Here is a 244942-nt window from a genome sequence, read left to right on the forward strand (position 1 = left end):
ATAACATCATCATGACATTATTGTTGTTGGTTTTTTTTTTTTTTTGCTTTGTTTTAAGTATAAGTTTGATGTGAGCCACTTGGAACTTGGAGGTTGCTTTTCATTTCCAGATAAGTTTCTAATCCTTTGCCCTGGATGTTGGTTCCTTACAATCTGCTAGTCTTCACTCAAGGTGCTCTGTATTTGGTGGAGACCAAATTATATATACATCTATACATAATGCTTTCTCCTTTTGTACTGTTTAGATATACATACAAACACCACAAATGCAATCTTCCCGGGATTACTTCAGTGGCAACTACACCTCCAAGAAAACTGGGAACAATCACACACACTGCATAGACATGGTCATCATAGGCTAAAATTCCTCGTACTCATTTAATAGCAGTGTCTCTTTATTTCCGACAGTTCCCCGAGTTGGTGAGTTATTCGTTTTGGGTGTGCAGTTGCCCCCCACTCCATGGAAAACTCAAAACCAAATCATCAACTGGCTGTGCTTATTCATTTTTTTTTTCAAAATATATGTTCTATGTTAACAAAAGATTCTCAGAGAATGACTTAAGTTATACAGAATGGGAATATACAGAGAATACTTTGCAAATATTTGAACACAACAAAGGAGCAGTGACTGAATAAAGAATACAGCATACTCATCCATATTCATTTTGTGGTATTACGCACCCAGCCAACTATACTTCCAATCTTCCAGATCATCTCAAAACATGAACATAACTCTTGATGTGGTCATGGCTTAGTTTGAATCTACTCCCATGTCGATCAGCAAAAAGAGTATCCAGTCCATTACATAGGTGCGGTGTGCAGCATGTACGTTTCCGTATGTGCTTGTGCATTTGTGTGTGTGTGTGTGTGTGTGCAATTGTGTTTTTTTTTCTCTCTCTCTGTTTTTCCCCCATGTGCCAGGCTGCTCTATGCATGTATTTCAGAAATTCAAGGAAATGAACAATTTTGTTTTTTCTTTGGTCATTGTGCAGCATTGTCACAAAAAGAAAATGAAATACTTGTGGCTATCTGTGACAAAGTTTAGGGTTGTATGTTCAAAACCAAACCAGTCTGCATGGAATAACATTTTCAAAAACATTTGTAACACTTCCTGTCAAAGAAAGAAGTAAACCAAATTGTGACACTTGCACGCTGTGGTATAAACACAAATTTCATTGCATGTCATCACTCAGATTTGTACAATTTTTGATTTACTCAGTAATTCTTTTTTTTTTTTTTAAATTGCCAATGTGAGTTTTTCATAGATCGTATGGGGTCAAATGAGTCCATGTGATTGCTGGTGATTGGGATATTTTGATGGCCCTGCTAAATCTTTAGTCACTCCATGGTAACATTGACAGTAATCTCTTATCCCTGTGTGTAATAGGAAGAGACATGTGTCTGTGTTTATGTATGTGTGTGGGTGTGTATGTGTGCATGTAAGTGTAAGTGTAGAATACTACACAAGTTGGGTGTATGGTGCATGTCTTTGTTTGTGAGTCTGCGCCTTTGCCATGTAGGCGAGGCGTAACTGCGCATGCGTCATGATTTTAACACCGTGTACCGCTTGTCGTTTGCGTCTGCCCAATGTAGGAGGAGCCAGCGAAGGAAGTGGAGGAGTTTGAGGAGGAGGAGAAGCAAGTTCCGACCAACTGGAAGGACCTCGATCCCAAGAACATGAAAGTATGAGGGAAAACAAAAGCCATACTCTCTTTTGCAAACCTTACTTCTTCTTTTTTTTAACAAAGATTTTTTGGGTTTTTTTTTTTATTGCTTTTGTTTTTGTTTTGAAGGTGGGTATTTGGTATCAGATATCTCAGTGGGAAAAAATCTCATCAGTGTGCTCATAGTTTTAATTCACATCTTCATTTCTAGCACTGCTAAAGAACCTCTCTCCGATAAGTTTTGTTGAAAATGTGTTTTACAATATATCTCATATTTATTAGAGAATATGGCGAGAACATTGTATGTTTACCTTGCCCTTTTACTATGAATATATTTCTGTGGACTGCTCCAAGGTGCTTCAATCTTTCAAAAGGTTGTCACAAGTACTATGATTTACTAGTGGAATCTTGTGGAAAAGAGCCCCATAGTTCCAAATCTTGATGTCTTTCATTCGTGCATTGGTGGCAAACTTACCTGATTTTGTGTGGATTTTTCAGATGCGATGTGTCAAAACACAAGTTTCCATGTTGCCCTTATAATATCCACTCCTTATTCATTAATGGTGTACTTTGTAATTCTTATACTGACCTATTTGACTTTGTGACTAAAGGCTTCTCACAAAGATGATGAATGTAAGCTTTTCATTCATTCCGGCAAGAGTTGAATACTAAGTAGATGACTGAGAAATTACATCATCCAGAAGGTGATCTTTGCAAGATACTCAGAGAACATTCTTAAAACTATCTTTGTCAACAAATCGTCGTCTCGTGCTGCACAGGTCAACGAACTGCGGCAAGAGCTGGAGATTCGGGGCCTCAACTCCAAGGGGCTCAAGTCGCAGCTCATCGCCCGCCTGACCAAGACGCTCAAGACGGAGCAGGAGAACGAAGACGCCGAGGCGGAAGCCATGGAGATGGAGGCAGGCGGGGACGAGGGCGGGGACGAGTCCGGTGCCAATGCCCAGGCCAGGGAGGAGGAGAAGAGAGAGGACGAGGAGGACAAAGAGAGGAAGGAGAAAGACGATAAGGACAAGATGGATCGGGAGAAGGATGGCGAGAAGAAGAAGGAAGTGGTGAGGTTACAGTCTTCAAGTGCAGTTCATTTAGATATGTTACTGTAAAACCAGAAGCATTCATGAATTGGCGCTTTCACTAATTGCCTTTTTCACGGCATTAACCTTTTGTGAATCACCATTGACATTCAGTGCATTGTGTAGGCTGGCGCTTTTGTGTGCATTATACCTTCACAAATCTAGACTGCCTTTATCTTTGTCTAATGAGAACATTTTGACTGTGATACTTCAGCAGAAGCATGGAAGAAATCATGGTAAAAATGGAAATGGAAATGGAATGAATTGGAATAGAATGAAATGAAATGAAATGAAAATAGTGACATTTGATATGCAGAGTGAGTGAGGATTGTTAAGATTATTTCAGTTTGAATTAACCACTCAAGAAAAGTATGGAACAGTTTAGGGCCCTGTTACACTAACATGGAAACTATGCCAAGCCACATTGTATGAACCCAAGTTGGGACAAATTCAAGTTGGAAAGGATACGTATAGACATTCAAGATGTATTCTATGATGTGGTAAGCTTGGCACTAGCTATTGTTCCCAAATCGCTTACTGAAACAGTTCCTTACTTCTGAGACCTGACGTTGATAAAAAAAATGTCCCTAAATTCAGTTGAATTTAACTCAAGATTGATTTTAGCACTCAGTGAAACAGCCCACTGAACACACTCAGTTAAATGCATTGTGTGTCCTGTGCATGATAGGTTCCGTCCGACGCCATTGATTGATGTGTGGTGTATCCCGACATCATAGGACCTAACTGGTATTTGTGTCTGTGTGTGTGTGAGGGACATGTTGCCTCCTTGATCATGCTAACCACACTCTCCGTCTTTGGGTTCCCCAGGAGGAGGAAAAGAGACGGCTGAGAGAGAGGGAGAAGCGCGACCTGGAGGTGCGCTACACCCTCCCGGACACGCCCACCATCCTGGTCCACCCATCAGCCATTGCCAAGAGTGGAAAGTTTGACTGCACCCTCCAGTCGCTGAGCGTGCTCCTTGACTACCGTGTGGAAGATAACAAGGAGCATTCCTTTGAGGTAAGCTATAGCTGGTGTGTCCCCCTCTATATCCTTTTTTTTTTTTTTTTTAATTCACCTCCATGAACTGACTGCTCTGATAATGCTTCTACTATTGGATGAGCTCACTTGATTGAACACATTTGACAGCATACTTGTATTTGTGTTCACAGGTTGTACTGTGCTTTGCTATGTTTCCCATTTGCATTTTAGTCTGGATATGTAGGTAGTGGTGAAATTTCACATCGCCCCACTTCAAAAAACAACAACAAACAAACAAACATAAACAAAATATGCTCATGCCAATTCGTTTGTTCAAAGATTGTGTATATGTGTGTGCTAGTTTGCATATAATTGTGTTTGTGTGTCCATGTGTGTGGGTGTTTGTATCAAAGCCTTCACATTTCCTTCTTCCAACCTTCCTCATGTTGGTAGGTATCCCTGTTTGCTGAGCTCTTCAACGAGATGCTCCAGAGAGACTTTGCCTTCAACATCTTCAAGGCCATCTATAAGGCCCCGGAGAAGAAGGAGGAGAAGAAGGATGAAAAGAAGGTAGGAGATTTACCAACAAGTGGCCTGAAGACGTATTCTTTGTGGAAGTTAAGCTTCCCACAGTTAGAATACTGTATGATATTTCACCTGTAATTACCATTTATACAGGTACAATGCAATGGTAATGCATGTCAAGTTTAGTTGGTGTTGTACCTAGATTTGTTCGTTATTGCTCTTGATCTATGTTCTATGTATTTCTCAACATTTCCCTGTCCTTTCTGTTTACTGTATTGATCCCGATCTCCGGTCTTTGTTGTTAAGTCAAATTTAACAAAGCCAAAAAAAAAAAAAAAAAAAGCACAAGTCCATCATAACTCTGTTGCATATGAAGAAACTAAATGCCATGGCAGTTTTTATATTGGACTGCTTCTGTCCGTGGCAGTCACTGTCAAGGCAACTACTCTTGCCCATTGTCCTCTGTGTGCAATGGGTCCTTTTATCCTTTGACACTATCAGCTGACTTTGATATGCCAAGAAAAATACAGTATTGCAAACCCTCCCATTGTCAAGATCATCTGCTCACAATTTTGCTGCATGTTTTTGGCCGTGGTAAAACCGCCAGACTGCAACGTCATCAAAACACAACCTAATTGTGAAGTCCTGAGTAATTGTGTACAGAGCAGTGTCATTGTGGACAAGTGCACCAGTCATGACGAGAATTGTTATATCGACGTAGCTGGTGATGTCCTCTTCTGTGCAGCAAAAAATAAGGAATAAAAAAGAAAAAAGAAAAAAGAAAAAAAGATAATAATAATAATAATAATAATAATTCCAGGAATATGTTAATGATTGCTTGTCCCTTGTGCAAGTGAACATGTGCAAATGACCTTCAACTGTACGTTCCCTGCCACACAATGCACGATGGCACACACACACGCACACACACACACATGCAATCTACAGAAAGACAAAGACAAGAAGGATGAAAAGGACCGCAAGGATGACAAGAAAGAAGACAAGAAGGAGGACCGGGAGGAGTCGAAGTCGAAGAGGCGCAAGACGGACGACCGGGACGGAGACAGAGATGATGACAGAGACAGGGTTGGTTAAAAAAAAATGTTCGCGAGATGGTTTAGATCGCAAAAGTGGGCACCATTTGTCAAAGACACTGTCCTAAACGATGTTTCCAGGTAGAAACAATATGAGATGCCTTTTCCTCCATGCTACAAATATCTCCAATATTTTGTATGTATACGACGAAAAACAACCTTTGGCATTTGACATGATTGTCGAATGTTTTATATATCTGTGAGTGATCGTATTTACCATACTTACATGTTATCCTTGAAAGTTGTGTTGCATAAACTGTTCTATAAGAAAAATAATAGTGAAATTTATTAGTGTGGTAATTTTGGTCATGGGCATCATATGTTCATAGCAGTGGCACCATTTCCAAAACTGTTGTGTGATTGATCATTGTTTTTTTTATTTTCATCCAATTGAACATCGTTACACATAGTCTGTTATCAGTGCATATGCTGCCCAGTGTAGCACCTTTGTGTAGCTGTGGAAAGTGAATGAATTTTTCTTTTCCAACGAAGGTTGAAGCAATGTATGGGTAGGTGTCACGGATATAATTTTATATTTTATCACCAATTGCCAATACCAGTGGCAGAATGAAGAAATTGTGATTGACTGTAGAGTGATTATCTTGATGTGCTTGCTACATGCCACCCTTCTAAACGTTAGTGTAAGAAATCATACAGTGAGCTTTGCTTTAGACACCGTCATTGCATGATGTGCAAGATTGATGAGTACTGTGATATTACTAACGTAATGTATCATTCTCATGTCGCTGTGCACTTGAAGGATGATGACCGAAATGACAAGCGAGACGATGACCGGGACGATGACAAAGATGGGGATGGGGACGAGAATGAAGGGAAAAGCAACGGTGATGAAGATGATGATGGTGAGTTTTGTTTGACTACACATTTGCCTCGTTGATGTCACTTATCAGAGAACACCATCTATTGTAGGTTATCATTGGAAATATGATGGCGATATAAGGCCTCTTAGCATTACCACCTACTTCTGAGCCTGCCGTGCAAGGGGGGAGGGGAGTGTACTGTTTTGCTTTGCCAACAAAGACATAGCAAAGCAATACATCTAGCCTGTTTTTTTTTATTTTTTTTTTTATGCACAACTAAAGTACATATGCAGATTTTAGTTAATAAATGTCATCAGTATTGTCCATGAATGGTATTTGTTTATTTTATTGAGGAAAGAGAGAGTGAGAAAGAGGGAGGGGAAGAAACCTTCTTGAAGTATACCTTGGTATGTGTTAAAGAGCAGGATGTTGAAAACTGCAAAAATATCACATACCTGCCATTTTCATTGCAATTATGTACTTCCCCAAGTGATGAAACTAAATGTTCTTCAAGATCATATCACGTGTGGAGATACTGTATCACGCTGAGGTCAACATCACCATTCCTGTGGGTCCTGCTAGTCAGTTTGATATGCCTAACCAGTAATTCTTACCTGGTACCTGACTTGCTTTAATCATGCATACCCCCTCCCCCCCCCCCCCCCCCCACCACGCCTTTGCCCTTCCCCAATCCATTCTATCGACACAGACGACAGGAAGAGAGGGGACCGGAAGGGCGATGACGACAAACACAAGACGCGCCGGAGCAAGATGGAGACACTGGACCCGCAGCTCTTGCTCTCCTGCATCTACTTCGACCAGAACCACTGTGGCTACATCCTGGAGCGGGACCTAGAGGAGATTGTCTACACCATTGGGCTCCATCTCTCCCGGGCCCAGGTAGGTCATACCGAGCTGTACCATATTTTTCATCCTCTGACTTCTATCCCAAGTGTCTGTGTGCAAACAACTCTATGCTTGCCTTCTTCAATCATTGTCTTTATTTCATGTCACTGACTTACTGGTACTGTCCTATGATTTTGTAGCCTTATTTGTTCCTTTAATCCTAATAAATTGTATTTTTGTTGGTCTTCAGCATGTGTCACTAATTTCACTCACTATTTCTTAATGAATGTGACTTTGTACTTGTACGACTTTCATCCGAGCAAGTGAGAGATTGTTAGCCTATCCCACAATATTCTGTGTCACTAATCAGTTACTCTTCTATTGTTACTGTAAAATGTGACCTCTTTCCAAGTTCCTGGAAATGCGGTATCAATGGAATTGAGTGGGTACCGTGTGAGTTACAGTTTGTTTCTACCTAAAATTTGCTTTCATCTGTGTCACAAATGTTGCTTTAGACTGTTTCTCACCTCATAATATCCCATTCTTCTTATGAACATTACACTGAATGTCTTGTTTTATGCTCCTATTCTCCTACAGAACCTCTTCTATATCAAAAACGCTTTTGTTTTTGCTGATGTTATACAAAGTTACAGCTAAAAGCGGTGATGTGTGTACATAAAAAGACAAGAGATTAGTAGAGTTACCCAGCCCACCAAGTTTTGTGGGAATTATTCACTGTGTTCAACAAGGTAGGTTGTTTGCCCATTCAGAGAATCATAAGCAGGCACAAGATATTAATCAGTGACTTGATTGCTCATATACTCATCTGGCCTTGTCTGTTGCCACTGACAGGTACGCAAGTTGCTGCAGAAGGTGGTGGCGAGGGACTGCTGGAACTACCGCAAGTTGACGGACGGACTGAAGAAAGAGAAGGATGAGCTCTCCAAGGCGGACGTCAACGGGATGCCATCCGATGAAGATCTGAGTAAAGGTGCGCCCGGGGATCAGATGGGCAACAATCATGCCCATGCCTGAATGGTCACTGGCCTGTGGGAATTGGGGTTGGGGAGGGGGGGGGGGGGGATTGTAGGGTGTAAAAGTGCTTGTTGGTTTTAAAACGCATGTATGTGGAGTAGAACGACACATAAAATGTTACAATGGTACTATCTGTCTTTAGGATTTGTAAGGCGATTCAGGGTTGGTGTTTTGGATATCTCAGCCATTTCAAAAGCAATTTTCATCAAATAAACTGTGCATTCCTCCTAGAATTTTATGCTCTTTCATATTCATTAGAGGTTTCTCATTATCTAAAAAAAAAAAAATCATTGTCGAAAAATGTTTGAAACCTCAAGCCCCATCTCAACCGAAACTGTACCATCCCTTTAACACAATGTGTTTGTAACCTCAAGTTGTCGTTAATTGCTGCTCCCCGCCCAACAGGCAACCAGATCATTCAGGAGAAGACAGCCATGACCAAGAAGGTGTCAAAGGTCGCGGTCACTGACGGCGCCAACATGGTCAAGTACGGCGGCACGGTGATCGATATCGGCAACCTGCTCAACCAGGTGCAGCGGGCCGACCAGGAGCGCTCGGCCGCCCAGAAGAAGATTGACCTCCTGGAGAAGGAGATAGGTGAGTGGGCGTGCTTCTCCAGGGATACAGATGATTTGTTGGTTAACCCCTTTGAAATGTTGAGTGTTTAGTGGCGCCTGTTGATGGTAGCTTCCTGGTGGTGTTTGACAGCCGTGTTAAAGGTAGGGAATCCCATTTGCATGCCTTAAATGAAGAGTTGTATAAACACAGTGGTATGTTGAAGAGAGTATCATTTTAGAAACTCCCATAAAGTATTGAAAGTGGAAGGTAACATTTGGTACATTTTAATTGACCGTTAGATTTTGAATTGAATTTTTTTCGGGGCTCACCGTAAATTCCAGTACATTACTAGGCTACCTTTGCAGACCCATGCACTGCATGTGTGCCCATCATGTATATTTTGTGAATAAAGTTCATCAAAACTTACAAACATTTCTATATACATTCTTGCCACACACTCTATATGTTATTACATCAGCTCTTATACTTTTAGATTTGTGTTTATAGATAAAAATACAGAAGACTGCAACAAAAAGGCTTAAGTGTGGCTGACACACAGAACTACTGAGTAGTTGAGTTTTGTGCATTATTCAAATTGTAGATAACTGTTGACTTCCAAATTTCTAAGCAGTGGCCTAAACAAGTCCCCTGAGGTTCATATTTAATGTTTTGCTGCATTTTGGGAGTTCTGTAAAAGGTATCCCCTACCTTTAAATTAACCCGAGGCCCACTTTGGCCTGTACAATCTTATTTATGAAGGCCCACTTAGATTGAATACTGATCTTTTTTATTCTATTTTAGGGAGACATCCCACCCCACCTGCAAGAGTTTTTGGGCTTACTGGTTTGGAAGCATGATTGTACAGCAATCTTGAATGTATTTCAGTAGACCATGGCAGACAAAAATGTTACACATCATAACCCTAATAAAGATGGGGGGGGGGGATCTCGAGAGTCACAGAGTTCATATTGTGTAGTTTATTTCTTTTACAATACCTGGTAGTGTCATATAAGAGGAAGAAAGAAAGCAAGAAGGGGAAACAGAAGAAAATGTCACATGTGCTTGTACAAGCTATGGCTCTCTTAAATGATTTACAATGAGGAATGGATTATTGTTCTTAGAATAAGGCAAACTAATGCAGATCTTAGAATGAGGCAAACTAATGCAAATCTTAGAATGAGGCAAACTAATGCAAGTCTTAGAATTAGGCAAACTAATGTTGGCATGAGCTGACTGTGATGGCTTGTATGCTCATTTTCCCACACAACAGAGGAACTCAAGAGCAAGGCCTCGACGACTGAGGCCACGGTCACCAACGTCAGCGGCGAGCTCCAGGACGTGCAGAAGCGCCTCTCGACGTCGGAGCGCGCCCTCGTCAGTTCGACGTCCCGCAACAAGCGCCTGATCGACGTGGTCGGCACGGCCCAGAAGAACCTGGACGAGATCATGCTCAAGTTCAACGAGGTCCTCGAGGAGGCAATGCTTCCGCTCAAACCGTCGACGCCAACGCCGACACCCACGGCGTCCTCGGAAGAGAAGGTGAAGGTGAAAGAGGAGAAGACCAAGGTGGAGCCCAAGGTCGAGCCCAAGGTCGAGAAAGTCAAAGTGGAACCCAAGTCATAGAAGTAGATGGTTGCAGCTTATTAGGGGGGATTTTTTTGTTTTTGTTTTTTCATGTGTGTGTTTGTGTGGTTTATGTGCTGAAAAACAGCATTGCGCTTTAAAAAAATGGATAAGCAAATCTATTGACGGTTGAGCTGTATATCCTTTGTCATGCGCATGAGGATGCGTATGTCAAGTTTTATCAAATGTTCATCCCTACCACATGTCTCTCTCTTGTGTGTCATGTTGTAGCGGACAAAATGCTATATCAGAAGATGTTAGAGGGTCTGTCAAGTGAAGAGTGAAAGTCATCCTACAGTGGACTCCCTCGGACTGGCAGTTTTCTTTCATTATATTGAAATTTGGTTATAACCAAACAAAGAAACAATAAAAATACATAAAGTGGATAATGTTGCGGCCTGAATTTTCACTTCGTTGTAACCGGAATTTTGTTATAACTGCGTTAGTGATAACAGGAGTGCACTGTAATTGACTATAGGCTGTGGCATCTTGCAACTGTACAGTGACTTGAAGACATTGAGCATATTCTCTGTATATTATCGATTATTTTTTTTTTCAAAGTTCTTAACTGCTCTGCTTCAGATCTTGTGAATGTACAAATTAGGCTCCAGATTTTTATTTTTTTTTTTGGAAGTTTAGCAGACCATAACTCAATGTGAAAAGCTATTAGCCGCCAAATAAATTGATAGTTTTACTCTCATATGATTTCAGGAAAGTTGCATTTTTATTTGGCTTCTGTGCCATAGCTGATATGTTTTGTTAAGAACTCAAACAATGCAAGTGATGTGAAAGGCTATTTGCTGCCAAATGAATTAATAGTTTTACACTCTTGTAGGTTCAGGAAAGTTGCATTTTTTATTTGGCTTCAGTGCCATAGCTGATCTGTTTTGTTAAGAGTCAAATGATGTGTATTATTCATACAGTGATCTTTGTAAAGAGGTAGCTTTTATTCTGTGTAAACCGTTGCCGTCTGCTTGCAGCCTGAAGCAGTTTCTTCCCAATCATTGCAGTCTGTGTTGTCCATGTAAATACATCAGACTAGAAGTGACATGTTCAGTCTTTCCTGTATCTTTCTTTCTTCTCTTTCGCATCAAGATATGTTAGTGAGTTGATTGATAAGCGCATGTCACAATGGCCCTCTATCAACGTATTTACCACTTGAAGTACATACACGCCCACCTAATGGCCACTTACGGGAGCATGGATAACTTTGCCTTATAATCTTTCAGGAGTGGAGGACTTGCATAATTTTGTGATCTATGATTGTCTCAGGACTCATTGTAAATACAGCTCGACTGCAAGAGTGACTTTACAAACTGAAAAGAAAAAAAAAATGGTAACAATTCGCAAGCTTTCTTGACTTTACAACTTGTTGCAATTGGCATTTCTGAGTATTTCAAATTCCTATTATAGTAAATTCAATATGCAATATTTCTTTTTTTTTTTTTTTCTTGAGGAAGACCACTGACTCAAATTATGAATAATGCAGAGGTAGAATTTTTCACTCATTTATTAACTTGAGCTCCTGTGGATTTGACCCATTGGAGTTTGTCTGTACTATCTCTTATGCTGAGAACGTTGTGCCATAGCAGTTATATTTCAGAAACAGACACTTCATTCACCTTGTAACGTTTTTATTGATGAGAAGCACTCGTAAGCTGGCCCATCTAATCACGTTAGGGCTGGATGGAATCTCACTTGGTGCAACACAAGCTCGTCACATGACTACAGTTCACTTTAAAATGTTTCTGTCGACTATTCAAGTAGTGCACATGTTTTCTTCTCCCCTGGGGAAAAATACTAGATGCAGAAGAATTCCATTTTCTCAATATTAACAAAGAAAAAAAAACACCAACAAATGTAATAAGATCTTGCCATTAAGACTCAGGCCTTCAGTGGCAAAACATAGTAAGATTATTCAAGTTATCTAATTAGACTAGGAGAGGATTGTCACATTCTATGAGACAAGACACTGTAAATAATGATGAATGTGGTGATGCAGAGAGGTTTGGGAAGAGTGATAACCTAACGGGTAGCAATCCTGGACGTTATATGCGAGAACGACAGAGGGTTATTTCATACCAATCATGCAATGTAAAATGGCATGTAAATGAAGTGGGTGTGGTGTATGCGCACTTATGATAAAATCCCTCGATGTCAGTAGCGTTCTATTGGTGCGTCGAAAACTCGTGATTTGAGCTCTGCATAAGGAAGCTTTTTCTAGTGTTTATGTAATTTGGGTTCTTTTGTTTGTCTCTGATTACAATGAAGATGGTCTTGATCTTTATTTGGTCCATTTGTTGACAATTCACTTATGTAATGCAATGTGTTTACTACAGTCTGCTGCGTACAAACCACCAAAGGACTTTTGGAAGTATTTGATGTCCAGTGTTTGCTTCTAAATTTAAACCTGCTTTTTTCCTTATTTGACACCATGATTACACTTGAAGGCCATTGTCCATGATAGGAATTTGTCATCTCACTGGTGCATACTTCTTGTCTGTGATACAGTGATTGGTTTTTTTTTTTCATATATAAGTTTTGGTGTTCGGTTTCTCTGTACGCACAAATTAAGGTGATTGGAAGGGTATTAAGTGTTAATTGCTGTCCTTTGTACTGACCTGTGCATTTTTGTCAAAGAAAGGAAAGATATTTGTTTCACTTTACGAGAACTGCAGTATGTTGTAAGGTCAGACGTAACCTTCCAACTATTATGCAGAATCCCTACGAGAGTTACTCGCTTTGGGAACAGATGAAATTCCCTCTCACAGGATGTTAGCAGGCTATTTCCCTGTGTTTTTCTATCTCTCCTGGCCTGACCAACGCAAAAAATGCTTATACAGGGAATTTTTTTTTTTCTATTACTATATGAATCTTGATCAGATTTCTCCAACTAGCACCCGTCTGTGAAAATGTGTGAATTATGTACCTGTGATCCCCAGGGCATTTTGATCTTGTCTTGAAGTCACGTTGGAACTTTGTTATGAGCAGGTTTTGTGATATGTTTGAATTGTCTGAGCAGATTTTCTTGAAACATATCTGAGAAAACAAAAACAAATGTTCGGTATATCCATGTTTTGTGATTTTGACCACTCCAGGGCAGTCATTTTTTCTCAGGTTTTATATGCCTGTAACATATGTACATTCTTTCTCCCTGCTGACCCCACCCCACCCCCCCCCCCCCCCATCCTCAATTTGAAACTTAACTTATAAGGAACTGACAATATGGAAGTAACAAGAGACCTACAACTCTGAGATTGCATCAGAGCTTTTTAAAATGAGTCAGAATGTTGGAATACATTGACGTGTGTAAATATTGTACATAAGTCGACCACTTTTTTTTTCCAGACATATGATACAAGGGGGATGTTTGTTAAGGTGAAGGACAGTCCAGCCAAAGCACTTGAAAATGACTTGCGAGTTCAGATTAAATTCACTTCTCACGGAAGTATTGGAGAACCAACACCAATCATGATTGTGTCACCATTATTCTGACCCTGCCTCTGTGCTTTTCATCGTTACCATTTTCTGTTTGCAAGTGTGTGATTGCCTGTGATGAATGTTGTTTGGTAGTCAACTATAATTTGTATTGAAATTTGTCATAAAGTCCATACTTAGAGTATAAATGATTTTTTTTTTTTCCACTACGGTGGGATATTTTAATTTAATAATCCCATTGGCACCTGTTGGGCGTTACTGTAGAGCAGGAAATTTTCTCAGCAGGAAATTTTCGCAAATTGCCACTGCTAATCAGTGCATGTAGTATAGACAAGAAATTCTGTATGCATTTTAATGTTGCAAATCTTGGCTCTCCCGAAATTTGCCAAATTAAAATGCATGCAAAAATTTCTGGTTTCACAGTACAGTATTCCTATCCTAGTTTATTGGAATTGGGCATTTTTTCTGTAAAATGTTTTGAAATGTTCAAAGTAAACATCATACTGTACTCTGAAAAAAAATGCACATGCTAATGCAGGGCTCCACACTAACTTTTATTTTAGGTGGCCCAAAGGCAAACATCCGATCTTTTTTGGTGGCCCGCGTGCGTTTTTGGTGGCCCCGGGCCACCGTTAGTGTCGAGCCCTGGCTAATGGATGGTTGTCATTCAGTGTAATTGGTAGTAGCATAGTACTACAGTAGTAACAAAATGAGGAGAAAGTATATGAATTTGAGCACAGCATTACACATGCCTTCGTGCCTCCGCAATGAACATGTATCGAGCGTTATTTGTGGCGAGTGATGGATGGTTAACCATTAGAACAGACCTTACAATATTGTCTTTATTTTCTTTTCCTTCTTTTTTTTTTTTTTTTGGGGGGGGGGTCGGATTCTTGTGTGTATGTTCTGTTGCAGAGGTATTGGACAGAGATGAAGCATCTCAGCTAGCGTATTATTGATGTATGTCTGGGTTTATCAATGCTCAGGAGAAACGTGGATGTGTGGAATGCATGCATGTAGAACAAGCTTTCTAGGCAACATTAAAAAAAAAAAAGTTTGTTTAGGTAAAGATAAGTCTCAAGTTGCCACTGCTTTAGAGGAAGGCCTTTGATTTGATTTGTTTTGATTTGATTTGATTTATTCTTTGTATGCCATTTTTTCCAAGTACAAATTGTACATCAATTTCTTCAATTTCACTTTTAACATATCCATACAAAATAACTGTAATATGACTATTTTCATAATTATCATAATTTTCATCAATTATACATTACATCTTTAACATAATTACTAATTACATGATTTTGTCCCTTATGAAAAAACAAAACAACCCTCCCCCCCCCCAAAAAAAAAAAAAGAAAAAAAGAAAAAAATGTGAAATTTCCTTGTGAAATGGAGGCAAATAGAACTATCATCTCATGTATAGTAAAGTCACTATCAAATTATTATCTTGAACACGGATTGTTTGCAGTGTGAAAGTGAGAGATGGTTTGGAGAGTAACGTGAGATGACGTATGTGGTTTGAAGAGATTGGTTGTGTGAATGACATGTGTATGAGAAGTCCCGTTATAGACTGCATTGTCCTGATGGCTAGGCAACCACCAGGAAAATGAATAGACTTGAACGGTAGAAATGCAAACCAATAGCACTAATTTGCACGCCATAAGTGTGGATAAGGTCTGGTCAAAATAACTGCAAGTTCGTCTCTGAAAAGAAAAAGTTGAAGTGCATGCATTAGTCCTCTCTCAAAAGCCAGAGAAATGGGGAAGGTCAAAGACACAATTTATTTTGGGGGCTTAAAAGACAACTGACAGCGTCACTTGCAGCTTTCTAAACATCTCCTACAACACTGATGGTATTACAGTACTGCGTAAGCACTAAAAAGGTAAATGAGAACGATTATCACAGACTAGTGCATTGTAGGTATCCTGTGATGTCTATGCAATATACCAAGCAGTTACGTTATAGGCAAGTTTGCCTAATATATCTCCTTGCTTGCACAGTACGAGTACCACATTTCCAGGTATTTATAGCATTATTTTGGAGCTATACTATAGATATAATATACAAGTATACTTTGCCTTGAGAGTTCTGGTTAAAACTATGTGCAGAGGTGACTCCAAAATAGTACTATTCAGGGGCGGATCCAGGAATTCCGTAAAGAGGGGGCGTGTTTACAAAATTAAAGGGGGGGGGGGGGCGCACGCACCCCTCCCCCATTTTTTTTCTTTTTATTTCTTTTGTTTCAACAAAAAATAAAGGGGGGGGGGCGTGCGCCGGTTGCGGTCCTCCCTGGATCCGCCCCTGCTATTCACTGAGTGGCACAGCCCTGAAGTGTATAGTTCCAGTACTTTTAGGGGCACCAAGGCCTATATAACCAGAATTTCAACATTTTGCAGAGTAGGCACCTACATGTACATATGTGTTATATTTTGGATGAAAAATTTAAACAAAAGAAGGCAAAAATGTGAGGGGGGGGGGGAATTCATTTGGTGGATATGGTGTTATGGAGGGATCCTACACTGGCCTTATGAACTATACTGCCCTACTTTGGCAAAAGGAAGCAAGTGACAAAAGTGACACTTCTCGTAAAAGAGCAAAATGTGTCTGTCATTTACACTGACGTCAATGGACTATCATGATGTCTTATCTAACATATCTCTTAGTAGGATGCATGTTTCTGCATGAAATTTGGCCCGGAAGAAGAGCTCATTATGTGAATTATGAAAACATCAATAACTCAAATTTGGATGGTATGTCACTTGCTTCCTTTTGCCAAAGTAGGGCAGTATAGTTATAGTGTGATGTCAAAACTTAATCACTTTGTGATGTCACAATTGCTTTCTGACTTCATTTTTCAAATACCATATAGTATTTTGCAAACTGTTGTTGTAAAAGTGATGTCATTTTGCAAATAGTATGCCATGGAGTTGAACAGGCCAACATTCTGAAATAGTTGAAAATACCTGTGATCATGTGAAGCTTTTTCAACCATTCATTATGAGATAAATTCTTTATCCAAAGAATACATGTATAGTAAGGGTACTAGGTCTCGCGCAGGGACCTAATGATCGCGCATAGCGTAACTGCGTATAGCAAGCGATATTACGCGTAGGACTAAGCGCAAAATTTGCCGATACGCCCATGGAATAAACATACCTGACTTACCGCTCAACATGAGAAGGAAGCAGGTAAGAAATTTTGATTTCCAACAAATTTTCCACTAAATTTCCAATTTTTTACCTTGTACAAACCTACCTTCCCTTAAAATCTGTTCTAAGGATGTTGTAGCCTAGACGTGTCGTCTCGCTTGTCTCGTTCGGAGTCGATAGAATTCGTAATTTGTTCGATCGATCGTTTACCACGTGACGTCATCATACACAAGAACAATGTATGCTGCCAGCTACGCTGAAATACTGTTAATAAATGGTGTTTTAAGTCAAATTTTAACACAACGATTATAATATTACAAAGGAATAAATATTTCAGTCTATCGAAGTTGAAGTGTGATTTCAATTTGAATTTGCTTGTGATTTCTTGCGCTAACTTGTGATATATTTGTGACAGGGGAGGGCCATAATGATACTGAAGAAAACAAATTAGATGAGAGTGTATGGGTGACGAAAATGAGAGGGTGACGAATGGGTAAGCACACACACAAACACACACACACACACAAAGTATATGTTCATATTTTACTTTTTTCCATTTTATATTACGTGTATATTATTGGTTAAAGTGATTAGAAATATTGTAAGAAAACTTTATAAATGAAAATCATTAACGATTATGAAAATATCAATGATAAAAATAATGATAATAAGAATGATAAAATGATGGTGGTGGAAGTGATAATAATAATAATGAAAATGATAATGATTATGATGATTATGATGATCGATGATGGTGGTGGTGATAATAGTAATAATGATGATAATAATAATAATAACAATAATAATAATAATAATAATGATAATAATAATAACACATAAAATAATAATAATAACAATAATATACACAAGTTAGGTAAAACTGCTGTTGCTTATAACAGGGACAAATTTAATATCAAGTGAAAAAATATTCTACGAAAGCCGGAGCACGTTACAGCCGCAGAGGGGCAGACACTTTCACGCATGAAACTACAGAGGGCAGCTGCGCGATCTTTACATACCCCGAGAAATTGAACGCATAAAAAAAAGTCCGACATACAAACGGCGACAGCGCACTACTCCGTCATCGTATCATCAGGAGATTCTGGGAGGTGATTTTTCTGCTTTTTCGTGATATTCATTGAGAAATTCAGGTACGATTATAGAATAACTTCTATTATAAGAGCATTTCAAATTTACGTGCGCGATATCTAGACCCCTCAACCATACGTACTAAGTATTCGATGCATTTTTCTTCCTGCTTCCAGCAGATCCCCCGTTTTAGTTCTCCCAGGGATCATTTTTAAATCCCCCTGGAGCGCGCGCGTACCCAGTATCGAGGCGCAATATTGCAATAGCGTTCATTGTGCGTGTGCGCTCGTCGGTGCGCGATTGACAACTCATGGATGCATGCATGCTAGCTGTGAAGTACCTCGCATCGGGGAGATTCAACGCCGACGAGCGCCGCCGCGACGGTCCGTAGCCGCTTGTACTAAACCTGAGACCCACGACCACGTGCTACCAGCATAGGGCCTAGGACTAACATTGTTACAGGCTTTTAGTTGGTTTTGCCACTAATTACATAGCTGATTTGACAGTCTGACAGGTGACTTGATAACGCCTAGCTAGGGCCTGATGTAGCCACATACTAACCAACGTGACTCAGTCCAACGTGCAACGAATCTCGTCTTCAGAGAGGTTGTGACTGCTGTTTGATCCACGACTCCACAAGAAAGAGTTAGCTTCCGCGAAGTGAACCAGGCCAGCTCACAAAAGGATCCTACACAAACAAGCTTCTCGTGCTGAAACACTCCTGTACGACTGTACCTTGTCCCTATTTGTTTAGGATTGATAATCACACATATCGAGGCCTGGTGTTGATCTTAAAATCATCGAGCATCAAGTACAAAGTAATTTTATGACCATGGCAGATACAGATAACGGCGAACCTGAAACCAAGAAAACCCGTCTCGAAGTCAGGTAAAAAAAAGCTTAAACAAAAACAAGAAATAACCCGGTTTCTATCGGATGTCACTAACCAAAAAGTCAGATGTAGGCCTAGGCCCAGCTAGGGACATTTTCCAAGCAGTAGGTCTAATCTTTCTTTACACTACTAACAAACTCTAGGCTACTTCCTAATTATCTTGCCATTTTGGTTAATAAATCCTTGATCCTTGTTATAGATCTAACGGTTACTGGGAGAACGCTTTGCGTTCGGCGTTCGGGCTGTGTTTTGCGATCGCAGTTTCTAATTGGTCTAACGGTTAGACAAGTAATGTTTATATAATATTGGATGGCCTTGAGGTTAATACAAGGAAATATTGGACGAGCTATGCACAAATATTGGACGAGTCGAAGACGAGTCCAATATTTTGTTTAGCGAGTCCAATATTTCCTTGTATTGACCAAAAATAGGGCATCCAATATTATCATTATTATCCTACAGAGGATTTTAGCAAAGAATATTTCACTTACCCTTTCTGTCTCTGAGTGCTGTATGGTCTCCATAGACCTGTTTTTACAGCTCTATGATGGTCTCCTACTGTACTTGATCCTGACATGATGGGGTATGGTACACTCTTCAGTGCAAGTTAATTCACTTCATTCCCAGATCTATGTGATCTATGTATTTTGATATACATTCCAAAGGAAACTTAGATCAACGTCGACTTAACTAATTAATATGTGAAATTTGTTTGTATAAACACAGAATTTTAGAAAAAACCTCCGATATTTTAGTTAATTCATGATTGACCAATCACAGACGTTTTTACTTCATATTTCGGGTCATCTCGTATATATCTCAACCAATCGTGGTGCAGTTTATAAAAACTTTGGGGAATCCCCCTCGTGCCGTCCAATATTTTAAATATTGGTCGCCTCGGCAAAAAATATTGGTCGAGTTCAACAAACTTTCTGAGTGGGTCGGAGGTTATGAGGTGCGTCGACAAAATAACACTTGTATTTGGGCTCTAAAAATCCTCTGTATGGATAATAATAGACAATACTGGTTGTCAGTAGATTAAGAAAGATTATGCCAACCATGTTTATGGTATATAATTATAGCAACTGTTGATCTGTAATGTAACAATGATGTAAAGTTAATATTGTTAACAAATTTTACAGGAAATGAAGTGACATGTATGGTTGAGGGGTCTAACGTTAGATATCGCGCACGAAAATTTGTGATGCTCTTATAATAGAAATTATTCCACAATCATACCTGAATTTCTCAATAAATATCACGAAAATGCAGAAAAATCACCTCCCAGAATCTCCTGATGATACGATGACGGAGTAGTGCGCTGTCGCCGTTTGTATGTCGGACTTAATTTTATGCGTTCAATTTCTCGGGGTATGTAAAGGTCACGCAGCTGCCCTACAGTATGTAGTTTCATGCGTGAAAATGTCGGCCCCTCTGCGGCTGTAACATGCTTCGACTTTCGTAGAATATTATAATCGATCGATCGAACAAATTACGATTTCTATCGGCTACGAACGAGGCAAGCGAGACGACACGTCTAGGCTACAACATCCTTAAAGGTAGGGAATCCCATTTGCATGCCTTAAATGAAGAGTTGTATAAATACAGTGGTATGTTGAAGAGAGTATCATTTTAGAAACTCCCATAAAGTATTGAAAGTGGAAGGTAACATTTAGTACATTTTTATTGACCGTTAGATTTTGAATTGAATTTTTTTCGGGGCTCACCGTAAATTCCAGTACATTACTAGGCTACCTTTGCAGACCCATGCACTGCATGTGTGTCCATCCTGTATATTTTGTGAAGAAAGTTCATCAAAACTTACAAACATTTCTATATACATTCTTGCCACATACTCTATATGTTATTACATCAGCTCTTATACTTTTAGACTTGTGTTTATAGATAAAAGATACAGAAGACTGCAACAAAAAGGCTTAAGTGTGGCTGACACACAGAACTACTGAGTAGTTGAGTTTTGTGCATTATTCAAATTGTAGATAACTTTTGACTTCCAAATTTCTCAGCAGTGGCCTAAACAAGTCCCCTGAGGTTCATATTTAATGTTTTGCTGCATTTTGGGAGGTCTGTAAAAGGTATCCCCTACCTTTAAAACAGATTTTAAGCTAAGGTAGGTAAATTACAAGGTAAAAAATTGGAAATTTAGTGAAAAATTTGAACGAAAAAATTGGAAATTTAGTGAAAAATTTGTTAGAAATCAAAAATTCTTACCTGCTTCCTTCTCATGTTTAGCGGTTGTCAGGTATGTTTATTCCATGGGTGTATCGACAAATTTTGCGCTTAGTTCCACATGCTGACATGATGTGGCAGTCTTGCAACTTGTCATCAAGAAGTTTCTAAAATCAATACCATGATCTGGATTATTTCACTTTGAGCTCACTACACTACAGATTGTGAGTACATGTACAGGTGTAGATCTAGACTAGGTCATTTCTTCTATAGATGTGATGGTGCGTGGCAGGGTTTCATATGGTATGACTTATGAGTAATTTGTGTATTTATTTATTTATTTATTTATTTGTTTATTTTTTTTTTTGCTTTTCAAACAAAATGAAAGAAATCCTCTGAATTCCATGAGATTATCATTAACTTTGACTTTGACTTTTTTTAATACCCCATGTAGAGTCCTCTCTCCCCCCCCCCCCCCCCCAAAAAAAAAAAAATAGCATAGCCTTATGAGGTTGTGTGGATACATTCTTACCTCGGACGTCTGAGTTTCCAAGTTAAAGTCAATCAGGTTATGTAACTCATTTCCTGTTACTCAGTAATCATTAGTACCGGTAATGGCATTATTTAGAGACTGCAGACTGCAAGACTAATTTGATAGATTCTGAATACAAGCAGTGCGCTTTTAATAGCACAATTCCTTGGTCTGCAATAATAGTGAATTGTTCATCGTCCTTCCCCTTATAAGATTTTCTTCTCTTTTTTTTTTTTTTTGATGAGGAAGGTTATGTCAAATAAACTTCATTGTAATTTGATATAGTGAATTGAATTTTATCAACCAGTAGATATTGATTTAGTGTCAAACTTTCCTTATGTGAGCCAGAAAAATTGTAATAAATTTGCTGTGGTAGGAAATTGGTCAAAAATGTCTTTCCTCTTCTTCCAAAATTGTACTGAAATCTAGTTATAATTCTGACATCACTCCCATATTAATACTGGTTTTCAAAATGTGAGCTGTCTCAGCCTATAGATGTGGAAGGTATTTGTAACCATTGATGATTGAGATCCACAAGTACAGTCCAAACACATGGGTGAAAGCATGGACCTTGTACCGTATACAAGGACATTCATTGTATCGTTAATTAATTCATGCGCCTATACATCTCAAAAGTGTCACAAAGACATTTTTATTATGCTTCAGCGTTTTGATCCCATCATCATCGCCGCCAGCAAGTCGGGAGAGGAATAAGACAGAGATTCAAGAAATCTAAAACTGTATGCGCAGAAGAAAATAACTCACAAAAATCAAGTACGGTAAAGTGAATGTGCAGTTGTGGTGTATGTTAGGAAATCGTGCCTTAAACAATTTCTCTTGGGAGAAACAGGCAGTTTTTTAAAGAAAGCTAACATTTTGATTGTCATTTGTGATCTCAATATTTTACTTTTCCGCAGCTTATTCCAGAGCAAAAAGGGATGGTAATGGTAGAGAATAGGTATATCTTGCCATTAGGCAAGGTCTTCTGCGTGTGCGAAAATGTGCGAATCAGCAGTTACCCATCTTTTGACACAAAATTTGTCATGTTTTCAGGTTTTGCTGCTCCTCATCATCTGTATTATTTTATTCAAAGACATTTCCGTCTGAAAAAGGCACATCAGCGAAACAAGACTGAAATGAGGGAAAAGATTCTTTTGTTAGTGATGATACATGATCACACAATCGTTATTGTCCAGACACCTGAATGTACTCATTAAGATATACATAATCAGGTGGTGGTGGTGATGATGGGATCAAAGAAAGACCTCCGTTCATAGTCCATGTGTAGTACATGTAGGTCCATGGTGAAAGTAACAGTTAGACCCCGTTTACAGCGCGGGGCTCGGCTGCGGCCGAGCCCGCCTTCATTTCAGTGTAAACGAACAAAAGGCCAAATGTGGGGCCAAAATTGGCCGCGCATTTGGCCACGCTCTTGAGGTGGTCTCGGCCGCGGCTGAGCCCAGTCTTTTCTCAGGGTAAAGGCAAACTGGGCCAAATGCGCGGCCAATTTTAGTCTGGCTTCCAAACCCTCTGCCCGTACTATTTCGCTATTCAGGATATTAACCCTCTCAACGTTGAAAACTAGTATAGTTTAAGGTGGTTTTGTCCTGCAAAGGATTTTTCCTTCGGCAAAGGCCTTTGCACGACCACCGACTTCGTCGCCATGGAATCCAGTTGGCAAAGGGTATGAAAACCAGACTATACCAAATTGCGTTTGTTTACAAGCAGAGCGCCACTACGACAAAATATTGAAAGGTTTGAATTAAAAGTGCGGCCGAGCCGGGCATTGTAAACGGACAAAATTGCGGGGCTCGACCGCAGCTCGGCCCAGCCCTGCACTGTAAATGGGGTCTATGTGACAAAACCATGTTTGTGAAAGTAATTATCGCAGTGATACAGCACCTAACTGCAGAGCCAGACAAGGCAGTAAATCTGCTTTAATCCTCTTTCCTGTTATAAGTGAATGACTAGACAGATAGGCAGTACTTGTGTGTCTACTTTATCATCATGTGCATTCAGTAGCTACAATGTAGCTGTGTAGAAGAAACCTCTCTGTTATGTTTTATTTTATGCTTGCATGCCAAAAGTTGCACTTAGCCTGCAAATGAGTAGTTGTGCCAATGCAAAAGTGGCTCTTGGTGAGATAAGGTGGTGGCCCTACAAATGTATACTACACACCTCGGGCTCATCTGCCATACTTACCTTTTACCTTACCATTGATGATGAGTCGTACAGCCTAGTAGCTACCCTGTGGAAATGCTCCCAAACGTCATTATATGAACTCATTCACATGATGCATACCCAGTATTTATTAATTTAACCTTGTGCTTTGAATGCTGTTTGGCACAGAAAGCCCCATACATGTATAGCATTAACTTATACACACTGTCCAATGTCCCAGGCACAGAAAGGGTTTAGTCTCATGTAAACATAAAGTATGCGTAGCTTTTATGAATGAGTACCACTCGACACATACGGAAATGTAGTGCTTTGCATGGAGTGACCCTTGTTTCATGTTCAGTATAGTGGGCTTTTTACATTTGAGCAGTTCATCATCCAGCTATTCTTGACTAATGATCCCCAACTTGGGGCCCAAGAAACCTTGTCAGTCAGTCCGCAGCACCCGATAATTCGCTCGTATTTATTCAACTCGTATGCAAGCCCGCTCTAGGCTTGCATACGTAATGAGCTGCGTAAGGGGATTTTGTCCTTGGGCTTTCGGCAACAAAAATACACCTTATGTTCACAAATTTGGTATCAAATTCAAGGAAAATATATGATATGTAAACTATCTTCACATGTTACTCAAATTATTGTAAATGAAAAATATCATAGCGTAATTTGAGCTTGAAAAATGATGAAAAAAGTAATTCGTGCAGTACACGTTCAAGACGTTCAAAAAATACCAAATTCACCTTGCGTCTCAATGAAAATGCTTTATTTGGTAGTCCATCTCCAAATCTTTGTATCCATGTAAATATCTTGACAATTTGTTGCTTAATCCGGTCAGGAACCAGTAAAATATACATCGATGTCAGTGCTGATCAGCTTGAAACCGTGCAATCTCAAGAGTAAGCTCTCTCATTGGACAGCGCTTGCATTCAGCGCTTGCATTACGTTATTACGCTGCTACATAACGGTTTCATGCCACTTGCGGTTTCTTGGCACGGGTGTAGTTCAAGCCAAGTTCAAGTGCTGGATGCAAGCACTGTCCAATGAGAGAGCTCTCTCGCGCCACTGTACACTTTGTGTGGAGCATACTTCCGGCTTAGGAGTGAATTTTACAGACATTTCAAAACGGAAAAACTAGTATAAATCATGCTTGCGTCTCCTTGACTCCAATATATGATGAGCATCTAAGTTTCCTCTCTACGAAAAAGCCAAAATCAGAAACAACAGTTTCTTAATCCGGTCAGGAACCAAAAAAGAACTTTAGACGACAAAATCTTCCGTGAAAAGCAGGTAAAATTTTCGCAAATTCAACTGATTATATAGTCATGATAAGATCCGATGTTATACGCAAATTTAGTATCAAAATAAAGATCAAAGTCTGGAGAACAATTTACCGTGACTTGTAGCCATGACGAATGTATGGTACAAGTCGCTACACTGTGAAAACCATAGCCCTATCAAAGTCTCGCAAAATCTCGCACGACGAGACACCTTTCGAACGCTAAGATCGTCAACGAGAGTGCTGAATAAATCTTGCCGGATCGGCTCATTAGCATACGTGCTGCGGACTGACTGTTGTGGTTTGGAGCATCTATGGTAAATACCCATGAGTTCAAAAGCATATTTACACAATCCCTAAAGCTGGTATCTCACTGAGCGGCGAACGTTTGCGAACGTAGCGAATTTGAGATTCGCCAACTTTTCTGACGAATGTTTGCGAAAAATCAAAGTTCGCTTCTGCCATTAGCGACAGTTAGCGACTTTTAGCGATGTTTAGCGACAATTAGCAACACTTCAGCGAATGTTTGCGAAAGTGTTTGGGAAACACAGGTGGCGACTATTAGCGAATGTTAGCAAATATAATGTTAGCGACAATTTTGCAAATGTTAGCGACAGTTTTGCAAATATTAGCAACTGTTTGCAAATCCTTTTCACAATTTTGTGAATGTTCTTGGACCTAGAAAAGTACCAGGCGATTATGTGTAGTCAGACCCATAAAATGAACGTAAAACCTTCCACTGAATTCAGATCTCTTGTGACAGCCGTTCAAGATGGATTTCCAGTATATGGAAATAAATTTCTGCCAAGAAGAGGCTCAATGTGTTGCTATCCTTGAAGAGCTGCTTTGTCAGGCTGCTGCTACAGCTATTGTGCAGCATAAGAGAAATAAAATAAAGAAAAACAAGAAAGGAAGAAGAAAAGAAAGACTGTTTGGGTCAGAGAGTGGTTGTTGCAGAGGACAGACTTGCAGCAATTACATGATGGAGATGTCAAGAGCTTCAAGAACTTTCTTATCTAGAGAGTGGAACCTTGCCTGTTTCAGAAGCTTTTATATAGGAACCATATGGTTACTTGTTCGCTAGCAGTGGTGAATCAAATAAAAATGTTTGCGACACCGTATTACAACCGTTTGCGAATTTTTACAAGTGTTTTGCGAATGTTTGCAACTGTTAGCGAAAATACAAATTCGCAAAGGTTCGCAAAGAAATTTTGAACATGTTCAAAATTTCTTTGCGACAAGAAAAACTGTTTGCAACAATAAAAACAGTTTGCAAACTTTCTTGCGACTGTTAACGAACCTTTTGCAACCCTTTACGAACCCTGGCGAAATCCCAAATTCGCTACATTCGCAAACGTTCGCCGCTCAGTGAGATACCCCTTAATGTGAAGTGTAACTCCTATGTTGCCCCACTATCATCAAAGTTTGTTAACTTAGAGATGACTTTGTTAGCCAGCTGAGTGTGAACCTAATCAAATGTCTTTGGTTCTTAGTGCCAAAACCGCTATGCTGAGTTCATGAGATAATGGAAAGAAGTGTACTTGTATGCAGAATTTCTCAAGAAATTTATTTTTGCATTTTAAATCTGAACTGTAAGAACTAGTTCAAATTCTAACCAGACTATTATTATGTTTCACTTGTGGTAAACAGACCTGTTTAGACAATCAGGAAAACACAATTACATTAAGAATAAAAATCATACCAGACCTTCTGTTTTTCAAAAATTGATTTTCAGAATTCTGCCCTGTGTAGAGAAGAAGAATGTATTAGATTTTAATAATAAAATTAGACCAGCATAACAGTTCAATATGTGAAGGTGCATGCAGTGTGGTTTAGATTTTTCTGTTCCTGTAGCAAACATGTGGAGCAGTTTTGCTAGTCTGGAGCAGTTTTGCTAGTCTGGGACAGTTCTACACAAACTTTATTTTCACAGTCCTAGCAAGCACTTGCATGCATATTGCTGTCAAGTCTCTCCTGACTGGTCCAGACTTACTTGTACAAATTCACTCATAAAAAAAGAAGTTCAAAGATTTCAGTCTGATTTTTTTTTTCTCAATAAGAGTGTAATTTCAGTATCTAGAAGTAAAATAGTGTCTCTGACATGTACTGTAGTATCCATGGTACAGTAGTCTCTGCATAAGTGGGTAGTGTCTTGCAGAGCACTTCTTACACGAGGGATGGTGGTTAAGGTGAAGATTCAGCCTTTAACTTTTTGTGAGGTACTTAGAATCGCTTTATGAAATGTTAGAGAGCATACAATTCTAAGGGGAACTCAAAGTTTATTTGATGAAAATCAGTTTTGAAATTCCTGAGATATCCAAAAACAAAATAAAACAAAGCAATGCTAATAAAAGGTAGGTACCACCTTTCATTATGATCACTTTGTTTTGGATATCTCAGCCATTTCAAAACCAATTTTCATTAATACACTTTGAATTCCTCATAGAATTATATGCTTTCTCATTTTTCATTAAAGAGAATTCTCATTATCTAAACAAATCATCCAAAAAGTTGGAAACCTGAAGCCCCATCTCGATCAAAACTGTGCCATCCCTTTAACCAGAGAGCATGCTTCATTCATGTCATCATACCACACAGTGATTATGCACAGTTATCTGCCGCAAACACAGCACATTATGTCACTAAAGCCACAGCTTTTCTGTTTGGCACTTGTAAAAGACTATTAAAGTCAAGCATTTATAGCCTTTGCAGAAGTTCCGTTTCCGGCATGCAAGAGCAGTCCTCTGCATCATATCGTTTATTAGCAATCTACATGTAGTCCTAACATCTTCTATAAAACAAAGACACTCATAAAAGCTAAATGCACATGCTGCTAAACATGTGTGATATGCAGCTGCACTCCTATGCCGGGCATGCAGCCACATACTGCAGCAAAATCTGCTGTCCTCATAGTTTTAATGATGACCGGAAGTTTTGTTTTTTTTCCACAAACAGCCTGAAAAAAGGTCAGAGTCTCAGTGGAAATAGCTTAGAAATAGAAGTTATACCTGGATGTAATCATAGATGGCAAGTTCAAAAAAATTTTATGAGTGAGATTTTCATGACTCCGCATTTCGGCGCGCAAGCATGACTTGTGCGTGAGCGAGGGAGCGAAGCAACTGAGCGAGGGGATGGTGTGGGAGGGGGTGTCCGCCCTCCCACGGTAGGGAGCTTTTTCAATTTTTTGTTAATGGTGCAAGCTGGTGCATACTTAAGTGGCTATTTTTTACTCATTTTGAAAGACAAAAGGGAATATGCCTTCAATTGCAATTCTTACTTTAATCCTTTTAGCAATGCTCCCAATGCGTGAGAAAAATGGGTGTCATGCGCGAGATCGTGAGAAAGACCCTAAATGCTTGATTCTCACTCACTATGCGTGAGACTTGGTAGCTCTGTGTAATGGTAAAGTGTGTTAGTGTGTGTGTAGTTAGAGTAGTGTGTGTAGTATTGGGGCAAGGTTGTGTACATGGCATGCATAAATGAGTGTATACATTGTAATGTTATTGTGAATTGATCATATACCACACATCGAAAATAAACTTAAACCTAGGTGATCTATAGCATCTCAGCATCTCGGTTTCCTCAAAATTCTGTGTATACCCAGTCTAAAGATTTTCTGTGGGGAAACTACTGAAATAGACCTGGTTTGTGTGAAAAACATTTCCCATTTAACAGAAATGCCTACCCAATTATCGATTAAAACCTGCATTGGAACCATTTTACCCAATAATTTGCAGAGATTACTGTACTACTGACAAAAACTTATCTGCAAGCACTAATGTCTAAGTATCAACCTCAATTCCTTGTCCCCAACCTGTTCACAATATTCTTTTGTTGCCAGGTTGCATTTTGTGTACACACTGACCTGTGTGAGATAGATGCCTATTAAGTTCTTATTGCTTTGAATAGGCCTTGGAATGTACAAATGGCCCCATAGGTTTCTCTGTTTGAGTTGGACTGAGTTGCAACGAGTTGCAACTGAATAAAAGACTACACCTGCCCGTGCCTGGAAATAAAGTACCGGTAGTGGGGCGTACTATGCCATAGACGCACAACACATGCACACACACACACACACACCCTCACACACACGTGATACACATACACTGAATGTAAAGGGACGTCGCACGAACAGTCCTGGCAGTGTGCATGCAGGTGGGTATATAGTGGGTCGGCGAAGATCCAAATTCCCTCTTTCCCTGACACGCCGGCAAACGGAGAGGTTGTTGTGGAATCTGAGCAGGCGGGTGCTGCTTAAGTTGTGGTAGTGTAGGGCTGTGCAGCTGAGCTCTCAACTGGTATACTCCTGAAATATTTTTCTTCCAATTTGTGGACTTTATTTCTTGGGACTCACACAATGGCCTCTGCAAGGTACAGTAACTTATTAATGACACTTTCCAATAGTGGAAATGCTTGTCTGTCTCTATCAAAGTTGACAAATAAACATATTTCATACCCGCCATAGTTTTATCTCTTTATCTTTTCATCCAGTCAAGCTGACGTCAAATAATGTGATTGAATAGTCATGGTGCCACACAACATAGGTGATAGGAAATGAACTAGATTCAAAGTTCAATTTGCTGTAGCTTTACTCAAATTAGATTTGGTTTACCTTGTCTTTACTGACAATTGGCAGGGAAGGAATAACATTTAAAATTCAAATGTGTAGTATGTATGATGCCAAGATGAGAGATGGACAGAAAATGGGAGTGTGAATGGCAGGTATTGCATAAATCATTACAGATTTTGAACAATTTCATCTGTTACAACAGCATAAAACTTTTTCTTTGTCTGAAAATATACGGATAATGAGGGGTAACATGAAATGATGCATGCCAGTGAAAGCTGTATACAATATCTCACGAAATATGACTCGAAAGGCAATTGTGCGAATGCTTAAAGTAGTGATTGAGAATCACACTGACAGAATAAGAAGTAATTTGTAAGAGTATCAGTCAACTTGCAAATTTGGCAAGAATGCCAAATTTAATGCAATCTTAAATCTCTGTGATGGCTAGTTTTATGTCAGAGGCATGGTGGTTTTGTATGTTGTAAGATTGTAGCCCTGCTCAGGTATGTTCAGTTCAGTGTCTCCAGGCATGATGGAGACCTGTGGATCCGTGCTGTATCAATATCATTGGTGACAGATTGACCACTGGCTGTGCTCGTGGCGCCGTGCACTCTTGCCCTTGTAAGAGACTAGGAGTGCACCCAAAGGTCAAATGTGATTAGAGCTGCTTCTCGGTAATTGATTGATTTCTCCAATCTCCAGGCACCGATAATCAAACAGCCCCCCTGATCATGCCGAGCTCTAGCTTGCCTCTATCTTCTTCCAATCCCTTTATCAAAGGGTCAGAATGTGCTGCGGAAGAGCCCGAGAGCTTAGATATTGTGCATTGTCATGAGGGATATCCCGAAAACAGCTGATAATCATGCATTGTAATGTAACACGTCTTAGACTTTGTCCAGTCTGGAATTGATTTATTTTATTTTTTTAAAGAATGGTATTGCACTTTTGGTTAACCGTCTATCATTTGCATCAGATGGTAAGAGCTTGTTGCATGTTCGTGAGTAAAATTGTATCTCATGCAAATACCAATATGCAGGATGTCCTTTTTTCCCTTCTTTTCACAAAAACTAAGTAGTTTGTATCCAGGAGGGCAAAACAGAACAACAACAACAACAAAACAGCAACAACATATGGCTGTTTTGGGCTGCTTGAATTTCTGATTGTTAGTGCTGTATACACAGAGAATTTTATTTGAATTTAAACATAATGATCCAACCTAACTTCACTTTGAACTAATCAGAATCCTCTGGGTAGGAAGAGTTCTGTTTGACTTTTGTGTTTGATTTCCCGTGAGACCCACGTTGTGTTTGATTATCATGTTTGATATTTGGTCTTTGATGTAAGAATTCCTTGAAGAGTCTGACGTGATTGAAAGAGTTTTTCAAGCTGTGTCATTCCTTCTTGTTTCTGTCTCCCTTACAGCGAAGGAGCACTTTTTGGCATCGGCAATCCTCTTCTGGATATTTCAGCAAATGCTAACGAGGAATTCCTCAAAAAGTAAGTCAGGGACGTTAATGTTGCAACACGATCTACAAGTGCATATTCAGTTTTATGCTGTGCTCACATTACACAGCTTGATGATATTGCAGGTGAATATGGTTTAGTAGTATTGTTTTTATGGTTATGCTCATTAAAGAAGATAGCAGTTGAGAATGGTTCATAGTATCATATGATGTGTGTGTGTGTGTGTGTGTGTGTGTGTGCTTGAAAACAAAAACTTACCAGGAGTGATAGGAAAATGTGCAGGTACTGTTGCACGTAAAATTAGTCAGCAATTCTGATGATAATAGTTGATACTGCAGTGATATCAGTCCGAAACTCACACTACAACAAAAAGTTAGGTGTATTTTTAAGAAATTGAATCACAGAGTCATGCATTCGTGAAATTTTTGAGACAGTTGTCTTGGAAGATCAACTTATTATTAGCAGTCATCCCCCCCCCCCCCTTTTGAAGTACTGACGTAATAGTCCATTAAATCAATTCTGTGTTGTGACATAAATGAAAGGTTACCAAATTCTTATGAAAGAAACATTGGATTGCAGTTCCACTTTTGTCCTGTGTGTGCCAGAGATATTTTCATATTCATGTGAATAGATATGGCCAAGTGTAGCATGTACATGAAGTTATTTAATAGCAGATATAGCAAATTATTATATCCGGCCCTGCCTGCATAACCCATTTGATTCGTATGCTTCCACCAGGTATGACCTGAAAGCCAACAATGCAATTCTGGCCGAGGAGAAGCATTTACCCATGTACAAGGACATGGAGACAACTTTTGATGTTGAATACATTCCAGGTGGTGCTACACAGAACAGCTTCAGGGTTGCCCAGGTAAGAGTTCGTGGACCAACGTAATTATGAATATGGTGGGACCGAGGAGGGATTTTGCGTACAAATAGTGTGTGTAAACAGCAGGTGTGCAAGGTCAAGCAAAAATTCTAAAAATTTCACTTTGATTTTTCTATATTTTGGAAATGGCTCAAAGTATTCTCAGATGGGGCATGTACTGTAGACCTACATGTACAGTGTACATTGGGAGAATAATGTGTGCATCCGCTAGGATGCACACCAGTCGCCACAGACTAGTTTTTCCTAATAGTGCTATGTGTGTATTATGTGTTTGTGTGTGCGGGTGTCCGTTTGTACTGTTGATCTCTCACTTTTTTGTGGCCATTGATCATGGCAATGCACAGTGGTAGATCATGACTGACACATACACTTCATGTGAGATCAGCACCACCAACTATCAAGTCAGTCTGTTGCAGATGATGTAAAGCAGGAGGGGAAAAAAATGGAATGGAATGGAATGGAATGGTAATGGTTTATTTAAAAATTCATTTGCAGCCATGGAGATGGCTGAATTGCAGAATTTTGTACAGTATCATATTTCATATTATAATAACATACATAATCATACAATCATTCTTCGATTAAAATGTAAAACTACACAATTAAAAGACACCTGATGACCAAAATGTCAAAATTAATCAAATACACTTGTACATACACATTGTAACGCTGCAATAAAAATTAAACATAATCTTCATGTCACAATCATATATGCATACATAAAATTATAGACTAAAGTATATCAAATATACACAAATCATTATACTTCTCCAACAACTTCAAATTTTGTTTATACATGAACTGAAAAAAAAAATAGGGCGGGCAATGATGACGTAAGAGATATTAAACACTTGTGTATGGAGACGGAGAGAGAGGAACAAAGAAGGGGTAGGAAGGAGATAGCAAGAGAAATAGAAAGAGACAGAAGAGAATACTTGGAATGCAAAGACATATAAAGTAATGAATCTATTTTTCATTTTGTATTTCTGTTGGAATCATTTCAATCCATATATAATCATTCAACATTATTATCTTTTTAACAATATTATATATCATTAATAGTCAAAATTATGGAAACACTGAAATGCATTGTAATTATAAAGGGGGGGGGGAGGGGGCTACCCGCGCATAATGTAAAATTTAAAAATAAGCAAAAACTCCATATTGATTTTTTATTTTGTACCTATTCATCCTGATGTCATTGTACATAAATACAGGTAAATTGTATTAGGTCAGTTATCCCCCGAAGACAATTACCCCCCCCCCCCCCCCCGGCTAAATACTGGTAAATGATAAGGTTAAGAGTAAAAATTGGGGTCAAGGTTTAAGTTTAGGGTTAGAGCTTGGGTTAGGGTTAGAGCTTGGGTTAGGGTTAGGGTTAGAGCTTGGGATAGTGTTAGGGAAGGGTCTTGGGTAATGTTCCTGAAGGTAATTGCTCTAGATCTCGGACAATACATGGTTACAAGAATTACATTAATCAGAATAGAAATATAGGCAAATCAGTGAACAAACAAGCTTACTTATTGCTACCTGCTGGAAACTTCAGACAGTGGTAATGGCATTTTTTTTAATTTTTTTTATTGTGACTCTTGAGTCTGGTTTGAACTGGTGTGGTTTGTCATCACATTCATTAAAAAAAAAAATCAGCAACTACTTATTGCATTCAGATCTCATGATATTAATCAATAGCAGGAATGCTTTTTTTTTTCTTGCCTAAAGAGTGTTGCTGGCAAAATGGGTAATGCACCGCCATGCATCCTTTCCTGTGTCATTATTCAAATGGGGAAAAAAAAATCTTTGTAGCATTTTCCAGTGGCCTACTTTTGTCATGCACTCCCTGAGTGGAACAAGGGAAGGTGTGTTGTCCGACTGCGAGTGTCATTAAAGGCAGTCTGTGCATCCTGATGATAAGGCCGGCTGTCCGCCACAGTATCTGTCCTGTTCCATGGGCAGATTGCACCCAAAGCGGTCCAGGCTTGCCCAAGAGGCAAGTAGCTATGAGCTGTCCCCGACAGTCGTTCTCTTGCCTTGTGCTGACTGGCTAGTCACATTCCATGTGTGCACTGCATCATTCCTGATCGATCGTCTGGATGACACGTCTAGTGTTTATTGCACTAAGAAAGAAAGCTGTCATTGTATCACAAATTATGTTTTGATCAGGCTTAATATAGTCAATATATACCAGTATAAGCTCACGGGAGGGATTGAAAAGTGCCACATTGTGCTGTAAATGATACTATGAAAGTGCTTTCTCCTTGGGGGGGGGGGGGGGGGGGAGGTGTTGAACTACAAAAGTTAGAAGATGTAATGTTGATGGCATGTGGTGATCTGCTACTAGAGGTAGATTTGAGTAAAGATTTTGAGGAAAATTCATTTTTGGGTGGATTTCTGAGTCCTTTAAGGGGAAGTCTGTGTGCTGAAATTTTAAGACTAAAATGATGGCTTTGTTTTATGCTTTTATTACATGGTTAAGGAATATTTGAGCAGCTGCATGTATCGTTCACCAGTATAGTATCAGCACAACAGCTGCTGCACAGGAATCATTGTGAAGAATGTTTTTACTCTGGGCATTGCACAGATAGCTTGTTTAGAGCCTGAAGGAGTATATGCACCATAACCATTGTCTTAACACCTGCAAATAATTGAGCCTTAAAATTCCTTTATTCACATGCAGAACATGCTATTGTTGTTACATAAAAAAAAAAAAACAACAAGCATCACTCTATGCTCTTCTGCTCTACTGAGATTTCTAGAAATGCAGATGGGGGGGGGGGGGGGTGTAATTTGTAACTAATTGAACAAAATTTGTAAGGTGTCCACATACTGTAGTCCATAACTGCAGGTGTGAATCACAAAATCTGTCACAGTTTCAAATTTTGGCTTTTAATGAACTTTACCTTAAACCACAAGTTGCACTTTTATAAGGAAATTGCTTTGATTATTTCTGTTTTGTGTTTGATCAACCATCTGACTGTTTTTCATCAGGTACCAACCTATTTGCCCATGGATCATTCATTATTTGTTCATGAGAGATTCAAGATGACTTGATAAGGTGCCTTGTATGTTATCTCTGATCATATGCAGCTGGAAGTGTTATGATTGTTTTTTTTTTTTGGGGGGGGGGGGGGAGAGGAGATTTCCATGAGTTGAATGTTTTGAGAGTCTGGGTCATAGTCATAGTCTAGACTCTGCCATTTCACATAATGACTTCATATCTTTTCAGGGTGCTACAAACCCGTTTGGCCACTTTCCAAGAGCAGGTGCCATAATCCTGTTGTTGGGCAAGCAATTTGATGGATACAGTAATTGCATGCTATGAGAATGGGACCCATGCCTAAGGCCTCATTTGGGCGAGTAGGAGAAGGGAAGTCCAAAGGCTGATGTTGACTCTGAACATCACACAGTCTTTGGGGTGTCGCCAGAAAACATTCAAATGAAATGCAACGGAAATCCTTGTCAGTGATTTGTCAACAAAGACAAATTACTACTAATGGGATTTTGAGATATGATCTCATCAAAACATTAATATTCAAAGATCAAGCAAGCAGAAACGTGTGATAAGACTTGGTAGTTGTTAGCCGCTTGCCAGATGTTGAACATTTATACACAGGTCAGACATGTCTGAACAAGTTATTTTGAAAAAGCAGAGAGCACTGGGTGAAGCCAAGCCTATTGATGTGAGCTGTCCATGATTTATCTCCCAATCAAGAAATAAACATCATAACAAGCTATGTGCATAGTCTGTTAAGTGAAAATTCATCAATGAGGCCCATTGATATTGGTGAATCGGAATGTAAAAATAGGTTGAATTATTGCCCTGCCATTTACACCAGAATGAAAACGAACAAAATGTTTTCTGCTGGTGAAACTCATATGGATATCTTTATTATTATTATTTGCTAAGTTCTAGGTACTTGCCTACAGTAGCAACTTCTGCAAAAATTACCAATGTTGGAAAAATACATACCTGCTTTGTTTTTCCTTCCATTTTGGTACTTAATGTCCTTATAAGGAAAGCATGCAAACAGATGTATGGGGCTAGTTTGGTTGATCTTAGGGTAGTATTTGTGGAAGTGAGTGTCTTTCAGGTATTTGTAATGCTGAGGTATATGTACTATTAGTAGATAATGACATTTTAAGCTGTTGAGGACAAGTCCCAAGTGTATTGGGGCAAGTGTCTATGGGAAATGTGTATTGTAGCAAAATCAGCCCATCCTCAACAAGTTAAAAAGTGTTCACTTGAGCGTTCTTTTCAAGAAAGATATGTTTTATTCCCCCCCACCCCATTCTCAATCAGTGGATTCTTGACAAGCCAGGAGTCAGCACCTTCTTTGGCTGCATTGGGGACGACGAATTCGGCAAGCGTCTGAGCGAGGGGATGCAGAAAGCAGGCAGCACGGCGAGGTACCTCATCAACGAGGAGATTCCCACGGGGTCCTGTGCCTGTCTCATCACCGGTAGCAACAGGTAGGGAGGAGGAAAGGTTAAGGATATGTGTGGATGTGAAGTGTGAGCACAACTGTTAATTATACAGTGCACTTCCGTTAAAGCAAACAAGGTTATAACAAAATTCTGGTAACAATGAAGTATGTATGTCTTTTGCTGTTCATTTGTTCGGTTATAATGAAATTTCGATTTAACAAAAGAAAACTGCCAGTCGAGAGCACTTTGTTATAACGAAAGTCCACTGTGTCATCCACGTCATTGATATCATATGATGCAGTTTTTGGTACTCTGGGGTAGGAAGTAGAAATCTGCCGTTTTGTTGAATTTCTATAATTTTTTGGGTTTCAGGTTTGTACCTTGGGTTATCAAAACATGGGTGAACGTACATTTTAGTGCTGTCTGGAAGAAAGTTTTGCTACACAGCAGTGAGTTTCAGCAGTACAGAAGCATGATGACTTCACCGCTCATCATGCACACTGCGACAGACATCAGTGATCTCATTGTCACACACAGGCCACAGCATTGCACTATAGATGCATTACCAGTCCACTGAAGATGTGGAATAAGTGATCATAAGATTAATTCATTGATTAAAATGATCTCTTTCTGAATTACTGTGCAAAATTGTAATAACATGTTTCAAAAAGTTATTTAAAGTTGTGGTGGCCATTGTTGTTGTTATTATTATCATTGAAATTATTATAATTGAAATTAAATGGTAAAAGCTATCAGAACATGGCTTAATTGGCATTGAAAATGTTATTACCAACTGCTGAAATTTGGCCACCGCAATGGCAGTGTGTAACTGTGCATCTTACAAACATAAGATACCGCTACACAATGCCATAACTCAGGATGAGGCAGTACCCTGGGGTGCAACGTGGTGCATCATTTGTATAATCGCGCAGGGAATGCAGTCTTGTTTAAAGAAACATGGTCACCATTGCAGCCTTTTTGGCAGGGGGTACCAAGGACCAAAACCCTGTAAATTTCAATCACTATCTCTGTGTGCAGTTGAATGTGTAAATTCTCTTGTGTGCAGATATTATTAGAGGTAAGGAACAATACATTATATAACTGTTTGCGAGGCCCCTGCAGAGGTAGTCACAGCACATTTAATGCATACATACAGTAAAGGGGGTGCTAGGGAAAAGCTTAATCAAGGTTGGGTTTGTCTTGGAGCTCAAGCTCAGGTAGTTATCAAGCACCACCCCCCCCCCCCCACCCCCACCCATGATATTTGTGTATAAGATGTGGTCTTTTCTGCCCAAATGCTTTACCTGATATGCACATACCAAAGACCAGGTGATCTGTACAGTAAATTAGATAAAGGCCAGAATTTTAGGTAAAGGGACCAATGTATTTGGATTCCCGACAGCCAACACTTAAAGTTTTATACACTTGCCCTGGTCTTCCAGTTAGAATCTATGAGTGCGTTTGAGCGCTCTGAAAAAAAAAAGCGTACCTCATGAGCTATTGTAGAGGGGGTCACACATTTTGTAGCAACAGGGTCATTCACCTTGCATGCTTCAACCACTTAAAGATGTCCTAAGGAAAGAGAATGGATTCTTTTCTTAATGATGTATGTTCATGTTACGCACATTCTTTACTTGTGAACTTTTGGTATGCTTTTGGTACCCGTTTTGAATACATCGGGAAGTAGTCCACTATCGGCTCGGCTCAGTTCAATAGGGTACATTTTAGGAGTGTTCTGGTGCCCCTATGGTGGCGGGTTCGGTACAGTGTGGTTCGCTTTAGGAGAGCGCTCTAATGAGCGTGCAACTCATTTAAAAAGTAAGCAGTCCCAGATGTGCTGAGTTGGCAATAAATTCATGGTTGAAAGGAGCAAAGGTCGCAAAAACACTGTGCAAACCTCGAGACTGTGCTCATACACTCACTGGCCTCTGTTTGCATTAGCATTTGTGGTATATCTGTGTTAGTCAAAGAGCTTTGCTCAGTGAATCTGGGTTGCCTTGAGCTCAGGAAATAGTACAATCTCCGCTTTTAATTTCGTGGTATTGGTGACAGCAGATTTCACCCAGTTAGCCAGGGTATTTGATTAGAGAAAGAGAGAAAAGGGGGGGGGGGTGGTGCTCATATTTTTAGTGAGTGTTTCTTTAATTCTGTGATAATATTAACAGAAATTCCTAATTTTATCTCGTATCGTATTATGCAGACACTGTAATATTCTGACAGTTTTATTTGACTAAGAAGAATTATTTCCTGCAAGGCTTGATTTGACCCAGAGGGTTTGAAGAAGAAAATTTGTCATTATCAAGAGTGGTTGAGACAGTAGTCAGAAAACCTTCTAAGATACATATGAATCAGATCTACATACACATAACTGATTTCAATGTAGGTGCTGTAGACCAATGTGAACTTTTTCTTTGTAGTCCTCAATATTAAAAAATGAAGTGAATGTTTGTGAATCATATATATATATAAAAAAAAAAAACATTATGATGAAAAATATTCAGGTTACTGGTAAATGAAATTGATTGAACTGATTCAGAATGGTGCTTTAAGGACCAACACTCATATTTTGTAGTTTCGTAATTCACTTAATTAGTTGAGTACATTTTTGAGTACATTTTATTTTCAGCTAGGTATACTCCTAGTTCATATGGGTGCACTGCTCTGCTACAAAGAGAATTGTTGTAGAGTGAGATTGTTATATTAATCCTTCCTCTTTTCTCACTTTGGATGACTCGTTCCAGATCGCTGTGCGCGAATCTTGCCGCCGCCAACCACTACAAGAAGGATCATCTCACGCTCCCAGAGAACTGGGCTTACGTCGAAAAATGTGGAGTCATTTACTCTGCTGTGAGTCTGAGATCCTCTCTGCATTTCGTAGATAATGACGATGGTTAAAACTGTTGATGGTGATAACGGCGATGTGCTTATGATGATGGTCCAGAAGAGAAAATGTAAATAACATGACAGCAGTGGTTATGATAAGCAAATATGATGAAGAAGAGTAGAAGAAAAGTTAATTACCATTTAGTAATGTACAGTTGAACCTCTCGTATCCGGACAAGTCGGGACTGGGGCTCATCCGGATAAGGGATTTGGCCGGATACGGGAGACTCAATGCTTTAAACATGTACATATACATACACATGTACTGATGTAGCCCATTGTAGTACCACATGTAGTAATGTGTATACTGCAACCTTTTCATTGTTACACTCAGTAAGAGACCCCAAAATAGAGGTTCGTGTTTGCAAGAATGAAATCATTTTCTTTTATAAATTCTTGGAATGATTTACCTAAATAATTATTAAGAAATGTATCAAGTAGATCTTGAAAATAAACCGTACTCAGCAAAGTCGACTGTAGGTCGCCATTGTTAGACTGAGTTGGGAATCCCCCTTTCCTCCCGTAATTATTAAAAAAAAAAATCACGGCGAGATTGCGTCCGTATAATAGAGAGATCCGGATAAAGGGAGGTCGGATAAGAGAGGTTCAACTGTATTCATGTTTTCTGTAAAAAAAAACATACAGGGTAGGCACATTAAGTTTGCCAACTGCTATACAATGGTGCCCTGTATGCAAAAATAGAATGACAAATAGTAGTATGATTCACACAAATAAATGAAATACCATGTAAAAGAGAGAAAGGCTTATCATGATGGTGATGATCAAGTAAATGATAGTATTGTCATATATGAAATTGATGATGAATATGAGAAAAGATGATTGTGATATTGATGGTATTGGTGACAAGGGGTGTGTCAAGGAATGTGATGTGCAGAGTTAGGAGGTAAGTGGGAGTGATGGTGCTGGTAATTGAGATGATGCTTACGAGGAATACAAAAACTGTGATAGCATTCATCACAAATGTGTGTTGTTCCCTTCTGCCTTGTGGAGATATGATTGCATCGTTTTGTAGTACATATTAAGTCTTATGATATAAAGGCAATCATTGATCCCCCTGCTTCATTTGTTTGTAAGTGTTCAAAGAATGTGTACATATCTTGCATTTATATAACTCACTAGTCTGTTATGTGTTTGTTTTTATAGTGTTTGTTTTTTATCGCAATGTCCAATTTCTCTTGAAAGCCAGTTCAGTATGGAAGCCCAGCAATCAGTCATTGGACCAATAGTTATATATATTTTTAGAGATTATATGCTGTGATATCATTTACCCATTCTGCCTGTGTCCTCATCGTGTACTTTGCTACAACCTTTCATGTCCAGGGTTTCCATTTAACCGTCGCTCCAGATGCCATGATAGAGCTCGGCAAGCACGCTGCCGAGAAGAACAAGATCTTCTGCACCAATCTCTCGGCACCGTTTCTCAGCCAGTTCTTCAAGGAGCCCCAAATGCAGCTGATGCCCTACGTCGACTACCTCTTTGGCAATGAGACGGTGAGCTTGTTCATAAGTCTTTCTGCCAGGCAACTGTAGACCTTTACAGTTTGGGAGCTGTTCTGTCTCATCACCTATTTCTGCCATGACTGGGGGCTTCTATGACAATTAATGCACTGACATACACTGTAGCAATGCGCCAGATTATTGCATAACCCATTAAATCATACTTTCTTCTTATTTTGGAACCCCCCGTTATGGCGAACTTCAGTTACAGTATTTTAAAAGCGAATAGTCCTATAAGCCAGTTCGTTGTTTCACTTTCTTCATGACTAGAAAAAAGTCAGTTGTACAGTTGTACCAACAGCCATGTTGGTTTCTATAATCACCAAGATGAGCATCTGCAATATAATGATTATTTATGTAATCCTTATAAATGGTGCTTGCCAACACATCTGCCTAACAGAAAGCCAGGTATTTGTCAATATTGACACACAAAAAATATATATATATTTCATGCATACGGTGCAAAATAAGGAAACGAATGCTTTAAAAAAAAGTGTTCATTGATGGGCCATTCTGGTCACCTGGTTTAAGCACGTTCATTCTATGTTTGAACATAAAATCCATAAATTAATATGTCGGGCAAGCTTTTATGCTTTATGTTGCTTTGAAAATGAATGAAGTGCATAAGCAACTGAAAAAGAAAAAAAAGGAACGTTATTTGTACCAATGTGCACATGGGCTAATTACGAGCTGGCTTATGGTGATAAAATACACCAAACCAAAATGGAGAGTTGGCATCTTAAGTTTAGATTGAGTGTATGTGGCCATTTATTAAACCTGTTGAGGACGAGTCCCGAGTATACTCGGGCAAGTGTCTATGGGAAATCCGTTTTGTGGCAAAATCAGCCCGTCCTCAACAAGTTAAGTAAGCATATAAATGCCTTGAGGCAGATGACCAAAAGCAGTTCAGTTCCCCTTTCAGAGGACTAGGTGATAAAAACACACATGACACATTAGTGCTAGATCTTAGATAATAGCCATTGATGATAAATTGCCAATTACAACTTTTTTTTTTCCTCCAAAGTATTAGAAAAATAATTCAACACCACTTTAGGAAGATAATGTCTGTTAATTATATCGTGAACTGAAAGTGAAATGTTTGAGACACTTGTAAGGCAGTGCATGTCGTGTATCAGAAATCCATGCCATCAAGTCTTCCATCTTTCAAGACGGACTATTTTAAGCAGTACATTTCATGGGTTTCTTGGCTCAGTTTGTGGTGGTATGCTGTGAAGAAATTGAGGCTTCTCTATTCTGCGCATGCTGTCAATCCTCCAAGAGCAGGCAATCTTATAATGTGAAGATCAATGCGCATGGATATTTTGCATCGTTGAAACAAGCAGACAGCTGATATGATTACCATTTCTATCAACTACTGTGACCATTTGGTTATGCTCCCGTCAAAAAGGGGTAAAAAAAAGGGGGGGGGGGTTCAAGAATCTGTGGTCTGTCAGGCGGGTGCAGACCAAACTGCTTCTACTCCAGATTTGACATGATTCCAAAGAAATTTGGCACCTATGTTGAGCTCAATGTGAAGTTGTGCAAGACACAATTTTCCACAGTAACAGAAAGTGTGTTGCCATGGTAACAGTACATCATGTCCCCCAAATCAGGTAAAAGGCTTCCAGATTGAACTACTTCTCCAGTTTCTTAGCAATTCACAAGGAAATTGGCACACATGATAAACTTGACATAATGATAAACAACATATATCAGGGGGAAAAAATGCAGATTGAACTTCTTCATTGTTTGTGTGTGTGTGTGTGTTTCAGAAGAGATGTGGCACACAAATATATAAGAGTAGTGGAAAGTACATCGCCATTGTTACAGTGCAATTATGGCCCAAAAAATTTTATTTGCAGCTCATGTGAAGTTACTGGTTATCATTATTCTTGGTAGTAGTAATCCAGTATAGAATTGTTGCGCAGGGGACATTAATCACCTACAGTGATATTTTTAGCTGTGTTGGTAATGGGAAAACAACTTTGGGAAGGATTCGTTATTCTACAGTGGTAATTATAGTCATAAAAAAAAAGAAGTTGATAGGTGTCTTAACTTGCAAAAACCAAAACCAAAACTACAACACATGAAAAGACTGTAACTTTATCATCCAGCACAACATTGTATGTAATTCAATGTGAAAATTCTCTTCATGGCTTTGCTCGGAATATTGTTGCCAGACTAGTAAAATGTGTGTCCGTGGGTAATTTGCACTTAGTATATGGCAGATATGCTGTGGAGATGTGTTCGATTGCACGAGTTGGTTCCAGAAGAGATTGATAGGTGATGTCATATTATAGAAAGTTGGCATGAGAGAGACAGATGTTGACAAGACTGAAGGACATCGTTCATCCATATGATCGAGAGTTGGCCTGAAATGTTAAGTTAGTTTCAGAGGATATGTTAATGTGGAAGACACGTCTGCCACATTTTCATTAGAGTGTCTTTAAAAGCCTGGAATATTGAATTCCAGAATTCATGAGCAGGTAATAAGGCAAGATGTAGTAGGAAAAGGAACTGAAGTATTGATATGAAAGCAAGAATATCAGACAAAACAGAAACATGCAGAAAGAAACATGGAAAATGGAATGAAACAAGTTGACAAATTGTGCAGCTTCTAGGGTCATGGAATATCAATCTGTCTTCAGTTGGGGGAGGGGGGAACCCTTCTGTGGATATACCAAAAACACATCTCATTCTATTTTCTTTCTTGTGTCAGAATTCTTCAGTATATTCAATCAGGTAGAGGCTTGTAAAATACTTGGTTAACAAAGGAGAATTGTGAAAAAAAAAAAGTACAGAACAGCCGAGAGTATATATTACAGACCTTTAAATGCAAACTCTGATACAGTCATGTGTATGGATGTGTATAATTTATATGTTGTAAGATATGCATAAGACTGTACTGATTATTCAGCATGGTCTTGAAAGACCATGATAATGAATAATGATAATACATCATGTATTTGCAACACGCTTGATACAATGTTTGTAAGCGCATTTGAGAAGTGACAAAAGGAAAGGAAAAATGAAAAATGGGAGATGAAAAACATGTCAAAAATACAAATGAAATATACACCACAAGATGAGACAGAGAGGGGAAGATGTATGGTATACGCCATATATCTAGCAAATTTTTCGCACATCGGGACTCCCCGATAATTTCGCGAGTGGTTAAATTCGCGATCGTGGAGTACATTACTGAAAAGACGACTGTATGCATGCATGTCACATTTAGTTCACAGTGAGAGTTTCTATATTTGCGTATTTTTAGCTCACCTGAGCCAAAGGCTCAAGTGAGCTATTGCGATCGCCCTTCGTCCGGCGTCCGTCGTGCGTCGTGCGTCGTGCGTCGTCCGTCGTGCGTCGTCCGTCGTGCGTCGTCCGTCGTGCGTCGTCCGTCGTGCGTAAACTTTTACATTTTTATCTTCTTCTTGAAAACCCCAAGACCGATTTTCATCAAACTTGGCAGGTAGCATCCCTAGGGGGTTAGGAACTCAATTTGTTAAAATGGGCACCATGCCCCACCCAGGGGGCCCCCAGGGGGGCCCAAACCCCCCAAAATTAAGGAATCTGTAAAAATCTTCTTCTCTAGAACCAGAAGTGATAGAGCTAAGTTAATACTATGAGTTAGTACATTGATGACTGTAGTTTCAAGTTTGTTCATGGCAGAATCAGGGGTGCCCCCCTTGGGACCCAGGGGAGGGGGGTGGGGAGGGGTCCTAATGGGGCCTAAATTATACATTTTCATCTTCTTCTTGAGAACCCTGTGACCAATTTTCACCAAACTTGGCAGGTAGTATCCCTAGGGGGTTAGGATCTCAATTTGTTAAAATGGGCACCATGCCCCACCCAGGGGCCCCAGCGGGGCCAAACCCCCCAAAATGAAGGAATCTTTAAAAATCTTCTCTAGAATCAGAAGTTATAGAGCTAAGATAATACTATGAGTGAATACATTAATGACTGTAGTTTCAAGTTTGTTCATAGCAAATCCAGGGGTGCCCCTCTTGGGGGCAGGGGGGGGGGGGGGGGTTGGGAAGGTCCAAATGGGGGCCTGAATTGTACATTTTCATCTTCTTCCTGAAAACCTCATGATGGATTTTCGTCAAACTTGGCAGGTAGCATCCCTAGGGGGTCAGGATCTCAATTTATCAAAATGGGCACCATGCCCCACCCAGAGGGCCCCAGGGGGCCCCCAATCCCCCCAAATGAAGGAATCATTAAAAATTTCGGCCCTTATTGTACATTTTCATCTTCTACTTGAGAAGCCTGGTCAAATTTTAGTAGAGCTGTGAATAATTTAGATTAGTGACTGCGTGAAAGGTGAACTTGCGATACTCAGGTGAGCGCTAGACCCGCGGGTCTCTTGTTTACATTTGCGAACATTATCCCACTCAATGAAATTCGTGAAAATAGAAAACCTCTCGAAATATTCGTCGTATACAGTAGCTCATGAAAGATATCTGAAGTGAAGTGGAAACAACAAAGCAATCACTTGACACAGGTTTTGCTTCACATGATAATTGCTGGATATCAGTTCAGTGAGACTAAATGTTGTGACAAGGAAGTAGAGAGAGATAACTTAGCAGAGAGTTTGGGGAAAACAGAAATGTGAAGAGGTAGATAGTGACAGAAGATGGATGGGTGGAGAGGTAAAGGACAAGTTCACCCAAATATATGGTACGTGTGGATTGAGTGAATGTAGCAAGCTGTTGTACATGTAGTCTTCTCATCCAGTGATGTCTTCTCCAAAACTTTGAAATTCATAACTCTTGAATGGATTGCCCGAGTTTCCTTAAACTTTCACTGATGTGTTCCGTCTGATATTGCTGCATTCACTCAATCCACACGTATATTTGGATGAACTTGTCATTTAAGAGGGCGAGAAAGAGAAAGAAAATGGGAATTCTTTTGTCCAGAGATACCAGTTTTCAGGTAAAAGCCTGAATTCAGACCTTGGTTGTATCAGAGTTCAAACCCTTTCCTGTGCGTAGTAGCTTCATGTATGTATTTTAGGCCCTCTTTGTCTTTCTAACTGGCATCCCTGCTTGCTGTAAATTAGTTCTGAGCAGAGCTACAACTTGTAGTATAGGTAAGGAGGGAGACGGTGCAAAAGTTAATTCGAAAATCAAGCCACCTTTTACACACACCATGGAAATTTGTGACAAAAATAATGTCGAAGGATTCATCATTTTCAGCAAAATCAAGTATCCTATGCAGTATTTCTAATTTCCTCCTCCTCCACCTTTTCTCTGGCAGGAAGCAGCGGTCTTTGCAAAGGAGCAAGAGATGGGGGTAAGTATTGTGTCGCTGTTTCATTCTTGTGATTAGTGAGCTTTAAATTTCCGCGACGGAGATGTTCAGTGAGGAAAAAAAAAAAATTCTGAGCATGTGCAGAATCGCATATCAAAGTCGATCTATTCATAGCTTGTGTCGTCCGAGGTTTCACTTTGTGCTCTGTGCTATTTTTACGTTCGCTCATTTCACGACGTAGAGAGCTACTTCATGAACCGATCACGTGGGGGCGGCATTTAATTTCTGGTAGGTTGCATCTCCATGTAATCTATTTAAAGCTACTTTTCAACACGACGCAGGGAGGAAGGAGAACATCCAACTGGAGCGTCGTCTCAAACGTCCGCGCCGCAAATCTAAAGCTCCCTATTGTAGAGAAAGTAGAAAATTGTCTTCTGTACAAGCAGTTGCCAGCTTGTGCTCTTTGAAAGGTTTGAATGTTAACTAGCATTTAAATAGTTGTTGCACCTGACTTTTAAAATTTGTGAAAATAAAATCCCCTCAAAATATATGGCATACAAAGTATTCTTATTTTGGCTTTTACGGCTGAATGGATTAATGTCTGTGACAATGGAAAAAGCATGTGGATGTCAGAAAGTGGCAAGTACAGTATTCATCGCATAATCAGGCATCTGATAATCGGGAACCTCGCTTAAATGACATACGTTTCCCAGAAACATTTCCAATGCACGTTATTTTCACTGGATAATCGGGCGGGGACCTCTGATAAACGGGACAATTTTTCTTCAAGCGATCTTTGATTTTGTTGATATTTTACACAAAAAATCTACCAAAATACCACAACAATATTTCAAAGATTCCCTATCAGTTGCCGTTTACATCGAACTTACAAAGCAAGCTTTGGACTGGTGTGTTTTGACCTCCGTCCATCCAGTACACATACATTTCAGCTCGCTGCCCGCCTTCGCTTTTCTGTACATATAATGGCGAGCTAGATCGCTACATATTGACAACACAATACAGTGCAGTGATCGCGGCAAGTAAACAATCAAGCCGTGATGATTGAATGATTGAAGGACTTTTCATTGATGTTCCCACATCAGTTCTGGGTAATCATTTCCCATGGTTGTGGATATGTATTTATATGGAACGCCCTACATGTCCAAGAATTCTACGAATGTTTAAGAAAGTGCTAGCTTTTAATCCACATATTTTGTGTTTGGAGAGAGGTGACAGAAGAAGAACCCGGTTGCGATTACTCTACATCATTGCGAGAATGCAGGGACAGCTAGAGGGTCGCGCCGAGGGGTAGCGTGGTTGTGTATTCATGTACATGTACAGTACATCAGTATGCGTGTGTGTGTGTGTGTGTGTGTGTGTGCACTACATGTACATGTCGTATGCCGTTAGTGTATGGTGAGTGCTCATCGCGAAATCGGGCACCCCGCTTAAAGGGGCCGTGTTTGCTACTCCCAACCTGTCCCGATTATGCGATGAATACTGTATCAGAATAAGCAGAAAGATCCAGATATGAGATGAACATGATGAAGTGTCTCAAAGCCTTGCAAGTTTGTGAAGAGTAGTTAGGAAATCTACCCTGTAACGCTTTCCAAAGTCATAACTCATAGACTGCTTGTCTGCATTGTGTTCTGCTTAAAAGGTGTCACTCTGAATATAACATTCATTGCATTTCTGTGTGTACTACGTGGAAAATGTTAAAGGACAAGTCCCCCTTCATATACAACTGCACATGTGGATTGAGTGAATGCAGTAATATTAGTAGAACCAGATCTGTGAAAGTTTGGGGAAGATCTGACAATTTGTTCAAAGGTTATGAATTTTTAAAGTATCTGTGCAGTCACTGCTGGATAAGAAGACTACTACAGTGTATGATGTCACATGTGTAGAATGATGTACAGAGAATTTCAAGAAATTTTGTTTGAGGAAAAAGTGCACATTTTCTCGACAAGTCAGGTGTTTTTTATGCCTCCGCCACGAAGTGGTGCCGGAGGCATTAGGGAGCTTTAGATTTTAGACGCGCGGACGTTCAAAGGGAAAAAAACATGGTCTGAGCGTGCGCAGTAGCGCACGTCAAGTTAATGCGCACGCTCAGACCATGTTTTTTTCCCTTTGAACGTCCGCGCGTCTAAAATCTAAAGCTCCCTATTATATTTTCGGGTTGTCAGTCCGTCCGTCCGTCCGTCCGTCAGTCCGTCCTTCCGTCCGTCCGTCCGTAATGAATTTTGTGGACAAGGTAACTATCAAAACCTGTTGAGGTATCCTAATGAAACTTGGCATGTATGTGTATTAGGGGGTGAAGTTGTGCCTATCAACTTTTGGATGCACATGCTCAAGGTCATAGGTCAAGGTCAAATACATAAAATTTCACTATTTCCACCATATCTATTGAATGCCTGAAGATATTTTCTTGAAACTTAGTGTATACATGTATTACCCAATTAAGATTCTCTGGTGAAAGTTTGCGTCATGAGGTCAAATGTCAAAGGTCAAAAGGTCAGGGTCAAATACATGAAATTTCACTATTTTCGCCATATCTATTGAATGCCTGAAGATATTTTCTTGAAACTTAGTGTATACATGTATTACCCAATTAAGATTCTCTGGTGAAAGTTTGGGTCATGAGGTCAAAGGTCAAAGGTCAAAAGGTCAAGTAAAAATATCAAAACTTCTTTTTTTTCTCCGTGCCTTGGAAAATTCAAGGTATCTTCATGGAACACAGTATATACATGTACTGACTGGAAGTGATTATCTAGAGAATGTAGGGTTCATGGGGTCAAAGGTCAAGTGCAACACTTCAAAATTTTACTATTTCCTTCATATTTATGCAATGCTAGCAGGGTTATTATTTTTTTACACTTGGTGTATGCATGTGTAACCTAATAGAAATTCTCTGGAAAGTTTTTTTTTTTCTTCTTTTTTTTGCCTCAAAGGTCAAAAGGTCAAAGATCAAGTGAAAGTGCTGAACTAACTTTTTCCTCCATATCTCAAAGTGGCTCAAGTTATCTTGAAACTTAGTACATATTATGCATGTTCTACCTGAAAGTGATTATCTTATGAATTTTAGGGTCAAGGGCCAGATGAAAATGGTAACAATTTACTATTCAATTCAGAAATTGCACTTTTTCTCCACACCTGTACCTTGAAAATTACTCAATGCCTAAATGTATGAATGGGTCAAAGTCAAGTTAAAGTCCTTAAATCCCTAGATACATGCTCTCCTATTCATCCAATTAAACCTAGGTCAAGGAAGGTGAACATTCAACACATTTGTGACAAACTTGTCATTGCAATATTTTGCCAATTTTGTGAAAATGTAATCACACATTGTCCACATGTACTATCTAGACCTATTGGGAAAATCATGCTTTATGGCGGAGGCATACCAGTCGCCAAAGCGACATTTCTAGTTTTTATTATATGAGAAAAGTGAAAATATGTTGAATTTTCTTTGAACTTTGTTTATATTGTACACTGAGCAGAAACTTACAAAAAAAATCATACTAGCTTTTGAACAGTTTGATTTTCCTCAAACTCTCACTGCTGCATTCACTCAATCCACATCTTTAACTAGTCCGTTGTCTTTTATTTTCTTTCAGACTGAGGACCTTGGGGAGATAGCCCTGAAAGCAGCTGCACTGCCCAAGGAGAACAAGGAGAGGGAGAGAATTGTTGTCATAACTCAGGGAGACAAACCAACCATCGTAGCCAGTGGTAAGTCGTTTTTTTTTTTTTTTTTTCTCTCACGCTCTCTCTCTCTCTCACTCTGTCTCACATTAAAGCCACTATTTAACATCTGGGAGCAGTGATTAAAAAAATATTTGAATTATCACATTTGGTACATACATAATTCAGTTGTATCACAAAACACCCTACTGTACAAAAATTTCACAATTGAGCCGCAAACATACTGTAAAACACAATTTTTTCGCAGTATGAAATTTTTACGAATTGGAGCCGACGGCCTTTTTCGCGGCATGAAATTTTTTGCGAGTTGCCTCTAACATTCAATGCGCATAGTGTAGACAAGAACTTTCACGTGCATTTTAATTTTGCGAATCTTGGCTCTCTCGAAATTCGCGAAATTATAATACATGTGAACATTTCTCGTTTTACAATAAGGAGATATTAGTAATTTTCTCAACAAACCGTCACAGTGATGGTTTATTCTAGAACTGGTTTTTGATAAAACTATTATTCACATTTTTTTTTTAATATTTGACAGTACTAAATATTGATTATACTGATTAACATTTTCATGTTGGTTATTTTTCATCTCTAACTCACATTTTCAAACTATTTTGAAGCATTAAAGCTGCATCGTTTCTTTTATTTTTAAATCTGCAAATGTCAGAAGAGGCTTTAATGGTAGGGCTTCCAAAATGAGACATGGACCTACTACACACATGGACTAATAACAAAGGTCCTCTTTGATCCTGTGATCACTGCTGGCATCACAGTGACGGTTGCATAATTTTGCAGTGTCACTGACAAAAGAACTATATCCCTCATTTCGGTCTTATTGTCCCCGCCGAACGAGTTCGAGCAGGGGACTATGAAACGGGCTCCGTACGTGTGTGTGTCCGTCCGTCCGTCCGTGTGTCCGTCCGTGTGTTCGTCCGTGTGTGCGTCCGTGTGTGATCAAAATCTTCAATTTGCTACTTCTCTGTCATTTATGAGCCAATTTTGATTCTGTTTGCTTTATATGATAGCACTACATGGGAGCTTTGAAACTTGTACACAGAATTTCAGTCGTGACCTTTGACCTTGACCTTTGACCTATATTGTACATTTTGCTACAAAATGCTACTCCTTCGCCATTTCTAACCCGATTTTGATTCCGTTTGCTTTATATGATGGCACTAGGTGAGGGCTTCAAAACTTCTACACAGAATTTTGACCTTTGACTTCTTTGACCTTTGACCTTGATTTTTGACCTATATTGTACATTTTGCTACAAAATGCTACTCCTTCGCCATTTCTAACCCGATTTCGATTCCGTTTGCTTTATGTGATGGCACTAGGTGAGGGCTTCAAAACTTCTACACAGAATTTTGACCTTTGCCTTCTTTGACCTTTGACCTTGATTTTTGACCTATATTGTACATTTTGCTACAAAATGCTACTCCTTCGCCATTTCTAACCCGATTTCGATTCCGTTTGCTTTATGTGATGGCACTAGGTGAGGGCTTCAAAACTTCTACACAGAATTTTGACCTTTGCCTTCTTTGACCTTTGACCTTGATTTTTGACCTATATTGTACATTTTGCTACAAAATGCTACTCCTTCGCCATTTCTAACCCGATTTCGATTCCGTTTGCTTTATGTGATGGCACTAGGTGAGGGCTTTAAAACTTCTACACAGAATTTTGACCTTTGCCTTCTTTGACCTTTGACCTTGATTTTTGACCTGTAGGCCCTATTGTACATTGGCTACAAAATGCTACTCCGCCATTTTTAACCCGATTTCGATTCCGTGTGCTTTATGTGATGGCACTAGGTGAGGGCTTCAAAACTTTACACAGAATTTTGACCTTTGCCTTCTTTGACCTTTGACCTTGATTTTTGACCTGTATTGTACATGGGCTATAAAATGCTTCTCCTTCGCCATTTCTAACCCGATTTCGATTCCGTTTGCTTTATGTGATGACACTAGGTGAGGGCTTCAAAACTTTTACACAGAATTTTGACCTTTGACTTCTTTGACCTTTGACCTTGATTTTTTACCTATATTGCACATTTTGCTACAAAATGCTACTTCCGGCGGGGACATATATTACGCACCGCGTAATTTCTACTTTTCCTTGTTTGGCCGAGGTGCCTTTTCAGACTCGACTGCCTTTGAATAAACGCCAGTGATGGGGAGCAGCAGACCTGAAAACATCACAAATTTTCTGTCTCAAAATTAGTAATTACTGAACTGGACACTTGTGGACACAAATGTAACGTCGCATGATAGTAGGACATACATGTTATGTATGGTTACTGTCCATGTTTACTCTGAAACAATGTGCGAAAAATGGGGAAAATTATATTACAAATCGCGATCAGCCTGCTAAGAGTAATTGCTTTCTCTGTGAAGTATGTGCATTTTGCAAGTGAAATTGCTTGAGCGATGTTTTCCCTATGTACACTACAACTGTGCATGCATTTTTCTTGATTTTAGAGAATTACTATTCACAATTCACAATTCACAATTCACATTTATTTCGGATATTAAAACAAGGTAAATATTACAAGGATTCATTTGGGTAACACCTATAAGAAGCAAACGCTTGTCGAGTAAGGTGCACCCTATTGCAACTGTATAATAAACATAAATAATGATTTAATATACAACATAAAAGCGACTAAAAATAAAAATAGAAAACATACAGCGTACATACATACAAAATACATTCACAAAGACAACAAAATAAAAAAAAAATAATGGATATCGGGTAAGTGAGGCATCAAAAAAAAAATTAATGTTGGTTGAAACGTACGTTGACTCAAAAGATGTGAAATATCAGATTGGATAAGTTAAACTGCCAAGTAAACAGTAAAAAATCATGCAATTAGTCAATCAGCATTCGAAATATAAGCGTCAATGATGTAATTCGTTTGATTTTTATAGAAAAATAATAATACTAATGTTAATCAACACTAACATCTAGTGATAATTATTAAAATGAACTTTGAACAGTAACACAAAAAACAATATAGCATGCAAAACATTAAAAGCAGATACTTATTCGAACTTATACAAATGAAATATAATGTCAATTTTTAAAAGCATGCTTACTATCATATAAAAAAAAAACAATTAGTCAGTATTTCATATCATAATTTGCCAGATAAAAAGGAAGTGTAGATGGGAAACGTTGATTTTTGTTGCAGAGTCAAATCGGAAGAAATCATTATGATGGCACGTGAATTCAAAGAAATGTATTGCGCAAGGATCATAATAATGTGAACTAATAACATATGTAAAATACGTAAAATGCATGCGATGAAATACTATTGTGACACTGATAAATTATAATAAATAAGGAAATAATACATTAGGAATTATACTCAGAATGGCAAACAAAAGAAGAAGAAAAAACGAAGCACAGTATTGCACAAAGATCATAGCAATGTGAAACTATAGTATGATATGATAATGAAATGCATGCAATGTGATACTACTTTATGAGACTTATGAAAATTTACACCCACTTGTAATGGGACAAATTGATTACGGAAATATAAATTGAAGCAAATGAACATAAATAAACTCAATTAATGATGCAGCGCAATAAAATGATATAATAATAGTGAATGGAAATGATGAAAATCAAATTGCATTGCATGATAAATCATAGTAAACAGGGCACTTTACATTGAGAATTATACACAGTATTGCAACCAGGGGAAAAACGAAGCACAGTATTGCACAGAGATCATAGCTATGTGAAGCTATGCGTGCTATGATTATGAGACTATACGAATGTCTACACCCACTGGTAATGGGACATATTGATTACGAAAATATAAATTGAAGCAAATAATCATATAAACGCAATTAATCATACAGCACAATAAACTAATATACATGTAATAACAGTGACTGGAAATGATGAAGATCAGATTGCATTGCATGAGAAATTATAATAAAGTGGGCACTTCGCATGAAGAATTACTCAGCATTGCAACAACAAAAACAAAAAAGAGAGTAAAGTTATATACTGTGTTAATGGTAATGTACCTATTCATCGTTAATTGCAAAGGAGGGACATCTTTAATGTCTTCTTAAAAGTAATGAGCTTTAGGGACTTGAGCGAACTTTCTAGATTGTTCCATAACATGGCGCCGTGGTATTTTATCGATTGAGTTTGAGCAAAGGATGTACGAAATATCGGTAGTCTGTAATCATTATTGTGTCTGGTGTATTTTGAGTGAATTTTGTTTTGTTGGATGAAATAGTTTGAGAATATTGCGGGGAGGAGTTCATTTTTGAACTTATACATGAATATGCCTGTCTTAAAGAATATGAGTTTTGTAAGAGGGAGAGTCCCAAGTGTCTTAAAGAGCGGCTCGCAATGAGCTCTAAAATGTGCACCGGTGCATATACGTATAGCTCTTTTTTGAAGTATAATAAGTTTGTGCAATCGGCTCTGAGATGCTCTGCCCCACACAAGGCTGCAGTAATTTAAGTGGGGTATTATCAGGGCGTTGTATAGAGAATATAAGATGGTAGTTGGCAAAAAAGACCTTACACGACACAGTATACCTATTGCCATGCTAATTTTCTTTGAAATGTGAGTTATATGAGAGTCCCAATTTAGTCTGTTGTCAATGAGCAATCCAAGAAAGTTGGTGTATTCAACCTGAGGGATTGAAACGCCGTTCACATGTAATTCAATGTTGGCATAGAGTGGCTGTTTACTTCCTTTGGGATTGAATGTCATGAATTTGGTTTTTGTGGTATTCATGAGTAGTTTGTTTGTCTGAAACCAGGTTGCTATTTTCCCTAATTCTCTATTGGAGTTTGCAACAAGTATTTGAAGATTATCATCGGAAATGAATAGCGTTGTGTCGTCTGCATATAAAATGTACGAAAAAAGATCAGACGCATTCACAAGGTCATTCACGTATAAGATGAACAATAAAGGGCCCAGGATACTCCCTTGTGGCACACCTGTGGTTATCAGGGTTGTAGCAGAATCAGAATCTTTGAAGTGAACGTATTGTCTTCGATCTTTTAAATAGGATGTAAACCACTGAAGCTCCAAGCCTCTAATTCCGTATTGAGAGAGTTTCTGCAGAAGTATGTCGTGATTAAGGCAATCAAATGCTTTGCTTAAGTCAATGAAAATTCCTAACGCTTTCTTTTTGTTTTCAACAAAGGACAAAATGAGTTCTGTGGCGTGAAGAAGCGCCATCTCGGTTGAGTGCTTTCTACGGAAGCCGAATTGTTGGGGAGTGATGAAAGCATTGGCAGTGAGATACTTGTAGAGCCTATCGTAGACAATACGTTCTAAGACTTTTGACAAGGAAGGGAGAAGAGAAATAGGTCGGTAATTGTTCAGGGTATTTGCATCGCCTGATTTATACACGGGGATGACCTTGCTTAGTTTCATGGCGGTCGGGAATTCTCCATAAAAGATCGAAAGGTTACAAATATAGGTGAATGGAGTTTGTATATACGGGATGATCTGTTTCAAAAAGTTTGAACTGAGCCCATCAATTCCAGTAGAAAAACTAGATTTCATTTTGCCTACGATATTACATATTTCCTTTTCATTTGTGGGGTAAATGTAAAAAGACTTTACTGGGGTATCTCCAGAAAGAAAAGTCTTAAAATCGATATCAGATGGGCCAACTTCTGAAGCAACATTTTTCCCAACATTAGCAAAGAAATGGTTAAATGCTTCAGCCATGCTTTGGTTGTCGTACACTTTCTCTTGATTGACGGTAATGTAATTTGGAAGAGTTCGAGATTTCTTCTTACCGATCAAATCATTTATGATGGACCACGTCTTCTTTAAATCAAAGCGACAATTTTGAAATAATTTCTCAAAATACATCTTTCGAGAAGTTTGAATCAAACTATTTAATTTGTTTCGAAACTTTTTATAACGCAGTCTGTCTTTTTGCAACTTGGTAAATAAATATTTCTTATAAAGCCTCTGCTTTCGATTTATGGAGCGTACAATGCCAGAAGTTATCCACGGCTTCTTGGGGTCCCGTTTCGTATTTTTCAATCTTTTGGTTTGAGTAGATTTTTTGCGAAGACTTTGCAAGGTATCAACAAGATTGTCATAAGCTTCATTGACACTTGTACTGGATAAAGTGTTATTGAAATCTGCGTGTTTTATTTCTTCTAAAAAATACGGCATGTCAACTACTTCCCTCCCATAGGACTTACGCTTGACAGATCTAAAACGTTCTTTAGCTTGAGTAATTTGGAATATTGGCAGGTGATCAGAAACATCAGAGTACAAAATGCCAGATTGAGTGGGCCTATCTAGATCATTCGAAAAAATGTTTTCGATACAAGTACATGAATAGGGGGTTACACGCGTCGGCTTAGTTATTAGTGGTCTAAAACTATGTGACAACAAAGTGTTTAAGAATCTGCCTGTGTCCTCGTGGAGTGAATGCTTAAGCAAGTCAAAATTGAAATCCCCAGTCAAATAACATAGCTTGTGTTCAAGAGTTTATTTTCTGTAAACACTCGTGTAAATCGGTAATGAAAGCATCAGAGTTGGAATTTGGGGCCTTGTAAATTACTCCTATTATCACATTTTTAGAGGACCTTTGCTCTATTTCAGCAAAAATCGTATCAACACTATCGTTTGAGAATTGAAGGTCGGGTCGTTCTTTAAAGGTCCAGTTTACCTTTGGGAGCAGTGATTTCAAAAATGTTCAAGATATCACATTTGATGCATATGTGTAGGTCTGTTGTATCACAAAACATCCTACCACATAAAATTTTTGCAATTAAGCCTAAAATATGAGGAGATATCAGCATTTTTCTCAATAAACCATAACTGTATACGGTTTAGTCTGAAAGCATTCTTATTATAACTATTGTTCACATTTTGTGTATTTAACAATACTTAACATCGATTATACGGATTCAAATTTTTACAGTGGTTGTTTCTATCCCTAACTCTCATTTTAGAACTATTTTAAAGCACTAATGTTGGGTTTTTGTTTCATCTGCAAATGGTAAATTATGCCTTTAAACTGTAGGTCTGGGTTTAAATACATGCATACTCCCCCGCCTTTCTTTCCTTTCCGACTTTTATATATGAGTTGGTAGTCTGAGATCTGAAACACATTTGGTACACATTCATCAAACCACGTTTCAGAGAAAGCATAAATATCAAAGTTGTGATTAAGCGATTGCAACAATTCTTGAATACGCAAGTATTTAGAAGAAAAGCTCTGCGCATTCAGATGAAATAAGGACAAAAATTTTGAGGTAATTTTAGATTGAAGTTTTTGGTTAAATATATCACTGAAATAATATTGGCAAGGGGCACTGAACAAATCAAATTCACATTCATTTTCCTTTTCGTCAGGATTCAGAGCAAATATATCCAAAGCTAAATTATCCAAATGTGAAAAATTGACTGCTTTCTCACAATTGAAAAATTCAAATAAAGTGTTCTCGAAATCACTGTCATGTAGAATGTGATTGAATGGAAATTCGTTCGCTAGGCATGATGGACAAGTCCACTGAAACGAATGTGTTGGTTTTCTTGTTAAATCAGGATCTGCACACCGTTTATGGGCAGATCGGGAGCATTCACATCTTAAGTTTGATTTATGATTATGCAACATTTGTAAACATATTTCACATTTCATGGTCGTAAAAACAAAATGGCTAACAACGTAAACACATAACAATAAAACAGAAACAGGTTAACAGGTTAACGGAAACCAAAAGAGAATGGGTATAATACAACTGGGTACATGTACGTGAGGTATACAACAGGTAAGTCACGTGAAGTATACATAAATGAAGAAACTTACGACTTACTTACTTACTTACGACTATCTTCTGCACACATAGTTTTTAGATTTCCCACAGTGCCATCTTGTTGTTAGCAAGGCTTGCCGTCAGTGGTTATGATGAGATCAAAGCAGGGAAGTATGTGTAGATTTTTTTTTGTTTTTTGTTTTTTGTTTTGTTGATGACACTTTTGACAGAAATAGGTGCATGAATTAACTAACAAGCATGAAGTACCAAGTCATCAAATGGAACTTTGAAATTAAAAGACACAAGGTCTTGCGACTGAGGGCAACCCAAATCTGTGGTGTCTTTGTGTGAACTGATGAACCAAAAATGAAGACAATTTGTGAGATCCTTTACAGTTATTTAGATCGATGCTAAGCATTCCTTGCAGTATCTGATACACCACTGAACAACTTTTGGTCTTTCCTGTAAAGTCTGGTGAATGACTGTTTGTATTTCTGATGTCTTCTCTTCATGCAGGAGGAAAAATCACAGAATACCCGATTCTTCCCGTCAAAGCAGAAGACATCTTAGACACCAATGGAGCTGGAGATGCCTTTGTAGGAGGTAAGTGTCCCTCACCCCACCCCATTCCCTCTCATCTCCCTCCTCTCTCTTCATCGTCTTTATTCCTCTCGATTATTCCATTTCAGTTGACAAAGCACTTTGATTCATCCTGTTTATTTATGTGGCTCTTTCTGTTATGCTCTTTTGTAGGTTTATCTTACATATATCTTCATAAATGTGTTCAACTCCATGAAAGCCATCATAAATTTGTGGTATCTTTAGCTCGCCAGAGCGGAATGGCCTGAGTGAGCTATTGCAATCGCTCACCTTCTTTCATCCAGCATCAGTCTTGCATTGTGCATTAACGTTTTTACATTATTTTCTTCTTCTTTAAAAAACTGATGGCTGGATTTTGACCAAACTTGGCTAGGTAGAAATCATTGGGGGGGGGGGGGGGGAGATCATACAGTTGCAGTTATGTGCCCACAGGGGGTCCCTCAGGCAAAATACCACCCCAATTTAGCAAATTTTTTGAGTTTTTTTAAAACATATTTGTCTTCAGGAAAACCCGTAGTTAGATTTTGACCAAACTTGGCTGGAATCATCAAAGGAGAGAAAATATGAATATGAAAATCATTTCACGGATCAAGAGCTATCGTTTGTTACCATCACATGTCCGTGCACGAGCATGGATATGTCTCACTGTTTATAATTTTGCACAATTAGGCCAACCATCACAGCGCACTTGTTAAATCCAGTCAGTTGTATAGAACAAAAAAATTGACAATAATAACAATGAATATATGAATAAGAACAAAAACAAAAGCAAAGTGAGGTAAAGAAGGAAGCAAAATCTCAATAAGGATTAGTGTCAAATGTTTTGAGCTGTACGCTATGGTCCAAAAACTGTAAACTAGCGTAAAATACAGCAGATCAGTCCATGCGTGTTTGATATGATGTCCTATAAATTTCCCTTACTTCTGTGGGGCTTTCCCTTCTTTTTCTGTCCCCTCCCTCCAGGCTTCCTCTCCCAGCTGGCACAGGGTAAGGACATCGAGAAGTGTGTTCAGTGCGGTCACTACGCAGCAAACTACATTATACAGCAGTCGGGCACCACCATGGTGGACAAAGCCAACTTTGAATGAACTCGAGTGTACATTCCCCGTTTTAGTTTCATGTGACATATTTTCGTCGAATTTTCTTCTCCCCTGCCTTTCCCGCTTACTCAGAAACCAGAAGTTTTCACGTGCTTGAAACTTTCGCAAATTGTGCATGAAACTTTCGCAAGGAGCCGTGATTAGCGAAAGTAACATGGGCGCAACATTTTGTTTGTGTATACAATCCACTACATGTAGCATACTCATATTTTTTTAATGGTCAGCAATTTGCGAAAGTTCCAAGCCACGAATGTTTCTGGTTATACAGTTTTATTGTGTATTTCGTTTGGTAAGTAAATCGCTACACGTATCTCCCCTATAGCTTAATGGTTACCTGACAGATGAAGGGTATTGGAAGAAAGGCATATTAGATTAGTCACATTGTGGTGTGTGTTTCTGGCCAGATTACAGTTAGTGTGGTGTCCAGATGAGAGTGGGTCATTCTCATTTGTTACTCAATGTGTGTTTTTATACATAGGCTATCTTTTTTCTCCTTTTTTTTTTGTTGTTTGTATTGTTTTGAGGGGGGAAAGGGGTAGTGTTATGATTCTATACTAACTTTCTCTGTAGAATTGAATGTCCATGTTGGATGTGCAGAGAAACAGGAGATATGATCTGTGTATACATACTTAGACCGACTATAGAGAGAAATACTAGTACTTTTAATTTTTACTTTTTTTATTCAGTAAGCAGTGATCTCTGCCGTTGTTAAAAAAAAAATAAAATGAAGTGTGATAGAAATGGATACATCAGAGCAGAGAAGTCTCAAATCCACAGACTCTTTATTGCTCAAAGAATGCATTGTATTAAGCACTGGATGGCATTCTTATCAACTGGTACCGTATATGTGTTTTTGTCTTTCTTTGTTTGTTTTTGTTTTTTATTCATGAATTCCTCAGCTTTCTTCTGAAACTCTTTGTGGAAAGAAATTAAATTTGTGAGTAGACAATCCCAAACTTCATCACCTGTAGGCAATTGATAAATGATCTGAAACTGTATGTGAAGTTGTGGAATCCTACATTGTGTTACACACGCTTGGAGAGATACGTTACTGTGATCAGATGTTGACAATTTTTTGTGATGTACGAAAGATCTGTATGTTTTCTGTAATGTCCGAACAGCGCAAATTATTACATGCACTCAAAAGTGTTCCTACTGTGTGTACTGTTTGTTTGCTTTTTCTTTTTCTGTGCTTAAACACGGAATGGGACTGAGTGAAAACGGCAGAGCTGTACTTTATTTGTACAGTTTGAATTTCATTGTACTTTATTATGTGTTCATGATGATGATATCGTTTGTCAGGATGGATGAAATTTATTCAGGTTTTGTCATTCGTAATAGATTTATATCAGGGATACCCTTTGACTCAAACCTTTAATTCAAACCCAAGATGAATTGTGCTGTAGTAATGTGGCTGGAGGGAAGATGTGAGAAACTACATATGAAATCATCCATATCTTGTTATGTTTGCATAATTCTTTTTTTTTTTTTTTCATTTTCATTCTTTTCTTCTTCTTTTCTGTATTCAAGAATTATGATCCTTGTATTGTAATCTGTCTTATACATATACACTTTTGTTTGTTGTTGTTTTATTCTTGTTAATTTGTTTTTCTCAGGTGTCAATTTTTAAAGGTTGTCACTCTCTTCCCTGCTGCCAATTATGAGCAGTGTTATTTCACAAGGAAATAAAGTGCACTGAACAGTACCAGGTATGCTGTCTGCTCTGGAGTCTTTTTGTTTCTGTCATTGTAGATATTGAACTTTTAACCCTATGGCCCGAATTCACAAAGGTGGTACAAATGAAACCATGGTTTAAACCATGGAGCGTCAAGTGTCGCACAGAATATTTTGTTACAAAATTGGTCATTTTCGTTGACAAAATGACGGTTTCGTTAACGAAATGTTCATTTAGTTACAAAATGTCATTTCATTGCAAAATAATCATTTCATCGACGAAATGACTGATTTCTTAACGAAATATTCCATGCGACACTTGGCGCTCCATGGTTTTTGTCCATGGTTTAAACCATGGTTTCATTTGTACCACCTTCGTGAATTCGGGCCATTGAGGACGGGCTGAGTTTGCTATAACGCGCATTTCCCATAGACACCTGTTCAAGTATACTCTGGACTAGCGTATCAGAGCAATTACCCCTGGCTAAATACTGGTTAGTGGTAAGGTAGAGTAAAGATAAGGGTTAGATTTAGGGTTAGGAGTTTGGGTTAGGGTTAGGATTAGGTTCGGGATTAGGATAGGGCCAGGGGAAGGGTCCGGGGTAATTGCCCAGGGGGTAATTGCCCTAGACCCGGGACTAGTCTTCAACGGGTTAAACGAGCACTATTGATCTTTCTCTACCAAGTTACTACATTGAAGTGATTACATACGGTCAACCTTGCATTACAGAGATCTGAAATTGCAGTGAAAACATTCGACCCTGGACTGTAGAGATCCCCCAGTTGACTGTAAAGAGATGACGTATACACGTACTTGGTGGGTTTTTTTTCCATCAAAGTAGCAAAATTACCTGTAATGTGAAATACCAGGCCATGCTCACTTCATTGAGGCTAAATCACTTGAGTGGTAGCTGTTTTATGAATATCTTTTATGTATGAAATACATGTATGTTGAGAAATATATTCAGCATCTAAATGCAAAAACTGCTTTACCCCGGTTTATTGATTTGAGATACAAGTATATGTATTTCAGATTAAATCTGCAGAATAACAAAAGAGATAAAACTGTAAGTGGCGTAATTTAACATTTTTAAAACTATTTCTTGTTATGTAACAAGTGTATGATTTTTCTTTATTTGGTGATGAGCTTGCTTTATAATGTTTATTAAAAATGGCAAATACTGTACACGTGTATTGGTTTTTGCATTAAACTCGTCACATATACACACGCGAAAATATCTGACATATCGGTCACATTGGTCACCGCTACTGTGCACACTAGATGAAGTGCCAATGTTTCGCCCTCACAAGTCTCACAACTGATGATTAATTATTGGTCAGCAATTTAGCACCCCCTTTCTTTTAAAGGCCATCTTTAGTCATTCATGACAAACAAAATTCAAGTTATTCCTTTTTACTGCATGTTTAACAGTGAATTCAAGAGAAAAAGTATGTGAAGACTCGTTTACAGGTTCTATGGAGACATGAGGTGAGAACGTCGTCAACCCATCTAATCTGCATGATATGTGATTCAAGACAAGTACAGGGGTGTATCACAAAAGTCGACGCTTCCCATTTCTAGTTCTGATTTTCATGAAACATCTGCTGTTCTTTTCTAGTTTACTTCGTGTGTAAAAGTAAACTGCACCGTGGAGTGGGATTACTACGTTTTAACCTAGATTGTTGCTTAGCACCAGGATTTTTAAAGGGACATTCCAGATGATTTTCATAATTTCACATCATGTAGTACATAAATCGACAGCTCCATGTATAGATTTGTGAAATTTATTGTGGTCCTTGAGCAGAGAGACCAATACTCTGAAAAATCTTAAACAAATTACACTGAACAATGTTAATGACATAGGAGCCTCACATACATGTATTTCTGAAAATGTAGCAGTGTAATTCCATTACAATACCGTTTGCCGAACAAGTTCACCTGTGTAGAATCTATGCATGCCTTCTTCTTTTGTTCTGCTTCCTTGAGCCCCAACTCATGCATTCTTATGGTGAGGCTGCCATGTCACCATCCTTGTTCATTGCAATTTGTTACAAATATTGAAAACATTCTCATTCTTCATCTCAATCACTAATAAATTCTGAAGCTCTGTACCCAGTATGACTAATTTAACCCTATTTTAACTGGGCTATTTGAGACCAAGTTTTTACAGGGGGGTCAATTTGACCCCCCTTCAGATTTCGGCCTCCGATCGCGTGATCGCCGCAAAATTTTGCCTGAAGATAGAGCCGAATGTCAACTACAAGATTGCATGGTCATACAACTGAAAAATATTTGCTTTCTATTTTTAGTAAATTATTACGCAAATTTACTCATGAAATCATATTTTCACCTATAACTCCATTAAAAAGACTGAAGGATTGCTAAATTTTTCATGTCAGAGTTCCTCAACACACATTGAACAATTTTCTTGTAAGAAAATAGCACAATCAAAATCGAACTCGGGTTTTTTATTGTTTTGTTAATTTCTTTTGTATTTTATTGTTTTTTCGACCTTGTGTTTTCTATTGTTTTGTTGTTGTTGTTTTTTTTTTTGCCAAAATTTGTTGCAGGCACTTTTTCGAGCTTATCTACATTAGAATTGATTAATTTCAGTGGTTAAAAGTTGAAATAATCTAATTTATATTAATTTAACAAAAAAAAAAAAAACAAACAAAACAAAACCCACAATTTGCATACATCATGGATTTGCACACGATATCATGAATTTGAGCTGTTTTCAGGTCGACATGCATATGCAAAACATTACTTAACTTCAGAACGGTGTATCCGGACGTCGCGAATTCCCAAAATATGCGGGAGACTTCAATGAAAAAAAGTCATGAAACGACGCGGCGAAATCTTGGCGCGTTGCGGATTTGACCCCCCCCCCCCCCCCAGTCAGAATAGGGTTAAAGTTGTTCGAATGTTAAAGTCTGAAAATCATCAGGAGGTCTCCTTTAAGTCAAGTGTATAAAAAGAAATAAGTGTTATGACAGGAGGAGACGGGTACCGGTAGATAAAAACAAATAAAATAGAGCAATACATTTATCAATGAGATTCAGCAAAACCGGAAATTTATTTGTTTGTTGTTTGGTGCATTCACTATGAACGAAAGGAAGCAGAATCATCTAAGGTTCTACATTACAGAAAATGTTGAAGTGTAGGGATTTGATTATTTCTGATGCATCTGTAATGGATTACAATGTAGTCCGTAAAGTCTTGATCTTTCGGATGTGTATAAGTCTTTATGACCCATGTAGTAAGCCACCAAATCTGAGGTTATTATGCTGCTGATTTTTTTTTTCTTCTTTGTATTGACAATTCAGAATTTAAACGATTATCTTGACTTGAAAGATTCGACGGAATTGGTAGAACTTTATCAAATGTGCACAAAACAAGATTACACAATTTTTGTCAATATGAGACAACCACAATCTTCTAAATGTTTTGTCACATTAAAAATCAAGTCAAATTTAGTAGTCGGGAAGATTTGAAATGATGTCGCTACAGAAGTAGACAATTTTATACATGTACGACCAGAAGAGGGCGCAGAACGAAAGAGAATATTCACCTAAATTGAACTCTAATGACGAAGTGTAAAATTGTTTTCAAACAATCCAGCGCCACACCAACAGGTATGTGTTGCTTGTTTGTTTGTTTGTTTGTTTGTTTGTTTGGGGTTTTTTCTTGGTGTGGGACTTGATATCTGGCCGTACTGCGAATCGTGAACAGGCCCCCTGGGAGAACGGTGCAAAAACTGAAGAGGTTATCCTACTGAAATTGGACATACCATTACGTTAGGATACGGAGTGATGACGCCACAATATACCTGATGCGCATAACGATGACATAACAGTGCTTACTTGTGACGCAACAGTAACTGATGGAAACTTTCACGCGCGTTCTGCACATGTCATATTCCTTCCAACTGAGCAAGCTTATCGCGCAACACACATCCATGATAACAGAGAAAGATGGTAACAAAAAAACAAAAAGGGACGTCGTAAATATATTTTATAAATTTTGCAAAGGAAAACGGAGTGCATTTTGAGGACTTTTAATTAACACTACGTACTGCCAACAGTCAAGATGTTTACCTCCGCTTTGCTTTTGATGACACTTACGAAGTCGACGGGAAATGGGAACTCGTCACCAGCTTGTAACGTAGCGGACAGGTTTGTGTCACATTCTGTATTTTCCTTAGAGTACAATCATCGCGTGTACCATGAGCGCACCTGGTCTCGTTTTTTCATTTTTCATGTCAAATGCAGCCTGAGTGATTTTATACTGGTGTCATTTTGTTTTGTTTTGTTTTTTCTTTCTTTCTTGTCGGTCCAATGACCATAATTTCTTGTTTGTGTAGAAATCATAACATTTGTTTTGACGATATTGACAGCCAGTAATCTTTAGGTTTTACCTCGCTATTTATTTTCCGAACTTTCTATGGGTACGAGTTCAATGTACGTCAGACGGTATTATTAGTGCAGACAACCAGCAGGAACATCAACCGAAGAATGCGAAACTTGAAAATTGATGATGCCGCAGGAAGAAAAAAGTACCCGTACGTCCACATTTTAAGTTCTGTTTGTGTCATTAACATGTAACAGACGCATTGCTTTCCCTCGACAAGCCAGCCTCGGGGAAGGAGGGCGATCGAGGACTGACCAGGGAGGTTTTGTCTCACCTCCCTGGACTGACGGACCGCTACAGTTGAGCAGACAACGGGACGGTAGGTCACCATGCCTCGTGCAGGACCCCCTCTACGGCGAGCGATCCAGCAAGAGATCGAAGTCGACGAGGACAGCCTCGGAGCATTTCTGCGGCTCACTACACGCGATGCACGAGTGCGACCACGCCGGCTTACTTCTCGTCAAGGGGTCCTCTTCTCCGAACGCGACGACGCGAAACACCACGTGCGCGACGTCCGTTGTGACCCATAGCCCGACTTACGAACTCGGAACTCGGACTTACGATGTCGGAATGACAGAGAGTGCTGGTGAGGGTGTTCACGCGAAACTTGAAGACAATGGCGATGGCAGAAGTCATGGTCACCGTAAAAATCGTTCAGAGTACAGAGTAAAGCAAAGTACGAAAATACACCCCGACAAGGACCACTTGGCCGCGCTCCTCGACGAAATCGCAGGGAAGAGAGCGCGGCAGAAGCAAATCATGGATCAGGTGGCCACATTGGATAGGATTAGGTGGCGGTACGAGCGAGCGATCGGCCAGAATCGGCAGCGTATCGACGAGTCGAGACGACGTCGCTCGAAACTCGACACGCTCGCCAAGTCGCGCGTCGATCTCCGCTGGAAGGAGATCGTCGACCTCGAGGCGGAGAAATCGGACATGGACGCCAAGCTTGAGAGGATGGACGATGCCGGCACCGAACTGGCGATGCGAAAGGAGGAAAAACATCGCTGCCTGCTGGAGATTATCGACAATGCACCAGCGGTGTATCACAAGGAGAGCAGTCAACTTGAAGAGCGCCATCTACGGGAGCAAACACGCTTCAACGTTACTTTTGGCCTTGTCATTGCTCTCTCTGTCGCCATTATTGTATTGCACACCATGAAATTTGGGATGACGGAAAACTAGGGGCGGCATCCTGTACTTTCCATTAAAGTAACCACTCTCCAACAGGTGCGAATAATAGCGGCATTGTGCCATCTAAGGTTGCCGCTTCAGTCAATTATTTACAGTAAGGAACATCTCTTCAAGTTTTATAGAGGAAAGTTTTCGTGACACTCATTCCTGCAGTGTTCGAGAGTGTATCCTGATTTCTCTGATTCAGTACACTTGAATACGCTGAGATTTATATCATTCATGTTTTATTACAATAAAAAAGGAAGAAAAAAGAGAGAATTGCCCTTTGAACTCAATCGATCTCAATTCGTGAATCTGACTTGAAGATAGCATCAAGAAGAAGGTAATGTCTGTCACAACTTTATTGTGAATAAAGTTATGAATCTGTGCACATAACAGCTCTGGATTTTTCAGGTATCGTTTTGATATTATGTCTTGTAGATCACATGATTCAAAATTTAATCAATATGATTATGGCATAACAACTTTCGTTTTAAGGTAACACGATATAGGCTCCTACTTTAAATCACTGTGATAAACTGTTTCTCCACTATTAAAGTAATTGGCTCAATTATTACAGTGATTGATTTCACATATTTCAGACAGGTCAAACAAAAATATACACATTATTTAATTCATTATATATGCTTTTGTTGTTTTGGATCACCATACACTAATAACGAAGATTTAAACTCTAGTTGCTCTATTTTCATGTTGACCGCATGATTTATTCAAGTGCTTTTGAACTAAAGTAGGACCTATACCGTGCATGAAATATCAAACAAACAGGATACAGAGTAGAGTAGATAAGAATAAGAATATATAAGAATATATAAGAATAAAGAATATTGAACATGACGGAGAGGCTTATCTGATTTTTCTGACAAGTGCGTTGGAAAGAATGGAACATCGAATTTGAGAATTACCTGTGTACATGGAGTCTCAGGGCAAAACGGTAAACATGATGCATTAAGAGACTGGGGCCCTGATTTATGAAGAGTTAAAATTGATTATATAGTTGATTTCAACTGTAAGTCTATGGCAGCCTGTGTGGTAAGAAAATTTAAAATCGATTTTATCTTTTGATAAAATGGGACCCGGGTCACAAAGCCTCCTAAATACTGCGCAAGCCTTCACTACAAATGCTGTACAATTCTGGACAGTCGCATCCGTGGCATCCGTGGACTAATTATAAACGTAGCAGCAGCTAACGGCTTACTCGACATACCAACAAGAAACTAGATTCAAAAGTACTAACTTGTATTTGTTGATAATGAGGCTAAGCATCGTCTTGTACCAAAGCTTCAAGAAAACTAGCTTGAAAACAGTAATAGACCATCCTCAGGAGGGTCCCCTCTCCCCCCCCCCCCCCACGTACACACGCTGCTCTTCGCGTGGACTATTCGTGGAATTTGGGAGAGCTGGCTAAGTAATGAAGTTATGGTAACCCAGGTAGACGTTAACCGATTCGCTTGTGTGTTATACCTTCTTCTTTTTCTTGTCTTTTTCTCTCTTCATGAATGTCAATTCGTATCTTCAGGTGAGCTCTCAATCAGCGACTGTCCAGAATGCTCTAACAAAGTTTAGTCGAACGAGGAAAGAGCGCGTAGGTGTTTACTTAAAGGAATAATCACTTGAAAGAGATTGTCGATTTGCACGAGGGCAGGATAATGAACGGCGGCAAAGCAGACGTCACAGTTTGTTATAGAAATTATATGCACGCGTATATGGAATATTATTGCCTTTTGAATTCCCGTACAAGACGCTCTTTAAACATCTAAAGCATAGCCTCAGTCATGTGTCTGTGATGTTGCCTCTGTAGGTCTGTATTGTGTTATAAAAAATTAAAATGTTGTCATTGTTATTGTTTTAATAATGATAATGATGATGATAATAATAATAATAATAATAATAATGATAATAACAATAATAATGATAATAATAATAATAATAATAATAATAATAATAATAATAATAATTATTATTATTATTATTATTATTATTATTATTATTATTATTATTATTATTATTATTATTATTATTATTATTATTATCAACATTATTATTATACATGTAGTTGTTGGTGTTGGAGCCAAGTCTTCACGAAAAGTTCATTACAAGAGAATGTAAAATGAGTGACAAACAATCACGGACATGAAAGTATAAGTGAATACAGTAAAGTGTTGCTAAAAGGGATGGTACAGTTTAGGTTGAGAAGGGGATACAGGTTTCCAACGTTTTTCTTTTTTTTTATGATAATTTTTTTTTTAGATATTGAGAAACCTCTTATAAACTATGAAAGAGCATATAATATTGTAAGAGAAATTAAAGTTTATTTGATGAAAAGTGGTTTTGAAATGGAAGAGATATCCAAAACAACAAAGCAATCCTAACAAAAGATGGGACCCACCTTTTATTAGAATCGCTTTGTTTTACTTTGTTCTTGGATATCTCAGTCATTTCAAAACTGATTTTCATCAAATAAACTTTGAAGTCTTCTTGGAATTGTATACTCTTTAACATTCCATGAAGTGGTTTCTAAGTATCATGCAAAAAAAGAAAAAATGAAGACTGAATCTACACCTCAACCAAAAATATACTATCCCTTTAAGAGACGTCAAATTGCGTAATAATGCGGCCTGTTAGGATCATATACGAACAGTATGGTTGCAGCTTTTTAACCATGGGGTCGATTTTACTCATTTTTGCTGTTCATGTAAACGTATTTGATAGCAAGTTACAACTACTTTTAATGAAAGTAATAGAGTTCTTCGAAAAGGCAAATGCTCCTTTAACACACGAAAGCTCGTGCAGGTGCTTAACACTTACCGCTTAGGACGAAAGCCGACTCGTCGGTTACGGAAACGCGATAGGGACATTATTACACCACGAAGAAGAGATCGGCACGTGATATCATGATTTGAGCCAATGTACCCTCACCTGCCGACAAATTACGTATACCACCCCCCCCCCCCCCGATCCCAAAACCCTTTACCCCCTTTCCTGAAAAACAACGGGGAAAATAACAGGTGACATCACAAGAGGTATGTTCACAAATTGTCCCCATATGACGAGTCGCCTCGCTGTCAACATGAAAATGTTGTGTGCCGCCACATCCGACGCCGGCACGAGAGACATAGGACTGTACTAGCCTGATTCTCTTGGCAGGAAGAGGGCTAAATGAAAGAACGTCAACACTACTAATGAACTACGACTTCTGGTAGACCATAATCCACCGGGTCGATGCCCAAAGGAAGACCAAAATCCATTCTGAGATCATCTGTCAACGTCTGTAAAATGAAATGAAATGAAATGAAATGAAATGAAATGAAATGAAATGAAATTAAATTAAATTAAATTAAATTAAATTATGAGTGTAATCTATCAAAGAAAAATTAAACAAAACCCAAAACAAAAAAACAAAACAAAGCGTCTAAAAAGTGTAGGAATACCAAGTCATGTTTTATACATCTATGTACACATTTATGTGCCAGTATCCAATAGTCACGAGGGAAATCAAATCCAATGACTGATTTGCCGTTCGCGAAGAAACGAAACAAAACAGAACAAAGCAAAGCCCAACCAATCCTATCATTTATTGTTCTGAATCAAAACAGAGATTAGATTTGTCCGAGCGATCGAAACATCAATTCATTAGCAATAACAAGGCAACAACAAGTATTATCATGCAAAAGCAATGTCTTAAATCATGTGACATTACGTACAATATATCCTTTCAGAAAGTCGCATGCGCTGGTAACTCAAACAAAATAAGAGGACTGCAGAAATACTTCGATTTCTGGGCCGGATTATACCTGCAAATTGGCAATATTTACGATAAAGGTGAGCCTTTAGGAGGAGACAATTCAGTCGCTTTGATGAATCGGTCATTTGCATGTATATCTACATGTTCCCACGTCATAGTGTTGCTAAGCATTAAATTTGGCGACTTTTACCTAACTTTAGATTACAAAAGAAGAAGAAGAAGAAGAAGAAATTCAATATTGAAAGGATTGATATCATGACATTCTTCTGAAGTATGTACTTGGTAATAGGCAAGGCATGCAAGTACCAAATTGATTGTTACCAAAAAAAAAAAAAGAAAAAATGACGATGATAATACGAAAGAATTCTCTGATGATGATATCATGATAATGCTTTACAATCGTTGCTTCTTTTACGGCTATTTTATACTTTAACCAACTATACTACCAAGAGTAATGATGATGGTGATAAATCATCATTATCATCATTGCTATGTCATTATTATTATTACCTCTACTAGTAATAAATAACTTAGATTTGAAATGAATTTGTATAACATAATCTTCACGAGCAGTGTACATTTAGTTTCTGAAGTTATACACAACCCTTAACTTACATAGTATGAGTTCCTCGGAATTCAAATGTGTCAGGTCATACGAGATGATTATATTATTTTTACAGCGGTAATAGATAACAATTGTCAACGAGTGGGGATCAAGAAGGCTATATAATCATTTTAGAGAAACAGTAAACTTACAACACGTTGCAGCTCGGTTTGCAGAGTTTTTTTCAAACTAGTGTATATTTTGAGTACACGTATTTTCGTACCAACCTTTAGCAAGGGGTGATGTATCAGTGGTGTCAGAATGAAACGACACCAATTCTGCTCAATAAGTCAATTCTCTTTTTTACTTTGCTTAGCAACAACTCTTTATGATTTAAAAAAAAAAGACGATGAAGACGGAGTCATTTCCAAAAATATATATTTTTCGTGACAGTCTCGGCGTGACGAATGCTGTCGCCGCTACGCGCCAATTTCTTTTGTCCCTGTCGACAATCCAAAGAGGATTTATCCCTAACGGTGCCATCGAAACCAATTACAGAAGACAACGAGCCTTCTATTCCTTCTTCTCCCAGCTGAAACCATCCCAGGCTCGAAGAGTAGAGAAATATATGCCATCTTTTCTCCTCCCCTCGTATACCACAACGCGGATTGATCACCGTGTTCCAAAGGAGCCGGACAAAGGCCGATTGAACAGGTGAAATCATGCGGTCTCGTTGGTCGCAATTCTTCGGGCATTGTAATCGCGTCACAATTGTATCTCGGAGTTTTGATACGAGGGGCGTCAATTATTGTCCGAGTTAAAGTCTGTGCTAGTTTTCATTTGAAGTTGAGGTGAGAAGGCGCAAACAGAATTATCTCCATTGAGAACAAATGATTATATTTTTTTTCAACGTCCATGTGCTATTCTTTACAAATGTCGTCGAGGCGCATTAGAGCATAGACTGCAAACGATATATTGTATAGTTTGAATATACCATGTACACGGTATCAATGGAATCGTTGTTGGTCCTGACGTCCCTTATATATACCCGAAAGCTTCTCCATGATGGCAAAAACTATCCCATGGGAAAAATGGGCTAAGGCCCTGTCAAGTAAGCTGCTTAGGGTTGTCAAACAGGATAAACGATGCCTTAGCTAGCTGCCCATTGTTACTTTCATTATATGAAAAGTGTTAAGTGGTCTTTTGTTAAAAGCATATCATTATCAGAGAGACCAATCAGACAAGGTTTTGTGGCAATTTTTGACAAAGTTCTCATGCAGCAACGCCTGACAGCATTTCGCAGCTGCGAGGGAGGCAGCGTTGATGAGGTGTGATTATGACTTTGTGGCTTTGAGCAAACCACCTTTGCAAATCGAATGAAATGATACATACCGCGTTTTTCCAAGAACTCGTTTAGAAACAGTAAGGACCATTTTTTTTCGCCTCCCAATATTGATAATTATCTCGACCTCTAACTGTACTATACGCTGTCAGAAATTTTGCTGTGTATTTCATAACGATATTCATGCTTTCCCTCTCCATTATAACGACGACAGATTTCAAGATACCTGGGTGGTTTTTTGTTTGTTTCTTTTTTGCCACTGTGTTTCCTCTTTAAAGGCATATTTCACTACCTATCCAAATTAATTGATACTTATCTTACATGAATAGGTCTATTAAGGACACATATTGTAAAAATGATTGATCAAAACGTGTTTCCGGTGATTGGAAACAATGTCGCTTCATATTCCACCGCAACCGGTTATCACTACCGCCCCCTTTCTCAAGATTTATGATTTTTAAATAAAAATAGAATTATTTTAGGTTCGGTTTTTGTTTTGTTTTGCTTTGTTTTGTTTTGTTTGTTTTTTCATTTTGTTTGTTTGGGGGTTTTTTTGGGTGGGAGGGATAATGCAGAAAATGTTCATGTGCTGAAGCATTCATTACTAATGCATCCGTCATGATGTAGAGCACCCTTGATTTCATAGCATCTCAAAAACATTTTTAATTGTGTTCGTATTTTTATATTTATCTTTTTAAAAGACTTTTGTGAAGAGGCCCTGAATCAATGCTTACATAGCGCCACTGATAGTCCAATTTACTTACATATTCAAACTTTATTTAAACTTCTAAATATTATACACTTATATTAAAAAGAAAGTTGATCCTGTCGACTAGAAACGCTCACTCGAAGCGTGCTCGACATAGTAAAATTATATGCTTGCGAATTGAATTCCAATAACCTCGGAAAAAAGTGAATTGAAAATCACATTTCTTTGTACACCAAAATAAAAATTAAGATATTCTTCATTCTGGTGCATCAGTAAAAGGGGCATTTCAGTTATGTCAATTCGATTGAATGAAGCAGACGAATTTGGTTTAAAAAAAAAAACCGAAAGCAAAACACACCACATATTCGGGCAGGAAATATTTCGTTGCTAAATTATGATATAGGCTATTGTGTCCAGGTGGTGTGTAGGTCCTTTTGTTAGGTTTTACCAACAAAACTGGACTTCCAGAGTTTATTTTACTGTGATGTGCAAAAAAAAAAAAAAAACAACAACAACAACAACAAAATCCCTACTTTGGTGGATACTTGTGAGCTGATTTTTCAGTGTCACGTTTCAATCCCTTCTCCGAGTTCTAGGACTATTTCAGTAGGACGCCCTCCAAAGTCGCTTTCCGCTATCACTAGTGACCTTGAGGTCACTGCTTTCGCCCTGTCCTTTTCCAGAACTGCTGGCCACACAGTCGTGACACATGCACACGAAGACAATAGGCACAAGATACATGAATAGATAAAACAAAACAGAGCGATATAAGCGGTGAGTCGTCTTGTAGTCATAATAGCCTTTGAAGGTTTCTTGTTCTTGCTTCACTGGTGAATACGCACTAGTTAATCAGTAGGCGAGCGTCTAATGTTCGCAACATTGTGTCCATCATAATGGACAAGAACATAGAAGCCAGAGTACGACCATCGTCTTTCTCGTGAAGAAGTCAGAGCTTTGGGGTGAGGGGCAACGGACGGAGACCCGACAAATGCGCGAGACACGTGCCCTTGCAGACAATTGTGTTCTAACATTTCGCGCGAAATTTGGGTCGAGTTTACATCGGGTTATCGTAGAACGTTGAATGTTGTCTCACATTGGCTATTGTGACAGGTTCCATGTCTTTTGTTCCTTTTTTCTCTATTATAATGTCTTTGGACCACAAAATGCCGGCTCATAATTATTTCTAAAGGTCTATGGGTCATCGGTCACTAGGATAGACCTGATCAGGCCGAAAACGAATCTTATATAGCTTGAATACTACCACATCTTTTATTTTACTACCTTCACGAGCAATGACCCGTAGGTCGAAAGACCAGTCCCTCATCAGACCAACCGGTAGTTGGTCCAGACGTCATAGAAATTTCATCGATGTCATTGCACTTTTCGACGGAATACTACGAAGAATAGAAATTTAGCAAATAAAGAAGAAGAAGAAGAAGAACCGCACCCATAGATATATTTTGATATATCTCATGTTCAGTGAAGATGATGTAGCAGTACACTGTTCATTGGTAAAACAATCGATACACTTTTTCTTTAAATTCACGGCAAGTTGAATAAAAATATATGAAGATTAAATTATATTCGGAACCGATACATGAAGGTCAGAGATTAACTTGTATTTGTGCTACATGTTTGTACTATGAACTTTATTTCCCTGCGTGCAAAGGAGAATAGTTCGGGAGATACACTAGCACTGGACGCAGTACGAATGTCTGTGAGGGAATTTCGGAAGTTATGATATAAAGCAACTAATGAGCAAAGCATGATGTGATACAAAATACACAAGTAAATGGTTGAAAATATATGAGTGTATATATACACACACACATATATATATATATATATATATATATATATATATATATATATACATATAGTAAAGTGCTGTCTTTTAATATTTCAAAGCAAGTCCGTCATCACTTGGAGCAAAATAAAACATTTCCAGTGATACTTTATTTCTTACATTACAAGGAATATTCTTGAAGTTATGATTAAAGATATCCCATCTTATCGTCGTTTTCTTGTTGTTTATTAGCAGCTTTAATCACAAAAATATCAAGTTACGTGTGGAGGGTTGCGATTATACTTTTTAATTGTTGCAGCATTCATTACCCAGACTGATGAATTGTGGAATGAGCACAGCAGCACAAACGTTCATGATAATTTTTAATCACAATTATTATCCCTTAGTTTAGCAGATGATCTTCGTTATTTCGAAGGTTCGTTTATCCGACAATGAAATACATTCGTCATGCCAAAGCACACAAATTCTGTACACCTAAATATGCCTGTAATCCAGAAAGTGAAATAGGATTCTTTAATCCAAACATTCGTGGCATTATTCCGATGGTTCGTTAATCCGAAATGATATGAGGTTTGGTATTCCGAAAATGAAAGAAAGTGCGTACTGACAAACCTTCCGTACTACGAGACTTATTTCGTTTTCGGATTAACAAACCTTACAAAATAACGAACTGTAACTGATTTTGACATGGTATCGCAAAGTGTAAAAGAAAGAGGCGAAACATTTTTTTTTTCAAAAAACGATTTTTTTTTCAAAAATCGGCTAGCGAAAACTGCAACTTTCGTACACCTCCTAAAATAGGTTTTTATTTGTTAAACTCGAGCTTGTTTGCATAGCAATCAGAAGATGCTACAGACTTGGCGAGCTGCCCGTTAAGATTGGCTGAATGGTGGATGGAAAAGTAACGTTTGATCTACCCCTCCCTCTCCCTCCTCCTCCCCCCCCCCCCCCCATCATTACAACTTTTAAACTGTAGAACCCAGCTGACGGAAGAGATGATAAGATATGGGAGAGAGAAATTAGCTGGATAGATAGACAGAAAGAGAGATGGGAGAGAGAGAGAGAGGGAAAGAGAAGGAGAGAGATAGGAGAAGAGATGTAAAGAAAGGAAGAGGCATGGAGAGCGAGATAGCTTGAGAGAGAGGGGGAGAGGGTGAATAAGGAGAGAAGAGCGGTACCGCCCAATGACAACTTGGGTTGACAGGCGAACCATTATTCCCGTTGTGAGAGTGTTAGTCATGGGATTGGTCAGTAGTTTTGTCGGCGCAACACCTGATTGGTTTAGCAACAATGCAGCGAGGCGTGGCCTAAAGGGGGGCTTCCGTTCCGGTCGACCAACACTTTTGCCCATTGACAAAGTGCGCATCCAAGCGAGTTGGGGAAGCCACCAGCACTCGGAGCAACAAGCACCTCTCTGTTTAGGGATTGACCTTAAATCCTGGTATTGTTGAATCCTTGACTGACAAGACAGCTTACTATTATTCCTTTAAAGAGGCGACACGATATAGGGTATCAAGTCTGTTCCCCTTCTTCCAGCTCTTTTATTTTGTTTTTTGTTGCACGTCTACTCAATTGAAAAAAAAGCAAAAAACAAAACATCAACCCTGATGATATTTTTTTTTGTTTAATTTAGATATCAGAAGGTAGAGTTAAGCAGACAGTCCAGTCGATATATCTGCATCTTACTCCCTTGTACCATTATCCCCCTTTTCTATTTATAATAATATTTCTGTCGTCATAGTTTGGTTTGTAATGATATGTTACTGATATCGTTTATGTGTGCTTGTCTGCACATATCCCGATTTCCTCTTAAGTGTATTTTCAATCTAAGGTCATAACTCTCTCTATAATTATTAGCTACTCTATCAGAAAACAAATTTGAGGGCGCATGTTATGCGCGATATGGAGGACCCTCGTGTTTGTTGATGCATATTATTATCGCTTCCATTATACTTGCTCTGTGGCCATTGATAAAGTCAACACATATTTCATTACTGATTTTACTATGGTGGTATACATGGCCCATGTGCCACTATATAGTGAAAATATGCCTCTATTACCAAATAAGTTAACTCGGTTTTCGATCAAACATGTTAAAAATCGTGTTGTCAGAGCAAATGGTTTCAGTTTTATAGGGATCTGGCAAAGAGAGACAAAGAGAAGGAGAGTAAACAAATTTAAAATGAAGATAGCAGCCGAGAGGAGAAAAGGAGAAAAAATGAGTGGAAGGAGAAGGGTGGTAAGGAAACACACACACACGAAAACAAACCAACAAACAAACAAGAACAAAGCAAACAGAGCACCTGTTCATTCCGTTTCGTCGAAACATACATCTTTAAGGGCCGATCGATTTTTAGCGTAAATGTCATCTCATAAAAATCATCGATCGTAAAAGCCGGGTATGCCCAAATATTTTGCAGTAGCGTGAAGAGACAATTCGATATCAAGGTGGCATTGTGCAAAATACAAGACAAAAACAACTGTGGTATTTATTGCAACAATAACCCTGTCCATTGTAAATAATACCTTCTGGGGCTGTGGTATGCGTAATCGTCTGCCTCCCATTTCTTCTATTATCGTCCAGACAAAGCGAAGAATTAGAAGAATTAGCGCCATCCCCGCAAACAACAGGGGTACATTGTTTCCCTTATCTTCAACACCCTTTTGTTACACAATGGTATTAAAAAACACAATTCAAAACTGAGTTTGAATGACAATTCATTGTTGTAAAAAGTAGCGTAATCAACATCTCGCAGCTGCCGTTTACATAACTTTATTGATTTTACACATTTACTAAATATGCTTTCCTGGCTGTCTGTTTTCATTCATAATGGTTGGTATGCATGTATCCAAGTAATGTATTAGGAACCTATGTGATGTGACAGGCAAACATTACATTCTAAAACGTTACCTATCTCGTCCACAAAGCTTGCCCGATGTTTACCATGAGGCCGGCAGAGGTTGAATCAAGAAGTCTTGACGACTCGGGACTCGAATGACATGTTTTACATTTTTATTGCAGAAAAGTTGAATTCTCGTTAGTTTTTGTTGGAATTAGTGGAAAACTATGAGGTGCTGATATCATCAGTTCACTTATATGCATATTCATATCAACTGTTCGAGCGATGTTGTGCAAACATTAGCTAATTTTGTTACATTTCATAACTTCTTTATTACTAATCCGATTTTGAAAAAGAAAATTTATAATTGTTGTGCTTGTAAATTGTTTGCTTTTTTTCAATCAAGTCATTTCTTGTCCAAAATTGTTCTTTACATTTTCTTGTTAAACTCTAAGTGAAAACATGTTTCATACATTATACTTCCTTTTAGAGGTAGAACAAGCCTCGGGCATTTATTTTTGTTGTCAAGGGCAACCTATTCGGAGACCTTTTTCAAAATTTCTTTATTGAATAAAGACTTTTCACTATTGCTTTCGTTTTGATGGGTAATTTTAGCTCATTCCCCCCCCCTTTTTTTTTTTGGACAACCACGCTAAGATCGAACGAAAATACCTGCTGACAATGATAATTTTTGTTCCTCTCCTGGCGTGGAGGAATGCAAACCATCTGCTGAAATCTAAATAGCTTTTAGTTCAACCTTTAATCCTCCGTGCCAGGTCTCCGTCAAATTCCACAGTAACCGTAGGACAACTTTGCGGTTTGTTTAACATCCACAATTAAGTGCTTTAAGAACTCACTCGAGACATTTCACAAATACACACACACACACACACACACACACAAACACAAATTGCATGATTGGCTTTTGAAAATAATAGTATTACGATTTGTATCTATGGTTGCTTGGTTCCCCTTCCACCCCTTTTCTAACAACACTTCCCCATATATTTCATCACCCATTCGACCTTTGAACCCCCGCGTCCCACCTCCGTATTGCTCTTGTGAAACAACATTTACTACACTATTTTGTTTTGTTTTTCAACGAAAGCATTTTCTTCAAATCCTTTAATAGCCCTTTCTAGTATCGTCAAAAAGACATCAAAAGTGATGAGGACAGCTTACGGAGTCTGCAAAGGGCGATGTGGGGGGGGGGGGGGAGGGGAGGGGTTAGGACATATTGCATCCATATCCCCCACCCCTCTGGGGAGAAAGATATAGCTTTGCGAAGGTCATGTTTGCTCATCTGGACGTGGCTCGAATGAGATCCACTTTACTTCTTAGCATCGCCACTAATTGTCACGAAAAAGAGACATACAGTCTTCTTCCTGTTTGGTTCCTCTCGTGTCCCCCTCTGGATCAGACAGACCAATCCATTAAAGCTGATAAAAATCTGTCAACCTTTGCTTAATTCGTTTTATTAACAACATCATTCATCTGAGCACAATCACCCTCACCCTCCTCTCGCCTTCGTTTCTTCCTAACTCTCTATATCTTCATCTCTTAAAGGGGTGATACAGTTTTGACTGAGGTGGGGCTTCAGGTTTCAGATATCAATTTTGTGAGGTAATGAGAAACTTCTTAGGAAATACGAAAGATCATATATAAGTGGAACTCAAAGTTTATTTGACGAAAATCGGTTCCGAAACGGCCGAGATATCCAAAAACAAAGAGGTCCCAATAAAAGGTGGGACCCACCTGTTATTAGAACCTTTTTGTTTTACTTTTTTGATATCTCAACCGTTTAAAAACTGATTTTCATCAAATAATCTTTAAATTCCTTATAGAATTGTAGCTAGCTCATTCTTATTTAATATAGGCGGTTATTAATTATCTCGTAAAAAAGTTAAATTCTTAATTTCCTGTCTCAAGCATAACTATACCATCCCTTTAACTCCCTCTTCTCATTCGCTTTCTTTCTTTTTTTTTAACGTTTTCTCACCCTCACTCTCTCGATTTTATCATTTCTCTAGATATTTTCCTCCCATCTTTTTATACTATTTTTTTTTTCTCTCTCGCTTACAGCTTCTTCTGTAGTCTCCACGCCGAGCCTCTCCCTCCCCCTCTCTCCCTTCTCCCTTACTTTACACGAAACGGTGTGTAACAAACAATACAGGCTATTCTGAATTTCCAAGAATTCGTGAATGACCCGGTTCGTGTGTTACCCCCCCCCCCCCCCCCGCTCTTTTTCAGCACAGCGCATGCATATTATGGCAGGTCCGTCTCTCGATGATTCTGACAGTATCAATATTCATATCATCCTGCTGATCGTATGGACGCGGTGTAACCTCGAGTCTCGCCTGCCAGCTGTGCTTAAACATTTTCCTCGGTGAGACCAGAGCAATAGGATAGGTTTATAAAGTAGAATTTTCTCCCCATCCCATCCCCTCTTTAGCTCAAAGTAAAAAAATAAAAAAAGCCAAAAAAATAATAAAACCATAACAACAACAGGAAAGAAAAGAAAAGGAAAAGATCGCATCACTGTGTGTATATGCAACATCACGGTTTTTCCACGTCTACGGCTATGATATCATAGCGCGGTGAACTCCATGCCGGATGCTTCATTTCCTAACAAAATTGAGAGAGAAAAAAAAAACATGAGAGAGATGAGGAGAGATAGAGGGGAGGGGGCAGGGGCAGGTAGCGAGAGAGAGAGAGACGGGGGAGGGTTGGTAGGGTTGGGCTATATGGGTGCTTTCCCATTGAGTGCGGTGCGCGCACCTGTATCACTCACAAACGCTGTTTCACACCAGTGACATCAATTAGTTAATTGATGATGATGACCGTCAACTGGCTTCGAGTGAACTTTTGCTTCATCTGACGCGATGCGAAGCCGAGCATAAAGTGATTGCCGTTGAGTGAGGAGACAGAGAAAGAAAAAGAGAGAGGGGGGAGAGATTAACTATGTTTTTGGCTGGCGCTTAGGATCCTGTTCTGTCCACCGAGATTTAGGATAGACGACTGGGAACGGGCTCATGCGAGCATATTAAAAAGTCCGCGGCTACGGGAAGCCGTTTTAGTTCCAAATCGGCAGCAGTACTCCACGCACGCTCGGGAGGTAGGGTTCGCTGGGCGACCGTTTCCCTCTATACTCATTCAAGACCAGACAGCAGAAGAGCGTGTGCGCTTCGCAAATATTTACACCTGGTTCACGTGAAAACAACGACATACCAGCGTACCGAGTTTTCTCGTGTATGCATTTTTTTTTCCCGGTCATTTTAAGGACAAACAACTAAGTATTAATTCCAACTTTGTTTCAACTGCGGGGGCGCGTGGTTGTTTGTGACTGAGCAGTGTAATCTGTGTGTGAGCCTGAATGTACTCATGTGAAAACGTTTTTTCTTTTGAGGAGACCAAGCCCGAGCAAGATGACTTCGTCTACAATCGTCTCGCCATTGTTTTTCTTTTTGCTGAGCGTGCTGCCAGTTCTAGGACGTTACATATCCCCCATGGACCGGATTTTGTCGCAGAAGGTAAGTGGGTCCTATGATTATTCTATCCATATTATCCCCTTTTTATTGCGGGTATTCTTATAAATCATGACGGTATACTACAGTTCTACAATAACAGCAAATCAAAAGCATGGCGGGTCACAGAGATATCTAAGAAGTTGGCTTCAGAGTGTCCTATTTTCGACAATATTCATATAAGCGATTATGGGCTGCTTATTTCATGTTAATCGACAAGAAAAGTATAAGTGATAACGATTTGAAACTACGTAAAACGGTATCAACGGTTTAAAGGTCAATATCCATCCCCCCCCCCTCAAAAAAAAAAAAAAAAAGAAACATCGATTTCAAGTTGATATTTCAGGCTCTGTAATGTTGATTTTTAGACATCGAAATCGAACGGTGTGATACTGGGTATTGCTAGGTATATTTCTTCTTTCTTTTTTTGCAGTGAAATTACGATACAGCGGTAACAAAAATGCGTTAGCCTCTTTCAGATATGTATGCAATACACAATGAAAACAAATTAGATTTTGTATTAATTTTACGAGTATATGACTTTGAATAAGCTTAGGTGTATATTTGGGTTCAAGGTACAAGATGTAGGCCTACTAGATGTAGCCGGCATTGAGACTTTTTTTTTTTCGAAAGGCAGTCAGATGTGAGACCTTGATGTAATTATATTCGTATCTACTTATCAAAGGAGGACCAGTCTATTTTTCTTTCCAGGAAATTTGAGATATATCTGCAACTCGTTCAATGCACTATGGATGTGGTTTTGTTGTGACATGTTCTTTTTTCGGTTTACCAAGCTAACCACCCCGCTCTCCTCCCCGCTGGAAGCCCAGCAGAATTTGAGCCAAATTGGTAGTGATGACATGGATGGGGTCCGAACGTATAGTAACAGTGTATATTAACTTTTTTTTTCTGTCATTTTTTAGATAATGAAATGAACTGATTGTATGTCATCGCCACGAACTACTCACAAACCGCTGGTATGCATTTATTCTACAGGAAAGGGATAAATTTCAGATACGCTACATGCGTTATTGTGTGTGTGTAACTAACCCTGTATACATTCATATTTTTAATACAGAGCTCGACACTAACTTTTTTACTCTGCTCTGGTGGCCCGTTCCGACCACTAAAATCTTTAGATCTGAAATTTTGATTGCCCGAAAAAGAAATGTATCGGCCTGAAATAAAAGGAAACGTAATATTCCATTTTGTATCTAAGTTGCCATATCGGGCCACCAAGCGATGACCTTTTTGGAAATTTGGTGGTCCGACATCAATCTTTAGTAGCTCCTGCCTTCGGACCACCGGGCCACCGCTAAAGTCGAGCCCTGATAATATGTTTATGACGTAATATATATATATATATATATATATATATATATATATGATATACATGAACTTGTTTCCTCGTGTTCTCAGCGGCAGGCATGATTTCAAACTGTGTCATTGATACGATGAGTGTGTCGAGGTTTGTCTACCAGATAATTCTAAAATTGTATCTCGGTATGACATACAAATTGTCACCGCGAATCCCGGACGGACCTGTCCGACTCACACCCCTTGCTGTTACCGCGACGAGTAATTTGCATGCGCCATGCCGCTACATACACATTTATGGACAGAGGTTAGCAGTAATAGGCAGGTCAATTATTGCTGTCGTATAGGCCTACAGTTCGTTTCCGATGATAATAGTTGAATAACTCACTTTCATAAAACTCAGTGCACGTGCAGAACAATTCTCGTTGAATTTTAAAACATTACCGTTTTTCCCACGCGTCGAATGACATTCCCTCATTAAAAAAAAAAAAAGAAAAAATGATTTGGCAGAATAACATCGACAAAAAATAGCGAATTCTTCAAAACCAAACTGAATTGCTGCTGACGTATTACAGAATGTAATCTCGGTACACAGCAATTGTCGAAAAATCATGAATGTATTTCATATCGTCAAAAAAAAAAAAAAAAGTTTTGTGATATTTTGTAAATGTAACTGTAGTCCCATCTGATTTTTCTACGTTGTAAAATATTCCGTGAAAATCAGAGGTTCCATTTTCATAAGACAAGATAATAACTGCATTTAATTCAAATCAATGATTCTTGCTGTTTTATGGCAATTGATTGACCAAAATGGCCTTCGTTGATGTAAATACACAGCGATTATCGATTGCCACAAAAGACCCATTGCGGTGTAAACATTCTCAGGCCCATGCATGGTGTTACAGTGCGTTTCGCATGATGGCATGCTAGTCGTTGAGAAAGTTGGAATGATTACAAGGGGGGGGGGGGGGGTAACAAATCGAAGGAATGTGTACTTTTCGTAACAATGACATTTTGTGGAATTCCCTCTATATTTTTATGTATGGTTTTTCTACGGTGACCTCGCGAATTGTTATCTTCTCATCCAGTGGACGATGGCAGTACACCGCAACTATAGAAATTTATAACTTATGAAGGGATTGCCCGAATTTCCTCAAACTTCACTGATGTGTTCTGCTGGTATTTCTGCATTCACTAATTCTACATACATTTGGGTTTAATTCCCTTTGAACTATAACCTTTCCACATCAGGCTAAGTATTTTCTGTACATGTATGTGCGTTGTGTGTGTATGTGTGTACTCAAATGCACCTTCTTATACGCCGTTTCCGTCTTTGAGCTATGTTTGCGTGAAGAGTATAGTAAGCATACAAGTCAGTGGTCGTGATTGTAATTGCCTTTTTTTTTTCTCCACCACAACTACTATGCTGGATCGATAGGATCAAAACAAAATTTCATTCTGCACGACGCACATGTCTGTGCGCAGGTACACAAATAAATACGGCCCGTGCAATGTTGACACGTGACTTGACTTTCAAAACATGAACAAGCAATTACTTGGAAGTACAACAACTGGGAAAATGACCAAAGAATGGCCTACTGTATAATTATATTTATACTGCTCTACAACAGCCACAACGGAAATTCGTATGGTGATGCTGCGGTGTATAATGTGGGAATATCAATGCGCTGGTTAGATACACTGTAAGAATGCGAGAACGCGACAGCTATTGTCTTCTCCCCAGCGCGCGTCGTATCTGTGGTTGAATGATTGACAGCTATTGAAATCACACTGCATACCTCTGTTGCTCGATTCCCCTTTCCTATTCTACCGAGCGCACGTCCGATTGTTATCAAAGTTTGCTTGCTGGGCATTAATACTTTGCCCAATGCAGAACTCATCTTTTCTTTCACCCAGACAAAATATGTGAGCTGCTGTTCTTTAATCTTCACCTTTCAAGATGTAATCACCGGTAGTGCCTTCCTGAAAGCGATTCTAACATGTATTCTTTTATTTCTATGTTTAAGAAAGTGCTGCGAACATAGGAACTGATATAGAAAATAATCGCATTTACACATGTTTTATTTTACTTCAGAGTTATTTGTGGCCTGCTTCTAAAATTTCATTAAAAAGAATCATAACGTGTGAATAATATACGCATAAACAAAATAAATGAAAAGAAGGTGTAATGCCGCATTTGCTATATTTGCTTTAAAATGTCTGCTCACGTCTAGTGAAAGGACTGACCAAAAATCCACTCGCCGTAATCACAGGCGCCCTGCCCGGTGATACATCATCGCAAAAATAAAAATGACGGCTGGATAATAACCTTGACTCGGTGGCTGCACTTGGCGTTATCATTAGACTCCTTTCAGGCCGCACACGATTTTTTTTTTCATAAAAAAAACCCTAAACATATATTATTTGTTATTGTCGCAGAGCTTGAGAAGTATGTAAACAACATAGAGAGGGGCGTAAAACGCATTAAGGCATAAAGACGTACCTAGGTAAATCATCATCCATGCTATGTGAAAAGCAGAACTATTGACTATGGCGTTCGTCTTTTCGGTTCAGTTCATGTGGTTTCTTTTTCTTGGTTGTCACACATCGACAAGTAATAACTGTAGATTCTGTCCCCAAATATTATTGTATATGCCGTGAATGTTGGATTGTAACTGTGATATAGGCCTATATAACCCAACAGGTATATGAAATGTGGTAACCGATCAGCCATTCGCCGGAATAGCGTTAAAATTTCTTATTGTTTGTTTTTGTTATTATTATTGTTATTATTACTATTATTATTATCATCATCATTATTATCATTATTGTTGTTTTATTGCTGTTGTTATTAGTAGGCCCTATAGTATAGTAGTAACAGCAGCAGTTGTAGAAATAGTAGTTAAAATAATATTACAGCTGTAGAATCATCATCATTATCATTTGTATTGTTGTTATCATTATCATTACTTTCATTTATATCATATAATGCATTAATCAAATCGGCCGTTTGATATCCGACTTGAATTTTCGGTAAGGAGATACTAACTTAGGCCTATGTGTCTGTGAAGTTTAGGTATTCCCTGATCAGAGTGAATGACATTTTTACGTCAGGACTACGAAGGCAAAATTATAGCGTGTTTCGGTGCACAAATGTATCACTTCCGCAAGAACTATACAATGACAACGCAAAAGTAAAATAAAAAATGATAACTGAACGCCCGAAGGTAGACTACCCCCAAGTTAGCAATCTGCGGATGAGAATTTCGTAATAGATCGGCCAGCCGTGATTGAAATTCGGGGTATACGATAGATCGTGATTGAACGCGGTGCTAAATATCCATTCATAAATCCCACAAACAATCACCCTTTTTTTATAATCTCTACATCCATTTTACGTGCGTCACTATGGCTAAGTATTCGGGGTTGAGGCCAATGCAAGACCGAAGATACTAGTATAATGTGAAAACAAAACACAAATGACCGACAACGCGGCCACGAATTATTAAACCCTGATATGCTGACCATGCAAGGCGGCCATCCTGTGCTAAAAATTATCGGGATATAGTGTTACACTGTATGCAATGGTTTGCACATAAAACATATTTGCTGTAGCTCTCCGTCTCTCTCTCTCTTTTACATACTTTGGAGAAATTTGAAGTTGTTGTCGTACTCAGATCTATCTGACGTCCTTCCTGTTAAAGGGATGATGTAGTATCACTATCAGTGGAGATGAGGATTGGGCTTTTAACTTTTTGCGAGATACCAAAAAACCACTTATAAAATAGTAACGAGCATACCATTCTAAGAGAAATTCAAAATTTATTTGATGAAAATCGGTGTTAAAATGGCTGAGATATTGAAAACCGAAGTAAAACAAAGTGGTCCTAATAAAAGGTGGTACCCACCTGCTTTGTTTCCGGATATCTCAGCCATTTCAAAACCAATTTTCATCGAATAAACATTGAATTCCTCTTGAATTTACATGCTCTTTCATATTTCATAAGATGTTTCTTATTATCTCACCGAAAAAGTAAGAAACTCGAAGCAATGTTTCAACCAAAACTATATCATTCCTTTAAAGTGGACACATTTATATCACAAAGATAATGTCCTTCTATTACCTATCACAGCTTGTTGAACATAGTAAACGATACAGAGCGAATGGCTCGACCTATTATTGGTATAGGTGATGGTAGGTTCACACAGGCATAACTTATGGGATTACAACTTCACGGTATCTTTATCTTTACCCTTCAACGCGGGTCGCAATACAACTCTATTTTCGATATATTTTTATATGCAGAATCTACAATAGGGAGAATTCAACGCGCATTCTACTGCGATCATTCCGCACTATGCACTTTTCTGAACGATTTGGCGTAACGATTACCTCGTTGACTGTATTATAGTCAGTTGTCTTATTCGACCTGGTATAATTCAAAGGTAGGAAATGTTTCCATTAAAAAAGATGATAATAATAATATAAGGCAGGCTTGTTTCACCTGTGGGCATAATGCAATTATCATGTGCTTAACATTTTTTGATCTTGCGTGGAGACTATTTACCCAAACTATGCATAGTATACCAGGGAAGTGGGAAAAGATGTACTGTGATTATTATGCTAATATATCATAGGAATAACCAAAAGTGTAAATATTCAATATGAATGACAGACGCCATTCTAAGAACGACTGCCACAGCAAGAGCAGACAAAGAATAAACAAACAACAGCAGTATGAACGCAATGTCGAACTTTTTTTACTCGAATGTAGGCCTGCATTCTTTCTTGTTTGTTGGTTTTGTGCAAAGGGGCTTTTGGTAGTCTCTCCAAAGACTGTTGATTTTATTGAATTTTGTTTAGCGCGACCTGTCCATGTGGAGCAGGTCGCAGCTTGGAGCTTGGGAGTAAGACTAACTAGTTCTTGTTTACTACCGGGAGAACAGAAACCAAAACAAAATCAAACAAAACATGTAAAACAATAGAATACGCGAAAATTGCCCCACCTCCTCCCAAAATCATCGTAAAACAAAGCAAAGAAAGCATAACAAAACAAAACAGCATCACACACACACACACACACACACACACACACACACACACACACACAACATGACGAGATTGGAGAGCCCTAAGGGTCAAGGAAGTAATATTGTAAGTCTGTGAGATGTCAAGGTGGTCACATGACCCCGATACGTTACCTCACCACGTGACATTGAACTTTCGCATGATGGTGTGCTCTCGCGCGACGATACCCCGCAGACTTCCCGCTGATCTGTGTGAAATTTCAGATCTACAGGTACATAATGGGTGCATGCGATACCGTACTTTTTTATTATTATTGCAGTTTTTGCCATGCCCCTCAAAATATTGCAACGTCGTAAAAAAACTTAAATTTTGAAAAGTACTGTCATCCATAAAAATCAAGAGCTTTGAAGTTCGTAACCACCTTAATCACTATATAAGTCATGCAGTAACTGCTTTTCATGCAGAAATAAGTAAAATCTACAATACTTTCATGTATGTGTGTATGCTTGTATAACATGACATCAATGTATTACACGAGGTCATGTCGTCAATGAAACGTATACATCCGTCCCTCCCTCCCCCTCCAAAATATTCGCCAAATCCTTGTCACATCCCAGTTCTGCACGGCTTTTTCTCGTCATCATTCACGAATATAATCCTTCCGTCACGACCAAAAATTTTCTCCCGGATTTCTAAACGGTAGCTGTATATCACCGGATCGGTGCGATCACTCACGGAAGACTTCCCCGCCGATCATTCGACCGAAGATGAGCCATGCAATGACACTTTCACTGAATGTCGGACGCACACCTGTGCAACAGGTGGTGCATGAATCTGATTGTCGACAAGCGCACAACCTGTTCATAGATGATCTAATTTGATTTTAAGGCCCATCCCTTCACGTAAAAAAAAAAAAAAAAAGTAGCTGAAGCACTTATTACAGTATAAAGAGAGCCACGCATCGCAAACTATAATACTGAAACAAAGCTACAAAACGGGTAACAAAAAGCGTTGGACCAATATTACGCTATGAAGAGTCCGAAATATTTCACGATTTCCAGAAGGCGTTGCATTCATTGTTTCGACGTCAATATTCAACGCAAATTAACATTAAAAAATGCTGTCTTTTTTATTTCGTCTGACTGTATAAAAACTTCTCTCTGGGTAAGGATATCAATATTTACGGATTAAATATTTCGATATAGAATTTCTAGGAAGGCAATATTGTGTAATAACATGTCTGCATAGCAGTCTGAAGAAAAGAAGAAGAGAAATAAATCTAAGAATGGTTAATAAGGGCGATGATTTGCTTCTTTGACGATATTTGATAATCACAGACACTTTTTCCTTAAGGATCATAAAGTTTAATAGTTCAGGACCACAGAGATTTGTCACCCTGATGAGGCAAGAAAGGCATAGGGATCAAGTGATTATACAGTTTCTTGGTCACCTGTTCATTCATTATAGCAACAACAAACAATTTTTTAGAGTGTACGAAATCGATGCTGCCTAAGCTTTTCTTGATGCCGAAAGCCAGTTTCGAGGTTTTCGGCTTATGTAAAGAAGTAAAAAAAAAAAAGTACATAAGAATATATGAGAATACTCAGATATTATATATATGTATGCATGTGCGTGTGTGTGTGTGTGTGTGTGTGTGTACTTCAGTGTGCCATTTTAGGTTTTCGTCACACACACACATTCACGATATTTTCTTATCAACTATTACATTTAATATAGATAATGGATATATAGATATTATAGAAAGAGATAGAGATAGATAGATAGATAGATATTATAGAAAGAGATAGAGATAGATAGATAGATATAGATATTATAGAAAGAGATAGATAGATAGATAGATATAGATATTATAGAAAGAGAGAGATAGATGGACACTAGACAGACAGAGAGACACACTTTGGCTGCTCGCACGATCGATGACTTTTTTTTTTCAAGTTTCCCATGTTGCAGTCATTTTAGAGATGTGAGGTGTATAGCCAGTCCCTTGCTACATCCGCCATGTTTCAATTAATAATGACAACGTGTTTAGGAATTATTGTTGAAAACGCAGTACAACAACAAAGATGCGAACAAAAATTTTCATTGGTGCAAGTAACTTCTGTTCCATAATGGTCATCCTAAATGATCATTTGTCTTCTAGTCTCTGTCGGATTATGATTACACTAAATTATCATATCATTAAATACAGAAAACAGAAAGAAAAAAAAGTTTAGGAGTAAGAGTAAAATGGAGAGTATGAGAGCGAGCTGGTTAGAGAAAAACAAAAAAGTAATGCAGCGACTTATGGTGCTATCTTCACAAGAAACACAACAAGGATGATGAGAGTGGAAATCTTGGAAAAATTAAGAGTGTGGTACATCCTGCTCGACAGTGAGACCAGCAATCTAATTTCCTCTAGAATCTCGGCTATCTAGCCCCGTGGATCGCGCCAGCCAGCGACAGCCAAACACCGCGTCAGTCTAGTCCACCAATTTCATTACACCCTCTCCCGAAAAAAAAAAAAAACCTATACATGTATGGATTGTGATGAATGCGTTCACCTAATTGATGACAACATCTCCGCCATCTCTTTTCGAAAAATGATTTCGACAAATCTGACCGCATTTTTTGTCCCTGAAAACGTTCCAAAAAGAGCGTAACATCATCGAAACGATGGAGGAGGACTCCCCGGTATGAGATGGGAAGTCGAGAGCTCAGTCGGGGGGTAGGAGGATGACATCACCTTGCGCAGTGAGGCGTTCCTGTGAGATCGTTGGAAACTCGTGCCAATGCCCTAGAGACTATTGACCTTTTCTCAGACACTGCTCCAAAATTCGATGAAGCAATTTCGAGTAGGGGTGTTGTTTTTTTCTTTGTCATTTCGAATTTTGTCCTTTTTTTTTAAAGATACTTTTTAACTATTCTTATTTTTGTGACCATGAGTCTTAATTTTGCAGAATCTCAATTTCACATCCCTAAATGGTTTCACATCCCTAAATGAGAAACTTTAATCATCAATCTTTATCAAGCAACTCCATATTATGTACATTTCACGTAATGATGATGATGATCATGGTAATGATAATAAATCCAGACATAATATATGTTCCTCTAAGTTCGGGTTTACATAATTATATCAATTATGCCGGACTGTGTTTGCTGTGACATCGGCAGCTAATTTCATTTCCGCTCAAGCCCCCCCCCCCTTTTTTTTTTTTAAACCAAGAAACTTCGGCAGTGATGGGAAGTTAAAATCTCTATAACTGCAAAGAAGGGGATGTCCCATTTAACGGGTCATTGTTTTAATTTCAAGAGTGAATCCTCTCGTGAAAATTAGATTTTTGTCGATTTCGCGACCTCCAGGATCAGACCGCGTCACTCTGACGTCAAACAAGTGGCCAGGGGAAAGACAACCCAAAAAAAAAAAAAACAAACAAACAAACAAAAAAAAAGCAAACATGAAAAAGAGGAGCGCGCAACGTCGCTATAGGCCCTGTGGTTTGGTTACTTGCCGGATGTGAGTAGACCGTACTGGAAGCGGTTCAGCTCTCGTTGTGCATCGTTCTCCTGTCCTGATGGAGCAGTGCAGCTGGCATCATACCTTGTTTTAGCGGGATTTCGCAATAACGGATACTTTACAACATACATCCCAAATCACAAATTCTCTCATCTTTCAAGGTTCTTCCGCCGGAGATGGGGGGGGGGGGGGGGGGGGGTGAGGGGAGGGCGGGGTAATATACGTTCCATTGTACCTGTCTGAAACTTTAAGAACGTCCTAAGCATCCATGAAAACAGAAACAACAACAGTCACCAATGAGGGCTTATCGCGCTGCATCGATTAAGTCATTATAGCCGTCACCGTTTGTCGGAATTGGGTGTCAAGTTTACATGTAAATACAATGGGTTTTCTGCCAATTTCTTGATTGAATCTCGTCCAATTATGTAGGTATCTTTTTTTTCTCTTTAACAAAGTGCTTCGATAATGAACGTTTGGCACGACCTTATGGTTGAAGAAGAAAAAAAAACCCCTGAATAATCACCATTAAAGGAAATACAATCGACATGATATAGAACAGTCGCCAACAACAACAGCTTAGACTGCAAAGCTCACCTGCAGTGATCGATTACTTTGTAATACCGAATTAGGATTGAGGTTGCAAGCGATGCACGTACAAATGACTTTACCTTGGGCATCACACACACGCATACACACATACATACATGCATACACTTAAAAATGCACACATCATTCCAATAGGATCACATGATCTCTTACGTCACTTTTTTTCTTGATGCACGTCTTATACGCGAAATAACGCCACCAACATGTACTTACCAATAGTGTGTCATCAATGGAGTTAGATAACAGTTTATTAGGTATCTTTTAATTTCTATGACAATGCCAATAGATAAAAATCATGATGATAACGTTGAAAATAATGATAAAAAGCTGAGGATGAGGAAAGGAGAGAGATAAAGGGATGACATCTGCAGCAATACGTTTCACATGATAGACTCTTGTGTCTTCATTGCGACAGATTGTTCTGGTCGAGCTCCCCCCCCCCCCTCCCCCGCCCCAATCCTCATCACTCTGCAGCAATTGTATGATAATTACTATCCATCTCTCTCGAAGCGAGGGTCCCAAAAACGAACCACACCATATTTCCAGACAGAATTGATATGTACATGGAAAGGTTTTCTCATTTAGTGTTATATTTGTACGGCAAGAGTCACCCCGTTGTATTGAGGTTTTTATTTAATTTCACTGCTTCGACACCCATCCTTCATTCGGGATTTCAGGAGGATTGGTCATGAACGCTGTGGTTAGAATGTCGTGTCTGATTAATGAACTCAAGTATACTAGATAGATGAAACACTCTCAATCCACGACTACCGCGAGATGTCGACATCGAAAGGATGGAGCGATGTAAAGAGTGAAAATAACACACAGTTTGTGTGTTTGTGTGTGTGTGTGTGTGTGTGTGTGTGCGTGCGTGTGTGTGTGTGTGTATATAAGACATAGAGAGGGGGAGAGAGAGAAAAGGGAGGGAGAGCGTACTCGAGTATTCCAATATACACGCCATGAGATTTTGATTCGATGAGTCAACTGGCTACGGTGATGAAATGCTCATCGGGTCAATGACCGTTGCGCGATCTGTTAACACTGTTTATGATTTTTTTTTCCACATTTGCTTTGTTTTTGATTTATCTCTTGAGTTCGACTAAAATCCATTTACTCTGACATAGTCTGTTTGTTTGTTTGTTTGCTTTTATTTCTGCATTCAATCAGATGCAATTTGAATACAAACTTCAAAAAGTACAAAGAACAAAAGAATAACAGGTGCAGTGAAATAAATCGATAACAGTAAATAGATACACATAGGTGATTGCATTGAGCAATGTAGATACACAGAAACATAAAATAAGATATACAGTATTTTTTTCAGTAAACAACAGAGATCAATGAATGCAGGAGACCACCATCATAAGCGATTAAGCTTGAAATGGATGGAGGCCTCATCGCAGAAATGCAGAAACATACGGAAAATGATAAAAGAGATAATAGATGTTTTGTGTTTACATTATTTCATGTCGGAATGCTGCTGTATGTTTAAAATGAAGTTATTTATTAAGCAAAAATGTATGACTCTATAAACGCACATAACGTTTTATTTTTCAATTTCATGTATCGAAGATGTACATCTTGGCTCGCAGTAGAGAACCAGAATGAAAGAGTTAATAATATTATAGTTATCACGCTCACACTATGCAGATACACACGCATTGCTGTCATGGAAAATTACTTCAGTTTTTGTAACATGCCTGTTGGCTGCTTTTTTTTTCTTTTTTTTTTGCGTGTACGACAAGGTTAATAAACGGTTTGACTGAGAAAAGCGGAATTACAGTCAAGTCGCTGTGAACTTTGTTTTTAGCATTTCGAAATTGATGAAACGTGACGATTCACTTAGTGTGCGTTTTGTCTTTACATTTATCTCCAGGATGTCGACTTCAGTTTTCCCCCTCTCGTTGCCACTATGGACTTCGAAGACGGAGAAGACATTACATCAGATGACATGCCTTCGACGTCGGCCTCGAGATTCATATCGCTGCTGGAAGACCTCGTCAACAAGAGAGCCGTAGACGTCGAGTCGTCGCAGCTTCCGTCGTCGTCGCTCTCCTCCAGCTATTCGTGGTCGTCACTGGGGAGCTCCGGCGATGCTGTGCCTTCCGTTCGGCGAGCGCTTTCCGGCAGGTCGGGCACCGCTGCCGTCGGAACCGCCGCCGTCTCATCGGACGACGCGCTTGTGCTCAACCGTGCACGCGCGGCACGGACGCGCACACATGTCCGCCGTCCGTGGCGGCAGAACGAAATGGACTGCGACGGCGTTGGGATCGATATGCCAGCACCCTTTACGTCCAAATACGTGGCGTACACGAACGCAAGTGAGTTTGAGTGCATGACAAAACAACACTACACTATCGTGCAGTATTGTCTAATTATCATTCCCTCAAACAGCCTTGTCTACTTACAGCCATATTCCTCCCGTCCCTTATGCTTTCCATTTTTTTTTTACCCGTTTGTTTTGTTCTATCATCTACATCAAATTTGCCATCTTGCCTGGTGATTGAGTTAACGGCTCGCTTTGCTGCCAACAAAGTAAGCAAAAAAGATTTCACTGTTGACCGCAAAGGAAGTCACAGACGTAATCAAATGAGGATTGCAACGTAATGCCGATCGGGTCTCATTTCAGATGGACCACAAAGAATTATGGATGCACAGAACACAGAATACATAAACCTACCACATTCTCCACTTTTGTCATGTGTAATTGGCCAACCAAAGTTGGCCCTGTTCCACTACCTGTTCAGCCCATTTTATCCGCAGGCGTTTATTGTCAGTATTTTGTTTAATGTCACGTTGATCATGCAGCACTCAGTCAAAAGGCTGGTGTATACAATGGTTCAAAAGTAGTATGCGGTTTGATATATCAATCAAATGCGGTGTATGTCAACGAAGAACATTTTCAAACGCACACTCTTGACTGAAATATTCCGAGAAATTTGCCATAAAAGTTTGTTGACATCCATTGCATCAGAACTTAGCCTCCTGTTTTATACCCTGATATTATCCCTTTTTCCTTTCAGTTATTTTTTATCGTATTATTTGTCTAATTATCATTTTCTTACAGTGGCTACATATTTTTCCATTATCAAACTCTCCTTTCCTACGTCGGTTACCTCTCTGATCGGTTGTTGCATAGTTTACTTACTTTTTTTTTGTGTTGCGTTGTCTATTTTGTTAGTTCTGTTTATTTGCCCCTTCTCTTCCGGTTCTCTTTTCAATACCGGAACATCGACGTTATGTGCCTTTATATCTTTCTCGAGAGAAATTTCTACAAAAGAAAAATATTCTTCACATACTTGCTAAAGGAATTTACCGCACTTCCGCAATTTAGCCACTCATCGCATCGTCGTGTATAGAATATCCATTGTAGCTCCATGGTTGATTCCAAAACTTCGATTGTGCGGATATTGCAGTAGCAAGTTATTCGGAGCTCTTTTCACATAGAGCTCAATATTGTGATTTGGATTCCCTCCTCACCCCCCCCCCCCCCTTCATCACGAAACTATGAATACCCCATAATACACGATATACACACGTAATTATCCGGTGTATATGCATGGTTTGTTTTTTACACCGGCCACAGTTCCTCTTTTTCGCAGAAAGTACAAAGTTCGCACAAGTCATGTCGTAGGACCTACGTTTCACTGATTTTATTAAGGGCAAAAAAGGGACATAAATCTTCCCATCTGTAGTTCATGGTTAATGATACGTAGTTCAGTAGATGAATAAGGGAATAAAGGTAGATATTTCTGCAGTGCACAAACGTTTTGCATGTGCAAGCAACACACTTAGAAAACAAACTAATAGAAAGTTAACCAGTGTTATCAAAATAGAGTGAAGGGAAAACCCATACCATTAAGTTCCTGACAAGCTAGTGAAATCGAGTTGCAGTTTATATGACTGAACTCGGGTCTATTTGATATAGCCTTTGGCAACCCTACAACTCCCTTTCGAAAATGCCCATTCCCCCTTCCACCCTCCCCGTCCCCTCATCCTAAAACCACTTTGTAGGTTTACGTTGTCCTCAGAGGGAACCAATCGTTATGTTCAGCGTGAAGAAGAGTTACTTGTAGTCTATACGCGATGAACTTGTCGTGTGATGAGATTAATTCAACAAGATCATTTAACAATCGGGTACTACAATCTCAAATATTCTGCTGATATGCTGTTATTTCGCACAAGCATACTCCTCGCTGCAACGCATCAGCGAAGCGTGCATGGTAATTTTTCAGTTCGTAAAAAGTTCAGAAGTCTTTCTTTCCCAGCCAGCTCTGAAAATAGAATGAATGAAAGAGTACAAACATGTTTACAATCAAGTTCGACTCTTTGCAGCCGCTGCAAGAGAAGAGAAAATACGGTACAAGGCTACAAGCAACCTCCTTATCCGAGCTTCAGAAATTGCGTGGGAGGTGGCGATTCTAACAATATCATTGCGTTCCCATAGAAAATGTCCTTGATATTGTGTTCCCTGTCGCCCCCAAAATTAGACGTTCATATTATCTCCACTTCACCTCCCCCCCCCCCTCACAAAAACGAAAAGGAAATCAAACGCACATACACACAATACACAGCATGTCATTTATTTTGACGTGTTCGATAAGGGATGAATACATTTTTCAATTGTTTCCACACTGTACATGATTTAGTGTCATTTTTTAACAACGTATTGACATGAGCTGGATCTATGCACTTTGTCATGTCATGGCAACAAAAATAATTAATGATCATAACGATGGAAAACAGTGTTCCACTTAAAAGCTAAGCTTGTAAGACGTGGAACACTGGAATAAAACAACGACAGCACCAATTTGTTATACCAATAAAACATATTATTCATATTAAATTCTTCTATATACTATTGTACATTTACTCATTGATACATGATGCTTGATACTATAAACAATGCTTACTATGATTTTAGAATGCAAACATAAAAACTATATAACATATCACATTAATGGCACAGGTCTATTTGAATACCAGACTGTTGTGGACTCTAATACAAGTCATTTCTTGGATTCAGCTCCGAACTTTGAAATTACGATTTGCAGCAACAAATATCATGTGAAGAACGTTCTGTTGAAAACATCACAGTCCGCGATTAACTCCTCCAGAATGACATTTTCGAACTAAATAGCGCTTTTAAGGTTCTTAATTGTCCTTTCAATTGATTTGACGAGTATATATCATTGAATGTATGAAATGAAAGCTCTAAAGGAGGATCTATTGTTGGAATCAAGTATCATGTTCAGACTTCAAGACTTTTGGTTTTATTCAAATTGTACACGTGCCAAAGAATTAACACATGTCAAACTGACAGCTCAAAGTTCAAAAGAGGTAAACTCCTTCATTCAGCCTGTTCAGCAAAACACTTCCCATTATCAACAAATTCACATACAAAGTTACCCGTATATTGCAACACTTTAACTATGTCTGAAGTTCAAAAACATGTAATCTGTGGACAGCTTTTCTCATACTATCGAATCACTATTCTATTTTTTTTTTTTGGTGGTTACATAGAATCCAATCAGACCAATTTGAAATAAGATTGCTTTCATACAGAAAGTCTTTCATCAGAGCTATATCCCAGGGTAGCCCATTGTGCCGTGTTTACGATGAATCACCCTTGTTATAGTTGGTGGCGACTTCCACAACTCTAGGATTATGAAGGCGTCTCTTCAGTCACTCCTCATAACACTGAAGGGCCTCGCCATCATAAACTTTGGAGCCCTGTAAATGACCCTTGTAAAATAACACTCAAAGATGTCGTGTGATATGCTCGCTTCTGGGGAATTCCCCCTTCATTGTTTGGGTTCTTGATTATCGTCGTTAACATTTAGTCATTATATAGATTAGAATACTTCGCATAAACCGCTACATGCCGCGATTGCGAAACATTTGTCCCCAATCCTGTTTATCCTTCTCTCCTCAGATGACCCATTTATAGATCATTTTCTATACCAAGTTCTTTGGAACAAGTTTCACGTTGTTAGTCTTTGCATAAAAGGACTGAGCAAGAATTGTCCAACCATGAGTAAACAGCATTTCTTGAGCATCTTATTACCTCTGGAATCCAGCCCTTTTCATGTACACACGGTGGTATAATAATAATAATGATAAAACAACTTATATAGCGCATATAAGACCTGACAGAACTCTCAATGCGTTTTGCATCCAGGAAAATACATAGGATACAAAACAATATTAAACAGGAAGCATATAATTTTTTGAAAACCTACAAAACATGATTTGATTGGATGCATCATTGAAAAGATATGTTTTAAGCTGCTTCTTAAAGAGTATGGTGTTATTCTGACAAGCGAAGAGCACAGGGTAGATAGTTCCACCGGATTGGGTCACAGACGATCGTTTCATGCATCGGCGAGCACAACCTGCTTGAAATACATGTACGTGTATTATTTCAGAAGTTTTCCTTTTCACGTCAGTCATGCTCTGTTGAGACTGAGAGCATCTGACCTATTTTCTGCTCATGCGCAAAGTGATATCTCCTCACTGGGCCAATGGCATGCATATTAGATCAGCAAGATTTCCAAACACACGTGCTGTTGTGACTGAAATAGCGCTAGTAAGTAATGGCTCTAAAAGAACTCTGTTTGTGTCAACAAACAACAGTCCGACGCAATTATTTTGCCCGAAGTATGTACGAATGGGTTAACTTTACGCGTGAAGCACTGTAAAGCGTGACCATAATAGGGAGAAACCTCTTTGATATTCCTTGAGCGAAAGGTTGTAAGTATTGGTGTTGTATGGCAGAGCAAGAGTAGCCCGTTGGATTGTTGGGAACACCTGTGTATACGTCTGTGAGTTTCACATTTTCTTTTCTCAATGTCTTTTTTTTTGTGTATGTGTGTGCGTTGCGTTTTTTTTTTTTTTTTGCGTTTTTTTTTTTTCTCTTCAAAATATCAGCTTTAGAATGGCTGTTTTGTTTTGGGATTTAAGAACCAAAGACCATGGGCTATTTTTGCTGCATCAACAACTAGCTGCTCACAGAATTAATGTAACGTGATATCAAAAGGAAAAGATGCATGTTATCAATGTGAGGTTATTAAGGGAGTGAGGTGGGTCTAGGAACGTTGATGATAACGTTCATTCTGTTCACCGGGAAATTTTGCATGAAGTTGGCAAATGTAAACATGATTATTGATTACGATATTAACGAAATATTTGCAACAAAGCATGCGTGAGTGATAACAACCACTTTTTCCCAGCGCATAGCAAATACTCGACATACCCAAACTGTGAACAACAATAACGAAGCAACAGTGCTCTCAGCATGACGCGAACCACTGTCATATATACCTGCACTACAACCAGGGAGGTGGAACGCAACATTTTCTCACCTTCTCTGTTTTCCCCAACTTCAGAGGAATTGATTGACATGTGTGCCTATTTTGAAGCGTTATTCCGGGCTCAGAGAACAGACGTCACACAGGTCTAAAGACATAATAGGTGTCATGTGATTGCGGTTAACGTCCCTTGTTCGTTTTCAACGGGGGGAAAAAACAATTGCGCGGTATTCTCCGTTATATTTACTGGATACCACTATGATATGTTATGGAATGTGTTTGGTAGAGCCGTAGAGAGACTACGCCCATCATTCACCTCCTATACCCACTCCCCACCCCCACCCCCCCCCCCAAGTTACAGCGCTGTTATTGTTCGATCTGTCGTCCATATCACATTTGAACCCTTCCAATATTGTCTCCCAAATAGGGGTAATTGCGGGGTTTTTGATATTTTCATTTCGAATTCCGAAATTCTGAATGAGCTTTGTGGTGTCAGTCTTATCAATAATGATACAAAAATGACTGAAAGTCAAGTTCTTCAGCTTCCAAGATGGAGAGAACTGAAGGAGTTGTAGTTATTTACTAATGACATGACTTCTATGTGTCAATGTCAAAATCAACCAGGCATTACGGCCATTAATAATAATATTATAGTGATCGAGGGATGTCTGCGTTCGTTGAATGCAGAGCATGGCACCTTATCGTCGGAGCTTCCCTTATTCATCCGTAAAATTATTACATCCGATTGCAAAATGGTCTCGAAAAACAAAAACACAGTGTAGTCATCGTGGTCATGCTATAAGTCTGCTTTTCGAGCCGCGAATTGCTGTGACGCAAAAGAGAACATTCATTTTGTTTGATCGTTTGCCCAATGCATCAGTTACCAGCCAAGGAACTCAAGAGGAAAATAAGTCAAACTGCCTCTTGTCTTATTTCAAGTTGCTCTGCGATTGCGTAATTGCCATTGGTTACAGCGCTAATAAAGTTTCAAAAAAATTTAAGAAGAGATTAAAGGATATTATCATACACACGATGAAAGTGAATGAAATTGATGGAAGGATATAAGATTGATAGACAGAGAAGGTGGATGAAGACAGAAAAGATTAGAGGGGACACGTGCGTATGTCCGTGTGCTGTTTCTGTCAATCACACAGACCACCTACTTAAATTAATTTGTCTGACAAACACACCACGGAGTTATTCTGCTAAGTGGAAAATGACGTTAACATGAAATGACATGGCTGCTCTCACTCGTAACCGCTGCTATGTCAACTGACGTTTCGATCCGACTGGCAAACTCGGTGAGAAATCTTAAAAACAAACTTCGAGGCTGTTTAAGAGCTATTTTAAACACCGAAACAAAAAAGTTCGGTTTCCCTCCCTTCTTCTGCAGTATTCTGTGTTTATCAGTTTTTTATTCCGCAGTGGTTTCATACGTTCGTCATAAAACGGATTTGAGGAGATTATATGAACCCTTTTGACTACATCTTTAGCGTATCTGTGCCTTATCTATGCACGGTCACTTATAATCGTTTGGAAATCAAAGATAGTGTCATGTAACGATGAAAATGTGCGCATATACGTATTCGAGCTTGTGATATTTTGAATGACCTCATATTAATCAGATCATTTCATGACCTTTGTTGAAAAAAAAAAAAACTTATCCTTTTGTTCTATCACTATAATTAAGCTATGACGATTTTAGATCTTACGTTCTCGCACTATACCTTCTGCACGGTAAGAAGATTTCACAAGTTACAATCCACTGAAGCAATTTCGGTGCGGTCTACAGGCCTACTGTACCCCCCCCCCCCCCTATAGGAAGCTCTGACTGCGAATTTGAACATTTTCTCTGATTTTTTTTTCTCATTTTCTTTCCATATGTCAAATAAAGGCGACTCTCTCACAGCATGGAACATAATTCAAATCCTCCTGTACAAGCGAAGCAAACGATCACAACGAAGAGGGCATTGTGTTGGACGTAGACGTTCAGCGACACAGTTAACCCATGGGGATCGTTTGTAATGTTCTTATATTACGTGTATGTTTTGTGAAAGATATTACGTGTATATTTTGTGGAAGGAAATAAAAAAAAAAAAAAACTTGAATTTAACTGAAATTGAATGTCAAACACTATTTTCTCAAATGACATCCACAAATACTCGAGAATACGTTTTGTTTGTTTGTTTGTTTTTTTGGTTTGTTTTTTTTTTGTTTTTTTTTGTTTTTTTTTGGTTTTTAACGGATCACTAATGCCTATCATACAAGAACTTGATTGAATCATGCACCGCATAGTAACTATATCTGTTATTTGTGTTTTCATTTTCTCGTTTTCTTGCATAAAATCCTGCCAACGGAGATAGCAAGATAAACCTTATCAGTGTCGCGTGCCATTCATAGAATACGGATTGCCAGTCACCATGCATATGTCATCCAAAGACTACAGTATTTAAAGTGTTATCTTGATGTTCGCGAGATAAGTGACCCGGATATTCATCTTCGTACAGCATCAATTATACGTTTTGCCAGCTATCAGATGCAAACGTAATGTGAGAATAGTTGTCAAACTTCTTTTGTGTTTTTTTTTTCTTGCGCCGTCACTTCTTTTAGTTTCCATTGAAAGTATATATTTGTGGTTGATAAATGATTTTCAGATATGATGGAAAAATTGAAGATGTCATTGTTCCGGAGATAGCATTCTTAATAGGTCATCTGAAAGGCCGCGTGAACAATATATTTTTCATGGGGTGCTGTTCGTTATTCCGAAGGTTCGATATTCCGAAGGTTCGTTGATCCGAAGGTTCGTTAATCCGAAACACGCAAATTCCCTATACCTAGAGGTTCGTTAATCCGAAAATGAAAAAGGGTTCGTTAATCCGAACATTTGTGGCGTTATTCCGAAGGTTCGTTATTCCGAAGATGTGTTCATCCGAAAATGAAATTCGGAAAAACAAACCTTCGCAATAATGAATCTTCGGACTGAAGAGCCTTCGGAATAACGAACCTTCGGAATAACGAGCTGTAACCGTTTTCGTGTACACGTTGTGTTACCGTCCCATAAGTAATTGTGTGCGTGTGTTTACGTGTTAGGGCACGTCGAGGTTAATGTTTGTATTCGTTTCGTTGTGAAAGCGATAAAAAGCGAATAAAAAATATCATTAAATGTGTACGCAGAAGCTGCATGCATTTTTTTAATAACGAAAGAGAGAGAGAGAGAGAGAAGGAGGGAGAGAGAGAAGTAAATCGAATGCAACGCGGGTGATCGGTATAACATCTGACACAAAATACATTTTATAGAAAAAAAAGAGAACATCGCACTTTGAGCGTAATCCAAGTTGTCAATATCTAATATGTGGTAGTCCAATTTCGAACATGTACAAGACTTGATCCAGTTTACTATCGGTAGATTAGAAATGGCAGGTTCACATGGGTCGGAGACATCACTATTAATTCAATCTATTACAAAATCCTTTTTCTTCCTGATCTTTGGGGAAGGGGGGGGGGGGGGGGGGACGGATGAGGAACGGATAGGCTGAGATGTGTAGCTAAAGGGTCTGCAGTGTAACAGTGCACGGTATGACCTCTCTGTTTCGCCGAAACCAGCGTGTGGTATAGACGCGACCATGGCGACATGACAGGGATATAGTGGGGACGGACTAAGGGCGAGCGAACGAACCGCGCGTCACCTGTCAATCTCACGGACAATCTATGACAACATCGATTCTGTTCTCTCCTCCTCCTCCTCTCTCCTCCTCCTCCTCCTTTCCTCCTTGCATACGAACAAAGACACACACACACACACACACACACACACACACGCTATGCCATCATTCTATTAATGCGCCTTTCTTTCTTCCTGTGGTATCAGCAATATTACAATTCACTTATTATATTGTTACATTTATTTTCAAAATCCTTGCTATAATATAACCTGAGTCAATATAATCGCCATGATGCGTTTCGCCGATGTATTCCTTCTCCTCCACCCCTTATCCCCCCCCCCCCCCCCCCCATCGCCATTAGTTCAATCCATGTTAGGCATGACGAATCAACTTTACCAGCTCGGTCTGTCGCTGTCCATCAGTTCATAATGTTCCTCTCTTCCATTGTCTGATGTCTGATCATAACAAATCACAAACGTCTGGTCAAATTGACTTCTTTTTTTCTTGATGAGGTTGCCAGAACAGCTTCGGAATGCTGTATCAGTTAGACTTACTACCTAGTAATGGTGGCATGGCAGAATGATGATAACTATGCACCGTGATGGTGATGCTATACACTGTATTTACTAAAACGTGTATCACCATTGTACAAAATAGATGATTGATGTTACACGTTTATAGCTCATGTATACATTATAGCGGCGTATGTAGGAAATTATAACATTGAAACTGAATATTAATGGTAAAATCGACACCATGTCTATACGATATTCGAGATTCCCATATTTTTTTTTTTTTTTTTTTTTTTTAGATCAGGACAGGATAATGTTTTAATATCCTCGAAGACTGAATAACAATAAAATAAAATCTTGAACGATTATGATTTGAAATTTGGGATCTTGAATGGCGAAAGGCACATTATCAACATCCCTATCTGAAGCAATATTATTTTCTTTCTTTTTACGATGCCATAACTCCCAAAATAACAGTCTTGATCCTTGCATATGTACATCTATTAAAAAACAAAACAAAACAGAATGTGTGATTTTGGCGGCGTTGTTGTTGTTTTCGCTATGACCAGGCATGCACCACTGGCTCAGTAAGTTGACTCCAATGTTGTCGACACTTTTCTCTGACCATAGACTTCACATGCACGTGTCACAATATTGTGTAACATGTATTTTCTACTTTATTTTTTTTTCTCCCAAATGTGAAAGATGATACTCAGTGTTTAATCATGTCTTAAATTTATTTCCTCCCCCTCCTCCCCTCCGCTTCTGTTTCCTCCTAATTTCACAGGCTATGGTATTTGCGGAGTTCGACCCACTCCGCCAGGCCGCAACGTCCAGCGGATTGTGGTCGGCAGTGGCGCAGCGAACCGCTGGCCCTGGCAGGTTATGCTCGTCAACGCCACGACGGGCGAACCGTTCTGCGGAGCAACGCTGATCACCAACGAACACGTTCTGACGGCAGCCCATTGCTTTGATGGGTAAGTGCATGTTCATCCAAAAAAATGGCAACTACAACAAAATTATCATCAGCAGTAACAACAACAGTAACAACAACAGCGACATAACAAGATCAATAACAACAGCTATGCAACAACAAAGCAATGATAGTTTTGCAGGAAAAGGTTAGGGGATTGCTGCACCATCTGTACTTCTTTCGTGGCAAAAAAAAAAAAAAAAAAAGAAGAAAAAAAAAGTGATGAAGCAAATTTGGCCGATATTGAGGTGATGGCTTCATAAACATTATGCACACGGCGTTCTGTGACCCAATTACAGCTATCCCATGGAACGTTTTGTTTTTGTCTCACCAGAGATATGGATGGTTGATTTTTTATCAGTCAGCTATATCTAGTTGCAGAACTGCGATATGCGATGTCAGAGAGAAACCGGGTAGGTCGACCATGTCGAGACCAGTAGAATATCTTGAAATATTTTGAGGAGACGATTCTAAGTGAAGTAACTCATGATGCAGGTAGGCCTACTACTAGATGGGAAAGCAATTTTGAGACGTGCTATGAAATATCGTTTAAAACAAAAACAAAAACAAAAACTTCTGACATGATTAATTCGCCCTCCAGCCAACGCAACTCAACAAAATAAAAAATAAAAAAAATAACGTCGAGTTTTCTCCCTCGTCTTCCATCAAATTTGCATTAGTGAAACAAAATCAATGTTCATGCAAGGTTGATTTTGGAGTTTTGTTCTTCATGAACACAAGAGTATGGTAAAGTCAGTTAGAATTAAAAACAAAAGATAGTTTACAATAAAATACACTCACTGTAGTGTAAAGCAGATTTTATTATTCATGGTGTTTGCCTTTATGTACTTAGTAGTCGCAGCTGCTAAAGAATCGGGTGTTAAGTCGCCTGATAGGCGTTGATAATGATACTGATAATGGGCCTGCGTGTTATAGGTAGGATGAAATTTTCCCCTTGGCCAGAGTTCCAGAGTTGCTTGCACTGTAGTGATTTAATCGGGCTCTATTACATCAAGAAAAGTGCACAAGGTCACTGCACTCTGCTTCATAGGTCCGGCGATAACACGCACCTGGGGCACGCTCTATAATGTTACTTATGCAAATTGTCATTCATACAGTGTATACAAGGTTTACGTTGATTATACTTAAGATTCTCTTTTCGGTCCCACTCTGGAACCATGTCAATCGCATAAGCCTGTTACAAGCAGCTCTTGTGGACAAGTCGTAAATTAAAGACTGTCGCATTCATACGCCAAAAAAAAAAAAATAAATAAATAATGTCGCGACATTATCTGATTATGTGGAAGGGGACTTCGAACCTATTAGGAGAGGACACGTGTATAAACGGCAGTGAGTCAATAGGAAGTAATTTGCGCGATGCGGCTATCGATAGTGCTAGTGTCAACACTTGTTACGATGGATGGCGTGTAGAGTTACACGTCAAAGATATTGAGAAAAAAACAAACAAAGAGAGCAAAACCATATATATATATATATATATATTCATAACATCTCGAATCGATGCAGCTGGAATTGAGGAAATTTACGAAAACATCTCAACATGCGGCTGCGCGACATTACACCTACAAAAAAAAAAAAAAAAACCAAAACACACAATTAAGTATTGAAAGAAAAGACCCTTTTTCAAACTGGCTTTGTCTTAATGAAATCTTGAAATAAAAAAAAAAAAATCATCTTTTTTCCCCCAGTTGGAAAGTCTGTCAGTGTCCTTTCATAATGTTGCCAAGATTTTTCAAATGTTCCAGTTTGCATGCATTGCCTGACAACATACCATTTCAAACGACAGAATTTACCTTTAACCTCCTTCCTGTCATCACGGAGAATAGGGACATCCTGCCCACGAAACCACTGACTTTTACCGACTTGGCAACTTCACGAGATACGTAATTAATTTGCCTTATACACTTGACCTACAAGGAAGAAAACACATTGATGCTGCAGTGTACATCACTCACGGTGGCTGAGTGCCCTTTGCGTGAAAAACATACTACCCGATCGCTAAACGTCACAATGCCGTAGATTTTTACCTGTCATGTTGGCGATTATCATATACAGTAGCTTGTCGAGTGTATGAGCTCTTACGGCAGTACACAGAAATAATCATTTAAGTCATTGTCGTTTTAACAGGTGCAAGAGCGTAGTTGCCTAGCAGTTGTATGATATATCGATTAACTAGGAAGTCATTAGTTATTGTAACATGCAGACGTTACATTTCAACTCGAACAATGTCACAGTCCGCAAGGTATTTGATTCAGGCAAGACAATACAGAACGTTCCGAACATAAAATGCTCACCTGAAAAAGCTAACAACAACAACAACAACAACAACGGAAGACGAGTATTCACGTATTTGAAAAGAAAGATCATGAGTGTCAGTTGATGACATGGACTCTTAATTGTTAAAAGACACAAAGACAGCGCAAAAAAAGCAACTTTGAAACCCTAAGCATGTTAAATATTAAGAAAGGCTGCATAGGCCTATCTGGCGGTTGAGACAACATAAATGCACATAATGGATGTTAAAATAATTTTGACTGCAAACTCTGTGATGTAAAAATCCTCCCAAAGTGAGTATTGATTATATCACAAGACGATAATTGACTGTCTAGCGACTGTCAAACATTATACCTTTTTTCACGATATCAAACATGGTCTCGTTCCTCAAACTGCAGGAAGGACACCAGTGACATTACGGTGCGCATCGGGGAGCACGACCGCTCGTTTCCCGAGGGCAGCGAAATGGACTTCGACATCGAATGCCTGCACGTCCACCGCTGCTTCGAGCCCGACACCTACCGCTACGATATTGCGCTCATCAAGCTGGCGACCAGCGACGACCACCGTGTCGTGTTCAGCGACCACGTGCGGACGGCCTGTTTGCCGGAAGAAGGGGAATTCGAGGAGAGCGATACCTGCTACGTCACGGGATGGGGATACACAGGTAAAAAGGAGCAGTTGCCTTAATTGCCTCTGGGAATTTTAGAATTAAGTGCGAAAGCCTTTTTTCGTAGTTAGATTTAGCGCTTTCCTGGGTAAAACAAAAGACACAATGAAGACACTCGTATAGGGCATGTGTCAATCTACGACCTGTTGTGCTCCAGACAGACTTGGCATTTCAACCGCCATGGTATCTTTGTGGAGGAGCCTATCATATCATAATTAGCATTATCCACACATGATATGAATAATAATAACTTGATATGTAGGGCCTACAGCTAGAAAATAATTGGAAAATAGCAAAAGGTCAGAGATAACGAATCTCTCACTGTCAAAACGATGATTTGTATCATGAGAAAGTTGCGTAAATATTGAATAATTAAAAATCAAAAGGAAATGAAATGATGACTATCATTTTTATGATAAAAAGTACAAAATATGTGGCTTTTCAAAGGTAAATATTGCCATATAAGAGCACTCATTTGTTGTTCATACATTCCGTCATCTTGTCAATAACCTGCAAAATGACTTCATCACTTTGTATCCATTACAACAGATCAGCTTCGCTAACTTCCTACACAATGCACTGTAAACCCGTAAGGATGAAGAAGCAAGCGGAAACCATCAGTCAGACAAAATGTATTCTGTTTGTGTGTGTAGGGGGTTTACAAAATACTGAGATATTTGGAATTCATACTTTCATTTATGCTGTTCTCTAAACTCTGCAGGTTTCGTAGATTTCTTCTTGGGACGCCGTCCAAACGTTCTGCAGGAGGCGACGGTCCCACTCCTTAGCAACCGAGAATGCAAGGATGCATACGGCACGCGCGTCAAGCACAAGATGGTGTGCGCCGGTACGACCGAACCTGGAGAGCGAGCGGACACCTGCAAAGGAGACAGCGGGGGCCCGATGGTCTGCCAGTCGCGGAACGAGGGCCCGTTCAAGCTCTGGGGTATCACGTCGTGGGGGGACAACTTCTTCTGCAACCCAGACCCGTCCACTCGGGTGCCCGGCGTGTACACGCGAGTGGACAAGTACCTGAAGTGGATCCAGCGAAAGCTGAGGACAAAGAAATGCCCAACGTAGAAGGAACAGGCTGCCGTTGGCGGGAGCGCTGTATGTTGCTGTCTGTAATTAGCCGTTTCAGCCATTATTAGCTGTACCAGACATCGTGGATGCTGTTGCTACGGGTTACTAATTTATGAAGTCACGTGCTTCATGATCAGCTATGATGATAGATCAGCGCGAGACTTGTGAGAGAGGAGTGAAGTAATTTATTTGTTAATATTGTTGGTTTCGTGAGGCGCTGTAACGGTTATCACGTAGTCGTGTGAGTACCTATATATACCCCTATATCCCACAGTGGCAGAGGCTGGGCCTCTCATGAGCCTGTAGTTAATGTTGGGCTACGTTGGCTTGCCTTCAGGCTTGCCCGGGGACAGACTAGGTACAGTCCAGTTTGTGGACATTCAGTGACCTACTAGTGGCCATGACTAGACCAGGTCCTATTTTGTCTGTGCTTATTTATTATCCTGAGCTTGCTGTATGGGTGTGTCCCCAGTGATCAATGTTTCAATGCATCCGGAAGTTATTTCCTGTGTGTGTTTTTATACACGGCAATCGCTTTCCATGATTAAGTAGGCCATAGTGGCCAATCTTTTTAAAACCTGCAGGACCGCAGAACACTCAAATCGGTCAAGGGCAGATCTTGTATAATGGTGTCATCATCTGGCCAACTCTGCATAGTCCCATCTCTGAATGGACCCTATTCCAGTCCAGTTTCATTCATAAGTCTGTGGACCATGATGCATCTATTGTTATGATGTGGGTCATTGGCACTCCAATGACAGACCAAATATAGTCCTCATACGGCCAGCTCTGGCCCCGTTGCCAGAAAATTTGCGTTTCGATGGAACTTTATTGATACACGTACATGCATTGTTAAAGTCTGCGGACTTCCTCGAAAATCGGTCGGAAATTCTAAGGGTGTTACTGCATGACAGATGGTAAACGACCTGGTACACCCGTCAAATGCTGATTCAAAATGAACAAGGTACTGTACTGGTTTCTGGGTGATGTCAAGTAGGTAACAATGCCATGACAGTGATGCTAGCCGACGAAGCGAAAATATATACAATTGATTGAACTCTATGATTGTATAGACTTTAACATCACGATGGTTCATGTTCGTATGTTGGTATTATCGACCTGTACAGTAAAGTGTCGATCAAAAGATGACAGGTTTGATTGATTGTTCTTTATTGATGCTTACTAAATTATGCCATTATATAAAATTGTTATGTAAATACGTGTAGGCCTATTGATTATCATCGTGTATTCCTTGATGTACAGTGTGTGAAATGTTATTTTATATTCAACAAGGTGTATTATTTAAGATATATAACTTATTTAACTTATTGCTATTTATTCATGTAATGCGAATGTAGAATAAAATCCTGGTTCAGGTGCGAAGTTGGAGCACTCTATTGATCAATATGTGAATACAGAAACCACATGATCAATGATTATTCATGATTGTATCATTGCCTGTGGAGTATATAACGTGAATTTTTTGGCGCGTGTGATGAAGTATAAATTGCGATTTGTGGAAACTTTGACATGATCGATGGTTAGCATACTTACGTATATAACTCATCTATGATCAGCGTCACACACAGTCGGAATATATTGATGGATCACGAAACTTTATAAAAACAAACAAAAACACATTCTTTTTCTCCTTTTACCCGTGATCTCTCTTAAGTAGTGCAGCCGCATGTAGTATTGCTTAGTATTGTGATATATTTCATGTCATAGAATTTATTTATTGAACGCACAGTTGTATTGATATTCATCATATAAGCGTTGATAATCGTGATCATTGTCATGTTTTTGTCGAGTTTAATGATTTAAAAAGATTGATGTCATCATTAACGTCACTGTCAGGTACGATTATCGGATCCATCTTCCGCTGATCAACACGTTCAAAGCGCTTAATGTCTTCAGTGTCCATTAGCCCCATATCATCATACACGTTTTAGCTTTATGGTGGTGTTATAAAGCGCCAGTGATTTATGTCTCTTCTATGTGATGCTCGTAATGTATTCATATAATTATCGTAAGTGAAAATCGAGATCTGTTGAATTTCGGCTCAAAGTGAAGACGGACGGAGTAGAAGAGGGCAAGAATTGCTTGTAATCAAATTTTACTCTCAAATCTCGTGAGGTCTGTACGGGCAACCTAACCCGCGTGTTACTTGAACGAGATAGAAGAGAATGAAAATAAAATGAATAATCAAGTTAGGATGAATCACTAAATCATTATGCTTAAAATTTGTAGTTTCGCTGCTGATACTTACAATGCATTGCGTGTTTATAGGCATCGAGGAAATATTATGTACAGTGTCATTCTCACAGAAAATATTAACTTTGTCGAATACGTTGATGCCGAAAGGTAATTACAAAGTTGTTTCAAAATAATCATGTTTGTAAGAGATGACATAGGCATATAGAAAATCATAAAACAAATCATGTTCCAACAGAAGGTACAAATGTAAGGCGAGAGGGTGGGGGAGGGATGAGAAAGTATAATCGTTGGAAAAATCATTAACTATTTATTGTTGTCTAAATCTGTTTCATTAATATGGAGGACATTTTGAAAAAAAAAAAATATCACGAAAACAAATAAACGTTGCTATATTCATGATCAGCGGGATTATACAGACTGATCAAATTAATGTAACCGAATGAACGAACAAACATTATTCGAAAACCACGCAATAATTCCTTAATACTGTACCAAAGTTTGTTTCCCCAATGATGACACGTTTCATCAGCACACAGCCGCATGTCGAAATGAAACTCAAAATTGTTTCTGGTCAAGTTATTGGGAATGAAAGTGTTCAAAATAATATCAAAAAAAAAGAGAAATCTATATCCATTTGGTGTTTGTCGAAGATAGCTTCCAGCTGTGCTAGGCTGGAAGAATATGGCTGAACGTTTAAAGGTTGTACGGAATTCCACATTATAGGTTGCATGATGTCTTAAACTGTACGGTGACCTAATCATCTACTGTAATATAAATGCACAGTGGGGCTATTGACTTCAGCGGAAGTTCGAAGTTCAGATAAAGGAAGTAAAATGTTTGATGAACAAACATGTTGAATAAAAGTGAAACTTGATAATACTGTGAGCATTTTCTCGAGTGGGCAGATTTCGTGTGAAAAATGATTATTAAAGATATCAACAGACTTCCGGCGTGGGAAATCAGAGGCATTCACATGACTGACGACCTACAAGCCAGAAAGGGACGTTAAAGGCATAATTTACTATTTGCAGATGAAACAAAAACCTAGCATTAGTGCTTTAGAATAGTTCTAAAATGTGAGTTAGGGATAGAAACAACCAACGTAAAAATTTGAATCAATATAATTATCAATGTTAAGTATTGTTAAATATGCAAAATGTGAAGAATAGTTATAGTAAAAATGTTTTCAGACTAACCTTATTACGTAACCGTCTACAGTTATGGTTTATTGAGAAAAACAGTGGTATCTCCTTATATTTTAGGCTTTACTGCAAAAATTTTATATTGTAGGATGTTTTTGTGACAAAACTGACCTACACATGCATAATGTGATATCTTTAACAGATTTTAAATAACTGCTCCCAAAAGTAAATAGGACCTTTAAAAATATTAAGTGACCGAGATAGAGAGGGAGAGAGAAAGAGAGACAGACAGACAGACTGAGTAAGAAATATTTGGATACATAATAATAAACTGGCATACAGATTATAATTTATGAGCATGCACACTCTTACACATACGTACACGCACAAAAGTTTATTGTCTATTTCTGCAGTTTTCTCGAATAATACGTACAGACATAACAAGGAAAGACATACAATCGACACGAATAAACAAGTACAGAGCAATAATTGTCTAAACATGTGCTTTGTAACTCCATCGGTCGAATTCTAAGAAAAAAAAATCCATTCTTTCATGCTATACCGAAGAACAATATAAAGTGAAATGAAATGTAAGAAAACACCATCTCTGACTTGATTAACAGATTAAATGGTGCAATGTCTCGAAATATGAAAAATATGCAGAAGTATCATTACGTAAAAAAGAACGAAGAGAATGCGCAAGTATAAGTCTTTGAGAGTGCACGTCGCTTGGTGTGAGTGTACTATAGCATGTGTGTGGATGTGTGTGTGTATGTGTGCTTGTGCATGTGATTTTGTATGTGTTTAAATGATATATAAAATATAATGAATGCGTACAGTGACGGAAAGGCAGGGAAAAGAGAGAAGTACATTGTGTCCAGTCATAGAAGACAAGTATCATATTACATTCCCCGCCAGTGTCCATTCATAATAATGGTAGGTACAGGGACTGTTATTGAGTCCCTTAAACTTAAAGACACGCATGCACACTATAATAACAAGGCTATTTTCATATGATATACGCTTTATGTGGGAAGCGACATTAAAGTGAATATTCACTCCGTATTCAATTCAATCGAGCATAAGAGTGTATGCAAATATTTCATTACACTCGGACTGAAATACAAAGTTTGTGAAGTTTAACAAAGTCCCAAAACAGTGATATGAGTTTATGTTTTGATGAAATTCAGTTTACGCGGATGGTAGGAGTAAAATTTAGCTCTGAGTAAATTGGAATGAGGTTAAGAGAGGTTTCATTGACCTTATCTCAACGACGCAATTCCTTTTGTACAAGTCTTTCCATGATCTTCAAGCTAACTTAACTTGAAGATGGCATCGCCCAACTCTCTCTATATTTAAGAAATGGTCACATTCCTCGCATTTTGCATTATCCCAAACAATTCGAACTGCATTGTACACACTATTAATATGTATCAAACAGCCAATAACAATGCTCATGCCTATGTTATACAAAATATCAAAGTCTAGGCCTATAGCATGGAATTGTCAATCATTTTTTTTTAATATAACTGACTCGTTTCAGAACAGGGCCTATTTCAAGATTACAGCGAAAATTTTACCACTGGCGTACCAGACTTACGCCTCACTAAAGAGGACGTTGTGACATGAAAGCTTCGTGAAATGATGGCCGACGTGTCTGCAATCTTTTCTTGAATAAACATCATGCTGCATCACATAACATTTGAAATAATTATGTTTAACTACGCATCGTCGTCTTTCATGCGTGTATTGAATGAAACACAGGTTACACGGCAATGTTGCATTACAAGAGCGATTGTATTTCAGTTAAATTTAATTTGTATGATTTTTTTTTTTTGTTTTTGAATTCAGTTACTTTTACAAGGTTGGATCATCGCTGTGGTTAGTGGATGGTGGAAATGCTAATAGTAGGCTGGTTACAAACACCACACTTAAATGGTTTTCTTTTGATTTGCCGACATTATACATCTGCACATTCGATTGTTTTAGTAAGAGTGCCAGTTTACACATGTATTTTGCACAGTTTGACTTAATACTTGTGGAAATGAAGTACCGTAATACATACGGATTTCAGGCCACTGGGATTGTTTGTTTGTTTGTTTTTTTTTTTTTTTTGTATTGTCAACTTAAAACTTGTCAATCGGTCTGTCATCGTGCCGGAGACCCATTAAGATACATAAAAATAATGATAATTATTATCATAATGATCAAGGGATATTGCACGACTGGAATTCCTGCATATTGATTCTTATGATACGTAAAACTTCCTGCGCACTATCACTAAAATTGCAGAGGAGCTATTTTTGGCATCGCACTGATCATCAGTTATGAAGAGGTGCGGTCACCTCATTCCTGCCATTACTCCTTGTATGCAGTCACTTTGTATGAAATATTGCCATTTTATATAATTTTCGTCATCATTATGAGATCAGACATGCTTGGAATCCTTGCATTTGGTGCTCAAGTTTCCCATTAACCTGGGTCCCGTTGCATAAAACTTTTTTAGCAACCTTAGAAAATTCTGGTTGGGATTTGCCCAACCAGAATTTTTTAAGGTTGCTAATCTAAGAATGTAAAATCCGTTGCATAAAAACTCTGGTTGGGAGCTTTCAACCGGAATTTTGTGATTTCAACCGGAAAAAAATCCGGTTGGAGTTTTATGCAACGGGCCCCTGATGGAACACAAGTACTATAACAAGTATGTCACGCAAAGTACGCAGAGCGCGGAAACTATGGCAACAAGAACTGTGATGGCGGAAGCCATGACTGCATCGTAACATGGCAATTTCTGTAGGTGGCGCTCTTTGACATTGCGGCAAGACAGTCTGAATGTGTTGATGTTATTTGTTAGTTTAGAGTAAGTTGTCAGTCCTGCAGTTTGTGGCGGTTGATCCTGTAGTTTGGGTACACTGTTGACGGTGTCATTCCCCTCCGCGACGTTGACATCCGGCTTTAGATTATGATCAAGGTCGTTGTCGTTGGCCTCGTCGAACCTTCCTGGCAATTCGCATTTTCGCGCCCTCTTCTGAAGGCTACTGCGCATGAATCGTCGCCTTGCCTCCTCAAGCTTCCAGATCTGTTCCGAGAGATTTCTTCGGATCTCGCTCTGTCGATGCATGATGCCTTTCTGAAACGAGGGCAAACAATCCCCCTCTTGATTGAGGTCATTGAGGGTGCCCTGCAACTGTGGGTCCTCTCCGAAGTCGATTATTTCATCCTCAACTTGGAGACCATCGCCGATTTCATGGAGATATCTTGCTTTCATGGCTCCTATCTCTTCAGCTTCGGATGAAACCTCGCCGGGCTTTTTAGCAACAATTGGCACTGGACTTACGACGGCAGTTGTGGTAGATTTATCGTTGTTTCTGCTTGTGACTTCCATTCCGGCGTTGTCAAAATCGTACTGCCAGTTTCTGCAAGAGGGCGCTGTACCGTAATTTGCGCCGGGACTTTCTTGAAAATTGGGTTCTCCACAGGTTTGACGCGCCTTGTTGCGCTGTGTCGTCTGCAAATGCGAGGACTCTTGATCGGGCGGTGTAAAAGGAACCAGCAAATGTCCGGGAGCGTCGAGGCGTTCTTTGCATTTCGTCGGGGAACGTGTAACACAGACCGATGGAGAACTGTTCGACGGTATAAAGTGACAAATAGAAGACGAAAAGTTCGTAATGTGGAGTTAAGCATTTGGTTCATGATTGTCAGGGTCCCATTTCATAAGAGATGTTAGGATAGCAACTCTTGAACAGCCAATCAGGTACCTGGATTTTTGTCGTTACTATGACAATTGCCATTCCAGCAAGAGTTGCTGTCATATCAACTTTTTTTTTTTTTTTTTTTTTTTTTTTTTTTTAATGAAATGGGCCCTGGTGCCTGGTCTCTTACTGAGTATGTACATTCCGATGACTGTAGGGCCTACCAAGTATATAGCCTTTATTCGATCTGTAAATACATACGCTCAACACATTCACTCTTTCAGCCAGAGATATCGCTATCTTAGAAATTTCCACGTAATATGCAGCAAAGGCTTTCTTTTCATATTTGTCTTTTTTTTTTCCCAGTGTCAAATTGCCACTACACACTAGTCTCATTATATGAACTCGAAAGGAGAGGGAAACAGTATTCAGCGTTCACGGGCTAGGTTTCTAGACATTAAAGATAATTGATTCAATTGGGATAATCCTGGCACAAGGTTGTGAAGTGAGCGACAGACAAAAGAACAAATACAAAATAAAAACAATAAAAAAAGGAACAAAAAACAAAAATAAACACTACGCCCCTCCCCAAAAACAAACAATTTTAATCTTTAACTGACACTTTCAACTCTTTTAACATTGCTCGAAGTCGGAATGTACTAATTGAAACGAAATATATTGCACCTGAATATGCGCGAATTCTGGGAGAATTCACATTCGGAATAGCTGGAGAAATAAAGTTACTCGCCCTGAAAAAAAATATTTCGCTCCCATAGCTCCCTTGGCTTATGGCTGGTTTCCCACCCTACCCCCATCCCACCCCACCCCACCCACTCCCCTTTCCCGGTCCCCTTCCGGACTTTCTCCAGAGCGGGTTTACACCCTTCGGACTGTACCTTGATACCCTGATGTTCGGCCGGTGGCAAACGGGCCGCCGCCTCGTGGGTCTTCTGAGTTCCATCAAAATTACTGCTGCAGTGAACATGTTTTCGCTATGAAAGATCCAATTATAATGGTACTAAAACATCAAACTATGTATTATGGGATCACTCTCATTCTACTTTTCTCGAGTGTTTCCTCAGTCAGTGCATATTGTATTCATCGTCATGGAAAATGCTATTGTGCGTTATGACTTGTCAACTGCGCTATTTCTATGGCTTCGATTGTGACGTGTACATCTACGCACTACGCAAATTTGGGGCGTACTATGACGTCACAATAAATGCAGACTCCATCGCGGCGTATTTGCATGCATGCCCAGAATTATTAACTACTAAGTTGCTGCAACCACCCGACTATCAATCATACAAGTACAGTGTATTCAAAACGACAAAAGAAACTTCTAATCGGGTAACGACAGAAATCAGTAAGAGCATTAGCAATGACACAGAACATTCTCCCCCCCCCCCCCCCCCCCGAAGTGCTCGTGCTTTGAGCTCAAGAAATTATAATCTGCAAGCAAGCGCGCCGGAACACTTCTGGTTTTGGGGGGGCAAAATCTCAACGGGGGCACATTGTGACGATGTGAGATCCTCGGGGCGTGAGCGAAGCGAATGAGCGGGGGGGGGGGGGGGGGTGGAAAGGGGGATACCCCTCCCCCCCCCCCCCCCACTGTAGGGAGCTTTTGTAAAACAGGGTACAAAAGTCGCGTTTATAGACCAAATTTCTAAGGAATTAAACATGGTGAAAATAATCAGTGCGAAGGACTGTGATTATCACATACGGGAGTACATAATAATGTGATGGTGTGAGATCCTCGGCGAGGGAGCGAAGTGACCGAGCAGGGGGAGGGTGTGGGAGGGGGGATACCCCCTCCCACGGTGGGGACTTTTTGTAAAAACAGAGTATAAAAGTCGCGTTTATAGAGAATTAAAGCAAATTTCTGGGGAATTAACATGTTGAAAAAATCAGTTGGAAGGACTATGATCATAACATACGGGAGTACATTAATAATGTGATGGTGCGAGATCTTCGGCGAGGGAGCGAAGCGACCGAGCGGGGAGAGGGTGTGGGAGGGGGGGATACCCCCTCCCACGGTAGGGACTTTTTGTAAAAACAGAGTATAAAAGTCGCCTTTATAGAACATTTAAAAGCAAATTTCTATGGAATTAACATATTGAAAAAAATCAGTTGGAAGGACCATGATCTTAACATACGGGGGTATATTATGTGATGTTGTGAGATCCTCGTCGAGGGAGCGAAGCGACCGAGCGGGGGAGGGTGTGGGAGGGGGATACCCCCTCCCACGGTAGGGACTTTTTGTAAAAACAGAGTATAAAAGTCGCTTTTATAGAGCGAGCCACTTTCACTTTGCAATTTATCTGAAATGTACTCATTAAAACCTTAAACGTGATCGCATCGTTCGAACAATGAAAAATATTCTTATACTACTAGAAAGCAAAGAAGAAAATGAATAACATACGGGGGTATATTATGTGATGTTGTGAGATCCTCGTCGAGGGAGCGAAGCGACCGAGCGGGGGAGGGTGTGGGAGGGGGATACCCCCTCCCACGGTAGGGACTTTTTGTAAAAACAGAGTATAAAAGTTGCTTTTATAGAGCGAGCCACTTTCACTTTGCAATTTATCTGAAATGTACTCATTAAAAGCTTAAACGTGATCGCATCGTTCGAACAATGAAAAATATTCTTATACTACTAGAAAGCAAAGAAGAAAATGAATAACATACGGGGGTATATTATGTGATGTTGTGAGATCCTCGTCGAGGGAGCGAAGCGACCGAGCGGGGGAGGGTGTGGGAGGGGGATACCCCCTCCCACGGTAGGGACTTTTTGTAAAAACAGAGTATAAACTTCGCTTTTATAGAGCGAGCCACTTTCACTTTGCAATTTATCTGAAATGTACTCATTAAAAGCTTAAACGTGATCGCATCGTTCGAACAATGAAAAATATTCTTATACTACTAGAAAGCAAAGAAGAAAATGAAATATGTAAGGTTTACTAAAGGTATGTTTCAGCGGGCACACTCGAGGACACGAGGCTACCATCTATGCACAAAATTTACTCATAAGTTACTATTAGTGTATAGATACAATAATGTATGTTGTTAGTGCACTTTCGCCCCGTTAGGGGCGAAAAATTTTGCATTTTCAGTTAGGAAATTACAACATTTAGACAAGAAATATGCCTTTATTGTTCATTTTGGTCTTTAAATCAGTGATTAATTATTTGTTACAGGGGGCACTTTGGGGGGGGGGGCAAAAACTCGTTTTGCCCCCCCAACATTTTGTTTGGGGGGGCAAGTGCCACCCCTGCCCCCCCGCTTCCGGCGCCCTTGCAAGAACGTTAGATTTCCTTTTGTTCTAAAAACATTGTCTGAAAATCAGACTATTACTTCAACATCTTTCATTTAAAAAAAAAAAAAATTGACAGTTTTGTTTTGTTTTTGTTTTTTTAATTTGCTGGTCAGCGGATGTTGCACTACCTTACTATGTTAGTGTAAAGCGCAATGGGTTGAGTTTATTCATGTGTTTCTGTTAAGGTCTGTGGGTTGTGGATATACTCTGAAGAAAAACAGTGGTCGAGTTTTTCAATAAAACTACATCGGTAATTGTTGCAGATAATAGTTGTGTCTCTTTCAGTAAGCAACTGCATGTGGTAGTACAATATACATGTATTCTCAAGAATTTAATGAAACGACCATGTGCTTTCAGCAAACTATATCAAGCTGTAATACACTCTACTGTGCAAATGAAAACGACTCTTTCGTAATATTGCAAATGTTACCGTAATATCGAGGCTAGGTCACTTTTTAATGAAGATCAAGTAATGTGAATTAAGCACACCAATTTAAATGAACGTTTCAATGTCGTATTTTGTTGGTGTTTCAAATGTTTGTACTGTACTTGAGAGTAAAGATAGTACATGTAGAAATCATCCAATTGCTTCATTTGTTGGTGGATTCTGTATTTCTACAATATCTGAGGTAGACTGGTGGAATTGTACCCTGGTATACATGTATTGATATCAGAACTGCACATGGCTGCCCTTCTCAAAACTCCTCAAACTCACTGAAGAGCACAGTGCCATCCTGCTATGCTTGGGGTGAAGTGTGTGAAAATGTTCACAATTTCTGCCTGATTCACATCAGCCCTTTCATCTGACCATACAATATTCACGCACTCTCCATTAAAGGGACTGTACAGTACTGGCAGAGGTGAGGATTCAGCTTGTAGCGTTCTGCAAGATATTTAGAAACCATTCTATGAAATACAATTCTAAGATGACAATTGGTTTTGAAATGACCGAGATATCTAAAAAGAAGGAAAAACATAGAGATCCCAATGAAAGTTGTGGCCTGTCAATTTTATTAGGATTGCTTTTTTTTTTGATATTTAAGTCATTTCAAGGCCAATTTTCATTAAATAAATGTTGAATCCTTCTTGAAATTAGAGGCTTTGTCATATTTCATAAAAAAAATCCTCATTATCTCGCCAAATACGGTATGTTATAAACCTGAATCCTCACCTCAACCAGTACTGTACAGTCCCTTTATATACAGCCATCAATTTGTCTTAACCTATTTAAAGCAAACTTGTGTACAGCATTATTCAATGCTTTCCTTCAGATAGTAGAGGTTGACATTTCAAGAAACCTCTAGGTGCTAGAGGGCTGAATACCGAGTGGATTATGAGATGGCATTTTCATCATAATACTTATACACATATTCAACAGTCGATCTCATACATGCTGGTACAACCATATTAAAGCATGAACACTACATTGAGAACAAAAGGTGAGGAGTCATATCTGTATAATTACATGTACATTGTATGTTGAAGCTGTACAAGTCCAATTTTGCCTAGACTGAAAAATCAATTTCCAGATTGCAATTATGGGGAGGACATTTTAAATACAATGTATAATGTATGTCACATTAAACTGAATTTTGGCAAGTCGAGCTTAATCTCCAATCCCAGACTTAACTTGCGCAGAGCTGACTGCCTTCGCAAGATCATGCCTTCTATCTGTGCTACAAAGTTACTCATTACTTTTTCATAATTTGGACAATTGAACATCGCATATACAAGATACATATTGAATCCTCACCTCATATCCAGTTCTCCCACACCATACCTTTTTACAGGTGAGTCCTGTTATAAAAAAGTCCTCTGAACTGGCAGTTTTCTTTCGTCATATCTAAATTTTGTTACAACTGAACAAATAAAATATGCATGTCATAATTTGCGGACCTGAACTTTTACTTTGTTGTAACAATTTTTTTTTTTTTTTTTAACACACACACACAAAATGACTGCACAGGTCATTCCTAAGACTACCATACTCCACCTAAAATTGATCTCAGGCAGCACAATCCGCAACAATCTAACAGGATACCCTCATTCAGAGTGCATCTCATGACACCAATAAAAGGACCAGACTCTACTCAATGCACTTTTTATTTTTTTCCTCTCAGGGATCTTTATTCTGAGATGCAATCATACACACAACAAATTTTTACAGTAAGTGGCTGGAGGGTGAGTCTACAGACGGCGACCGCGTCGTCCTCCCTTTCTGCGAGTGCTGTCCGATGGGATTGGGGTGACGTCCTCTGTACATGCAAGAAATAGAGAGGGAGAAACAGTGAGAGACAAAGCAATACAGAAATTTGATCCAAGAGATGCTCATGATGCTATGATTCAACTGGAAAGTCTGTGCACAGAAAATATATCATCATAATTCTAGAGTTGCAGCAAAAGTGGTATAGAACGACCCACGAACCTTCAACCTAAATTACACATGTACAATGCTTCTTGCACTTCTTGGGAGGCATAAGAATTCAAAATCATTATTTTAAATGTGTACATCATTAAAGATTCTCTTGAAACACCTAATTTGACGATTTACTGACAACTCGTGCAATAACTTCGCAGCTTGTACTGCATCAGCTGTTATTTTCGCGTACATATATTTCGGGAATGAGGTCACACACATTTTCGCAAATGTTGTTTTTGAGATTTTTACACCGAGGCTATTATTAAAGCACTAATACCTGTCAGTTTGATATGTTTTTTGCCCCTGTTGAATTTGCGGTCCAACAGTGATTCGCAAAAGTTGTAGAAATCAAACCCTCACAAAATTAACAGCTTACACAGTATGCCTGTGTAACACTAGTCAGTACAATAAAAGCCCATTGAAATCAACAGAAAGTTTTTCCACATAAAAGTCTACATGACAACACAGAGTATATTAATTAATCTGCCCTTTAAATCTTGTCACAACTTTTAAAAGGTTGTTTCAAATTCAACATGTTGAATGATTGCAACTGATTGACAAATTGCCCTACATTGACGTAAATAAGCATTGAATTGATCAGTGTTTTAGTAGTAGCCATGATAAACGAAATCATGGGTGTACATACTTGAGCAGGAATCGAACCTACGTTGCAATGAAAATATCTTGACGGATGAATTTCATGAATTTGAATAATTACGCAGTACCCCATGCATGCTATAAGGATTAGAACCAACACTTGCTGTCGGGCGGAAGCTCCGTGGTCTAGTGGAGATGACGCCTGTCAGGAGATCAGGAAGTCAGGTTCGAATCCTGCTCAAGTATGTATGCCCATGATTTCTTGTATCGTGGCTACTACTAAAACACTGATCAATTCAGTACTTATTTACGTCGATGAAGGGCAATTTGTCAATCAGTTGAAATGAAAACATCTTGACTGAAGAATTTCATGAGTTTGTATGTTGGATGATTTCTTATGTGGAAGAGGGCTTCAGAACTCACCGATGCGGCCGATCTTCATGCCGGAGCGGGCAAGAGCACGCAGAGCAGATTGGGCACCAGGTCCAGGGGTCTTAGTCCTGTGGTGAGTGAGTTCCAGACAAAGCACATTACAAGCTAGTAGCCATTTCCAATACACTTAGTTGCCTTTATACCCTCCTTCTCACCTCTCTCACAACATTATTCCCCTTCCCCCATTCATACTATACTTGCACACAGTTTTACCTGGTAACAAACTTATTCTGTAATTTACTGTAGCAAAAAGGCTGCTGAAAACTGCTTATCCAATAGTGCGAATGGAGTCAAATGGAGTCAAAAGGGGCCGGAGCTTTCAATCCTAGCAGAATCTTCGTCAGAGGCAAAATGACGAACATGCAGGGACAGCAATCACATATAAGGACTACACACAACAAAAACAGTCAGGGGAGGGCTAGGGACACAGAACAGAGAAAACAAAAGGGGAGGGTTGAAGGTCACGGGCATTAATTTACTGTCATTGCAAGTTTATCCTAACACCAAGTTACCATGCTTATATAGTAAAATTGCTTCAGAACTTATCTTGTATGCATATGTGTGTGGGGAGGGGGGAATGTTGTCTTTAAAAATGAGCTCATTTAATCTTTGACAAGACAGTCATACATACAGGAAAATGGTATAATATTCATGGTGACTGGAATATGTCTTAAGCAGTCAAAGACCTTAAGAGGTGATTCAAAAGGTAGTTCCAATTTTATACATGTATGCATGTTTACTACGAGTTAAGATCTGTTGGATATTGCTGTGCCTAATGACAGAGTGCAACTGCCTTCAATGTTGAAATAACATGTAATGGCCAATCTCATTGAAAACATTTTAATCTAATTGCAGTGGCACACATATTAGATATAACTTTGATTTAGCAACAAAAGGCATTCTTCAGATATGACCCATTATATTACCCCAATATGGTAATTGCAGACATAATAGCCTGAAACCTGCAAAATATGAGAATTTGGCCACTTTAATTTTGTTGAGGGTTTGACTGCACAAGTACATCTTGTCAAACTGTCAAAGTCTATGTTTATACCGTACTGTATTGAAAGTAACAAATTTTACTTTTTCATGAACATGTCACCATGACCATGGCATATTTAATTTGTGTTGTTGATAACTGTACATAGGATTACCAGTTACAAATTCCATCCCCCCCCCCCAAAAAAAAAAAAAAATCACAAACAAAACCTACAAGCAAACTTTCCACGCAATATTACTATAAAAGGCTTCAAGTGAACCTCTGGAGATACATAACACTCAGAAACTGGTCAGTTAACCATCATCAATACAACACCAAGATGACAAAATTTATCAGTTGTGATTCACAAATAAAACTAAAAGCTCAGATTTCACTGGGCCTGTAATTTATAACAACACCTTTCGTTTGTGGGTACCTGTGCACACGACAGTAGAAGAGGGGTCTACACTGTATACGCCGAATATTTCGCGAGGTTTTTGTTTTCGCGAATTTTGTGAGTCCGGTGCTATTCACTAAATTAAAGGCACATGAAAATATTGACTTTGATCCCCATGTGGATGTGATGTACGCATGTACATTTCTCCGTTCAGTATATGACTCCATGACTGCGAATTTAACCACTCATGAAAATTTAAACTCGCGAAATATATGGCTTATACAGTATATCCTATCTGAAAAGGGCAAGGAATATGTTTGTGAGAAGAGGGCACTGCAGTTTTGTACGCACTTGTTTCCTCCAGTGGCCCTGAGCTTGATGTGCAGGGCAGTGATGCCGAGCTCCTTGCAGCGCACCGCAACATCCTGGGCAGCCAACATGGCAGCGTACGGGGAGGCTTCGTCACGGTCAGCCTTCACCTTCATGCCTCCGGTCACCCTGGCGATAGTTTCCCTGGACGGACAGATGATTACAAACGGACACACATACTGTGAGCTCTCACCTTGCTCGCATGGTAGAAAGCGTGGCCTTTAAGCCGAGTGATTACAAAAATTTCTGTTTTTATATCATCCTTTTCAGTTATTTCTCCATTTGATTTAAAAAAAAAAAAAATCTTTTTGATGCACGCTTTGCAACTGCTCAGAATCATACTTTATACATTGGCTTTGGTAGCATTAGAAGCATTGTGGGCTGCTAGCTTGCAATGAGCAGAGATTACCCCAGTGTTTTGCCCTTTGCTTACCTGCCAGACAAATCAGTGACATGGACAAATGTGTCGTTGAAAGAGGCGAAGATGTGAGCCACGCCAAAGACGTTTTCACCCTCTGGGACCTGCGGGCCAAGGTTGACCTGCACCTCTTGCTTCTGTACCTTGCCTCTGCGGGGAGCCATGATCTGTGTATATGAAAACATGCACACAAATTATATTAATGAAAATGTTACATGATGTCAAAAGTGTACAATGGCAACCTTGGTGTGGGTGCCAAATTTCTACAGCTGCAGAACCTATGCAGAGTCTACTCAAATTGAAAATAAATCAAATTTTGATGTTGAATTTCATGGGCAAAGAAAGTAAATTACGTAAGAGACACCGAATCTTTACATCTGCAGCCTGAGCATGCTTCACGTTGGGGCTGGTTGCAGTTAAGTAGAGAGTAACCTTTTCTTTAGCCGTTTTACTTTAATAGGCAGTGTATACAACCCTGAGCGTGTGTCTTTACCATCGGGCCACATGCTTGTAGTTGTAGCCACAGCCCGCGAGTCGCGGGATACAGCCACACATGTGTGTACTGCACATATCCATCCATACACACAGAGAAGCTGGATATCGTGTATGGGAACCCGCTGTGTGTGGCCACATATCCATCAACATGCAATGTACCATCCACAAAGTGATGAATTATAATAACCTCATTATCTTATTGTACCTTCTAGATAACTTCATTTTCCTATATTTTTTTCCATTCCATTCTCATTGTGTTTATCTTATAAGATAGATTTAAAATCAATAGCAAAGTTAATAAAATGGATTGGGGGACTTTTGATTGATTAGGATGCATCACATTTCCACGCCATGACAGAGTCTTTATGTGTTGTTTGAAGGTTTGCATGGTGAAGTTAATTAGGAAGAAAGATTTGCGGTGACACCATGTGTATGTAGTCCTTAACCGGATCGTAGTTTGGAAGAAGAGCTTAGAAAGAGGAGAAACGAAGAGGGAAGCGACATATGGGGGTTGTGAGGAGGGCAAAAAGTGAAGAGTGGGAGACAGTAATGGGCTGGAAGTTGAAGTTGCACTAGTGGAGACAGTAGAGAAAGGAACACAGAGAGTGGTAAGGAAGAATAGTGTGAGAATCAAGTAAGATGTTCGGACATCGTTAGAAGGGGAAAGATGACGAAGGACAGTCAACCTGCCCGAAACGTCAAGTTCCTCGGTTCTCCTAGTTATTCTTATAACTAGACTTCTTGCTCTACTTTCACTAGCTGTGTACCTTTACTCAGTGTTTCATTTCTCTTTCCTCTCTCTCTCTTACACTTTTGTCTGTTTCTACACTACTCATCTTTTCCTTTCTTTCTGTTCTGTTCTCTTCTTTCTTCTTTTCTTTTTATTTCTTCCTTCCATACAACCCAACGGTCCTTTTCAGGACCACTAGTTTTAATTTACACATTTCTTTACAGGTTATTTCTCTTGTCTTCTCTCCTCAGGTTTACACTTTAACCTTATTTTAATTTCTCATTTTTGCATTTCTCCCACAGGAACCTTTTCAGGATTTAACTGTCATCATTTTCCTCTCCATTTATTTTTCTTTTCCGCAGCAGCATTTAATTCTAGGATCTACACTAGCTCCCTCCAATTTACGTCTTAAATTTCAATTTGTTCTTTTCTTCTTCTTTTCATTCCCCCCCCCCCTCTCTCTCTCTCTCTCCCTTCTCTCCGCATATTCTCACCTCTCCTCTACTTACCCCTCCTTATTTCTGTTAATCGTCCTTTCTCCATTATTCATTCGCATTCCATAGCCACACTGTTCGCCGACTTCGTTCTCCTCTTGGTTTCATGAATCTTCACTGCTCTCCCCTATCTCCATGATTCTCCAACATTCAACTCCTTCCTCTTCCTCCTCCCTTCTATTTCATCTTTCCCCTTCTAACGATGTCCGAACATCTTACTTGATTCTCACACTATTCTTCCTTACCACTCTCTGTGTTCCTTTCTCTACTGTCTCCACTAGTGCAACTTCAACTTCCAGCCCATTACTGTCTCCCACTCTTCACTTTTTGCCCTCCTCACAACCCCCATATGTCGCTTCCCTCTTCGTTTCTCCTCTTTCTAAGCTCTTCTTCCAAACTACGATCCGGTTAAGGACTACATACACATGGTGTCACCGCAAATCTTTCTTCCTAATGACAGAGTCTTGAGATGTACCTGACATCATTCAAGACTTTGGCTCTGCATACATGCGAGCTAGCTATACTCATAGCTACACATGGTAGCAATGCCGCGAGCCTTGCGCCCACCCAGCACATCATCAACACACTGCATGTGCAATATTACAAGCGCCGCATAGCGATAGGGTACACAAGGCAGCTGGTGAACCCGGCTGTGCTGCTGGCCGTCGATTGTGGAATGGGAATGAAAGAGAAAACTTACAATTAAAACAGATGAACGTTTGTGACATGACTGGAAAAAAAAAAAAACAAGGAGAAGAGATGAGAATGAATTGGAAAATTTGAAGCTCTCTTAGCCAACTCTTCAAGAATTAAAGGAAAAAAATATTTTCAGAGCATTTGCCACCTAGCAGCCAATTATACCACTAGGACTCCGATCTGACCTGTCGTGGCGAGGATTCGAAGTCCCCCAATCAATTGTTTTCTAAGAGATTTGTAACTTTGTTAATTGCTAGTGATATCAACAGACCTCAAACAAATACGAGAAGGGAGCAGAGTGAAAAAAACAAATACTTGTAGGAAAATAAAATTACTCTAGAAGGCATGGTAAATGACTTATAATGAGGTTATTTTCATCGCTTTGCAAGTGAGGTGGTGGTGTATTCAATTGTGTCATGTGTACATTCATGTGCCGTGTGGCTTACTCGAGACTACAGCGCAGCAGGTTCCTTGCCCCATCATACACACTGATGAAGTGAGTGACTGATACAGCGATATCCAGCTTCTCCATGCACTGTGTATATGAATCAGAATGCACGTGTGGCTGTATACAGCGACTCAGGCCATGGCTACAACTGACCAACTGGATGGATGGTAATGACATACGCATGTGGTGTCCATGGAGGCATATTATACAGACACAGCCTTTTTTTTTTTTCATTAGGCCCAGGCCCCACCCAGCACGATGCACTATCCCCCAATGAAAGCCACGAAAAAGATAGCCGGGCCGCTGATTGGCTGATATCGCCCGGCCGTCCGCTTCCCTGCACAGCGCAGTGTGCGAGATTCACTACTCCATGGATCGGTGTGGTGTACACAATGCGTTGCACTCAACATGCGTGCTTGCCTTCGTGTTACGTAGCGGGTATGGCGGCGACCTCGCTGAAGAGCTCCCGTCAGTACACAACGCTACACAAACCATACAATATGGCGACCAATTTCCATTGTGGTGTTGAGCTTCTTATGTGTGTCGCTCATGTCGCTACCATACGTATCGCATGTATCGATACATACACACCAACGAACACATCAAACAACTTCACACCTTAAAATCATGTAAAATTATGACTTATCAAATCTCAAACATAAAGATAGCTTCACTGAATACATGGTTACACCGAAGGAGGAAAATATTTTGCCAAAAATCAAAAATTTGATGTAAATATGCCGAGCCAATGATGACGCAGCTTCGGTGTAGCTCCCGATTCATAAATAAAAAATGACATCATTGTGATGCATGCGAGGGCAGTAGCGAATTGCGCATGCGCGGTTGTTCAGGGCACAAGCCATCGTGCCCAGCCCCAGCCCATAAGTTCAGCATAACACGATGGATGGGCCACGGCATGGCATGGGCCAGCCTCTAATGTTCTTACTGTTGGATTTCTACAGCAAACGTAGACAACATCTAAATCGTTTGTTCCCATAACTTCAGCTATCTGAAGGCCAGGCATAACAGTGACAACAGTCAGCGCTGGACATCTACGCCTAGCCCTAGGCCCTACACAGCCAATGCCCAATGACAGCTGTAAATTGCACTTCTTCATGTCTGCTAATTAGATCTACTGCAGCTCACTCTCACAACCGGTTTTCGAGATCTTAAAGTGTGGCAACATGTCATGTGGACTGATTAGTGAAGATCAGTAGACGAAGGGGCTATATGCCTACCCCATATTAGAAGGTCTAGATAAATTATTGGCTATTTGAGTAGCGTAGCACTTAGCGAACGCTTGTAAACACCACCATGCACCAGCACAGTAAGTTACTTTACCACAGTGTCAGTACAGCTATACTACACTGTGTGCACTGTACCTGATCGCGAGCAAAAGGTTGAACCACCACATACATGGGTATCGCAAGAGTTGTATCGAACATTCAAACACATTTTATAGCAAAGTTTCGATACGTATATTACACAAATCCACATGTATACTTAGAATATATTGACATATTATGCTAGGTTTCACCAGAGTGTGAATATTTGTTGGTATTACGTTGATTTAGAGGGATTTCATGCAATAAAACGTATTATTACTCTGATACAGCAGCCCTCACGGATCAAAAAGAACAACTGAAGGTGCTAGTACAGATAATTAAATATTGACTTATTAAGATGACTATTTAACAGTTAATAAATCTAGAATATTTACTAATCATAATTTCATGCAACAAAATTTTTTTGAATGAAAAACTTGGTTGTATATATAATGCAATATTTCATCACGCTGCACAATTTACAAGGTTACCGAGAATCAGCGAACGATTCCGAACACTACCGATTCATTCCGTATCGCTCGTCGTGGTTGTGTGTATGTACGTACGGCATATCCATCCAGCCAGTACTACGGTGCGGTACCGAACATCCAGTGGAGAGTAGTGTGGAGTTGTGTTTATTTTCACGTTGAACAGCTGTGATCACTGTGTAGTAGTGTAGTAGGCGACTTACCATACACGAAGGTCCTGCTCTTGTGTATCCATATCGCGAAGTGGATGAACTGCCGAAAATAGTATTTTGCTCTCGTCAATCTAAAACACTACAGGCATCTTGGGGCTATATGGCCAGGTAGGGTAGAATGTGATATATTCAGTGCGAAAATATGACAGTTTTCATTCGCAGCTAGTTGCACGAGTGAAATCCGAACACTCCTTTTTGTTCGATGAGAGGCAGGATGCTGGGCTGCGGTGACCTGACTGACAAAGGGATCTGATCGGCACTGCTCTGTCCACGTCCATGCAAACGTAATGTGGAGGCTGGTCAACTCATCATCATCCACCCCATTTGCAGCACAACTTGCATTGCTACCCTGCTTTGCGGGAAACGAATGAAACTGGAATTAGATTCTGGTGGATTTATATCTTTGTGGGAGGGTTTAGATAAGCGTTTTTATAGGTAAATCTGATGTGATCGAGTGGCCTAGTTTCTTGTGTTTTGATTCTGAAGTTCCAGTTGTGGAGGCACACACAGTGTCAGTAGGAGAGAGGGATAGACTCCGTATAATCGTGAGGGAATCCATTTCCCTTCGTGGGCCTGGCTAGTGTCTCACCTCCCTGTGGCTGTACATGTACGTAGTAAGCACAATTGAAAACAAAACTTGATGTAGTTTTTGTTAAATCTGAATTTGAGTTCCCATCTGTGAAACATGTCATTTATTCGTGTTCACCTAGAGACCAAGAGAGCTCTGCACAGATCTGCTGCAAGCCACCACATGTGGATCTAGGCCTAGTCCGTACGTACGGTGCAATTCATTTTGTTTACAGGATCAAAAACTGAAAGTAGCAGTCTTGTCTGCAGCAAGGATTGCTTCCGTGACAGTTTCCTGAGCGGAACTACAAGAATAAGTTGAAATAATGGATTTTATATATGATTGGGATGACCAAGGAGACCAGTTTTCATTCGAGGATAGTGATCGCTTTGAGGAGGATTCCCTGTGTTCGTGGGTGAGTGAGGCTGAGAGTGTCTGCAACAACAACTGGCGGGGATGGAAGAAAACCAGCAATGGCTCAGGAGGAGGTGGAAGCGGAGGAGATCGGCTGTCATCAGTGACCCCATCGTCTGGCAGTTCATCTACCATCACTGAAGAAGGTATGAGTTTACATCTTTTTCTTTGAGCAGTTGGTTATTTTGAGACAATTCACCTTTGTTTATGGTATCTGTAGGCCTACAATTAATTTTTCTTGACTGACTCACATTGTAAAGCTTGAACAAAAGATTGATTGATTAAATTTCAGTTATTTTGAAAAATGGCTTCAGATTTTGTCCCAAGTAACTCTGTCCTTTACCATGACCCGTAACACAGTGTAGTTTATTTCATTTGGGAATAGAATGCCACTCTCATGAAAATTTACCAGACTTGCCTCATGGTAAATACACATTTTTGAAGATTCTTGGTGTGTGTTTTTGTTTGTTTGTTTGTTTTGTTTTTTTGCTTCATTTGCATATTGTTAGGTTTGGAGATGTTACCCTTAACATCACATGTATGATCACACAAGCTTGTGTTTATACTCTCTGGAATGTCATGCACATCAGTCATCACATTAAAAAAACAAACAAATAAACATACAGTACATGTTCTCTGTTCAAGAGAAATGGACATCGTAATTCCTTTGTTGCTCAGTATTGTAGTCCCATGTACTGATGTTCATGTCATGAGCATGCCACATATGGGTAACACTCCCAGAAAAGATTATTCTTGCTTGTCCCAGTCATGTATAACTTAGGATGGCGTTGATTCATGAGCAATGGTACCATGATACCATCTCTCTGTCTCCTCACATCATATCAGCTAAGATAAAAAAGAAGGAATGCTATCACATAGGAAACTAATTACTAGTGACCAGTCTCTGTGCTGTGTATGGCAAATACATGTATACAGTTGTACAATTTGTATAAATGCAATTGTAGCAACATACAATTGTACATGTACTCCTGAGGGAACAATGCTACACAGAAGGTAGCAAAGTGAGCAAAACAGCTGTTGTTGGACACTAAAAAAGCCAAATTTCATGTTGAGATGACATGTTTTGTGATCTGCAAACATTCAAGTAATCAGAACTTTCACATCAACATGACTGTACGTGTATGTGCACAAAGTGTTCTCCCTCTCATTTTTTTTTTTTTTTTTTTTTTTTTTTTTTAAAGCATACTTCTTGTCTGGAGTAGATTTTCCCACAAAGTACTTGTAGATTGCATGGCATTCCTTGCCTGAAAAGGCTAACAACTGCATTTCTGAGAGGACATAAAAATTGTCTCTTCAGTCATGTCTAGACAAGGAAGGCTTTTTCTCTAACTACATTGTAGTGTCAGCCATCCCATTCGAGTATTTGAGTCGCCTATGGTGTATACTGTAGCTGTAGACAGTGTTCTTTGTGAACCAATGATAGCCTTCTTTGTGGAGAAACTGCGCTCGACATACGTACAGTTGTATGAGCTGGGCTGGCCAGAATATAGCAACACAGACAAGTGTGTGGGTGTGAGCTGATAGTCTGTGGTCAGTATGGAAAGGAGTCACATTGAATTTATATTAATTATACAGTAGTACTGTACATTATATGCATGGAAACAACAACAACAAAAACAACACACATCCAACACCAAGTAGCATTACATGTATGATCGATAGGGAATGAGTGAAAAATGATGAATTAGAACTTAACAGCTAGTCCAAATACTAAAATATGAGTGGAAAATGTCATAACAACATACTGTAGACCGATGACGGCTGTAGCGGTATTTTATTGCCTCTGCTTGTCAGTATTGTGCTTACCGGTAGTATGGAGCTTTCACAATGCCTCATCCCTCACCTTTGCCACACATGTACTTGTAGCTGGCACAGTATTGCATTTCCATGGTAGTGCTTGCTTTGATGGAAAAACTTTGTTTTTCAGGAGGATTGTCTACCTTCTCATCTGTGCATGTATCATCTTTATCCCGAGATTTTCTCAAAATGCAGACTACAGTCTTCATCTATAAAGCATCATCATCATGTATTGTACATATACAATGTGCATGTGTATGTGTGTGCGTGTGAATGTGTGTGTTCGTGTGTGTGTGTGTGTGTGTTAGTGTATGTGTGTCTCTGTCTGTGGGTGGATGTGTGATTGAAAAAATAATTCTGTTGAAAACAGGCATCTACAACTTGTAAACCACACCTAAAGTACTCCCTACATTATTGTACATTGTATTTAGCAAAGTGTGTCAAGCCATAAATTCTGCTCAACAACACCTTTAATTTTTCAAATCTGCTTAGAATATTTCGAAGACATTTGTGAGATATTTTCCCTCTTGTCTAAATGGTGAGGCGAAAGCCAGTACTTTCTTTATAATACATGCGTACCACTTGTGCAGGGCAAGCATGAAAGATACTGTGTTCATCATGAATGTCTTTGACCCAGATATTTTGAAGGAATAGGACCCATTACATTTTGTATATCATGTTTACAGTATTGTCTGCATGTTATGCAGCTTGACAGTGTCATGTGAACACAATGTAGCACACGATATAATTTACGTACGTGTGTACAAATGTACTGGAGGCGTTGTCGGTACACTTCTTTGTGTGTGATTTTACAATACAAAAGTGTATTATATCAATATGCATATCATTTGCAGGCTAAATGTCAGAATAATATAAATTATACTCTAGAGGCATCCTTCAGAGGTGGTCATTGGCATTACATTAATTGGGCATTTTTTTTCTCAAAATGTTTGATCTTTTGATGTCGTTTAAGAAAGCAATTGTTTAAATACATGTGATGAAGTACCAAGTCCATTTTTTAGTGACCTACAACTGTACTACTAGTATCCTATGTCCAGGATTTTCCCTCCTTCCCTCTCTTTGCTGTCTCTGTATCATTACACTTACTGAGATGGTTTCAATATCTATCAGTCATGTACTATAATTTTAGCTAAAGTCTCCACAGGGGCTTACCCAGTGTTTTTTGTTGAGTGCAAATCTGACCAGTGCAATAACAAACAAAATACATTTACTATGAAGGGGGGGGGGGGGGGGGAACAGAGTGTTCATCAACCAGTGGAAAATCTGCTTTTTGCTAATTGAGAATAAACCAGCACACACATTTCATTTCAGACACTACGCTTCTGTTTGGCAGATGACTGCCACAATATACTGTACTGTACAGTAGACAGGTACAAGATTGGACATGTTGTACAAGACTGAGGGCTGTATAGGAGTAATATCATAACCAACACATTGCTGCCATGTACTTAAGTTTTGTTTTGTTTTGTTCTGTCTTGTCTTATTTCATTTTATTATTGTTTTTTTTTATTCACTTTGTGGTTATTTGCATAGAACATGTGTACATTGTACACAGTACCAGTATGTACACTATAAATTCTACATTGTATGTATCGGGGAAGTACATGCCATGTGTATCCCAGGACTCCATGAGATGTACAATGTAGGGCTACTTGTACTCTCTTTCCACATTTCAGACCTCTGAACTTTTGGCAATGGGCCAGTGAGTTTTGCAGCAATTTAAAAAGCAACAGCTTTATATTGTCAAGTTCCTCAAGGTAGAGACAGTTCACATACACTTCTGTAGAATTCATGCCAGACTTTCATACTATAGCAGAATATTTCTACTGAATAAAAGTCTGTTGTATTCTTTGAGCGTGAAGAGATGCTACATCTGTATCCGCACAAATCTACCAGTTTCGGCAGACCATGTTTTCAGTTTTACTGTATGTATGTACAGTGTAGATAGAGTAGGACCTGTGCAACCCTGCAAATCAGTGATTACTGTAGATTTCTATTCATGGAATACAGATCAAGAAAAGGCATATTTTATATTTTGGGAAAGCCTTATTAGCATAATATTAGGCTAGTACAGAAATGCTATTGTTGTACACATGTGCCTCAGTCAGATGACCTCGGTAACTATTTGCTACCGACAAACCCACGTGGCAGCATTTTATCACATTCCACAAGTTTAATATCATGGATATTCAGGGGATGTTATTAACGTACTGTACAGGACTGTATGCACCCATAAAACAGTGTTCTTTTGTCCAGTTTGTCATTTTTATTGAGCTGTCATGAAATTATAACATTATACATGTACGGTAAGTTATTCTACATTGTACACTTGTACAAATGTACCTGCTCGTTCCAGTAAATTTATTGCCTTTAATTGCAACTCTTATCAAACATAATTAGGGGATCTCAAGCAGTCAGGGGTGTACAACTACTTAGTCTAGCTACAGGGTCGCTGACTATTGTACATTGTTGTAATTACTGGTAATGAGCAGTGAACATGTAATTGTAAACGTTCTATGACAAATGAGATACTTTTGTCCTAAGTTCATAGGATGAATTCTGAAATATGTGGTGAAATACATTTGTACATGCACATGTACAATGTAAGACTGAAGAATAGAAGATATGAATGTACCATTTTCTATTTTCTTTTCTGAAAAGCATTATTTATTAAACATGAAGGGAATAAAACCTCTTATGCTATTCCAACACCAAATTTCACCAGTTTTTGTCCACAATACTCTACTACAACATATGTACAGGGATGTATTAAAGTGAGAATTGCTACTTCTTTGGTCTTTTAGCTGTGTTTTTGCAAGAAAACAGATCATCTTCACTAAAACTGACCAAAATGTGGGCATACACATATAATTGAACAAAAGTAGCCGTACATGTACATACTTTATGTTCCCCTGTGGATTTCCAGTAAATGGTGTGGGTCAGTCTTTTCAGTTCAACAGGAAGTGTAGTAGCAGAGTCCACTTCCTGAAGTAATTTTGGCAGGCATGCATGATATTAGGGGACCCTCTGTTTAATCCAAAATTTAGAGGAAATAACATAAATATAGCTAAGAGGTGTGATGTTACAAAGATATGTACAGGTCTAGAATTTCAAATTTTAATTGCTTGAATATAGTATAATAGTTTATGATCAGCTACTTGTAAGGACTGTACAATTTACAATGTACAATATGTACGCAGCAATGGAGTACAACACACACATGTACAATTTTGCTTTAGTAATACAGTTTGTCCCTAAAAAATATGAATCTGCTGTACTGTACAGCTCTTTTGAGGTGTGTGTGTGTGTGTGTGTGAGTGTGTGGATGTGTGTGTACAGTGCATGATTCTGTTCCAACCCATTCTAAGCACACACACTTGTCCAGGGCATTTTTATTTTTGTATTTGTTTTTTGTTTGTTTTGTTTTTTCAGGGCAAGTAGAATTTATATCCGTACAGCCTGTAGGTACTGTAAAAGTGGATATTTTTGTGTGACTAATTTTTCGCGCTCGGCGGGGTAAGAAGAGTTTCGCATGTTTTTAATTCCGCGGAATCTAACCGCACCAGCGACCCCAACACATGACTAGTTACAGTGCCCCGTGCCGGGGTTACCGGTACGCGAAATCAAGACATCAACTACTGGAACAGATGGCAAGCAAAAGTACATGTACTTGCGTGCTTTTATTTTCGCGCTAGTTTCAGGTTGCGCGAAATGCGCGAAAATTTCAGCACCGCGAAAATGTCCACTTTTACAGTAGACTTACATTGTAGCAAATAGATCACAATGTACAGCACAACAGTTTTCTTTCCCTTTTACATGTACTGTACAAGTACAGTAGTGCCATGCCTGGTCCTCCTGAAAAACAATTTTGAATGTTGGACATTAAAGCCAACGTTGAAGTGTAAATGTAAATCATATTTGTTTGTTGTATTGGTGCCTGCACTATTTAGTAACTGAATTGCATGCGTCTGGCAGTTCTGTTTTTCGTAGTGGACAAAAGAGATCTATGGTAACTTGTGACAACTGCTGTTTTAGAACTGTCTTTTTCACCAGATGATTGCATGTGGAGAATGGGTTTCAGACTGTGGTAATACCACGGTTGACTATGATGCCTTTTCAGTGATGAATCCCTGGGAGTCTTTGTAGCCCTACATACAAATGTACAGTACTTGCAATCATTGCTTTATCGGCATAATGTGGTATTATGGAATGAGTATTTAAAAGAATAAAATCATCTGAATGTTAAAGGACTATCTCGCTGGAGAAGACGTTGCTGTGACTCGTGCGACTCAAAGACAAAAAAATGGCTTGCACTCTCATGAAGGTGACTCCAGGGCAACGTTTGAGATGTCTCCAAACAAGGTAACAACTTATTCGCCCAGAAGTTGTGGGGACTTCACTGCAACAGCTCCACATTGTTGCCAATACATTGTAAGTTGCCATGGGTCTCCACAAGGTGGCGGAGACATCTGAGACATTGCAGACAAAATACTGTAACTGTAGTCACCACGACTTTGCCAAAACTAAGGGGATGTCATGGAGACATCTCCAAGACAAGCTGGAGACTGGAAAACGTCTCCAAAAGAATTCAAATATTGGATTCTCTTATAATTCACTGGAGACCCAGCTAGTTTTTAGGAGATGTCGCGGTGATGTCTCTGTGACCAGCGAGACTGGCGTCGCCACCCATTTCTTATGCCAGTGAGATACAATTTGTACCTGCTTCAGATGAAAGCTTTGCTCTGCAAACAGATGGAGATGCTACATGTAGATGTATACACACTATAGTTAGATAAACATGGACATGTTCAGCTGACAACCATTTACAGGTGTACCAGTATTACACACACACACACAGCAAAGAAGAGCAACAACATGAACAAAAAGAGAACATAGACAGTGGAGTTTTGTCTCCTCGTCCGATCGTCGTTAACTATCAAGCGGAACGCTGGGAATAATTACCAGTTGCTGCTAAGTTTAAAAATATTTTGTATAAATAGGCCTACATAAATTCATAATTCACAGACAGGTGAAAAAAAACAACACTTAACATGACTAATGATTGGAAACTGTCACATACTGTATGTACACTTGTACATTATTGTAGATAAATGTAAGGAAAAGTGGCTGAAAGTGCATTTCATCAAAAAGTATCACATAGAGAACATTCTGTAACAAATGTGAATTGGTAGCATGATCTACCAGCACAACAGATGTTTTTTTTCTCATCAATTAAGGGTCTTTTTACAAATGATTGTCTAGATGTATACAGCTGTACATTATCAAATGTACCTTGTGCAATTGTACGGCTGTACGTTATCGAATGTACAGTTGTTGTAAACGTGTGAGTTATTGCATTGTGCAACATTCTACATTGTATCTGAAAAGGCCTGAAAACAATCAGTACAATGCTATATTTTTGTTATACCAAATTTTGATCAAGTTATTTATTTTCACAAAATTTCTATTTCATAAATGTTTTGAATCATTTCTTAAATATTCACTCCTGTTTGTAATTTGTACTTAATTCTTTCTTTATTGAAAGATTCATTTACTTACTCATCTACAATACAGGTACACTACACCCAAAGTGTACTTGTATCGATGTGTGTACACTGTATTTACGTGTACACTTGTATATACATACTGTACCAACACATGTGTACAAGTACATGTAAATAGCTATTTGAAGGGACTATAGCAATTCCTAAAAATTCCTGATTTTGATCTAGTGTGAACTTGAAAGAGTGCTAGTACCTCCTTATCACATTGACAATTGATTCAAATTCATGAACGAGAACTGATGAGATATTTTGCATGGTCGATACACATTAGTGTACATGCTCATTATCGGATTGATGCACAGCATGTGTTTGATGTGTTTTATCAAATTTCAAGTATAAGTACAGATAATAGGTATTTTCAATATGATCTCCCCTTTTCTGCTATCTGGAAAGAAACATGGGAAGCATGAGAGAAAGCTAGAAAAAGAGAAAGATTAAGTATGCAGGTAAAGACAATGTATTTAAAGACACAATTTACCATTTGCAGATGAAACAAAAACCCAGCATTAGTGCTTCAAAATAGTTCTAAAATGTGAGTTAGGGATAGAAACAACCAATGTAAAAATCTGAACCAGTATAATCGATGTTTAAGTATTGTTAAATATACAAAATGTGAACAATATTTATAATAAAAATGTTTCCAGACTAAACGTCTTCAGTTATGGTTTAATGAGAAAAATAATAGTGATACAGTATACTGTATCTCCTTATATTTTAGGCTTTATTGCCAAAATTTCATATGGTAGGATGTTTTGTGATACAACTGACCTACATATGCATCAAAAGTGATATCTTGAGCATTCTTTAAATCACTGCTCCCAAGGTGAACAGAGCCTTTAATATTCAGAAGAGAAAAAAAGGTGAAAAACGTACTGCAGGAAGCATGAGAGAAAGCTAGAAAAAGAGAAAGATAAAGTATGCAGATAAAGACAATGTATTTAATATTTAGAAGAGAAAGAAAGGTGAGAAGGAGAGAGGGCTAGAGACAGGAAGGAAGAAGAGGAGAGAGAAGGAGAGAGGAAGACAGAGATGGAGAGATAGGAAGAGACGGTGAGAGAGAAAGATAGTAGAGAAGGGGAGAGGGAGAGAGGAAGAGAGTATTGGGAGAGTCTCTTTTGATTTGAGATCACAGTGTGGCCAATTTTGTTCACCGCTCCTGCCAGCTCAGCTCAGTCCATTGTCCTCTTTCTGTGAATCTGGGATTGAATGGCTTGATGTGGTCGGGGGAGGAGTATTCAGTAGTGGCCAATCCTACCCGCTTGTAGATTGTGAGACAAAGGAAGCAGAGGTATGTACAAAGGCATCTAGGGAGTCGTAAGAGGAGCAAGCAATCTAGAGCCTCCGCTTGTGGTGCCATGGAGGTTTAGGGGTGGATGCCTTTGTTTTCTTTGTTTCTTTGTTTCCTTCCTGTAATAGCGTGATGATTGTTTTCTTAGTCATCACCCTCACTTTGGTAAATCCGCACAGAATTCACTGAAATGAAATACATGATTGCCCCCCTTGCTTTGTATCAAATTGGGAATGTCAGATTGTGAATGCAGATTCTTTGTCCTTTTGTGAGGGAGTTAAAAATGTGTTTCTCTTTCTCTACAAGTGGTATGCTACAGTATGAGCGTCCTCACGGGGATATGATGGAAGTGCTTTTTGTGCTAGTTAATCTTTCAGTCATCAATCTGTGTTTTGATTTTTATGAGTGATATGGCAATTATAGGATACAATTTCCCAGCAAAAACAAGTTTAATAATTGCTTCTTGTAAGATGATGTGGTTTCAATTCAATTCAGTTCAATTTCTTTATTTTCATTGAACAAAAGGTGATATACACAAGCAAAAAGTATACACACTACACAAGAGTAGTACTAAATGAATGTGCAAATTAGTGCATAATAGTATAAAACAAACAATGCAAACTTTGCATAAATAACAGAAGTACTGTACAATGTGAATATTAGAAAGCGATGGAAAAAGAGTGATCCACTATCAAAAAGCAAAGCTTGTAGATGTGGATCCCATGGTAAACAATATGTGTATAACGTACACGTATGATCTATCCAAAATTGTGTTCAATAAAAACATTTTTTAGCTGTTATGATAGTTTAAGCATATTGTCAAGTACCCCCCAAAATATGAATTAACAGACTTTGTCGTCTTAAATAAGGTAGATGTATAACGTAGGAGAGCTGTATTATAAAAACTTTATCTGCAATGTACAGGGCACTTCAGTAATGAAAGAGGAGATGTAAAAAACAATGCAATCGACTATACAGCAATTAACAAGGCAGAGTATCATTGAAATACCACTTATTGTTTCTACAAGTGTAAGTACTGTAGGACTGTTGAGGCAGCGTGAAAGGAACTGTTGATCAGAAAGAATTTGACATTCTCTGATCTTTACAGTGTCATTTACCAAGTGTAATATTCCACTGGGGACATTCAGAATATTTTGTACTCTAATGAGTAGATTTATGTCGGGTTTTTTTTTTCCATTGTCTCATGAAATGGGTTCCCAGACAGAAATTTTGCTGTCAATACCTTTTCTCAATTTCAACAAATGATAATTGTGAATAGCTCTCCCAACATGATGAAAAGAAAACCTGTATTCGCAATAAAGGTTTGCCCTTCTAGAATTGGTATCACAGTGAAACTTTTTATCACTAGGTCTGTGGTAGTCACTGAAATGAAATTGTTAAATTGAATCAATTAAATCATTAAATCTTGCGTTGTATGCACATATCGGCAAAACATACATGTAATAATGTACACTTTTATTTTTCAGTCAGGGACAATGAAGACATTGTACAACCCTGTATGATTGTAACCAATCTTGTGGCTCAGAGAAGGCATTTGACACCTCGAGTACTCTTGTGGGGTATTCAATTTCAAAAATTTTAAATTGATGTCGTGGTGACCCCACAACATACAGTATGCGAGTACACATACATTGTACATTGTATGTACATTCACGTACGCCATATAGGTACAATGTACACTGTACACTGTAACTCCATATTCTATTGAAATAGTGCCATTGTGCCAAGGATACAAAATGTACCTGCATCACAACTACACATTTACAGTATTATTGATGTGTGACTGATCTGCAAGCTTTTCAATGTCTAGATCATTGCTTTTTTTTTTAGTCTCTTGAATTGAATCAATGACCCCGACAGAGTTGCTGTTGATCAACAGCAGCGAAACAAATGCCACGCAGATGTTCGAAAATTTTAGCAAATGGACACATGCTGAAATGGTCGTTTCAACCACATGAACAGCCCCAGGGCATCTGCAGTGGCAACCTACATGTGTATTGGTGTTTCTTGATGGTCATGTGACTAGATAATGTACAATTACATGTCTCCTACTGTACTTACTACAGGTACTCCCTGCTCTATTAAAACATACAGTATGCCAAAGAAGCCCTGAATTTTATAATGTTCAAGAAGGATTCTACTTTCTTGTTATCTTGTCTATGTGTCAGTGTCTAAGTATTTGAGTTCTTGTACAATATGTACATGTACAAATTTTGTAATACTATAAACATCTGGTCATAGCACATACTGAGTATATTCGTAAAGGAAATTAGACTATACAGTAGATATCCACATTGTGTAGCCATCACGTTCGGAGTAATACAGTGTATCAAATAATATGCAAGTTACAAAAGTATACCACCATCACAAAACCAAAGGCATTTCTTATCATTTCTCCATGAGAATACCACCTTGGATTACTTGCTTAAAATGATGATAACTCTAGCATTTGTCAAAGCTTGTGGCATGTTTGTATAATGTAAATTTATACTTGTCTTTTTGCTTAAAAATTTGGGTTATAATTTCTTAAAGGGAAGATAAACCCCAAGAGCAATGTGGATTGAGTGAAAGCAGCAACATTAGTAGAACACATCAGTGAAAGTTTGAGGAAAATCGGACAATCGATGCAAAAGTTATGAATTTTTAAAGTTTTGGTGTTGGAACCGCTGGATGAGGAGACTGCTAGAGGATATGACGTATGAGTGGACAACAATACAAAGAAAATATAAAGGAAATTCAACAAAAATTCACTCTTCTAGAATCATGAAAGAGCAATGGACCAACCTCTTTCAGAAAGCAGGGGGAATAATTGCTACCCTTAACATATGTCAATATCAAGTTGATGGAATTTGTAATTTTCATGAAAAATGGATTTTTGTAGAATTTTCTTTATATTTTCTTGGTATTGTTGTCCACTCATACGTCATAACCTCTAGTAGTCTCCTCATCCAGCGGTTCCAACACCAAAACTTTAAAAATTCATAACTTCTGCATCGATTGTCCGATTTTCTTCAAACTTTCACTGATGTGTTCTACTAATGTTGCTGCTTTCACTCAATCCACATTGCTCTTGGGGTTTATCTTCCCTTTAAACTTCTCAAGAATAATATCCTGGCTTACATTTGCCACAGATACTGTATTACATTCTGGTGGTCATGAACTGACGTAAATTTCATATTTTGTTGACACGTGAAAGTACAATTGTAGTCATACTGTACAGCGTATAAAAACCCTGACTTGTGTAATGTTGTACGGATTACAGTCTATGATCCATTTGTGATCTGAAGTACATGTATTGTAAAACTACAAGGTAGAAAAGCACTCCGAGAGCGCAGACCTCCGCCAAGCAGTTACTTTCCACCTATAATCTTGCTCTTCCATAGAGATCAATGATTTCCACCCACTGAAAAATTGCCCGATTTCCCAATATAGAAGCTTTTGTTACATCATAAACCCTCAGATGCGCGGTGCGCCTCGCCCCAGCAGAAACTAGAGCACGCACTTTAGTGCGCGCATGAAAACTTCAAAAATGCACAGCTTGAACTCCCAAGTTCATTGACCCTACGTGGCAAAATATCGAAAATCCTTCATAAAACCCATAAAAATTTCTGGATCAGTACCAAAATTTAATCATCTGTTCCTTGTGTCATTTCCAACCTTTCGTGTAAGTTTCATCAAAATCCGTTCACAACTTTATGAGTTATTTTGCACACAGACAAACAAACAAACTAACTAACTAACTACATGTAACAAACAAACCAACGGTAACGAAAACATAACCTTCTCCCTTGGCGGAGGTAAAAATATATATATACCATGTGAAGCAAATAGATGATAAATAAGGCTTTGCATTTTTGCAAAATTTAGCCATTCTCTAATAAGTTTTGTTACCATAGCTTTAAATTGGCTTTTCCACTATTTAGTCCATTTAGTCTGGAATCATGCTGCAAGAGTTCCTATCTTTGAATTAAAAAAAAGAAAAAGAAAAAAAAAGATGACTTCATACTGTAGCAATGAAGACACTGAAAAAAAAGAGAGAGCATTCTTCATTGCTCAGGTGTTACAGAATGAGATGGGCAAGCTGTCATGGTGTACAGAAGTTGCAAGCATGAACACATAATATCGAGTATGTACAGGTTTGCACCAAAACTTAATGATGTTGCACTTCACTTTCTCCCTTGGGTCTCATTTGCTTTGTTTGGAGGCTACACAGTGAACATGGTGGTATAATGAACATTCTGAAAGTACAGTGTACAATATATGAACTCTGCAAAATGTAGGGGCCTAATGTTCAGCTTTGAATGCAATGTCCTCATTTTTATTGTTTTATATTTGTCTGAGTATTCATGTTGTTGTTTTTTTTAATGTGACCCATCATTACGATCTAAACCTCTTTTAAAGGGATAGTGTAGTATTGGTTGAGGTGAGGACAGGGTTTTTACTTTTTGTGAGATACAGTGTACCAAGAAACTACTTATCAAATACAATTTACTTAGTCGTACATACGTACGTAGCATACCATTCTAAGAGGAATTAAAAGTTTGTTGGATAAAAATCAGTTTTGGAATGGCTGAGATATCCAAAAACAAAGTAAAACAAACCCTCATAATAAACTGAGGGTATGAAATATAAAATACCCTGTAATTCCAAGAGGAATTTAAAGTTTATTTGATGAAAATCGGTTTTGGAATGGCTGAGACATCCAAAAGCAAAGTAAAACAAAGCCCTCATAATAAAAGGTGAGTCCCACCTTTTATTTGGATCGCTTTGTTTTGGGTATCTCAGCCATTTCAAAACCAATTTCCATCAAATAAACTTTGAATTCCTCTTGGAATTTCAGGGTTTTTTATATTTCATGAGAAGTTTCTCACAACATCTCGCCAAAAATGTTAGAAACCTGAAATTAGGTCTCGGCCAAAACTATACAATCCCTTTAAAGTTTTACTAGAACATTAATTCTCCAGACCCCAAGTAAAGTGATGACATAATTTGTTCTACTGTCTCTCTAAACACAGCACTAGAGCAATGGTAGGAAAGCAGGCTGCCAGACAAGCAGTTTTGCACAAATCTGCTTTGAAATTTAGGTGCAATTACAATAATGTAAGCATGCAGGAGATTAGACTGTAGGTGTTCAAGTGCAATCAGTAGAAGAATTCAAAACACCATTTATGCAGCATTTCATATCAACATGCTTCAGAAAACACAGAGAAACTGTCCAGTGTCAATGTATTCTCAGTCTTTGAAATGTGGACAGGATGCTGAAATATAAAGAGATTACATTTTAACAGCTGTTGAATTTCTAATTTTCACCCATATCACTTTGTTCTGCAATTAGAAACAAAATGTATCGTCAGGGTGATTTGATTGATATTGGGTCACATATGAGTGACATCACACATACAAAAAGGGATGTCACAAATGCACATATTTGATACATTGTATGACTCCTACAGCCTGCCATGATACCAGAACAGTCAGAGAAGCCAGAAAAGAGGGCAAGTACACATTGAGGTTGAGCCGCTGCTCCGCAGAATGGAAAGACAAAGAGCCGAGGAGGTGGGAGGCAGAGCCTACAGTTCCTGGCCGAGAACTCGGACCAATCAATTTGCCAGAACTGACAAAATTAGATTGGCTACTGTGCTGTTTAAAGTAGAGCACAACCCCAACACTTTCATGCATATTAAAGATGTGGACACAATGGCAGTTATGATATGCCCTTTCAGCGTTGTGGATCTGCAACTTGATGCGTCCATACGTCGCAGAAAGCCGGAAGATTGAAAGTTTTACCTCCAAGTTGACTCAGTTTCATGATGGTTTGTCCATGACCGTGAAGTACATTGTATTAATTGATGTCTGCTTCATGCGGTTAAGACATTTCTTGAAAATTATCCTGTGATTTCAAATATATCTGAAAGATGCCATCATGACATTATTATTAGTTTTTGTGGGTTTTTTTTTTTGTCAGTGTTGTTGTTTGAGAAGAGATTCAAATGTCTCTATTTTCATAGAGAAGGGGTGTACAGAGCTTTGGGCGGATGGAACAATCAACCCAAACATATTCCCACTCACATTAATTACACTGTACATGTCCATCATTTTCATCTTTCATCACATTTTCTTTTCAGCTGGGAGAAGTAGAGGTGAAAGGAAGCATTATGAAAATGATCAAACACTGCCAATGTTGACTGATTGGGTGAATAAAATACTGTGGTATGAACGTCATGAAACCTCCCCCTAGCTCCTAAGGTCCACGTATACACGTAGTGTGTACATGTACATACGTACAGCTGTACTTGTATGGCTATGTTTTCTGATGCGACTCTAAACTGTTTGACATTCATGAACGGCAGATTTTGCACTCATACACGTAACTTGAGTACACCTATGCAAATGACTTTACATCCTTTCGATGCATTAATATGCATGTTAAATTGGTCTTTTCCAATTGCTCAACAGCCTCACATTATCGTCATCAGTGGATCTGTGTTGATGATGTTCTGAGAATCATCACATTGTCCACTCAGAACCAGAAGGGCATTGAAAGGCACCCTACAGGGTCTGTGTGGTATAAAAGTAGAACTCCATTCCAGGTTATTATGAGTAGCAGCATGCAAACAGCTGGAGGTTAATTAAGAATGGGCACAAAATGAAAAAAGAATACAGACATTTTGCATGTTTTTGCAACACAGTTACACAGTGATTAAGAATGGGCACAGAATGAAAAAGAATACAGACATTTTACATGTTTTTGCAACACAGCTACAAGAGTATACACATTGGTCAGTGGTCACAAGTACATGTTAATTGTCATACACTGTAGATGAGGTCCTTATACCTACTGTACCAAGTTTCTGATTGATATTCATTCAAATGCAAAGATAATCTCGTAATTTTCCTGTAAAATATTTGAAATCAAGAAAAAAGAACATTTTTTATTAATTGCCAGTGATGGCTGTGTAGAGGAAGGGTGTTGTGCAATGTACAAATTTTAGCTGCTTCATTATCAATCAAAAGCATGATTTTCATGACATTGTTTGTACGAGTAGGGAGAGTTATGCTATGATGACATCATCGCCTGGTATGTGGCTATACCGGTAACCAATGTCACTGTTTGGAAAAATGTGTGGAACTTCAAAATTCCATGACTTTGTCATTCTTTCTTCATTGTCAATGAAACTATGATTCTACTGCTTTCTAGAATCATGCCCAAATTTGTGAAAGTCGACTTTACTTCGGAGTGAAGTTTCCCCCTTTAACACCCTCTTTGCTCCTCACAAGCATCAGCTGCAGTGGGAACCGTCAGCAGCAGCGTGTGGCAAACGAGGTCATCTGCTTGGACGTTGCAAGATTGCTTCGGAATTGACATCCGAAAACGCTCTATCGTTTCAGAGAGCTGCCACATTGCTTTCTCTGGGCGCTCTCCGTTCTCCGAGGGCCTTATTTGCATTTTTTTTCTTCTTTTTTTTGCTGGCTCATGATAACAGAGGAGTGGACTTCTTTCTACTCTCCTCTCTGTGTTTTTGTTTTTAAATGTCAGTGAGACAGTGGAAAATATGTGCTCACATTTTACTCCTCGAGGCAGAAGTGCTTAAAAATTGCTGCCACATCACTTGAAGGCCTTTAATGAGATATTTTGTGGAACAGTTTGGGTGTACAAAATGTAGTATCTTGTGGGCTTGTTCACGAAACTGACTGACAGAGTATGATGTTTGATATGAATGTTGCTGGAAAACGTTACTGGTAGCGATGATAGTCATGGTGGTAGGGATCATAATGAGAATGAGGGTGATGATAATAAACAAAAATGATGGCGAAAGAAAGATATTATTCAGAGGGGGGTGAAGGTTCATGTGCGAGTTTCTTCACTTTGTCTCCCTCTACAAATTAGATTTATTTAGATCGCAACTGCTGATCTGTAAATTAACAAACATGTCGGAAAAAGGAACCAGTGGGACTCTAACCTGTGGGTTATAAAGCAGTAGACGACAGGTTCGAGTCCCACTGGTTCCTTTTTTCCGACATGTTTGTGAATTTACAGATCAGCAGTTGTGATCTTAACAAATTTAATTTGTAAGAGGGAGACAAAGTGAAGGAACTCGCACCTGAAAAGTTAATGATGGTCTTCAGAAGAAGAGGTAGGAGGAGGAGGAGGAGGATCAGAAGAAAGAGAAGAATATTAACAGCATTGATGATGATAATGGACAGTTGGGATACTGCTCGCAAAAATGGTCATGATAGACTCACACATCTGACATTATACACTTAGTGCGACAGAGGTGCAGGTCATCCCATTTGATGACCCTGCCATTGTTGTCTGGTCATAGTGACCACAAGAAAGAATATCTGTGTTAGTATACTGTAAAACATTATATGTTCGCGGCATAAATTTTTCGCGAATTGGAGCCGACAGCCTTTTTGCGGCATGAAATTTTTGCGAACTGCCACTGGCATTCAATGCATATTGTAGACAAGAACTTTCGCGTGCATTTTAATTTCACGAATCTTGGTGCTCGCGAAATTCGCGAAATCAAAATGCACTAGAACATTCCTTGTTTTACAGTAGTTACAAGGAATGCATGGTTTACCATCGTTTCTTGTGTTATTCAAGTCGAGTACAGTTGTACATCTAAAAGGAGTGATAGGCTGAAATATATTGTATACATGCATGTTATTCAGCCAATAACTGTGCACTTCTGATGGTAGAATATGATTGTATTTGGGAGGGCAAATGAAAGAAGGGTACCGTACTGCCCCTATGATGCAGATGTTTGTGAGTGTCTGTCTATCTGTCTGTGTGTTTTGGGGAGTCTGTTAACCATTTGTTTGATGGTGATCATGCACTGTGTACAAACCTATAGAATCTATTCTTCAATACCGGTACACCGTACTGGTACACATACAGTAAGTACAAGTTGCATGTGGTCTGGAAAGCCCCATGCTTCAAAGTGCATTGGGATGCATTCCTTTTTTCCTCCATCCTCCTACAAGGTTAGCATACATCCTGGCCACACAGCGTGTGCCCTGCAGTGTGCATCGGCCAATATTGTGCACTTGCATAGCTGTGGCTACTTTTGCATATGCGGTTTGCACACACATACTTGTCTACTGAGCGGACCCTGAGCATGCATGCCCTCAATGTATATCATGTGTCTGTGTGTGAGCCTAGATTTGTACTGCAACAGCTTGTCTTTTAGGTTAACAAAGGGGGAGGAGGAAGAGAAGAAAGAAAGAAGGGGTCGGTACATTTACATCAAGCCTGGCATTGACCACGACTTGAGGATGGGATACCCCATACACAGTATTAAGGCGGTACTCTGTTCAAGGAGACTGGAAAGGTCACTCCACTGACCAAGAAGACATTGGCCAGAAAGTAGGTCATGTTTACTAGGGCTCTGAGCTGGGGTCAGTAAAAGAGTCCTGCTACAAGTGTACAGCGGAGTTTAATACCCTGCAGATTTAACAAACAAAACAATGTGTGTGTGTTTGCTTGTGTATATCAATGTAGAAGAAAAAGCTGCATTGTGCGTACATGCACATACACCCATGCCCTAGTGCATTAGCAGATTGTTTTGGGTTAATTATGCTGGGAGGAAGTGCTCCTATGATGGCTTTTCAGACAAAATCAGAAAGGTTCTTTGTTTAGCAGTGGGCACAGGTAGCAAGGCAACGCACCAGAGGGGTCAGGGATTGATGTTGCGTAAACTCCATCACACACCCACACATTTTCACTCTTGTGTGTGTGGATGGGTGTGTGACATGAAATCTAAGTGGTATCACAATTTTGCTGAAATATTGACCTACATACTAGTGATATTCATGTGACTTTTGTCATGTTTTGGCAGTGGTTAGGAAAAATTTCATCCATAGTCAGTTTGTTTCAGCATGCATTAATGCATAATATACACCTTGTATAATATCAAATGTTGCATGTAGATTCTGTTCATGGCTACACGGGGTGTGGTAATATACAAAAAGACAGTATTCTACCAAACAAGGTCATTAACTGTTAATACCAATTTAAAAAAAAAACCAACAAAACAACAACAACAAAACATTTTTTATTCAATCTCTGGGAATACATGCGTAAGCCATAAGATGTAGTGTATGAAAATGATGGAGAGTAAATGTCACTATAATGTGTTTTTGTTTAACTACATCGGCGTACATGTATTGTATGTTTGCTTTTGTGTACCAGATATCTAGTGAAACGTTATTACGTACTTTACTGAACAACTGATGTGCAGAAGAACATTTTAAGGGCTGTTATGAATGATCACCACATTTCAAAATGTAGGGTTTGTAACACTCTGTGGTTTTAGACTGTACTATGAATTCTTGTCACTACAAACACACACACACACACAAAAAAAAAAAAAACTTTGAGTGGCCTGAACTTGGCCATTTAACAAACCACTTCCTGTGATTTTGTTGTTGTGCTGTTGTTTTTCAATAGATAGTTCTCATCTTTCTGCTAGGTTTGAAGGTGCTAAATTGTTTTCTTAAGCCATTTACAGTACATATTGTACATGTACAACTGTATCATGGTACATTTACAATACATGTATGTAATGTTCATACTACCAGACCACAACCTACACCCCATCTCCTAATAACATGTTCTATGTTTACATTAACCACCAAGCTTTCCCCCCTCACTAACTTCTACTGATAACGCAATCCCCTCTTTCCGTTCCCAAGCTGACTACATAGATTAACTGTCTCCACTTGATTGACAAACAAACCCAAACAAACTTGTTAAATGAGCTCCTACTGCAGACTGTGTATATACTCCAAGTTTCAACAATAAAGTCTCACTTATCCTCCCAACTACCACTGAGTGAAGTTCTATCCATTGCCTCTGAGTATCCAACTATATGTACTCCATAGTAACATACAGACAGCGATACAACAAAGTTAACGTATCACCCCGAAACATTACATTGGCGACGAGGATTAAGACGAGGACAACGACGAGGATACAGTCAATGTAACCATGGCGACATCGATGACGCTTCCACCTTTTCTCCCAGATGCCGACCCTGTCGAGTGTTCATCTCGGTGGACAGCCTGGATTCAGAGCCTCAAATTCTACTTTGACGCTGCTGAAATCACCCAAGCCGCCAGAAAAAAAGCTCTCCTTCTTCATCACATGGGAGCAGCTGCCCAGAGCGTCTTCACGCAGACGATAAGGCCACAACTCGCCGCCCAAACGCCTCCCTTGGCAGAGACATATGCCAATATCACCAGTGCATTCAAGTCGCACTTCGCACCGAATGTCAACGTCTACTTCGAAGTCTACCGGTTTCGCCAGGCAAGACAGCTTGAAGAAGAAACTGTTGCTCAATATGCCGATCGTCTTCGGTCATTAGCAGCCCGATGCTCCTTTCCCGACATGCACGCGGAAATAAAATCGCAAATCATTTGTAGCTGCCTGGACCCCGGACTTCGACGTCGTGCTCTTCGCGATACCACTCTAGACCTCGCAAAGCTGCTCACCCTAGCCAGAACATACGAGGCAACGGAGCAGCAGGCACGAGAGATGGAAAAAGGACTGAGTAATCTACAAGTTGACGGTCTAGCAGCGGCTCACCACATTGGTCGATCACGCTGGTCACCGAATCAGCAAGCGTCGACATCGTGCTCCAATTGTGGTAGGAAACACACTGACAGAGATACATGTCCAGCTCGCGGAAAGACATGCAATCACTGTGCGAAGCGACATCATTTCGCGAAAGTATGCCGCTCTCGGATTGCAGGGAAGCCGCCATATCGTCAGCAGCCCGACAAGTCCGACGACGATTCCCGATCATCTCGCTTTCGCTCACATCACGGAAATTCGCACCGTGACCGGAAGAGCTCCAGTGAACGCTCTCGAGATTCGGACCGGCATCGCCGCAGTGACTGGCGATCCTCATTCTCGAATAGCCGACATCGTCGTCGTGGAAAGGAACGTGTCCGTCACCTATCCCGTGACTCGTCATCGTCATCGCAATCCTCGCAATACAGTTCTGATAACGCCTTCTTTGTTCACTCAGTTCGCGAGAACAACAAGCTGCCGAAAGCTACAGTAACAATCAATGGTCAACCAATCGATCTCATAGTTGACACGGGATCGAGCATCAATATTCTCTGTGAGCAAGACTTCGCCAAAATTTCTTCGAAACCGCGGCTGCACCGCACACACATTCAGTTATTCGCTTACGGCTCTACGCGCCCTCTCCCAGTCAGCGGGAAATTTCGAGCTTTCGTCACGGCCGTCGACAAGCGCCTCGTGGAAGCTCAGTTCTATGTTGTGCCCGGACACTCATACTCAACATCTCTTCTGAGTTTCAACACAGCAGTTGCACTCGGACTCATGAGATTCCATGAGTCGGTACAAATCGTCAATGCCGCAAGCCCTAACCACCGCGACCACGTCAACCATCTACGTGCTGAGACCACTTCTCAACGCACCGACAACGAGAGCTTCCGCACACACGATACAGTGAAGAAGCAACGCACCGACAACGACAGCTTCTGTAGACGCAGCACAGCAAAAAGACAACGCGCCGATACAGCGATGAAGACACAACGCGCCGACGACAGCTTTCGCAGACGCAATGCAGCGAAGAAACAACAAGCGAAGCGCCTCGCCGACACTAAGCGACAACCAAGGAAGCGAGCTATCGCAATCAGCAACCACGTTCTCGTCAAGCGAGCGACGCATTCCAACAAAAACAACCCAGCGAGTCACAATCGCAACTCCAAGTCTTGTTTCCGCTACGATCACTACGACTACGACTATGATCAGGACCACGATTTCGACAGCAACCCTCCAAGCGTAGTACCCCGTGACCGACGACAACGCGATGAGCTACAGACTGCGAATCGTCAACAATATCTCCGACGAGACCGACATCCACCCGACAGATAGGGTTTGGCGTTTCAAATTAAACTTGAACTGTTATAAACTGGACATGAACCCAATTCACTTCCTAATTTAACTTGGCGCGCATAATTTGTGGAACAATATGGACATACATATTGATAAACTCGAACACAATTTAAGACTCAAATGTATAATACAAATAGCGGACACTTTGAACTCAATTTTATGGTCATTCCATCTAAACAAACATTTTGTGACAGTTTTGGAGATACATCTATGCGTCAAGCGTCAATGATAATATGTGCAAATTACAATGTAACTGACGATCCAGTGATCAATTGTGAGGACGTCAAGCCAAGAATGTCGAGTGTATCAGCTTTTTCTAATTTTGTTTAGGGTTGATTTCAGTTGTTTCAAAGTGATCAAAATGTGTAAGTTTTGCATTTAAATTCTTCATAACAATGTTCATAGGCTCCTAAAACCAATTTGCCCGATTACTATTCCGACCTGCAATTGTAAAGCAACTCATGACAAAACATAAAAGACCGTGTTTGAGTATTATTTCTTTTTTATGACCACTGCAAAAAGAAAAAGAAAAGAGAGAGTAAAGATAAAACAAAAATTATGTAGCGGAGCCTATACTGTAGCAACAAATCATGACACTTTTAATCATGTGATAAGAACTTGTATAAAATGTAAATATCTTTTGTTCATTTTATCATGACACCTTTAATCATGTGATAAGAACTTGTATAAAATGTAAATATCTTTCGTTCATTTCATTTTCATCATTTTTCTCTTGGCACCCTCATTCACTTCTGCATACCTGTACAACTGCCCCTCTGTCATTTCACAACTTTTTCTTTGCCACAACGCATGACTCATAAACTTTGATCTGCAACGTGCACTCTTCAGCCTCTCTTTTTTCATTACTCTGTTCTGTTCATAGTCATTCTCCCTGTCCACTGTTGTTCAGTCTCTTTCATCATCATCATCATCGTCATCATCACAAAAAAAAAAAAAACAAGGGAGAGATGTAATGTTCATACTACCAGACCACAACCTACACCCCATCTCCTAATAACATGTTCTATGTTTACATTAACCACCAAGCTTTCCCCCCTCACTAACTTCTACTGATAACGCAATCCCCTCTTTCCGTTCCCAAGCTGACTACATAGATTAACTGTCTCCACTTGATTGACAAACAAACCCAAACAAACTTGTTAAATGAGCTCCTACTGCAGACTGTGTATATACTCCAAGTTTCAACAATAAAGTCTCACTTATCCTCCCAACTACCACTGAGTGAAGTTCTATCCATTGCCTCTGAGTATCCAACTATATGTACTCCATAGTAACATACAGACAGCGATACAACAAAGTTAACGTATCACCCCGAAACATTACAATGTATACATGTAAGCAATGTAAAAAAAAGGAACCAAAAATAAAAACAAAACATTTCATGATGTCTCCTTCCATGGTGCCAGATATCTCTTCTACTTTTTACACATACAATGTACCTTCAATATACACCTGTATTCACACATACAACCTTACATACCTTTGATAGAATATGGTACATTTTGTATATTCACATTGTTTCAGAATACAAAGTATGTACAGTACATTATATGTACATTGTAATGTCTTTTCATATCACAACCTACATGTATGTTCTTCATCTGTACACAAGAGAGGGAATCTACGTATGCAAGAACAAGTGAGTCAACCCTACAAACTCACTGGTTGAATCATCTTGGAATGCTAGAGCATGAGGTGTGTCTTTGCTGTATTACACTTACAGGTGTACCAGTACTAATTAGGCCTACTGTACAAAATGATGCCTAGATATCAGCTGCATCATGAAGTCAACAAATTATGTACTGCAATTACACCATACAGTAATATCATACTGTAGGAAGGCAAATTTCAATCAAACTAAACGATAGAATGGTCCTTTATAATCTGCTTGTAAAGGTACATTGTAGTTATTCAAATCAATCAGACATCTGCCTTTGCTAGTTTGCCATTTCCCCCCAAGAAAATGTCTTTCAGAGTTGAAGACAAAAACCTTGATATATGAATATTGATACATCATACTTCTTTGTCTAAACAAATTGTTGGCTGAGGATCTGATGTTACTACAAATGTATAAACCTGGTTCTCAGTAGCAACCATCATGATTGTACATGTATATTTACCATGGTCATTGCCTATACAGCTACTAACATTATGAATATTTGCAATAGTCTGCACATTCTGTGGATATTCACATTCCATTTGTCATTACAGAGCTGCTAACTACAGTATCCATATGTTATTTTTATATCAAGTTGTTGGATGTTTTGTCTTCATCAAAAAATAGAGTATTGTTTATCTGAAATTTTATTGTGCCTGTTCTTAGCATACATGTACAATTTTCTTTCTTGTTTTTTAAAAGTACATAGACGATATTGGCCAGCAATGTTTTATTTGACTCTACATCAGAATGCTTTTTGGTAAAAGATGGTAGCCCTATCACTGTGCTATAGGCTCATATTGTATTTCGATGTGTATTTCAAAAGTCTGTTAAAATGCTTAATGAAAAAAAAAAAGGAGTAGGTCTGGAAAAGGCGACTGTAGAGTATGGTGAGCATGTGGGAAAATGAAAAATGGAACACAGAAAGCCGAATATGCGATTAATAGGTGCAGTTCTAAATGCGATGTGAAAGTAGACTGGAATTGGAGATGCGGAAGGGGTGGGGAGGTAGAGTAGGTCATCAAGGTAATGGAATTTTGTGGGACAGAGATGCATCAGCTTCATTTTATGTGATGTCTGTGTGAAATGATTTGAAATAATTGGATCGCATACCAGGGTAATAGCATTTGGCTTGGTGAGGGATCAAATCATTTTAGGGGAGACTGCACGTGATAGTGAATTCATCCATTTGTCAATTCATTCATTCACCCACTCATTCATTCATTCATTCATACATTCATTCATTTACTCATTTGTTCACATTCACTCATTCAAACGTTTGTTCCTTTTCTCATTCACCTCACTCACTCATTCAGTTATTCAGTCATTCATTTGGTCAGTCAGTCAATAAGTTCACTCTTCTTGGTTAAATCTGCTAAAATGGCTTTAAGTACATACAATGTATATGTACACTTGTACATGCAAGTCGGTGATATTGCTACATGTACTGTATGCTGAACATTCCTTGCATGTACAAAAGATCAAAAGATATAATTGATTATAAATTTCCTTACCACGCAGCTGCCATGGACTTACATAGAAATCAACCATATTTTATAATCAATTATAACTCTTCATAAAACAGGGCCCTGGTGACACTAGGTATATCGCTTCAGTGAAATGCACTTGTACAGGATACATTGTACAGCTTTAATACATTGTCCTCAGTGAGGACAATGTACTAAAGCTGTAATGTGGCCCAATTTCCACGAAGAGGTCATCAAGGTAATGGAATTTTTGGGACAGAAAGACATCAGCTTAATTTCATGTGATGTCTCTGAGAAATGATTTGAAAAAACTGGATTGAAATAACTGGAGTAAATTTGTGGCTTGGTAAGGGATGAAATCATTTTAGGGAAGAGCTGCACCTGATATTTATTCATTCATTTACTCATTCAATCTTTCATTCCTTTTCTGATTTATTCACTCATGCAGTTATTCATTCATTCAGTCATTTGGTCAATCAGTAAGTCCACTCTTCTTGGTTGAATCTGCTGAGGCTTTAAGTATGTATTATACATGTAAGTCTGTGGTATTGTTATGCTAAAAATTCCTTTCTTGTACAACCTGGAGACGCTAGAAAATATTGGGTCAGTGAAATTCATTTGTACATGAGGACAATGTATCAAAGCTGGGAGGTGGCCCAATTTCCATGGGGAGGTCATAAAGGTAATGGAGTTTGTGGGACAGAAAGACATCAGCTTAATGTCATACGATGTCTCTCTGGAATGATTTGAAGCATTAGCCTGGTTCTGTAAATGTATACGTATTTGATGCATGCTTTGTTCTCAAAAGTTACCCCGAACAACCACAAAGCTTGCCAGAGGCTTGCCCTAGCTGACAACAACTATGTGAATTCCTGCCTGTAGAACCTAATGAGAGGGAACAGGTGAATGACCTGCTTCGTTACTAGGCTGCAGGAAAAGAAATATCCATAAAATTGTCATACATTACATAAATGGTCTATTGGATCGCATACTGAGGTAAGTAAATGTGGCATGGTAAGGAATATTTGTACACTAGGACAATGTACAAAAGCTGGAATATTGCCCAATTTCCATGAAGAGATCATCTAGAAATACATGTACATGTACATCAGCTTAATTTCATACAATGTCACTGTGAAATCATTTGAAATAATTTGATCGCATGCCAGGGTAATAGCATTTGGCCTGGTGAGGGATCAAATCATTTTAGGGAAGACTGCACCTATTCATTCATTCACTCATCCAGTCATTTATTCATTCATTCATTCATTCACTCATGCAATCATTCATTCCTTTCTCATTCAGTTATTCATTCTGTCATTCATTTTGTCAGTCAGTCAGTAAGTCCACTATTTTTGGTTGAATCTGCTAAAGTTTGAAGGACATAAATCAGTGGTATTGTTATGTCAAACATTTCTTTCATGTACAACCTGATGATGCTATAGATATTGTTTCAGTAAAATACATTTGTACATTGAGATAATGTACAAAAGCTGTAATGTGGCCCAATTTCCATGAAGAGGTCATCAAGGTAATGGCATTTGTGGGACAGAAATACATCAGCCTATTTTCAGTATGATGTCTCTGAAATGATTTGAAACAACTGAGTCGCATTCAAGGGTAATTACAGGTGTGTGGCTTGGTGATGGATCAAATTAGGGAAGACTGCACCTGATATTCGTTCATTCATTCGTTCATTCATTCATTCATTCATTCATCCATTCATCCATTAATTTATTCATTTATTCATTCATTCATTCATTCATTCATCCATTCATTCATTCATTCATTCATTCATTCATTCATTCATTCATTCATTCATTCATTCATTCATCCATTCATCCATTAATTTATTCAGTCATTCAGTTGTTTATTCAGTCATTTATTTACTCAATCGTTCATTTGTTATTCAGTCATTCATTTGATCAGTCAGGCAGTTCTTTCTTCATGGTTGAATTTGCTAAGGCCTGAAGTACATCAGTGAGTGGTATCGTTGTGTGGAACATTCCTTTCATGTAGAACCTGGAGACACTTGGAATATTTGGTCAGTAAAGTGCATAGCCTACTGTACCTGAGGACAAAGAAAAAGAAGAAGTGAAATATTAGTAGCCCTGAACATCGGTGAATTTTAAGGAAATTCAAAAGCTATTCAAAAGTTGTAAATTTTTTAAATTTTGATTAAATGTAATTATTGTATACCAGTATGCCATCATTTTTGAATATTCTTATAAAGAACACTACAATGATTTGTGATGTCACAGTAGGGCTAGGCTATATACTGTAGAAGAGAAAATTTAACACTTTTTCAGTTTTCAGAATGCTTGACTTACCTCTTTTAGAAGGCAAGGGGAATGATAATCAGTAATAAGACACAAGATTGTTTACTTGTAAGAAGAAATGATTGTGTGGTTTTTTTCTTTAATTTTTTTTTGACTAATTAAAAGATATTAACCCCCCCCCCCCGTAAAATCTGTTATGGTGACGTGTGGTTCCAAACTTTTTGGAGACCTTAATTCTTCAAGACTTTAAGAGCTTGTCTTACAATCTCTCCGTGCGTGTGGAAAGTGTTAGAGTGGTAGTGCTATACTTTTTGACAGCTTACAGACCCCTCTAGAATGTTGCGTGACTCTTTTTTTTTCCTTTTTAAAGTGAAAGGACATGGTACTGTATTTAGTGAAAGGGAAGACATCTGCACGCCTGAGAGTGAAATGGAAGCAAAATTCACTTTTGCAGCCAATCCATCACAAAGCTTTTCTAGCCTCCAGGAAGTCTGATTCCTGCATCGTGCATCGAATTTGCGAAGCCTCTCTGCAGATGATGGACATCAAATGTACCGAACGGTGTACTAGCATCTCGTACATTTCATAGGAATTTGCATCTATATACATTACAGGCCTAGTGGATGTATTCGACCGGTTAACACGCAGTTTTTGTGCGTCATATGTCCAGGTAGGCATACACGCTGTAGGTCTTCGAGCACCTGATATGGACTCAATTTCCTTCAAAGCATTGGCAGCGTCTAGTGTTTTATCCAAACTTCACGAGTAATTGCATATTTTGGGAAGTTTGTCCCTTGATAGTTGTAAGATGAGTTTGGAGATTTAGAGAGGAATGCACAAAAATGTACATTTCTTTCCTTTTTTTTTTTTTTGGAGGTTTAAAGGGATGGTACAGTATTGGTGGAGATGAGAATTGGGCTTTTAACTTTTTGCGAGATACCAAGAAAAATTGTACAGAGCATACCATTTTAAGAGGAATTCAAAGTTTATTTGATGAAAATCGGGTTTAGAATGACTGAAACATCCGAAAACAAAGTAAAACAAAGCGATCGTAATAAATGGTGGGTCCCACACCTTATTAGAATCGCTCTGTTTTGGATATCTCAGCCATTTCAAAACCAATTTTCATCAAATGAATGTTGAATTCTTCAGGGAATTACATTCTCTTTCATATTATGTAAGAGGTTTCTCATTATCTCACCAAAAAAATGTTAGAAACCTGAAATTAGGTCTCAACCAAAACTATACGATCCCTTTAAAACCCTGCAGTCGTGATAAAAGCAGACTGTCTCTATTTTGTTTGTAGTTGTTTTTTATTAGAGAAATTCATTTATACTTATTTCAATCTTTTTTTTCAGACCCCCCCCCCCCCATCATCATCATCAGCATCATAATGATGCGATACAACAGATTTCTTGTCTAATGAAATTTGGAAGGCCAGTGTGATTGGTTTCAGTGCCTACCTGAGGCTTATTACTTTGTAGATGCATGATCTCATTAATTCATGTGAGGTCATGTGGGCATACTGTATCATTCCACATTGTTTTCCTTTGTATGTGAAGGTGTGTGTGTATGTGTGTATGTGTGTATGTGTGTGTGTGCTGTATCACCATTCCATCTCCAAGAACAAAAGATGTCACTGCAATAAAGCCCCCCTCATTCATCTCCTCCCAACAGGGGTATCAGTATTCTGTGATACAAGGTGACAGATTGAGAGCTCAGTGAAATATTTTGAAGGCCATATCATCAGTGTACGAATGCTGTCCCTGTCTTTACCGTCACCAGTTGTGACACGACCATGGCACTAGGTGTATAGCACAAGTGTCTCTTACCCAGCGTGAAACCCTCCCCTATGCACCCCCCCCCCCCCCCATGGCGCATAATGCATGGTCGGCATTTACATGTGCGCCGCCGTAGCGACCACCGTAAGAATGGGCCAGTCGTCTCCTTCAGTGACCTTACCAAGCACTGTACCATAGCTACGTATTCCCTCCCATGCCATCCTTTGAAGTATGCGTGACTCTGTGTAGTCATGCCTGGATAAAGATAGTTTCCATGGCAACCTATTTTGTGTATAGCATTAGCTGTAGGTATTTGGTGGAATAATAGTTTGTGTGTGCTAGCTGTTGTGACTATTGTACACATACACATACTCATAGGTACAATGTAAGCATCTCCACACTTGAGGAAACATGCTACTTCACAATAATATATTTGTGTGTGTGTGTGTGTACTGAAGTATAATATGTAAAAAAAAAAAAAAAAAGCATTTCTTCATCACCTTCGTATTTTTGTTTTTGAAACATGGATTATTGAAAGGTGACAAATAAATTGTTAAATTAAATGTGAAAAAAGTAGTGGAACTTATATACAAAGGAAACACACACTATTTTAGAGGGAAAAAACAGTGATATTATAGATGGAAATTTGATTAGCATGGATAAATTAATGGCCTTTTAAATCAAATGTCAATATGTCATTTGCATGGGATGCCTTGGTGATCACAAAAAGGGCTGCCCATGTCCATTGTCGACTGTATGATATCAATTATCCTAGTGTCCTTCATTTTTCCCCTCTGCTCATGAATTGTATACCAGCTATGTAATTACCTCCTAACCAACATTTTTGTCATGTCGCTGCTCAAATCCAAGACATGGACCGCAAACACATTGTTTAACCATGTCTTGTAGGGTGAGTGGAGCAAATTTCTTTGTGACAATGAAAGAAACACACAAACAGTTGTGTTTTTATGTTTGCTATGTGGCGAACTACCGGAGACGAGAGTTGTTAGAACATACATGTCCTTGAGCAGTCAAGATGACTAAATTCTACATTGTATCTCTTCATGGTATTTCATGTTCATTTCATATGAAAAATACTCTGTAAACACCCCATCTGAGGGATGTAAGCCACAATCTGGAGGGGGCAGATTGACAGGATTTTGGGACGCAATTGCTGTTTGATTTTGTTTTGTTTTGTTTTGTTTTGGTTTTTTTTTGCATAAGGATGGTTTTGAATTAGCCACTTTTGAATTGGTCGCTTCTGGTTTGCTGCATCAAAATAGCTTCAAGTGCAGAGCTGAACTCTATGTAATGAGCAGACAGAAAAAAACCCCCACTTGATACATGTTATGAAAATGCAGGTGGACCAGCTCTGTGAGCAAGCATGGTAGTATGTGTGTGCCACATTGCCAATAGTTTTCTTTGAAAGAAAAACAATAATGATAACAGTAAAGAGTGAAAAAAACAAGAACAGCATAAAAATTGTACAAAATGCTGAGTCTTGTTAGAGTTGTGGGTAAAAAAAAAGAAAGATGTTCCAATGGCACATTTGCACCATGTGTTCACAATTATTTACCTATCGTGTTTGCAGTATTCATTCATGCGTTTATAAGTGTGAAAGATGATGAAAAGGCAAGGAGTATTTAAGAAACGTCAACAGCTGGGGTTAAATCCAGGGTAATTTGAAGGAATGCTAATTGGCATTGAAAATGACAGGGGAAGTGATGTGAGCAAACAACACACGATGCATGCTGAATCCAGTCTTGGGCATTGGACGTGTTCTTACTCATGAGCTGGAGCATATTATGTACACTCTTTCATCAAATCACAAAAAATTTTGAGGTTTAAATGCAGCAAGTGCCACAGACTCATAAACAGTGAAATGGCTCCTCGTCAAAAGCATTGATTAATTGGCTGAGTTAATGATATCAGGGTTCAAACTCCCCGATGACAGTTTGATGATTTGATTTGCTGTGGATTGGGAGCACTAATTCGTCTGTATGTATTGAACACATCTGTGTTGTGATCAAATTGTTGGTAGATTAACATTTATAATTGTACTGTATGTGATATACCTTGTGGATGGAAAAAGACAAATACAAAAAGAGAAGGGAGGCAGAAAAAATGAATGATGAGATTTTTATCATTGCGTCTATCGGAAGCAAAGCTGCTGTACTGGATGCCAAGTTTCGTAGCAAATGCATAACATATGATTGACATATCACAGATCTTGCATGATAGTGCCGTGTTCTGAGATAGAAGTCATATGAACTATCATTGTAACTATTTGTGATTATCAATCTTTTCTTGTCCTCTCTTTGCCTTTGCAGTATGTTCCCTGGTGGAGCTGACAGCGAAGACGGTGGCCCTCCACATCCCGTTCGAGGTCGTTGAGCGCGTCTACCCACCTGTCCCCGAGAACCTCCAGCTGCGCATTGCCTTCTGGAGCTTCCCGGAGAACGAGGAAGATATCAGGTGAGCTGGAGCTGCCAGTGCTTTGATTCTTTGGGTGTCCTCTTGCATGATGATATCAAAGAAATCCTCAACAGAGGAATGTCAGACCCAAGTTTGCCTTTTGGTCAGTGGAGTGTAATCATTTGAAGAGACTTGTGTGAAAGTTTCATTATGTGTGACTGAAAATTAAGAAAAAGATTACATTTTTCAATTTTGCCAGTTCTTATGAAACTATGATAGTAGCCGCACTCACGTATTATGCAAAGCACATGGGGTGCTGATGTCAGTGCCCTACATGGGAATTATATTCCTGCGCACAAATGACCACTAAACCTTTCCTTATATTGTAGTGGGTGCGAAGAAAATAACGTTTAACCTGTGCATAAAATAATTTCAGATTTGCAGTGATTTGTTAGGGATTATTTTTTCTTTGCTAAACCATAGGACAAAATTACACAAAAAAGTGATATAGAGATTATTTGGCATCTTTAATTCTGAATGATAGCATATTTCATGTGTGTAGAAATATTCAAACTTTTAAAATTTCATTGGTTTCTCCTTTTTTTTTTTTGCAATGGAAATGATTTTGTGTGTGTGTGCTTTATAATTTTACTCTTTTTGTTCAAGTCAACTCAAACAGAGAGTGTGATTTCTCTTTGACGTGCCACCTTCTAACATACAGTGGAGTGCAAAGTACATTAATTGTAACATCTACTTTTGTTCCATTTTCCAATGGTTCCATTAATTACATATATTTCAGTGTCTCTTACACTGCCCAAAATACACAGTACGCCCAAATAAGCCCCTTGGAGATCAACAAATAGAAGCTTTCTTACGCTTGTGATTGAAGATTAACATACAACTGTATTTTTGCTTCTTGATAGAACTGACACTGGAAAAGAAATGTTTCAATGCTTGCCTTTGCTGCCTTTCTGGTACATTATGGAGGTGAAAGACAATCCCTATTGTTGTATGGGATGCACTGCCACTTTTGAAGAATTCCTTCTGCACAACAGTGAAGATGGCCGTTAGCTATCAGAATAATGTTTTTAACTTGTCAGATGGAATTGAAAAGATACTACTACAAAGTCTCTATCTACTGGGTAGATTTGAAATTTTGTGTTTCCAAAGATTAAATGTCATGTGGTATCCTGGAGTACAGCATTCAGCATTTCTCTCACGAGTAATAATTGTGTGTCCAGTCGCCTTGACCACTTCAAATTGAGACCCCACCGATCCGCAAACTTCCGGTTGCACTCTGGTCGTGGAGACTGCTGTCTTTAGAATGGCTCTCATGGGCGGAATGTTTTCATGCTGCGAGCTATCGCGCAAGTGCTTCCATAAATCCCGTATCATACGCTCTTCCCACCATCTCATAAGTGTTTTTCTCTTCTTGATATTAAGATGATTGCCGTCACAAGTGAATCCGGATTAGACAGAGGCTAGCCAGTAGTGCTTTGCCTTGATCAAATCAAATGCTATCATGCACAAACATGTTGGATGGTCATCGCTGTGAAGCAGAATAAAAAAAAAAAAGATTCTGCTAATGTTCATATCAGCACTAAAAAAACAACAACAACTCATGTTTGCAAATAGACCTCAAGAATCACTATCAGTATTCAACTTTGTGAATTATTCATGTCACACGGTGAGCGCTGAAATTTAAGGTATGATGAGTATCTTTCAAGACATATCAAATGTGTTGTTTGAGTCATCATGCCTAACTAAATGCACGATATCTGCATGGAGTACCAGTATGATAGGCTTGCCTTTTCAACAAAGTCATTTGCCACAGTGGACTGTGTCTATTGCCGTATGGCTTGCGGAATAATGTTGGGTCAGATTTGACCCCAACATTCGTTCTGTTTCACATGGTTGCCTTTCTTGATGTCTATGGGAAGAGGATCATGATGGGGATTAGAATCCTCATTCGTTTGATTGTATATAGGATGAAATTGAAGCTAACCTTCATCTGCTATAAACCACAAAATAATTTCAGGTGTTGGGGCTTGGCTTGGGGCAAGTAAAACTTTTGTTGTTGCAGGTGATTCCACAAAGAACCCCCACCAAAAATCAAAAGCAGGATGTGAAGGACTGGCATATGGTAGATTTCTCAGAGCCCTGAATGCATTGTTTTAATATCATTTGGAGATCTGATTTTCGTATCTGACTACTGAAATGTAAGTTGCAGCTATTTTCTTTTAATGAGCACGTTATTGGTTACACTCCCTGAAGTATGTGCAGTACATGATTGACCATTCCTAGTGTCTCAATTCAGTGTATTGAAAAAGAAAATAAAGTTTAGATGAACTTTGCAGTGATGTACTATGAATATAAGCTTCTAAGCCTGATTTAAAAAAAAAAATCTGCTAAAAACATAGAGCATTCAAAGTATATCTATTTTGACAAGGAAATTAGTATTTTGCTGGACACATGATCTGAAAAACCAAATAATTTTGCCATTAACCTACTCAGAACAAAATGTACCCAGTTCCAGGTGAATTAGATATTGAACTAGACTAGGACTCTGAACAACTGTAAAATGATAGGTATGAATTACACATTATCAATGAAGTGCTGGTTAATTTTTCTTTCTTCAAATGAAATTACTAGTCTGTCTTGAAGAGGAAAAAAAAATATTATAACTACTACATTCTCTTAGCCAGGTGATATCACAATTTTGCCAATAGTTGAAATCTAGAATGATATTTCTACCCGATGAGTACCTGTAGAAAGTCAACAGGATATTGGTTCTCATCCATAGGAGATTCCAGTAAATGCGCTCAAGTGCAGGATACTACTTCACACATATTTGCTTCATGGAAATGGATTTAAATTCTCATATTTCACCAAACAAACGGTTAATGCATTGATCCCCGCAAATCCAGGCAAGTTCACTGCTGCATCATTCCGTGGCCTCTCCTGGTGTGTACTGTACATACAATGTACAATGTATCCCTGTCTAGAAACGCCTCTGTAGACAAAACATGACCCCATGAGGTGACATGCACATTCATGAGGTCAACGCCGCAGCTACGTTTCCTGCTGGTCCTTTGGTTTCAGCCCTTACACACCGTGCTCTTGGTAATTGATCTGGGTCTGTAGGATTTCTTGCGCGCGTTGTCGGTCGGTAGGTAAGCGGCAGTGGCGGCATACATTTGCAAGTCCCCTCTCCATTTTCCAACAAGTTTCATTCCCCTGGAGAAGGCTTTACTTACATCAAAAAACACCATATACCTGGGGCCACATTCCTCTTTAACTCCAGCTGTGGACGCTCCAGGGTTTGGAAGCGTCTGCACTGTTTTTCATACGTGTCATGCCCATTTGTAGGCAGCCATCTTTGTACTACCAATTATGCATGCCTTGAAACAGAATGCTTACCTTGTATGTGATATGAGACATATGTACATATTTGAGTTGGATTTTTATAAATGTATGCAAAAGAGACACAGAAAATAAATGGAAAGTGAAGTCTAGTCATGGTACGTCATTATTCTCCCCATACTCTCCATGATATTGCTTCTCTTGATGGAGAGGCAAGTTATTCCATGAATGTGCATTGTAAGAGAAAGATACACAGATACATATATTTTCAATCATATTCATGACATGATACAAAAGTGATCATCCGCCAAGGATGAAAAAAAAAATGAATAAAAAAACGAATAAAAATGAAGTGCCCAGCAGTGGAAATTAAAAGGTTGTGGCATATTGATAATGTGATTGCATGCCCTATTGCAAGGAGCCACTGCTGGATTGGAAGTGTATAATATTTGCACTCAGCAAGGTGCGACAATAGCCTCTGCTGAATTGATGAATTATGTAAATTGATAAAAGATCTTTCTCGATACCCCGTCCCCCCTCAACCATCCTCAGCCTCAACCAGAGGCTCACATACAGGTATGAGTGCACAAGCACAGATGTCTACTTATGCACCTGTACGTATCAATGGACATAGACAATTCAAGGCATCCAATAATACACCCACACAGACAAAGGCATACATATACACCCACATCTAGGCAAAAGCATAATACAAATTTTGTACATGTGCATTCACAAAGATCACACATACACCCATACAGATGAAGGTATACACATTCATGGAGACAAAGACAAACCAACATAGATAAAGGCCATACACATTACCAACACAGACAAAGGTATACACATACACCCACACAAACACAGACAAGTATACACAACACCAACTTATCCCAAGGCATACACATACACCAACACAGATGCATACATACACCCACACAGACAAAGGCATACACATAACACCCACACTACAGACCAAGGCATATATAGCCTACACTTACTCAAAGACATACACAGACATATTACATGTACACAAGGGCATACACATACACAGATATACATGTACATTTGTACTAGACAAAAGCATACTTTATATCAATCCATACAGACACCAGACACACCTACAAGTGTACACCTTACACCAACATAGACTAGGGCTATATACAGTTGTATATCCACACAGACAAAGACATTTTACACACACACATACACCAACATAAATAGGCCTACACATACTGTACATGCACATAGACAAAGGCGTACACATATACTGACACAGACAGAAGCATACATGTATACACCCACACAGATGAAGGCATAACACATAGGTCTACTGTAAAAGTGGAAATTTTCGCGCATTTCGTGCAACCAGAAACTAGCGCGAAAATAAAAGCATGCGAATATTTTTGCTTGCCATATGTTTCAGTAGTGGATGTCTTGATTCTGCGGGATTAAAAACATGCGAAATTCCTCTTACCTGGCCGAGTGCGAAAAATTAGTTGCGCGAAAATATCCACTTTTACAAAAGTACACTAACACAGACAAAGGCATACACACGTACACACACACCAACATTTGCGAAAATATCTATTTTTGCGAATGAGGTCACGAACATTTTTGTGAGATGTTGTTTACGCAATATTGACACTTGGGCTACAATGAGAAGTGTATTATTGTCCTAGCATACTATACGTATGGCAAAAATATTCACAAGATATTATTTTGTGATTTGACGCTGCGGCTATCATAGGTGCACTAATGCCTGTCAGTTTGATATATATCTGTGTGTGTTGTTAAATTGGCAGTCCAACAAGTATTCGCGAAAGTTGCGAAAATTAAACCCTGGCGAAAATAGCAGTGGAGTAAAGGCATGTATCAGCACAGAGATACCCACATACATTTTGTACATGTGCACATGTACAGGCAGACACAAAGGCATACACAAGTGCACAGACAGACAGACATGCAGACACGTTCTTATTGATACATGAATACCGTGGTACATACAGAGACACAGACACAAGGATATCAGGTTGTATGATACACTCAGACACAGACATGGACATATACACATACATGTACATACATACAGGGATACAGACCGCTTATATGATACAAAAGGAGACTCAGATATAAAGCTCACATACATTTAGAATTGGACACAGGCATGTTTACACACACACACACACACACACACACGCACACACACACACACACACAGACACACGGACAAAAACACTCTGGTGCCCTCGCTGTCAATAGACGGGGTCAATGGCAGGATTTAGTGCCTGCTTCCGATGGTGAATCCTGCTCTTCAGCCTTCTGTTTTTGTTTGCAGTTCCTCACCTCACCTTGCCACACTCATACCAATCAACATTGACTCGATCGTTTGATAAGTGACCTCTTGTTGCAGAGCACCGATGGTCACATGGGTTGCGGCTTGTCTGACCATCCTAATATTCAATTCATGGGGGGAGGTCAAGGTTGCCCACAATGCATCATTCATGATTTGCTCTTCCCTGAATAAAACAAAAAATTTGATGAACAACATTAATTGCATTCTTAAAACAAAAATCTCCATCGACCCAATCTTGCACAGATTAAGGAAATGTGTCATAAGCATCTCCTGTCTCGGTTTCCCTTTTCTTTTGTGGCAGAATGTTGTTCTCTCAATGATAGATGTTCAAGGGGGTTCATAGTCCTCATTACATTTTTCCCCATTTTGTTGCTGCTGTTGTTGTTGCTAATAACTTGCTTTTGCTTTGTTTTGGGGGGTATCAGTAGATGTTTTTTTTTTTTTTATTCACTCAAATTTTGTGCCTCAACAACATTTTAGAGTTGATTGATTTTACTGTGATCTATATTTCCCATATAACCACATTTTTGTTTTTCTTGTACCAGGTATTCTTTCTGTAATAAATCATTTAACATGTGTAACACATAATGCAGATAAGTATTGATAACTACTGTTTTTATTCTAACAAATCCCAAAGCACTATATGACATGTTTTTGTGTGATATTCATCATTAGGCTGCTTCATTGATTAAGATTTCCTATTTGGCTGCTGTCCAAACAAAGGTCTCATAATTACTGAGGTGCTGATGAATGTCAAGTAGCAGTTGCCATTTCCCCTTGAATCCAATGAAGAAAAAAAAAAAATCATGCTGATATGAAAGGTCTTGTTTTCCCTTATCAGTCAAGTGTCACCCTTGTTATTGAATGACTTATTATGGTCATACCAGTGTGAGCACCTTAACTGCCACATTGTCCACTTCCTCCTCCTGTGCTATCTTTCCTTTGGAATCAAGATATATCCTGACCAATGCATTCAGAGGTTTGACGGAGAGATATATTCACATACCCTCCCCGGAAGAATCACATATTGTACATATATAGCTAGCTACCTTTGGATTTGGAGAGCACTGCTGTTCAAATCGGTGAAGCTGATGCAGTATGATTGTTTGATTTGAACGGAAGTGCCTCTTTCCTCACGATGATAGATGATCTGGTGATATTCATCAAATTTTACAAAATGTCAAATGTTCAGGAGAGGAAAAAAAACAACAAAAAAACATGGCAGCCAAAGCACTATATGAAATGGAATAGTCTTTGCTTTGACATGCCATGGTGGCTTCATTTTTGGGGTAAGACAGCTAAGATTTATACAGGACATCACTGGACTGATAAATCTGACCATTAATTAAAAAAAAAGTCATTTTCACCAAAATTTGAGATACAAGGTCTGTCACCTCAGCAGCGATATGAGAATACACAAAAAAAAAGTACTTTAAGACATCTACCCTCCCTTTATAATTAATGTAGCATGTGCTGGAGTTGAACCTAGATGTAGAATCTCCCTGTGGAAAGTCATCTTGTTTGCATTACCCAAGTGCTTTTTCATTGATTTGTATTTCATTTTCTCTCTCTCTCTGTATTCTCAAATGTCATCGTATAGGTTGTACTCTTGTCTAGCAAATGGTAGCCCCGATGAATTCCAGCGAGGGGAACACATGGTCAGAAACAAAGCAGTGCGGGATGTGCTACAGATCGGTAAGTATCCCCTTCTCTGCAAGCCTTAGATAAGGTTTGTGTGGAAAAGAATGATGAGAAAATGCAATCACCCATGCCTTTTATTTGTTACGACTGATATGTTCGTTCAAACTTTGTTTTGTTTTATTTTCTTTATTTTTGCATGCGAATGACTGTGGTTACCCTTTCCACCGACAGGATTTCACCTGAGTGGGACTGTGGTGCCGTCCCACCCCATGACTCAGCAGCACGGCGCCAGCGCCACCTTCAACGTGGCCATCACCTTCGACCGGCGCCGCATCTCCTCCTGCAGCTGCACGTGCAGCTCGGCCAGCAAGTGGTGCAGCCACGTGGTGGCGCTCTGCCTCTACCGCATCCACCACCCGACGGCCGTCTGCCTGCGGGCGCCCGTCTCCGAGTCGCTCTCCCGCCTGCACCGCGAGCAGCTTCAGAAGTTTGCGCAGTATCTCATCAGCGAGTTCCCTCGCCTGGTAAGCACATCCCCCTCCCCTCCAATGCCCTATGTGAAATGATACCACAAGTGTGTGTGCACATTGATGGTTTGCTGTCGTACATGCTTTTGCAAAACCCAGCCAGAATTTCACACTTGGGTTAGGTTTCATTTTCTTTGTGTGTTTGTTTATATGGCTGCCATGTGTCTTCCAGATAACTTCACGTCTTCTATCCTGTGTCTTGGCCGAGTGCACGTATAGAGAGTGTTGTTATGTATTTTGCTGATGTCTAATAATCCCTGCCATTGTTCCAACTAGGTGTTGTGACCAGTATTTCAACATCTCTCACTATGTATCTTTTTGGGAGTATAGTCGAGAGAACTTTGAACTTCTCCCCCAGCCACAGCCTAATAGCTTCAAATCTGAAGCCCCAACTTCTCTCAATGTGTGTAAAGAATGTTTTTGTTATGACCCAACATGGTTAGATCGGATAGCCCTTGAATGAAGAAATGTCTGCCGTAGATTTGATCTTGTTATTGAACTCCCCAATGACGGATGTGTCATGGCGTATGTACTTTTGAGATCTGTCATCAGTGACGGATGAATGTTTGTGATAGCAGTGATGTATGTGTGTTGGGGTTGATATGTGCTGGTGCTGGAATTAAGTTTGTTCAACCCACCATTCTTTGCTACTTGCTGAAGACAATATGAGCACATTTTGTCACAGGTGAGATATCTGTGTACATAGAGCAAGGGCTTGGAAAGTGTATTGAATGAAAGCCACTCGCAGGCATCTACCATATACCCTTTTACACAGGGATTTTGATTTCCAGTTACTGGTGTCTATCTACACAGGCTAAAAAAATCCAAAATGTTTCCGTGCACAAAGACGAATGAGCTCCCTTCATTTAGTGATGCATTCTCTCCTTCTCCCACCCCCCTTTTCCCTCTCACACACTCACATGTACACACATTCTTTCTTTCCTTTGCTTCCTCCTCTGTCCCCTCTATTCCTTCTCTCTCTCCTCTCTCATTCTAATTCTCATGTTCTCTCTCTTTCTCATCCTTACTGCTTGCATCCCTCGCTCCCTCACCTTTCTCCCCCTCTCACCTCCACCTTCTCTCTCTAACTCATTCATCTAAAATCTTCCCCACTCCCTCTCTCCCTCTCTCCTTCTGTCTATCCCAGATTCTACCCACGGCCCAGCGTCTGCTGGACGAGCTGCTGCTCTCTCAGGCCAGTGCCATCAACAAGGTGTGTGGGGCCCCGGACCCCACGGCTGGCCCGCCGGCCACCGAGATGACCCACTGGTTCCTCGATGAGGCCATTCTCCACGAGAACATCAAAAAGACCCTGATTAGGTTCAGTGGACCTTCTCCCATCGTCTTCAGGTGAGTACTCCAGCAATTCATTCACCCGTTGAGGACGAGTCGCGAGTATACTCAGGCAAGCTTCTATGAGAAATGCGTGATGTAGCAAAATCGAACCGTCCTCAAGGGGTTAATATAATCGTAAAATGTGATCCTGGCTGCATTTATCAACTTTCCCATGTTTGAAATGCATTCCAATACCCACTATCAGAATGCGTTTGCCGACGCCTTTCAAATAACAGGATTTGACTTGTTGCATTTATCAAATCTGTTGTGAGTCGATAGGGAGGCCTTGTCACTGCACAGCTCCATGGGCAGTTTGACTTGATTAGCGGAGATTTGTAGTTGGCAGTGGTTGGCATGGGCAGGTCCGAGCTATAAATGCATTTCAAAACAATTTTGCATTCATCAACTTCACAGAAACACGTTTCTTGCACAAACGCGTTTGCAATCACACTTTTTTGAAGTTTCGGAAACTCATCTCTAACTCCATAATCAAAACAGCATTGTGTTTATTAACTGCCAAAATCTCCCTGAAAGTTGTTGAGAAACTTTAATTCTGCCTCAGAAGTGAGTTCAATTCAATTTCAATTTTATTTATTCCACATGCTGAAAAGTAAAAAAACAAACAAAAAAAACCCCCACAAATACATGTACACGGACATGACATATTACACATTACGTTTACATCGGAAACAAAAAGAATGATGCAAACAGATTATACTGAGCACGTGTGGGAATCAAAAAAAGACCATATAGGACTTATCAAGGCCGATTCCCTTACAAATGAGAAGGCTACAAATTGCAATAAAAAATATACATTTTAAGAATAAATCTATACCATTCGAAATTATACACAAAATTGCAAGTAGGTAAGGACAAAATACACACAAAAGACAACAAAACAAAACAAAAGGCAAATGTCCCAAGAATTATTCAGCTGCACTTTGGATTAAAAACATTTTAGGGCTGCTGATAAACACACCCACCGCTGCATCATAAAGCCACCAAAAAGTCACAGTCAGGGGCAAATCCTGAAAGAGCAGACTGACTCTAAGCTTTCAAATGATGTATGACTCTGTGCAAATTGACTCTCCTAACATATCTAAATAATGGAAATCAGGTACACACACACACACACCTTGGACAATTGCTTACTGAGAAAAGAGGCTCATAAAGTGTAGGGTCTATTTAAGTGCTTACTCTCACCAAGCAGTGCTCTGTGCAATGAATGGGACAAAAAACAGGATGTAAAACACCAGGGCAACCACAATGAAAAGATTATCAGATTAAGCTGAAATTTAGCACACTCTATCACCACATTCTATTCATGACTACCACTACCACTAATTTTCAAAACAGTAGCATTATCTTTCCAAAAGTTGTTAGAGTTGAAGTGAAGAGTGTTTAAAGTGTTTTTAAGAAATTTAAAGGGGACATAATTAATCACACTATTCTACAAAAACTATTCTTGAAAACTGCAAAAGAGACACAATTTCCCATTCATTTTGTGATCCAAAACTTTTGTGTGATGTTTATGAAGAATTGTTCTTTCAGAAAAAAACAAAAAACTGAAAATTGATTATGTTGATTTATTTCACCTATCTTGAGACCTTGTAAAATCTTGGCATGCGTCTTTTTGTTGGTTTTGTGATGCACGGTCACCTATTGCATCAGATTGTCAAATATTTATACATTTTCTTCAGAGGTTTTACCATGTACCCTTCTTATGTTCATGTGTTTATACAAGAGATGCAATATAATCATATATGTCTATCTGCACATCTATCTATGCATATCTATATATATCTATGTGTGCACTTAACTGTATACTCAGGAGGACCAGCCTTATGCAGGTTGTTGTTTTCATTTTCTCTTTAAGTTACTTTATATTCATATCAAAGAAATCAGTATAAATGTTCATATACACTCTTCTTTCTGTAACGTCATTATAGGTCATACTTAGCTAAGATGCAATGTAACTGTGTATATGATGAGGCCATGGTGAAATTGAGTTGAATGGAATTGTTTTTAGTTTGTTTGTTTGGATTTTTTTAAATAAAGAGTGTCATGGAGGAGGGGCCTTATGTTAGAAAAGGGTTTGTTGTTCTGTTAGAAAACATGCGGTAAATGAAGAAAATTCATTTTACCCAAAATGGAAAAACTCCTCAATACTCCCCACCCCCCCCCCCCCCCATTATAGGACCATTTTACACATTCCACTGCCATACCTTTCCCCTGTCCAATCACCAAATGATTTCTGGTGGAACCTAGGAGGGTTGGCCAAAGGGGCATCTTATCTTAGGATATTTAGTCACCCCGTATTTCAGCAACAGCAAACAATAGTGACCATGGGACCACTGTTCATAGTGCAAGACATAGAATCCATGGTCATTGGCTATGTGGGTGGAGTTACACAAAATTTTGAGTTGCAACCCGCCAATAGTAAACCACCAGTGCTTGGCACTTCTCAAAGATGAAGATTTAAGCTTCGTTTGATTGCATTTTGTTCAGCATGGCTCATCAATCTAGATGTATTCTCTTAATTTCTTCTGTGCATGCGAGAAAGAAGAAAAGAAGAAAAAGAAGAAGATAATGATGATGAAGAAGAAGATTCCATTCCTGTGAATTTTGCATAGTTCAATTTCAGTTCAGTTCAATTCAATTCAATTCAATTCAATTCAATTCAATTCAATTCAATTCATTTCATTTTAATCATCCAATAGAAAACATTACAGGAAATTCAAAGTTGAATTTGAATTTGTGCCTTTCACTGTATCTCAGCACTTTGCAAGTAAATGGGATGCTAATATCTTTTTTATCGTGAAGAGGCACTGACTGTTTTTATCATGCATGTTCGTCGCCGATTTGTAGGTTCCCAGGTCTTGGGATGAAGGGTCATTGATATCCTTATCACAGAAGCAGTGATATCCTTTCATTCATTATGCTGTATGTAGGGGGGAAAAAAAGGTGCCACAGGTCTGTTTTTTCTCTAAGCTGTCTTCCTTCCTCCGGGCTGGTCTTTGGATCATTCAAACATCCTGTGCACACATGTATCCCACTCCCAAGTCCATCCTTAAAAAGCGTGCTCCATAAATCTCATGACTTGTCTGTGGTCGATTTGATATTCATCTGCCGCGTATCGCTTTACAGCGGTCTTCTTCCTCCCTCTGTGGTGGTTTAGCACTTTGAGAGATTGTTATCACTGTATCTCACATACTTATCATATTATTTTTATTCATTTGTAGAAGAAAAAATTTAAAGGGCAACTTAGACATTCATTTATGTGAAATTCAAAGTATTGCATGCATGTTACACTTGTTGGCTTTGAGTTTGATTTTGGAGAAGAACTGTTCTCTACATAATGGACTTGTTTACCATCACCTTATTCAGCCATGTGAGAATGGGAACTACAAATCAAAGACTTTTTCTGACATGCTGAAGGAAAGTGTAATATGATTTTATGTATATGTTCATTTTACCTGACGTTTCTGGTACAATAGCAGGGTGGTTTAACGAAAAAGCCTCAGAGTCAGAGGTTAATTTGCCCTCAACAGCATCATGAAAATAGTAGGTCCGGTCAAGAAAAATGGTCCTTCATGTATGTAGCCATCCTAAAATGATTCATGTTTTAAAAGTGCATTTAGGAAAGAAAATAAAGTTGTTGTTTTGAGAGAGAGAGTTCAGAATATGTGAGCATAGAAGTTTCTACAAGAATTTGCCCAAAGAGTTTTGCATTCCTCCTTTTTTACTCATTTCATCAATGACCTCATAACATCCATCCAGCATTATCATTGAGCTTTGAATCTCATCTCCCCCATATGTCTTTCCAGTGATGTAAATTCCCTCTACCTGTCATCGACTGCCCCGCAAGCGGCGGCCGAGTGGACCAACCTGCTCCGACCGCTGCGAGGGCGCATGCCGGAGGGCATCTGGAACCTGCACTCCATCGTCCGTGAGATGTACCGTCGCCGTGACAGCAACGCCATCTCCCTCCTCCGCATCCTGACGGAGGAGTGCATCATCTGTGACCAGGTGAGCATGGGATAGGATGGAGGAGAAAATCCTTCTGCATTACGCAAGTTTAACTGTCGCATGGTACCAGCATTGCAGTAATCCTCAGCATTGAGGAAAGAAAGGAATGATGAACGGATTAAAAGGCTTTCTAGCTTATTTTGATTTGTCTTTGCATCAATCACTCCAAATTCTACATGCAGAAGTGGGTTGAAATTTGAAAATGAAAAAAAAGAAGAAATTCTCTGTCTTGAACACAATATGAAGAGTTTAAATGCCAAAACAGATATATCTATTTTTATAAGTATAAGATGAATGAGATTAATGTGCTTAGAAAACAAAGAAATTAATTAACACATGAGAATTTTGATAATATATTCAGAAATATTTTGTATTAATGCAACTAGTGCAGTGCCATTGTAAAGATTTTTCTGTGATGATGACCTTACTTTTAAAAAAAAGAAAAGAAAATGGCGTTTATATGCGTTTGCGTTCAAACTGTTTATATGAACATAAAAATTGTGTATGACATGAAAGCAAGATTCTAAAAAACAAAATAGAAAGACAATACAGACCTGTATTGAGATGTAATCAGTTTTGTTTAATTGAGATGTAGATTTGTGCACAGTAGATATTAAAAATGAATTTAGAAAAGGAGGTGCCACCGTTTTGACGCATGTTTCCAAAATGAATGTGATGTCATCTTTCAGATTGTGATCTGGTGGTTTAGCACGCGGACCTCCGCGCTGCACTCACAGCACGGTAACCATGGACACAGGGCAAATAGCAACAGCAGCACGGCCGCCGCCCAGCACGCCTGCGCCAGCATGTGCGAGGAGATTGTCACGCTCTGGCGGCTCGCTGCCCTCAACCCCATCAACTCCCGCCAGGACCGCGGGGGCCACGAGCAGGAGTTCCGCAAGTGGCACCTGCAAGTCATCGAGAAGGCGCGCAAGTCGCGGGGACCCTCCCACTGCTGGACGGGTGGCGGCGGCGGTGGGGCGAACAACAACAACCTTCGGAGGGTGGACATCGAAGTCTTCGCTGGCTTCAAGCCGGCCATTGAAGCATGCATGCTGGACTGGAGTGACTTCCCCATTGAGGGCGTCACGCACAGAGAGACCCGCATTCCAAGAGTGAAAGTAGAACAAGGAGGAGACACCAGTAGTCGGCCAGTGGTCAGCACTGTCCATACTAAAGTTGCAACTTCTTCCACTCTATCAGCCCCCAGTCAGACAAAAGTCGATTCCAGTAAGCAGGGTGTCAATGTTGTTGTCAACAGCAGCAGCCCTCAGGCCAGCTCGCCCGGATCCAAAGACGAAAAGTCCAAAGTGGAGTCCGACAGCGAGACCCTCTTGCGAGTGAACTCTTCCGATTCATCTATGTCTTCTTCAAGCGACAGGGTCGAAGGCTACCAGACAGGGTTGAGTCTGTCTCACTCGGACGACACTGACTCCGATGTGCAGACGGTGTCAAATTTCACCTCAAAGCAGGCAGCGGACAGCAAGCACTTACAGCCGCTCGTCCATGACCCCAAAGAGGCATCCAGTCAGGGAACGGGTTCCCCCCGCGAGGGCGCCACGGGAGGGGGCGGGGACAAACCAAGTGGCAAGCGCAAGACGAAAAGTAAGCACGTCGAACGCGGAGACTCAGACCTGACAGACAGCGAGGCTGGCCTGGTGGCTGAGCCCCTCCGCAGGGAGCAGGAGAGCGACTCGTCCAACGACGCCAGGGCGGGACGGAAGCAGGCGTTGCAGGTGGAGCAGCGGGAATCCCGCGAGTCCCAACCTTCCAGCGATGAATACCAGATGTACTACTATGACACCAGACAGGCTAAGACCGCCGAACCCTCGGGACCGAAGAAGAAGAATGACACTCCCAACCCATTTGTTGGCATCAAGAAGATGGAGGATAGGATTGAGGTAACAAAAAAAAAAATCTACTTTTCACTTTCTCTTTCTAATCCATACAGCAATCCTGTGGAGACTAATGAATAGAATTACTTTCATTCTACATGCAACTCAGATTCTAAGCACCGTAGTCGTAATATTACCATATGGCTGGTAATGATGGCTGTACACCCCTGCAAAGTGGCTGGTGTTAAATACCTGTTCAGTTGATAAGCAGAAACGTAGTGTCAATGGAATTTGCGTCGGCGGTCATTGACTCATGAAGTGAAGAAGCTGTCAACTTTAGATTAGGGATAACCCTTTCTATGCCAGGGATGTTAGACAGTGTTTACAACACTATGGGGTTTTCTGTGCCTATTGACACTGAAGCACACAAAGGGTCAAAGGAATTTGAGTTAGTCAACATTTGAGGAAAATATGTATGAGGTAATATTAGTATGCATAATACCAAAGTTGATGTTGACACATGAATTGGTTTCTTTTGTTATTATTGTTATTGTTGTTCTTGTTATGGTTCTCAATATATGCCAACTTCATGTTAGTAATGATGGTACTACTTCTGATGATATTGACATTGATGAGGATATTGATAAACCTGCAGTACAAGGAAAGCTCATTATAATCAAAGTATGCAAGTATATGCATAGATATGTATACTTCATGTAACAGTATTCCATGAAGAAGCAAAGATGTCATCATCTTTCAGCTTTCAGCAACTTCCGCACTTCATTTATTTTCCGTGAGTTATGCATTGTCATATTGACTGGCTGAGATTTGATTTGATTTGGGTTATGTGAGATATGTTTCAAATGTAAAATGCTTTTAACACTCTTCCCCCCCACCCCCCGTCCATCAGATCATGTTTTCAAGAGCGGAGGCCCTCCATGCCCATGGGTACACAAAGCACGCCTGCAAGCTGGCCATCCAGCTAGCTGAGGAAATGCTGGAGAAACCACCAGTCCTGGATGCCCCACCCCCTACCGGTCTCTCCAATAGGGTGAGCCAATGATGGTGGAATGTAAGAGAGTGATGTTACTCTCTGATATTTTGCTGATGTGTGTGTTTTTGTGCTATATAATTTGAGTATTTAAAGTCGCCTTGCTTTGCAGGATATTAGGAATGTGGTATGTGAATATGCAATTAAAATCATTTTGAATTCTCCTGTTTCCCATGAACGCATGGCTGAAAAATCAGAGGAGTGTCTTGTAAGCAAGTGAAAATGCTACTCTTAGCTTTAATAGAGAGGTTTTCGAAGGTCAAACAGTGCCAGTCCATTGTTTATACCTTCTCTTTCCACTGGCCAACTTTGCATACAATGTTCACGTATGTCTGCACCCTTAAGTTGGGTGATATTGATGGATGCTGGTAGGATGATGTTAATGTCGGTGGTAGGAGGATGTTGATGATTGGAGGATGGTAATGTTGGAGGTAGGAAGATGTTGTTAGGAGGATGTTAATGAATGGTGTGAGGAGGATGTTGATAGATGGTGTAAATAGAGTGTTGATGTAGATGGTACAAGGAATGTTGATGGATGGTGTCAGGAGGATGTGCACTTGTTGCAGGGCTTGACACTAACTTTTTTTTTTCACTGGTGGCATATTCAGGCCACTATATGTTTCAGTTTGAAATTTTTGTTGCCCAAAAGAAAAGTGTAGTGGCACAAAACAAGGGAAATATGACAATCCATTTTTAGTCTTTAGAGTTCAATGAAGCAACAGAAAGATTGCCTTTTTGTGAATTTGGTGACATCAATTTTTAGTGACCCTTGGCCACTGGGCCTCAGGACCATCAGTAATGTCAAGCCCCATGGTGGTAGGAGGATGTTGATGAATGTTGTCAGGAGGATGTTGATGGATGGTGTCAGGAGGATGTTGATGGATGGTGTCAGGAGGATGTTGATGAATGGTTGGAGGAGGATGTTGATGGATGGTAGGAGGAGGATGTTGAAGGATAGTGCTGGAGGATGTTGATGCTGGTTGTAGGAGGATGCTGAAGGATGATGCTGAAGGATGATGCTTAAGGATGATGCTGGCTGTGTGAAGATGTCAGTGAATATTTGGTTGGAGGATGTTATGCATCCCTCCATGACATGGCTGATCCCTGATGAGAGAGAGAGCACAAGTTGTGATTTACCAAATGATAATTGACTTGGTGTTCCCTTTATTCCTCTACCAGGCCCGAAAGAGACATGTCAACTCACAGAGCATCCTGACGAGTATGACCCTGTCCAAGGCAGCCTTCCTGTGCAGTGTGCTCTCTGAGCAGCCCGAGTGCCACCACCTTGCCTTCAGGATGGGCATGTTCGGCCTCGAGCTGCCGAGGCAACCAGCATCAACCAAGGCCCTTGAGGTACATTAACTTTTCAGGGAATATTTTCTCTTCTTTTGTGATGTAAAACTGTACATAGGTGCTGACGGGCAGCGGAGTCAATATCAAAGCATTGTGTTGACAAACAGATGGTGCAGCTGTTCTGGTGAGAAATTTTAGTGAATCATGTTAACATTTGCCTGGCAAATATCAAGATTTAAACATTCTGCAATATTCCTTGCAGCACAATGAACAATTCTCATATCACATGTCATATTGCTGCAGTGGACAAAATGAACTGTTGTTTTAGGGGTACTTTTGATGTTTGATCCCCCCATCTGCCTGTAGCCCCCCTCCCCTTCCCACCTACCCCTCCTTCCCCCCCCCCCCCCACACACACACACACACACATTAAAAATGTTATGCTGCCTATGCAGGTGTATATGTGTACCCCTTGGCCCAGGCCCCTAGAACCTATCAAACTAATTTGATGTAATAGGAATGTATACCCCATTGTAGCTCGATATAAATTACACATATCCATTGATGATTTATACGGAATGCAGACAGTCTAGACAATACAGCTTTGTAGATATTGATGGGGCTCTACTGAGGGACAGGTAATGAGTAATGTGGGGTTGAAAATGTCAAAAGATTCCATATAGAATGACAAATATGCAGCAATTTGAAGCCATGCCATTAATTGGATTTATCAACACTGCTGAAAACAGTGGAGGAAAGGGTAGATATTTCCTATAGATGTTGAATCTTTAATGGCACTTGCCTATGAATCTCGAATTATTTTGAAACATCATAATGCATTTACCTCAGTATAGAAGCTGCAGATAATTGCCATATCACAGAGGACAATGCCTAGCTCATGTGGCTTCATACCAAAAAAAAAAAAAGAAAAAGAAAATTTTTCCCTCCCCAATCAATGCAGGATAATCCTGTCCTGTATTTGCACACACTTCCTGTTATTCACTCCCACATCGATTGAAAAACTGGCCACGTGCAAGTGTAGATTGTTTCACCCCTTTTTCTCACCCATTTCTTTCTCTTTCTTTTAATAAAAAAGCAAGTTTCATCACACTGGCAAAAATATGAAGGAGAGTAAGTAAAAGTGAGAGTGGTAAGAGAAATGAGAGAAGAAAGCAAAGAGAAGAAAGAGAAAAAGATGGAAGAATAGAAGGAAGGAGGAAATTGTGAAGAAAAAGTCGGAGGACAAACTAAGATGATGAAAGAATGGGTGGGGAAAGAAAGGCAGGAGGAGGAGAAAAATAAGGTCATACCTTGAGAGTTTGTTACTTGACATTTTCAGAGTTACAAAACATTCCTTTTGAGTCTTATGGGGCCCCTTTCTCCATATCCTGAAACATGCAAGTGCTCTTGTGTTGCCCATTGAAAGGCAGTAAACAAAGCGAGACCGTATCAAAGTGATGCGAAGTCCTTTTCTATTTCCTGCGCCGGCCTTTTGTCTTTTTTCTCTCCCTCATGACCACCCTTGGGTCTTCCTCTTCCTAATCGAATTAGGAACCATTCAGGAAGAGGCAGTTGGGCAGGATCTTGGCGTGGAAGATGTTTATCAGATACAGTGCTCACCCGATTTCTGGGGAAACCTCTTCAGAATTCCATGAGGCTAACCTTTTTTTTTTTTTTTTTCTGCATTCTTTTCATGGAATGATAGAGAAGCTCGAGGCTTACAACCATCATAATCTAGCCATGTTCTAGCTGAAACATTGCCCCATCGTTCCTCCTTAATGTCTTGAAATGATAGTGTAATCCAGACAAATATTCCAGTGATTTGAATTTCTGACTACAATAGCTGTGTCCTAAACTCTCCTGGGTAGAAGACTGCTGGTACTTCAGTGTAAAAGTTGCCGCTTTGCAGTTGATTGTACTGTGCCTCAGACTTGGAGTGTATAGAGCTTGGCAACTTTGCTGTCTTTTTCTATCCCCCTGCCCCTCCATGTTGCAGTGTCTGTGCATATGAAAATTATCTGTGGAGTGATCTGCATGGGGTAATAATGGCCATCGCTTTGGATGGGGGGGGGGGGGGGGGGGTGGGAGCAAAGATGGGGGAGCCCCTCTTAAATGGGAGAAAAGTTTGTTTCCTTAAAGGGGAAATCCAGTCCAAATATAAGTTAATCTGATTTAAAAAAAAAGAGTAAAATCTTACAAGTTCAACGGTAAAAATTTGACTGAAATCGGATGAAAAACAACAACGTTATGGCATTGAACACCTAGCTTACTTCAGAATAGTGATCAGTTAGATGTAAGGGGATTTGAGCCTCGGGCATAATTGTGTTTAAATGAAAAATTTGAAATTTCACAATTTTATGTTTACAATCTATACTGCAAGTTGTGAGGGGATGACATGCTCACTTTGCCATTTGCATATTCATATTGGCCATTTAAGAACTGTTTCTTGAAAAAATAGCGAAACTCCAAAATACAACTTCCTTATTTTTCATCCGATTTTGATCAAAATTGTACCATTGAACTCGTAATATTTTACTCTTTCTTATCAGAATAACTTATATTTGGACTGGATTTTCCCCTCAAACCCGTCCCGATTCTACAGGGGCCACTGTAGGAAAGAGCGGAATGGTGCTCAATTTGGGGGGGGGGGGCAGGGAGACTGGGGACTGTTTCCTACCGCTCTTACCACATTCCAGATGACGGAGGGATGTGAAATAACCAAATGCACTGGTATTTGACATGTTAGACTCGATATCCTGATAGATAAAGTGTGGTCAAATGAATGAATGACAAAAAGAAAAAAACAACAACAAAAGAACTGGGAACAGAAAAACAAGATGTTTGATATGTCCATGGCAGTTTTATTGAGAGCATTTAGCAGACAAGTTAGATTGTATACATAGCAACAGGCTGATGCTTACTAAAAATGAATAAGCAAACTAAAAAGGAATTCAAAAACAAAAAAGAGCCTAAGGAAATAATGGAGCTTGATAAACTGTAATTTCTGCAAGCAGTTACGGTTTTAGAGTATAAGTGGGCATGCATTTGCTCCAATCTTCAAGAGACATAGACAAGAGAAAATATGGGATGAAAAAAGACAACAAAAAAAAAATCAACACAGAAAACACGGAGTCCCCCAAGTTTAAATCATGCTGTCCTCTGTCATCCCTCAGAACAATTCCAAAGTGTATTGAAGGGTTACTCTTGCAAGAGGCAGCTCAGAAATTAATTGGTAAACATCAGAAAAGAAGAACATAAAAGTTTGTGTATTTCAAATGGAAAACAAGAACAGAAAGAGAAGTGGACATAAATGAACATACAAATAGAAGGGACACCAAGTTCTTGAATTTCATGAAGAAAATTAGAAAAAGAAACTACAACAACAACAACAAAAAGGGACAAATTGCTGCAGCTTGCACATGTTTCCTCAGGACGTTCACCCCTTTCTGCGCAATGCCTGAAAGGGGGAGAAGTCGGGGTGCGACCATAAATCTAATGTCATCTGGTCTCAATTTCCGGGCTGATCAGGCCAGATTGTAGCTGGGATAAAGTCTGATAGCATGCACTTTATAAATTGGAGTGTAATATGTCAGTGAGATAAAAAGACTTGCTGGACAGACAGACAAACAGACAGACAAACAGACAAATGAAGAAACAGACAGATGTATGCACACATGCTTCCACACACATCCATCAATGCATTTTACACCTGTATATGCATATACAAAAATAGATATATACACTCATACATAAATACATACATACGTAATTACATAATATATATACACACACGTACGTGCATACTAACAAACATATTAGCATATTAACATTAGCATATTAACATGAACATTTTTGTTTGAATCTTTAATTGATCCACAACTGTTGTGTGCATTGTTCCATGTTCCTTGAACTTCTCTGATATGTGCTGCTGATATTTCTGCATTCATCAAACTCACTTGATATGTACTTGTGGTAAATTTTCTTTCAACGCTGTCTTCCACTGCCGCCTCCTTCAGGTCAAGCTCAACAGCCAGGAGACCGACCTGGTGACCCTGCTGAAGAGGATCCCCCTGGGCCCGGCCGAGCTGGGTATGATCCGGGAGAGGGCCCAGCAGCTGCGGGACGGGACCCTTAGGTCGCGGGGTGAGGCCCTGCTGCCTCTCATGCTGGCCAGCTTCATCTTTGACGCCCTTTGTCTGCCCGGTGGGTCTCAGTTTTTTTTTTTAAAGTGTCAAAGGTCACAGTAAGGACAGTCGCAAGGTGCTAGGTCACAAAGCTGAGGTTTTCTAGTTGAGATCAAAGTGTTATATTGTTGTTGTTTTTGTTTTTACTTCTTTAATGCAGCCACCTCAAGGGATGCCAGAGTCTCTATAAAAATCTGTTCATGCTGTGCATCATATCTTGTTGCATCCTGGCAGTCATCAGGAGCTTTTCAAGGCTGCATCTCCTATGATATTAAGCCATTGCAGCGACCACATTTTTATGTGTATTTTTGTCAAAAGGGGAGCCAGAGTCATTGAAAGTCTTAATTCAAAGGGTCATTTGTAAGCTGTTTGCCCATATTTATGCTTATCTTGATATCTACAGGATCTACAGGGTCCTCTGATGTGTACTTGCCTTTATAATTCCCCCCCATATAATCACAGTGAGGTAAAGATGACCTGATTTTAGCAGGTCAAGGCTATTCAATTCTGATATTGCTTTAAAGATAGGCCATCCCTTTTGCATGCAAATTTTTGAAAAATTGGTGAGAACACTTAGGTATCGAAGAAAACACTATTTGGAAACCTCCTGTAAATTTTGAACTCAAGAGGGTCTTTATTTGTTTAGTTAGATTGACAGTTAGATTCGTAATACGAAAAAATTACAAATCTAAACTACTAGTCTAGCTTTACTGACCTGTGTGATGCACGTATGTAGTTCATGTAGGTGGTGTGTTGTTAATTTGCTATCGATAACAAAGTATTAAAGGGAAGCTAGTGAATTCTTCTTTTCTGACAGCTTTAACATGCATATCTTTTGTTCGAAGTATAAGTATCCTATTACAACCACAGGAGGATTAATGTATGCAGCTGTGTCTAGTACACAGAATACGTTACGGTGAGCGTTTGGTGCATTTTTTTTTTTTATTTTAACGGCTAACAACCTTCAAATATCACTGAAATGTTATAGCTTTACAATAATCTTGTCATTCTGGTGTAATATATCATGTTCTGTGCTATTTTGAAAGGAATGCAAAGGGATGGCCCATCTTTAAGTGGCTGAGTTCAAGGGCATTCAGGTTCATGATATGGTGGTTTGTTAATCTCTTGCTGACATGTTTGAGGACATGCGCAGCATCATGATTTGATACACGCTGAGAAAAATACAACAGCAAGCAGGAAGGAATGAAACGGGCAACAAGATTCTCATAATCATGATGCAGAGATGTAGTATTGTACAGTTGAACCTCTATTATCCGGCCTCCCTTTATCTGGATCTCTCTATTATCCGGACGCAATCTCGCCGTGAGTTTTTTAATCTTTTTTAAGAATTACGGGAGGAAAGGGGGATTCCCAACTCCTTGAGAACTCCTACACAAACATACATGAATTACATATACTTGATACATTTCTTAATAATTATTTGGGTAAATCATCCCAAGAATTTATAAAAGAAAATTATTTCATTCTTGCAAACACGAACCTCTATTTTGGGGTCTGTTACTGAGTATAACAATGAAAAGGTTGCAGTATACACATTACTACATGTGGTACTACAATGGGCTACATCAGTACATGTGTATGTATATGTACATGTATAAAGCATTGAGTCTCCCGTATCCGGCCAAATCCCTTATCCGGATGAGCCCCGGTCGCGACTTGTCCGGATACGAGAGGTTCAACTGTACTTAACATATTGTGTCAAGCTCTTTCTGACATTGAACTATTTTAAACTGTCTTCTCATTTTCTCCATTGTATTCAAATTTTTGACCTATCAGCTGTCGTGTGTTCGTATAGCTATGTGTCTGTATTAAGTCTCCATGGACATGCTCTGATTGAAAATTTGCAGTCTGTTTATGGATGACTTCTCCCAAAAATGTTTGTTGGCAGGCCTTTTAGGCTGCATGAAGAATTGGATGGGGTCGGAGATCCATCGGAGCGTCATTGTTTTCCTCCCTTACCAATCTCGATCGTCGTTAATCTCTGTCGAATGAGGGCCACCTGTTTCGCTACCTCTATCATTCTTGACATATTGTTTTGGGGGTGTGGAAAGGGGGCGTCGGTCACAGTGTGCACGGATGGTTATTTACCCTCTTGTTACCAGTGTGGTGTCGTGCTGTTGATGATATCGTTCATTGCGATGATACTTTTTCTTGATGGACGTCTCGGGTTGTTGAAATCAAGTCGTGTGGAACTTATTTGACCGGTTGCCAACTTTGCTCCTGCCACCATCACTTGTCATGAAATTTTGGATTTGCAGCACAGCAGTGTCGCTCATATCAGACACATCTACTGCAGCAAGAGTTTGGGCTGACATACAGTATTCCATCTAGATAAGGGAAACAAATGCACTTGTTATCTTGAACTCACAACATTGTGCTGTGAAAGATTTTTTTTCCTTCTTTTTTTTTTTGAGAAATGAATGCTAATAATTGTTTTTTTTTTAATGGATATGGATGGACAGATTTGTCTTGAGAATGTCACTACCCATAAAAAAACTGAGTAAAAATAGCTGAATTTATCATGTTTTTTGCAAAAAAAAAAAGAGGAGGTAGAGCCCCCTTTGTTGTTAACATAGCGCAGTGAATTAATTTTTGTCCTTTTCCATGCTGGACTCACACTTGTCTTTTCTCATGTTCAGTTTTCTTCATTTTTAGACAGCACATTAGCATACATAATGCTACAGATAATGAAACAGATATTAAAAAAAAAGAACAAAAAACAATGACACAAACTTTCAGGTTACTGCAAATTCTTAACTGTGAGAAAAATATGTGTGAGGTCTATTTTCACTTGCCTGTTTGATCATTCAGGTACAGAGAACATTCTGTTGAGACTTCCGGCTTTGATGCCCTTCACAGAGCTGAGTATGTGATCAGCCCATTTTGTGAACATCACTTTTCTGTAAGAAGTCCATTATCCATGAATTGTATGTAGTGGATCTTTGGCATGCTGGTTTCAACATGTACTGCAGCCTCGTGGAAAATGAACATTTTAACCCATTTCTTCCGCAGCAGGTCAACCAGCAGCCAGTGTGCAGCGGTCATCAGTGCGCATGGCGCAGGCCCGAGAGCGCAGCCCGAGCGACGAGAAGCTGGGCTTCGAGGCTGCCGTGGCGGCCATGTCGATGAAGGCCAACGTCAGTGAGGCGGACCACCCCTTGCTCTGCGAGGGCACCCGGCGCCAGCGGGGAGACCTAGCCCTGGCCATGCTGTCCCACTACAAGGAAGACCAGAGCAAATTGAGACAGGTACCATCCATTGACTCCCTCTTTGGAATCTTAGTCGCAGTCAATATTTTTGAAACCTGTGCACAGTTAAGGGTGCCCTATTAAATGTTTTAAGGCAGTCCATCTATCTCACAACCTAATTTCAAGTTTCTAACATTTTTTGTTGAGATAAGGAGAAACCTCTTAAGAAATGTGAAAGAGCATGTAATTCCATGAGGAATTCAACATTTATTTCATGAAAATTGCTTTTGAAATGACTGAGATATCCAAAAAAGATCAATCCTAATAAAAGGTGGGACACACCATTTATTACGATCGCTTTGTTTTACTTAGTTTGTTTTTGGATGTCTCAGCCATTCCAAAACCGATTTTCATCAAATAAACTTTGAATTCCTCTTAAAATGGCATGCTCTGTACTATTTCATAAGTGGTTTTCTTGGTGTCTCACAAAAAGTGAAAAACCCAATCCTCATTTCCGCCAAAACTATACCATCCCTTTAAGATTGTACCATTAACATCACTCAAATGAGGTTCTGAACGTGAAACAGAATAGGTTAAGACAAGAGAAGCTGTAGAAACACAGTGCTCTCTGCTATCCTGATAGTTTCTGCACACTAATGTTCTGAATATTCATGCCCCATGCATTTCTATTGCCATGGTGTTGTTACAGATTCTTGATGGGCTGTTGGACAAGCTGGGCCCCAAAACGCACAAGACGCCCTGCGCAGTGCCAGTATCCACCAACACGACGGTAATTAGGCCCTCCCAGCAGGTCCAGTCACAGGGACACGCCCTGAACCACCACCACCACCACCACCACCAGCCCAACATCAGTGAGGATGCTGCCACCCGCCTCGCCAACAACATTGCAGATATGTCTCTGGCCGCCGCGTCGTCTGGCCGGGCCGGAAGCAGCACCGGCGGGCACCACCAACATCACCACCACCAGCAGGACTCCAAGCGAGGGAAGGTGAGTGGAAAGGACAGCCACGACAGTTGTGAGGGGGGATCGGACAGCAGCAGTCGCAAGGACAAGAAGGCAAAGGCGATGCCGCCGGTCCCCACCGGTCTGGCCCCACCGTCGGGTTCCCAGGGCATGCCGGGGAATTCCAACCTTGAACAACCCCCCATGTGCAGGATAGGTCAACCCCAAGTGGTCGGACCAGGGAGCGGGGCCCGAGTGAGGGGAGAGTTCTCCGTACCAGGTGAGGATGAAGGAAGCCACCACCCATCCCACGGACCGGGTGGGGCCAGTCATCCAGCAACCAGCACGGGAATCAGCTATTGGGGCAGGATATTTGGTAGACATCCAAGGAAGAGTAAAGGTAGGTTATCAAGTAATTTTTTCATTAAAGGTGCTTCAACAGAATTTCTTCAATTGATATATTGCAGGCTTTTCACAGTCTCTGTACCTCACCATGTTAGTCGTGAGACCCAACTGTATTGGTGCAAATTTCTCTTGGTATTATACTGCTCTTTCTATCCTGCATATTTCTGGAAAAAAAAAATATTGGAGTAGTTCCTTCCGACAGAAACAGAATCGTATTCCTTTTATGAAAGCCAAATAGCAGATTCAACTTAATTCCCATAGATCATTTGTAAGGTAATTTACCACAGTGTGTTGCCACTACTTCTGGAGATAATGTTGTTTGAAATATTTGTCTGGAAACCGACTACCGGTAATGAGGTTTTAAAGCTGTCCTACAGGTATATATGAAATTTTGTATGATCTGAACCCTTTGAGAGGTAGTTTGATGTCTTTACACACCAATTTCCCCCAGGTATGGCTAGTATAGACAGCAGTGCTCCAGAGACCACTTCCAGTGACAACTCCCCTACCCTAGCGAGGCGGGTGCCCCCGGGGGGATGGGGTCGATACCACGGGCCTGGCAGCGACAGCGGTAGCAGCGGCAATTCCAGTGACTCTGTCAGCTCCAGCAGCTCCGGGGAGAGGGGATCGGGGGCGCGGCCGAAGATGAGGGAGGCTGAAGGGTGAGTCTCATGGCATGGATACCAGGAAGTCTGATTTTTCTCTCCCTTTAATACCAATATTGTGCAAGGCAAGGGTTCTACAACCCTGTAGATGACTTGTACTACCTTGTGTATGCATAGATGCAAAGTGCTTGTTTTGGATCTCTGCTACCTAGCCTGTATGTCTTGATGCTTTCATGCAAAGTTCCCATTCAATCTCCATGTAATCAATGTAATATTACAAGAATAATCTTCACATAGTATTATTTGATCAGCACAGTCAGATAAGACAGCTTGGTATAGAATGTCAATATAGAATTGTTCCAGGAATATGTGGTATCTATATATTTTTATGCCTCCGCCACGAAGTGGTGCCGGAGGCATTATGTTTTCGGGTTGTCCGTCCGTCCGTACGTCCGTTCGTCCGTCCGTCCGCTTTCGTTTACGCGATAACTTGAGTAATATTTACTGGAATTTTACCAAACTTGGTCCAAGTATGAAGTATGATGGGGCAATTATTTGATTAAATTTTGGGTGAAATCAGTTTAAGATCAAAGGTCAAGGTCAAATCATGAAATTGTATCCGTTTACGCGATAACTCAAGACTGGATGGAGCAAATTTCACCAAACTTTGTTGGAGGATGATGTATGATGGGACAATTACTTGATTAGTTTTTCAATGAAATCGGACAGAGGTCAAAGGTCAAAGATCAAGGTCAAATCCTAAAATTTATCTGTTTACGTGATAACTCAAAACTGGATGAAGCAGCTTTCACCAAACTTGGTCCAAGGATGATGTATGATGGGACAATTAGTTGAGTAGATCTTAGTGACATTGGCAGGAGGTCAAAGGTCAAAAGGTCAAGGTCAAATGCTACAAATGTTGCAATTTCCCCCATATCTATGCAATGCCTGAAGGTATTTTCTTGAAACTTGGTGTGGACATGTACTACTGTGTAAAGATTCTCCAGAGAGAGTTTCATATCATAAGGTCAAAGGTCAAAAAGTCAAAGGTTAGGTGAAAATGTTGCAATATTACTTTTCTCGCAAATGGTTCAATGTATCTTCGTGGAACTTGGTACGTATGCATGTACTGTCTGGCAGGGATTATCTAGGGAATTTAGTGGTCATGGGTCAACAGTCAGGGGTCAAAGGTCAAGGTCAACTTCTCAAAATTTTACTATTTCCCTCATATACTAGTATATGCAATGCTTGCATTATTAGTTTCAAAACTTAATACATGCATTACCTAATGGAGATCCTCCGGGAAATTTCCAGCCAGAAGGTCAAAGGTCAAAGGTTAAGGGTCAAAGGCCAGGTTTCGATGCCCCCCCCCAAAAAAAAATTTTTGTATTTGTATTCTATTTTGTACCATCATCACACTCTTTCTTCGTACCTTGGAAATTACTCAATGTATAAACTTCCCCCAAATTCCCCAAATATGTGTATCTGCACTCTTAGAAAATTATAGCAAACCCAGTTCAAGACATTTCTGACAAACCTGTCATTTCAATATTTTGCCAGTTATGTGAAACTGTCATGGATCACACATTGTGAAGACATTGTACTATACGCCTATTGGGAGAATCATGCATTATGGCGGAGGCATCAGTCGCCATAGCGACATTTCTAGTTTTTTTTTTTTTTTTTTTACTTATGATGTTCAATACCTGCCTTTCTCTGTTACTTTGATAGATCGCATATAAACGTAAACATTTAGTCAGTAGTGGTCAGATCCATACGCTGGTCATATGCCTTGTGGAAATGAATGAGGTGATCTTACCCACCCTCACACAACAGGCAGAGGTCAAGCAGGGTCACACTTTCACTGTTCACTTGTGCACTTTGGGTAATGCAGAGTTATTGTGCAGTAGGCATGGGCAAACTGTATATGTGATGATCACATCTAATTTTCCCCTTTGCAATATGACCAAAACATTGTCACTTCACAGTAGAGATGCATTTTCAGGGCTTACAGTTGATATTTCTTTTCCCAGCATCTAACAGTTGCTAAGAAGATCTACAGAACTTTTGTAGTTTCGAGATAGAGGTAGTGCTGTGCGTTATTTGTGTATAAGATCAATAGAGATCACGCTGTACACTGGCGGCACAGGGTTGTTGACTTACTGTTACACAAGTTAGATAGCGCCACCACCTTTTTACATTGTAGTTTGTACAGTTCAATGCAATAGCGAGAATTCTTGTTCAAATTCCTGTAATAAAAACTACATGTTTTTTCTCTTCACATAAATGTGTGTGCTGAATCCACCAGGCGTTGGTAGGTAAACATGCTTTGATGATACTCATAAAGATTGGTGATCATTTCTCTTCTGTTCTCCCCTCAATTTATGAATATCCCAGGAGTCCCGGTCAGGGGATACCAGTCTCTCTCATGAGGATCAACTCTGTTCCCAGTGCAGTGGAGAACATCAATGAGAACAAGGCATGTGTGGCAGGAAGCAAGGGTAACAGGTTAGTATTCTGCAATGTATCTAGAACCATTACCAGGTCCTGGAAGTGAGTCTCATTCGCAAAGATTTGTTAGTGAACGAGTGACAGGCTTGATAATACCACGGATGATGACTTTTTGCCAAAATTACCACTGTTTTCACGCATGGTATTAAGCTTTTGTCTGTAGGTGAGTGGTAGCACTCCTGAAGTAGTCACTCTGCATAGAGCATGTATGCTTTGAATTTTAGTACATGCCTGTAGTACTGCAAAAGTTCCAGTTGTAAATAGATACTGTGCATTTTTCTCTTATTATGGAATGGAGTAATATCCTATCTGTTCAACTGATAATATTGTTAGAAATATGATAAAAGCATTTTTGCACTTCTTTACTCATAGTAACGAGAACAATACATTCTTGATTATATAGTAGTTTTGCTATGTAATGGGTAGATACCTGTCTGAACATTTTGTCCTTCATTCCCCGACCTCTCCCCACCCCCCACAAAAAAACCACGCCTGTCATCTCCCGCAGAAGGGGTCGTAAGGGCGGCCGCAACGACAACTGTCCGACGGTGCCCAACCAGCCCAGCGAGGCCTCTGCCCACTTCTTTTTTGAGCTGGCCAAGACGGTCCTGATGCGGGCCGGCGGGTCCAGCAGCACGGCCCTCTTCACCCAGGAGTGCACCAACTCCAACCACTCGGGTCCCCACCGCGGTCTGCACCTGTGCGCCTTTGAGATCGGCCTCTACGCCCTGCGGCTGCACAACGCCGTGACGCCCAACTGGCTCTCGCGCACCTACTCCTCACACGTCTCCTGGATTACAGGTGGATAAGTCTTCCAAACTGAGACATAACAGCACGAAAATGCTCATAAACTAATCACCAGCTTTCCTTACTTGAAAGAGAGATGCCGAATCTCCCACTTTTCTCAAGATCCCTTGCTTTCTGACTGGAGTTTGAATGTCTCCCTCTCTATCTGGGTGTCTCCTGCTCAAGATGTATTTTCTCCTGCTTAAAATGTAGGCTTCTTCCACTTAACTGTAGTTTTGTCACTTGTTCAGAAATAAGGCTGAGGCTGCACCAGGGAGGATTTACAAACTTAGAGCTTCAAGGGCCGTAAGTGCGGGCCCTGATCGCGAGGGACGTCTTACTTCAAGCTTATGATGTGTGCTATGTGTATGATGCAATTTTCATGCAATGTTCAGTTTGCAAGGGGGGGGGGATCCAGGTGGGATAATCTCCTTCGTAAGTGATGGTTGGGGTTGGGAATCTATTTTGTACCAATGAAAGTTGATCCTGTGGTTGTTTTGTCAGCAGCTCTACCCAAGTCATTTGTTCCATTTTCCATACTATGGTTTGTATTGCAGAGACTGCTCTAGAGATAGTCCTTTTCATTTGCTGAACAAAGTGGACTCACTATATTTATAAAAGCACTTGGTAAATCAGAGAATAGTAATGAAATACTATCGTTTCTCCTTCAAGACCTTGTTGTAGTTTTGATCTGATATGTAACACATCTCATACATATGCCAAATGCCATATTCTAAAGGAAATTTTGTAGAAATTTGAAGATGATTTTTTTAGGGCTTTCCCAGGAGGCTGCTTGATATATTTGTCAAATCTGATTACAAAATATTATCAGAACATGAGAGTATCTGAAATTTGAGACTGCATGGAAAAGAGGGCTACAAGTTATACTTTTCTCTTAAGGAATGATGCACTTGTTATTACCATGTTCACTGAGCTAACAGTAGGCCTATAATTTCTTCACTGCAGTTTTACAAGAGTGAACACCACCACCAGTGTACTTATTGGAGGGCAATTTACTCACATGTGTTACAATATTACAGCCTACACTGATGCAAATATGGGGTGTATCAGTCCTGTTACAAGCAAGATACACTTACCATGTGACCATAAAAAAAAAAAAAAAACTATGAGAAGTAATGAATTCATTTGACTGGTAATGCACTTAAAACATTCACATACTGGGAAAATTGGTTGTATTCCTGTATGAAGTCATGATGTATGTTGAGTTGGAAATCCTTGACTCTGACCTTTGACCGTTGACCACCATTTGTTCACTTAATGTGATTTTCAGGTCAGGCGATGGAGATTGGTAGCGCAGCCATCAACCTGCTGGTGGAGACATGGGAAGGTCACCTGACCCCGACGGAGGCTGCCTCGCTGGCCGACAGGGCCTCAAGAGGGCGCGACCCCAACATGGTGCGAGCCGCTGCCCAGCTGGCCCTGTCCTGTCTCAGCCACGCCCATGCCCTGAACCCCACCGATGTGAACAGGGCTCTAATGCAGGTAGGTACCCCTCACATTCCCCTCCCCCTTCCCCATAAGCTAGAGAGATTTCTTTGCTTCAGATGTAGAAACAGACATGAAGTGAATACATACATGTACAAGAAGTGAATCCATATTTGTTATACCCAGTGACAAAACGGAATCAGGATCAAAACAGAATTCATCAAAATGCTTGAAGTTTATGTCTGTCCTCAGTTGTAAGGCTACTCTCATCTCTTAATGGGTCACGCTCCAGCAATGTGTACATTGGACACCATAACATGGAGAGCTTTATAGTTGCTGACGGTAGGACAAAGTGACATATACTCCCTGCTTCTTTTGGATTGAGTGGATGTAAAGCAAGTAGGACAACTTGGGGTTTTGTTCTATCACTTTCAGCTTAATTTTATGGAGCAATCGAGATGTACACAAGTCTTGAGTCCTTCTGAACACACCTAAATCAGTGCAATGGTAAGAGTTAGCAATGAAGCAGTATTTCTGACTTTCTTCTCTGCTGGCTGCTCTGACGAGCAACTTACTCTAACAATATGCGACTACTGTCAAGATTCGAGTGGTGGATGTGAAAAAAAAAGTATCATGTAGATGTTGCACACCTTGATCAAAATTTCATGTGGCTTGAAAAGTGTGAAGACTGTTTGTATCTATTCATGGCCAAGCAAAGTATGCCAAGTCTACTCTGACCATGTGCCTACAATGTAAATGAATGGGCATGTAGCCTTTTCCTGGAAAATGATAGCAGTAATGATGATTAAAAGAGACATGAATATTTCAGAACGATGCAGTTGTCACATTGGTATTGTCGACTTGCTTGTCGTGATAGTAATAATGTCATCATCAGTGATGTTTGCCATTAATGCATTTGTTGTAGTCATGGTGACTCCCATCATTGATTCCCATTCTTTGTCCGGCAGTGCAAGGAGCAGGATGTGATGATGCTGCAGAAGGCCTGCCTGGCGGTAGAGAGTGCAGCCAAGGGGGGAGACGTCTACCCGGAGGTCCTCTTCAATGTCGCCAAGCAGTGGGAGTGGCTCCATGACAACGCCACGGGACAGGGCAACCACAATAACCAACGCCACCAGCACCACCACGACTCGGACGAGGAGAAGGCTGGGGTGGCCAACGAGGGCGGGGCGGAGGAGGCAGGACAGGTCGTGCCCTACGCCAACGCCCCCGTCAGGGGCATGGTGCAGCCCCAGCATGTTGTCGGTGTACCGTACAGCCTCGCGCCACCGCATGCCGTGCCAATAGTCTACCATGACTTTGTCACCGTCGACCACGCATACGTGGCCAGGCACCAATTCGGGAACGCTGCACATGCGGTGCCAGGCGCCGACCGGCGCCTGCAGCACCGGCCGCAGATAATTAGCGATGCTCACAACGTGCAGTGGATGCAGCACCACCAGTACCACGGCCCCTGTCCATACAACGCCAACATGCCGGTACCGGGCATGGCGGTCACCGTGCCCCGGACGGGCTTCCCACCGACGCAGGTCCTGCAGATCGCTCCGGGCCAGGCCATGGCGCCCCGGCCCATCATCCAGCAGTACTCCATGCAGATGCAGCCCAACATCGTGCACACGCGGCCCAGTGTTGTGGTCCCTCCGCAGCCCCACCCTGTTCAACCCATTCCCAACATGGCGCAGCCCATGGCCCCACAACAACACCCAGGACTGTTCTATCTGCACGCCACTTATAGGGTGGGAATGCTTGGCATTGATACTTTGGCTAGAAGAGTACACGATGAGAGGACACAATCTAGGTTCTCCCCCAACCCACCTTATGGAGAGGACATTAAGTGGCTGATGGAGATAGCGAAGAGATTAGGTAAATTTCACATCTCATTTTTTTTTCTCTCTAATTGCTTTCCTTATTCGTTTGAATCACCTTGTATATCTGGCCACTTAGAGACACATGTTACCACTCTCCATCCAATCTCTAGCATAGGAAAGTTCTGAGACAAAACTGTGATCAGTCCATCCAACCAATCAATGCTGAATCTTTGGCCAGCATTCTATTACTTCTCTCTTTCGTTATTATTGCTGTAGTCTTCATTCTTACCATAGTTTGAATTGTCTGTTGTGGTACATGCTCCCAGTGTAGGGCAAAATCCAAAGTATATAAAAAGTGTAATGATGTTCTGTACTGTAAACATCAATATTTTCCCGCGATTAATTTTTAGCGTTGAGCAGGTTCTTGAATTCATGGTGTGCAATTGTCAAACCCAATAAAAATGTGCAGAGAAAATTGTGAAGATATTTTACAGGGTTTTGAATTCATACAAGCCAGAAGAAGCGCAGAATATGCAAAAATTAATGAACAGCAAAAATTTCTACGTTTACAGTAAGTGTAATGATGTGAAAGTGTAATGATCTTCTCTTTTATTTAGAAAATTTTCAGAGGAAGAATAGTCACCAATGAGTACTTTGGAGGAGTCCTTCAACAAAGAGTAACTATTGATCAGCTTGAAAGTAAATCAGGGTATCCCGGTTTTGATTTTTGTTGTTTATTTCTTCCATTCGAGTTCGCATTCTCGCCTTCCCAACTTACACATCTTGTGTACTTTGTTCCCCAGGTGTCAGCTATGTGCAGCAGTTCTGTGCTTGTGTGCTAAGTGTAGTGGTCAGCCCGTTTGTCCTGCACACGATAACGTGGGAGGCGGCCCACTACCTGTCATCCATGAACCACACCTCGGTGCAAGCCAACCTGCGCTCGCCAATCCTCAGCCCCATCGTGCAGAAGTGCGTGCAGATGTACATCCAGTGCATCCACCAGCGCATGTACCACATCACGCCGCCCGAATATGACGACTTCATCAGCGTGGTGCAGAGCGCGCAGAAGGCGTTCTCGATGCAGGCGGGCGGACAGGCGCAGTTCAAGGACTTCATCCAGTCGCTACGCCGGCTGCCGCGCTGCAAGCACGACCTCTGGGTTCGCCTCTCGGCCACGCTGTCGCCCAGCCTCTTCGAGCATTCCTCCTCCTCCGCGGCATCGTCGCCGTCAACGACGACGGTGTCCACCAACCATTGATGGGGGCGTGCGGCCGGCCAGAAAGGGGCCAGTGCAAAGCCTGTTCAACAATAATTAGCTCTCTGATAGACAGTCGAGGCAGCTGTGTAGCGCTTAGCCAAATGTCTGCTTTTTTATTTCCTCCATGTGTAAGTGGCTGAACTTGGTTCAGCTGCAGGGTCCTCATTCTGGACTGCCTTGAGCTCAGTGGAAGGTGTAAATGTATGTTGAAATTGTATTTGTTTTAACAATTTTGTAAAAGTTTTCCTTTTATTTTTGCATCCACACTCAGGACTACTGTATTCTCCATAAAGACCTATAGGTGTGAAACATGGGACCCCCCCATTAATGGATGTTTCTATGTTGCAAAGACTTCAGTTTTTGACATTGTGATGAAAGAATGCTATGTCTACTCTTCATTCTTGACATTCTTAACATTCTTTAAGGAGTTTTTTTTTTTCCTGTAGAGACACAACTTACTGTAAAAGCTTCACATGCATTGTTTCTTTCTCACTCTGAACTTTTCTGATCTTTCCAAGTGTCACACTAATCTGTGTCAAAGTGGTTTGTCAGATTCCTTTTAGAATCCAGTGACTTGATGAGAACAGTGTAAAAAAAAAAAAGAAAAGAAAAGAAAGAAAATTAACAAGGGTGACATTTGTACATTTATTTTTTTTAAACAATGCCACATTTGAGACAAATTGACATGGATTGAAGCTGGACAAAGTGTGGAGAGTAGTGTTGTGTTCTTCGGTGCGAAATGATAAGTGGCTGATGAGGTTGGCGTGAGGTTGGGGTGAGAAGAACTGTGAAGGTGAGTCCGATGTAACTTTGTATCTATGAATTGTAAATTTCACAGAGTGGAAATGTCAAGTGCAAATAAACTTCCGTCTCTGAAGTGTGTTTCACACAGAGAACTAAAGCATTTTTTCCCCCTCTGGTTTATGTTCCTTTTCCCCTCTTTTGTAAGTAGTATATTTCCTTTTGCGTCTGAATCGCCCATTTTATTTTTTATTCCTTTGCTCTATTTATTTGTAGTTGTAGAAAATTGAATGCCTCAATGTTATGTATTGATTTTGCAAAGTGCAAGGACAAAAGGACAAGTTTTTAAGCCATTGATGTGGAATGAATGACAGTGAAATGTGAAAGAGATGACGTGTGTTATGAGATGGAGAGAGATCTAGTTTCAGTTACGTTCAAGAAGAAATGCAAAAGCTCCTTGGAGACCAGTGTGAGTGAATTTATCACTAAACACCAGTGACAATTTTTGTGTATGCGTACTTGATAGCGCGTCACATCTTGTGACCTTGATGTATTAGAAAAAGAAACATTAAGAGTTTGCTGCTCAGTGTTGCTACAGTGCCTATGTTTGCTAGAATGAAGGGGAGTTTCAGCCGTTTTTGATTAGCGAAGTTGCAGACTTGATGTATTTGTTCTTTATTCATTCTTCATTTTTGCATTTTGGAACTTTTAAAGGGGTTTGGAGTTTGGAATATTACCAGTTTTCCCTACTGTTGTGAGTTTGAATTCCATTCATCCATTTTCCCCCACCAAAATCCATGGTGTCTGTATACTAAGAAGGAGCAAATGGAGAAACAGTCAGTTGGTTTCTACATTGATTGGCTTTGTCAAACTTGGCAGGTGCAGTAAAAGAGTGCCAGCTGGTGTTCATGCTAAATGTGAGTGATTCAGCGAGTTTCATTCTGTATGGGATGAGTAGTGGGTGTTATTGAGATGCATGTGGCCAGAATACCAGGGAGTTCACACGGGAATGAAAATGAAGTTGGAAAAATCTTTGACCAGAAAAATAGTTTATTCAGGGACACCTTGTTTTTCCACCTCGTGGGCACACAAGAAAGTCTTGCAAAATAATCAGAACAAATTGTGTGGAGCTACTTCAAAGTGTGTACAGTGGTACACAGGACTGTGCACCTTCTAGCCCCCCCCCCCCCCCCCCCGACCAGTCAAACGAATATGATAGCGTCAGTTTCAATTTGCGAAAACAACATCTCACGAAAATGTCTGTGACCTTCTCATTCGCGAAAATAAAAGCTTATACAGTATTGTATGTGCCATATTTAAGCGAGTGTAATCTTTTGCAAATTAGGACTACCCAACAATTTCACAAATGTGGCGCATACAGTATTCGGCCATGTCGATTATTTTCGTTCGATGCGCACGTGATTCCATGCGTGATGTTTTACATGGAAGGGAGGGAGGGAGGGGGCGGAGGCTGGTGCTGAACAAGCGACATGTCACACAGACTTGTGTAAGAGCTATTTGGCATCTGGGTGGAACAAATGTGACATATGGGGGGGGGGGGGGGAGAGGGGGCTTTGTCTGTGCGTGTTCGGTGGTGATGTGACACAAACTGAAATCCCTTCCCTGCAATTGGCAAGTGGCTGTGATGTTCTAGGAGCTTGTCATGATAGACGTAGAGCTTGCTCTGTTCGTATCTGCAAGAGACTTTGTGCAAAACTTCAGTGGGGTTAACTGAGAAAGAAACAAGAGCTTTGATATATGAATATAGATATATTATAAATACATATATATATAGATATATACACTGTGACTGGTAAATTTTTTGAATGATTGATTTGTTTTGTTGAAATTCATGTGTCAAAATGTCAATTGCTTAATCCCAGCTGTTATTTATGTAGGAATGAATTCTATATTTTCATATCTGTTTCTTTTCGAGTGTAATTTGTTTAGACATAGGAATCTTAGAAACAAAACTAAAAAATACAAAACAAAACAAAACAAAAAACAAAACAAAACATATTCTCAGGTTTAATCTAAGCTTATCTTTTAAAGAGAAGTAGATATTTGTCTTGTAACAGAAACAATGTGCAAATTGTGATGGAGTAGCCATTTTAACCCACTGATGTGTCATGGGTCAGATTAGCTGTAAGCTGTAAATAGCTTTCCAGTCTGTGTACAATTGTTGAGAAAATGCAATGTTAACGAGGCAGTGTGAATTTTAGTGTGATTTTTTTTTTCTTAATGCATGTTGTTACTTGATTGCTCTACAATATCAGGATTTTTGAAATGGTAGAGCCAAATAATGTGCGAGTCCGTACAGTTTCCTTGAAGAAGATAGCAATGTGTAAGACATTTCTGTGTTAATGTTTTTGTGACCTGAAGTTTCCTGTATTCCTGTGCGAAGCACTGCATTTGGGGCTTCAAAATCAGTGATTAATATATTCTCAGTCCCACATGTACAGTAATTTGTGTGTGATGTTGATCACTGAAGACCTTCCCACAAATTTATATGTGTGTACCTTTTACGAAAAAAAAAAGATGCAGATAGCTTATCACAATGAAGACAATTTTGATTTTTCCATGTAAAAAAAAAGAAAAAAAATCTTTGACTGTTGCTCCTCATTTGGACAAATGTATGCAGTGTGTGTATTAGATAAATCTAGGAGCAAAATGTCATGGATGTTTACACTGAGAGTAGATAAGTTTGATGGCTGTATTGTGTCGCTGTATGTTTGGTATGTGACTAACGACTTTGTGTACATTGTACGATTGTACCTCAGAGAAATAAGGAGAAAAAAAAAATAGGGGGAAAAAAGTGTTTGACAAAACTTTTGTCACTTTATACATAGAGGGATTTCATGCCAATCTCCAGAACATGTAATCCAATTTGCTTCTTCCATAATTTGTGACATTGTGGTTTTATGACTAGTGAAAAAAAAAAGACGAGAAGGTAAATAACAATGAAGTGTTCCAATGAAAATTTCTGCTCATGCCCGCCCGCCCCTTGTGGCACGATGACAACATTCCATGTCTTTCCAGCCAACCATGCATAATGGGGAAGCATGGGGGTGCAGGGATGGTCATTCTTTGGACTCCTTCAAACAGGGAGGGGAAGGGGGGGGGGGGTTAGATCAAAGATTGCTTGGCCATTTTTTGAACTTGTGGATTTTAAACATGTTTGACAAGTTGACTGTTGTGTCACTGTCTCTAACTCTTGGTCGTGATTTGACCCTATGATTGATTTGCAGACAAAAAGAGAGTGTTGTTGTCCCAGAAATGCCGATGGGAAAATTTCAGATGCATTTTTCATGATGTCATATTGCGTTCAATCAGGAAGTTTTGTGATTTCAATTTTCTGAGAGCATTCTATGCTAATGCCAACATAATGCCCAAAGATTGGTTTGTGAAAGTCTTGATTTTCTGCAGAAAAAAAAGGCTGTTTTCTCTTTCTTTTTTTCTTTCTTTTTTCCAGTGGTAAGAGCCCATGTGTGCAAATCATCACATGGGGTGGGGATTACATTTCTTTTTTTTTTTTAAAGAGGCTGGGTATAGCTCAAAACTATATTGGGAATTATTCAGAACTTTTCATCAAGTTTGCGGTTCATGATTTAGTGTATGCCTTGTGAATCATGGCATGTGTTAACCGTGTGCAAAATAGAAGATGACCTTGAGCACTGGAAAAAACAAATCAAAGAAATTTTTGGGGCGGATCCAAGGCTACCTTCTTTCTTGCAACACTTTGGAATCACTACCAGTTATGTTTGGACTTATCATTTCATCTCTTTACATTCTCTTGCAAAATGTTGCCAATTCCCTTAAAAAAAAAAAGAGAAAAAAAAAGGTTTGACATCGTGCAAAAGTCAAATACAGTAATGAACTTGATGGAAGTGTCATACACATTCCTTTTCTACCACAAACTGGTATTGGACTTGCTGGTAGGCTGTAACTTTTTTCTGTGGTCCACAGTTGGTGAGACTTTTGGCAGGTTAGGACCACAACTGTTGGTGCATGACGGATTGGGGGGGGGGGGGGGGGGGTGGAGTCACATACGACTTTTGACTGGTATGCTGTAGTTTTGTTCTTGTAGAGCATTTCACTTCTGGCACAAAGAAATCAGACGGAAAGAAATAAAGACTTCAGAAGTCATATCCAAATAGGATCACCTATGCTCTCGGCAGTGAAAGAGGTACGTATCAACACTAGTATTGGATCGTTGTAAATGCATTTTCACTCCTTTTGTTTCCATAGCAGATTACTTTAAAAAGGAATCAATTCTGTATTAAAGGGTGAAGTAACCTTTTACCTCAGTGAATGTGGACTTTTTGAATTTTTTTTTTTCCTGTAATGCGACACCTTTGCAAATTTTGATATCTTTCCATGTTTGGGACATTTTGAAAAGAAAACAAGATTGAGGGAAATTGTCAATTGTGTAAACTACAGTATATGGAGACATTCAATTTTTTCAATGTGGATATATTTTACCAGAATTGAGTGTCATACTCTCTTTGTTGACTTGCTTTGTGTTTTTAACCGATTATATCTGACATTCGTGTAGTTAATGACTGTTTTCACTGTGTGAATGCACGCTTGTGTGTTCTTTCCATGATTGCATGTGTATGATTATGTCTGTGGTTGTGTTCTGACTGTGTTTGTGTGTGTGTGTGTGTGTGTGTACATGAGTCTTCATGAAGCGATGTCAGTGTGCTGTTGGTGTGTAGGGATGCATGTATGTATGTCTGTGTGTACGTCTGTGTGAGAGAGACTGTTTAAGACATCCCCAGTATCGTATTAGGGAAGATGTTTCTTGCAAGTTGTAGCATTGTTTTGTGTACTCTTGCTTGTTTTCAATTGTGTCAATGGAATCTGTATTAAAAAAAAAAAATTGCTGAAAAAAAAAAAGAGCTTGACCTTGTGTGTTTTTTTGAGCGTGTACAGTAACTGACTGTCTTCGGTGCAAGTGACTCGCATTATACAGTTGTAACACAGTCCTCCGAACGACAGTTTTCTTTTGTTATATTGAAATTTCAAAAACTCTTCCAGACAAATGACAAAAAAATTGGGAACCTGATAATTTACATATGTAAACAAGACAATAAATGATTTTAAGTTTAGAAGCTCTCACAGATACTGATAAGGCCGTTTGTTATGGAAATTTATGAGAATGGCTCATAGCTAGTGCCCACTGCCACACATACAGAACATGACAACGAAATAACCCCTGAAGTAAGGATGAACTTCGTCCAAATGCCATGCACCGGACCATTGCTCATTTTGTTAGCTGCCCCAATACACGGTAATTTGCCGGAAATGCTTGTTGAAGTTTGATGGCTGTCAAACAATGTAATGACCGCGTATCCACACAACATAATGACTCGAGTACCTAATAACATGCCTCACTGCTCACATCATTTCAACATCTGTGGTTGATTGCTCATCTGGCTCCAACAGAAGTATTATCGCTTGTCGGTGCCAATCAATCTGTTCTGAACAGGTACCAAGAAAAAAAAAAAGTTATTTGACTACAGTGTGCATTTGACTGGAATGTCTCCCTCTGTGTATGTGGTAGCTAGCCGCAAGTGTGACCCCTCGTAACATAAAGGTTGTTGATTGTGACCCGTAGCCCTGAGGAATGATCTTTAATCCATTTCTCTTGCAGGAAATATTTCCATTTAAATGTCTCTTTAGGTATTCCTCCCACCAATATAAGCCGAAGCTTATATCTTGAAATGACACTTTTAGCTAAAGATCAGGTTGAGACCCGACATTGAGGGCTTTTCTACCCAATGTGTAAATGGTACATCTGTACCTCACTTTAATAGCCAAAGTATGACACAAAATCAACTCCAGGGTTTTAATTGTGTCAATGAGATCTGTCGTGCAACGACCTGATGATGACCTAGCTTGAAAATGTACAGCCTCTGTTTCTTGTGAATTTGTGGAGACATTGAAAAAAAAACACACACACATATACAATTACTGATTTACAAAATGCAGAGGACGAAATATGAGAAAGAGTGTGAAAGAGAGAAAAAAAAAAAAAACAAGTGAGAGAATGTGAATTAAAAAAAAAAAGGCAAAAAGTAATATCAATGCAAATTGTCTGTCTGAGAGAAATGTCCATTTATCATCTAGGCCCGCTGTATTTTGGCACAGTGAATGGGGAAGTTTCATGGAAAAAAAAGAAAAAAAGAGAAGCGATATTTTACCGGCTTAGCAGCCTGCCCATCCACTTACAGGGGGATGTGATTATTCAATTGTTTGACAAACTCAAGAAAAACTTTCCTTAAAGTCCCTATAAACAGTTTTAGAGGTTCAATAAAGCCATCTGTACTAATACACACACACACACCCACACAAAATAGCGATCTTGCACTCTGTCAAGGTGATGAAGGAAATCAGAACCCTTTACATGCTGCACATCCTGCTAAAAACTTTTGTTAAATTTTTAGTTACAGGAGAATGAAAGTCAAATACATATGTGGATTTGAGAGAATGCTGCAATATCAGGACACATCAATGAAGTTTGAGGAAAAATTGGGCAATCCATTGTAAAGTGAGGAATTTTATGACTTCCCACATGGACAAATGATACAAAGAAAATCGAATTCCAACATATTTTCACTTTTGTAGCAAATTATGGAAAGAGCACTTGACGTACTTCATTCAGAAAGAAGGAGGAATAATATTAACGTTAACATAATCATACATTTATTAGTAACAAGTCGAGGGCATGTGTACTCTTCATAAAAAATGAAAATATGTGAAATTTCCTTTATTTTGCTAATACATACAAAATTCATCTTATCCGGCCGAGCACAAAGAATTACTCGCAAGAAATTCAGCACTTTTCCACACAAACCACCTATAGGGAGCTTTAGATTTTTGCGACGGGGATGTTTAGAGGGGAAAAAAACCTATTCTGAGCATGCGCAGAATCACATATCAAAGTGGATCTATTTATACCTTGTGTCGTCTGAGTTTTCACTACGCATTGTGTGCTATTTTTACATCCGCTCAATTCACAACTTATACCCCGTCTTAACAGGCCACAAAACGCAGGGTAGCCTCGGGTAGCCTCGGGGGAAGAATCTTCCCCTTCGATCAACCAGGGTAGACGCGGGGTAGCCTCAGGCAAACCGCCGGAGGCTATCCCACAATTGTGTCTGTTAAGACGCTCGCGGGGTGAATCTTCCCCCGAGGCGTCACGTGACCAGCGCTAAGTCAGGTTACCAGCACTGCGCCACACAAATCCACGAACTCTCCCTATGTATTAGCACAACCAGACGGTCCGCCGTGTGAACACGACGACTTCTGCACAGCGCGTATTGGGCTTGTGTGTACTCACGTACTAGTAATAGGTGTTACCCAAAAAAATCCCGCTTTTGATATTTAATAGTTCAAAAACTATATCAGATAACACTGGTATTGATATGAGCAAAAGCTGAAGAGAGTGAAATAAATTTTGTTGGAGGTAATTCAACAATTAAAACATTCAATGATCAAAGTGTGAAATGCTTTTTGTAACACCTATATATTATATATATATATATATATATATATATCGTCGCTGGGGTGACAAGACCTCGTATCTCAAAAATGTCAAATGTTCAGGAGAGCAAAAAAACATGGCGGCCAAAGCACTATAGTGAATGGCAAAGCCTTTCCTTTGACATATCATGGTGGCTTCATTTTTGGAGTAAGGCAGTTGGGATTTGGCCAAGACATCACTTGACCCATTATTTGACGATTAAGCTAAAAAAATTCGGCATTTTTGAGATACGAGGTCTTGTCACCCCAGCGACGATATATATATATATATATATATATATATATATATATATATATTCAGTCGTAACACTCCTCGATTTCTGTGGGTTGAACAGTATGGTATAGACGTGCCCTGATTAAACATAGTTGATTCCATGAGTTCCGCAGCAAACATATATTAAGAAAAAACAGTTGGTCTATCATAAACGCCTCAGTAGAGTTTAGTTCCCACATGCGTGTGTCAGCAGTACACAATGGCACATTAGTACGCAACCACTTGCTAGTGCAATGACAATGATGTGTATGTGAAATGCTTCATTTTCAGCGTACCTGTAATGTGATTGGCCAAGGAGAGCGTATCTTCCCCGGAGAAGGTTTTCGAGCAATGCCTGTTAAAACGGGGCTCTGTGGCGGTTAACCCGTGTTTTATGGAATCTGTGGAATGTAATCTTCGCCGGCGAATTCCCGGGCGCGCCCAGAGAAGGTCTGTTAAGACGGGGCTATAGAAAGCTACTTCATGCACTGATCATGTGGGGGCGCCATTTAATTTTTTTATAGGTTGCATCTTGGCGTAATCTAAAGCTACTGTTCAACACGACACAGGGAAGAGGAGAACATCCAGCTCAAGTGTCATCTCAAACGTCCGCACCGCAAATCTAAAGCTCCCCAATGAAAAAGAACAAGACGCATCTAAAATACAACACAACAGACAGACCACTCGTCATCTTTTCATCTTCTCCCGTGTGAAATCTTCAGAGTATTTAATGAACGTACCGCTCATGCTTGCTACTGATGAAAGGCTAAAGATGTTTCTTTGTCCAAAATACTGTTTACAGTGTTTAGAATTAATATGGTGAACAAAAAGAAAATATACACATATGTTGCATAGATTCATGTAAATGAAAAACAAGTCTATAAAAGTACTGCAAAATAAATTAGACCCATTATGCAACATAAACATGAACATGAACGTATACGATATATCTAGGTAATATCAGATCATATCACATGTAAGGAAAAAATGTAATTATGAAAGCAATTATTTGAGCTCTACCAAAGACATTGAATGCAGTTATACCATAAACAAGGACAGTTTAGGCCATGCAAGGCCATAATGGTATCCAGATTTGCTACAAATGTTGATTCTTGTTTTCATGATCGAGATGCCACCTCTATCAGACTTGGGAGGCATTTCATCATTCCTTATTGTCACTTTAAAAAGACAAAACAAAATAAAACAAAACAAAAATTAACATGTATGTGCCCATAAAGCAGGGCTCCTTATTAGCAGTGGCCCCGAGGCCAGCAGGAATTGATTACAGGCCACCAAATTGCCAAAAAGGCTATCTTTTGGTGGCCCGTTGGAGCACTTCAGGGCCACTACATTTCTCTTTGGGCCACCAAAATCTCAGATTTAACAGGGGATGAAACCCAAATATAAATGTAGGTTGAGTGAATGCACCCATATTACTAGAACAAACAATCCATTCGAAAGTTAAAAATTTTTGATGCTTTGGTGCTGCCACTGCTGGATGACAAGATTACTATCACAAGTCACATAAAATGGAAAATTATATAATGAAAACAATGAAAATTCCACATTTCTTCACTTTTCTGGCATAATGAAAGGGCACTAGACTTACCTCTTTCAGAAAGCAGGGGAATGATATTACCTTTGACATGTCATTAACAAGTCAGGGGAATGTGTACATTTCATATTAAATAATAGTTTGTGGAATTTTCTTAATATTTCAATTCTTTACATCATCTTCCATGTAGTATTATAATGTCACGATCTGTAGCAGTCTTCTCATCCAGTGGTGGTGGCACCAAAATCTTAAAAATTCATAACTTTTGACGGGATTGTCTGATTTTCCTCAAACTTTCTAGGATGTTTTCTACTAACATTGCTGCATTCACTCAATCCACATGTATGTTTTGGTTTTAAGTCCCCTTTAATTTTAGTGGCCCAAACAGGCCACTAAAAAAGCTAGTATTGAGCCATGCATAAAGGTTAACATGCTAAAACACTCCTTCCTTAAAGTCATCAAATGTTTTTCTTTTAAGGGGCAAAAATACCATCTACTCATGTCATGGAACAATACACTCACTTTGCCAACAAGATATACTGCCTAAACATGAGAGTTCTTTGATTTAATATGGATTCTTTTTTTGGTTTCTTATTTTCCCCAACAAACTTTTGACAAAAAATTAACGTTGTTCAACTACAGATGAGACGTATTAGCTCATGCCCTAGTGAGCACAGATATCGACAATTACTTACATGTATCTCTAATATAGTGATACCAAAACATCACTTCCAAAATTAATTGCAGCTACCCAGACACCAATTACACAGCTCTTGGTTTATGATCACAGCAATCATTACCACTTTAATATAGTTGTTGCAAGGGACTACAGTATGTTCAATCAGGGCCTTTTAATCAGTTATTTAACCCTAACTAGGCCGGGGGGGGGCCTCCGAGGCCCCCCCCCCTCGACGCTCCGCGTGATGTATCGCTAACGTGAAAAGCTATCGCCGCGACGTTTCATGACTTTTTTCTGTCGAGTCTCCCGCATCTTTTGACACCAAATTTGCGATGCCCGGGCACGCGGTTCCGAAGTTTCGCATAAATATGTACATGCATGTCAGACCAAAAATTGCTCAAAAACGTGAATTCGTGTACAATTTCAATGGAAACTGTGCTTACCGTCAAATTTCATAAAAGCATGATTATTTTGGGGTTTTATTGATTAAAATCAATTAATAACATATTTTCTTGTTTGGAACAATGTCGCGGACAAGTTTCATCGAAAAACAATGAAAAACATAAAGTCGAAAAAACAAAGAAATACATAAGAAATTCAAAAAAACAATAAAATACTTAAGAAATTTTTTTCGGATAGCTCAATTTTTTTCTCTTATATTTGCTTAGGACACTAAAAAGAATATTTACACAAAAAAATGTGCCCATTTCGAGCTTTATTTAGTGATTTATACCAAATTGTCCGATTTCATGCATCATTATGTATAAATTAGCATAATTTAGCATAAATGACAATTTTTTTTAAAATCTAACTTCGTAGTACTTTAGATTACATCATAGGCAATGTGTGTGCCAATTTTCGTCGCGATCGCGCAGTCAACAGCCGAGATCTGGAGGGGGGGCCTGGGAGGCCCCCCCCCCGGCTCTATGATCTACCTAAATAGCCCGGCCTAGTTAGGGTTAAGCTGACATAATGGGCCAAATGCATAAAACAAGCAATTGCTTGTAAGCAATTGCTTCAAGCAAAAGCACAAGCTCGTCTAGTAAAAGGTGTAGCTCAAGCAATTGCTTAAATACATATGCATAATCTTTTGCTTGTGCACATACCTTTTGCTTGCATTCAGCAAGCAATTGCTTAGGGTTCGAACAATAGCGTCACGCCTGTGCGAACACAAGAACAAAGGCGAGTGTGGCAGCATGCATTTGAAAGGGCATGTGTGTGCGGAAACATTTCCTGACATAGCAGAAGAGCTATGAAATGACACTCATAAATGCACACACAGACGCACACACACACAACTATACACACACTCGTATTACTGGCTGATTCCCACCACTGCTTACAATAGCCCGCATCTGCCAGATCGCACGTGGAGAGACGTCTCCTTGCTCTCCACCGAAGTGAGACATCCTACCTGTTTTTCATCAAATTTTGCGTGCTAACCACTGGACATTCCCGTTGTTGAAATGAAAAATTTCTTACTCTACTTAAGAGTAATATCTTGTAGATTTATACCACTCCTTCACAATTGTTGTCTTTCTTCCATGAATATGAAAATGATACTTAAAAGGGAACGTCCCAGATAAGCAAAAGCTCAAGCTCATTTTACAGAGCTTGGAAAATCGTAAGCAATTGCTAGCAAGAACTAGCAAAAGGTATGTTTTATGCATACGTTTTTAAGCAAATGCTTGGTCTCTAAGCAATTGCTTGCGGACAGCAAGCAATTGCTTGTACTTGCTAGCAAGAGCTTCTGCTCGCAAGCAATTGCTTGTTTTTATGCATACGGATTCGAGTAAAAGGCTAGCACAAGCAATTGCTAGCGTTTATGCATCCGGCCCAATGTCGCCAGCTATTCACTTTTCCAGCTCACTGTGAGCAGCAGACCTGGCTACCATCTGCGATATCAGCTTTGTCAATGAAAACAGCATCAACTGGCCTGCACGACAGGCTTAGCTCTCATCTGTTGTTAGATGTTGTTACAACATGCTGCAGTTCCTTGTTAAGTTGCCTCCGTACAAATGTGCTTGCAAACATGATATTATATTCAAACCTAGAATCACATCAAAACTTGTGGGCACCATCACTTCAAGCTGTTCCTTCAAATTAAGTCTCCTCCTATTGCATTCAGTAAATAGAGTAAATATTGTGGGGGAAAAAAGAAACCTAAGAAGAATAAGAAAATGAATGTTTTCTAAGTTTGATGGGCATCACTTTCCCTCTTTCTCTGCAGCCATCTAGGTTCTAGGTATTATAGATAATAATCACATGACTGTACTCTCAGTAATCATTGATCATAATGCGCTAGATGAATCAAGTTTCCATTCACTACATGAAACAGCCATGTTTTTTTTTTTTTTCTCCAAAAACACATCAAAGCATAGACATGATGTAAAATCTACTTTTGAATTAACATATCTCTTTTTGAGTCTTCAACATGATAAAGAACCATACATAATTACAAGCCTTCATGATGAGCACAGTCATTTACTTTGTGAAAGTTAGTTCATCTAGAGTACTCAAAAGTTGTGCTCTGTGACCCCTATCATTCCTTTCTTATCTTCATTTAGTATAGGGTAGGGTTGGAGCATGGAGAAATGGCAGGAACAGTCACGTGCTGATTAAAGTTTACTGGTAAAAGTTGAGGTAAATGTTCCTTTTGACTGTGCACAATCTCTACAAAAGCCACATAAATACACATCTATAACAGAGCTCTTCAAATAAATGCTCTTGAAAAGAATGTTGTAGAAAGAGTTTGTTTTTTATAAGTCCTTGATATTAAGAGACAATAACTATGCCCCTGTAAATAATAGAAAACAGGGGAAAATGTGGTAGAAGCATGATCTGGGTCAGATTGTAACATATGTAATGACAAAATACAGTACCGTGACTAATAATCATAATTTCTCGCTACGTGGACACAAAAGAAGCAATAGATGCTTGTTAGCTGGTGCTAGCAGCTGCGGGACCTAACAGCTTGACATCTCTTACAAAGGACTATGAAATAAGGATGAAGTGCCCGTCCGGGTGGGGGGCAAAAACCACTGCAGCCAAGGAACTTGAACCAGGGACTGTAAGATTGATGGTCTGTGGTTCTAATCACTGAGCTACAAAATCATACCAAATATCAAATACCTGTAGCAACACAGTACATCTTACCTCTTAACCCTAACCAGGCCGGGCTTTTTTGGGTGTTCTGTGTCTGGGGGGGGGGGGGGGTATGGTGTTGATTTGACATCTCGGCAGTTGATAGCGCAACCGCGACAAAAATTGGCACATGCATTACCTATGGCGTAATCTACCAAACTATATCACAATCATATATTTTGCTCTAAATCAAAAAGTAAAGCTCCTAGAATCCTAATTTTTGGTGATAACATTCTTTGTAGCATTCCTAACAATGGACTTGAAAAAAAGTCTGCTATCAAAATCAATTTCTAATGTATTTTATTGTTTTATGAATTTCTTATGTATTTCTTTGTCTTTCGACCTTTTGTTTTATCATTTTTTTTTGCAAAATTTATGACAGAACCTATTTCAAGCATAATTATGCTAAAATTAATTAGTTTCGGCCTATGAAAATGAAAAAATTCATATCTTTATGAATAAGAAGAGAAAACTCCATTTGCATAGGCTTTATACACAAAATCATGTTTTTGAGCCATTCTCGGTCTGACAGGCATGTATAAAAGGTCGTGCTGCATCCTAACGGTATGCGCGATTTCACGAAAATGGTGTCAAAAGATGCGAAAGACTTGAAAGTAAAAAGTCAGTGAATGGCGCAGTCAAAAAAATTTGTGCGGCGGAGTAGTTGCGACAAATGTCAAGGGGGCCTTTTTAGGCTTAAGTGTGATTCGACTGGGGCCGTTTGTAATTTTAATCAGGGTATGGGTTCCATCATTGTAGCATCAAAGCATGATATCAAAGTGCACTAATCCCTCACAAATCAAGCAAAAACTAAAGGAACAGAAACATAAACACACACACACACACACACACATAAACACATACAAAAACAAAACAGACTACTGTGCTTGGTCATTGGTACACGTGGTGGCAAGACGAAATCAGTCAAACAATATTGTGATCATGTGCAGGTTCTTGTGCTCCTTTTCTCGTTGATTCACGGGAGAAACTGCGTGACCTCGGCGTAGACGCCCGGAGCATTTGGCTGGGCGCATCCATAGCCCCAGCTCGTCACACCGACCACCTTCCAAATGCCCTCCTTCTCGCACACCAACGGACCGCCACTGTCCCCGTCGCAGGAGTCAACGCCGCCCTGCAGGAAACCCGCACAGAACATCTGTGGCGTCAGCTTGTTTGCCGTAAACGTTGGGCCGTCGGCATGTGTGCAGTGTGTTTGGGTACGAATCGCCTGCATGGATGAAATATAGTAGAAAGGTTCTGATAGCAGATATTTTTTTAGGATACCATGTATGTGCCACTAGACTTGATGTTGCCTATTAGTTTGTACCATCAATTTTCTTGTAATATGTAACCATTTATGTCCTAATAGGCACTTACCTTTGACGTACCATGCTTTTTCTTTAAGCATTCAGATAATAATTCCAAACTTGACTTAGTTATCATCATACTTGGACATAACAATATGCTTTGAACCAACAGGAAGTCACCATAGTATAGTTCATTACAGTACAATAACTTGGTGCGAAGAATACAAGTATTTTATGACAAAATAAAGTAACTCGACTGCTGCGCACATTCAACTTATATAACCGTGTTTCTCACACAATCACTATAGGCCCTATCTGCCATAAGAATGTGGCACTTCATTCACATTTTAAAGTTAATTCTTGGTATCGCCAATGCGCAGAAAACTTCCGCGCATACTGAAGAGCTCTGTCACAGATGCACTGTGGGATTCCTCGGTGCCATTGTCGCTTCTGGTTGTCTCGCGTGCATCGCAGTTCCCATACAATTCAATGGAGTTATTTGTCTGCTTTTACATTGTTAACCTTTTTTTCTTGGCTAATACATGTAGGTCTATACATAGTATGTCTTGACAATGTGTGATGACAGTTTAATACAATTGGCAAAATATCAAAAAGACATGTTTGTCACAAATGTGTTGAATGTTCACTTGCCTTGATCTAGGCTTACTTGGATGAATGGCTATATTTTCTAAGAGAGCATGTATTTGGGAACTTGAAGATTTTCACTTGACTTATGACACTTTTATAAGTTTATGCATTAATTAATTTTTAAGATATCGAGAAAAAGTGTTGTTTCAGTATTAGATAGTAAATTGTTAGCATCTTAATGTGGCCCTTGACCCTTGAACTTTGACCCTATGACCCTAAAATTCTCAAGAGAATCACTGTCAGGCAGAACATGCATAAACATGTACAGCTGTACTAAGTTTCATGATGATATTGTACCTTGAGCCACTTCTGAGATATGGAAGAAGTGAAATTTTAACAATTCACTTGGCCTTTGTCCTCATGACCTAAAACTCTAAGGAATCTTTATTGGGTAGTATACACTAAGTTTCAAGAAAATATTTTCTGACATTGCACAGATACGGGGGAAATAGTGAAATTTTTTGCATTTGAGCTTGACCTTTGACCTTGAGCATCTGCACCATAAAGTTGATAGGCCCAACTTCACCCACTCATACATATACATGCCAAATTTCATTAGGTTACCTCAAACGCTTTTTTTTTTTTTTTTTTACTTATGCTGTCCACAAAATTGATTGCTGACGGATGGAAGGACGGCCAACCCGAAAACATAATGCCTCCAGCGACACTTTGTGGCGGAAGCCAAAAAAAAAAAAAAAGGTTCTCACCACGGCCAACTGCTACAGTTTTGTCATGATAAAGAAATTTATTCAAGGGATAAAACAGGGTGTGGCATTATGAACTAAACCTGGATACCTCTCCCCTCTAGCACCACGATTGGGCCAGTGGACAGCAGGGTTGCATGACATTATCAAATTCTACTGGTATGAAAGGAGAGCGTTCCCACCTAAGTTGCCCCATCCTGATATCCAGCACTGATGGTTTGGTTGGAACTCTCCCTCCGATGGCAGACACGCTGGTGTCACGTGCTGAGTGATGACGGCGGGACGATTGAGCCGCAGCAGGGCGATGTCGTTGTTGGTGGTGCGCGAGTCGTAGTCGGCATGCTTGTACAGGCACTCTATGTCAAACTCCTGCTCCGAACCCTCGTCGATTCTCTGATTGTGCTCCCCGAGCCGGACTTTAAACGACCGCTTTCCATACCTGTTGGGAGGAAGAGGGAAAACCTACAGACATACATGCATATAGGTTAGGTACACAAACTTCTGCCACATACTGCTCCAGAACTTGGGACAGAAGATGAGGTTATCACGAATGCTTCAGCCCCTCAGCTGAAACGTCTACAATTTGAGTAACTGTATATCTTCAACCACTGACAAAGATTCCTGGCAATCTCTGACAATATGTGCTCACACTTTTTTATTTGGGTTTCCTGTTTGTTCATTTCATGTTGCTATTCTTCTCTTTTCTTTTTGAAAATGGAAATGAAAATGTGCACTTTGACCCCTCCCCTCCCCCCCCCCCCCAACTTGCGATGTGATACACTGCAACCGAGCTTACCTCTGGAAGCAGTGGGCGGCAGAGAGAACGTGGTACTCGTCAACGAGAGTGCCGCCGCAGTAATGGCCGCTGCCCTTCAGCACAAGCTGGGCCTGCCAGGGCCAGTTGCCCCGCTTGGCGTTGGTTCCCCCGATGATTTTTGCCAAGATGTTGCCGTTCTCGATGCCCCGTATCCCCCAGACAGTGGCTGGTGAAATAAAAGAGATTCAATGGGTTAATCCATGACATTAACAACAGCAGCAACAACCAATCATTAATTGAAACAAAGCCACCACAAAGCTCAGTGTTTCACATAGAGTTAACTTGATGTCCTCGTGCTGAGACCTCAAAAAGTTTTGATAGGATTCCATTTTTTGATCAGTTAACATTGAACCCAAACCCCTATAAAATCTGCAACAAGTTTTGAATTTTATTCTTAACAGTCTTTTCACAGCATTCTGTGGTAAACTTCTCCACCAGTTCACATTTCTTGATCTTTATTTTTTTGCCCATCCATGATGATTTTTATTGTCCTGTTAAGGACCAGAAAGAAACATCTACAAAGACTCAATCCAACTTCAATGATCTGGTCAGGTTAGAACCAGTGGGAACCCAGATGAGAGACCCTTGCTGCATTATTCACATGATTGCATCATGACCAATCATTAACAGCATTCATGTAGACTATTTGATATAACTAGAAACTGATACACGCAAGAATAACAAATGGTACACTGTCCTCTGTTAAAGCCAGATGCAAAGTTTTAGAACAGCCGGCAGCCAAACAGAGAGCTGTTCAAGTGTGACGCAGTCTGTGACATGAATACCAACATTGCCACACAGGCACCATCAGCGGTGGGCATTGAGGACTTGACAGAAATAGGCAGTGCAGGCCAGAACTTACGGGTCTCGCCGCAACTGACGCCGACGTCCTCGTTATGCCGACAGTTGTGCCTGCCCACGCCCTGCGGGATGGCACACTGGCGGAGCAAGGGCTCTGTCCCATCGCACGTCACATCGTCCAGCCAGATGGGTCCCGTGCCCTCCCCGAAGGATGCCTGTGGGAAGAGTCCAACATCACTGCTGGTGGAAAGGGAAAAGATCAAGGAAAGGCGACTTAACAGTACACAAGTCACACAGTTCAGACATGAAGGGCCGAATTCATGAAGGTGGTACAACTGCAACCGTGGTCTAAACCATGAACAATAAGCCAGTTCGGAGATAGCTCATGTGCACGTGGGTACAAATGACCTTTCATTTTTCTCAGTTGGTTAGGCACTTCACTCAATTCAAAGCGACATAATGCAGCAGCTTGCCCAACATAGCAATTTATGGAACTCGTGTTCTAACAAAGAATGAACCTGTGTAGATGATGTGACCAGAATGGTTCGTCAATCAACACCTTGGGAAGCATCCATTTCATAGTGCTGTTTTGAATACATTAACAAACTTTTTTCTGTTGACATTGCCAAATACCAGGCTTGCTGTCAGGTGGATGTACTGGCTGCAGGCACCATTTACAAGGATGACATGAATATTCATAGCATTACAATAAATGCTTATCTCAGTGAAATTAAAAACCAACCTGTCTCTCGGTACAAATGACCTTTTTCTGCTCATGCTCAAACTGGAACCCCGAACTGGCTTATTTGTATGGGGTGCGCGCCTAGTGTCGCATGACGTATTTGTTACAAAATCAGTCATTTCGTCGACGAAATGTTGTCATTTCGTTGACCAAAGGGTGGTCAAAATAATTCTGCATCACGAGAAGACCTCTCCATAAGGCTTCTTTATGTTTTTTCAAGTCTTGCACAACTCTGAGAGCAAATTTGCAATTTTGTGATTTTGTGTACATAAATTTCCTATGAAAAGCAGTGCTCTATCATGAAACTGATTTGATTTATTAAAATTGATTTATTACTTTTAGGCTAATCAAGGTACAAATGTAGTCAGAGACAATTTCCAATGAAAAAAGGGGAAAACTACAAATGTCGCTATGGCGACTGGTATGCCTCCGCCATAATACGTGATTCTCCTTAGAGGTCTATAGTATGTCTTGACAATATGTGATGACAGTTTAACATAATTAGCAAAATATTGAAATGACATGACTGTCACAAATGTGTTAAATGTTCGCTTTCCTTGAACTAAGTTTAATTGGATGAATGGCTATATCTTCTAAGAGAGTATGTATTTGGGGATTTGAGGATTTTTACTTGACTTTTGACTCTTTATAAGTTTATATGCATTGAGTAATTTTCAAGGGATGGAGAAAAAGTATTATTTCAGTATCAAATAGTAAATTGTTAGCATTTTAACCTCTGGCCTTTGATCATTGTCCTTTGACTCTATGACCCTAATATTCCCACGAGAATCACTGCCAGGCAGAACATGCATAAATATATACTAAGTTTCATGATGATACCATGAAGCCACTTCCTAGATATGGAAAAAGTGAAATTTACCACTTTCACATGACCGTTGACATTTTGACCTTTGACCTTTTCGGCTAAAGACTTCCCATAGAATCTCTACTGTGTAATACATGTATACACTAAGTTTCAAGAAAAATCCTGCAGGCATTGCACAAATATGAGGGGGAAAAAATGCAATTTTGAAGAGTTAATTTTGAACTTTGACCCTGACCTTTGACCCCATGACCCCCACATTCCCCTAGATAATTAATTCCAGTCAGTACATGCATATGTACCAATTTCCATGAAGATACCTTGAACCATTTCCCAGATATGGAGAAAAAAATTACATTTTAAAGATTTCACTTGACCTATGACCTTTTAACTTTGACCTCATTACCCAAAACTCTGTCCAGAGAATCTTCATTTGGTAATACATGTATACACTAAGTTCAAAGAAAATACCTTCAGGTATTGCATAGATATGGGGGAAATAGTGAAATTTTAAGTACTTGACCTTGACCTTTTGACCTTTGACCTCGAGCATGTGCACCCAAAAGTTGATAGGCACAACTTCACCCACTCATACATACACATATCAAGTTTCATTAGGATACCTCAAACAGTTTTTCAGTTACGCTGTACACAAAATCGATTACGGACGGACGGACGGACAACCCGAAAATATAATGCCTCCGCCATAAAAAAGAAAGTGGAAGAACAAGGAAATACATTATAAATTAATAAAAGGACAAAAAAACATAACTAAAATTTTTTTGAACGTTTTGATAATGCACAATTCTTGAATATTTTGAAACAGAATACAAACCAATAATTAGACTCTCATGCTTTCAATTAAGTGTTTATAGGCTAAAATAAGTTCTTGGGCTTAATTTGCATAATTACCTCCGCCAAGGAAGGAGGTTATGTTTTCATTGTTGGTTTTGTTGGTTTGTTTGTTTGTCTGTGTGCAAAATAACTCAAAAAGTTGTTAACGGATTTGGATGAAACATACAGGGAAGGTTGAGCATGACACAAGTAACAGATGATTAAATTTTGGTAAGTGTCTGTTTTGTTTTTTTTTCAGTGGGTGGAAATCACTGATCTCTATGGAAGAGCAAGATCATTGGTGGAAAGGAGCTGCTTGGTGGTCTGCGCTCTCAGAGTGTTTTTCTAGGGTCAATGAACTTGGGAGTTTAAGCTGCATATTTTTGAGGATTTCATATGCACACTAAGATTCTAAAGTGCATGTTCTAGTTTCTGCTAGGGCGAGGCACGCCATGCAGCTGAGGGTTTATGACGTAACAAAGGCTTCTATAGGCACATGTTGGAGAATCGGGCGATTTTTCAGCGGGTGGAAATCACTGATCTCTATGGAAGAGCAAGATCATTGGTGGAAAGGAGCTGCTTGATGGTCTGCGCTCTCAGAGTGCTTTTCTAGTTAATCGATCTAAATTAGAAATTGATCATTTTGAAAATTTAACAACACGATCTTGTAAATTATGACGCATATGTCGGGCATGCCAAATTTCATTGTAATCCCGCCACCGATGGCCGAGATCAGCCCCCCATCCCCAACCCCCCCCCCCCCCCCCCCGATATAGTATAGCCAAAAAAGCCCAGCCTGATGAGGGTTAAACAAAGAGATTATACCACGAGAGGGCGTAGTCCAGAGTGGAGGCAGCCACACAAGGGAGCTGCCATTTTGGGTTGTGGGCGCTGCCATTGCCCGGATCCTGTACACTTATTGAACAATGGATGGTAGCACTCTGCTTAATAATGTGCTTGACTCAAAGTTCGACACAGTCAGCCACATGCTGTTTTATAGTTATGTCACAATGCTCATAATGCTCAAACGACATAATGTTACTGTTGTTGTTTGATTTATGATGCCTTCATCCAAAGTATGTACGTGAAATAAAATCTAAACAATATAACACATTACATTTCAGAAAAATAAAATATGTTATAAAAAAAAAATCATTCCTCATATCAAAACATCAAAAACAAGTATCAAAACACTATTTCCAGACAATCCATTGTCATGCATAGAACAAATAGAAGATATTTCTGCCAACTGAGGTATAAAATATGAAGCAGAAAATTGTCAAGTAGCTCTTAAGCTACAACAGCAGCTTTTGTGGAATAGATAATTTAACCCTGAAACTGACAAAAAATAACCACTAAAACACACTGTCCCAAAAAGGACATGGTAATGTTATTCTTCATATATCAGTTCATACATATATCAATATTCATGACTGTAGATCTACCTGTTCAAGTGTTCCCCTCCCCCCAACTACATATGTTCTTTCCTCATTCTTGCCGAAGACTAAAAACATCACATGCGATACCTCAACACATATGTTAGTTTTTCTCATCAGATGAAATAAAACACTTTCCTGTTCCATCAAAAAAAAAAAAAAGGGACAAAGACAACGCAGTGGCGGATCCAGGTGGGGGTGCACCCCCTTATTCTTTTTTTTAAACAAAAGAAATAAAGGAAAAATGGGGGGGGGGGCACGTGCGCCCCTTCAATTTCCTAAAGGCGCCCCGCCCCCTTCACGGAATTCCTGCAACAGAGGGCGTACGGCCGTAGAAATTCAACCCTTGCACAGACTTAACATCGAAGAGCGTAAATTGGCTGTGCGTCAAGAAATCTACTTTCACATTCACACCGTAAGTTTCACTTTATACTGGATCTTTTTCGGGATGTCCAACAACTAGATCAGATTTCCATATAGACAGGACATCATATAGGCAATTAGTTTCTGTGTATTCATCGTCATTTAACATACATGTTTATGTTATTACGCTACGCAGTCACCGCCTTTTTTCCATTCGCATTCAATGCATCATGTTACAAGCACACACCAGCTAGCTAGGACTGTACGTATAAACAGGACATACCGTACTAGCTCCTAGTACTGAATATTTCAGTATTTTGAGTACTAGTATATCATTCTCAGGTGGGCAATTCTACAATATATGGGACACAGATACCAAAAATTCAGAATGGCATATATTTGCTCCAAACACCATATGTTTTCAGACAATGCTTAAGATGAAGTTTTAAGAATCATGTTTTTCTATGGAGGGGTGCCTGTAAGAGAGAGTGCACTGTCACATACCAGTAACTTTCAGTGTATCTGCTTTACCAGGACTCTAAACAACGATATTTGATATGTATGGAGTTAACAGAGAAGTCCATTACCACATGATGAGAAAAAAAATTGCTGGTTGCATTAAAGAATATGATAAATACTCTTAATTAGTTTGACCTGATTAACGTCACTTACCAAAAACAAGAATTTTTAAAACTTTATTCAACAAAGAAAGTGAGCTGTATGATGTAACTTAGGATTTCTACATATGGCCAGATGCCTTCCTTTCAATACCAGAAAAAAGGATACTTGGCATACCGTTGAGCCAAAATGAACACTACAAAATGTGTAACGTCAGTTACCAAAATGTCATGTACCATCAGTTACCATGACAGTAATTTATAAATGAGGCAAATTATTTGACCTTAGGCCATTTCAACACCTCTGACAAGTCAACGTTTATCAACAGAGAGCAGCAATCACTTTCATTAATTACAGAATGATATCATCACCATGGTATGTCCATGGATACATTTTTTTTTTTTTTTTTTTTTGCTTGTGCTTTTGATTTTTACTTTAGCACAATTCTTAGGTTAAATACAGTCAAACCTGTCTTTACGGCCGCCTCCTTATAGCAGCTACTGAAAAATCCCCTGCACAAAATTGCTGCATTATAGACCCTTTATATAGCGGTCATCTGCCTAATGAGGCCACATGCCACTCATTTTGTATCCCGTGGTGAATATCTAACTGCGTATAGTGGCCACAAAATTTAGCTGAACCGTCAAATCAGCCATGAATATGTTGGCTTTTATGTTCATTGCGTGAATTCTACCGGGTCCTAGCTCAGACATAATCACACAGACATGATTGACAAATGCAGCTCTTCACCATGAAAAAGGCATCTTACCACTAACTTGACTAGATCTAGGCTTCAGAATGCCGAATAGATAGATAGATAGATGCTACAAAGGCAAGGACAGCTCCTAGTAACATCTTAGAATTTTACCAAAATGCCAACTAATTAGTGATTACCGCTCGTGAACCCCATTCATGCAAAAGGTACGAACCAGTTCCTCAGGCTCGGAATGCTATCTCAAAAATCAAAGAACAGAAGTAAGCTAAAAAAGAAAAAAAAATTATAAATTAAGTAAATTGTTTAAAAAAAAACTCAAATATTATAGCTGCTCATGTAAACTTATTTGCTGTTTTTTTTTTTAAACAGAATAACATGCGGTATTTTATGCTATCATATAATGCAAGTGTTGAAATTCAAAATGGCCACCGACCTGTCTATAGTGGCCACCTGTCTATAGTGGCCACTTTTGTCCTTTCCCTAGGGTGGCCGCTATAGACAGGTTTGACTGTAATCTAGAAGTTTATCACTTGTACTATATGCACTCAAATTATTATATACAGCTGTAGTCATTCACAGTCCTACAGGATGATAAAGCTAACATCATTTCAAAGTTTGGTGATCAATGACATTGTGGTTGCATGGTAACAACCTTTTTTAAAGGACAAGTCCACCTCATATACATGTGGATTGAGTGAATGCAACAGTATTAGTAGAACACATCAGTGAAAGTTTGAGGAAAATCTGATAATCCGCTCACAAGTTATGAATTTTTAAAGTATACGCGCAACCACTGCTGGATGAGAAGACTACTACAGTGTATGATGTCACATGCATAGAACGACATAAGGAAAATAAAAAGAGAATTTCACAAAACTTTACTTTTAGAAAAAAAAATGCACATTTCTTCAACTTGTTACTGACATATGATATGGGTAATATTATTCCCTTTGCCTTCTGAGAGAGAGAGGTGGAGTGTTCTTTTGTTATGCGAGAAAAGTGAAAATATCTTGTATTTTCTTTGTACTTTTATATATCGTTGTACAAGTGTGACATCACAAGCTATAGTAGTCTTCTCATCCAGCCATGACTGAGCAGAAACTTCAAAAATTCATGCAGAGGATAAAATCTACCTACATCTCTCTCTCCCTCTCTCTCTGTTTACAATACAGATGGAAAACTCCGAAACTATAAACAATGTAGGAGACCAAGGAGAAGGGGAAACTGACCACAGGTAAAAATGAAGCATCTAAGTTGCCAACTACTGTAAAACATGATATATTCGCGGCGAGAAATTTTCGTGAATTGGAGCCGGCGGCCTTTTTCATGGCATGAAATTTTTGCGAATTGCCACTGGCGTTCTATGCATATTGTGTAGACAAGAACTTTTGTGTGCATTTTAATTTCACGAATCTTAGCGCTCGCGAAAATCGCGAAATTAAAATGCATGCGAACATTCCTCGTTTTACAGTACTGTAAATGCATAAATATTTGGGGTACATTAATTATGCAGATTTTGCGCTACATCTGGTTTGCGCAAATTCTAATAACACCTGCGACAGCTGTATTTTCATGGGTTTGAAGTGCGCTTAATCAGCTGATAAATACTACTAACAAAGTGTGTGTGTGTTTGCATGTACGTACGTATGTGTCCTATTCATTTGAGCACGTGTATGCATGCTAGTAACTTTCTACAGGCTGTACATTCAAATGGCTTGTTTGTGTGTAAACTGTGATCAAAATTAGTATGTGCATGTACTCGGAAAATGCATAATTGTCATGAGTGTCTCCAGCCACATGAATGTCTCCAGCCACATGAATGTCTCCAGCCACAAAAAGTTTTGGCGCATCCATTAGTTCTCCCATTGTTTGAGTACTGCTGTGTGGCCTGGTCAAATTGTCCCACCACTATAAAAGATATCATTGTGAGACATATAGGCCCATTTACACTTGCTTGGAAAAATCATGATTTTTTCTAAAATCGCGACATTTGGGTGCAAGTTGCTAAGCAACTACACCCAAACGCCCTCGAAACATCGGCAGAAAAATCGCCAGCCGGAGTACGATTTTTTGAAACATCGCGAAGTTTGAGGCGAAGTTAGCGAGTGTAAACCCAAGCTGCAGAAATATCGCAATTTTTCATCACGTGACTTTCGGTATCGGATTGCACTGGGAGTTTACGCGTGCTCCTGATCCCTCTTTGGAACGTGTAGAGAGTACGTCGGTCACTGGCCAGAGTACTAAGTACACGGTACAGTGTACAGGTCTAAACGGCCGATCCTCGATTGGCTCGTGGTCTCTCACCTCACTCTCCCTGATGAAACTACCATGTTTTACTAGTACGTGAAAACTACTACTAGTAGCAAACCTGAAGTTCTCCAACCACGTATCATCACTCCATGACGACTTAACAAAATAATGTTCTCCCAGAAATGCGTTGATTGTGGGAGTGCCCATACTGCTCTCGATATACGTTGTTTGTGGAATACAGGAGTACGTAACAAGTGTGAGTTCTTGCTGTCGCCTGATAAAATACCAGTCCTAACTTCCAAGTCCTACTTCTCATGTAATTTCGTCATATCGGCGAAATTTCATGATCCTCCCGAATGCTGCTGTCATCAACTTTTCCATACTTTAAGATGAAGTTTTACACACCTACTACGTATGTGATCTAATATAGCAAGCTATAAAGTTTTACCGTAAGTAAACAGTCTCGAGAAGCACAAATTTATGTGTGCATTGGTGCATTGTACAGTGATAAAAAGCCCAGGCTCAACGTTCCAACCAGCTAGCTGTGATCAAAATATACTGCACTGCAGTGAAAACGAACAGAAAAGCGTGCGCTTCCACTCAGCTACCGTGTTGAAAAGAGGTAAATTACACATGCGCACTACCGACCAAAAAATCGTGATGTTTTGTGAAAGGACAAGTTCACCTTCATAAACATAAGGATTGAGAGAATGCAGCAATATTAGTAGAACACATCAGTGAAAGTTTGAGGAAAATTGGACAATCGATGCAAAAGTTATGAATTTCTTAAATTTTTGTGTTGGAACCGCTGGTTGAGGAGACTACTAAGGCTCGTGATGTCATATGAGTACAACAGTATAAAGAAAATGTAAAGAAAATTCAACATATTTTCACTTTTTTCGCATAATAAAAGAGCACTTGACTTGATGAAATTTTGTGAAATTCTCTTTATATTTTCCTTATATTGTTGTACGCATGTGACATCATACACTGCAGTAGTCTTCTCATCCAGCGGTGACTGCACAAAAACTTCAAAAATTCATAACTTTTGAACGGATTGTCTGATTTTCCTCAAACTTTCAATGATGTGTTCTACTAATATTGCTACATTCTCTCAATCCTTATGTTAATGAAGGTGAACTTGTCCTTGAAGCTCAAACTTCGCATGCTTTTGCACAAGTGTAAACGGTGGAACCAAAATATCGCGATTTTAAAAATCGCGATGTTAGTAAGTGTAAATGCGGCTAATGCAAAAGAATGGCCAGAATTTGTCTTAGAGGGGTAGACACCAGAACGTCCACTGACTACGTATTAAGTCAGCTTAACTGGAAGCTCCTGAACACCTGACACTCTTATTCAAAAAAAGCCAGTGATACTCACAATTACTAGACTAGATCTGCAGTTTCCGAGGGGCTGCTGGCACCTAGAGCCAAATCAAATGCTGGGGGGAAAAAAAAAAGAAGCCTTTTCACACATTGGAGCTGTTGAATGGAACAGTGTACCAAAGAACATTAGGCATGCTTCATCCAAACAGTCCTTTTCAGCACAATTCTGTAGAGTACTCAATTTTGGTCAAGAATAGTTACAAACCGTATATAAACTACTTTTTTTTTCTTTCCGGGGTGGGGTGGGGGGGGGGGGGGTCCATAGAGGAAGGAAGTGGCATGATATATCAGATATCAGATATACTGTGTTATTTTGCACATGTTTTGCAGTCACAGATTCTATATTTAGATCCGGAAGTCTGGAGGTGGTGGATTTTACTTTCACAATTGTTAAAGTTTCACTCAGTGATTACTACAGATGTATTGTTTCATTCTATATGTACGGTTGTATATGTTATTGTATACATATGTTATATATGTAGCCCAAGTGGCTACAATAGCACATAAAATCAACAACAGCACAGTAATACTTTTCCTAGCTGCCCTGTGACGCAAAAGTACTCAGCCATATAGCCCCTTCTTTGAGTTTATGAAATCCTTTGTTTTGCTTCCTGTCAGACTTTCCTTTTTTTCTCTCTTGTGGTCAATTCCCCCTTTCCCAAGAAAAGAGTGATTGATGGCAGTTTACGAGTTTAGCATAGATAACGCTCCCCATAACAGGTCCATAATCTTCAACACCAAAGCCCCACTCCAGATAACTGATAAGACAGTGTGAGGATGCGTTTCACACCCTAATTTTCATGAGCATGATGATTCTTTGAACCAGGAAGTCCACCCCCTTTGCGAGAATTCCCCTTGTTCTTTTCGGTAGTGTTTAGGAGAGTTTGGTCACACAGGAGTCCTAGAAGTAAATTGAGAGATATGATGACAATGTGAACACCCCTTCGAACAATGACCCCGGTTCATCATGGAAAGTCGCCGCACAGATATTTTGGCTACCTCTTATCTAGGAAAAGATAACTTGGAAACAATCGACAGGGCATTCACACGCAAAAAATTTATACTAGAACGGTATAGCTATACCAAAACGGAATAGCTATACGATGAATTTATACGTCTGAACACTGACTAACGAAACGACGTATAACGAAACGAAGTATAGCGAAACGACAGTCAGAGCATCGTTTCGAACTATAACGAATCAGCATTCCATCGTGTGCATTGTGCGTCTGAACATATGGCGACCATAGAACAGAATAACTGGGCGGGGCTTGATGGGAGCGAGCACGAAAGGTGACCTTGTACCTGTCACTCATGACCATAACAACATGCGCAGTGAGAAACTGCACATCTAAAGAAAGACTCATTTGTTCATGACCATTTTCCAGTAGAATTGTATATTATGATGTGTATTTTTTCATTACCATTATTGTGTCATTTATTTTCATGTGCATGTTTGTGTAAGGATTTTTGTATTTCATAACTTACTCTTCTACTGCGCCTTGAGCACGTTAACTATGTGGAACTTGCGCATTATAAGTACCCTGTATTATTATATTATTATACGACGTTTTTCCGGAATGGTCGAAATTAGCGTCTGAACGGTCTATCGGCTATACGATGATTCTTTATACGTTGTTTCTTTTAGTCCAGGCGCAGCGACCCAGAAAAAATGACTTCGTTCAACCCACCCCGCAGAAAAGGTTTGACTGCATGGGGTGGTCGGTTGGACCCTCTGGAACACCCCTAGGTAGTATGTGATATCAAATTGTGGTATCAATGAAATTTTACAGGCCATTTTAGTTGCGACATGACCATATTCTTCGAGGAAGCGTCTGCGCACACTAAGACTACTACAAGTACCACTAGCACTGCTACAGGCGCCAATGCCAGTGGTGCGTGTTATAGTCTTAGCGTACAAAGACTTTTTCCGCGACAAACATCGGTTTTTGCCTGCAAACTAATTTTTCACGCTAAGCTGGGGTTGGTGTAGTGCAGTTTCCAGACGTTTTTATTTCGTCTTTATTTCTTCGAGTTGAAGCAAGCCAAGTGAGAGTGCATACCCAGCGATTGTGACGCCCGAACCGTTTTTTGTGGCAATCATTGAGCATGCACCCTCACTCGGCTTAGCGCAATACAGCGGGCTTCTGCACAATACACAAGCTGTAACTCAGAGAAATAAAGGCGAAATAAAAACAGCTAGAAATTAAGACTAGGGTCGGTAACGCTTGTCGCTTTTGGGGCACTGAAAATGACAAAATTATCACAGTTTTTGCATTTATTTCACGAAGGATTCATTGAAACGCCTTAAAACTATATGTGCATGTTGCTAGAGATGTCAGCAATACAATGGGATACAACCGGATGCCTACAGGTGATTGGTAACTCACAAAAATATCTGGAATTTAGACAGGTTTGTTTCTTTTGCCTTTCGTGCACATCACTCATTGTAGATGAGCTCTACACTGTAAAATTAGTCTGGATAAAAAGGGAAAAGACACCCAAGGTTTTTCCCTCATTCTCTCCTCAGCATTAATTCATTACTGCACGTTTGGAATAAAATTTACATATCATGATATTTCATTTTATTCTATATATTTACAATAGTTAACGAACACAAAAGTACGCTTAATTCTTTGATGGATAATCCAGCGCACGTGTATATTCCTTCTTTAGAAAGGAATTTATCGGTATTCTTGAATAAACTTCCTTTAAGAACATAAACAATCAATTGCTTTCCTCTGCTCTTTTCCAGGATTGTTTTGAATAACCATCGCTCTGTAAGTACTCGAAAGAGCTACTATAGAATATTGGCTTTGCTTTCTGTATTCATCTTATTTTTAAGGGAAATTTGTGTCCGTACATTATTAAAAACTATATACATTTGCCAATGCTTTGAAGTCAAATATGTGTTGAAAGTATGACGGATGCAACTTTTTCATGCATTTTACTATTCGAAATGATATCTTTCTTTCAATGGCCGTTTATTATGCCTTTGCTTACAAATTTTGCTGTAACTTGAGAATGCTTCAAAATATTCTTCACATATACCTGATGTCGTACACTTTATGCAGAAGGAAGGACATGCTTATTGAGCTTTTTGAAATTATGGGCTTTAGTTTTCGAGTTATTGACAACTAAATTCTGATTGGATAATACTGATTGCATGGCAACAGGGAAAACTTTTTAAACGAAATCAATAAAAAAATTGTGTTTTTTTTATTGCAACTATAAGATAAAAAAAAAAAACAATGTTTGCAGCAGCAGGAGGCATTTTGGGGGTTACCAGTCACCTTTAGGCATCCGGTTACCATGGTAACCATGCACAATATTATACTTACATGAATCCCACTGTATGGATGACATCTCTAGCAACATATACATATATATAGTTTATGCAGTTTTGATGAATTCTCCATGAAATAAATGCAAGAACTGTGTGAGTTTGTCGTTTCCAGTGCCCCAAATAGCGACAAGCGTTTACCGACCCTAGTCTTAATTTCTAGCCGTTTTTTCGTCTTTATTTCTCTGAGTTGCAGCTTGTGTATTATGCAGAAGCCCGCTGTATATATTGCGCTAAGTGGAGTGAGAGCACACACCCAGTGATTGCGATTCGGTCGTCACAATCACCGGGTATGCGCTCTCACTCGGCTTGCTTGAACTCTTGAAATAAAGACGAAATAAAAACGGCTAGAAACTACACTACACCGAACCCAGCTTGGCGTGAAAAGTTAGTTCGCAGGCAAAACCCTTGTTTATCGAAGAAAAAGTATATGCGCGCTAAGACTACCACACGCAGCACTGGCACTGGCGCCTGTAGCACTGCTAGTAGCAACGGCGTAAATCATACTGAGGAGTGGGGGGATGATCGGCGATAGTCACCATCACCACGATTACAAGCCCATAACCGAACCGGCGAAGCCTTGAGGGGGACGGGGGTGAGAGAAGCTTGGTAACCCCCCTCCCCCCCTCCCCCCCCCCCCCCCACACACACACACACTTTACAGGATCGGATGTCTCACTCTTTTGCATGAAATATAAAGTGGGAGGAGAGTGATATATTTCTGACAAACTGTTACAAGCGAGCTTGAAAATGTTGACATTTTACAGTCCCAAAACTGCAGTTTGTGACTGTATTTTGTCCGCTTTGGAAATTAAGGGGGGCGCACAAGGCGCAACTGCTGGCAGTTCGTACTGGCAGCAACATCAGGAGAATGGCATAACGATTAAATGCGAGCGAGCGAAGCGAGTGAGCTTGAAAATTTTGACATATTACAGTCCCAAAACTGCCGTTTGTAGCTTTATTTTTAGCTTTGGAAATTAAGGGGGAGCACCGGGCGAAAACTGCTGGCAATTACTGGCAGCAACATCAGGAGAATGGCATAATGATTGAGCGAGTGAGCGGAGCGAGCGAGCTTCAAATTTTGACTTATTACAGTCCCCAAACTGTCGTTTGTAGCTTTATTTTTAGCTTTGGAAATTAAGGGGGGCACCGGGTGAAACTGCTGGCAATTACTGACAGCAACATCAAGAGAATGGCATAACAATACAATGCGAGCGAGCGAAGCGAGCGAGCTTGAAAATTTTGGCATTTTACAGTAAAAAAACTGCCGTTTTGGGCTGTATTTTTCGCTTTGGAAATTAAGGGGGCGCACAGGGCGCAACTGCTGGCAGTTCGTACTGGCAGCAACATCAGGAGAATGGCATAACGATTAAATGCGAGCGAGCGAAGCGAGTGAGCTTGAAAATTTTGACATTTTACAGTCCCCCAAACTGTCGTTTGTGGCTGTATTTTTTTTGCTTTGGAATGAAGGGGAACACCGGGCGAAAACTGCTGGCAATTACTGGCAGCAACATCAGGAGAATAGCAAACTGATTAAATGCGAGCGAGCGAAGCGAGCGAGCTTCAAAATTTGACTTATTACAGTCCCAAAACTGCCGTTTGTAGCTATATTTTTCGCTTTGGAAATTAAGGGGGGGGGGGGAGCACCGGGCGAAACTGCTGGCAATAACTGGCAGCAACATCAGGAGAATGGCATAATGATTAAATGCGAGCGAGCGAAGCGAGCAAGCTTCAAAATTTTGACATATTACAGTCCCAAAACTGCCGTTTGTAGCTATATTTTTCGCTTTGGAAATTAAGGGGGGGGGGGGGGAGCACCGGGCGAAAACTGCTGGCAATAACTGGCAGCAACATCAGGAGAATGGCATAATGATTAAATGCGAGTGAGTGAAGCGAGCTTCAAAATTTTGACATCTTACAGTCCCCAAAACTGCCGTTTGTAGCTTTGTTTTTCGCTGTGGAGATTAAGGGGGAGCACCGGGCGAAAACTGCTGGCAATTTACTGGCAGCAACATCATGAGAATGGCATAACAATAAAATGCGAGCGAGCGAAGCGAGCGAGCTTGAAAATTTTGGCATTTTACAGTAAAAAAAACTGCCGTCTTGGGCTGTATTTTTTCGCTTTGGAAATTAAGGGGGCGCACAGGGCGCAACTGCTGTCAATCACTGGCAGCAACATCAGGAGAATGCCATAGCGATTTAATGCGAGCGAGCGGAGCAAGCGAGCCTTAAAATTTTGACATTTTGCAATCCCAGAAAATGTCGTTTGTAGCTGTATTTTTTCGCTTTGGAAATTAAGGGGAGGCACACCGGGCGAAACTGCTGGCAATTACTGGCAGCAACATCAGAAGAATGGCATAATGATTAAATCCGAGCGAGGCGGAGCGAGCGAGCTTCAAAATTTCGACTTATTACAGTCCCAAAACTGCCGTTTGTAGCTTTATTTTTAGCTTTGGAAATTAAGGGGAGCACCGGGCGAAAACTGCTGGCAATTTATGGCAGCAACATCATGAGAATGGCATAATGATTAAATGCGAGTGTGCGAAGCGAGCGAGCTTGAAAAATTTTGACATTTTACAGTCCCCCAAACTGTCGTTTGTGGCTGTATTTTTTCGCTTAGGAAATTAAGGGGACGCACCGGGCGAAAACTGCTGGCAATTACTGGCAGCAACATCAGGAGAATGGCATACTGATTAAATGCGAGCGAGCGAAGCGAGCGAGCTTCAAAATTTTGACTTATTACAGTCCCAAAACTGCCGTTGTAGCTATATTTTTCGCTTTGGAAATTAAAGGGGGGGGGGGGAGCACCGGGCGAAACTGCTGGCAATAACTGGCAGCAACATCAGGAGAATGGCATAATGATAAATGCGAGTGAGTGAAGCGAGCTTCAAAAATTTTGACATCTTACAGTCCAAAAAACTGCCGTTTGTAGCTATGCTTTTCGCTGTGGAGATTAAGGGGGGAGCACCGGGCGAAAACTGCTGGCAATTTACTGGCAGCAACATCATGAGAATGGCATAATGATTAAATGCGAGTGTGCGAAGCGAGCGAGCTTGAAAATTTGACATCTTACAGTCCCCAAAACTGCCATTTGTAGCTATATTTTTCGCTTTGGAAATTAAAGGGGACGCACCGGGCGCAACTGCTGTCAATCACTGGCAGCAACATCAGGAGAATGCCATAGCGATTAATGCGAGCGAGCGGAGCAAGCGAGCCTTAAAATTTTGACATTTTGCAATCCCAGAAAATGTCGTTTGTAGCTGTATTTTTTCGCTTTGGAAATTAAGGGGAGGCACACCGGGCGAAACTGCTGGCAATTACTGGCAGCAACATCAGAAGAATGGCATAATGATTAAATCCGAGCGAGCGGAGCGAGCGAGCTTCAAAATTTCGACTTATTACAGTCCCAAAACTGCCGTTTGTAGCTTTATTTTTAGCTTTGGAAATTAAGGGGGAGCACCGGGCGAAAACTGCTGGCAATTTATGGCAGCAACATCATGAGAATGGCATAATGATTAAATGCGAGTGTGCGAAGCGAGCGAGCTTGAAAAATTTTGACATCTTACAGTCCCCAAAACTGCCATTTGTAGCTATATTTTTGCTTTGGAGATTAGGGGAGGGGGGGCACCGGGCGCAACTGCTGTCAATCACTGGTAGCAACATCAGGGGAATGGCTTAGCGCTTAAATGCGAGCGAGCGGAGGCGAGCGAGCTTTAAAATTTTGACATTTTACACCCCAAAAACTGCCGTTTTTAGCTATATTTTTGCGATTTGGTTTGTCCCACTTTTATGGGGGGACCATCCCCCCCCCCCCCATCGACGCCTCTGCATATGAGGGAGCTTTTGTTAAGTGAAAGATATGCTGCACACTCTTTGACAAATTAGGGAAATATACGTCAATCTCAACAGTGTACTTATCGAAAGGGATCCAGTATAGCGGAGCTTTTGCATGTTTATGATTGCAATTCAACGATTTGCGCATAGTTCTGGCGGTATTTGGACTATAATTCCATTAAGAAAGTTCGAAATTTGTCCTCATCTCGGAAATTGCTTGGGGGATAAATGATTTGCCTGCCTAAACACTTTCGTAGGGGCGGGGCAAATGCCCTCTGCCCCCCCCCCCCCCCGAGATATTTTCGACGCCCCTGATCTTCCCTATGGGTACACCCATAGATGTATCTTGACTGAATTATCAGTCACTGTCGTTCCTCATGAATGATTCAGGAAATGGAGGGTTTAATATGGCAATATAGTTTTGTTATTGTTTGTTTGTTTTCGTACATATTTTGCAGATGGTCCCAAGTTACTCTCGTCTTAGCATGTTTACATGTAGGCCTACACTATTTGACGTTGTCAACGTCTGAGCCATACCTTACAGTGTATGTCCATGTCCGCGAGCGAGCGAAGCGAGCGAGCGCTTGAGAAAATTATGCATTCGATTTCCTACAAGATAGAATACTGTTCAGCTCTGTTACCTGTCTGAAGGCCGGCGTACAAACGTCATGCAATATGCCAAAATTGATACAATCACATTTCTGCTTCCTCCATTTTTTTTCTTCAAAATTCAGGGGGGGATGATTGTACAGGCCATCCCCCCCTCCTCCATTTCAGGGGGGATATATCCCCCCCATCCCCCCGGGATTTACGCCCATGGCTAGTAGCACGTGTAATAGTCTTGGCGTGCGCAGACTCTTTTACGTTTGTTCCAACAAATCCTGATGAAAAGTGGCCAGCAAAATTCTACCGACACCACAATTTGGAACCACATACTTCCTGGGGATGTTCATAGAGGTCCCATCTACCACCTTGTCTGTCAAACCTTTTCTGCGGGGTGGGTTGAACGAACTCCTTAATTAAGCCTCTTACAGTAATTAGCGCCTTGACTATTTATTGAGTTTTGGTATAAACTGGCTTGCGTCTGAATAGGGGGGCCAGTCTTGTGCACTGATTCTGGTGTCTTAAAGAAGTAGTTAAAGAAATTACAGACCGTTGGTGAGCAATGCAGACACTGGCACTTTGTCTCCTGCCCCTTGTTTTTATATCGTTTTGCAATTAAGCAGAAATTGACAGGAACCACGACAGCAGATTTTGCATGGAAAATAATGTGAGGAGCTAGAGGGACATTTCACCAATGGGATTTTAGTTTCTTGTGGACATCACTTCCCAGGATCAGATTAAACCAATGAAATAGTTGTAGGAAGAAAAAATGTGAATAGTTAATTAGGCATAAAAGACCATGTTTGAGCTGAGAGGAGAGAGTGGCAAACAAAACTCGATTGAGCTCCTACACATTATGTAGAGAGGCAATTAAAAGCTGCATAGTATTTTTGGAACTTTGAGAGTTGTTTGGAGCTTGAGGAGACAGGAGCAGACTTTTGGTTGGAGACCACTGACATATAGTTTGGAAACCCCCTTCCTTCACACATCATGTCCTCTCCAAACTAATAATTAACATGCACTGACACTGCAGACCTCGCTGACATAGAGCTGTGAGCATGATCACGATGGTTTTGATCGGACTGTCCACACGATTTAATTCGGCTCGCCCAAAGTCAGAGTGTAATAAACTTGAGCGACAACTGGTTGATTGGCATCGTGGTCATGATGGTCGGAGCATCCCATCCGACTGGGGCAAAGTAAACTGACAGCGACTGTATTGATGCTGGACTCCCCACGCCCTTGGTGACGAGTTTGTGGTAGAGGCAGATCACCCATTGGACACCCCAGCTCATCGACGACGAGATCGATATGCGGAGGTCTTTATGCGTCGACCAAACAGACGTTGAGCTAAGTGACCATGCACACCCCAACTAATTTCATTTTCCCAACTAACCAAACCCCTTCCCCTCCCATAGAGTAGAATGGTCGTAAAGGGTCTCCGGTTAATGAGTATAAAGAGACGAGTGCTAGAGAGAGGTCCAGTTACATTATGTATTATTGATTAGTGTTGCAAGGGTGACAAAATGTCGGTCCATTGATATTTGCAGAAAATGTGTCACGAGCTGTAAAAAGAAATTGTTTGTGGGCCATTCATTATTTCAGGCCTACGGGTAGGCCAGTGAATAAACAATATGCTGTTAGAAGCATAAGAGTAACTATATAAATAATTGTATACCCTTGTTTATATTTTTGTCCTGGCCATTGTGGAGAAATTTTAGGTCCCTTCAAAACTTTAGTATTGTAAATTTGATGGTGATTGGTGTCTCCGTGATTACCTAACCCCTGACCAGTACAGAGAGAAGCTAACAGACCAGACCAACATTTACAACATTGGTCGCCCCTTGAGACAATTTGGGGTTTGGGGGTTAGCTATATATGTACTATAGTCTGTTTTCATTGATATCACTCTGTTCTGGGCCCTGTTGCATAAAAGCCTTAACCAGAGTTTTTTCATGGTTAAATCCAGAAACTCTGGTTAAGAATTTTTAACCAGAGTTTTTCTATTGCATAAAGCTTAACCATAGTTTTTTCTCAGGTTAATGTTCAAGAAACTCAGGTTATTTAACCTTAGCTGTCTGACCAAAGGTTAAATATAAATTTCTCTGGTTAGCCCCATTTAGACTCGGCAGAGCTACCAAGGCTGCCATTCTGGAAACAATTTAGCTGGGAAGATTTCGGTGCAGGAGTCAGAAACGCAGTACAACAGCTAGTGTACACTCTACTAGATCTAGGCCTAACAGTTAGATCTAGTTCTCTAATTATAAATTAGTTCTATCTATCGTAGGTCCCTATCACGAGGCTTTATCAATGTAGGCCTTCTAATCAATCTAACGTTAGATTCAGCTAGGTTCTTACTTCCTAAATCCTAGAATGCTAGACTAGTTAGAATCTACTCATTAGACACTTTAGTTTTAGACGTATACTAACAGTTAGAACTAGATCTAACATTAGACTCTAGAACAATCTAGTTCTAAATTCTAGAAGGTCTGACTTTAGAGCCCTAGATACGTAAATGAAGGTAGCACCAAAGAGGTAGATTCAATAGTATTAACGTTATTAGAGGTAGACCTAGGCCTACTGCAAGTAGCTGTAACATAACCGTTGGGTACAAACTGCGACCAGCCCGAAAGAAGCTAACGTTACAGTATCTGTGTGAAGAAGCGCCCGGGGTTAGATGTAGCCGAACAGTTGAGTTAGATCTAGCCTACAATAGTACATACAGGTACTTACTGTGCCTAGGGATGTGTAGGGTGTTTGCACTTTCGTATCCATGTTGATAGCTCAGCTTCCATAATGTCGTATTGCACCAGAATCACAGATAAATCCCTATAACTCATAACTTATTTCCGAAAACAGATTGGCTATCGGGAAGCTTGTAGCAGGCTCACTAGCGGACATCACATACCGCTACTCATACTAACTCATAAGAGATTTTTCTCCTCCCCAAAATCTCTTTGTACTAACTGCATGTTACATGTTTGTGTGGCAGCGACAGCATACAACGCGATACTGTCATGTACAGTACATTGTACATTTAGACAGCGCGTAGCAGTGATTGCTAGCTGCGCGCGGAGCGTAAAACTGAGAAAATCACTAGCACTTCCGCATTTTATCCTCGTCCAAGTTGCCTCCACAACCATCAATGTTCAGCTCAATGATGGAGCCACCTTGTGAAAACAAGACTGATAAATAAATAGATAAACAAATAAATTTCACAGACACACCTTCCTCTGAATTAAGGGAGTCACTGAAGAAACCTCACACATAGGGCTCTCTATCATAATATGTTTTTAAATGCAGGTCACAGGTGGGTGGTCAGGGCAACGACACATACTGCCCGAGACAAGATACACTTCCAACGAGTGTGGAAGTGTCAACTACAGAGGACGCAGCAGTCCCACCATCAACAGGAATCCTGCCCTCTGCAGCAATGCCTGGAGCAGGCCTGCCTCATGCAGAAATAATAAGAAGGTGAGACGTGAGCACTACACAAAAGCCAGTAGTATTAATGGCTGGGAGCCTGGAAAATTGATTACAGCATGGCTTGAAGTGAATGGCAGCATGTTTCAGATTGGCTGGAATTGGGTTAGAATTACTTGTCTGCAATTGGCAAGGTTTTTGAACTCACTGCTGGTACCTGGCAAACTTAGTCACAGTATGTGGTTTTTTAGCCCTCCATCATACCTGCCAATTTTCATATCATCATGATGGTTTATAGCACCAATTTTAGGTCTGATCAAATTATTTTATTTCATTACGCTCTTCTTAATATTCTTTTGGGCCACTAAATATCATTATCGGGCGGTGAATGATCTCAAAAGCTCACTTGAGTCTTTGGTTCAGGTGAGCTAAAAAACAAAATGCAAGTTTATTTCATCAACAGCAAAACAATGTCCAGACTTAACACACAATGAAATTTGTTATTCATGCAGTAAAAATAATGTGCCTCATAAATGTTGCTGTCAAACTGTTCCATGATAGCAATGCTCCATATATCCATGTTCCAATCATGTGGTAGCTGCTTATTTACCCCAATGGCAATTAACATCAATGCAAACAATGAAGGAGACATATTTCAGAATTTTTGTACTATTGTATATTTTCAAGACACACCTGTTATGAATTGAGGGGAGTCAAGGAAGAAACCACACCCATAACGCTCTCTCTCAAATGTGACTACAGCAAACAATGCCAGATCGGGAGGCGCAATACACTTCCAATAAGTGTAGAAGTGTCTAGTACGGAAGACGCAGCAGTCCCAGCACCATCAACAGGAATCCTGCCCTCTGCAGCAATGCCTGGAACAGGCCTGCCTCACGCAAAAATATAGGTCCACATTGTCTTCTTGACAGGCCACCAGTGACACCTGCCATCAAAAAGAAAGAAAAAAAAAAACCTCCTAAGGCAATACAAGAAAACAAATACCACTGTTCCTTGCCTTGCACTCTTTTTAACTGTCCAAATTTCAATCAAGTTCATTTTACAACTTTTTTGCACAATTATTGTGTCAAACAGGCCAACAAACAGCTGCTACTTAAAAAAAAAAAATACTCTAAATAATCTCCCTGGAGAAAGGAACTGTATATAGCATTGTAAAGATAAGTTCAGTCAGCTTTTCTCTGTGTGGTATATCATGGTTTTATTTCTTGTTAATGTTCCTTTAATGTTTGTACATGTGTATTCATGCTTCCCATTAGTTGGTCACAGATTACTGATAATGTGGCAGTTGAAACACCAGCTGAATTACAAACCGGTCTGAAACCCAGCTATAGACACAAGTGCCTCGGGGGTGGACAACAAAGCTTTGTATTCTTAATATACAATTCTCTTCAATTTTAAAGACTAGAGTATATATGGGCAAGTCCAAGATATCGCGCACCTTACGTATGGGACATTCAGAGATTTCAAACCTCTGAAAAGTAATGAAGGAGCACTTGGATTTTATTGTTTATCATCAGGAGGACTGGTATCCTTGAGAAGAATATTGTGTTTAAGTTTGGTGTCATTTGACCTTGGGTTGATTATTTTATTAAGAAAAATATGCCAACTTACGTATGGGACCAGAGAAAAACTGGATTTTTCAAAATAAAGTTTGAACTGAAAATTCTCTGAAAGTACCTTACTGATCAAGTTCTGTTTGGAAGTGAAGAAAGGTACAATACTGAAGTATCTTTCAGCAAAGTTTCACTGCAAAAGAATAAAGCATATTTTCATGAAGTTGGTTTAATTAACGAAAGTACACCTTACGTATGGGACATGGCTCAACTTACGTATGGGACATTTGTCTTTAGTGCACAAATGCATTCATGGGAATGACTTTAAATTTCCCCATAGTGTCATATTTAGTTCCACAAATCATGCTACAACATGTAACAAATGAAATAGACTTCTAAGTGGGTACTTTCCCGGTTCAGGTACCCAGCAAAAGCTAAAATAAAACAAATAAAAGTAATTATCAATTTACAATTAAATGTCTTAGTTTGGATTCCGTCATGCATTAACACTGTCCTCATGATGTCTACACATGCAGATATAGTATACTGACACTCTATTTCTAGCCCATTTGTAATTACTCTAGTCAATATTTTTTCATCAAATGAAAAAAAAAAATGAGCAAATTCTAGCTTGTGACCTTGATATAGCATACGTGTACATGTACAATAACTAATTTGTAGTCTTGATAATTTCAACTTTAGAATCAAATGTCATGTACAATGTATTTGCAGATACAGTTTGAAGTGGGTACTTTCAGTAGCTCTAGGCTTACCTTGCAAGTTGTCTAAGTTTTTATAAAGCTTTATAATTGTTTGAAATGCAGCACAAAACACAACAACAAGAGTACTTCATTTTGCTCTGTAATCATCATGTTTTGCCATGTGAATTTTAGCTGAACTGCAATATCAATCAAATTTTAATGAAAGTTTTAGATTTTAAGGAGATAGAAGAATGTATGTACCAATGCTGTTTCTGTTTTTTTTTTTCAAATTGCTTGGCTTCGTGTCTATGAAACCAAAGACGACAAAATTTGTGCTACTTTGTACATACATACATGCTTGTGTAGTGATACAGGAAAGATTATCATTTGCACATTCAAATCTAGATTTGAAACACTTAAGTAACTCACTGATCTGCAAATTACAATTTTGAATAAATTCTAATAACCTCATTTGATCATACACTACCAGATTGCAGTGTATGTTGATAATTGTGTAGATGTGGGGTACAAAGTAAGTATGAGTTGATGAAGGTGTCTCAGAGCACATCTGTCTCTTCAAACACAAAATAGAAAAGAAAATTGAATTTCCTATTTGTTTGTGTAATTTGTGTTTTTAGCACTCCAACCACAGAACCAGTATTGATATTGTGGTTTATAGCAAATGTAAACTATAGTCTTCATTTTACAGGATTTTCAGAAATCATGTTCATGACCTTGATAAGTCATGACATATTCTGAGGGTGAACAGTTGAAATATTACAATCATATCAAAATAAAAAGTACAAGTGTACTCTCATAGGGTTTTTCCTTTGCTATCAACTCAAGTAATGACAAAGTTACCTGCTCACACCTTAAGTGATTTTTCTTTTCAGTAAGACCTATAATGTTGTCATTGATGCGCGCCATAAGCACAATTGTTTTGATTTCGCTTTTGAGGCTGTACAACCTGTGGTACATGCTGAACAGTGTACTGCACCTAAAATGACACTCAGAGAATCCCATTCTTGGACAAAGTCATTTTGTAGAGAGGTAAAGTTGAAAATGATAACTGAATTAAGAAAATGTCCAATATCAAAATGTTAACGGGGAATGTTAATTCAAGACCAGCTGCACAGCCTGTAATGAAAATAAGAAATTACAAGTATAAATGAATATTCTTTATTTTCCTTTCTTAATCATAGAATGACTCAATAATGCTGTTCTTACACTCTCCCTGAGGTCATCTGAGTAGGAGAGGCAGATATATAGACATATTCTTCAGAGTAGGTGCAAAGATAACCATTAACCAAACAAATGTAAGGACATATAGCATCCATGTCAAAAGGCGGTTTTCCCATTCACTTTGCATGTAATGTCCCATACGTAAGGCATTTGTCCCATACGTAAGCAAACTTTAATTAGTTATAAGATGAAGGACTAATTAAATTTCCTCATTTAGTTTGCTAATCTGGAGTTGAAATGAATAAATTAGAACTTCCTAAAGTATGATTGGTCAATGTTACAAATCTTCAGAAAAAACTTAAAAAAACATACTCAAATCCTTACGTATGGGACACTATGTTCTGGGAAAGTGCATAATTTGCATAATTAATGTGCTGACCTTGTCTTACCAATTGCAGATTATACTAACTCATACAGGGGTCATGTCCATAAAGGAACTAGGTCAAGGACAAATTCAACTGATTTTAGATGAATATTTATAATTTGTCCCATACGTAAGGTTTGTTTTTGATTTATGCAAATCAAGGCCATATTTCTTGCATAAATTTGCATAATTCAATATTTTCTTTGCTGGAAACATATGATTTAACTCTTTGGCTACAAGATGATATCAATAACTTTTTGATAAAATCAAGATGAATTTTGAGCATCTGAGGGGACATTATCTTGGACTTGCCCATATACAAATATGCATGTCGATTGTCCTATGCACACACACACACACACACAAAACAAAAAACAAACTGCCAGCTGACAACACATACTGGCCACTTTCTTCTACATTGTAGATTACTGCATTTCTCATTATGACTGCCCGACTTTTAGGAAATGCATTAATTGAGAAAGTCTAGTGGAGAAAGTCTAGTGGTGTTCTACCGGTATACCATCCATTTCCCAAGAATGATTCACTGTAATTCCAGTTACCAGTGCTTGCACATGATATATGGAATGTCAACCAAACAATTGTAATGATGCACTGAAATGAATGAATGGTGTGCTCTTTGACAGATTCCATTCCAAATGGTGCTCCTTTGTTTTTTCATCAGTGCTACAGCTCAATCATTCAGGATCTGTAACAACACTGCAATAGGTTTCAGATCAGTATTCATTTGATGCAAAAGAAAACCATTCATATCATAATCTACTTACATATTTATTGTAAACTTTTGTATCACTTTTAAAAAAACCAAAATGAATGAAATGAAATGTATTCATTTATTCACTGGTGTTTTGGAGAGGGTGTTACAGTTCAGGAATTAGCTTGTAGATCATCTGTTGACAGCTTCAATGGGCAACATTAGGGAGCTTTAAAATTTTCGAGAACGGGGGACGTTCAGAGGAAAACAACATGTTCTGAGCATGCGCAGAAACGCGCATCAAGTCGATCTATTTATAGCTTGCGTCGTCTGAGTTTTTCACTACACGTTCTTGGCTATTTCTACGTCCGCTCAGTTCACGGCGTAGAGAGCTACTTCATGCACCGATCTTATGGGGGCGCTATTTTATTTTTCATACCTTGCGTCTCAGCATTAATCTAAAGCTACTTTTCAGCATGACGCTGGGAAGAGAAGAACGTCCAGCTCCAACGGCTGTCTCAAACGTCCGTGCCGCAAATTTTTAAGCTCCCTATTATAATAACTCCCCCCCCCCCCCCCCCCCCCCCCCCGAGGTTAGACCAAGGCATATTTTCCCCACGATAGGAGTTGTCTATAGCATCAAGTGGGTTTCTCAAGGCCCTTTGAGAGTACCACCTTAAGTCTGAATTGTCTGTAGAAGCTATTTCATGGTCCAGCTTTTGTATATATCAGTGTAGTTCATTCTTGGTAGTCTGCAATTTTCAATTTGCTTTAAATGTATTCACCTATGTCCATCGTTTCACTGCTGTACACCTCTTTTCTTATATATATTATCCATGTTACACCATCTACATTCACTGTTTAGTATTATTCTTACTTTTAAATCTTTTTTTTTCCCAGCACTGTACCCTGGGTTACCAAAAAATGTGTTAAAATAATTTTTAGTATTATCATGCACAAGTACAGTGCGTACAGTACAGGAACTACATGTACTAATGGGAATGAGTGATAGTGACAACGGGGCAAGTTCTGGGATTATCTAATGATTGTGTAATAAATGTAACTGAAAAAAAAATAATAAATAATGAGATATGAAGCTCGTCACTGAAGACGAGTTGGTGATATGCTGGGGGTCATCATATATCGGTCACACGTGATCGGCTACAAAACTGATGTGATATATCCTCTTTACCAATGTAGCTTTATTGAGATACGTTCGTGAAGTCCAGTTCTTTGTACGAATTTCAGATCAAATTTTTTCTGTAATGCAAACCAAATGGAAATTCCGAGCGGTGTGTCTGCTTGCGTAAATCGATGTACATGTTGTATGAATACAGTGTATTTACCAGAGGGTCTTTGACCATAAACAAATTGAAACATGCCAATAATGTCCTTTAAATCATCTTGATTTTAACATTGGCCTTTTCAAATATGAACTTTGACCCTTATTTGCCTAACCAAGATGGCTATGTATAATTCTGTTTTCATTGTATAGTACCGGTATGAACAGTTTGGAGAGCTCTTATACAGCTACAAGCCTGCAAAAATTTTGCAGCGGTCGAATTAAATGCTGCCTCCAATACAAAACTAATGGAAATCGCCTGTGTGTGCGTTTACAATTAATGTACAAGACAATGTGATTTATACCTGCACAAAAGAGTCGGTACCTCCAGTGAAAATAAAAGTATAAAAGAAAAACTATTTTTTCTGCATCCTGTGGTGTTCTGAACTGCGCTGGTCCCCAAACTTACTTTTCTGGCGACAGAGACAACGCCTTTAATCATGCAGCTATTATACATCTCCATGATCGAACCAAGCACGTGACGTAGAACATTATGGGAAACACAGGCTGCGTTTATCAACTTTTCCCCTGTTTAAAAAGACTTTCGAAAGCCCTTTCCATAGCCCTTTCCATAGCCCTTTCGAAAGCGCTGTCCACTCCCTGTACTATTAATGTGCCGCTTGTTTTCATCGGCTGCGTTTATCAACTTTCCCCTGTTTAAACGGCTTTCGATAGCCCTTTCGAAAGCCCTTTCGAGAGCCCTTTCCAAAGCCCTGACTGCCTGTACTATTAATGTGCAGCTTGTTTTCTAAGAAGGGACGGCGAAAAAGGCAATTACCATCATAAAGACATATCTTCCTTTGAGAGTGATGAGTCATGATACAATGCCACATGAATCAATTGTCTTCCTATCTGTGAGGCCAGCTCCAGTTTAGCACATACCGTACTTCAAATATTTCTGAGTGGCGGCATGAGACATGGGATCAAAGGGAATGAGACTGTTGTTACTCTATTTCTCAAACCTTGTTGGTGAAAGAAATACCTCCTTGTTCCAAGCATATGCGTGCATTACACACAGCTGTATGTATACGCCTGTGTACACGTACTCGTGTGCACTTTACGTGGCACGCGGTCTTTTCAGAAACCGGAAACGCATGGTTGCGTAACTGCAGTATCCGGGCGACCTAAAGGGCTTTCAAAACAGCTTTGCATTTATCAACTTCGAAAGGCTTTTACAAACAGGTTTCTGATAACCTGTTTAGGAAATCTGTTTGGATCGTCACAAATTTGGGGCTTTCGAAAAGGCTTTCCTAAAGGGCTTTCAAAACAGCTTTGCGTTTATCTACTCGTAAAAAATTCCTTGAAAGCTGTTTGGATAACCTGTTTCTGCCCAGAAAGGGAGTTGATAAACGCACTCTTTTGTAAAAGGCTTTCCTAAAGGGCTTTCAAAACAGCTTTGCGTTTATCAACTCGTAAAAATTCCTTGAAAGCTTGTTTGGATAACCTGTTTCTGCCGAGAGAAAGGGAGTTGATAAACGCAGCCACAGCCCGAAAGCGTTAACCGTGTATATATAAGGAGTGCCCCGGGGTTAGTAGAACGAATATACGTAAAATATAAATCATAATACGGTCGCCCATGATCAACACATCTTCAAAGGGGACAGTAAGAAGTTGAAAAAGTACCAAGTGTTGTCTCATTAATTCAAAAGCAATGATACCCTTAAAAGTTACATAGGCATACCATAATTTTGCCTCTGAAATAAATGGTAGGCCTACCGGGTAATTAGCACTCAAGTCATGGACAAGTGATTGCATCGTGTGTTAATTACTTCCCCTTTATAAGCTACCGGTACCAGTGAAATGTGTCACAACAAATATTGTGGAATACAATCACCATTGGTTGTATGAAGAAGATCAATTTGAACACTTAATGGCACGTGTTACTGCATAACTCAGGGTGATTCCAGCATAGGCCTACTCTGCTCTATACTGCCCCAGATGCCAATTTTTAATACACAAGTCCACAACACCTACGGCTACTAGTGAAACAGCCATGACGAAAATAGAGGCTTGGCCTTTTCCATGGCAGAACCCCTTCATACACACTACACTCGGCAGGGTGTGGCACTAATGGGTGCTGTTCATTATTCCGAAGGTTCGTTTATTCCGAAGGTTTGTTAATCCGAAACACACAAATTCCCTATACCTAACGGTTAGAGGTTCATTAATGCGAAAATCAAAAAGGGTTCGTTAACCCGTTGAGGACGGTTTGATTTTGATTTTTCTATTTCCCATAGACACCTGCCCGAGTATACTCTGGACTCGTCCTAAACGGGTTAATACGAACATTTGTGGCGGTTATTCCGAAGGTTTCGTTATTCCGAAGATTTGTCAATCCGAAAATGAAATTCGGAAATAACGACCTTCGGAATAACGAATCTTCGGACTGAAGAGCCTTCGGAAAAACGAACCTTCGGAATAACGAGTTGTAACCGGCACTAATATCCTCTTTACAGCAAAGCCCCATACCTTTCCTGTTCTGTCTAACCGTCACAACTCCGTTATTGGGTCGAACGATCAACATTAAAGGTGTGTACAGTATCTGGTGAAGGTGAGGATTTAGCTTTTAACATTTTGAGAGATATTCAAACACTCTAGTCTATAGTATGAGATGTCAAAGAGCATGCAGTTCTAAGGGGTATCAAAAGTTTATTTGATGAAAGTCGGTTTCAAAATGGCTGAGATATCCAAAAACAAGGTGAAACAAAGAGATCCTAATAAAGTTGGGGCATGTCGCCTTTTTATCATTAAACGTTAGCACCTTTTTGGATATCTCGGCCACTTTGGAAAACCAATTTTCATCACATAACGTTGAATCCTTCTGAAATTACATGCTCTTTCATATTTCATAAAAGGCTTTTCATTATCTCAGTTAGGAATGTTCAAAACCTGAATCCCTACCTCAACCAGTACTGTAAAGTTTACAGTCCTGTTAACCTGCAATTTCAAAGAGATGAGCGAGACGCTACAGAATCTAACAAACAGTAACACGGTTACATCTGGCACAGAGTTAACTATAATTCCCATTCCCATCCTACTCAAGTCAGGTTATGTAACACGTTAAATGTACACATACCACACTATCCTGTCACAAGGCATGTTCAGACCAGGGAGGTGGAAGAAAGATCCACCTCCCCTGTTCAGACGTATTTCTAGTCAGAGTGAAATCTTATGGCACAGCAATTGAAATTCCAATTGATACTTTACTTACCACGACCCTGTGTCCACACGACGCGGTCATGGGAGAAAAATTCGCGGGGATATCAACGTGGACATGCTGGTGGCCGTGGGTGGAGGGTCGATGTAACTTCCGGAAGTGGCAGCGCCGCCCGCGCACATCGACCATGATTATGATTGTTTTGGTTTTTTTTTGGGTTTTTGGTTTTTTTTCACCAGCGGCATTTGTCTTCTTCATTCTTATGTGTTGCTTGAAGGTTTACATGGCCAATGAGGGAGAAAGATTTGCGGTGACACCGTGATATTACATTGTATAAAGTTCTTAACCGGATCGTTGTTTGGCAGATGAAGAGCCTAAAAGAGGAGAATGGAAGAGGGAAGCTTGGCAGAAGAATTAAGAGCCTAAAAAGGGGAGAATTGAAGAGGGAAGCTGAAGCGACATATGGGGGGGGGGGGGGGGGGGGGGGGGGTAAGGAGGGCAAAAAGTGAAGAGTGCATGGGGGACAGTAATGGGCTGGAAGTTGAAGTTGCACTAGTGGAGACGGTAGAGAAAGGAACAGAGAGAGTGGTAAGGAAGAAATAGAGCGAGAATCAAGTAAGATGTTCGGACATCGTTGGGAGGAGAAAAATGCGAATGGAAGGGGAAGACCGAAGAAGAGGGAGGAGTTGAAGGTTGGAAAATCATGGAGGATAGCTATATAGAGAAAGAAGTAAGATTCATGAAACCAAGAGAAGAACGAAGTCGGCGAACAATGTGGACTATGGGAATGCAGAAATTAACGAATCAATGGAGAAAGGATGAATAATCCCGCGAGGAAAGGTAAGTCGAGGAGAGATGCAATTAATGAGACTATGTTGAGAGAAGGGATCGAGAGAAGGGGGAGGGAGGAGAGAGGGAGAGAGAGAGGGAGAGAGAGAGAGGGGGGGGGGGGGGACAAAGAGAAGAAGAAGATAAAAAAAGAATGAAATTCAAGAAAGTAAAGGAGAGGGGGCTTGTTGGGTGGATCCTAGAAATAAAATGCTGCAGAGGAGAGACAAAAAAAATGTGAAGAGGAAAAATTAAACAGTTCAATCCTGGAAAGGTTCCTGTGCACTCTTAGAAAAAAGGTTCTTTTGAGCACCATTAAATGGTTCTCAGCACTGTCACAATAGCGACACCCTTTAGGTGCTCGTGAGAAACCTTTTTGAAATGGTGCTTGTCGGCACCTTTTGCAAAAGGTGCCCATTAGAACCTTTTTCCCGATGAAATGGTGCTCGTGAGAGTACCATTTTAAAAGGTGCCCATGGCACCTTTTTGACTAAAGATGGGCACCTTTTTGACTCTTTTCAAAAGGTGCTCCATGGGAACCATTTCAAAAGGTTCTAATGGGCACCAATTTAAAAGGTGCCGACAGGCACCATTTAAAAGGTTCTCACAGGCTCCAAAAAAGGTGTCGCTATTGTGACAGTGCTGGAGAACCATTTAATGGTGCTCAAAGAACCTTTTTCTTTGTTCTTAGAATGTAGTATGTGAATTGATGTCTGTGTTATTTTTGGTGTGTTTCACATCAGTGCTGGTTAAGGTGCTTCACTGGCACCATTCTTTAAAGG

The 244942-nt window shown here is 39.6% G+C and overlaps 8 protein-coding genes across 14 annotated transcripts in view; 5 read left to right on the forward strand and 3 right to left on the reverse strand.

Moving 5' to 3' along the window:
• The window catches only part of LOC140228692 (cell division cycle and apoptosis regulator protein 1-like), a 32278-nt gene extending 18576 nt beyond the window's left edge, over window positions 1-13702 (forward strand). Inside the window, exons 12-21 of the mRNA XM_072308959.1 lie at window positions 1594-1683; window positions 2444-2737; window positions 3584-3775; window positions 4190-4306; window positions 5210-5347; window positions 6116-6218; window positions 6886-7076; window positions 7875-8013; window positions 8463-8654; window positions 9886-13702. Of these exons, the coding sequence (XP_072165060.1) occupies window positions 1594-1683; window positions 2444-2737; window positions 3584-3775; window positions 4190-4306; window positions 5210-5347; window positions 6116-6218; window positions 6886-7076; window positions 7875-8013; window positions 8463-8654; window positions 9886-10238 (1809 nt within the window). The 3' untranslated portion in view covers window positions 10239-13702. The remainder of the gene's footprint in view (window positions 1-1593; window positions 1684-2443; window positions 2738-3583; window positions 3776-4189; window positions 4307-5209; window positions 5348-6115; window positions 6219-6885; window positions 7077-7874; window positions 8014-8462; window positions 8655-9885) is intronic.
• Window positions 13703-18416: 4714 nt separating this feature from the next.
• LOC140228693 (uncharacterized) lies at window positions 18417-60865 on the forward strand. 2 transcript variants are annotated; one of them, XM_072308960.1, is made up of 10 exons: window positions 18417-18805; window positions 30975-31049; window positions 31755-31887; window positions 36203-36372; window positions 39069-39174; window positions 40552-40722; window positions 45988-46023; window positions 49599-49713; window positions 57972-58058; window positions 59019-60865. In XM_072308960.1, the coding sequence occupies exons 1-10, from the start codon at window positions 18744-18746 to the stop codon at window positions 59141-59143; spliced, it is 1080 nt and encodes a 359-aa protein (XP_072165061.1). In that variant the 5' UTR covers window positions 18417-18743; the 3' UTR covers window positions 59144-60865. The 2 variants fall into 2 exon arrangements, with proteins under 2 accessions (XP_072165061.1, XP_072165062.1); XM_072308961.1 differs by lacking the exon at window positions 18417-18805 and adding an exon at window positions 29198-29353.
• A 3920-nt stretch (window positions 60866-64785) lies between these two features.
• LOC140229333 (uncharacterized) lies at window positions 64786-66735 on the forward strand. Of its 4 annotated transcripts, none has more exons than XM_072309613.1 (3): window positions 64786-65005; window positions 65438-65487; window positions 65521-66735. In XM_072309613.1, exons 1-3 carry the CDS (start codon window positions 64920-64922, stop codon window positions 66423-66425), a joined length of 1041 nt encoding a protein of 346 aa, XP_072165714.1. In that variant the 5' UTR covers window positions 64786-64919; the 3' UTR covers window positions 66426-66735. The 4 variants fall into 4 exon arrangements, 3 of the variants coding, with proteins under 3 accessions (XP_072165714.1, XP_072165715.1, XP_072165713.1); XM_072309614.1 differs by having other exon boundaries at window positions 65465-65487; XM_072309612.1 differs by having other exon boundaries at window positions 65465-66735.
• A 14111-nt stretch (window positions 66736-80846) lies between these two features.
• LOC140228876 (chymotrypsinogen A-like) lies at window positions 80847-107916 on the forward strand. Its single transcript, XM_072309145.1, has 5 exons — window positions 80847-80951; window positions 93291-93735; window positions 103686-103875; window positions 106565-106833; window positions 107558-107916. The coding sequence occupies exons 1-5, from the start codon at window positions 80847-80849 to the stop codon at window positions 107914-107916; spliced, it is 1368 nt and encodes a 455-aa protein (XP_072165246.1).
• A 5177-nt stretch (window positions 107917-113093) lies between these two features.
• On the reverse strand, window positions 113094-116005 carry LOC140229334 (uncharacterized). The gene is made up of 2 exons (XM_072309615.1): window positions 115864-116005; window positions 113094-114898 (listed from the first exon to the last, which is right to left on the reverse strand). The coding sequence occupies exons 1-2, from the start codon at window positions 115950-115952 to the stop codon at window positions 113968-113970; spliced, it is 1020 nt and encodes a 339-aa protein (XP_072165716.1). The 5' UTR covers window positions 115953-116005; the 3' UTR covers window positions 113094-113967.
• A 4374-nt stretch (window positions 116006-120379) lies between these two features.
• Window positions 120380-128415, reverse strand: LOC140229335 (small ribosomal subunit protein uS11A). 3 transcript variants are annotated; one of them, XM_072309618.1, is made up of 5 exons: window positions 128363-128415; window positions 123910-124061; window positions 123459-123620; window positions 121723-121799; window positions 120380-120538 (listed from the first exon to the last, which is right to left on the reverse strand). In XM_072309618.1, exons 2-5 carry the CDS (start codon window positions 124056-124058, stop codon window positions 120471-120473), a joined length of 456 nt encoding a protein of 151 aa, XP_072165719.1. In that variant the 5' UTR covers window positions 124059-124061; window positions 128363-128415; the 3' UTR covers window positions 120380-120470. The 3 variants fall into 3 exon arrangements, with proteins under 3 accessions (XP_072165719.1, XP_072165717.1, XP_072165718.1); XM_072309616.1 differs by lacking the exon at window positions 128363-128415 and adding an exon at window positions 128140-128190; XM_072309617.1 differs by lacking the exon at window positions 128363-128415 and adding an exon at window positions 127704-127771.
• A 1063-nt stretch (window positions 128416-129478) lies between these two features.
• On the forward strand, window positions 129479-197597 carry LOC140228694 (zinc finger SWIM domain-containing protein 8-like). The gene is made up of 18 exons (XM_072308962.1): window positions 129479-129910; window positions 160966-161110; window positions 168370-168464; window positions 168642-168934; window positions 170085-170287; window positions 174100-174301; window positions 174991-176231; window positions 177043-177187; window positions 178367-178540; window positions 182497-182683; window positions 185701-185933; window positions 186583-187237; window positions 187694-187904; window positions 190245-190355; window positions 190867-191159; window positions 192436-192647; window positions 193559-194471; window positions 195220-197597. Exons 1-18 carry the CDS (start codon window positions 129676-129678, stop codon window positions 195672-195674), a joined length of 6003 nt encoding a protein of 2000 aa, XP_072165063.1. The 5' UTR covers window positions 129479-129675; the 3' UTR covers window positions 195675-197597.
• Window positions 197598-210456: 12859 nt separating this feature from the next.
• Window positions 210457-243521, reverse strand: LOC140228877 (trypsin-2-like). The gene is made up of 6 exons (XM_072309146.1): window positions 243387-243521; window positions 217096-217178; window positions 213933-214111; window positions 213050-213236; window positions 212436-212692; window positions 210457-210851 (listed from the first exon to the last, which is right to left on the reverse strand). Exons 1-6 carry the CDS (start codon window positions 243519-243521, stop codon window positions 210571-210573), a joined length of 1122 nt encoding a protein of 373 aa, XP_072165247.1. The 3' UTR covers window positions 210457-210570.
• Between the last annotated feature and the right edge of the window lie 1421 nt (window positions 243522-244942).

Source organism: Diadema setosum, chromosome 5 (assembly GCF_964275005.1).
Source record: "Diadema setosum chromosome 5, eeDiaSeto1, whole genome shotgun sequence".
NCBI lineage: Eukaryota > Metazoa > Echinodermata > Echinoidea > Diadematoida > Diadematidae > Diadema > Diadema setosum.

Coding starts and splice junctions, on each gene's coding strand:
- LOC140228693 (XM_072308960.1), top strand. CDS start 18,744: ATGACCATGGCAGATACAGATAACGGCGAACCTGAAACCAAGAAAACC. Junction 18,806..30,974: donor AAAACCCGTCTCGAAGTCAG/GTAAAAAAAAGC, acceptor TCTCCCTTACAG/CGAAGGAGCACTTTTTGGCA. Junction 58,059..59,018: donor TGGAGATGCCTTTGTAGGAG/GTAAGTGTCCCT, acceptor CCCTCCCTCCAG/GCTTCCTCTCCCAGCTGGCA.
- LOC140229333 (XM_072309612.1), top strand. CDS start 64,920: ATGTTTACCTCCGCTTTGCTTTTGATGACACTTACGAAGTCGACGGGA. Junction 65,006..65,464: donor GCTTGTAACGTAGCGGACAG/GTTTGTGTCACA, acceptor TCGACAAGCCAG/CCTCGGGGAAGGAGGGCGAT.
- LOC140228876 (XM_072309145.1), top strand. CDS start 80,847: ATGACTTCGTCTACAATCGTCTCGCCATTGTTTTTCTTTTTGCTGAGC. Junction 80,952..93,290: donor ACCGGATTTTGTCGCAGAAG/GTAAGTGGGTCC, acceptor ATTTATCTCCAG/GATGTCGACTTCAGTTTTCC. Junction 93,736..103,685: donor CGTGGCGTACACGAACGCAA/GTGAGTTTGAGT, acceptor CTAATTTCACAG/GCTATGGTATTTGCGGAGTT.
- LOC140229334 (XM_072309615.1), bottom strand. CDS start 115,952: ATGTTCACTGCAGCAGTAATTTTGATGGAACTCAGAAGACCCACGAGG. Junction 114,899..115,863: donor CCGAACATCAGGGTATCAAG/GTACAGTCCGAA, acceptor ACCGTCGAACAG/TTCTCCATCGGTCTGTGTTA.
- LOC140229335 (XM_072309617.1), bottom strand. CDS start 127,754: ATGGGAACAAACGATTTAGATGTTGTCTACGTTTGCTGTAGAAATCCA. Junction 123,621..123,909: donor GTCACTGATTTGTCTGGCAG/GTAAGCAAAGGG, acceptor CTGTCCGTCCAG/GGAAACTATCGCCAGGGTGA. Junction 121,800..123,458: donor AGGGCCACTGGAGGAAACAA/GTGCGTACAAAA, acceptor CACTCACCACAG/GACTAAGACCCCTGGACCTG.
- LOC140228694 (XM_072308962.1), top strand. CDS start 129,676: ATGGATTTTATATATGATTGGGATGACCAAGGAGACCAGTTTTCATTC. Junction 177,188..178,366: donor CTACCGGTCTCTCCAATAGG/GTGAGCCAATGA, acceptor TTCCTCTACCAG/GCCCGAAAGAGACATGTCAA. Junction 190,356..190,866: donor GCAGGAAGCAAGGGTAACAG/GTTAGTATTCTG, acceptor CATCTCCCGCAG/AAGGGGTCGTAAGGGCGGCC.
- LOC140228877 (XM_072309146.1), bottom strand. CDS start 243,521: ATGGTCGATGTGCGCGGGCGGCGCTGCCACTTCCGGAAGTTACATCGA. Junction 213,237..213,932: donor CGTCAGTTGCGGCGAGACCC/GTAAGTTCTGGC, acceptor TTATTTCACCAG/CCACTGTCTGGGGGATACGG. Junction 210,852..212,435: donor ATCAGGATGGGGCAACTTAG/GTGGGAACGCTC, acceptor ATCTGCTATCAG/AACCTTTCTACTATATTTCA.